General features: G+C 30.1%; 16 protein-coding genes and 1 long non-coding RNA gene across 28 annotated transcripts in view; 11 read left to right on the top strand and 6 right to left on the bottom strand.

The window, feature by feature from the left end:
* Positions 1 to 13,269: 13,269 nt before the first annotated feature.
* Positions 13,270 to 33,780, top strand: LOC111043018. 3 transcript variants are annotated; one of them, XM_022327794.1, is made up of 5 exons: positions 13,271 to 13,431; positions 13,513 to 13,956; positions 15,069 to 15,225; positions 17,571 to 17,823; positions 33,663 to 33,780. In XM_022327794.1, exons 3-5 carry the CDS (start codon positions 15,164 to 15,166, stop codon positions 33,702 to 33,704), a joined length of 357 nt encoding a protein of 118 aa, XP_022183486.1. In that variant the 5' UTR covers positions 13,271 to 13,431; positions 13,513 to 13,956; positions 15,069 to 15,163; the 3' UTR covers positions 33,705 to 33,780. The 3 variants fall into 3 exon arrangements, with proteins under 3 accessions (XP_022183488.1, XP_022183486.1, XP_022183487.1); XM_022327796.1 differs by lacking the exon at positions 13,513 to 13,956 and having other exon boundaries at positions 13,270 to 13,431; XM_022327795.1 differs by lacking the exons at positions 13,271 to 13,431; positions 13,513 to 13,956 and adding an exon at positions 14,418 to 14,753.
* Positions 33,781 to 38,732: 4,952 nt separating this feature from the next.
* Positions 38,733 to 43,910, bottom strand: LOC111043010 (protein ROP). Of its 2 annotated transcripts, none has more exons than XM_022327780.1 (10): positions 43,706 to 43,910; positions 43,455 to 43,604; positions 43,202 to 43,357; positions 42,943 to 43,046; positions 41,953 to 42,317; positions 41,781 to 41,882; positions 41,245 to 41,707; positions 40,976 to 41,163; positions 38,960 to 39,114; positions 38,733 to 38,882 (listed from the first exon to the last, which is right to left on the bottom strand). In XM_022327780.1, the coding sequence occupies exons 1-10, from the start codon at positions 43,731 to 43,733 to the stop codon at positions 38,821 to 38,823; spliced, it is 1,773 nt and encodes a 590-aa protein (XP_022183472.1). In that variant the 5' UTR covers positions 43,734 to 43,910; the 3' UTR covers positions 38,733 to 38,820. The 2 variants fall into 2 exon arrangements, with proteins under 2 accessions (XP_022183472.1, XP_022183473.1); XM_022327781.1 differs by lacking the exon at positions 42,943 to 43,046 and adding an exon at positions 42,436 to 42,539.
* A 605-nt stretch (positions 43,911 to 44,515) lies between these two features.
* Positions 44,516 to 49,309, bottom strand: LOC111043009 (N-glycosylase/DNA lyase). Of its 5 annotated transcripts, none has more exons than XM_022327775.1 (6): positions 49,188 to 49,309; positions 48,928 to 49,112; positions 48,437 to 48,736; positions 48,107 to 48,380; positions 47,659 to 47,853; positions 44,753 to 44,851 (listed from the first exon to the last, which is right to left on the bottom strand). In XM_022327775.1, exons 2-6 carry the CDS (start codon positions 48,996 to 48,998, stop codon positions 44,753 to 44,755), a joined length of 939 nt encoding a protein of 312 aa, XP_022183467.1. In that variant the 5' UTR covers positions 48,999 to 49,112; positions 49,188 to 49,309. The 5 variants fall into 5 exon arrangements, with proteins under 5 accessions (XP_022183471.1, XP_022183467.1, XP_022183468.1 ...); XM_022327776.1 differs by having other exon boundaries at positions 49,176 to 49,297; XM_022327777.1 differs by having other exon boundaries at positions 48,928 to 49,108; positions 49,176 to 49,294.
* A 126-nt stretch (positions 49,310 to 49,435) lies between these two features.
* Positions 49,436 to 52,190, top strand: LOC111043007 (transcription termination factor 3, mitochondrial). The gene is made up of 2 exons (XM_022327774.1): positions 49,436 to 49,634; positions 50,725 to 52,190. The coding sequence occupies exon 2, from the start codon at positions 50,829 to 50,831 to the stop codon at positions 51,849 to 51,851; it is 1,023 nt and encodes a 340-aa protein (XP_022183466.1). The 5' UTR covers positions 49,436 to 49,634; positions 50,725 to 50,828; the 3' UTR covers positions 51,852 to 52,190.
* Positions 52,191 to 62,327: 10,137 nt separating this feature from the next.
* On the top strand, positions 62,328 to 84,822 carry LOC111043000 (putative extracellular sulfatase Sulf-1 homolog). 2 transcript variants are annotated; one of them, XM_022327767.1, is made up of 15 exons: positions 62,328 to 62,623; positions 71,080 to 71,474; positions 79,407 to 79,649; positions 79,787 to 79,938; positions 80,007 to 80,176; positions 80,808 to 80,958; positions 81,034 to 81,209; positions 81,297 to 81,535; positions 81,598 to 81,733; positions 81,802 to 81,936; positions 82,003 to 82,425; positions 82,513 to 82,653; positions 82,734 to 82,918; positions 84,232 to 84,531; positions 84,618 to 84,691. In XM_022327767.1, the coding sequence occupies exons 2-15, from the start codon at positions 71,198 to 71,200 to the stop codon at positions 84,689 to 84,691; spliced, it is 2,802 nt and encodes a 933-aa protein (XP_022183459.1). In that variant the 5' UTR covers positions 62,328 to 62,623; positions 71,080 to 71,197. The 2 variants fall into 2 exon arrangements, with proteins under 2 accessions (XP_022183459.1, XP_022183458.1); XM_022327766.1 differs by lacking the exon at positions 62,328 to 62,623 and having other exon boundaries at positions 71,198 to 71,474; positions 84,618 to 84,822.
* A 128-nt stretch (positions 84,823 to 84,950) lies between these two features.
* LOC111043001 (trypsin-1-like) lies at positions 84,951 to 88,821 on the top strand. The gene is made up of 7 exons (XM_022327768.1): positions 84,951 to 85,181; positions 85,261 to 85,471; positions 85,634 to 85,734; positions 86,220 to 86,396; positions 86,479 to 86,643; positions 87,779 to 87,975; positions 88,370 to 88,821. The coding sequence occupies exons 1-7, from the start codon at positions 85,115 to 85,117 to the stop codon at positions 88,553 to 88,555; spliced, it is 1,104 nt and encodes a 367-aa protein (XP_022183460.1). The 5' UTR covers positions 84,951 to 85,114; the 3' UTR covers positions 88,556 to 88,821.
* A 2,610-nt stretch (positions 88,822 to 91,431) lies between these two features.
* LOC111043006 (uncharacterized protein C6orf203 homolog) lies at positions 91,432 to 92,464 on the top strand. Its single transcript, XM_022327772.1, has 3 exons — positions 91,432 to 91,813; positions 91,888 to 92,012; positions 92,088 to 92,464. Exons 1-3 carry the CDS (start codon positions 91,631 to 91,633, stop codon positions 92,344 to 92,346), a joined length of 567 nt encoding a protein of 188 aa, XP_022183464.1. The 5' UTR covers positions 91,432 to 91,630; the 3' UTR covers positions 92,347 to 92,464.
* Positions 92,465 to 93,143: 679 nt separating this feature from the next.
* Positions 93,144 to 96,716, bottom strand: LOC111043012 (WD repeat-containing protein 44). The gene is made up of 8 exons (XM_022327784.1): positions 96,564 to 96,716; positions 96,405 to 96,498; positions 96,094 to 96,346; positions 95,748 to 96,013; positions 95,540 to 95,680; positions 95,086 to 95,340; positions 94,496 to 95,026; positions 93,144 to 94,433 (listed from the first exon to the last, which is right to left on the bottom strand). The coding sequence occupies exons 1-8, from the start codon at positions 96,629 to 96,631 to the stop codon at positions 93,258 to 93,260; spliced, it is 2,784 nt and encodes a 927-aa protein (XP_022183476.1). The 5' UTR covers positions 96,632 to 96,716; the 3' UTR covers positions 93,144 to 93,257.
* A 749-nt stretch (positions 96,717 to 97,465) lies between these two features.
* Positions 97,466 to 98,599, bottom strand: LOC111043024. The gene is made up of 3 exons (XR_002605523.1): positions 98,056 to 98,599; positions 97,899 to 97,983; positions 97,466 to 97,813 (listed from the first exon to the last, which is right to left on the bottom strand). It is a non-coding gene; the product is annotated as an uncharacterized LOC111043024 (long non-coding RNA).
* Positions 98,600 to 100,103: 1,504 nt separating this feature from the next.
* LOC111043019 (UPF0047 protein YjbQ) lies at positions 100,104 to 103,976 on the top strand. Its single transcript, XM_022327797.1, has 6 exons — positions 100,104 to 100,256; positions 100,401 to 100,595; positions 102,324 to 102,378; positions 102,525 to 102,564; positions 103,049 to 103,090; positions 103,182 to 103,976. Exons 2-6 carry the CDS (start codon positions 100,436 to 100,438, stop codon positions 103,407 to 103,409), a joined length of 525 nt encoding a protein of 174 aa, XP_022183489.1. The 5' UTR covers positions 100,104 to 100,256; positions 100,401 to 100,435; the 3' UTR covers positions 103,410 to 103,976.
* A 1,648-nt stretch (positions 103,977 to 105,624) lies between these two features.
* On the bottom strand, positions 105,625 to 112,727 carry LOC111043015 (transmembrane and coiled-coil domain-containing protein 4-like). Of its 2 annotated transcripts, XM_022327789.1 has the most exons (11): positions 112,351 to 112,727; positions 110,312 to 110,623; positions 110,206 to 110,217; positions 109,769 to 109,901; positions 109,461 to 109,702; positions 109,210 to 109,376; positions 108,040 to 108,375; positions 107,842 to 107,978; positions 107,624 to 107,751; positions 107,348 to 107,481; positions 105,625 to 105,985 (listed from the first exon to the last, which is right to left on the bottom strand). In XM_022327789.1, the coding sequence occupies exons 1-11, from the start codon at positions 112,385 to 112,387 to the stop codon at positions 105,908 to 105,910; spliced, it is 1,716 nt and encodes a 571-aa protein (XP_022183481.1). In that variant the 5' UTR covers positions 112,388 to 112,727; the 3' UTR covers positions 105,625 to 105,907. The 2 variants fall into 2 exon arrangements, with proteins under 2 accessions (XP_022183481.1, XP_022183482.1); XM_022327790.1 differs by lacking the exon at positions 110,206 to 110,217 and having other exon boundaries at positions 112,351 to 112,726.
* A 912-nt stretch (positions 112,728 to 113,639) lies between these two features.
* On the top strand, positions 113,640 to 133,881 carry LOC111042999 (midnolin-B). Its single transcript, XM_022327765.1, has 7 exons — positions 113,640 to 114,656; positions 116,752 to 116,839; positions 122,682 to 122,738; positions 124,093 to 124,761; positions 132,352 to 132,439; positions 132,671 to 132,916; positions 132,991 to 133,881. The coding sequence occupies exons 1-7, from the start codon at positions 114,127 to 114,129 to the stop codon at positions 133,206 to 133,208; spliced, it is 1,896 nt and encodes a 631-aa protein (XP_022183457.1). The 5' UTR covers positions 113,640 to 114,126; the 3' UTR covers positions 133,209 to 133,881.
* An 11,080-nt stretch (positions 133,882 to 144,961) lies between these two features.
* On the top strand, positions 144,962 to 166,645 carry LOC111043027. 2 transcript variants are annotated; one of them, XM_022327807.1, is made up of 4 exons: positions 144,962 to 145,654; positions 163,117 to 163,243; positions 165,133 to 165,446; positions 166,295 to 166,645. In XM_022327807.1, the coding sequence occupies exons 1-4, from the start codon at positions 145,543 to 145,545 to the stop codon at positions 166,429 to 166,431; spliced, it is 690 nt and encodes a 229-aa protein (XP_022183499.1). In that variant the 5' UTR covers positions 144,962 to 145,542; the 3' UTR covers positions 166,432 to 166,645. The 2 variants fall into 2 exon arrangements, with proteins under 2 accessions (XP_022183499.1, XP_022183498.1); XM_022327806.1 differs by lacking the exon at positions 144,962 to 145,654 and adding an exon at positions 158,757 to 159,106.
* Positions 166,646 to 172,138: 5,493 nt separating this feature from the next.
* LOC111043025 (RING finger protein 17) lies at positions 172,139 to 225,478 on the bottom strand. 2 transcript variants are annotated; one of them, XM_022327802.1, is made up of 25 exons: positions 225,311 to 225,478; positions 224,805 to 224,898; positions 222,901 to 223,024; positions 222,634 to 222,791; positions 222,471 to 222,571; positions 222,222 to 222,410; positions 220,553 to 220,633; positions 189,469 to 189,684; positions 188,848 to 189,142; positions 187,368 to 187,784; positions 186,253 to 186,397; positions 185,346 to 185,637; positions 185,168 to 185,284; positions 184,984 to 185,092; positions 184,729 to 184,904; positions 178,550 to 178,873; positions 178,039 to 178,220; positions 177,136 to 177,304; positions 176,201 to 176,419; positions 175,995 to 176,134; positions 175,341 to 175,350; positions 174,164 to 174,344; positions 173,928 to 174,082; positions 172,333 to 172,476; positions 172,139 to 172,255 (listed from the first exon to the last, which is right to left on the bottom strand). In XM_022327802.1, exons 2-24 carry the CDS (start codon positions 224,863 to 224,865, stop codon positions 172,417 to 172,419), a joined length of 3,921 nt encoding a protein of 1,306 aa, XP_022183494.1. In that variant the 5' UTR covers positions 224,866 to 224,898; positions 225,311 to 225,478; the 3' UTR covers positions 172,139 to 172,255; positions 172,333 to 172,416. The 2 variants fall into 2 exon arrangements, with proteins under 2 accessions (XP_022183494.1, XP_022183496.1); XM_022327804.1 differs by lacking the exon at positions 224,805 to 224,898.
* Positions 190,511 to 197,287, top strand: LOC111043028. The gene is made up of 3 exons (XM_022327808.1): positions 190,511 to 190,749; positions 192,431 to 192,625; positions 196,254 to 197,287. The coding sequence occupies exons 1-3, from the start codon at positions 190,677 to 190,679 to the stop codon at positions 196,586 to 196,588; spliced, it is 603 nt and encodes a 200-aa protein (XP_022183500.1). The 5' UTR covers positions 190,511 to 190,676; the 3' UTR covers positions 196,589 to 197,287.
* Positions 204,601 to 219,234, top strand: LOC111043026. The gene is made up of 4 exons (XM_022327805.1): positions 204,601 to 204,715; positions 211,395 to 211,606; positions 215,961 to 216,958; positions 217,915 to 219,234. The coding sequence occupies exons 2-4, from the start codon at positions 211,507 to 211,509 to the stop codon at positions 218,269 to 218,271; spliced, it is 1,455 nt and encodes a 484-aa protein (XP_022183497.1). The 5' UTR covers positions 204,601 to 204,715; positions 211,395 to 211,506; the 3' UTR covers positions 218,272 to 219,234.
* Positions 225,479 to 245,172: 19,694 nt separating the features above from the next.
* Positions 245,173 to 247,590, top strand: part of LOC111043005 (transmembrane and coiled-coil domains protein 2) — a 6,107-nt gene continuing 3,689 nt past the window's right edge. The window contains exons 1-5 of the mRNA XM_022327771.1: positions 245,173 to 245,471; positions 245,820 to 245,853; positions 245,914 to 246,047; positions 247,192 to 247,375; positions 247,450 to 247,590. The exon at positions 247,450 to 247,590 is cut by the window's right edge and continues 7 nt beyond it. Of these exons, the coding sequence (XP_022183463.1) occupies positions 245,941 to 246,047; positions 247,192 to 247,375; positions 247,450 to 247,590 (432 nt within the window). The 5' untranslated portion in view covers positions 245,173 to 245,471; positions 245,820 to 245,853; positions 245,914 to 245,940. The remainder of the gene's footprint in view (positions 245,472 to 245,819; positions 245,854 to 245,913; positions 246,048 to 247,191; positions 247,376 to 247,449) is intronic.

Raw genomic sequence — 247,590 nt, 5'->3', positions numbered from 1 at the left:
CTTCTCGAGCCGACCAGAGCCCAGCGACCCTACAGACATTTCGTAGATGACATAGTCCCCTCCCCTTTCCGAGCTGGCCTCAGCTCGCGGCCGCCCTATAGAAATCGCTTTCTATAGTTCATCCGTATGGAACTTCCCTCGCCCGAAACCCATATGCATATACGTTTCTATAATCTTTGAATTTGAACTCGCCTACATTTTTATGCGTGTACACGTTCTTTTTTAGGATATTATACAAATACTTTAAAACGTTTTTATTTTTGTAGATGCCTTAGATTTTTTTCACTCACGCCCTTCCCACCACCAAAATACAAGATGTATAAATACACCACTGGGCATGAGTATCCTTTAAACCTCTTACAACTAAAACTGCTCAAGTTTGGTTTGTTAGTAGGTACATTCTTGTGAGTGTATAGTTATAGCGTAGTGCATCAAGCTTTACTATTTTGTAAATACATGGACACTTACAATTCTATTTCAACAGTATACAAATACAATTTATGCTGAGAGGTGTTATAGATCATTTTCTAATCCGTATCGATATCATGTCAAAATAAATTGTAAGCTCTCGCTTGATCATATTGCTTATCCTGGGGCCATCACAACAAGTACCTTCCTAATAGTTATAGGTATAAATAAATAAATAAATAAATAAAAAGAAAGAGACGGAGTTATTTCCGTTGGATGGAAAACAATAAGCTAATTATTTATAAGATGTCATTAAAAGATATCAAAATGCAGTGCGGTGCTCGTTGATCGGCCCGGTCATGTAGATATACGTTAATAACATATTACGAGCAGGTATTCAGTATTTCGGTGTAAAAATAGTATTTTACGAATAATTATTTTAATTCCGTATAGTAACTTCTGACGACAGAACCATATTATCGACTGTGTGCGCCCGTACCTACCACATATTATAAACTGACCACGGAGACCGGTGTGATTATATATTATTGTATAATATAGCTAGTTGACTGTTGACGTGACATTATGAAATAAAATGAACGGATAGACTGTAATTTTATTTACACTCGTCCATGCATTGTGCGTGTAGAAAGCACTATTGAGAGAATTTCAAAAACAATTAATTTATGTTTCATAATATTATATAATATTTTTCTCTATCCTTCATTAAAACAAAGAAGGAGATGTGCCCATGAAGGTGGTAGGTAGATCAGTGGGATAAACAATAAGGCATGATGTGTGATGTTTTATTGGTTTTCATCAGCAACAAATGCTTGTACATAATAATATATTGTATTATGCCAGTTTACATCATGAACTCACAGATTCCACTGCTGATGTAAATTAAATTATATAATTATTTTAATCATGTCAAACAAAAATATTTTGATTTTATAAATTTTAAAATTGTAATTGAAAAAGAATAAAATTGTAGTTAAAAAATAATCACTAACTACCTGATGAATAATCGGTGTATATGTTTCCAGAGCAACGGTTCTCAAACTTTTTTTTCGCGTACCACATGATGATTAAAAATAAGACGATACAAACTTTACATAGTTAAATGCATTTATTTTAAACAAAAATGCAGTAAAATACTACAATATATTATTATTTATTTACTAGTACAAATTTATTATTGTTTAAAAATTAAGATATGAATTAATTAACGTCTTCTATTAATTATTATCAATCTAATATTTATTTTTAATTTTCCGTTCTACTACTATGCGGCCTTCCGCGTACCGCCATGTAGTCTTTCGCGTACCACAGTTTCAGAACCGCTGTTCTAGAGTATTAAAGTATATGGTAACAGAACTTATTTTAAAAGCTATGGAAAAATACAAATATATATTATTGACAATAATTATTTCAGAATTAGTCCAGTTGAATTTTTAATAAAAAAATTTAGTTACGATTAAAAAAATAATCTGAACTCGAAGAGTCTATACTATATTATTTTAATTCAAGTATTTCTGTCTTTATACCTACTACACATATTCTATACAATTTATCGCGATCGTAAAATATAATAATATTATGTTGAAGTATTGACCGTATATGTCTGTATAATAAATCACATGGTTATGATATACCATATGGGTATTGTAATCACAAAAATAAAAACATGTAGGTAGATAACCCTAAAATTATATAACAAGCTAACGTTTTGAAAGGGGTTGCCATGTAACGTGACATCATTAGCCTGTCATCGAAAAAAAATTGTTCTATCGACTCAAAAGTTGCACCAATGATTGTAATCGTATTATAGCAAACTTAAAAATTATAAGCCATTCCAAAAACCAACTTTTTTAATTTTTGCGATCACACATTGTTTCCGAAGAAATTGCTGTATCACCTCAAAAGTTGAAACGACATTAATTGCAGTAATTGCAATATTAAATTATTATTATTATTGCAAAATATAACAAATGAGATAGCAACCAATAGAACAATTTTTTTTAAGAAGTTAAAATTAATCGTGGAAGTGTACTTACCCATAGGACCTAACTACACGACGCCGTCAACGGATGACCAATCACCTAATGGTTAACTACTTTTGACGGTCCATTTTCCATGCTGTATAAACAATAAACTATAAACATGGACGATATTTATTCGGTTATAAGATAGCAATAAGACGTGGGAAGACAGACGACTTTGTTTACCAATTATTACTAAAGGTACCCTATGTGTCCGTGTCCGACTACTATAAGATACGAAATTTGCAAATTCTTATGAATGACGTACTAAATTACGTACTGCACGTGTACAACAATAATAATAATTATTAATATACTTTTAACCGCGGTGACCAAATAATTTTAAGTAAATACGTAAAAAGTATATTGTGTATATATATATATACATACAGGGTAGGCGGCTCCAGAGGGAATGTATGGAACCCTCCAAAAATTGTATTTAAAAAAAAAACTATAAATTGCTAAAAACATATTATAATATCGAAAGTTTCCTGAAAATTATGACTTGGGCTTCCCCCAACTATGTCTCTGGAGTCACCCCTATATATATATAATATAAGACAGTACCTATATACTTTTACCACTAACATTATATGTTATACTTATAATAAACNTGATATTTTTAACTAACGAAGCTTATTTGGCACCTACACGCTTATCGCTGTTCGTTCACACCGACATAAAAGTATTGAACATCATTCTCCAACTAAACTGGTGATTGACGACAATAACCGGGGAATGTCTGTATTTACAACATTTACCAATTTTTAGGTAAATGATGTCATTTACCGGGGAATGACGTCTTTTACCACGTTTACATCTTTCACCGTAACATATATACATACAGGGTAGGCGGCTCCAGAGGGAATGTATGGAACCCTCCAAAAATTGTATTTAAAAAAAAACTATATATTGCTAAAAACATATTATAATATCGAAAGTTTCCTGAAAATTATGACTTGGGCTTCCCCCAACCATGTCTCTGGAGTCACCCCTATATATATATAATATAAGACAGTACCTATATACTTTTACCATTAACATTATATGTTATACTTATAATAAACATTGTTACGGTAAGAGGCACATACCTAATTTAAATTTAATACATTTTCTCTCCCGTCCCTTTTGCAAAATCTTTGGTACACTTGGTTTAAAAGCTATAATCAAAGTTCAGTACATCCCGGGCCTCAACTTTATGACTTTTGAGATAACGGGAAAACGGATCTACAATCGACGGAAGTTGAGCACGACACTGCAGTGTGGTCGTATAATAGTTTTGCGATTGAAGTGTTGTTTTTTTTATTATCATCACAATCGTTGCGCAAAAACGGGAAAATTGTACGTCGAAAGCGTGCACCAAGAACACCTAACCAAATCGGTCGCCATGGATATATACGTGGTTTATTATTTCAGAGCGTATAATAATATTATATAAGTACCTACACGTTTACGTGGCATAGTGACTGTATTGTTGTTAACTACAAAACGTGCCCATAGGGCGTTTCCTTCCTCTGCAGGAATCGGTAAATCGACGTTTATCCTAACGTCTGGTGATTTATGTAATGTATGTGAGATATCGTAGTCTCTATTTTGTGCCAACCGCGATTTGAAATTTTTTTTTTGAATGCCAAAGTTATATTTACATAGAGTATTTTCTAAACCTATACTTTTATCATTTCGAAGCAAACGTTGACGCGATGGTGACTTTTATCGCATCACTGCAGGCCTTTAAAACCATATCACAGTTTAACCGTTCGTCGCGGTACAGATAGTATCACTATAACGGTTAGGTGTATAGGTACAACAATAAAATTGAATATCACATACCTATACATTATAAAATACATCGATGCTCATAATATACATATAATCTATATACATATTTATGTCTAAATTATAAACATTTAAAATGTATGTTGTTTGTACCTACCTATATGTGTGTATTCTGCCGGAACACTTGCCATACCTACCTATATTTATATAATATATGTACATGATAATACTTATATATATATATATGTATATGTATATCGTACACGCCACCTTTATTTCGATCGTCGAGTGCCTATAATATTATATAGGTAGGTACCTACTCATATCATCATGATATGTTAATACCGAAAGCTCGATAAATTCTGTACAAACATTAAATGCTTAAACGAATCGAGCGTGTACGAAACGAACTACGTGTACTTACACAAATCGTAAATACACGCGCGTGCACACACGCACAGACATAATAATATTTTACGATAAACATTCGGAAATAATTGCGCCGAGCTCACACAGTTGTACTGCATACAGCGCACGTCCGGCATGCAGTATTACCTATATTTTAGTTTGACACGTGGATTTTGTGAACCGTACACCGCACTCGTTACAGGTTTAGCCGCGTAAATATACATCGTCGTGTAAAAACTAATAATGTGTAATAACTAATTACTGATATGTATATGTCACCTTATAATGCAAATACAAGTATCACAGAGCGCACCTATGCCTGTGATATTTATTCCGCGGCCATTGACGCGTATCTGCAGAAGTCTTCGCGAGAGTAAAAAACAATTTTAAGTTCTCAACTATTGTATATAACTATAATACAACATAGCATAAATTATAATATTCTTTTGAATCGGTGTATCGTTAGAGATACAGTAAAACCTGTCTCGTGCGGAATTGCAAGGGACCAATAAAAATTTCCGTTGTAGGCAGGCTTCCATGCAACTGAATAAAAAGGAAAATTCCATAATATAGATTATAGAGTTGTAATATTCGGCACGATTAAGGTTGTAACATTTTCCGGCCAATAATAAAAAATATCATAGGCTACATATCATAGGCCTAAACTTAGACACAAATCTTTGATGACTTTATGAGAGCAAATACAACGATATGAAACGACAGGTAAACTACGACGACGGTGACAATAATGAGCACTGATGTGTAGATTTAAGATAAAATGTACTTATCTGTCGATACTTATTAATCGCTGACCTTAATAATTGTTTAGTAGCAAAATAAATGTGGGTATCAAAAATATTTTTGTTCATTTTATGATGTGTTTTTCCGTGTATATGAGGTGCATATGTTTTTCGGGACCAATAAATAACTTTCCGTTTTATCAAGGGTTTAATCCTATGTTAAATTATAGAAATCTGCCGGGACCATAATACATTTCCGCACAGAAAAAGATTCCGTCTTATCAAGGGTTCGGATAAGACAGGTTTCACTGTATATTATATTCCGTGCCCATAATGGGTAGGTACTTTTAAATGTATATCTATAATTCGTCGTTAATAACCCCACGAAAAAAATATTTTTCGTCAAATCAAAATATTATAAATACCTAGTAAATACTACACGGGGCGCTGATACCTAGCTATATATAACAAATACCTCTGCAGTAATTTAATTAGATCACAGGTGTTATACATATAATATGTATGGTGAGCATTTTACGTAGTATTGTTGTACTTACAACATTCACAAATGCTCGTGTTTAAACAACCACACAATCCACAGTTTTTAGGGCGTATAAATCCGTTTCCCACATACACCGGGGTAGGTATAGCCTGAACCGCCACGAATTTCGTTTTATTTTTTTTTGCTCCGAACCGCAAATCGCAATGTCGCACGCGCGCGCGCGCCGAAACGTCTCGGGCGACACCCTGTGAAAAGCTCTCGAATATTAACCATGACCCATCGGCTTTATTAGCAGGAGCGCGAGCCCCCCTGGTCGCGTGACTTTTATATTTTAATAGGAATCCGCAATTTAAATACAAAAACAAGCCAACGCTGTACACCACGACCAGACGACCACGACATAATAATAATAGTAATAATATTTAGGTACACTCGCTCCATATTGTCCGTAGTATATCATAATATATTACACAGGTACGTGGACACGTGGTTATTATTTTATTATTACACAAAAACAACACTACACACTGTGCCACCAAAAGTATTTTTTATTTTTTTTTTTTGTAGAATAGGCAGTATTATAAGTGTATTGTACTATTGCATATTATATAGTTATACCATTATCATATACTCGTCATCGGGGCAATTTAAATATTAGAGTCGATCGATTTCTATACAATCAAAGGTTTTTGACGTTTGTACGTTATTATGTTACCGGTTACTGCTAAGTATAGGTAGTGTTTTTTATAATAAGCACTAAACGACATAGTAATTAATTTATCAATTTCATATTATTTTAACAATGTATAATATTTTCTACAAACGATAAAATTACATCATATACCTTCTATACCTATTATTAATATTTGTATATTTTATAAGAGTACGACCTACCTTTATTGTATAGTTTATTAATACATAGACAACGTATAATAATAATATACCTAGTTGAGCCGTCGAGTGATGTTATTATTTGCATCTAAAGTTTGTAACATTTTGTTTTGTTTGCGTTAAGCATAAAATCAAGAAATAAATTTTTAGAAAAAAATACATACAATTTCAATTTTTATAGCTGAGGCTTTAAAATTTAATTCGAAAGTGTTCATGAATTGCTCTTACAGAAACCTAAAAATTTCAAAAGTATAGTTGCAAAATTTATTTTCATAGGCATTTCATTTTCAATTCGAATTTCAATGAAATATTAATTAGATGATAGTAGTAGTAAAGACGTAATTCCGAAAATATTATCCCTATAGAAATTTAACTTGTTGGCACTTTTCATATTATTCATTTAAGTTCTTTTCACAGTGCAATTTTCAAAATAGTTGGATTCATTTTTAAACTTTTTACATAACTATGGTTAATAAAAACAAATTCACAACCAGTTCACACTGGCCTACTTGACATTTAACATATTAAATATTAATTACATAAAATAATTGAATAATTATTATTGCCATACAATGTACATGCAATTTGTTTTTAACAAAAATTAGTCCAACCTACCATTTTACTAACAATCATTACACGCAGTGCTTGATTTGGAGAGGGGGGACTTTCTTTTTTTACTGAACTATCCTTCTACTTTTTTGAAACGGAATAATGGAAACGCAACATTTACTAGTGAATTCGATAATTGCTTTTCTGATATAAAATAAAATGGCCATAATTGTTTTACCTCGTATCTACGAAAAAAAATAATTATTAAAATTCCTTTTATTTAACCATAAAATGTAGTTAAATGCAATAAAATCGTTGTGTAAGATCATAACGTTGGACTACAGTACTAAGTACATTTGACATGGAATCATGAAACTTATCAGTTATCAGTTATTGATAATAAATAAGCATTATTTTTGAGCAATTTAATTTTGTTTCGGTGTGGTTGTTACTAGAGGGGAGAGTGAGTTGCCCTTACTCATTGCATTATAAATATGTATATAGTAAAATATACAAATGGGTAATATATAAAATGTAGATGTCAACTCGTCCCCTCTCGGAATCATTATTCGTATTCTATGATTTATCATTAAATTCAAAATATTCAACACATCCATTACAGTGACAAATTCAATGAAGAGGTTTACTCAACACTTACAACGCCTACAATTATACAACAGAAAGAGTTATCCGAATTTATGTTCGCAAATTTTACTCACAATTCTCGTATAGGCACACGTTTTGTGTAACGCAAGGAACGATGGGAGAAAACAACAAATTTTACAATATAAATTGATAAAGTTCATTTATTACCCTTTATTGCGTGTCGTAAATGTCTGATTTTGTATTTGCTAAAATATAGCAAATATATAATATACCTACAAGAAAGTCAATAATCCAGTGTCCAAAAGTATATATCATTATTTATTAGTTATTTATTGACTATAGGAACGATTTACTACACAACTACATATATAATGTATATAGTATATACATTTATATATAATGCGCATACGTATATATATAAATAATGCGTTTAGACTATAGATATTAGATATATATGTAATGCGTGGTATACCTACATATTATACTGCACCTATATACGACCCACAGACATGTTATCACAGACAATACATATTTTTACGATGTTAAAAATATATACTACAAATAAATACTACAAATTCATAAAATTGTTGTGTGTGTAGATTGATGTATAAATATCATGTAATAAAATATAAATAAATATTTCACATGTCTTATGTATGAGAGTTATCAAGCATAAGTAGTATAAAACAAATATCGAGTAAGTGTTCACTCTTCATTTATGTAACTCTTTGTGTGATTAAATAGCAGCACTAATCCAAAATAACACCTGAATACCTATAGGTAGGTCATATTCTATAGAGTTGCTGTAACTTTTTAAATGTAACAAAATTGTAAAAAAATTTAAAATTAAATTTAACTCCCTATATTACCAGTATACCTATATATTAGTAATTATTCAAATCCGTAGAAATACTAATGTCATGCACAAAAATTGAATGTTTTATACAAACAATTTATGGGTACATAAATAATATTTAATTTTTATGATTAAGTGTTTCATCATTTTTTCAGGTCTTTTTTTTTTTGAATCCCCTCATTAACCAAAAAAATATAAGTGATATGGTTAAAATGCACAATTTCTGAGCACATTGACGAATTTCATTAAAGGGTTACTTGAATATTGTGATATTACATTATAAAAAATTTTTTTTACTAAATTATCATATGCCAACTTAAGTTTTTGTAGCTCAGATAGTAAATAAGCTAGATTCTAGAATAACATATCTGTACATTTTTTGATATGGTTAATACACTATACTAATATATCAAATGTCAATATAAATTTATTAGCCCTTGAAAAGACTACTAAAATTGACCCCCCTTCTCTCCAATAATACGGGCCTACCTTTATGTAGTAAATTAAAGACATTTTCAATTATATTTAGACAAATTTCAAGCTTTTTATACTACGAACCTATTCACACCGTTTTACTTTAATTCGGTATTGACTTATAAGCTATCCTCGTTACCTTACCACCCCCACTCATTTAATACTCTCCTAACCGTCTTCCACAAGATGGTTCAAAGATCATTTTTACAATACATATTAAATATATTTATAGAAATACTAAATAATATTATATGTATTATAATGTATTTATGTACCTATAATATAAAAATTATAATTTATGTATTTCAAGTAATAGTAGTCAAGTAGGCTTTCAATCATCTATTTGAGTTAATTAGTCCATTCGTACTATCTTATCGCAGCTATAACTATATCAATTGTATATAATGCCAAAATAGTCAAATGATATTGTTTATTTACGTCTATCCGTAGATGTAAATGGACATCTATTATTGTAAAATAAAAACAAAAATTCATCAGTACCCATAATGGACCCATAATAAATCAAATCTAATTTAAAATATTATACCTCAGATTTCGATCAGAGAGATAAGAAATTAGCTTAGATAGATTGTTTATAAATAAAATAATCGAACAGAGATTCTAAAATAATATATACATTAAATAGCTAGTTATAGACTATTTTTTTAAATATAAAAATAAATATTATAAATATCAATATTATACAAGATTATAGACACAAAGTTATTGTAGGGCAACTATAATGCTATGATATAATATACATATGTATTCTAAATATACATTTACAGTAAAATATCATTACAAATTTATACATCGTGTTGTTTTAGTTAAAATACTTTTTTTGTATTCAACAAAACTAAACATTAAAATCTTTACACGAATCCACTTCACTTTAAAGGTAAGGTTTACGTTTTGTTTTTAATGAAACATCATACAGACTTGGTATATACTCACGTTTGTAATTTTGCTCTTATGTTTTTTTTATTATGTGTATTAATATTTTATACGTGCTTTAAGTATCAAAATTTTTTTAAATTTGACTATTCTCATGAAAAGAATGCAGTGGTGAATTTATATTAAGTTCTTAGCCAATTATCAACGTTATTATTGACTACTAAATTAAACATCTGTATTTAAATTACATAAAATAACTGATGACTGAGACTATTATAAATAAATTTAAAATTACTATTAATAAACGTTTATCACCAAAAATTGACACAAACATATCTATTACTAATATGATAATTTCACGAGAATCTATTAAAGGTTTAAATGATTATGTATAAAATACATAAATCATATTATAAATGATAAATTACATTAAATTAAATTATAATATTAGGTATACGTTAATAAATAATATTAGTTTGAATTATTCCAAATGATACAAACAATATATTTATCGGACAGTTGATAATACTATTCCAAGATATTTATAATTATTTACTGTGTTGTCTCATGTTTGATATTGCTGGTATTGAGGAATTGAGACTAAGAAGCAAGTATTTGTCGATAACTGTTATAATTTTTTTATTCATAATATTAAATGCACAAATTATTCTGGTATTAAGTGGTTTTTTGATGAGTATTTTAATATTTATAAAGAAGAAATGTACTAAAATGCTATAAGTGCATTTAGAACTATTAGTCATCCAAATATAGTGAGATAAAACTGTAGTGAATATATGAAAGTTGACGATTTATACAATATAATATTTTATTATAAAGTCACTAAGCGTCACTCCTTTATCAGAGGAAAAAATGAAAATATTCATATTATTATTCATAGCTGGCAATTGTGCAGCATACTTTGCTAAAATTACACTTTTAAATTAAAAACTATTGTTAAGAGCTACTAAGATAAAGTTGTACAAGGCCCTTATTAGACCCATATAGTTTGCAATGAAGTACATAAACACAAACATTATCAAAATCATATGCTAACAGATTAAATATATTTAAAAGGAAAGTAGTAAGAAAAATGTGCATATCAGTGAACGAAGAAGAACTACGGAGGACCTAGACTTCAAACTCCAATAAAATAGTAAAGATTTTAGGCAATTAAAACATTATGTGGTACCTACTAATCGTACAGAATCAGATGAATGGTTCAAGAAGAGATATTGGAGAGGTAAAACTCCAAATGTATAATGTGTGGAAGAATAGAAGGAACCTAAAAACGGGGATGCCCACAAAGTTGGTGGCAAGATGAAGTAGAGACATAGGCGGATATTGCGGGGTGCTTGGAGGGGGCTTGGCTCCCTCCTTCAAAAAAAATAAATTTAACTTGAGGGGGCTCTAAATAAAATGTATTGAATATTTTTCAAAGTCTCAACTTGCTATATTGTACAAAAATATTTATGCCACCTCTAGTATACAATCAAATCTCCACCTATGAGTAGAGAAGATCGCCAGCAGACGTATAGTTAAGTAAACGTAACTGAAAAAAATTAATGTTATAGATCAAAATAATAAGAATCTGCTTTGGGAAGCCAAGGGTTACAATGGCCTGTAGCGCTTAGGAGTAATTTAATAATTATGTCAACATGATAACATATCATGTTCCATAGTAATTAATAATATAATATATTAACATATAAGAGTGTTACATAAACACGTAGAAATAACTAACTATAACCAGAATAAGTCATAAGACATTATTACATTAATATAAAACATCATGTTGGTATGTTAGTATGTTACCGCTTACTATACATCAATATCCAATATTATAATATGTTATGGATAATAACTATATTATAATATGTATAGTAAAAATAAACATACATTAATTTGATGACTATTAGACTATAGTCATACTATAGTATAATACCGAATACGATTCAAGTCCTTATTATACAACCCAGTGTACATATTAACAGTATTATTTATAAAATAAATATGCATTAATTGTATGACTAATACCGAATACTATTATATAGCCCTTATTATACAAAACCTATGTACATATTTACAGCATTATTCATATTTAATCATATTCAATATCCATAATGTGGGTTATACATCATATAATTATAAAAAACCACATAAATATTTTAACCATTTTTTTTTTACATTAATCTTTTTTAATTATAAGTTCAAATTAGAAATTGTATTTAAATACTGTTTTATTTGCTTCGGTACCTACCTACCTATATGGTAATTTTTTTATTAAATATTATAAATAATTGTAAAATTATATTTCATTATTTTAACCACCTTTTTAACACACACAGTGATTTGCGACTAAGTGCAAAAGGCTAATAGTTTTATGTTTCTCATGAAACAGATCTGTAACACACATACTAACAATCCTCCCAATTGTTTGATACATTACTATAGTTACTACCTACGTCTTTTCAAATCATTATACAAAATAGGTACTTAGCTAATAAGTGATAACTGATGCCTGCCTGATAATGGTTTTTCTTTACATTAAAATCAAAAAATTAGATACCGTATTTATTTTGCCATTGAGCATCAGTTAACGATTATATAGGGTATCTATTTGTCTCGAGATCTTATCAACTTTACTTATACGAATCGTCAAATAATATAGTATACAAATTATTTAAAATTACTTATGATACTTCAATTTCTTTATTTTTAACCTAGGTATTAAAAATATAAAATACAACTTTCATTATAATTATTTTATGCATTACTCATTAGTATAATATTATTTTAATTTAATTTGTAAATTTACTATAAACTATAACCGTTATAATGTATTTATTTCATTATTTGTATTCGATAAATATCTATGAGTATTTGAGTATATAAATTAATGTCAAGAATAATTTATATCATTTTCATTGAAAAAAATCATTTGACAAACACATACACATATAATAACTAAATTTTATCACAAAATATATAGACTGTTAAAATTGTATTATTATAAGGTTTGATTTTGGATTCATACTGGCATGCACATTTATGAAGAGAGGGGATATTATGTCGAATTGAAACAAACGTTCAGTCACATTCAAATTCCTATTCTTCGACATTTGAGATTCCGTTTCACTATAAGCATGTGACGAATGTCAATGTTTTGATTTAAACTTTAAAGATACCTTTGTCTGATTGGTAAAATAGAATTAAATTAATTTAAAAATATATATTATTTATTATGACGGCTTGAGACGAAACGAAAGGAGGACACGTCACGTAAAGGTAAAAAGTAATCATTTTTTGTTTCTCTCTCACTCTTCTCTGTCGCGCCAGTATTTTTACGATTATTTATTGTTGTTAAAGGTAGCGCTCTATCGTTTTAAGGTCTCGGTGTTCGCGGTTCGCCCTTTGTTGGGTCAGTCAAAAGTTCGACACGACATCGTCGACAACGCCGTCACCCGTGCATGTATAATAATAGTTACATGCATCTGTAAAACAGTGTTTCATTTTTCGTTAGATATTATTTTTTATTTTCATTTATTTTTATTGTTACGTTGAGTACGAGTTTTAATTAAAATAGCCATGCACTGTTAAACCGTAAACATTTGTTAGTTACCTATTTTAATTTAATTAAAATATTTTTTGGCCATTTCTTCCAACACCTCAATGTCTGGCTGTCGTTTTAGAAACTACGTCCGAATCGCCAACAATGGAAGATGATAAAGGAGAAGGCCATAGACGGTTGTTCTTCCATCGGGACCATCGATAGCGAAGTGTTTACGATTGGGAGGACATTTTAAGAGACACGTAATTATAAACGCACTTTAAACCACATCTAAAAATATTATTTCTTTTTCTTGGCAATGATAATATCATTCACGCTGCCGACTCTAGATTCACGTGGCAACCATTCAAATCAAATTTCTCATAACGTTATCTAAAACCTTATTTAAAATTATTATTTGTGTTTAAAAAAAAATAACTTTTTTTAAATTTAACTCTATAACGTTAAAGTGGAATGGTTTTTTAATACCCATACTGAAGTGTAATATTAGTCTCTAAGTAATTTATATCCATCAAACTTCTACAGAGATTTAAGAAAATTAAAATGTCGTCAAATAGTGAATATCGAGCTATTTCGATTGTGGAACACAACCTAAAAATAACCAATCGCCAAAAATAGTAGGTGCCTCCCTACCCCTGAAAATCATACACCCTAGGTAGCGTGCAAATTATAGAATGTATTTCTCAAATCATTTATATCGATCATTCCTATGTCACGGCAAGGTAAATTATAAACAATTCCATACAAAGATCAAAAACTTATATTTTAAAAGTCAAAGTTCAGACAACAATCAATCCCTATGTTTATACCTACATCGTGAATAGTGGTGTCATATTTTTAATATTTCAGTTTTATAAATGCATTTATAACTTTCAAGTTCAAACGTGTTGAGTGGTTAAATGTTCAGCAAAAAAGTATCAAAACTTTTTCCAAAGCTTGCCATGTTAAACACATATAATATATGTTGATAATGCAGTTGAACCATCAAGGTCGTCGGATATGAAACTACAAGGCTCTTAGAAAAGTTTCTATATGCTATGTAGGTTTTCTAATTATTACATCAAGAAATTTTAATGAACAAATATATATAATATAAATATATGCATGAATAAGATAAACATTCTAAAAATCAGTTATAGCTTGGAACGCACTATGAGCGATCCTGCATGTAGACATAAATATGTGTATTAGGAATTATTTGGGCATTTATAGGTTACAAACTCAAGTCTTTCTTTCAACTACGTCATCAGTATGCATTTTAAACGAAATTTTCTTTTGTCCACTTACAAGTTACTATATATTTATAATATTAATATTTAATATACTGATTACTGATGATATTATGTTGTTGCAGTCGAGATGATGGACTATGACGGAAGCGAATATTCTATACTGTTCGGTATCCGTCAGGTACCGTGTGATGAATAACTCGAGCAAAAGTTTCTTCAGATGGATAATCTCAGAAATATTCTGCTGCTGGAAACAACAGAACGAACTTTCCGAAAACTTGGGTAAGACCTGTCGCGGCAACACATTCTAAGGAAATTAGGCAAAGACTCTTAATGACCGTGAAATAATATACGCTTTTAAACATAATTTCAAACATAGATTTGACCCACATTCCTAAATGCCATGCGATCATAGTGGTTATTTAATATTTCGCATGTGTTTGGCGAGTTGAACGATCGATTGGTGGTGTGTCCATTCCCAAGGTCACCCGCTGTCTCCCCTCTTTGAAGGTCACTATATTTTTCACTCTACGATTTATTCAACTTAACTCGACAAACATATGATCGACCACCTATTTGAATAATTAAATAAGAATCGAACATAAACTATCAATAACAATAAAAAATGAAACAAATTACTTTTATCAATAATTCTAATTCACATTTTTTCATACAACTCTCAATTTTCAAATACATCATACATAGGTTATGGTCATATTTTGTATACATGTTACATTGTTATGTTTAGAGTAAAACCTGGGAATTTGTCTGTTACATTGAAAGGAAAACAGGGAGAAACCATAAAACTGCCACGAACCAAATTATGAAGGCGACAAAACCGCGCGCACGTGTGTGTGTGTGTGTGTGTGAATGTACATCGTCTTAATCAATATACGAGTATTTTTTAGGGTTATGCACACATTACCATTTTTCTTCTTGTCCAACAAGGGTATAAATGTCATTGACCTTGTTTACCTCCTGTACCGTAACGTATAAAATGGTTGTAAACTTATAAATAATGATAAACAAATAATCGAGGACATACCATACAACAACAATACGCACATCCAACAGTCGTAACGATTAAACGTCGAATGGCCGTTATTTGTAAAAATAAAAATCAATGCACACGCATAAGTTTTCCAATAAAGGATTGAGATAGATATATAGATCAATCCATCTCTATTGTTTAATCTGTATTATCAAATTTATCAATAATTTGAGAACATAACTTATATGTTATAATGGTTCATATTAACTTACCAGTCAACGTCAAAGTCGTTAAGTTTTCAATAACTAGATCATACCAGTAAACTACATAATTAGTTAGTTATTACAAATGTATGCGATGACAGTAATAAATTACTTATTTTTGTATATTAGCATATACATACATAAATATTATACATTATGTATTTATGTATAGTTTTTTTTTGAGACTAAAACTGCATATAATTATTTTAAATCATGTTAATTAAAAAATTGGGTTACAAAGTACAAACATCAATTGGTAGTAGAATAATATGTTGCATCTACTGCACATTTTAACAGAGCAAACTCCTCATTATTTTGAGAAGTATTCATAAAAAAATTAAACGCTTAGATTAAAACAAAATACCAACGAGGTAAGAATATTGGTTAAACAATAATGTAGGTACCTATATTATTTTTGTTTAACACTTATTGAACTTTGGAGCTCTAAAAAATATCAAACCTTTTCTGACTTAAATTATTGTACATTATACAAAAAGAGATCTTTTTTTATTACTCGATCATCTTCTATAAATGGTAGAATCTTGATATTGAAAAAGAACTATCAAATTTATACAATAAATACAATTTCAAATAATAATATATCACTCCAGGTGATGAGAATGAAGCGGAAAAGATGTCGATACACGTATATAATGTATAGATAATATATTAATAATTACCTAATACATGTATAAATATAAGAATCAGTATCGATTATCTTAAATTACAAATGTGTGTGAGTATATGTAATAAATAATTATCAATAAAGTTCATCCTGTCACAGTGTCATTTCAAACAACATGGGTAGTTACTGTAGTTACTAGGTAAACACATGCAATATGCATTTTCAATATAATACATGTAATATAATGATGTAAAAACGAAATCTTACTCGCTTCAATTAATTTAAAACATTATATTATACCAGTGTGGACAGAATAAAAACTGTATCATGGAGTTATGTTTTGTCTATAGATTCTGGAAAAACGGTTTGTTTCGTTCTTTATTTCTATCAAAGTAGATGCACCCCCGAGCGTGCAGCCCACAATTCTCTGGTACTGACAGTTGACGACGACTTCCCCCTTCCCTTTTCAAACTGTTATTATATTGTTTTACCTGATAGACAACCCTATTATTCCAATATCAACATTGTTTTCCTCCTCACCGTATCCGACATGTTGTCGATTAGTGATTACAAATATATTATAGATACTATTATTGTTATCATAACTATGGTTTTGTACGCTATACATATTATATACATGGCATTTATTGTGTATCTAAATCATGTATATACGTACTGCAGTTGATGTTATATTGGACGCACCAACGTGTTTGTATTCGTCTGTCTGTTTCCGGTGTCGACTATACAGCCGTGAGCTACACGGAGATAACGCACTCAAATACGGCGGACGTTCTGGAACTGCAGCCACTTACGCTGCGGAACTACGTGAACTCGCTGGAGCCGTACAATCCGGAAGTGCACGGCTGGAGGGACACCACGCCACCCGTTATGCGATCCGTCAAGCACAGCGAGCGGGCTACACAATTGGTGACAGCCATCCGTATGTCAGGGCTACAAGACATCGAAATACTAGGAGTGCCAGATGGACACAGCTAACGACGGTCAGTTTATTATTAAACATTAATATTTTATTATTGTTATTATTATTGTAACTACAAAACCCGTCCTTAACCATGTAACTTATCAATGTGGTTTTACGAATGAATTCCGCAAACTACATAGGTTTATGAAAAATTATTATTGGTAGGAGTTGATGGGGAAGAGGGCTAGGTACCTACCATACTATAAAGGTACCACAGTACTTGTATAAATATTGAGAGAACATTTGATAGCTCTCAGTAATCGGTTTACATAATTGCATGAAGACATTTAGTGATCAGCTATTCTTAATCAACAGTAAAAACTATTATAGTAGAGGGATGATTATCATTATTATTATTCGGTTCATAAGTAGGAAAATAGAACGAACAATTAGTAATACAGAATTGTACAATAATTACTATGTATTGCGTCATATGCAATCTCACGAGATACGGAAATGTTAAAATAAGTGTATAATTATTAAAAATTTTGGTATTTCAATATCTGTAAACAAGATAGAAGGAGATATAGTTTGAACATCAAATGGTTAAAACCTGTAAAATAACAATGAATTATACACAGCTATATAATAAAGTGAGGCCAATTTTTTGAAATGGACAGTGAAAGAATCTAAAGAAAAAAATGACTTAAAAATAGGTATAGGTAATCAAAAAGGAAATGAAAATGTTCGTAGACTATTCTAAAAAAAGCAACAATCGAAGGTCAAGTAAAAAAATTAAATTTGTTTTATAAATATCTTTCAATTTGTTGACTGTTATTCAAAAGTAAATAATTGAAATGATTATTATTAATCAACTCTATAATAATATTTCTTTATACGAAGTCCAGAGTCATATAATAATGATTTTTAATTATTAAATGACATTATTTTTCTGTCCATCCTCCACTCCCAATAATGTAAAATACCCTAGTTCCCCAAAATTCGAATTATTCATGATCTTCAAAACATATTCTGAATAAATGTGTATTGTAACTATGTATTTTTTTTTTAATGGTTTTAACACTTCTAAGATTATATCACATTAATTGAATTTTGAAAGAAAAATTAAATTAGATTTATTCTTTATACGACAACACGGTCAATTAAGTATTTCTACTGAATGAACAAATCAAATTAATTTATCATTCGTACACAGAGCGAGAGCTATGTAAATATTAAATAAAAAGTGAAAATCTTAGATTGAAATTCAAAAGTATTATTTATAAATGAAATAAATTATTTTTGTTTTGCATATCAACAATATTCTTCATTTATAAAATTTTATCTGAAATTTAAAACATATTATCAAAAACAATTCAAAAATCAAACCACAACAATAAATTGTCCAGTATCGATTTTGAACACTTTTTTCGCTTCTCTTATACTGTATCAGCACAGGATGGTGGTACCTATGAATATTATTATTTTTAATTTGAAAATTATCGTATTTAAAAAAATAGATTAAGTAGTGCACCTAATTCTTCATTGTATTTAAAACTTGTGACGATTTATTTTTAAGAATCACTGCGTGGCTGTATGATTTAAACTTGTAAAATATATTAATATGCTTACATTATTTTTTTTAATATTCAAGCAATTTTCTTTCATTGAAAACTTCACTATTCAAAAAATATCTGCTTCTAAATAGAATAACATAAGTTAATGAATTCAATTTTAAAAATACAGGAAAAATTTGTTTACATTTACTCTTTAAGGTCATAAAGTACTCACAAAAAAATATAAGTTAGTAAAGCAAAAATTAACATTTTTTCTATTTATAGAGATCAAAATGAAATTGAATAGTAAATTGAAATTTACAATTACAACTATTGCTTTAATCGCCTAGATAAATTATAACACAAATAACACACCTATTTGTTTGAAAAAATAGTGAAATAAAAGATATTTGATCTATTTTATAATTATCAATTTAAAAAATCGGGTAGGTAAAACTTAACGTTTGTTTCTAATATTTAATCAATAATAGATATCATGTTTAACAATACTTTTGAAATATAATTATCCTAGTATTAGTATACATAACATATTTGTTTTAAAATCTTGTTTGGACATTAAACTTCTATAGTTACTTAATATATGGTACCTAATCTTGTTTTTTGAAAAGCCTTACCAAACTTGGATGTGCCATAAGAAAAATAAAATAATAATACACCTAATATTAAATACCATCAGATTGCTAAATGTATATCATATATTATACATTTATATGTATAAATACACAGTCCACATCGATTTACTGTAATGCTTTGCGCAGGAAACATAAATTCAATAAATATATTTTACCTATGTATGCGAACCATGTCATTTCTGATTTAAACGCAAACCAAATATACAGCTAAATATTAGGACAAAGTATAAAAGTTTGCTATTATATATAAAAAATATTAGTCATTCACCCTTTCACCTATTCATCCCTTCTATATCGCTTACCAGTTTCCCCAGAGGGTTATAATAATTTTGCGAGTAGCATGCTGAAAGGTAGGCATTTTATGCACATTTAACATGCAAGGAAAACACATTGCAAAGTATTGAACACACACCACCGAGAGTGGCAAATCCGTTTTAGGTTAAATCATGTGCACACGAATGTATTCAAAAATTGAACTTAAATAGTAAAAACAAAAATATTCAGATTCAACCCTACAATATAGTGATTGTTGTCGTTCTCATTGTATTACAATTGCAAAATATTCAGAAAATAAGGGCTAAAATATTTCTATGTTTGAAAGTGTGGGGGAGACATGCTGGCTTATGTTACCTATTAGTCCGTTTGGTCGTTTCATGTTTCTATGGAAAATAAAAAAAAAAATCAATAAATATTACCATTTATTTCTTAAGAACTTTCAAGCTAATTTCTCTGTAAGCGATTACAGGCTTACATTCGATATTATACCATTATACAGCATACTGTATGTCTGTGTACAATGTCCATACTATAGAAACTCAATATAAAATACGTACATTTTAAAGCTTATATCGTTGTGCCTTTTTTAGTTCTAACCAAAATAAACTGTTATTATGAATATAAAGTGTTGAAGTGATGTTTATTTTTATAAAGCTATAAAAATATGATGTAACGAACTAACGAATGATAACGATAATATTATTATCTATGATTATTAATTTGTATAATAGCTAGTTGATGGTACCTACTTGTATGTTGATGTTTTCAGAAGAAAAAGTGTATTAAAAAAAAAATATGTTTAGTATAGTTTTGGGTACCGATAATATTAAAATTATGTAACAATTTAAAATTCATTACATTTTAGTACTTAGTTTACAGCCAATTTTCAATTTATCAAAATATATTATGTTTCGCATTTTCGTTAAACATACATGGTCATTGGTCAAACCATAATAACTATCTATTCAGAATCCAAAATATGAATCCTATTAAGGTTGTTCCTAATAAAAAATTTAATTATTGAATTTAATAAATTATTGTATTCTTAAATTATAATAAATGAAAAGTAATATTAAAAATTTGTGTTTTTTTAGAAATTGTAGAAAATTCAAATATCTATTTTCATATTTTCATATTTTAATATTTTAATCTTATGAGTCATAATGTTTCTAACTGTGGACTTTTTAAATATTTTAAACACAACATAAATAATTAATATAGCCTATAAAGAGTATTTTAAACCAATTTCAAAATAAATTGTTATAATAATAAACAAGAAACGAAAAGTTATTATTTCAATAATGATTACCTTATACATTAAATGAGCCCTTAATTAGAATACTATGGGCATTGTGCTTATTGTACATAGGAGTTGATAAATAAAATACCTGACCTGAATTAAAATGACATAAAAATGTCAAACATTCTGTAATTTATAGTTTTGAAAATGGTAGATACTAGATGTAATTAAAATGACGTTTTTCGAGCAATCAGCACGTTTTTTTTTTTTGGTGTACATAATTAATTATGAAAATATTAGCAATAAAAATATTGATGATTAAAACTATTTTGTAATTTTAATCAACTAATGACCTTAATATTGAAATTTGTTTAAATATTATTTGTTTAAGATATTGACATCTCATCATAAACGAATTCAGTCATTATTTTGTAGAGATCATAAACATGCATTATTTTATTTACTATAAGTTATCAATAAATTAAATAACCATATTACCCTTAATATGACTTATGAGGTACAAGTTTATAACATTCGGTGTTGAGTAGTAATGTAACACAAATAACAAATTATTGTAACGAAATTACTTTTGTAATAACGCTGTTGTAACTTCTAATATTTTATTTAAATTAACGCACATGGAGTAACGTGTTATTTTTTTTTAAAATTACGAATGTAGAGTGTGCGACAAGGTTAGGGGCTAGAATATTTCAGAAAAATTAAAAATGTATTAAATTAGTTTAGAACTCCGAAGTTATTGATAATAATCAACAATATTATTAAAGTGCCTAGGACTTAATACTTAAAATTTTTGTTCGTACTTAACATTAAGTCATTAACAATGCACCTACAACATCAATGAGTCATAGATCCATAGTCGTTATAAGAACTGATTTTGTAATTCATTTTTAAATAAGTAACTTTATTTGAAATGCCCGACTTTTTGAATGAAAAAGTAACGTTAAGTAAAAAAATAGTGTCAGGTATACGTAATTTAAATAAAAATATTTAATGCAACGAGAAATGTAATTTTATTACTTTTCAAAAGTAATTTACCCTACACTAAATTAACCTTATATAAAATAACTTGTATTTCTATAAACTATAATTATGTGGTATAAATACCGTATAGGTACACGGTGTCTCAATGTTCTTCTACGAACTTAAATACAAAAAAGGAAATGTAAATTTTTAATTTAAAAAAAATTACAACTGGCATTCAAATAGATTTGCAAAAATATTGTTATGTTATTGTTATGTGACATTACTAAAATAAAATTACCTAAAATACTTTTATTTTTTAAAGAAAAATGTATTGAAGTCGATAATATTAAAATGTAATATTATTGTATAAATTAAATTCACTAAAATTTGAGCAAAGTTAAGTACATTAAATATCCACATTAATATTATGTACTCCAAAATTATTTCAAATCTTAGAAAATGTAAGTGTAATTTATACATTTTAAAGTTTTTACTTACATAAATAACTGTGAATTAAAAAATTCTTTTTTGTTTACTCAAAAACAAATAAGCTTCGTAGATTGAATTAAATTATATTTAATTTCTTATAGTCCTATAATCTTTATAGCACAAAATTATTTAGAGCCTTAGTTTTTGATAGAAATTTCTATTTTTTCCTAAATATTTTTATATATTATGCATTTTATTTATTTTGACTAGGTACCAACTTCTAAAAAATGTTAGATAAACATTTTTTTATCCTAACAATTATTACTTATAAACTTAATAATTATGTGGTATAGGACATGACGTATCATGTTGCTTCAATTCTTAGCTGAACACCTATCCGAAGTTAAGCAACAATAGTGGTACGGATTAACACCTGCATAGCGGAAGGCAAATTATGTATCCACTAAGCCACGGCCATGCCCCAAATTTTCAAATTCAAAAAAAATTTTCTTAACTGTTATTGTTCTGTCGGTTGTCAAAAGATAAAAATTATTTTATTAAACATTTAGAATAAACATGAATTTTGACTTGTTTTCATTTGCTTTTTTTTCAAAAAATGTACGTATATACTTATACATACGCTGTTTTTAAATTAATTAATTTGATAAATAGTACATATAATTACATAAAGAATGATTTTCATATTCACCCTCGACAAGAAATTACACATACAAATTTATGTATTATAGGAGCCTATTATACATTTATACCAACAACCGGTGTTATTCAGTTTTAAAAAAATTGATTATAGGCAACCAGCAATTTTAACCACGTGGAAAATATGGGTAACATAGGTACCACCAGACTATCAGAGTACTAGACAGTGTATAGGGGAGATTACTAGATAAATAATGAAAACAACATTTAAAAAGGTAGAATGAGGGGCGAACAAAGAGGGGTGGACCGACATGGCAAAAACATTCATAAAAACCTCGTAAACTACTTAGTAAGCCGAAACAACCCTTAAACGCGGGAGAACTTGTGGCAAAAAAAGCGACCGTCGTCGGCGGCCGGTCATTGGCCGTTATGACGACGGCGGCATGTACTGAAGTACGGCAACACTCAAAATTATTATCGATATAATCCCTAAGGATGGGCAACGCATATTATAATATAGTTTAACGGTTGTTGTCGTCATCATCAACATTATAGGTATCCGGGTACAGGGTGTTTGTTGGCAATGTAATGTTTTATAGGTGCTACATTGCACACAAATGACGCGCAAATATACACTGCAGTGATGTATATATCATTTACAAATTACAATGTAAGGACACGAGGCCAAAATATTAACCGAATAAATGTATATAAATAAAACAATCAATAAGCGTAATTTCGTGTAATGGACACGAAAACGACCACACCCTTTAGGTATATTGGCCGTGTTACTTACAGTTCGAAGCAATCAAAAGGCTATAGTACGCATACCAAAAATAAAACTCGCGGACTACAGTCACCCTGAAGGTGGTTATGTGATAAGCAGCTGATGTTGCCTGTTAGGTTACGTCTTCCGGATTAAATGAGTATACGGCATTACGATATGTATACCTCAGTATGATATTATAATAATATAAAAGTTGTCTAAGAATTTACAATGTCAGTTTAATAAAAATGTAGTACCTAGCTGAAACGCTTGAAACACGGTGTAATTCCACTACTTCCACACTCGACGGCACGCCGTGGTAGTTTGACCCAAGGACGCATTCGGATACAATACCTATAAGTAATAATACCTAATATTAATATATAATATAACATTAATGTTGTAAATTTAGGGAGTCAAAAAATGTCCAAATATTTTTAGACTGCACGGTTTCAAACACATTTCGGCTCCCGAATTTTTATAATACAAAAATTATGAATCTATTCAGGGTTAAGTATATATTATATAAGTGTATACATTTACACTAGTGAACATCGTGACAGAAAACTGAATAGTATACCATTCAGCCATTCTTAAATTAATATCAGTTACTAGTTACTGGTTGATTCTTTTAATAGTAATTAGTAACTAAACACTCATTATCTCGAAAAGAATCATCCCTGTACCTACCACATTTTTTACAAAACAATATTTTCATTGGGTGCATAGTAAAATATGTTTTTTAAACTGTATGATTTTAAATCAAATGACACTTAATTTACTGGTCAAAGCTAAAATTTATAAAATATAAATATTCTATTCGAACAATTGTCAATATGTTTTATAAAGACATGTATGTACGTCTTACGTCTATTTAACATTTGTCCTTTCACTATCGTCAAGATGTATTTTACATGATGCAAATATTTTGGCATGACATTGTACCCTTATGGCCTATACAAAATATATAGTTAGCTTTCGAGCTCTGCGTCAAAAAATATTCTGGGCATTCCTATAACCATTACTATACGTACGATTTGCGCCATTATTATTGTTGTCATGTCATGTGTTTCATGTTTTGTAGACTATAATATAGGAGTATATAGCAATAGTAGCGTTTATCTTTGTCGTCCTTTCACGTCGAACTATTATGAATATAATATATATAGAGAATAGACTTTAGACTTATTAAACGATTTGGCCAGACTTTGAGGTAATTGTTTACCGGGCTCTCAAAAGACACACGTTTTTTTATAATCATGTTTGCCAAAAAAACCAGAGAACCTTGTGGGTTGCACAGTACTTGAACACAGTTAAATTAACGCAGTAATAAACTTTTTATTGTATACTTGACCACCTTATTATGACGGCCAAAAACCGTCATTAATGTGAATAGATCTCACTATTCAAGATGCTCGCCAAATACCGTAATATATTACTACGAATATAACCACCAGACGCCATATACAATCGAATTATTAACTTTCCTTAAAAAAAGGATGAGGGGTTCCAATAAATTCACAACAGAACAAACGAAGTAATTATTAACATATATTGTATGAATTTTAATTTTAAACGAAAAAAAAACAAAACACTGAAACGTTGGTGACATCAACAAATAACAATAACATCGTCTTTATTTGTTGTATCCATGTACCATGTACAATGCGATTTATTTATTATACATTGTGTAACAGAAAGATAGGACATATTAGATATATGATACATATGATATTTGTCATATATTTCTGTTACACCCTGTATATAATTAATGTTAAGAACACACGAATAATGTTCTGCTTTACGAGATGATCACATCGTCATAAGTATTATTAGTTATTATAGTATAATATTTATTATTAATTTATCCCTATCCACAATCTAAATTAACTAAGCACTACCGGCAATGTATTCGCTGAAATATCATTGTCCCACGACCGGCAGAAGATAGCTAAGGATAGAAGCCGAATCTGATGTATATATAAAATAACACTAATACAGGCAATAAATATAAAACTGTCCCAACGCCAAATATAGTTGTTTAGTAGTCGCATCATTATAATATAATGACATTGATATATAGGCTCGTCTACACTCTATGACGCCATCACTACCCGCCACCACCATACAGACGGGTGTCATATATAGAACAGACATCAGTGATGCATAAGTGCACAACTTTAATATGACTAAGCCCATTTTTGTGTACATACGCGATACACGTAGGTACAATAAAGTATATAATACATAATAATATGCACTACATAGCTACATGCAATATCGTAATACAAATGTTTAGTACCTACGTTTGTAAGAATTATAAATATATTTTACCAAATTAATGTATTAAATTATTTCAAAAAAAATCATTATATCTTCACCACACATACTTAAGTTTGATTAATGCGCATAGTCGCATAGAAAGTGTAAAATTTTTTTTTTTTTGAAATAAGATACTGCTTAACATGACTCCCGAATTTGTTTGCGACGCCAAAACGACCCTTCTATTACAAAAAATAATAATAACAATTGCAGGGTTACAAATAGATTCGACTCGAAACTTTTTATTGGGTCGTAGCCACAAAATGACGAGGTTGTATAGATATACCATTTACCATATTATATACAGCTTGATAGAAATCATTTCGCGCGTATTGAACGTTTTTAAACGTATAGATTTTTTTACATTCGATATTTTTAGTGACAATCGAGTTACACACCAATGTTGTATTATACGTAACTGGATAAATATATTAAGAGTATATATTTTTCTTTCTCGTTATCTTTCTCGTGTATCATGTAACGTTTTACACTTTTAGCGCCATTATTATATTATCATTATAATTATTATTATGTTTGATAAAACAACGCGTGCTTGAGTGTATGCCACGAAGATCTTCTAATTTTAAAACACTTATGATCACATAATTCGGTGGGTCGACCTTCTCACACACTTTGCGTTGCACACGATTAAAACGCTACAGTGCGTAGGCAAATAAATAAATGAGAATAGGTAACATTTCTCGAGTCTTTACATACAACGATAATACAGGTAATACATCTATAAATCTATTATCTGTGACCCATGTGTATCAGTACTGTATGTGGTGTACACTGTACAACCATTAGGTACGCAAAACCCCTTGAAATTTATTTTTAATGAGATCCCTTGCCCGTACACGCGCATATATACGAATATAATATATATACGCATCTCGCCGGATTTTGAAGTTTGAACCATTCAAATATTGACTTTACAGCGCTATAAAAACGCGTAATATTTTATTAATAGTTTTCTGTCCGAAAACGCTTCACGCCGCGGCCAACCACACACCCGGCACGATCATTTAGGTAAGCTTAAAAATGTAAAATTTAACAGATTGCAAGTGAACAACAGTATCATTTAAAAATATGGTGTATTTACTCTCTTAGGCCATAGACTATCATAGTCTACATTATATACTATCTTCTGTATTTTCGTCTCGTATTTTAGACTACGAAAACCTAAGGGCACTAGAGAGCACTTGAACGACGGATATTGTTCTCGTGCATTACATTTTAATTATTTATATTATATCAAAATATACATATTAACATATTGTGTACGTTATGTTATGTCAGAAAAGGGTCGCTATTTCTAATATTATTATACACACGTATGACATATAATTTCGTATAATTAATAAACATTTATTAGATATAATCCAAGACTCAAATGTATCATATTATACTGATTACTGATATAACGCATTCTATAACGACCTCCGTTTAACCATTAATAATAAAACATTTATTTATAATTCAAATTACATTTTCATTACATTTTTAAACTTTTTTATTCCTAAAATGAAATGTTTTTCATTAGATATTCAATGTTGATCATTAAACATTTTATAAACTAGATATTTGAAAAAGCAGAAGTACTTTGTTAACCTTATAGGAAAACAGGAAAAATAGAAGTTAAGGTGGCCTGTGTATACCCCATATATTATATTATGCAGGTATATAGACTGTTATTTTAAATTGCACTATTATGACATAACTAATAGTGGGAATATGACATTATGATAGTAATGGACCGATGTCTAAAATATTCCAATAAAATGGCAAATGATTTTTTTTACACAATTTGACAATTATTGCAATATAATTCGAAAAAAATCATAGGTACTTGTCTACTCTTAATCATAAAAAAATAAAATATATATTATACACCGTGATCAAACATTGAAAATTATTATAGGTATGTACCTATTCCATGAGTTAACGTTCCATATAAAAGTAAAATGGCTATACTATAAATAGCGACCAGCCGTGGTTCGTGCTTTAATCCATTATGTTTAAATGATCCGTTTAACTTATAAATGTTTAAAATGTTTGTATGCATATTACATAAAGTTATAGTCAAAATTCGAGGTGAATCCAACACCTAACCTTTTAAACAGTGGCCTAATTAAAGGTTCTATAAGGTATACATAAAATTAGTTTAAAAAAGTAGTCTGCAATAGGCAATAGAGTATAAAATATAAATTCTACAGAGACAAATTTTACAACAAAAAAATGTCTACTTTCATTTTGAATGTAAAAATCATAATAAAATGACCAACTTCATATTTTATTAACACACATCACACGTCATGTATAATATATGCGTGAGTGTGTAATATACAAACACTGCGATTATTATGACGTGATCTAAACACAAGGCGAAAAGGGGGTAGTCATATTTATAATTTCGCTTCCCAAACGACCGTTGACCGTCTCCGAGTATAGAATTTACGCCTACTCGACGATTAGAGTATATTATTATTATTATTGCGCAGCCTCTGATTACACGACCGTCTGTGGATGGGATAGATAAAAAGTCCGACAACACAATATATATTTATGCGTATATAATATCATACACGGACCGTTCAAAAAGGCTTCGTATAGAGTCAAAACCCATATAGCGTGCAAAAGAAATTTAAAAAGGCGCTCTGCGAGAGAAGTGGTGTTGTGGTATAGTGACGCATGGTCGTCGGCGAAGTAGAAAAAAAAACGTCGCAAGCCACTCATACATCGTCCACGTCCAATGTATATTATTATATAATATAATACGCACCAAAACATTGTATATACACCTAATACCTTTATGTATAACATGTGTCGGTAATTGATCGCGTGATGTGTATACCTATATATGACTGTATATATATAACCGCATGTGTATTATATTTATATCTACCACCCTATTAATACCAAAACGTGGCGTGGTTGATGAGCTTTATGAATATTTTAACAGAGATGTATAATACACCTGCGCATAAGGTCATCGTGTATAGGTGGATCGCTCAAACGGGAATCTCAGAACCCTGTCGTCTTGTAATAAATACCGACACGCCGTCACTACAATATAATAGATTATATACTCGACCCACTTTTTCGGCCTCGGTGTAGTATGTTTTATGAACGCATACATAATATAATACTTTTTTCTTTTAATTCATTAATTTTCCTCCGTTTTGTATCCAAACCGATAACGGATAACTATATGGTCGACGGACCCCCTTGGCACAAATCGTGCGAGAGCGAAATAAGCGTGAGCGGCAAGCCCGCCAAATTCAAATAATATAATATGTACACACAGCTGGGGAAGTGTTAAAAGTGAAGGGGTAAAGTGCCCTAGGGTGCCGAAATTGAAAACATTTTTAGAGTTGCTAAATTAAAAGATAGATTTTAATTTGTTAAAAAAATATATTTAACTATCATATCCATCTTAAATATTTCATGTCAGAGAGTTAAATAAAATACTCAGTGCTAAATTTCTAAAACAATGTACCCAAGTCAAACTCGTTGGTCATCACTCATCAAACAAACCTACCTATTTGTATGAAAATCAATAAATAATTTATAATAATAGTATAGCTCGAGTTTTTGCAGTAAGAAGAAGTAAAATCAATAATTACTAATAAAATAAAATCATTTAAATTTGTATTTTTTTTTAATTAAACACAAGTTATATTTGACAAAAGTTCAAACTTGATTTTACTATTGATTTATCATTTGTTGTGTCCCGGTATATTAAAATGTCTTTATTAGATAATAATCAAAATTAACAAAAAAAAAAACTTTGAATATTTTTAGGAAGTTCAAGTGGTACAAATAAATATTTTTTGAGAAGAAACTAGAATCAAACGTAGAAATAATTTGTTTTGTGATGAAACTGCAGGTGGTAAATTTTCTAATAAGGATCAACTAGATTAAACTGAACAAGATGTAATGTTCAAATTAAGATTTTTTTCTATCATTAAAATATAAAATTTATTGACTTGCATTAAAAGCATTGTCTAAAACAGTGAATATTTAAATACAGTAGATTCATGAAGGTAAAATTTAGTGAGAAAATTAAATTTAAAAATATGAAAATATTTTAAAAATGTAACCTTAAAAATAACTTTCCCTGATGTTAAAATTTCTTTAAAATATTAAACTGTATGGAATATTCTAATTAGAACGTTAACAGCTCTTTTTTTGTATTATAAAAAGTCAACGCATAAAAATAAATTTTTGTACCATCGTATATTTTATATCATCATTAACTAATTCAAAATTATCAGTTCTATTAATATTATGTATTGAAGATTAAGTTTCAAGGAATATAAACTGGATAAGTCTACTTCCAACATTTTTAAAACTTACAACTAAAAATAATACCTACATAATATGTGCAAATGTGCATATTTTATAACTTTAATAAGTAAATCATTATTATTATTTATAAATTAAAATACGAGTAAGTATAAACATGTTTTTATGTTTTGAATTATGTTTACACACAGTATTTAACCAAATTGGTTGGTTATTTATAATTATTTGGACTAATATTGTTATTGTTTATTTAGAAATTGTTATGGTGACAGTATAAATGAGATTAAAAAAATTTTTAATTAAAATGTGTTATTTTATTATTTAGCTATTATTGATTTTGAATAATATTTATTGTTATATTTGAACAGGTATATTGATAATATTATAAAATTATGGCGTATAGCAGTATACGGGCTCGTTTTCGTATATTTCCACAAAAAATATATAAATTCCTGAGCATAGCGAGCGGTTTTGGGGTGTAATGGTTTAAACGTATTGGCATTTAAAATCTCAGCTTCCCCAGAAATAATGTTAAAAATGTCGTTTTGAACATGTGCTCCAAAATATACCCAAACGATTGTCCCGGGGTGCCAACAGTAGCAGTGGCGTACGCACGGGGGGGTTTTGGATGTTCAACCCCCCCCCCCTTTAGTATTTTTTCAGTTTACGTAATTACGTAAAAATGTATAATAAAAATGATGACAATTTAAAAAAAAATTAATAGTACTAATAAAAATAAACAAAATTAAATTAAGGGAATTTCAGTGTTACCGTCACAATCGAGTTTCGATTAAAAATGTACGGCGAGAAGATCGTCGTCACCGAAGTTATTATTTAATAATAATTATTATTAGATATGGGATATTCCAAATTATACTCCATTATATTATAACATTATATTTTAAACTGAAAAATAATTATTTACACAGGACAGATTAAATGGATTGATCATGTTGTCACTTGTCGGTATACCGTGATATAAATTTAACTCCTGAAGAAATCATTGATGAGTTGGGACAAAAACCCAGGAAAATAGACATTGTTTTATAATGAAAATAAATAATAGTTAAACAACATATTATTTTGATTTATCAATGTATAATATATATATGTATATAATTTTTTATATGTAAGCCCCCCCATTGAAAATAGCTGTGTACGCCACTGAACAGTAGTACATATTACTAGCACAGAATAGATTATATATAGAAATCTAATAGATTTAATAATATCAGTGGAGTGTTTGTGTTGAAGGAGCAACAGGGACATCCCCCCCTTAAGACGGTTTTTATTCTTTTGCTCAACGCATATTTATTTCTGATTATACCATAATAATTAAGATAATTATATGTTTTCAACAAATTACAATATATATTCGTTTAGATAATATCCAGTACGCTTTTAAGATTAACTTATCGACTCATTAATGGCATTATAGTACCGTCATGAATAACTATTTTAAACTAAGGTATCTAATAATTTGCCCCCCCCCCTACTATGTGCCCTGTGGTATTAGCAGTTTAGCACGGCGCGGCGTTTCCGGCGAATTCGTTAAAATATGCAAACAGTGCAGCAGTACGCGGATTGCGAAAAGAAAGGTTATCATTTCTTCACGACGCATAACAATAATAACAAAATAATTTTCTATTATAATATAATTTAGTATTTACCGTCGTAAATCGCAATATACCTCCCGTACAGCCATACCCATCATACAACCTACGTACTACAACACTTAGGTAGGTAGGTACTTACTACTTATACGTATTACATACCTATCTATACGTAAGTGCGTCTTGCGTCGGCGGATTACGTCACGGCTGACGGACGACGGTTTGAGTGGTATGAATGACGACCGATGTCGCCGTCGTCTTCCTTTGCCCGCTCGCCGTAGATAATAATATAGTATAACAGGTATTATAATATTTTATATAGCTCCGGCGCGAGAATGGTGCGACCCCGCTCGGAACGCAATAATATTGGGAGAAAAAAAATGTCTTCTACTCACATACGCCATACTGCATTACTATTTACTACAACCACCTATCATTAACGTCTCCGTTATTGTCCATTCATATATACGACACCTATGCATAGACATATATACTATATATTATATATTTATGTACAATTTACAGTATACTTAGAGTTTATAGGTAGGTACCTACCTACTTGTGTTACACGGTTACATCACATTGTTTTGACAGTTGACACTCGCTATATTAGTTACTCACTTACGTATTATTATTGTTATTGTTATTACACTACTACGTCTCGTCAAATTTCCGAACAGTCGATGGCGACCGACCAGGATATCAGCGAAATTTGCGTGTTTTTCCCGAAGAAAATACCTACACCGAACACGTCGTCGTACAACGACCGAACGAAACCGATCCCGGACGAGATATTTTGACGTAGCACGTGGGTACGCTAAAAAGTGGAAAACACGCATTGTGCCATCATCAAACAACAAAAATAATTATTCTACAAAAAAGTGTAAAATAAGATGTTAAATAATGTACAATATCTGATAGGTATAATTAATACAACATGATAGCTGCAGCATAAACGACTCGCAGAATTAACGCGCCATAATATGAGACGTCCACGACTGATGATTTTCTTTTTCTCGTTTTAATATTTTGTTTCCAGACGACGTTCGCGATTGGTCAAAAACCGCGACGGTGATTGCAAAAAATTAATTTCATTTCTGTTTTTTTTTTCCAGGCGTTTGCCGACACCGTCCCGTACGTCCAGACGCCGTCGTGAATCTTGTACATACAACAACACCGTACCACGAAGTGTAATATTGTTTATTGATAATAAAAAAATCGTTTTATCTGTTTTTCTGTGCGTACTTTATTGTATAACAATACACACTTCTCTCTTGCGGCCTAAACACTCCTACCCCAGCCTACTGTAGCCCTGTTACCAATCCGTCACAATTTGACCTATAACAAGGTTACCGACATTAATTGGAGCAAATAATATAGGGGACAAATAATAATACAGCCCCCCCCTCACTTATCTTTTTTTTTTCGACATACCTTTGAAGACCTCGGTCAACTCAAAAACTTCCGTCCTATTTTCGACATTTTACATCTGTATAACAACTATTAGTTACAATTAATACCTACTATAGTTACTACTATTATAGATTCTATAGTATTTGGGGTCACTATACATAAGTTGCTTGTATTAATGCTAACATAATATTATTATACTGTGACTTGGTGGGGCTCGGTCGTACGCTCAATCTGCCGGAGCGCTTTGAGAGTACGTACCGGAGTACGTTACTAGTTCCCGGATGGGTGACCAGTGACCACCCGGGTTTTTAGCAACACATCCTTGCCACACATACACAAACAAGTGTTACAATCCTACCGACATAAAGAAAACCTACTCAACCTGTACAAAAACTCTCTACCGTACCACCACACACCCTATGGCCTATGTTGGCCGAGGGTCCCCCCTGATGGAAAAATTATCATGTTATATTATACATTATATTGACTATATTGTGGCCAAATCTAAAATAATAACTTTTAGTAGCTACCCCATTGTATTATAATATCAGGGGCAACTCCTGAGACATGGTCCCCCCCAACCATGTATCTGCCCAAGACCTAAGTCATCATTTTCAGAAAACTTTCGATATTATAATATGTTTTTTCTGGAATTTTGTTTTTAACAATACCTATACAATTTTTTAGAAATACGGGCTTGGGAGCGGACTTCGGCCCCTAGATCCTAGGAACTTCCCCTGGAGCTGCCCTCTGTATGATACATTGATACCTATATATTCCGGAATCAATGACTGGTACCTCCTATCTTGAAGTAGAAGGCTTGTAATTGAGCCTATAGGAAGTACACTGTTATGCCACATCTTAAAAAACATTTCAATAAATGTTCATTAAGTTAATTCCAAATGATTTTGACTAAAAAAATGTATGTATCTATTATGGTTTGAAAAACGTTATACCTACCAGCATGTGTATTGTGTTGTCTCCATCAAACCATAACTTACAGCATACCAAATTTTACATTTTAAGATATAGATCTACATCTACTGAGATATCTATACCATTATAAAAAAGTATAGGTATAAAATAGTTTAAATTTATTTTCTTAAAAATATTCAAACCTATGAAATAAAAAAAAAATCGTTCTGATACAGGTAATTAAAACTTTTTGTTGGATAAAAGTAATAACTATAGGGATAAAACCCAATTAGTAGGCATTTTATAGTAAAATAAATGTATTTAAAATTGTATCTTTTGAGGGTTTGATAATAATGGCCTGTCAAAATTGTCTGGGCACGCCTATAAGCTCGACCTCGACTAGACCTCTAATAACATATTAGGCATTTACTTAAAAAAATTAAAAAAATAATTATGATCTTATACTAAATAGTTAAAATAATTACTTTAATCCATAGAAGTATTATTTAAAATTATACAGCTGTACAAATCGTGAATATTTTTTACTCTAATTATAAAAGTAATTATATAAGACTTTTTTTTAAGCCAAAATAACTGAATACTGAATAGGTTTTTTTTTTTTTTTAACAAAATTTTATTTATTACGCTATCTGTTACAATATTGAACAATAAGCTTAATTGATAATAACATAAACAAAAAATAGACAGAAGAGACTGAATGAAGAGACCTCCCATCGGAGGTACTTCAGAAAATACTGAATAGGTAGGTAGTTTATCCTCCACACTTTAAATTTCGGGACAGAGTTGACATTACTTAGTGAACCTATTTCCTACAATCTTGCAAAACACTGTTATATCTATGGAGGGTTTTTTGAAGGTAACGAGTTACACTTACGTCGTCTACTTACACAAATAAAAAGCCATATCATGATTACCTACCTACTGTTGTGCATAAATAAAAGTCATAGGACTACGCCCCGCTGTATTGAAAAACGGATTTTACTACTAATTTCGAAATATTAAGTTTAATATAATAATATAACAGAAGATACAGTACCTAATGTGTAAATCATTATAATCGTATTTAGATCTTTTTTAGATTCTGAGGAGAAATGAATGCACTATTGGTATTACTCTACCCGTGTGGTTATTTTTTTGTCTGTCATCACTCATCACTCTTTGGATGAGTTAAAATCATTTAACCTTGAGAGGGGTTAAATTGTTTTTGATAGAAAATTGGTTCTATTAGAGTTTTCTTTAATAGCCAATAGGAGGGGGGCGGATAGCGGAGGTAAAAATATTCTCTACTTTATAATTAATTATCAATAGGTATTAATAAAAACTAATATTTTGCTACACCAGTTTTCTACAAAAACTGTTTTGTTATTATGTTGTTATTCAAAAATTGAATAACGGTAGATACTTGACATTTTCACAAAATATATAATAAACTATCACTTTCTAGATAATATGGTACAACCACAGAATAGATCAAATCTCTTTAATTATTAATTTATTATTATTATTATTTATCTACATAATTTAATCTATTCTGTGGTACAACTATACAAGGTCCAAAGTATTCCCGATCTATTGAAACTCTTTAGAGGCATTTTAAATTGTCAAATTTATTTGTTTTTTTTCGATTTATGCAAGTAAATATTTATTTTCTTGTTCAAGAAAAAATGTCATAAATGTATGGATTTAATTAACGACAATAATATATAATATAATATTACAATAATAAATTATTGAATAATATACCTACCTATGACATGTATTTGGTGACCTACTTTGATGATATACACCGCACACTAGGTACCTAGTATTATTGATTATAAATATTACCATACTACTATTTATAATCAATGCTTATAGCAGAATGACTTCCTCAATTTTACTTTTTATATTGAGTCCAACATTTAAAAAAAAACAAAAGAGCAATAATACAAAATGTCTGATATAGACTAATGCCCTTAAAAAATAGTTATTTAACATGATTTGAACAACTTTTCAATATACAACACCTTTGCAATTTGATTTTGTAAACATATCATCAATTATTTAAACATTCAACATAAATTTATTTGAATCAATATTACACCTAGTTTTAAACAACATTAGCATAAAATTGTACACAATATACATTTTCTAAATATTCTATCTTTATTTTAAAATAAAATTTAGGCTCGATAAAAAGACAAATTAAATAATTAGCCAGCTAGGACTTGTTGAAATATTATATATCTAAGTATATACAATAGTAAATGACAGTTGAAACTAAAATATATAAAAGTATATGTTTAGTAATTAAAATAGTTTATACGAATTTAACATCAGGACATTTATAATCAATATAATATATATATTATCTATTATAATATATATTAAATTTGAACAAAAACATACTATTCAGTATCACATCAAATATTATTAATGACCTACATTTTAATACTTAAATATTATATGAAACTATTTTAAGAAATAAACTAAAATTAAAATACAGATTTAAGTTGGGTCCAATTGTTAAATTTTAAATTGTCTACATACATTATTGAAGACTGTACTAGGTATTCAAATACTTTTAAATTTGAATACATTTTACTTTATGGCAATAGGAAGTTAGATTCTGCTAAATAGGTTTATTTTAAAATTGAATAAAGTAATGACGTTATTATTTTGTATAAATTAATGAAATTAAACAATTTAGGAACAAAATCAACTATTCCAAACATTTCAACTAAATATTATACAATTGCAAAAAAAAAATATCTTCTAGTTCCTAATCTGATTGTAAAAGATGATTAAATAAAATAAAATAAAAAACAGGTTAACTAGAAGATATTAAGATATTGACTAAGAATTGAGAAATATATGTATTGTGTGCATTCTACAAAGTACTACATTTTTATTTAATACAAGTTCTAAAATCATTTCGAATTGAAGTATTTTCAGAAGAATTTAAATAATTAATATTTGTAATTAAAATTTTAATTATTATTAAATAAAAAAAAATGTATATTATATTTAAAAAAAGTTGTACCTAAATAATAAATAGATTCTATAGATAGATAAATTAATAAAATCAATATAATACACATTGATAAGAACAAAATATTTTGCTCCCGAAAGTTAATATTTCTATGACATTTATGCGAATTCCATCAATGAATGACGTAAATAAGAGAATCCATAGTAATAATATATTAATATATTATAATAATAAAAGGTTACATTATAAACATCTATAATTCTTTAAAATGTTGAGGCTATTTATGTATACACATTCAAAAGCTCAATAAGTAGGTACTAAAAAAAAACAATAGTTCAGACAATAATAAAAACTTTTTTAGTAAAAGCTGGAAGTAAAATTAGAAAAAACAAAATTTAATTAATGTAAAATAATCTGTTAATGTTTTTAATAATCCAAATAACAGAAATTATTCTATCATCTATATTAATAATATAATGGTTAAAATGTGATAAAATTCAATAAATAAGTTAATGTTTATATAAATGCGGAATGTCCGTTAAAAGAAATAATTATGTCTAGAACATACATATGTATATTTTAAACTGTTTTAAAACTATAATAAGTAAAATATAATTATAACAATAATGATGAAAGTTATTCAAATGACTAACTTATGACCAAATAAAATTTTCAATTATTAATTTAAATAAATAACAAATAATAACTTATAATAAAATAGATATAATACGTTGTGGTGATAATAAGACTGAATTAATTGCGTTAAAAATACTTAGGAAATGATTTTTAAACAATGAAAATACTGACAAGTTCTTACAAACCCATAAGTACTAGATTTTTTTTATTAGTATTTAACTCTATGCTAAATTTAAAAAATCACGATTTATAAGGCTACAATAAGTAATACTTTGGAAAAACATAACACTGTGATGAGTGGAAGAATTGGACAGATTTATTGACTTAACGCAGACAAGTTGTTGAGGAAGTCTTCTGGAGTTAGAACATGTGACGAGCCTTTAAAAAAATAACAATGTTTAGAAGCATTAACATAAGATTATAAAATCATAATTTAATAGTTATCAAAATCTTACCTATTATAACCTCCCAGTTTTTGAAGTTATTAGTGACTTCATATGCACACCTGATTTCAGAAAAACTTACTCCTCCAATCACAAATACTATTACTCTGGGCACATTCTTTATCAGCTGTTGACCCTTATCTTTATGCCAGTGTCCATATCGTGCACTAAAAAAAACAAATGTTTAACTGTGAAGTTGGGTTGTTAGATTACAAAATAATTTCTTGAATACACATTGAAATATCACAGTGACTTTTATTAATTAAATAGGATAACTTCTTTGAAAAACCTAAATTTAACTATTAAGTAGTTTTCAAATGGTCAATAATTTCTATCAAAATGTGATAATTGTTGTCAATGCAGCCGACGAACCTTATAACCATAGGCAGAGCCACAGGACTCAAAGAGATTCAGCTGCATGCCCCAATGCCCTGAAAGTTGGCTTTAATTTAAGTTGAGCAAAAATGTATTGGTTGCATTTAAAATATTTTAACATCAATATGACTTCCACAGAACTACCAGAAAATTGATTATCTATCGGATAGTTGTCTACAGTTTAACACCAAACGAAGTAAATCATATACTGAAACAGTTAAGTATTCAAATATCACTGAAGCGTTTTCTAATAGCAAGAATATAAAATTACCTAGTGATATTAAACAAATTGCTGAACTTAACATTGGGATTCTTTTTCTCATTAGAACTTCCAAATAAATATACAAAAGAGGAATTTACACAGAAGTCCTTAGAGAAAAAAATTAAATTACTTTCTGAACCAAAATCCTTGTATCTTTGTCATATATAATCTAAGGACAATCTAATACAAATTTTAAGACTGTTGTGTGTTGAATTTTCAACAAATAGCGAAAAAGTAGAATTAAGACTTTTCTTAAGATCTATATTAAACAAAAATCAAACTGAGGACGATAACGATAGTGATCTAGATTTTTTACCTAAACCTTTTAATCTTGAATATAAGTAATCTGTTATAATGGTTTCAAAAAAGAATAATACTGATTTAGTGAACCCAAATAATATAAACACTCAAATCAAAACTTTAAACATGTATAAACCAATTTTCTTTAGACCCAAATTTTATAACGGCGAACCTGATGAATGTGTTAACAACTTTATTAAAAATTATAATCTGATATCTGTGGCTAATGAGTGGTCTGATGATAAAAAAATAATATATATCTAAAAATGTAATCTAAAATTATCTAAAAAATTAGCAAAATCATTCAATCAACATTTTAGTTTAAATAATCCTACACCATGATTGATAGTGTTAAAGTATGTAGATTGTGTTATTACTAAATATAAAGTTACCATCAAAAACATTTTAGTTATTTAAGGGATAAACCCTCTAAGTCCCCCTAATTGAGATGGGCCGATTTAGATTCTGCATACACTGAACAACACTTCTGGATCAGCCTACGCTAATAACTCAATAAAACTTCTGAATACTGATATGAATTTGTTAATATGTCTAGTCTACTAGAGATCGATCAGGCTACTTTTTAAAATTTATTTCCTAAACTCCCATATATTTTGTTTGAATATTTCAAATTTATGAAAAATTGAATGTTGATTATCAAAAATTAAATTAAATACTTTAATATGTGGCCTGATGGATCTCTAGTAGACACATTTACCAATTCAAATCAGTTTTTAAAAGGTCTAATAGCGTTATCAGGTTTGTCAGTAGGATTGTCAAAAAGTACATACTAAAGTGCATAAATTGTTTACTGCACAAGCGCAGAACTCTGAGGGAGCATTCTGCTATTTCATTTGCGTATAGTCACATACATTATTGATCACTAACTACCACACATTTACATTTAAACCTACAAATGTTTAGTTTGAAAATGGCATATTTTTAACTAGGTTGATTACACTGTATACTAAATTTAAAAACTTATTACAAATTAGTTCTTGAAATGACTTTGAATTTAACTTACACTAAACAGCAGGGGATATAAGACATAAATTATAAAAAATGTAAAACAACAAATATTAAATACATACCTAGTTGGCGCATGGTATCCAGATGAAGCAGCTCTACCAGCTAGAAAAGGAAAATGTTTAGCATCCAATTTGTCTTCAATACAGTCTTCCATTAAATCTTTAATCACGGGTGTCCAACGAGACATTTGGTATGTCTGTTCAGTAATGCGTTCCTTACGCGGTATTTGGTACTGCTTCTTTCTGTTACCCTAAAAAAGAAGTGTTAGTTACATATTTAAATTAGTAATCACATAGAGTAAAATTAGTAAGTACCAAGCAATAGTACTTACATCCACAATAGTATTTATACCAAGCAAGTTCAAATTTACAATAGCTTGTTTATCAGCTGGTGATAATTGAGCATGTTGTACCAGTTTGTTAAGATTCTCTTCAGATATTCCATTTTTAGACAAAACGTACAATATAATAATCCTCATCTTATCATTGCTAGATGTATTCTGATCCAACAGTATTGGCACAATGCATCTCATATGATCTTTGATCTTCTCGCCTTCAGCATCTGTACCCATAGCCAGATCTTGTTCCACTTTACAAAGTCTGTCCACATTACCTTGATAGCATTTCATGCAATCTTCAGCCAAATGCAAATGAGTGGAATATTTGCTTAATTCTTTTTGGTATTGAGGCATTTTTTTAATCATTGTCGACAAATCACGCATAGAAGATTTACTCTCACCAACAGCTGACATACGCTTAGAATCTATGAATTTCTTTAAATTTTTTGTCACATTTCTAAAACACAAAATAAAATACAATTAATAAAGAACAATATTTAACAAATGAGAAGTTAAATGTGTAAGCTTACGTAGATACAACAGCAATATGTTGATGTCGTAACTCCACCCAAAGCTCATCATTTTCATCCAACAATACTTCTTTAAGAGCTGCACCTGCAGTGGCTTCATATCTTTAAAACAAAATTAATTAAAAATATCAAATAAGAGCAAATTATTTTAACCATACAAGAATTATCTTACTTATAAACATCATTTTCTATTGGCAGAAGATCATAAGACATAGCTTGGAATGTGAGCTCATGTAAGACAGGAGATACACAATCAAATCCTCTGTCAAGTATAATTAACTGTGAGCGAGCTTTTTCAGGACCTTCACCCATTGTTGGTTCATCAGCTTTGTAAGCATCTAATTTTTGCTGAACAATCTGTGCTAATTCAGCATTACGTTCAAAGTCACTTCTATATCGTACTGATGGATATTCTCCTAATGTAGCACAAACAGTAGCAATCTGTTCTGCTATGCGTTCCATGTTAGGAACTCGACTACTCACTAGTAATGGATTATAATAACATTGAAATGTTTCACGAGAATCTAAAGAAAACACCTAAGAATGTATATAGAAAACAAAATTAACTATTATTCCAAAATAATAATATTCAGGGTTACTAACACCAAAAGTGAAGAACAAAGCAAAATTACTTAAATGTTAAGCAAACACACACCTGACGCTCATAAGGTAGAAAAGCGATGTTAATCTCTCTGAGTGTTTTAATTTTTTTGGCAGCAATCGATTTACACAGTTCATTAAACAGTTCTTCTTGACACACTTTTGTCAAATTAAGCAATAAAACAATACCAGATTAGTATGTTAAGCAAAACAAAAGTAATTTATTAATGGCAAATAAAGATTAGAGTTTAGTGTTCCCGTATTTGCACAAGTCATTCAACATATTTTAGTTCACAGCCAACAATTATAAATACATATATTTCACCATAAATAAACATTATTATAATTTTATATAATACCAAAGCCATAAGTATAAAATAAGTTTAAGATAGATCAATACCTCCACAAAAGAATAAAATATTAAAATTAAATAGATCCGATAAATAAGATTATTTACAAATATAATATATGTATAAAAATATTATTTTTGTTAATCTTAAGTAATAACCAAAGGTTAACTTCCACCATTAGCTTAGCAGTTAACAGTCTTCATAAATGTTACCTGTTGTTCATATGCTATGAAAGCTATGTTAACTTCCACTAAAGTTTTAATGAATTTTGCGGCTGGGGACAAACTTAACTTGTTGAATAACTCATCGGGACACGCTATAATTATAATGGTGAAGAAAAATTTAAAAATTAGGATAAAATTGAATTATAATATCCTAAAACATTGTCTTTGATTTACTATATATAACGATAAAAATATAACTAACAAATTAAAATTGTAAAAAAATGAAAATGGTCATATAAAAAGTTACCCTCAGTGAAGTAAACATGAGCAGCTTTATACATAGATTTTCCTGGACTGGAGAAATCTCTAATGAGAGCAGCGACTGACTTTTCACTAGGAGTAATCAAGTAAACGGCTTCCAAAGTGGCCAAAGGCTCTCGTTTTTTTTGCAAATCTTCAACAACTGTAAAACAAGTTAACAAAACAAATAATGATTTAAAAATAGATGTAGCATTGTTATCGGGAGTAAGTATTGTTATGAATGAAAAATTAACGCTTACTAGTGATTCCTTCAGCGGATATTTCATGCATCTTACAACAGGCGGATATCATTCTCATTGCCAGTTGGTCAACCACCATAACACGCCATTCTATTCCTTTGTCAGCCCCTTTTTTTACGCCCTTCTGTTTAATGACCTCATTCATAATCTCTGTAAAACGAATTTATTATTCAATTAGTAAATGTATCAGATAAAACAAAAAGCCATTTACAAATATGCAGTATAATACGTAATTAAAAATAAGGACTTACTTTGTCCGACAACAGCTTTCAATGCCATGTTTGATTCGCTACGAATCAATCAAATTGTAAACAAACAGCCTTTACGCACCGCAAGAAAAACAATAATCTTTAAAAGTCACTGAAGATTTAATAACATTACGTCATAAGAAAATGGGAGAGCCGAGAGGATTCAAATAACTTGGTCAGAGATAAGAGTAGAAAAATGGTGGAAAATCAATTGGAAAATTGGTCAGACATCAGTGTAGCCAACACAATAACGAGAAAATTACCTAACAATACGTTTTTCCTCATTCACAAAATAATTAGTTGGAACTCGGAACACATTAACACAATAATTCTTAATAAGAACTTAATAATTAGATTTTCATTTAACTAAAATTTATTTAAGACGAACCAAAACAATGAAAACGTTTGGATGCTGCTTATGAATTAATTAAAAAAAATATTTGAGTACTAACTATTATTAGTTTGAAATCTATGATTACACATATATAAAACACTTAAAATGTATTCTTCGAGTTACAATACTCTCTTTATATTGGTGTCACTAGTTAGATGTTCTATGAAATGGATGTTTCCATTAATCACCTATCTACTCAATTATTTGCAAGCACATAAATAACTGGCACTAGATTAGGTACTTCATGATTAATTACAAAAATATTTGTTCAGATGATAAAAATTATATTTTAATACAATTAATTATAAGCTAAAATTGTATAACTAAAAATTATATTGTACAATAACACAATTGTTAGTAATACTTATTTATATAACTCTTTAATCATATTATCCATGTTAATACTTTTATTATTTATACCAAAATTTAAAGTTAATTTAAATTTAATTTTAAAAAATATGTATGTTACTTTCTTAAATATTTTGAACTAAAAAGTTTAGAACAAGCATTTGCAGTTAACACACACACATATATATATAAATAAAACATACTAAATGTAATTTGTATCCAATAAATAAAAATATATTTTAACAAAGAGTACAAATTATGTAAGTTATGTATGTTACAAATATAATAACAGTATGATGGACAATAAATCAGAACTTTTTTTTCTTCTTTGCAATAGGTTTTCCATCAGATGAATCATCCTGTTTTTCAAGTTGTTTAAAGTTTTTCAAATCGTCCAAGAATAATACCTAAAAATTATAGTTTTTAATTTTAAACAACAAACTAGAAAATATTTTATGATTTATAATGTCTCTGCTATGAATCTAGGACGTTTCCCCCCGGATGGGACAATTTCCCCCCCGGACAAAAAAAATAAATATTAAACAACAATAATATACAATGCAAATAAATAAATGTACAAATGATTTAATTAATGTATAAATATAATGAATATAATAAATATAATTGTATATATGTATATTTTTATTTTTTTATTCTGGTAAGATAGCTCACTGAAATTAAAAAATTTAAAATATCATTATTTGAAAAACTTTCACATCATTTTTTTAACCTATCATCTTTACCTAAATTATTACGAAAAGGCCCTGCTCTATAATTTAAAATTTTGATTGATGCACTTGAGTTGTTCATCTGTAGAGCTTCAATAAAAAGCCAAATATATGGATGATTAGCAATGTTACGAACTATACTAACTACTAAGAGACATAAAGGCAAAAAATGTTGTTAATAGTTTAGATAATTTGAGGTAGGTTTATCAATCATTACCCATTAAATTGGGTAATAAATAAATAACGTGAATGATGATAATCGATAGATGCCGATATGGCGATATGATATAATGATATTATATTATTTATTTATAATATATAAACGCCAAACGGCAATTTTAAATTGAACAGATTAAGTTTAAAATTAATAGATACAACAATAATATAATAATACAAATACACACAAAATTAGAACATATGGAAAAACACAACATAATATGAACTAAATGGTAATACCTTAATTTAGTAATAAAAACAATGATACAACATATTTAAAACAATGATATTATTCAATTACCCATTAAAATCAAAATTAAGATTGTTCAGATTACGAAGCATTCTGTGTAAGGGGTGATTATGTCCGTATAATGTATTGTGAGTTGGAACTTGGAAGAGAGCGTGATTTCTGGAGAAGAAGGAAGGGATACGAAAACATATTTTAGAGAGGAGATCGGGTGCATCTATGGTGCCACCTAGGAGCGAGGTTATAAAGCGCTCATCAGCATCTTGTCGACGAGTTGACAGCATTGGTATTCCCAATGAACTACGAATTAAGGAATAGTCATGCGTAGGGCGAGGTATCTTCATTATGTAAGCAATGTAGGAAAGAAATCTATTTTGTACAAGCTCGAGTCTTAGTTCGTCTTTAGCTAGGTAGGGATGCCACACCACCACACCGTATTCTAATATAGAACGTACTAATGAGAAGTACAATGGGCAGAGACAACGAGCAGAAGAAAACTGATTAGTATTGCGTTTAATAAAACCCAATACTTTTAAAGCTTTACCAACAGTGACATTTATATGGTGCTCAAAATTTAATGATGGTGAGTAATGAATACCAAGATCTTTATAGAGGAAGACACGGTCAAGGGAAGTGCCGTTAAGAGAATAGTTGTGGTGGATAGGAGATCGCTGCCTAGAAAACGACATAACATGACATTTGCTTATATTAAGGCTAAGACCAATGGAGTACGCCCAACTTGCAAAAATATCTAGTTCTAACTGTATGATATAACATTGATTAAGATTATCTATTTTAAGGAATATTTTTATGTCATCAGCAAAAAGAAGGAGTTTAGCCTTAGTGATCCATTTGGTTATTGAGTTTACAAACAGAATAAATAAAAGAGGACTAAGGTGTCCTCTTTGAGGGACTCCAGATGGTATCTCAGCTAACTCAGAAACAGCATTTTTGATTTTTATGAATTGTTTTCTACCTGTGATGTAAGAGTGCAACCAAGATAGTAGGGGATTCCCAATGCCTAAAGACTAAAAGCACCATTATAAGGCAATCGTGGTCTACTGTGTCAAATGCTTTGTTAAAGTCGGTAAAGATTACATCTATCTGCCCTCTGTGTTCGATAACTTCAGATAAATAAGAAGAGAAGGCAACACTACTTGATACGGTTGATTTATGCGATCTAAAACCATGCTGCTCACTTATAATAAGATGATTAAGACTACGCTTTATTCTGGAGTATACAATCGATTCAAATAGTGTACCAATATGTGGTATTATAGAAATTGGTCTGTAGTTTTGGATATCAGAAGCGTCACCAGATTTCAGAACAGGTGCTATAGATGATATTTTCCAAACCTTAGGAAAAATACCTAAATCTAATGAACGCCTGAATAGTAAATAAATTGGATAAGCAATAGAAAAACGACAATTGTACAAGCATTGAGCGGATATGTCATCTGGTCCATTAGAGTAAGTATTTTTTAACGATTTAAGAGCGGAAAAAACATCGTCGACAGTAAACGTTATATCAGAAGGAAGTTCATAGGATAAGTAATTAGATGAGCCAGTAAATGGTGAAAGTTGGAAAGCCGAGGAGTTGAACGTCGAGGAGAAATGAGTTGAAAACAGGTTAGCTGATTCAGTTGGAGTATTTGAGGCAATATTACCAAGATGGAGTGATGACGGAATTGGAGGTTTCTGTTTTAGATTATTTACAAATTTTCAAATATTATGATGATCGTATATTTCGGGTAAATCCAAAGAACCTAGAACCTATTTTCAAACCTATTATTATGTGTAAAAATAAAGTATATTGAGTCGGGGGGAAACGTCCAGTGCCTTTAAGATTCACGGGGGGGAAAGGATACCCTCTGCTATAACATAACAATATTGTTTGGAAATAACTAAAAACAAATTTCAAATATCTCATATAAACACAAAAGTGCATGTATATTCTGATATCCATCCATTATAGACTTTAGTGATGTTACCAGTTACTTTAAACAAAATAAAAAATTCTTACAGTATGTGCCCATCCAGCATTCTTTTTAAATATCTTCCTAAAACAATCTCCTATTTCATTATAAACTGGCTGAGTAACTGTTTTGTATTTTTTCAAATGAGGTAAGTAATTATCACGAGCAATTTGAAATACATGTGTGTCTACAGGGACAGCGTCTAAGTGTTCAAGTGACATTAAACAAATACAATCTGCAACCTATAAATTTAATATATTATTTAAATGAATATTAAATATATATATTTTTTTAGGCGGGGATGAAAAAACCAAGTAATGTAAGTATAAAAAATGAAATACAGTAAGTTTAATGATTATGATACTTGAATACAACATATGTATAAATATTTATTATATCTTAATTATAAGAAGTTAAAATCTCAATTTTGTTAATAGTGTGGGTATATTACTTGGCCTTTCCATCATCAGTTATAAAATATAATTAATTTTTTACCTTGGGACCAACTCCTGGCAATAGCATCAATTCTTTTTTAGCACTATCATAATTCATATTTCTTAGCTTATCAATCCATTTATTACTACCTAGTTCAAACATTTTTTCAGCAGTTTGTCGTATAAATTTTGCTCTATATCCAAATTTTGCGACTTTCAAATCTTCTTCAACTTGTGGCCCAATTAATGTTTCAATATTAGGAAAAGCATAATAAGTTGTTCCAACTATTTTTTCACCATATAACGTGCACATTTTTTCAACCATAGATGAGATCCTATAATGATATTATTTAAATTATTAAAGACAAAAAATGTATGTAATTTAATTTACCTTGTGATATTATTATTTGATGAACAGATAAATGATAGTATGTTTTCAACTGGTTCTTGTTTCAACATTCTAATTCCTTTAAACCGTTCTGCTGATTTTTTAAAAATTGGATCACATAAACTCCATTCTTTATAGTATGCATCCAAGGGTTCATCCATTCTTAGATAATTACTTAACATTTTTTCATCCAAATCTGTGGCTGGAACTCGTTTATAAGCTATGTGATCATCATTTTGTTTCAGAACCCAAAAACCACCAGCAAATACTCCTGAGTATTCATCTGGATTAGTTTCTTTCCATCTAACAATTGGAGAAAAAAAATTGACAAAATGTAAACAACTTGAATTTATCAAACATCAATCATTATTCATTTTGACAACAGAATTTTTATAATCACAAACTATAAGTTAGCTGTATATTGAATATTTATATTGAAGTAGGTATTGGACCAAATTGAATACCTAATAAATAGTGAAAACACCAACATTTACCTGAAACTTTGTCCACCAAGTAGGACGCATTTCAAATTCACTTGATCGCTTGAACACAAAATCTTTTTCATTTTTTTTTTATAATGACCAAAAATAAGTAAATGTAATTGTTACTGTTTGATTTGATGATAGAAAAATAATTATGGCTAATGAGACCACAATAAAGTTTTCATTAGCATTCCTAACTTAAAATGTTATCAAATTAATTTATATTTATTTAGTTAATGTACTTGTCAATTGTCATTTACAATTATACTCACTGTCCTCGCGTGTTGGAGTGATATTAAATAATAAATATTCATTTAATTTTTTTAAAATTATTTGAAGTAGGTATCAAATATAAAATATAAATATTATGGTAGATAAAAAAATGATTAAAGATTTTACGCGGGCATTAATTTTTAAACATGCCACAGATTACAGATAATAATGCTATAACCTTAAATATTCTAAAATGTATCAATAGACCTTATCACTCCAGTGATATGCTGATATTCAACTTTATACAAAATGTTAATAATTATCATTTGTCTTCAGGTTCAGATATTCAGAATTTGAAGCTTTAAGTTTTCAGAGTTTTGAATTATTTTCAATTTATTTAACTTTTTTTTCATTGAATTATACTCTAAATCCATAAACTAATTCCGGGTGATTGTAATCTCGGAAATTTTAATTGGAAGCAAGCTAGACATTTTCAATAAACTTTTGTAAGAATAAATGTATATTATTTATTAATAAATTAATTTGATCAAATATTACATAATGAATATGATTATTAGAGAAATTATAATTATTGTTAATCATAAGGTGCTGGTCAAGTTGGAAGATTATACATATACATTTTATGCTAGCTTATGGATTGAAAATGCCTATTTTTTAAAACAGAGTATTGAACAATTATTATTCTATTATTTTAATAGTTTAATTTAAACATATGTATATAGGTTAATCAGTGAATGATTAAAATTATTTTTATACCAATTTCCATACCGTCCATATTTAAAACACATATTGCATAATTAAACTCATAATGGCTAATTTCTGTTTTCTAGCCCCTTAAAGTTTTAAAGTTATTTTTTTCTCATAGTTTCATTTTGTTAACCATTAAGTATGGATCATCTTTATTTAATACTTCTATACATAATGGCATTAAATATCTAGTATAAGGAAAGTCAGTTCAAATATTGTTTCCTCTAAAATTGTTATGATCTTCTCACTTCTTAGAATTCTATCCATTCTCTACTACATTCTAAAACTTAACTATAAAAAAAACCACTCTTTCTACATATGATGTACCGATTTAGCTATTAACAATAGCTTCAGTCTTAATTGTTAATGTTACATAATATAACTAGGTGTAAACTTGTACATCTTTATTTTTTATAATTATATTTCCAATGCACTTTAACCATACTCCGTCTACCAAGAAAATATGACTACTTCCTGCGAATAATATTACCAGTGTGTCTTGACCTTTCTCTCATCTAGAGATTATTATAGCAGGTAGTGTTGAAGACACTACCTGCTGGTTTTGACTAATTTTAGTTTCTATGCGCTTATATTCTTTCGGTGGACTGAGTATATAATATATATCAATACTATCAATACATTAACCCTTAAAGTAGGTTTATGGTACATAAACATAGGTACATTGGTTTATGGTAGGTATATTGCTTGTGTTTAAACTTAAATAAAAGATTTAATATTATCAGTAAAAAATATTTTGATAGAAGAATGTACCTCTAAAAAAATTGTTAAATTTGTATACAATTGTTAAATAATTTTTTTTTTTTACAGATTGGCAGTTGAAAAAATCAATTCATCTTACTTCAAGACTTGAACAAAGTTTAAATTGTTGCAAGAATTCAAATATTCGAGTTACATTTAACAATTATATCATTATGATTTTATTTAAACGAGTACTGTCTTTTAAAATTAACAAACAAAAACAGTTCTTCAGATGCTTTTGTAGCTCTGATAATACTTTAGAGACAATCAAGTCTAATCAAATTCAATGGCCTAAGGACTACAACAATATTCCATTGGAACCCAATGTTACTAATTTTTCTACTATTAGTCCAGCATTACTCCCTACATTTAATCTGGCTGCATATGTAAATGACTCCTATTCATTACAACAGTTGGTCAAACTGGGTGTAGAAATTTACAAATTTGACAATAAACCTAATGTAATGGAAACGATATTGAAATTAGATTTTGAACGTGATATGAAACCGTACATAAGATTTATTCATGATTGCGGAGTTCCTGTTGAAGAATTGGGAAAATTTCTCACAAAAAATCCTATGATATTTTCTGAACATATGGATGATTTAATAACCCGAATTAATTATTTAGAACATAAAAAATTTAATAAAGAAATGATAACTACTATAATTCGAAAACACCCAAAATGGTTATCTCAAAGTACAGTTGACATTGATACCAGTCTTGGATTTTTTCAAACTAACTTTTTTCTTTCTGGTGATAATATCCGTAGTATAGTTACTAAATTACCAAAATTGATTACTTGGCCAAAAAAATCGGTAAATTTAATAATGTTTTCATTGATTGAAGAAATGGGTTTTAATAAAAGTGAAAGAAAAAGACTTTTACAAATCCACCCTAGATTATTTACTATGTCAAAAAATCATTTATTACAACGGTTCAACTACATACATCATACTATGGACATAAATCACGACCGCATTGTTCTTGAACCTCAAGTTATGACCAGTCGTTTATTTAGAACCAAACAGAGACATGAATATCTGAAATATTTAAACCGAGCACAATATGACCCAACAAAGCCCAATTATGTACCACTTTCAAAATTAGTTTCAGGAGATGATTCAGAATTTTGTATTAATCTTGCTAAGACTAGTGTTGAAATGTTTAATACCTATCTGAAGACTGTTCAATAATGTTACAATTTAATTACTCATTTGTAAAAATGTATGTTTCACTAATATTGTGTTTTTAATTTGTTTGTTTATTTATTATTTAACATTAGTGTACCTATCACAGTTATCTACATGAGAAGATAATCGTGATATCTATACAATAATGATAATGAATTTAAATATATTTGCATTTACAAATGTATGTATCAATGGGTTTATATATTATATACTTATTGACGATTTATAAATTATATAAAAAATATGTTTATATATTATAATATGTGTATTAAATATGCAATGGAATTTACTAACAATTTTGAGAATGTTAAATAAAAAAAATATTTAGTTTCAAGGGCAAAATATATAAGTCAATCTTCATACAATAAAAACTGAATAATAGTTTTAAGGTGCCATATTTTTTTTATTAGAATATATAAACCAAGGTTAAAAAAATTTAAATACCCTAGTTGCTATTATTTACGATTTTGTTTACCATTAATAATTATAATATATTACGTTTGACTTTACTGTAGGTAGTTAATTGTATTACAGATTATAATAATAAGACCGATATGTACCTCTCAAGACTGAAAACAGTAGTCACCAGCTAATATTAATGTCTTCACTATTCATCTAAAATTTAATTGGGTACCTTAAACCTTTATTAAAAGTTAAAATTACTTGTACGTGGGCAATCTTATTTAGTGTGAAATAGGTATAATCTATGTATGAAAAATATATTATCACTATACAATTTTCGATCTTCAATAATATGATTTACAAAATCAACATACAATTTTTAGTAATTAATAATTATTAAGCATATAATAATTATAACAATCATAGCCTAAAAATCAAAAAATTAAATTTTTAGATTCTGAGCATAACAATAAGTGTATTGTATTTACAATTATGTGTGGTTTTTTTTTTGTCATCAACAGAAAGTAAGTAACAGGGTAGAAAAGTGATTATTTCGACATCGACATCTTTTCTCATAGAAAAGCGAATCTAATTGATACATTTGAGAGGTCAAAATTGAAAATTTCGAGTAGTTTTCAAAAGCGTCGAGTAAAACAAAACAAACAAAATGGTAATTTTTTCGCTAAACTAATATTTGAAAAATTTGGTGTAACCCAAAAAGTTAATGGACACTTGAAATTTTCAATGTAAAATTTATATTAACATTTCCATGTGATATGGTGACAATTTCAAAATATTTTGAGCTATTTATAACCTAGATATGTTTTTCGAATTTTGTAAAAAAAATTTTTAATTATTGTCCATGAAAACTTTCTCACTTAAAAAAAACTTGATAATTTAATGCAAGGATCCTCATGACATGCTTTAATAGCAGTTAAAGTGTATTAGAGATACATAGGCACGGTTATTTTTTATATGTATTTAAATTTCAAATGTTGTTAAAATTCATCAAAATAACGAAAATTTTGCAAAATTATTTCTGGATTAAAAATTCATAAAAAATTTTCTTTTCATAACTAACATTAGAAATTGTAATAGAAGATTCCCTACAAGCGTTTCTACCTCTATCGAAAAAAATAAGAGTTTATGTTATTTAGAGCCTTGAGATATTTTCGATTTGTATAATTATTTTTTGACTATTTAATTTGATTATTTATACCACTATGCTAGGATGGCACATCGTCTTCTTTCAGAATCGTTTTTCGAATGCAATGATTTATCATTGAATTTAAATACCTACAAGGCTTATAACACGTCTATTACAATGACTTGCTCAAGTGGCTGATCATCTTTTTAAAAATAATGAACAAAAATGCCATACTGTTGTAATTGTTAGACAACTTTTCGACTGGAAAGAAACATTAATTTCTTATGACATTTTGAATTTAAAATGCTTATGATATTTGGTATTCAGCTGAAAATTAACGAATTCCCATTAATCAATTTTTGATATTTTGTTGTAATTCAAAAACGAATAATCATAGAAACTTAAAATGTGTTACAAATATTTATAGTATCAATTTTCAAACGATTATGACACTTTTTGAGCTATTTATAGTCTATAATCATGAAAAATGTTTCAAATGTTGTAAATTATATTTTTGGTTAGAAATTCAAAAAAACTTTGTTTCCATAAGTAACATAAGAAATTCTAATAGAAGATTTTCATTAAGTTCTTCTATCTTCATCACAAAAAAAGTTTACCTGAAAGTTATGCTATTTATAGCCATGAAATAATTTCAATTTTCTTAATGTTTTTTAGATTCTGGGCGGAGCAAGTATATATATATATTGATTTTATAATGATGTAAGTTTTTTTATTTATTTTTTATTTGTTGTGTCTGTGTATTAGATAAGTAGTCCAAACTAATGCTTCCGATGCAGCATATAAAATTCCCAGTAGTTTCTAAAAACAAAAACTAAGAAAAAGTTGGAATTTCAACACAAAATCAATTTTGGTTTTACGTGTAACACTAGAAAAAATTACTGTAAATACATGAAATTTTCAGTGAATGTTTATAATAGCATTTCCTATACAGGCACTTTGGAATTTTCAAAAATATTTTTACTCACTTTAAGCTTTTTATAGACATTTATAACATTTTCTATTATTATAAGTTTTTTTTTTAAATTTAGGTAAATAAAAATATTTTTGCTCAGTCAAAAGACTTGAAATTTAATATAAGTTTCGTAAGTTGTTCTCGGAGGAAATTAAAAAGAAAGATGAGCGTGTAACCACAATAATTTTTTATGAAACTCTAAGTTCAAATTTTGACGAAATTCGCATAAATCAACAAAGTATGCAAATTATTTTCACTTAGAAATCCATAAAAAAAAAAAATAAAATAAAATGTAATACAGGATTTCTCATAAGTTTGTCTACCTGTATCAAAAAATAAATATTTACTTGAAAGTCAGATTAAATTTCTATATGAGCGTTTGAAGTTCAAATTTGAATAACATTGGATATTTACTCGATTTCTCGTGGGGCTCATTCTGTAACATTCTTATTTCGATACTTGAAATTTACATTATATGTTTAATTATTTTATTGTTTTCTATACTTGATAAAACTTTTATATGATTTTAACACGCTTTTGAGCTGTTTAAGGTCATTTTCAATTTTAATTTTGTTTTGTTTTTAATACCAATAAAATTGTATTCGTTGGGTTCAGAAGCTTAAAAAATTAATACAAGACTCCTCACATCATATTGTTACAATATGAGTTGAAAAATATTAAATATATAAAGATATTTTTTCATAACCATTTAAAGTTCAGATTTTATCAAAATTTATCAAATTTAAAATGTACTAATTATGTTGTAGTTAAAAATTTATAAAAATGTTCAATTATTGTTATGGCTAAGGATTGAAAGTGTGAAACATGTTCCTACATAAGTAGTCCATTCTGTAGCCAATCTAAAAAATTTAAAATCTAAAATATCACAGTTTTTTTATTATTGTTATTTTAAGTTCAAATGTGCATAAAATTACTTATTAAAACCAAGAATAACGATTCTAGTAATTATTTGTAATTAAAAAAAACATTTTTCGTGGATTCTTGAAACTTTTAGGGTAGGTAAATTATTATATTTTATACATACCATGACATTTTTAAGTACAATGTTTCAACGAAAATGAATTTAACCTACTGCAGTAGACTGTAGTACTATTAGTATTAATGGCTAGTAATAAAATAAATTACTATAATCACTATAATATCATAAAATATACCTACTTAGTAATATTATAGGCTGATAAAACAGACCGTTTTCGCACAGAATCGTTTTTCGTGTACCTACCATTAATTTATATCATTGAATTCAAATTGAACACATAATTTCATCCATTGCAGTGACACGCTCAATCTTTTGAGCCCTAAGCTGTGCTGATTCTGAATTGTATTTAGATTATGTATTTATGAATTATGTTTAAATGTTTATTTTATTTCGATATTAAATGTTTAAAGCATTTTGATATTTCAAATTATATTCAAAATTAAAATTATGGAGAATAGATCGATGTAATAGTACCTATCTACTTTATGAGGTACCTAGTATAATATATTATATATTGGTTGCCAGGTTGAAATGTACCGTTTTGCCTTATTAATATTTTAGTACCTATTTTACTTCTGTTATACATAATTGCGTGTTAAACTATTTCACTTTACGTAGCTGCAGCCTAACATACCAACTATACTTTCATACATCCCTAAAATAGGTACACATTTTCAGTTAGGTATACCAGATAGGAAGTATAATACCTATTCATGTAAGGATATAACATTTAAAAAAATATATTAAAAATTTAAATTGTACTGCCATATATCGCTTTCATACTATTATAGATAAGTATTGTGGACTTAAAATAAATCTGAGCTTAGATATATTAATATATTATTTTGACGGAACATTACAATGCATTTCTATATTATAATGCTAGATAGATTTCTGGGTCTTTCGATTGCCGGTTCAACAATTGATGTTTTATTGTTGTATACATAATATTATATACCTAATCTACCTTTACAAACTCTCAACAGGTGTAAAATTGTGAATGACATTGGCACGTTGTCTATACTATAATATTATACCCTTCGGATATTCGGTGGTCCAAAATCATGGAGATTTTGCAAAAAAAAAATTGTACGAGTTATATGGTGGTATTATATTATAGCCTATAAGTGCAATATATATATACATATAAGTTATATACTTATTCGTATTATGGATAAAATATTATATTATATCCCTTACACTTCAGTCTACCGTTGCCGCTCCCGCCGACGCCGCCGTGATGGCCGCCGCGTGTACGAGTCTTTCGGACGCCGATGGCGACAAAAGGGAAAAAAGGTATTTTCGTTCCGATTCTATTCAAATGGAATGCACGCACGCAGATCGGATTCATCACAATGGTCATGTGAACGCTTTGGTACATATATATATATAGATATACATATTTATATTCGTATTCCCCTAAGCACAATGACGAAGAATGCCTTAACATATCCTGTCGGGATCGATATGTATGAGCATAATATATACATACATATAAATATAAAAATATGTATGTATATATATTATATATATACATACCTATATGTGCACCTATTATATAATGCACACACACGCGGCACAGTATATATTATTATTATTATTATGTGTAGCAAAGACGCGTCTGCAGGCGGCCGTTTCGTGGCAGCCACAACACAATACCCCAAATTGGAATTTTGAAGACATAAAAGACATTCCCCGATGAATGAATAACGCATATTCGATGACAGTTTTCAAATACTACGGAACAGCATCGCTTGCATGTAACTACATAATATAGTATACATATTCTTATACAGGTATACTTGCTCTCCTTGGACACACACGGTGGCAAAATTCTAATGAACTTAAACGTTTGGATTGACCCAAATAGCAAATAAGTATAAAACTGAAAAAAATTCACAAGTTTTCATATTTTAATATAACTCATTATGTATAGGATATTACATGGGTAAGTTATATAGGTACGTCTAGGAATACCTGTAATAGCTATAAGCTAACTACCTACACTGCTCCTCTGTGTGTATTATATTTGAAACAAGTTACTGTTTTCGGTTTTGCTGTTTGTATTATTATTTTTTTTTTCATTAGGATGAGTCGTGGTATCTAGGCCACTGGCTGACGATCTTACGCATCAAATTGTTTTTGTTTTTTTACGTAGCATTGGTTTGTACATTAAACATAACATACAAAAACATTACGATAGGTACATTGAGCAAGTATACAAACTTGGCTTACGATTTTAAATTATCATACTTATATATAGTTGTATTATGTAGGTATAATCGTATAATATTGGATATTTGGACATATCATCTGGTCTTGGTAGTTGCTTAGTGTAGGCAGGTATCTACATATTATTCAATTATTGTGTATAATATATAAATTATACTAAATTATATTTTACATATAGCACAAGTATACTTTCTAATAAATTATAATCTATTATTTATTAATAATTTACTTATTGAATAATACTCGATGGATATATCGTAGTATTTGGTAGTAGGAACATACTAAATAGCTACTTAAATTTATACCCATACTCATAGAAGTTTAATATAACTATTTGTATTTTAATACTTACCTATACATAGTTTATTATATTATATATTGTACCTGTACGGCTGTACGAGTACTCGGTAGTCAGTAGTCAGTTAAACCTAAATTGGTTATCGACTTATGGTTGCATCCCTAGACTTATTTTGTTGGGGTGGTTGGTAAAAAAATGAACATGAACTCAATTGTCTCCATATACTTATATTTATAATATATCATAATTTATTTAAATTGTAAGTATTAGGTACTCGACAAAAACCAGTAGGTATCACACAACTCCGACAAATTTTGATATGGGATTAGGTATACATTCCGGTTGCAGTACAAGTCTATGGATAAAATCTTAAAAATAAAATTCTACATAAGGATAGGCAGGAGACTAGGACAGGATAAACCCTTGCAGTCCACCTTATGCTAATGAGTACCGATCACTTATCGTAGTAACTGGTAACCACCAAGTCACATGACCATCCCGTTATAGTTGCAAATGGAGTTTAAGATTTGGGAAAGCTGAAGATTTTGACGTAGAAATGAACATTTTTTTCATTTGTTCCAAATTCCAATGCGGTGTAAGACCTTCGGGTTTGCTGGGGGCTGAGCCTTTAGTCTCCCCACTATTTGCGCATTTAATAAAATAACTGTCCATATTACTCCCGGTTTCTTTTAATCGTCATCGCCGAACATACAATGTTTGTATACAATAACTGTACTTACCTATATATAATAATCTAAGGATCGGTTCCAGTATGTGGTGGTATACCATCGTACCAGTTCGTACCAGAATACTGTAATACCGGTATGCCGTAATATTCGTATAGCCATATGCCCATATAGGTACTATATATGTCTATATATATATAATATAAGTCCATAATAACATAATAACGATATATGGGTACTGGGTAAGTATACCATAATATAAGATCATCATACCGGAAACTAGCATTGGATTGTACCATAATTGCATCAAATACTCTTGAAATATATTAAAATACAAATACGTAAAGTACCAATAAATAATTTATCAATATATTAATTTAATTCCATTATAAAATAATGAAATATTAATATTAACTTCAATAAGTCTTTTGAAAAAAAATTACATCATAAATGGTATTAATTAACATCACATTGTTTTAATTGAGCTAAAAATGAAAAGCTATATACGAATACGATTAGCTAATTTTATTATACTATTTCTACATATTTTTTAATTTTAAAGGTACTTTTTCCGGCATTATATCCTAATACAGTGGGTAGTGCCATTCGAGCATTGAGCAATCACCAACAACCGCGATACACTAGTCACCGATACACAGATATATATATACCATAAAACATTCAACCCAAAGATTATTAAATCTAAAAAAAGAAAGCTCCTATTCTATAGGTATACGGATAATAAATTTGTATTGACATGGACACATGGTGTATTGGTATTTGGTGTATAAGTATCGTAAAGTGTAACAACGGCATGTAACTTAGGTAGGTATATAGAAGTGTACGAAGGGAAAACAAATACACGTACAGTATAATTAATTTGTAATTAATGAATGTCAATACTCAATAGTCAATGGTAGGTTTATACTAAACTTTATTATAATTATGTTCGTGATCTTGACCAATGGTATAGAACAGTTCAACAGTATATCGTCTAATGTCTATAATATATAAAATGCGCAGTCCACAGAACAACACGTACCTATAATAAGCAGTTAACAATTTTACATTGTTATTTATAAATAAAATGTTGATTTTTAATCTACATTTTAAAAAATAAATTATTTTGATTATTAGATATTACTATAAACAATAATTTTTGTTTGAATTTTATTATTTAGACTATTTTAATCCCTTGGTTTTTTTACGAATAGGTATTAGGTACTGAATTATTCATAATATTCGTTCCTTGTAAGAAATATGCTGACGTTCAAAATTTATTGTGTTTACTGTATATTATAATATGTTATATATAGGTTTAAAATATCTTTGTAAAATAATCTGCCGACTGGAAACTGAATATACGACGATTTTTACTACAAACCTAGCTTATATTATAGAATATAGAAATAAATATAGCCAATAGGCTATATGACTATACGTATAACTTTAATAAGTGCAGGGTGAATAAGGACAAAGATCCACTTCTATTGTTTTTTTTTGTGTACCTATAGTACCTACCCTAACTATTTTTTTATTTGTAAGGGGGAACTGCACAAACTTATATCCGAAATAGTTTTTATTAAAATAAAGATTTAAATTGTTGACAATGATATACCTAATGAATTTTTAATTTTAAATATCAAAATTATTTTTGATACTAGTTCATTATTTTTTCTATAGTTAGAGTCAAAACTTTAAAGCCTCCCACTAGTCGGTGTTAAATGATTTTGTACTTGGAACGCAGTTTTTAAATCCCTGGATTGAGCCAGATGGTTTGGATACCTACCTAGTTAGAACACTGATTATTAATAACTATAATTATTACTGTACATTGTACATAGTACTCATTATCTGATAATAATGGGTACTATGTACAATTATTATTCTTCAAATTATTCATATAGATCTTATATATAACCACGTATTGATCTCTCAGTTTATTAAGTTTATTATATTTTAATTTTTAGCTATTAATAATAATTGTTTGTATAGTAATTGGTAAGTATATTATTTGAATACATATTGGACGAATAAGTACATTTTCTTAACAATATGTCGGGTACAGTAGGAACAAAAAACAAATCAGCTTGAATCCAAAATGTTGTATAATTTATAAATTGCACGTTACAGCCATTGCTTGTTTTGTATAATAATATTATATAGACTAGACTAGACGTGATCATTTTAACAGCGATCTCTGCTCCAAAGCTATATGAAAGAATAAACGCATACCCACACTCATTTACCCACCCGTTCGTAGCATGTCCCAACTTTACCACTTATATCACGATAAGCGAATACTAAAGTTTAATACATTAATACGAGTATAATATTATACACTTTATTATATGCTCTGTAATAATCTATGTGTAGTCGGCGCCATGCGGATGTTAATCTCTTTTTCTTTGATGCTGGATCTACCTACAAGTCGTTCTTGTTTTTAATAAATTAGTCTTTACAAAAAATGAAACATTTTCAATCTAATTTCAATTTAAATCATAATTATTAGATTTCGATCTTTAAATTATTATTGTTAAGTCACTTTACTAATTACTATTTACCAGCTATAGAGTTAAGGCTAACTATAAACTATACACTGAATTACAATCGCTATTTTCTATCAATATATAAGGATATAACATACTGAATATTTCATAATATAGCCAATATAGCCATATAGCTTATAAGTACCTATATTTCTATGTATTTTTTTTTTATAAAAATCTGTTTTAAAACTGTAACGGTTGTTTATATATGTACCTATTGTACCTATATATATTTATGTTTAAACGTGTCATCCATGCGTTTATATATGTTGCTTGTTACTTGTTAGGTAGTTCCGTAAATAAAGACGCCTAAATGTCTACCGTTTTAGTCTCAAAAGGATCGTTTTCTACACAACCATAAATCGTATTCTGAAAAGGTAAGGTTCCCAAAAAAAATTCTACCATTTTCATTTTTTACTCTCATTTGTTCTCTGAATTTAGTTTTGCCGTACCTATTTACCACGGCACGTATTACACATCGTGACCACAATTTATTACATACTAATGTCCGTTACGTCTTGCCTTCATATATTATAATAATGAGTAGGTAGGTACTACACTTAATTCCGCAACTATTGTACTTTATTTTACAATGAAATCGTTAGAAACCTTCGACTCTTAAATATATGATGGGCACGTTTATTATGCTCGTGTACGTAAAAATAAAATGTACGATGAATAAAACGAAATATTGTATACCTACCAGTTGTATAGGTCGAAACTTGTAGCTAGAAGTAGGAACCTCAAAAAGACGTGTACATATAAAAATATAATGCTATAATAATTAATAGGTATACCATATTATTATTATCTTAACGCAAAATACACTCATAGATAATATTAGACCGTACGTAGATGTACACTGTGTATAGTACCTGTACAACATAGCTATATGGATATAATATTATAAATGTGTTGTTACTCGTAGTTATATTATATTGTACTGTGTAAAGAATCGTTTAGAATGATATTCACCGCGTACGTATAAATTCCTGTACAGCAGCGGCGTTGACGATGATGATAGTAATAATAATAATAATAATAATAATAATAAATATATTATGAAAAAAATCATCCACCTCCTCGTGTATATAATAACGCAATAGCGGGCGACGACGACGTGCGGTAAGCCGGTAAAACGTATTATATTTTTTTTTACCAGTCTGGTGCAGCTGCTGTGACGCCGTCACCGCCGCCGCTGCCGACGTCGTCGGCCGCCGTTTCTCTTTAATTGTTATCATCGGCTTGCCGCGCCCAGTCCGTTCAATCAACAAATGATAACGCGAAATTTAAACACAATTTGTTATTTTAAATTTTTACGCGCAACGTTGGATGTCGAGACAGCGCTTTAATCGCCTTTCAGCGTTCCGAGAAATTATTCTGTGCATCGAATCTGCAGAATGATAAAATGACGGCAGTTTTTACCGGGTGCGACTTGCGGTGCATGGTGTTACAATATTATAATTTTATTCGCAACGGATTTACCAGGTGAGTCGTGAGTATATATATATATATATATATGTATTATATACACAGGTACATCTAACTATAATAATATTTGAATTTTAAATTATTTAAGACGTAAGTACGCGTCAGCCGTAAAGAAATTTTTTTTTGTTGCCTACTATCAGATTTCATAGAGAGAATTTTTTTTTATCTGAATAATCGCTATTGTCAGCTCTTGTAGGTCTTGTATTCCTATACAGGCTACACCTAATTATACGTACGAAATTACGAAAAATAAGTATGAGCATAGTGCTGCGTATTACTATCAATTTTTATTGTTACACAATTTTGATTAAACTGATACAAAAAATGGTAACTGGTAGGATGTAATAAACGTATACATTACATATTTATAGGAACATAATTATTCCATACAACAATATAGACTTAGATATTACATGGCATTAAAACTTGCGATGCATGAACCTAATTATAAATAAATATTATATATTACCTATGAAATAGTCTATCTCAAAACACATACCTACCTAATTTGGATATTTTTTATTGTTAGGTATATAGCCAATACTTTTAATATTAGATATTGAGTAATTCATTTGTAGATTTTTATATTTGTCACACATATTATAAAAATTAATTGAAAAATATTAGTATACCATTTTTATTGGTTTTATATTATAACTTATAGTCTCTTAGGTTATAAACAATTGTATATATACATTTTTTTGAATTTAATAAACGGGTTATTATATTTGTTAAGTATCTATAATTTTTAATTTACTTAAATTAAACATCTTAATTTTGATCAGTTATTTTAATATATGTAATGGTTAAAAATTTAGTACACATTTTTAATATTATGCCTATTACCTAATATAATATTAAAAGATGACTTAAGTTAACTAAAAACGAAATTAAAGAAATCGATTTGATTGTAATATATTCAGTAGTGTCTCTGTAATTCATAACTTATTTTAAAAAATTTTTATAGTGGAAATTAAATAACAAATAACTGTAATTTTGAAATTCATATTAGATATTTTTTAATTTTCTGAAATAAAAAAATAAGAAATAGACCTAACTATTACATTTCGTATTCACTTTAATGTGTATAACAAGATTGTAAAATTACAAGATTACATACCTATTACGATGTCTTACTGGACTTATTTTATAACTCGTTAAAAATTCAAGTATTTACCAATTCTTTTTAAAATAGTCATTATAATAATAAATTTGATCTTTCAAGTATTCAGTAAAATTCAAATTTCATTAAAAAAGAAAAAGAAAATTGTACAACGTATTTTGTGGTATGTTTTCTTATCAAACTATGATGTGAATTATTGTGTGAACGAATTAGCCGTTATGTATGTTTTGTACATACAACTGCGTTATACTTATTGAGATATTTGTTTTAGTATTCTGTATTATAGGAATGTTAAGTATAAAAAAAATATATATACCAACTCAATTCGTAATAAATACATATTTTTTTATATATATCTTAAATTCATTTGTCTGCCCTTGACAAAGTGTCAACCGTATAGGTCATAGATATTCCAACCCACAGTTATTTTGATTCCCGTGTCTGTTTACTGGTCACGAAGTCTGCAAAATGTATGTTCTCTCTCTTTCTCACGAGACTCTTCCGGTGGGTAGTCGGGAGCATTAGGTAACCATCTGTTCTCGGTTTTCGGGACCATTTTTCTTTTATTGCATGTCAAACACAGCATGATTCTACAAGTATACCGAAAAGAGAAAAAACAAGGATTATATGAGACCCCAATGTGAGAGAGAAAAAAATAGACTAGATTACATGTGGCTATTGTTGTGGGGCAACACAACGAGCAGGTAGAGGATTGCAGGACATTGGGTTGCAGACATTTCGGTGCCTACTGACCGTTTTATAATATTGTACCCTATTTTGTAAGTCTTATACAAATGTGTATTGTGTATACTACGTGGTTTCTGTTCTTCAATGAATGTACTTATGTACTGAAGGGTTTTCGAAATCATGATTATTATCCACCCACACTTAACACACGATAAATATAAAACCTTCAAAAATCAATACTACTTCTTTTGATCTTGAGATGCTATGTAGAGATAGTTAGACACATCCTTTTTTTTTTTTTTCAAAAACACATTATATTTTAAAATGATAATTGATAAGTGATCCCTGATTATTCTGAAAATTATAATAATACTTCGTTCATAAATTTCTCGATTATTTTTATAGCAATTCAAAACTTAACTATTGATGATTAATGCTATATAGTGGTTATACAATCAAGTTACAAGTATTTATTTATTTACTATGATTTAAACGGGTGATTACAACAAGTAGGTATGTAGAAAAACTTTAGACTAATGGTGTCTAATATCATAATATATTATATACTGCAAAGGAATAATATTATGCCACTTAAATCGCGGATAGAGTCTAAAAGTCTGTTTTTATTCCAAATCGTAAATCGCTTAAAAAAATATATACCTAGCTGGTAATGCTACAAGGTATTCGTATTTCTATTTCATATCGGTTGTCTCTCACAATAACAGAAAAAAAAATAAAGTTTCGTTTCAACATGTGATTTTGCCATGTAAAAGTAAAAAGAATGTACCTACGTTGTTATTTGTACCTACTATAGTTTAAATTTCAATTTCTGAGAACTCAGCATTGTCCTACTAACCTATAGCGAACCAAGTTCATGTTTTACTCTGTAATTGCATATTGACGTAATTAACCATATTTGTATAATATATACAGGGTGATTCACCAAGAATGCAACCCCCATTTTTCCTTTCAAAATACATTCAAATTCTGAATTCAGGAACTTTTAAATATAAGAAATATTGGTAAGTAATAAGTTGCATAAGTATACGCTGGTCGTACTTCAAATACTTAAATTTTTACGCATTTATAGGGGAACTGTGGAGATACAAATTTCTTTTTTCAAATTAGAATCGCCCTTTTTTCTGTAAATTATTAATCAGATTTTTTGAAAATTTAACTAAATCGAAATTAAGCAAGTAGTCTTAAGTTATTTAACATTGTGTATTAAGGATAATAGGTCCATGCGAATAGGTTTACAAGATGTTTACAAGAAGGTTTCTAACCTAACCCGGTATCGATTTTTTTTTTAAGACCAAGACTGTAAAAATCATAAAGGTTTTATAATGTTATTTAAAAAAATATTTATTTTAACGCTTGTAAGCTTATTAGTTATTACTTATTACAGTGCCTTCTAATAGATAAAATTGTAATTTTTTTACTGATTTTTTTAATTGTTAAAGTGCTTAAAAATTGCATATACAAATTATAACTTATAAATATACGACTCATAAGTCTACAAGTTTTATTAATATTTAGTCTCAGTTATGTCTAACATATAGGAAATTATATTCCACGATCACTGTGATACTTTCACTTGTCTGTACACAAATAAGTACACTTTTATGAAAACAATAATGATAAATACAAATTTGAAATATTTAAGAATAGGTAGTATCTGGTATATAAAATAAATGAACAAACAAATATTTAGTATAAATAAATAATATTTACTACCTATTTGTTAATTTTTAAAGGGATTGAAGTCTTTTCTGTCAAAACCCTATCAAAAAGTAGTTGAACATAATTTATTATGTACTCAGTTCATAATATGAAATAAAATTTTTTAGAAAATCAATGTCAAATAAAATTTAAGGTTAATTCAAATCGAATTCTAAAGTCTTTATCGCATCACTAGATTGTTCAGTACCTAGAAAATATATTATAAATTATAATATGCCTAAATTATACTGTGTAACACTACTAACACGAATAGGTATATACGTTCGTCGTTCATATGTATGAAAGACAAATAATCACCGCTTCCAATTCTCTTAAACAAAGAATAATTTGTAGATACATGGTTTAAAATCTTAACCTTCGATGTTGTATACATTAGGTCGTCACTGTTCATCTGTATAGGTACTTATTCATGTCTACATAAGGATACATTAATACACTATCTTTAGTTTTCTATTATCTATTAGAAAATAAGTAAGGTATTAAGTAGGTAGGTACCTACATTATTTGTTAAAAGTTTAAAACTCTATGTATAACAAAATACGTATATAATATAATAATGTAAAAATATTCATATATTAACCCGGGTACCTATTTCTATTATTAGTATTAGTATTACGAGCTAAGAAAACTAGCTTATTTTAACTCTAAACTGGTGTAGTTACCAGCAAAAAATACAAAAATACTTTATTTTTTAGCATGCATTTTTTAATATTTCATAGAAACAATTTAATTTCTGTTAGTTATCATCTCCATTTAAACTTCTAAAAATAAATAACTACTTAAATTTGGGAGCCCTCTTTCTTTTAAATTATTAATGTTTTAATAGAACATATTATGTATTTATGTTTAAGATATTTGAGATTCAAAAATTAATTTTCCAATTTACGTATTTACGAAATATAGTGAAGATATATTTTGAAGAGATATCTAATAATTAGATATTTAAAATATTTATTTCGTCCATCCTATTTTTAATAATTGGCAATATATTATAATAGAGTGAGTATATTTTTTTTGTAGTTTGCCGATAAAATATTAACTAGTCATGGTTCTTTATTCTTAACTGGTCTGGTTTGAACTGTTTGAAGTGTGTATGGCAAAGGTGCAGTTTGGACCTGTTTTATAAATTTTGGCTCGAATGTCTTGCAACTCGATTTTGTACTACTCATTTAAAATGTTATTCAAGCTATGTATGTATTATTTATTTAACGAATCATTAGTTCTTTATGTTAGCAATTGTTTATTTTATTTTTTATTTTTCCGAAACAAGTTTGCTGACTTTTATCACAATACGTTTTATTGTTATGAACGATGAATCATCAGAATAATACCAACCAAATAAAACTATTTAGAATTGAATAAGAAATGCATGTGTATGCATCATATTTGTAATTTCATGCATTAGCCCTATAATTGGCATAAAATGTTTACTTCAATTAAGTATTATAATTTGATAGCAATAATATAATGCACTATACCTACCTTAAATATTATTTTCTAATGTATAGAGCGTAAAAGGTTAAAGGGTCATAAAAAAAATAATTTTTATTCTCACTGTGAATATATTGTGTGTCCGATTTTTAAACACATTATATCATTTATATCTTTTCGATTTCTTACGTTGTAACTTGTAGAATTAGAATACTATAGACTACTGTATATTATAATTTATAGCTCATAATAATTTTACTGGATTATATTAGCGTATTTATTGCAGTGCCTCATGTGTGGCTCGATGGTGTTACATTACATGGTCACAGTATATACTATACACATACATTATACGTATAGTAGGTACCTATTCAATTTTCACAGTTTTCTTAGTCTCGACAAAAACCAGTTTTTTCTTTGTTTTGTATTTGTGATTTTAATAGTTAATATTGTTATTTATTATACAATATTACATTCTTATTGTTTCGCATATTTCAGTATCGATTAAAAGCTTTCAAAAAAATATTGAAATAGATATAAATAAAGTGTGTTTCATATATTATATATTTAGTAATAATAATAATACTAATTTATTTAATTCAACTTAGGCAGGATACATAAATACAAATGTATGTAATAATATATATTATATATACGTATAGTATAAAGAACGAAGCACCATATATTTGACATATTGAAATGTAAAATTTTCAAATTTTCGTAATAGGTACACATATGATACTATGTTATTGGTGAAATTATACGTTTACTTTCATATTATAAAGTATGTATTATTCATACCTTAGAATTATTTTTATCGAATTATTGTAATCCATAGCCCATAGGATATAACCTCCTTATGTGACCATTGAAATAATGAAATCATTTAATAGAAAAAAATCTTATGGATATTTTAACATAATTTCATGCAATATGTATTTAATGTTTAGTATTATAGTGAGTACACTATACAGTATATTATATTGCATATTGCGTATTTACGGGTATGGGTAATACGTCGACCTGTTAATTCAAAATATTCTATCAACTTATAATAATTAATTCAATGATTTAAGTAAATAATCTGTGATACGAACGGCACATATTTTTTAATAGCGTTTTTATTATAATGGTGATCGTGATAATTTTAGTATACTACGTGGAGAATGGAGATAGAAAATACGAGAAGAAAGTTAATTACGTGATTTGGAGCACTCGTTTTCATAAAAATTAATAAGTGTTTTCGTGTATTTTTATTATAATTTATAATTAAATAATATTTGATTTGAAGAATATATTTTATATATTTTTTTAAATAAGATGTATACAATATGCAGAACCAGCACAATATATACACATGTGAGGTAGGAAATAAAAACATTGGCGTTGCGTGATTAAGAAGTCTGTACCCTTAGTAATACATGAGTTTGTGATTGATACGTTGACGATTAAGTTAGATGATCGTCACGCCATTTTCTTTTAAGTCTATAGACTTAACCTTCGTATACAACGAAAATTTCTAATAAGTTAGGGATATGTTATCCGTTCATAAATTGATTTTGGACATTTTTTAATCTAATAAAGAAACGTTTGTAAAAGATAGTTGTTTATTCCTCAACCGTCCTAATGCAAGAAACTCAATGTAGATGCCAGGTTAGAGACAAAGGGTGAAAAATAAGTTGATAATAACTTGTGGAGTGAAATATTAAGGAATGCTTGTATTTGGTTTAAATTTGATTTCTTAGCTGATCCCCATAGTTTAATCCCATACGTCCTTATTGGTTTTATGAGCGTTTTATATATTTATCAGTAGCTTAGTTTTCAAAGAAGGTACCTAGTTAATTTGTTCTCTGAGAGAAAGATATTTAGTGAGAGGGAACGATCGTTGAGAATTAATCATCTTGTCTTAATATGATTTTAACAAGTTAATCTTTTTTTTGTTTGAGGTTGATACCTAAATATTTAACAGTGTCTGGAGGAGGAAGAGATGGATTATTTACTGTAATATTAGGACAAAGTCTATGTTTTAAGGCGTAGGTCGTATGAACGGATTTTTTAATTCACCGTTTTGTGCACCGTTCAGAGAGTAAATGAGGTTGTAAGTTGGCCGTGACAATTATAATATTTAAAGAATATGAACATAATTTATAAACAATATTAAAATTTATTAGAATAACACATGCAATTTAAAATACATGTATTATATATATATATATATATATATTATAACAATTAATGACTAATTTTTATCATTACAGAGAGTAGATAAAATCATGTGTCGAGTTATTCAATACAAGTATTTAGGTATGAGGTATCTGTGGTTTAAACCACTTTTGTTTTAAGAAAATTTTATTGACATTTGGATAATTAATAAAATGTAATTTTCATTTCATAATCATTATCAATTATTTTAATCATTCTTAACTTTAATGTTCTGAACTTGATTCATAGCGATAACGCAACAGTAATATAGAGTTGAAAATACCAAAAAAAAGGTTGAAGAAATCTTCAAACCCTTTGAATCAGAGCGATATGATTATTTAGTTCGAAAAACGATTCTCACTTCTACAGATGGTAGTTCGTATTACTCAAAAATAGATTTTATAAAATGAAATATGTTAATACACGACCAATTTTCAATCTTGACAGAGGTGCTGATGAATCCTTAACGGTTCCAAATAAGTTGTTCAAAAAAAAAAAATATATATACATGTATATAATATAATCATACAAATACTTTATTAATAGCTACCTCGCTCCGCACAGAATCTATAAATGTACAGCCAGTGCAATAGACATACTTTCGTATGTTTAAGTGTATAAACTCGTGAAATTTTTGTCACACCAAGGAAGTCAGTGATCGGCGCGATTCGCTGCGAACGTGACTGTCTTGGACAAAACGAATATCAATTTGTAACAATCAGTGCGTAATTATTAGACGACACCTCCCCCTCTCCCCAAACGCCATCGGGGAAATCAATTAGGTAACAGGTACTATTGTATTTAGTGATTGCAATTTCCGCTCGGTGTCCGATCGGAAATCGGGAAGTACGTGTAGAAAAACGTATAGGGGCATGTTGGGATGAGAAGATGAGCGAAGAAGTGAAAAAGAAGACGAGTCGCCTCGACCGGAAGGCCGTTGACCTGAATGTGTAAACAGCGGATGGCGCGTTAATTTGCGTCGCGGCGAGCGGTAACACTGCGCCGCCGGCAGTACCCGCGACTTGGTTCTTCGCGCTAACACGAGACGAAGTTCATTCTCGCTTCGTGCGCCAAACGCTAATTGAGTTGACCCAGTGAGAGTGCGCCGCTGTCGGTATCCCGATCACTTCGTCCGTCGCATCACACCGCATCGCTCGCATCGCATCCCCTACCGGAGGGACGACATACCCACCGGACTGCGATCGTACCATAGTACATATTGCTACGACTCATTATAATAAATCGCGATTTCTCTTATCCCTCTGCGCAGGTGATGTATCCGGCCCGCGAACGGTCCGTCGCCGTCTGTTGTTGAACAACCGCTTGCGCCCTCAGAAGGGCCACTCGGCACCGTCGCGATAATAATATTATCGTTATAACATCGTTACATGGACACCGCCGGAAGCAGCGGCCGCTGCGTCAGCCGCGGACTATCGCCGTGGTGCCGGTGTCTGTGGTGGCTGACGGTTGTCTCGTGGTGCGCGGCGCAAGCTCTGGACCAGGACGCGTTCATGCAACGTGACAACGCGGTGCTCCCGCGCCGGCGAGTGCACAAGTTCCGCAAGACCCAGCAACACCACCAGCACGCCGAGGACGCCGAGAACGGCGAACGGAGGAGGCCCAACATCGTGCTGGTCCTGACCGACGATCAAGACGCGGAACTGGGTGAGTGGCATTTCCTTATTTATTTTGTCATTCGGTGTAATCGTGTATTAATAGGTAGGTTAGGTATATATGTATAGTATAAACTATAATTATTGTCTACCTACGTTCAGTGCTCTCGCCCTCGCGCCAACTGGTATTTTAATACATATCGCACCGGAGTCATCATTTATTGTATGTAATAGATATAAATCTATAAAATATTTATTTTATTTTATTATATATCGTTTAAAGTTGTCCGCTTAAACGTGCAAATTTTCTCCATCGAAGTCTTTCGAAAATGTTCACGATGTTTTTATTCAAATGCTAATATATGATATTATATATATTAATACATAAATAGTACACAGTACTTATATATGAGTGTATATTTTATTACGCAGTGATTATAAGAATAATAGTTAAATAATAAAAATAATAATATTTTTTATTTATATTATAACTTCATGAAAAAATAAAAGTCAAAAGCTATTGTAGGTATACTGGTCGTTTTAAAAAAAAATATGTAAATACTTATGTATATATGCTTTAGTAGTTAATGTGACTAATTTTAGTCTTAGAAAATTGTTTAAATACTTAACATAAGCACAATATATATATTTCGTAGATATTTTTTTTTATTGGTATCGCGGTATGTGACAGAATTTTTAAAACAAAATGTCCGATGTTCATACAAATTATAATTAGGTATAATTGTTTTTTGTCATAATTCTAAAATGAATAGATATAACAAATTAACAAATAGATTATTATAGATTTATTTTTATGTTGAGTGAGGTAGTATTTAGTATTTCTGACTATTATTATCAAGAAATAATAAAAGGTATAATTCTGAACACCTAATTTATCATAGTTTATCTGAATGACAAATTTTAGAGAACTATTAACTATAAAAACTTTATATTCTAAATTTCAAATAACACATTGTAATACACTGATGAATTTTTTTATATATATTCAAAAGCGATTAAACATTTAAGACAGGATAATCAAACCACTTTTATAATTATATACGTATCTTAACATAATTTAGATGAAACATTGAACACAAATTTAAATAGGGAGTAGTTTTTAAAAAGACTAAAAATTAAAATTTTTATTGGTTTTGTACCAAACCATTAGATGAGAAAGAAATGTAGAATAGTCCACGTTACATTGGTAAGACTTATAATGTTGGGTTTTGAATACACTTTAATTTTCAAAAACAAGAGGTCCTTATATATTCGATAGCGGAGGCATAATAAATTCATAATTAATTGAAATATTATGCATTTTCCTAAAATGTTTCACTTGAACTCTAAAATTGAAGAATTAAATGAAATTTATTACTTTAGTTTAAAGTAGGTACCTGACGAGTAGCGATAGGTACCTTATTATAAACACGCGATATGAAATCGACCATAACAATTGCATTTTAAAAAGAAATAAAATAAGTTTCTGCTAGTTATTCATAATTTAAATAATATTATTAACGTAATTACTAATCAAGCATAAGTATTTAGTTTGGTAATGTACTAAATTGTGTATAGGTACTAAAATAATGTTAAAAACTTTGTAAAATATATTCAATCAATAGCAATGTTGACAAAAATGTTTGGTGATGTGCCAATCCTTATAGACGTCTCATGATTCTATCAGAAAATCATTAAGTACCTAAGTATCTAATTATAGATTGTTTATTTATAAAAAGTTAAACTATGTAGTAAAAAAAATACTTGAGACATTTTTATTTTTGAAAATAAGTAAATTTTGAACAAAGTATTCCATAATGTTTGCCTTTTTTTCCTTATTATATTATATTAGTGGGTGTACTGAATCATAAATTCCCGTACCACATGTTTTGGATATTTTCTATACGTTAAAAAAAATCTAGAATAAATAATATAGGATTTTTATACGTAAATGATCAAATATTTATATTTATTTCAATATATTTATTATTTAAAAATATGATTACAAATAACTTTAATAATTCAATTTAGATTTTAGATTTTTGCTTCATAATTTCGTACAAATATTATTATACATTTCGCTACGACGTCGACGATATTATTACTAATTTATTAATCAATAATATATGGTATACATATAATATGGAATACCTATGTTTTCAATCCGTTTTATTGAGGTCAACCAATCAATCAACCTTTCAATTATAAATAATATATTAAGTATGAATTTATATATTCCTTTTTAAATGTTCAAAAATTAACCATTCAAATAATTTATGCGATAATATCTTATAACTTTATTGTTAAATGAGGATCATTAAAATTGTGTTCAAAATAAATGTTTTTAGTAAGTAAAATGTAATTTTATAAACCACAGAGAGTCAAAGTTTTTTATACTAGTTCAGCAATTTTTGTTTAGGTCCTTTATTTAATTTAATTCTTACACATCAATTGTAGGCGTATACATGAATAACAACAATGTTATTATTCAAACAAATAGATGATTATGGAATAACTTTGAGTTAAAAAGAGTTAGATGGTACGGAAAAGATTAAAGATGGGTTAAGAAAAAACATCTTGCACGTGAGAAAGGAAGGGCATTATTTAATAAATTAAAATAAAAACGCCGGACAGGATATAGAGATCTCGGAGCAGAAAAGGGTTGAGTTATGATTTTTATTTGACTGTTATAATATTAATAATAAACCATTTTATTTTAAGAATGATTTTAAACGTAACTCAATAGATCCACAGTTACTGATAATTATTCAAATATTTTGTAAGATTAATTGTAATTTGTGCCTAACAGTAACTCTAGTTTTCCGTGAACACGTTCATGATTAGAGCTCCAAATATGAATCGTTAAAAATTAGGTTGTTTCGAAATCGAGTCTATAGATGTTACTTTAAAAGGACAATTGTTTGATCATCAAAATATTCTAATTTAACGTAAGCTATAAGGCATACATTTCAGTTAACCAATAACGGCAATAACCATACAAAATGTTTAAATATACTTGGGTCACCGACAAAGTCACGAATCCAAAATTGCAAAATCAATACAATGATTGCAATACAGCTAAGCATAAAAGGCAAAAGTAAATAATTATTTTCCCACATACATTTTTAAGTCAGACTATTTCAACAAGTTTTTTAAATTTTTATTTGAGTATATATGCAATTATTATTATTTTTTAGTCTTAATGTTTAATTCTAAAGATGAATAATAAAATAAAACAAAATAAATCTCCTAATATTTACATAATTATAATTATTTCTGTGTAGTTTAATAATAATAAAAACAAAATAAGTTATTAACTTAAGTATGTATATATTAATATATTGAAATATGTTTAAGTCAAACAAGTAAAAATATAACTTTAAAGAAATATAATTAATAAAAAAATATATCTAGTGATTCCCGCACAAAATAGGTACTATTATAGTTTTTTTAGTACTTTTATTATCTCTAAACACTAATTTTTATGTTATAAATTGTAATACTTCGTGTTTTAAACATTACTTTTTATTATATTACTTTGGTCCTTCGGGAAAAAATGTCTGACTTAAGAAATATATCGCAGGGGGATGTGTCTTACTACTCCGAAAATAGCCTTTGGTGGAAATGTCCGGGGGGAATGTTTTTAAATTTAAGCACAAAATGGTACGTTAAGACACATACCTAATAGTAAATGTTCAGAATGGCAAAAAAGTATCACACAATATTATACTAGTTATAAATACCAATAAATAATATACAAATATATATTTATTAATTAGTACGAAAAAAATTATTCAAGTTCAATATAATTTAAAAATGCCAATAATGATAGGCAAACCAATGATCAAACTGATTATCACTAGATTATAACTGTATAACACTTTAACTCCTGGGACCTGCGAGTTGTTAAATATAAATTTTAATAGAGACATAATTTTTGAAATTATCAAGCAACAAAAACTTGCTTATTTGTTCTTTCTCTGTTTCTATATTTATGCATATTTCTCCTAATGCCTAAATCATTCAAAGTTGATGGATATGATTCTCGCTCATTCATTATTATTTATTAGGTTGCAGGATCGCTGAATGATTCGTTTTAGATTAGATACAGTTGTAAGTGGTAATGGTAGAATTTTATGACGCCGTAACATAGTGGCTGTTATAGGTTAAGACTTAAGATACACATGCTTGCTGCAATATCACTAATAATTTTACTTAGATTATGTTCTATAATTTTTTTATTTCTTGGGGTAACATTCTTGCTTCAACTTTCTCTGGATTAGGAGCATGTTAATGTTTTGACAACGATTCTTTAACAACTAAATTACTTTTTGGCCTTAACGTTTGGTTAGGTATCTTCTTATCATAACACTTAAAGAATTTGACGATCCACCCAATGTAAATAAACCCATTTACAATTTTTTTATACAAATAAAATAATTGGTATTTATTTTTTTATGGAATTAAAAAAAACAAATTAAGATTATCAAAAAGTGCTTTAACATAGATACCTTAAACAATTTATACTTAAACCTATTTTCATATGATTTGCGGTTAAACTCACAACTGCATGTACCATGTTATAACTAGTGTCATAACCCGTGTCATCACGACCATAGAGTCTATAGTATCGCTCATTATGCTCTTATACTTATATATCCATTGGATAAACCATGAAAACGGGCTTAGTAAGTTCCTACACGAAACATAGCAGGTAAGGGGGTACATATGTAAGTTCCCACACGAAAAAAATTACACCCGTACGTAAGTTCCCACACAAAAAAAAATACACCCCTACGTAAGTTCCCACACGAAAAATATTACACCCCTACGTAAGTTCCCACACGAAAATTTTGTTTCTGTAAAAATAAAGTCTTTCGTAAAGTCAAATCAATTTATTGAAGTGTAACTATCTATAAAACAACTTTTTCTATCTCTTATTACTTATCTTTATTACTTAAGTAAATAACATATATTGAATTATTAAAAAAAATTAATGCAGTTGGAATAAATCCAAATAAATTTGTCTTAGACTTCGAGATTTCAATGCACCAAGCAGTAAATATTTTATTTCCGACAGCTCAAATATGGGGATGCCTTTTGCATTTGGGCCAAGCTTGGTACCGTAAAATTCAAAGCTTAGGGTTTGCACAAGATTTTAATTTTGTAAATACTGAATTAGGAAAGTGGCTGGTACATATATTTGGTTTATCATTTCTTAATCCAATAGAAGTTGAAGATTGTTTTATAGATAGTTTCATGGCTGAAAAACCAGTAAATAATAAAATAAATGATTTTTACGATTATTTAGTGACGAATTACATCGAAGATACCAATACGCCCCCCTAGTATTTGGGTTAGTGCTAGTTCTGATACAAGCCTTACTACAAACGCTTGCGAAAGTTTCCATTCCGAATTCAACTCAAATTTTTATCATCATCATCCGAATATATTCAAAATAATAGAAGTTTTAAAAATGTTTCAAACAAATACATATATAAAGATAAGAACATCAGATTTCATTATATATTTGGACTAGATTCAATTAAAAAATTGATTGGACTTTTTTTATGCAACACAAAAACAAATTTTAAAACAAATTTTAACCACTCCAACTTCGTTTAAATTGTCAGTCCTAAGTCTGAATAAGGTGGGGAGGAAGTTTGTATTCGGTATAATTTTTTTTCGTATGGGAACTTACATTCGCCCATTAAAACAACTACTAAACTGATATCATTAAATAGGTATAGACAGTTACAACTTTTTACGTACCTACATTTTATCGCCGTTTTTATATTAAGTAGTACTAATTTGTATTGTTGTTGATATATTTAACACAAATATTTTTTAACTGATAAAAATTTGTATATTTTGTATAGTTGACATTTTTAAATTGTCCATTACTTCTTAGTTCTTACTATTTACTCAATATTTTATCAATATAATTTTTAACTAGTTTATTGTATAGTAAACAATTTTAGAAGTTTTGAAAATTAGTTATTTTTAAAACCTAACTTTCTATACTTTGATCTTGTTGTTTTGTGTGTTAACAGAAAATAAAATAAAAGAATAAATATAACGGAACTAATATATTTATTTACTGGAAAACTGAAAACTATTAAGTTTAAAATTATAAAACTATCCCTTTTGAATACATAATGGTTCATCAATATACCTACATGGCTACACAAGGTATATTAACATGTTTTTTTTCTATTCAGTTGGGGGGATAAAATCAGGATAGAAAATAATAATAAGCGCTAATGGAGAAAATATAAAAATAAGTAATATGATATTATCAAACTATTATGGTATTAATGCAAATAGTATAGTAAAATATTCAAATAAAAAATATTCCATGTAGTGAATATATTTTTTCAAGTGTTAATAATGTAAAATGAATTAATTTTTGGAAATCAGAATTTTAACTCTAAATAATTGAATAATATTTATCTATATAATAATTATATGTATATATATTTATTGTTAAAGAGGACGTCGCACCCACAGGTGTTGTCTCCGTCATACACTACTGGTACCTACGACATAGAAAAATTTTCGTTTTGTAAATTCACTTATCATCAAACTTTTAGGTAAGAACATTATCTGTGTTCTCGTTGTTTTTTTTATTATACTTTCATTTTTAAGTGAATTATGAGGATTTTTAAATATTAAAATTGTATATTCTCATTTTTATTTTATTTTATTTTATTTTATAAATTTACGCCAATCGGCTTTTTTACATAGGTATAACAAAAATAACATTGTATATATATTAAAACAGTAGGTAATACAGCTCACTTAAAAATTAAAATATCGTAAAAATCAACTAGAGGACACAAATAATATTCTTGCCTAAAAGTTTTATAAAAGTCAAACACTCTGATATCAAAACTAACAGCACACTATTGAAACTGGTAAACGGACATTTGGTATATTTTATGTGTGCAAGACAGAGACAGCACATGCGGGTACAACGTTATTTTAAATAACTAAAACTTTAATATTTCGATTCTCCATAAATCGAAAACTATTTTCAATACAGCTATCTCTTATGAGTTCTTAAAAAAATTTAGGTACCTATACCGTCCTACTTATTACATTTTTTCTGTTTTCACTTTTACGTTATCTTTTTCCTTTATCTACCTTTTCACATGTTTGAATATGGAAAATCAGTTTTTGATCAACAAATTTAAATGTAGTTTAGTGTTAATTTCTTATATTTGATACGCCCTCAATAAAGTTGTAAATATTCTGATGCCTGTAGGCTATAGTTATACTTTACCTGTACATTAATAATTCATTAATTAATTCTCTTTAGTGAAAAAATTTTTTACTTGAAATTCCAGTACATATAGAGTCAACATCGTTGTACATTCTTCCCACTTATAGGACTGGTTACTTTTTTAGATCACCCACAATGATGGGTGAATACAAATCGATTGTCATGATAAATAGAGTTATCGTCTAAAATGTCTCCCCGCAGTGCAAACAATTTTATTTTAAATTATACATTTGAAATAATAATAATTAAATAATATAAATAATGATTCTTACATTTTATACTTTTTAATTTTCTACCTAGGAACTATTACAGAAGCTAATGTAGCAAAACTGTCAGACAATCATTTAAAATTTGCAAAATAATAAAAATAATAATTAGACTAACTGATCCTTCACTCCGATCAAAATTTGAATTACTTTTGTAACTATTATGACAATACATTTTGTCTTTTACATGTAGATTAGATTTTGAGTTAAAAATGTAGATTGTTTATCTTTGTAGTAGGTAACTTCTATAGTTTAGCTCGTAAGTAACGTTATTTCTGTAAAATACTCAATAGATTACTTAATATATCTATAAATACATTCCCCTTTTGATGTTGAAACACAAAATGCAGCATGCTGTACATCAATAATGTGTAAAAGTGATCCATTAACGTTTCAAGTGATTTATTTTTAAAAAAGTTTTTAATTTTAATAGGATCTTTGGACTATATGGATAAAACACGAAAACTGCTTAGAGACGAAGGTGCTGAGTTTCAGCACGCTTACAGCACTACCCCTATGTGCTGCCCGTCCAGAAGCTCATTGCTTACCGGTTTATATACACACAACCACGAAGTGTTTACGAACAATGACAATTGCAGTGGTCCAGTATGGCAGAGTGTTCACGAGTCAAGGACATTTGCCACTTATTTAACCAACGAGGCAGGATATCATACAGGTATTTTCATGGTTTAGTTGGGTGTCATTTTTTTTTAAAGAAACCAACACACACAAATACACAATTATAATTTAAAATATACTCCAAGTGTTTGAGGATAAATCAATTAACTAAAATCACGTACCTACTATTTTTAGGATATTTTGGAAAATACTTGAACAAATATAATGGAAGCTACGTACCTCCTGGCTGGCGTCAATGGGGAGGTCTTATTATGAACTCCAAGTATTACAATTATTCAGTGAACTTAAATGGCAAAAAAATTAAACATGGCGATGACTACCACAAGGTAAGCATTGTTTATAAGTTTATAACTGTTAAATGGGATTAATCGTTTAACTTGTTATTCACTTATAGGATTACTATCCAAATTTGGTTACCAACGACTCAATAAACTTTCTTCAACATGCGAAACAGCACCACCCTCATCGTCCATTTATGCTTGTGATGAGCTTTCCATCACCTCACGGGCCCGAAGACTCTGCACCTCAATACTCTGATATGTTTTTTAACGTGACTTCACACCAGTAAGTCTAAACTCATTCTGAGATTTATACGAAGTCGTGGGTGGTAACTACTAACTAGTCATCTGCACAATTTGTGAATGAAACCGGTTCATGTGTACTAAACATTAAATTAAACCTGTTATTTTAACTGTCTTTAATTCTATGTCTTGCTAGACACATTTTGAACCGTCTTTTGCTACTAATAAATAATAACAATAGTAATGGTCTGTTAAAAAACTATTTGAAAGTTATTATATTCTAGTCTACAGTAGCACTAAATATTTTAAAAAGTAAAATCATATTATGAAAAAAACAATAGAAACAGACAATATTACAATGATGTTTGGTAATTTCTTTTGTATAAATCATAAAATGTTACAAATATTTTTTGTAAAAACCCATTGTGTTTGGATTTTTGGAATACACATTTCCTATGGTTATTAATTTCAGTTTAAAGTTTATATTAAATATAAGATCATTCAGTCATAAAGTAAATTAGAGTTTTAAAAATTTTTCCAATATTTATCCTTGGAATTAAGTTAGGAACCTATCGTAATAAATCGTTTAGATATTTTTGCTTGCTCTAATCCTTAAAATCCTTGACTTATAATTTTAATCTTATTTATATTTAAATATTTTTTATTATTTGCAGCACTCCTACATATGACTATGCTCCTAATCCAGACAAACAGTGGATTTTACAAGCAACAGGCCAAATGTTGCCAATCCATAAAAAATTCACAAATCTATTAATGACAAAACGGTTGCAAACATTGCAAAGTGTAGACGATGCTGTATCTAGAGTAAGTGAAAATAAAAATAAAAAATTTTAATTTATTCGTTATTTATTTTTATATTTTCTTTTTATTACCTTTTAGATTTATGGAGAACTGAAGCAGTTAGGCGAATTAGAGAATACATATATTATTTATACTTCTGACCACGGTTATCACTTAGGTCAATTCGGTTTAGTTAAAGGTAAATCTTTTCCATTTGAGTTTGATGTACGTGTTCCAATGTTGGTAAGAGGACCTGGCATTGAACCTGGAACAAAGTAAGTACATAAGTATATTAAATATTTAAATGTATCTATTCACTTATCCTAAACTTATGTATTAATAATTTAATCTAATTATTTTAGAGTAAATGAAATATTTCTTAACATAGACTTGGCACCTACTTTTTTGGACATTGCCGGTTTTAATCCTCCTGCTCATATGGATGGCCGTTCTGCTTTTAAATTATTCCATAAACATAAAAAGGGCAATAAAAAGTTTGTCGCCCACTGGCCTGATACGTTTTTAATTGAAAGCAGTGGCCGAAGGGAACATAATAAACACAAAAAATTGTCTACAATCGTATCACCATCAATTAACAATGGTAAATTTCCTATTAAACTAAAAAAAAAATTTTAAAAATTAATATTGTTTAAAAAAAAAAAGATTTTAGTATTGAAGATGATTTGGGAGTTGTTGCTGGTAACAAAGCCAGTGAACTATTTGTATTATGTCAGAGATCAGATTACCAGACTCCATGCAAACCTGGACAAAAGTGGCATTGTGTTCGTGATGGATTCAGGTAAGTCATTGTATTTTATAAGAAAATATGTATGTGTTTATATATAATGTTTATTATATGTTATGTAGATGGAGAAAACATAAGTGTAATCTAAAAAACCGTAATCGACTTCTAAATGGACTTAAAAAATGTACTTGCTTTTCTGCTGATGGAAATTTATACACTAAGCTTGAAATGGATAAAAACAAAAAATATAATTCCAAGTAAACAATTATTGTTTATATTGTAAGGTTTTTATTTTAATAATTATTAAATTTAAAACTTTTCAGAAATCTGAAAGTGGCCAATTATAGAGACCGTTTTCGCAGAGATATTATGGCTCCTCTTATTAATAATATGTCTTCGATTAAAAATGTATTGAACAAACAAATTGATGACTTACGGTCAATGACAGTGGTTAATGATTCTGCTCTAGCAAGCTGTACAGTTACTCCTAATGGCGATGTTAAGTGTACAAATATTGTATATAACAATCCGAAAGTTTGGAAATTCAGTCAGAATCGTGTACAAAAACAAATTTCAAGTTTGCAAAAAAAATTAGAAAAACTTAAAGAAATACAAAAACACCTTGAAACAAAGCGACCAAATATTGATGACAAAGATGAAGAAGATGACGACACAGAAGATGACTTAAACGAAGAAGATTCTGATAATTTGCCAACAGATTACTCCCAAACACAATGGAATCTTAGGTCTGTAAAATATTAATTATTTTAATGAGAAAGTTTAATAAGACTTTTTACTTGACTTTTTGACATTCATTACAATATATTACACAGGATGGTACCAGTACATAATTATAGCATGAGTCCTGGTAGCTTACTTGTAGATGGAGTTGAACCTCATACTTTTAGACATCATGGGCATAAATCACAAACTAAAAATACTTCTGCGGACACTTGTTATTGTGTGCCTTTTATGTAAGCATATTCAATAATTTACTTAATTCATACCTATAAATTCTTATTAGTATTAATTTATTTTGATTTTTATATAAAAGGTTTAGTGATAATGATCCTGCACTAAATAAGGAAGTAAAAAAGTTGCTGAAAGCTGATAGACAAAAGAAAAAAGGACGAAAATTTCGTAAAAAAAACTCTAAGCTTAACAAGGAGTGTATGTTAGAAAAAATGAACTGTTTTAATCATGATAATGATCATTGGCGGACCGCACCACTTTGGACAGGTAATGTTCTTAATAATTAGTATAATATGATACCTATACTGGATAGAAACAGGTTTTCACTATTTATTCGAAATACTGTTGGTATATCATGATGACAATCGCATAAGATCATCTAAGCGATATATTTTTATTATTATTAAAATTTTAATTAACTTTCCATCATAAAAATGTCATAACATAATATTAGGTACCTACCCAGTACCTACCTACCTACTTAAATACGAAAATTTGTTTTTATAAATTATTATTAGTATATTATAAATAATATTTGTAGCTGGTAGGTGATAGGCAGGTGATTCTTATTAAGACTAATTGGTCAAGAAGTTGTTTACAGACATGTACCTATTTCGTTATTAGCGGTAATGTAGGTACTATTATATTTAATGCTATTTATAAATAAACACAAATGTCTCATGTAGTTATTATGTCAATATAATAATAAAAATAAAACGTCTAAGCTGCAGAGGCTGACAAATATACATTTTATTATTTTTAGTATTAGATTTCACTAGCCCCTATTTTTCATAAAAATTCGTACCTACTACACATTTTTAATGTTCAATCATATGATACATAGACAAATTATATATTATTGATTGGTATTATATATAGGTTATTATTCATTATTTTAACCAATCTATTTTTATGTTACAAACTAAAAAAATATACTTATGAAATATACATTTAAGAACAAATGACACTATGTATTAAAATTAAATAAATAATTTATTTTATGTACGAGAATAATGTTGGAAAGTATGTTTATATTTAAAATTGAATCGATTTAATATTTGATTCCTCATGGTAATTGATTTGTTTGGCATAATATACTTTATTATTTTGAATTTTTACCTATTTTAATCGTGGTAATCGGTGAATAATATTATATTATTTTGTACCTCGGTAATGTACCTACATTATACATATGGATAACATTTTGAAAAACAATATGAAGAGGAATCTCTTTCGTGAAACTTTATACATCTAGTATTTATATCGAGTTCACTATTCACAATTAAAAGAAGAGAATATAATAAATATATAAAAAACAATTTGAAATATAACATTTTTAGAATTTGCTAAGCATACATATTCATCAGTCTAAGACTCCAAAGTCTTAGACTGAAGAATATGATTCCTATAAAATTAATAATTATTAATGAAATATTAATTATCTTGACGAATTTTAGATGTTTGTGCGAGAAAAACTATACAATCAGTCATCAGACTATATGATAAATAATAATAATTATGTACTGTACAAAAGATCGTCACTAACCATTTCAACTTTTTTGTCTGTTTTCTTTCTACAGAGGGACCATTTTGTTTCTGTATGAACGCGAATAACAACACATATTCATGTCTTCGTACGATTAATGCCACACACAATTTCCTATACTGCGAATTCGTCACCGGGCTAGTGACGTTTTACAATATGAAGATCGATCCATTCCAACAGCGGAATCGAGCTTACACCTTAGAACCCAAAGAAAAGGAATGGCTTCGAGATTCGCTTTCAGAAATGGTCCGCTGTAAAGGTTCTGCTCAATGTGCCATCAGTCCAGTGAAACGTAGAAAAAAACTGGACAGTTTTAATACGCTGTCGTCCAATGGTAATTATTATTATTATTACTCCTATTTTACAGATATATACCTATATATTTATGTGTAAAATCATACTTTATAATTGTGTTAACAGACGAAGCAATAACGAGCAAAAAATTACTTGTGGAACAACCAAAAGATTTGGATATTGCAGTACGATATCGATAGCACATACAATACGTCATATTATATTGTGTTATGAATAATTTATACCGGAAATTAGTGTAAAAATGCAGTATTATTAATTTATATGTACCTATATTTATTTATTTTAACTATGTATTGATTTTTAAAAATAACTTGATGTGATTTATGTACCTATATTTATATATTATATTATATTTGTAATTTGTTGAATGCCCAATAAATTGTTTAGAACATTTTTATTTTATTTATATTATGTGCCAAAGTTATTTTTCACTATTAGCGTTACATAACTTATTACTTATACCTATAGAAGATTAGAAGACGTTACGATAACAAAAGCAATATTTAGAAAATGATGTCTGTCAGCTGACTGACTAGGCCTTAAGGCAAAACATTTAACAGTGTTATTTAAATAAAAATAAGTCTGTAGTCCAGTAGTCGATCATGATCGTTGTCACTCTGTTTGGTCTAGCAATACTGCAGCACACGGCTGCAACAAAATGCATTGCCGGTATATTACATCTACCTACAGCCATTTGTAAATACATTTGTTTAGAGTTTGTTTAATATTTATTTGATAACTTATTTAGGAGATCGTATGTTGGAATCAAATTCAAAAATTAAATCTGGAGAAAACTTCTACTTCGTTGATGATCTGTACGATTGGAATGATTATTTCCGTGATTATTTCACTAGTTACCAATACTTCACCCAAGAATTCACCCAAGAATTCACGAGTTCAAATGAAAACTATATCGAGCAAACTATAGATGTTACGAACAACGTCGAAGAATTACACGAGTACCTAAATCTATAAATTACCAACACTTCCTATATTATATTATGCATTTATGCTACACTGATAGGATTTGTAATGCACCTTACACTGATGTGTTAAAATTGTATTTTAGGTAATGCATAATGATAGTTGATAATATATTATGTTGGATTTTTTATTTCTAGCTTTCTGAACTACTCTGTGCCTTGTGGTGTTCAGGGCACGAGTGAATGGTCGAGGTCCGACGGCAATAGTCGAATAGTCGGCGGTATGGATTCGATACCAGGTAATAAAGATTGCACGACGATATATAATACGCATTTTATTATTTTATTGCGGTTTTATAATTTATTATAATTATTATACATTATGTACTAAATTTGAATTTAATTGCTACCTACCTAAACCAACGTACTAACCACTCTGTTCAGTGTTCACGCATCTATAACTTTTGTTAGCAATCGGACTTAAATACTGCATCGTTACCTAATTACTCGTTCAAATTTTGATTTTCAACATTTAAAAAAAATCTACTGATGGACAATTCGCTGAAAAAATAGAGTGTATTTTAAGAAAAAAATTATGTTACGACCACATGTCGGTTGTTATAGATTCTGTAAAAAAAGTATTTAAGAATATAATATATGTGCAGGTCTTCGTGATAGGTATATAGGTCAACATCCGAATTTAAATAAATCTATACGATTATTAAGTCTAAAAACAGAGCACGAATACGCTTATATAATCACCCTGTTTATGTCACGTATACAGGCGAGTTCCCGTGGCAGATATCTTTGCAACTCGTCACCGGTATGACGGCCAGACATGTGTGTGGTGGATCGGTAATCAATGAAAATTGGGTGTTGACGGCAGCGCATTGCGTGTACGGACAGTCCAAAAACAAGCTGTCCGTGGTGGCCGGAAAAAACGACCTTTACAAGGTCGAGAGTAAGTGGTTTTTCCTTAAAACGATTTCACGTATCTTTCGTTTGGACAAATTGTTTTAAAAATGTTTTTTTTTTCCCGAAAGATTACGACCAGAGAGTGAATGTCGCTGACATACGTTTAAACGGGTTCGACCAGAAATGGTTTTCCAGAGACATTGCGTTGCTCAGGGTAAATCCGGCGTTGGTGTTCGATGGGAGTCACGTGTCTCCGATTTGTGTCCCAAGACCGGAGACACGATTCGAAAATGGTAATAATAGACATTGAGTATACTGGTATTCTGATATATACAGATATTGTATACCATTGTCCATAACAATAATACAATAGTTACATAGTACATCTGATAATATATTGATTATAGTTGTAAATTATTGACACTTAAGAGGAATATTTCGAAACAGTTGATTTTTATTGGAGAATATAGGTAGTATAGATACTATATTGTTTTGAAATATACACGGTAACATGTCCTATCGGTTATTAATTAATATTAAAACGCAAAATAAAAATACACATTGCCTGCCACTTGTCCTGTTGAAATGCTAAGAATGACAAACTTGTTGTGGTCCTTTTTATCAACCTGTTGACTGAATTTCGGTATTCGTTGAAAGTTTGCTTTGACAGGTGGTGGTCAATCGATCGTTGAAAATGTCAATGCTATTAAAATATAGTTAAAAATTACAATTTAATATCCAATATTTTATCAGTACTCACAATAGTACAATATTTATTATTATATATAATAGTGGGTTTCAATTTATAGTTGCCAGTAGGGATGGCCTCGGTATACTAATATAAATTATGTACCTTCTCCAATAGTTTTGCTTGAAAATGTACATCTGTAGGTGATTAAGTGAAAATATTAGCCGGCGATAACTAATTTATGTTTGTTGTGCACATGTGTGTATACAGAGTCGTACAAATATCACGTTACCGAGCCTCGATGGATAGTGTATACTGCGGCTTTAATGGTCTAATATAATATGTGATTCCCAGCAGAGATTTTGAATACGTACATTTTGGAAGACCCTATAATATAGTTGCTGCAGTCTAAAATCCCTTATTCCCGTTATTAAAATTTACAGTATGATCGTATACAGCGGAGTGCTCTCGCTGGTGATGGGGGAGGGGGGGTGTCATATCATCCCCCCTTTGGCTAATTTTTTTAATATAAAATAATATATGTAATAAAGCAATGACAGTATTTACACCGCAGTATAACGCGGTCTGTGAATAATCAAAAATGCATATCTTCCCCGCGCCTTTCAAAAAAATTGAGCACGCCACTGATCGCATACACAATCTGACCGGATATCCGGATATCATATAATGCACACGTCTGGTAATTATACTCGGTCATATTGTGTGTATTTCTTTTGTAGCTTTGGCGGTGGTCACAGGATGGGGACGGTTGTCGGAGAACGGAAAATTCGCGCACGTCCTGCAGAAAGTTCGACTGCCTCTGATCGCGGTGGATGACTGTCTGAACTTGTACAACAACGCCGGTTACGGTAATTACGTCAGTCAGTGTGTGGTCTGCGGCGCAGGAACGACGGACAACGAGGCGGATTCTTGTCAAGTACACACAGACATAATAATATTATTTTATTAAACACTGTGTAATATAATTATATTACGTCGTTCCATTAGCTATTGAGCCAAACTATATGTATTATAAATCTCGCAAATGAATTAAGATTCATATAATCATATGGGTATTTTCTACCAACGCATTTTAACCACCTAATGCGAGCCTCTCATCCTCCCATCATTCACCTAACCATAAAAAAAATGAGATGTATTATATTATGATCTTTATTTTAATATATTCATGTAGGCGCCTATAATATAATATGCGGACACTATGGGTAATTTTTTTTTAAAAATTAATAATCGTTTGATGGGGTTGTTGAAGTCCTATAGTGTTTTTAGTGGTTATAAAATTTGATGATTTTTTTTGTGATTATACACAGGGCGATTCCGGTGGCCCACTGACTTGTCTGGCCGAAGACAACCGTTTCTACCTGTGCGGTATCGTCAGCTGGGGACTAGGTTGTGCTCACCCGACCTACCCTGGAGTCTACACTGCAGTGTCTTGTTACTCGGATTGGATAAGAGACACGGTTGCCCATTATGAACAATCTAGCTACCCATATTAACACTCACAAGATGATTTAACTTTTGCACGATTTTTTTCATTAAATTTATTTATGATTATAATTATTTAATAGTATTTGTGCGTTTATTGTTGCGCACTATGTCTATGAAAATATAAATAATTCAACAGTATAATAATATGTTTATTATTGTGTTCACTTGTTTTATTTGATATAAGTATTTCACCTTGATTTTGGTCTTAATTAAAAGAGATCGATTTCCTTCCATGTTTTTGAATATATTAATTTTATTTACTTGATGTTTTGTATTAAGCATATGGAAATATCTGTAATAGCAATAATAAATAATAACAAAAAAAGCTATTATATAGTATTATTGTTACACAATTTATTTGACGTGTCATTGAAAGTGTGACTGGTTTGAGTATACATTTAAGTACATTTAGGTACTTTTTAAAACAGAAGCTATTATTTTGTTTTATTCAAACTTCGACAAAATTATTAAAATTTGAAACAGTTTTTCGGGAAACGTAAAAAATGGTAACATTATTTCACAATATTATGTTTATAAAGAGTTTATATTGCTTGTATACAGAGATTAGCAAAGTGTGAACAATATTGTGTATTATATAAAATTGAAATAACATTACTAGCGGTCAAGTTGTAAATTATTGTGTGCACAGATATCTTATAATATGTTGTTTAGATCTGCTTTAATGTTTTCAGTTCTCCAAACTATTTTTTAACGACCGTGTGCCTCGAGGTCTGAAATAAGACTTTTCATTTTATAGACTTGTTCTTGAAAATATGCTATTAGGTATATATCTACGCATATATTAATATTATGCTCTTTTAGCGTAAACCCAATACTCAATAGTTAATGACCTCATATCGCATTAAATATAGAATATTTTAAGGATTTTATTTTAAATTGTACGACAAAATAATTTGGCAAGTATGATACATAGATATATACTTGCACTACTAAACTCAAAGTTTCACACTTGTAAATATATTCGGCAAGGCGTTACTTTAATTTATAATGTATGTATATTATATATTTTTTTTTGTATAAGTACAAATATCAATCGAAAAATAAACCAAGGAATTATTATAAATTTAAAATTTGTTCTCACTCGGCATTAACCGCACTTGATATCTGATCAGAAAGTATCTATAGGTATTCATACTGATTTTCGTTTTAAATATAAAAGTTATAATATGGACGTTATGTCGTTATTAAGTCTCTACATTAAAGTTTCATGGTTGTATGAAGTGTAAATGAGAGTTGAGGAGGAAAAATTAAACATTTTTGTCCCCCCACTTAAAGTAATATTTATTATATGATATATATTATATAATATAGGACATAGGATATATATTTATACAAATTAATGTGATAATAATTTGTTGCTCCAAAATAAGGAATTTTATTAAATCAAAAAAGCCATTGATTTTCTCCCAACTATATTTATACTTGTAAAACGATTTCATGCAAAACAAATGATTGAAATGGATACACCATATTATACACGAATAAATTTAAATATGACTTGCCTAATTTTAATGATAACAAATTGTCAATTAAATACATATTTAGACCAATCAATACTTTTAAGGATACCAATAAAATGTTTCAATCCAAGATTAGTATAAGTTAATTAAATACTTTATATGCATATAATTTTAACTTTAGATATGTATTTATGTTACATTTTAGTTACTCACATAGTTACATCAATGAAAGTAACTATTACTATAAATGGTAAGGGTTCCATTTAATTTTAAACATTCATAAATATTTGTTACAATAGATATTCTTAATTAAAAAAATATTAGAAGTAAGTACGTGCAATACGTACATCTAGTTCAACATTTTTTTTTTTTGTATATAGAATTCAATTAGTAATTTTATTATAAAATGGCGTTGTTGGATTTGCATTTTAATTATCTATAATATCACAATAACTTGTTGGTTTAACTAACATGTATAATAATATTGGAATATCGTTAGTTGTTAAAACAACAGACATTATTTTAGGTACAGAAAATACATGAGTTAGTAGTTACACATCATTCGTGATCATGCAACCACGATTTGGTATCGAGCAGATGACGTATACATTATTATCGTTTTTATTGCACTCGCCACGCACCTACATTATATGTTTCAAACATTCATGTTATTTATCACGAATTAAACTTCTTTTGATCATAAAAATCTATTTTAACCTAACTAGTTACTAAGTTATTGTGACTGAGGCAGGGCAGACCTCGGGGTAAAATGTAAACTTTTTGACTAAGTAACTCAATAAATAAACCTTTAAAAAAAAAAAACCATTTTAAATCGATATTGTCTATTATTAGTTAACTCTCAATTGTATTCAATTGTCACTTGAAGATTAAGTACAAAGTCGAGTCAACTAAAATTAATGAAAAAAAAAACGTGGAAAAAATGCAAAAAACCGCGGAAAAAAATGCAAAAAATTATAGATTGCGGTCTGATTGTGTTGGCGGGGCTGCAAACGGGTGTTCTACTCGCAGACGCGATCCCGCTACTGCTCACCGCGGAGACTTTTGGCTGCTGGGTTTCCCCCCTGGCCCGGTTCGCCTCGCCTTAGCTAACCTGGATCCGATGGGCTACCCCGCCGGATCCATATTGACGACAAGCTTAGCGCGGACGTCCGTTCAACGCGGAACGTCCCGCCACAGTTGCCCCCACCTCAAACCATCCACGCAATCCGACCTCCGAGCAGCCGGATTACAGGAGCGCGCCGCCGCTCCCGGTCGAATGTATAGTGGAAAATACTTTTATTTAAATGCCGTCAACGAGAGCCAAGCCAACAGCTGCTGCAGTGTTGTTGTTTGGAATTGATACTGTTATCTCATAGCGTCGAGATTTGATAACGAGTAGATGATAATATTCCCGTTTCCGAATTTCAATTGACAAATGTCCACAATTTTAGAATACTCCGAATTAATATTACGTTTTAGCGTTTAGACATTTTATATTTTACATTTTTTCGGTAGCTCGAACAATCGTATTACCCTTAAATTATATTTTTGTTCTATGATATTAGTTATTACGGATTTTAGTAGTCTCAAACGATATTCAAAATGTTCAATACTCTAAGGATTTTGTTCCGACTCTCATCGACCGCCGTTCCGACTGGATTGCGGTCTTCAGTTTTGAACAAACCTTGGATTAGGAGTATCTGCTATCAATGTCGACAGCCAATTCTAGCAAACAAATTTCTATGTATCAACACGGGCAGACGTTACAAACGTACAAAAAAAGAAGTAATGTCTGACCAAACCAATTAACCCCCCCGACCATGAATCTATAATTATCGATTTCTTTATTCCTTTTGTAGAACGATCAGGATACTGACGATGAATTTGATTTAGAAATGGACGAATCCAGTCAGTTGGTTAAATTCAGGACCAGTACAATGAGAATGGATACTGTCCTAAAACACGCACTAGGAAAGTCTAGAAAGTAATGTGTCTGGAATGTCTCTATAAATATTATGATTGTCGTTTTATTAAAATATCAACTTGTTTTTGTTTTTAGTAAAATTGAAGTAGCTTTTTATGAAAGCCGTATCCGCGTGAATGGAGAAAAAGTACTGAAGAAAAGCCACGCATTAGAAGTAGGAGATGAGGTGGATTTTGTGAAAGGTCCTAGTCCAAATAATCCAGATTTTCTTTTAGTATCAAGAGTAGAAGTATTGTCTGCCAAATTAAATGGAGACGAATTAGATGTAAAATTAAAAAAGTATAAGAGTCTTCTGATAAACAATTATGAAAATAAATGGAAACCACAATCATAAAAATATATATTGTTTGTATAGATTAGATAATTTCATTATGATACTTTGATTATGAAAAATTACATTTTTAAATTAAACTTTATGTCCAAAAATGTGCAAATAAATTTATTTTATGAAATCTGCCTTTAATAGAGATAATTTATTTTGGTCTTGTGGATAGGTCAATATTATGGTGTAAAAGATAAGATTTATTCGACTAGCTCACTAATGTTACCAACACTAAAGTGAACTTTCCTATAATCATACGTCAGATACCAAATAGATGAAATAGATTTAATTAGTTATGCTGACTGGATAATACAATAATCAATTAAAAATAATTAATAAATATTAATCAATGGTTATTTTGTACTTACATACTATTATAGACTATAGTCTATATGCATCACAGATACTTCCAACACTTTCCAATTTATTGGTATACACCAGGACAATATTATTTGGAGTTTAATAGCGACGATAAGTACAATAATTCTTTAAAACAATACAATTAAACCATTAACCATGAACAAATTACATTTTTTGTGTAGGGTAAAATTATTAATCTTTCAAAATTAAGGATTAATGGTGACATATTAAGTAAATAATTAAAAAACAGAAGAGTATATATTATTTTGTCGACAATGTATTAAAAAATATTTAACATTCATAAAAACAATATTACCAGAAGCCAAATTGATTTAAAATACATTTTGTTATAAAATAATGGTAACAAATTAAAATTAATTAAACCTCACCATCTGCTAATAATTACTATAATAGTATAATTATTATTTTCTAATAGTTAAAATTGTCACTAATTAATAACATATAAAATTTATTTCAATAATCAAAGTTTTTTTATTTACATTACGAAGCCAAGCATAAAATTGTAATATTAAAATAAAAATTCCAATTCTGGTTGAATAAAATTATGCCATAGCACTGGCTGGTAACGAACTATGTTTAGGTTTCATTCGATTGACAAATACACGTATACAACCATTAAAATCTGCGCTTACAAAAACATAGCCATCTTGGCTACTATTTTCATCTGTTTTCATTTGTCTAAACACCACTTCTGGATTAGGGGCGAAAATTGCGCATGTTACAACAGCATTATGAGCTTTGATTCCTTCCCAGTAATCGTTTCGATCTCGTCTTACTGATGTGAATTTTGAATAGTCATGATGGGTTTTCCAAACATATATGCATTGATTTTCTGACCCACATACAATGTATTTTCCGTCGTGACTGAAACTAGCTTTGATTTGACTACTTATATTAACATAGCCCTTATACTTGCAAGACAGATTTAAGTCTCTGAGATCATATAATCTAATGCGGCTGTCATTCGAAGTTACCAACACTTTATCTTCACCAGGCATTGGTTCAATACCACTAATTTTGCGCCCCGTTGAATTTCGGCCTCTGGTAGAACGCACATGTATTTGGGTATGATACCGTAATTGATCTGTTGTGTAAAATATACACCGACCATCATATGAACCTACAACAGCAAATTTACCATTTTGACAAAAATTAGCAGCAGTTATGAGTTTAGTCTGTCCTTCAACTTCATTCCAAACAGCTACTTTTTTATCAGGAATATTCCAAAGACGAAGTTTTCCATCCAGTGATCCACTCAAAAAATATCGATCATCACGTGGATGAAAACATATAGCTGTCACAAAATCAATATGTTGAAAACAACATAAACATTCTCTTCTGCTTATATGCCATAGTCTAACAGTTTTGTCCATTGATGATGACAGAACAAAGTAATTTTTTGACCAAGCTATATCCAGCAAATCAGAACGATGTCCTGTGTAAGTACAAAATGGACGTGACATAAATGGCCCACGATCATCTGGATCAGCTGAAAATGATTGATCATCTACTGAGAGTTGAGAAACTAAAGATTCTGTTGACGGGGTTGGAGAAACTTTATCAGCATCATATTTTTTTCGCATTTCGTGAAAATCTTTATAAGCATCTCGCAAAACCCAAACTCGAAGTACACGGTCTTGTCCAGCAGTAGCCAATAGTCTACCACACATAGAAAATTTCATACACCATACAGGACCAGTATGTTCATGGCAGAATTCCTAAAAAAAATTTAAGCAGAATAAATTTACGTATTTAAAATTGTTTGTTTTAATTGACTAACCTGAACATGCTGAACAGAATCAAATTCATAGGGTCCTTTATGGCTATTTGATGCTCTCAATTTGAATGTTTCATTAACTTGAGGAGCATTAGGAACGTCAGTTGCGGGCTGTGGCCTTTCTACTAAATCTACAATCTCCATAACATCTTCTTTGTGCCTTACATGTGATACTTCATGTGCGATAGTTCTAGCTTTATTTACAGTTTTTTTAACAGTAGTACCCAAAAATCGTTTGATTCTTGCTGTGCGACGACGTATGGCAGATTCATCAACAGGATCATCTCGTTCAGTAGCTACTGTATCATTAGATTTACTGCCTATGCTTTCTTCATCAGATTCTTTAAGTTTCTTAATAGAATTCGTTCTAAATGAATGGGAATCTAAATTTGGAGTGCTTACATATTCTGATGTTAAGCGCATTATATGTAGAGATAATGGGTTAATGCATTGTGGTAATTTATCTTCAGCTATACTTAGTGGAACTCTTTCCCCGGTATCCAAATTTAGCACAGTTATTTGTTCCAGTATTTCCTATTTTTAAATCAGTTTATAATTTATTACAGTCATATTTATTAATCAAAAATACTCACTATATCAGTTAATTTTTTCCCGGAATCTGTATGAGTTTTTAAAAACATATTTAGCTGCTGATCTCTTAACTCCTGCTCATCGCCAGCTGATCTTCGACGTTCCCGTGAAGCAACACGATTACAAGATCGATTAGAAGTTATACCACTTGAACCAGCCATTGGGTAGGTATTACTATGCGAAGCAATTGTTTTAGATTTTTCTTTTACTTCTTCAATTGCTTCTTTAATGATATTAAGAACTGGTTTTTCTCTATCCTAAAAATGCAAAATATTTAGTTTATATCAATATTTAAAAATATTCTTGCAAGTTGAGTAAAGTCAACATATTTCTGAAAGCATGTTTTTTTTAAACTATCTCATACAGATATCCTACAATTACACTAATTGAAAAAGTTATTTACAGAATGTGATAACTCATAAATAAAGCAAAAAACTAAAATAAAATGTTACTTACATGATGATTTACAATGTATTGACCTTTGGTAGCAGAATGAAGATCTAACGAATGCTCTAATTCTCTTGTCAGTGATTCTATAGTACTCACTGGACTTGTTAAACAATTGACACTAGTTTCATCTTTTTCAATATTCAATTTCTATTGAAAATATTAAATAAATAAATATAACCCTTAAATTGATTCTGTAACTTAATATAATATGTACATTTGAATTATCTTCTATTTTAGCACCATCGTTTTCAATTGAAATGTTTATTTGTTTGCGTCTTCGTCGTCTTGGAGGGGCAATAGGTCTATCAGTATCTATACTAACAGTACCATTATTTGAAAATTTTGTGCTTGCAATTACATCAGGTTCATGGAAAGCTGTAAAAGGTTCAGGAGGTACAATAGGTTTTTCTTCAATAGAAACAGGTGTGTCCGGTTCAGATAATTTATTGTTTTCTGATGGCCGTAGAGCAGATTCTTTTCCTAAAAGTTACTTCATTTTAAAACCACTTTAAAAAATTTTATTTAAAAAAAATATACATACAATAATTTAATATACACACCTATGAAATGATCAGTAGGAACACTTCCCAATAATCGACCAACTTTGCCCAAGGATAATATACTTTGCACAGATGCTCCATCAGGCTCAATAACTCTAAAAGGATGACTAGGTCTATGTGAAGGTGCTAAGAATACTCCATCAGCTGATGAGGCTTGACTTTCTGTTGGAGATACAGCTTGCATTTCGTCTTCATCAATTTGCATGTGCTGCCGAATTTCATTGAATTTACGGCGACCATTGTGCTCTGAAACCTAGCATAATTATTTTTATAAACAATTCTTGAAAAATAATGTTAAATATTAAGTATACCGATTTGGGAGCACTTGATATTTTGAATGTCATATTTTTTTTTTTTTCTTCCAAAAGTTCTTTTTCGGTTTTGATAGTTTGTTTGGATTGTTCACTATAAAACAGAAAATTATTTTATAAAATGTATACTAAACAATGGTATTAAAAAAACGTTTTTACTTTTGATCACGAACTGCAAAATCTTCAGCATCAAAAAACTCATCAGTATCACTACTAGTATTTGACATTTTTAAAAAATAAACATTGTAATCTAGAATTTATTGTTTGAACATAATTATTTTTTAATATATGAAATGGATTTGAAGTTTTTAAAGTTCTAATTAATATAAATTAATCATTATGATATTATTATTTATTGCTTAATTCTTATTTAAATTTGAGATAAGAATGTTTTTAAAATGATTACCTACTTTGCTCTGGCTAATGATTAAAAGACATCGCTATCGCACATCGCTTATCCAAATTGTACTTCACCACAATAATATAGCAAGGTGGATATACTTAACATATCTTATCAATAAAAAAAAAAGTATGAAATAATTCAGTGTGTTTATCAATACAATATAATTTCAACTTCTCAATGTTGAGTAAACTGACAATACAAAACTCAAAAAAAAAAAATTATTATTTGAAATTATAAAATTTTGATTCGATAATTGGTTAGGAAAAGAGTAAAGTACATCTAAGTCGATTGTTATAAATTATTATTAGGTATACTTAATTACTACACATTTGTAAAAAATAATAATAACGAAAATAAATATATTAGTTTCTTCCAAAATAAATTATGTGATTAAACATTTTTGTACCTACAACTCATTACGTTATAACTATGTACAATTTAGTTGAACTCTTTCACCAAATGTACTAGAAAAAAGTATACAAACCAAAACAATTTTTTTTAAAACAATTCATAAAGTTTGATCAAAAATTGAAGTTATAATTCTTTTGTTAAGATTTAGGTTTTTAATTATCCTTTAATTCTAAAACATTACATCACTAGCAAAATATATTGTCCAATTTAATTTAATACGTAATTAATAATAATATTTATGGCATAAATATATCACCTAGCATATTAGGCATCGAAAAAAATTACGAAATTATACTTGATAGTATTATGTTTACGCAATGTTTTTTTTAATAAAAACATGCAACGGTATACCTTTTAAATGTGCTCCGAAATAGTCTTTTGCATCGAGGTCCCCAGAACTAGGCCGGGTGACAAGAAGTCCATGCTCCCAGAGGATAGAGTTCAATATATAACACAGCACTGGTGCCTTATTTAGACACATATATATATACATACGGGGAAAAATGCACCCTTTGTTAACCCTTCTTCCCCCTCCCTCCAAATAATGACGCCGTGGCATTTTGTTTGAATTAATTATGAAACATTTCTCGTTGGCCTGTTGAATAATACAAGTATATGTAAGTACCTATAACCATAAAATACGTTGAAATATCCAAGTAATAAGCTGATAAATAGTATACCTTTTGGCAATTGAGGCTATTCGTATAGACCAGTGGTCGGCAACCGGCGGCCCGCGCGTCTATCGTATACGGCCCGCTTTAAACTCTACGATAACAAAATTTAATTGAATATCATATAATATATATCGAATCATATCGAAAAAATCATATTGTATACATCTATATAATTGAACGTTTCTATCAGTCATCAGTTAAATTTGTTGAAGGTATTTCGATTCTTCAACAAGAATTTACAATAATCGATTTCAAGATTTCAAAGGACATTCACAATATTTTTGACTACTCGCCAATCCCTTTAATATTGATGTTGAAGATGTTGGTGTTGAGCTTCAAATGGAAATAATAGATTTGCAGCCACGAAATATCTTAAAGAGACGGATTCAAAGCATCGCCTTTACTTTTTGTCGCTGAACTTCCTGCATCATTTTCAAAAATTAAAAATACAACTGAAAAATACTTAAGTATGGTTAGATCCACTTACGTGTGTAAACAGGCCTTTTCTCATATGAAAAAAATTAAAAACCCACACCGTTTATGCTTAACTGATGACCATCTCTACCATATATACTTAGAGGCAGCACAAGTAATTTTAATATGGAAATTGAAAAAAATTATAAACAATATCCAACAACAAAATTAAGCAGTTGTAATTTCCATACTTTTGTATTATAATTATATTATTAAAAACTGTAATTTTTATGTTCTATTGTCTTAACGTTTTAAATAGTTATTTTTTTTCTTGATAAATAATTTGGAATATAAAATTTTTGTTTTTGTCTGGCCCGCGAACTCTTATTAATTTATGAATATGACCCGGGAGTCCAAAAAGGTTGCCGACCACTGGTATAGACTATATAGTCAGTATAATATATATAAAAAAAAGGTTAGGGTTGACCTTGACACCTACGCTATGTTGCGATAATGTCCTACTTCTTATGTATTGCACGCCTATATTATAATATAGATTGTGGGTGGGTAGATACAAACAAAAAAAAACCAAATATCTAGTATGTATTTTGATATTATTATGTTATATTTTATTAGACATTGGTTTTAATTACGAATTCAGATATTCAGATCTTAATTGTAATAGGTAATGTGATTAAAATTATATTTAACTAAGTTGCATTTGAATAATTAAAAACATATGAAAACAATTTTTATTTTGTGTACCTAACCATCTTTTTTTATTTATACCTAACTTTTTTTTTATTAATGTTATTTTCATACTTCTTCTTTGTTTTGGGAGTACACATTTGTCATATTTGTGTTAGGAAAGTATAGCATCTGCTTTGTTGATGCGTGTGTCTATATACAAGGATGATTGACATCTAATATCTTTTTAATTTATTTATATAACAAATTATTATATTAATATTTTATGTATAAGTATTATGTATATTAGGTACTATTTTATAATTCTAAACTTGGTATAGACCTATATAGAGGTAATGTAGTATTCAAGCTGTGCCGCACAGTCTGTCGAGTCTAATAGGTTGATATATTATTATTTATTTTATTCCAAACGTAAAACATTTAATTTCAGTTTTCTATATATTATGCATTATTGATATAACGCATGTACTTATATAGTTATATAAAATATATTATATAAGTTATAAATAATTGATCATTGAAATATATTTTTGTCTATGTGTACTGTGTTTGAGAGTCGCCAGAATGCTGTGAAGAAACGAAGGGCTGTGAAATTAAAAAGTTTAAACAGATACCTCTGTTATAGAATATAGAACTTGTCTATACAGTTTTTATTTGTTATTTCTTTTTCTTCATTTGACTATCCTTTCAATAATGTAAGCCACGGCTACATGGAATTCCACTAAAAGTTATATTTAAAAAATTGAATTGAATATATTTTATCATAGGTACAATTTATTGTTTTGATTTATATGTTCTGTATTTAATTTATAATAGGAAAATAAGACTTATTTAAAAATCTAATGATATTAAAGTATGTGGTTTATTTCCGTGAATCGTATTAAGTGGAGTGTGATAAATTATTATTACAAAACATAAAATACAATCAATTTTTGATAAATTCAAAAGTTTAATGGCGCTGCCCAGCGCCCCGCTGATCAGTAACGGTTGGCAAAACCATGATCGGAAAATGGGAATTTATTGTTTCCCAAAGTAACACTGTCTGAAAATTTGTTTTGATACATTTTTTTTTCGTTTAATCTCGTCTTTTGGAAATTTTTACTTTTTAGATTAGTTAAGTACGAAATCAAACATATTATTCGTGTTTTTGTTAATCTAAAATATATTTATTTATTTTATCTACACCCATTGGACTTTAAAGTTATACGCACACTACGAAATGTATACTAAGCGATGACCGTTGTAAGTGATAATTTTGTCCTTTGGACAACTAATTTGTTATTTATTTCCCATTATATTGTACCTGAAAAATTATTAAATTATGCAAATGTTTTTTGTGCTTACTATATTGTGTTTATTATATTTATATCCATATTTTACCAACAGGCCATAATTTTTATTGTGAATGCAAATATTTTGGAATGGCATCGTCGAGTCGAGGAATTCAAATTGGTTCAGCGTGGTTTCAACGCAAAATTAATCTAAGACCACAACACAGTGGCGTACATTTAGTAACTGAAGAAATTCTTAAACAAATACCAGAAATATCTCAATTCTCTGTTGGTTTATGTCACATACAAAGTAAGCATTTAAATTGTGATTTTGAATATATTTGATCATACATATTACGCACATATGAAAATTATACTTGGTATTTTCATTAAACTTAACTACCAAAATGATTAATTGTATTAAGTCATTTAGTTAATTTTTTTTTTTATGAGGGGAAACCCGTGGCAACATTTGTCATTGGGTGTGGGGTGGTACGGTAAGACTTTTTTTGTATAGGTTTAGTAGGTTTTTATGTGGGTAGGATTGTTACATGTGTTTGTGCATGTGTGGCAAGGATGTGTTGCTAAAAACCCTGGTGGTCACCCATCCAGGAACTAGCAACGCCAGCCGGTACACATACACTCAGAGCGTTTCCGCAAATTGAGCTTATGACTGCGCCTCACTAAGCCACATTTATTTAATTTATATTAATAATTTGCTGTTAGTTTTGCTATTGGTGTGAATTCACCTATTATAAAATTTAAAGGTAAGGTATCTAGCTCCCCCCACCTCCAACTAGGCTCTTATTAATATTATTATTTATAAGAAGGTTATGAACTTTTTTTAAATGTACATTTTATAAACTCAACTTAAAAATAATATCAATACAATCTTACAAGCCTCCAGGCTTTAGAAAATAATCTTACCTTTAAATTGTTTAATAAGTTAGTTCACTCTTACATCAAACTGGTGAGCAAAAATTGGATATGTCGTACATGTGTAAGACGGAGAAAACACATGCTGATATGACATCCTCTTAAAATTTCTACATTTAATACTTGTATTCTTATATCTCATGTAACAGCTCTAATAACTTCTTAAGTTAATGTCTCGCTGATTTTAATTTCTTTAATGGTGTATTGGTAAATTGAAATAATTATTAGTAAATGTATAACCACTTAGACATAAATATGTAAATACCTATTTAATTTTGTTCTCTCAATGCTTTTTTCTTTTTTCAACATCGACAAAAATTCAAAAAGTCAACAAAGTTTTCTCTGAGATTATTTACCAATTTTTACAACAGAATCACGTCATTTTTCATCTATTTTATTCCTTGACTTCTTGTATTAAAATTGTCATGTATTATCTTACAAAGAAAAATAATTAACTATAATTCATTTTTAAATATATTTGTTGGAATATTTTATTTTAATTTGTTATGTAATTGAAATAAGGAGTTACATTTTTCATGTATTCACAGAATTTTTTTATTTTTTATTTTATAATTTATTTTACTGTTAACTGAATATTGAAAAGACATTGAAGTCAAATTGTGCTGGTATTCGAATATGCAAGAAGTAGATCAGTTTTTTTTTAAATTTTTAGAGTTGGAGAGTTGGAGAGTTACAAGTGTGGGTTGGTTGACTTTCCATCTAATCAGAAAACACCCGACCTACAAGTTGATCTAAACTTAATTTTTCACATTTTTCATTAATTTTTAGAAAAAGATGGGTACCTATCTTTTATGATCATGTTATCAGTAAAAATATCTGCTTACTTCTAAAAAAAAAGTAAAATGTCAAAAAATGTAGAATTTGTTTTAAAATGTATCAGTATTGGTAGACTTGAGTCTGTGACATTGAAGACCCATACATCAGAAATCGGGTACTTTTATTTTAAAACAATGTAAATATGGTTGACTTTTTGGATGTCTATGTAAAAAAATATGTATTAAATGAGAGAAAAACATAGGTAGCGTAGATCATACATAAGTATATACTTAAATAAACTAATTATTAATTTTTACTTTTTTAGTTTTGCATACCTCAGCTAGCCTTGCCATTAATGAAAGTTGGGATCCAAATGTTCGGTAAGAATATGATATACATATCTGGTAAAATCTGTTGAAAATAAATTGGCAAGGGAAAAATAAAAAATGTGCATTTTATTCAGATTTTATTAAAAATTATTATTTTATATACAAATTATATTAAACAAGTATAATTGTTTGTTTAGAGATGATATGGAGATGATGTTGAATAAAATTGTACCAGAAGTAAGTAATGATAAATCTAACAGCCAAATTAAAATATTATGATTCCAAGTATAAAGCTAATACATTTCATGGGGACTCTGAAGACACCTAAATAATTTACTCTTCTGCAGTAATAAATAAGCATTGGTGAAAAATACATATAAATTGTGGTTTCCAACCATCCATTTTTATTGATTGTTCAAAGTCAGTTTTACTTAATTCATAAGAGTTCTACTACTTATCAAAAAGAATTTTGCTGAAATGTACAGATAACAGTCTTATAAACAAATTTAGATAAATTAGAATAAATTGCATAACTGTTATTAAGCTACAAAATTATAACATTTAAAGTAAAGAGCAACGTATGCCATAATAATGGTACTTATTAAGTAGTGGGGATGAATGTAGCAAAGATTGTTTAGTCATTAAAGACATTTTAATATTAGTATATAGTTCACATATTTATTAACTTCTCTAAGTTGTGTGCAATATGTTTGTTTTTTAGGGTTTACCTTATCGACATTCATGTGAAGGACCTGACGACATGGTAAATAAATTACTTTTTTAAAATTAAAAAAGCTATTTATTATAAACAGTTTTTTATTTAATACTCAATAAATTGTAATTATTATTTTTAGCCAGCCCATGTAAAGGCATGTTTTCTTGGTTCATCAATAACAGTACCAATTACTGAAGGAAAATTAAATCTTGGTACATGGCAAGGTATTTGGCTGTGTGAGCATCGAAATCAAGCTGGTAGTCGAAAGCTAGTGATAACATTAAATGGATCACCTAATTCATCTGCAAGTGATTGTAACCGGTCACCAATGTCTCCGTCCTCGCCTATGGCTTCATTAAGCAGTTAGGCACATCAAATATATTCACAGAAGGATGTTATTTATAGACATCACATTCAACATTAAATTAGATACAACTGTTTGCCGCTGCCTCTAGTCAAATATAATATAAGCACTTTTATAACAAATGTTATTGTACCCCATCATAATTAGTTTATTCAATATTTCGTCAAGTGCATTATGAAAAGTAACAACACATTCCAGAAAAAAAAACATGAAAATATATAATATAAATACTATTATTTATAATATATTATACAATAAAACTTTAACAAATAGTGAAAAGACATAAATGTTACCTTTTAAAATATTTAATAATAACTACCATTTATAAAATAAGTCACGCTTACAAATGTTAATATAGGACGAAAAGTTAACACAAAATATTAATTCAATAATTTCTTAAATTTTTATTTAAGTAATATAATTAAAAAACTTTTGTTACTTAGTCGTGATTTAATTTAATTTTGTATTCATTTATCCAATTTATTTTTCCAATTATAGACGTAATGATGTTACCATTGAGTATATATTACACAATATACAATATAATATATTCAATGATGTTACTTAATATACAAAGCATGTTTAATAACTTACAGTGACAGTGTGATGCATTGTATAATAATTGTTGTACAAAAATTAAATTATGGTATTCTATAAATGTTGTAACATACATTTGATTAACTAAATCATTTTAAACGTCCGTTTTTAGATAAATATTATCTTGATTAAAATTGAAAAAATTGCTTATTTTAAAAATATATTTGAAAAAAAATTTAAAAATCAAATTGTTATTATTTTTTTTTGTATAATTATTTTGTATACATGTATACATAATATTTATCACAGAAGAGTAAAATAGTAATCAACTAAATTCAAACAGTTGCTTGTTTATTATATGGTATATACAACAGTGTAAAATAGTGAACAAACAAAAAAACATTTATATAAAGAAAATACCCAATTCATAGTGTTGGTGAAATAAATAATTTAAAAAAGTTAAATTATTATATTCTCCAATTTTTAGTTATACTTCCTGTATAAACACAAAATTAAATGTATAGTTCTAACTAAATAAATTATAACATGATAAATTAATAAATAATAACTTTTTTATATCAAATATCAATACAAAATATAGTTATATTAATTACCTTATGTTTAATTAAAAATAGTGAATAGTAACAGTAATATTAAATATTATTACATACTTAAAATTAGTTAAGAATACACAAAATTCTTTAAAACTTTATTCGCTTAATTTATTTGTACTTAAAATAAAATAACATTTTGGTATAATTTTTAACAATAAATAAATATCTATAAACTGACACAATTACAGAAACTATTATGGTTGGAGTAATTTATAATTAAATCAACTCAACTTACTCAATTGTGTTTGACGCTTGTTACTATACTTAAAGTTTCATGTGGTTAGGAATTGTCAATTGCAATCTATCGGTTATGTGTACAGTTGTGAACTTGGTGTAAATGCAAAGATGCCTCATAGTTTAAATTCTAGGCATTGTGAAAAACAAATGGTGCTTAAAGCAGTATAAATTGGAAGAAAGAAGTAGGATCTTGCTGAAAACTTAGGAATATTATGGAGAACACTATCCACCATACTAAAAGTAGGGAAACCAATTTTAACTTTTCAAGTGATAGCAAGTGAAAAAGAGGTCTTGAATTGTTTAACGTAAAATAATACGCGATTAAATGGTTTAAGCAGCAATGCAAAGATAAGTCAGTACTGGGATCATATTGTGAAATAAAAAGCCAAACATATTATGCTAAATGATTAAAAGACAAACCATTCTAAGTTAGTAAAGGGTGGCTAAAGAATTTAAAAAAAAACAGCACAAACTTGAGGCACTGGTAAAGGCACTAAATATAATATGTTTCTTTGTTATTAGATTTAACAATAATTATAACAATGTGATATCCATAAATTGAAAGTTATGTATATTTATCATAATAACTGAATTGAAGATATATTTTAAAAAAAAATGATACTAAATCTTTGGAACATATTGTTATTAAAAGTAATAGGAACGCTAAAAGTTAATACATTTAAATTTGCATCACCTAATTGTTTTTATCAGTTTTTTAGTTAATGAATATTATTTATTTTTTTTGATATTATGTTTTAATAGTTACTTATTTTAGTGAATATATTTATAAGAAAATATTTTATAAAAAATTATTTTATCAAACAGATATATAAAAAAATAATTTGTTAATTTAATTAAAAATTCAAAAATTCAAAATAAGCTCTTAACAGAGTAGGCTTCAAAAGTTTTTGATTTATGCCTAATAATCAATTCATTCACTAATATCAATAATTTTTAAAGCACCAAGTTATTATGAATTATTCGCATAAACTTTAAAATTGCAAAACAATAATTAAGAAATGTTCTTTTTCTTAAATGTAAGTTTAAAATATAGTACTTAACATAATATTGAATTGAAGAAATAAGCTCGATACGTTTTACCAGACAAAACATTCATTGTGCCTCATTTTTTTTGGTGTCAATAATTGTAAGATCAATTACAGATTTTGATTTTTTGACAGGATAATTATCCTAAATAATAACAAAACATATTAATTTCATAAAATAATTCAACACAATATAAGTCATTATTATTTAATATTTATTATTAATAAAATATAGTTAATTGAGTGATTGTTTTTAAATTGTATGACATGGAGAAATTAACTTTACTGCATAATGGATTTCTTTTTTTTTATAGATTTAAACTAGTTCAGAGTTGATTGGCACAATATTTGTATTGCAATATGTATTTGTAGGCGGATAATTATTCACAACCAAAAATTATTCCACACACAAATGTGAGCCAGATTTAACCAAATTTTCAAAAGACATGCAAATTCAATATTCCCAATGATGTAATTATCTATTATTTAATAACTAGTATTTTATTACTATAGCTTAAGTGCTTAGGTATGTTTTGTGCTAAAAATTTAGTTTATAATATAATGAAATATAATAATATCATTTGAATAAATATTAATTTGTGTTTAATGTTGTTCATTTTAAATCAAAAGTCAAAAAGTCAAATATATATTTAGAATCATTTTAAGCTATTACTGTTGTCTATTATATGGAAACGAAAACTTTTAGTGGCTCTTTAAAATATAGAAAAAATATTGTATTACCTCCAAAATATGAAAATGGTTAATATGGTAGTAATAAAACAACTAGGAAAGTATAAAACTGAAAGTGGAGTGAGTTTAGCTGTAGCAGAAAAAACTATTGTAGAAGCTGGAAACAGAAGATGCAATGCTTAAAAATTGATTTAATTTGTGTATATCATTTTTTTAATGCTACAAGTTCAGTTGTATTGTATTCAAAAACAAATCATTGATTATTCAGTATTTTAAAAATATTTGAGTAGCTAGAAATTCTGAATCTAATGGAATGAAATCAGTAGATGCATACTACCAGCCAATCGCCTATTTATGCTATAGTCTAAGGGCCAAGGAGAGACGACCCGGGCTTGAGGGTAATACCATTGATTATAAATACTAGTATTTATAATCAATGACAATACCTTAGGGGCCCCACTTTTTTTTACCACATTTTATTAACTTTTGTTAGTAGAATTTCTGCTGTGTTCATCAAATTCTTACTCCTAATTATTTCTTTAGTTTTAAAAAAAATTAAGTAGTCCCAAATTTCTAGGCCATCAAATTTTGGGCCTGATAGAAATTACCCCTTTTGGCAGGCTTACCAAGGTGACAACTGCTCTAATAATTTTTATAACTATAGATTAAAATATAACACTGATTATTTTAATATTTTAAACAAACAAATATTACATTTTAAAAATCTGATAGACAAAGACCAAAAGATTTAGTCTTGAATAGAAATGCAGCAAAATAGGTAGAAAAAAATCAATTTCTTTAACATTAATATACTCACATTTATTTTCAAATGTTCAGACATTCCTTCCGGCATAGATTGTGTAGTAATTAATTGAAGTTTGGCCGATTGATCTACATTAACTCCAATGTGAATTAAAATTTCTGTCAGTTTTTGTGGATACTCAAAATGTCCTATAAATTAATAATTCATTAACAATAGAGAATTTTTTTAAAAGATTTGTGTATTATTAAAACAATATTGGTCGGAATTAATTTTATTTTTGTTTAAAAATAAATTCTAAACCATGGTTGATGTTTAGTTATTAATTATTACCGGAAACAATATCAGTCAAATCAATATTTTCTATTCGATCACTAACTGATTGAACAGCTTGAAGACCAGCTACTCCATTTGCGTGCATAGAAAGTGTTCTATACAGAAATTTCAAAAACCAATCACTCCTAAAATTTGATTCAAAATCAATTTATAAGTATCATATTATTATTATTTATTATAAAATTACAACTGATGGTCTTAAATATTAAATATACCTGCAATATGCATTTACTACTCTTCCAGCTACAATCTCTGTAATTTTGTTCCAATCTGAAGAATTTCTAGTACATGGAGTGCCTATTAAGATAGCATCTTGGACAATACCTTGACTTTTTTCTCTTTGAGACATTTCCTAAAATATTATAAATCTGTAAATCTCATATAACATTGTAATATAATTCATAAATACATACCCTTAAACAATAATAGATAACTCGAGCTCCAAGACTATAACCAATCAATGTTACTGGACGATTACCATGACTATGTGAAAGTAGAGTTTCTGCTAACTGTTTTCCAACTTGTGCTGATCGTCGACAACATACACCCCATGGATTATCAATGACAGAGGCCAATCCTAAAATTCCTGCGGGCCACGCAATAGCTGCCATCAGGCCGGATAGTACAGTGTATTTCAGAGATTCTTGAACTGCTACAGAAACAGCAAAACTAAAAAAGTATTCCATAGCTTTTCCAAACTCCAGCAAATAAGACGATTCATATCGTAGATAATACTGTTCTGGACTGTCCTAAAAAATGAAGTTGATTTTAATGTATAAATTAAAATGCAATGCATGATAGTTATTTGTTAAAAGTGTTTGTGATTCTGAATAGTATGTAAATTGATACTTTTAATATAACGGTTTGATTTATATAAAAAATACTTATCATAAAATGTTAAACATTTAATTTAAATTTGTTATGATGAACACTTAAATAGTTAATATTTATAACAAATATTCAATTAAATGAACAAGTCCTGTTTAAAGCGTAAAAAAAAAGAAAGAAAAAGTACAATGGTTCTCGCTTATTGGACTCGAGGTTAATTGACTCAAAATGACTGATCTTGATTTGTACCTATACTAATGTCTAACTTACAGAAAAAACACAGTGATTGATGGGGTCTTTTTGAATCGAAGAAGGGAAAATCCAATCAACTCTGGAAGGATTTCTATTATTATAAATTTAGTTACATAATAGCTAAATTACTCTCAATTAATATTTTTAAAGTAAATAAGTGTATATTTATTTTATTTTTTGGGACATTTTGCCTTATTGACTCATTTGGCTAATGGACTCAAATTACATGCTACCAAAGTGAATCTAATTTGCGGCTAAAACTGTACTTTCATTAAGTATCTGCTGAAAATATGGCATTTTTTCAAAGGTTGTTGTGCTAATAATATATTTCCAGAAATTACACATTACTGAAGCTATAAAACTACAGAGGACATTTTGTAGAAATACATTCTCATGATAATAGATATTTCGGGGAGATGACTCCATTTGCTATTTAATTTGGTGTTAAAGTGTATAATATGATTTTTAATTATATAAATGTGTAAGATATAATGAATTTATACTCGAAGATACTGCCAAGGTTGACAATAGCTGGTTTCTATATCATCATTTAACCATCCAGATATAACAATAGTAATATGTAAGTGAATATCTCCAGTTTCTGTATCTGTTGATAGTTTACGAAATTGAAACTCTTCTATGTCACCAACTCTTTTATGCATTTTATATCCTAAAATATATATAGTTACAGTAAACAAAATTTAAACTATAAGTTATTGTATACATTTTTTATTTTTATTTTAATTATAATTACCAGTTAAACTTGCTCCTGCAACACCAAAAAGTGATCCAACAATAGCTGTACCACCTACTGTTCCAATAGCTCCGACAATAGATGTTCCTATGATACTAGATAGCCCTGCACCAATTAGAGGAGCAGCTAATCCACCAGTTAAACCAAGGAGAATTCCACCACCAACTGATGCAAATCCAATCATTGCAAAACGTTTAGTCTTTGATACACGAATACGACGAGCAGCATCAGCTTGTTCTTGTCTTCATTTGAAAATAAACATAATGACAGTACATAATATTTAAATAAATAAGCTTAAAAATGCTTACTCAGTTTGAACTGGCAAAAAATTTGATAAACAATTTACAACGTTTAACTCAAAATTATCTACTTTACTTAAATCAAGATCAAACACACGAGTAACATATATTATAAGAACTCTCCAACGAGCATCATATATACCTAAAAAATATAACAATAATTTTAAAATGTATTTTTAATATCATAAAATTAAATTGATATGATGCAGAAAAAATTTGACAGTTTTATAAACAAAACAAAATTAATTACATTATTAATACATTTTTTTAAATGTTATTTATAAAAATTATAAAAAATGTTTATTAATATTATTTACATAAATAATTATGAAAAATATTTATTTTATATGTTTCATACAATTATAAAAATCATTTGAAAAAACATTAATTTTTTTAAGAAAATTAAATTTTATTTTCAAATAATACACAAGTAACTAGATACTTACCTACTTTAAATCCTTTGGTTTGCATATTAAAATATTTTATTTTATAGTTATAATTGTTTTACAATGACAATAATTTAAAAAAGTAATAATTAAAAATAAAATTTACCATTTGAAATGGCTAGCAATAAAAGGTCTTGTACAATAATCATCATGCCTTCTTTAAGTACTTCCTCTTTTTTGAGAGCTCTAACATATACTTTAGCATCTAAGGGAAGTTCGCAATTGGCCATCTCTCGCATAGTGGGTAGTTGTAACATTAGTCTTAAATGATTACACAGTATACGTAGACAATCTAACTTAAAATCTACATGTGCAGGATATTTATAAAGGCAGCTCAATGAAGTTGCACATAAGGCACAGTATGAAAAACGTCCTGTTTGTGATAGACATTCAGCAAGATTTTTAGTGTTCAAGGAATCTGTAATTTAAATTAAATTAGCAATTAAAATAAATTTCACAAATTATTTAATATAATTATAACTAGGGAATGGATTTATATGTAAATGCTTATTTTTATTAGAACAAGGTATTTAAGATTTGATAAGAAATGTTCACAATTTAAATAATTCTTAATAAACGGCGCCAATTTTATTTTATATATCTTGGGATAATTACAAATTTTTAAACATATTTTATCATTTTATCATTCACACGTTTTCAAGCCATGTTGCAATGAACAAAAACAACCATTTATCGGTATATTACCATATAACAAATAATATGTCCTTAAATGATAGTATGCAAATATTGAAAATTGTCGAATCAGCAATAGAAAATTAAAATTTGTAAGCAGACAACTAAGAGATGCTGTGAAAAAAAAATTCATGATGTTTACAGAAAACAATCTGGGCCATACTAATTTTAAAACATTCATTTAAATAATGAGTGGCAGATACTATACTAAAAATGTAGAATTATAGCATTCAGATATTATAAACTTCAAATATAATCCAATTTCATCACTTAATATTGAACAATAGTTTAGTTGTTTTAAAAATATTTTGAAACCTAATAAGCAACATTTAACATTCAATAATTTAAAATAAATTATAGTTATTCAATGGAATTTCATAATATATTAGGTATATATATATCTGATATTTGCATAATTATATTCAATGCATTGAACTTCTACAGAAATAAAAATGTTTTTTTCCCACGTATTTTATAAATTATATTTCCTTATGCACATATTTTTGTATTTTTACTACATATAAATTAGTTCCCTAACTATGTTTCCCTAGATATAAGGCTGAAGCCCTTGAAATTGTATATTTTTACAACAATTAACCGTTGCCTTAATTTTGAGAGTGAAAATAAATCTCTATTGCACAGTTACAGTGACAACATAAAATGATGTCAAATTAAGGGTAAAAAATTACTTAAAAGCAAATGTAAAGGATAAAAAAAAACTGTTGTAGTTAACAAAAACTTGTAAATTATAAAAGTCAGTGTATGTATATTATCAGTTAAGTCATAATCCTAAAATTAAAATAAGTAAATTTACTTATTAACTTATTTTTACTAATTGAATTTCAGTTGAGACAATTATGAACTACTGATTATACGTATGGCCAGATAAAATATATAATGGTATTTTACCTATTAGATTTTTTAATTTAAAAATATAATAATTGCTGTTATTTATTGAATTTAATGAAAATTGTAATATAAAGATTATAAAAGAATTTAAGAATACACAATCCCTGGTAATAAGAAAGTTGAATAAATCTAATTTTTAATACCAAAATAATCTAGGTAAAAGCTAAAAACTATTTGATTTTAATGAAAATATATGTATCATTGTATAAAATGCATCAGGGAATTAGAAAATATAATATAAATACATAAATTATAATTCTAAGCTTTTATACCCATTTTTTTTAAATAAAAATTAACAATATTATTTTTGCTGTACATAACTTAACTACCATATGTGGGATAAGTAGGTGCAATAAACAGGGCATTTTTAAAAATACACCTGTCAGCAATAATGACTAATATTGATATAATGTATACATAATCTGAATATTTATATCGATGGATTATTTGAGGCGTAGTAGAAGTAATATTATATAGTGGTGGTAATAGGAGTAGGCTAGTATGCAATCTTCTTCTTAAGCGAAAATCTATCTTTTTGTTTACCTTTAATATGCTGAGAGGCTTTATCGTATTTGTCCATTGTATTGGTGTTAGTTTGATAACATAATAATAATAGTTTAACTCAGTGTAAGAGATAGCCGTGACGAATTACGTATTTACGTTGGACAAATTTTGAGACAAAACAAAGAATTTTAAAAAAGCTGGTAATGTGACAAACGACTACACGACAGTAATACATCTGGGTACTGACTAACGTCTAACACGATAAACAGCCGCCAAAAAAGCTGACTAGTGACTACTGTTGTGAAACTTGTGTCAGACATTCAGATAACTAGATAAGTATATAGAAGTCTGTTCGCTTCTGCAGTTCCGAGGCTTCACGGTGACAGCCGAGGCAAATTACGAGTATTTTTAAACCTTGAATTTTTCACGGCAGATGTGATAAGAGTCTGATAATATCCCACAACAATAATAAAGATGAGAAACGTACTGTGTTTTGCACAGTGCTGATAAGGAAATAATATAAATATTATAAATATCTATATCTGTGGCCACTGTGTATGTTTGTCATCGTCAATAGGCGGGGTGAAAACCGAGGACAACACAGACACAATTAATATACATTATACAATTGCATCATCTTCGGCAATATTAAAAGATTTATTAAAATTATAAATTTTAGTCCCTCACCCAAACGGGTATGAAAAAAAACGCACCAGTATGTTTATCGTTGATAAGATTCATTACCCGGGGTGGAATAATCTTACACCTGTTTGGTCCAACGAATTATAGGATCATTCAGTGGGTAACTGGTGGGTAAATAATATAATAAAATATTAATATCCGTACTTTGTTCCGAAAGCTATTCAATACCCGATCAATGATCATAAAAAATAAAATTGTGATCCAATCCACTGACTAGTGGGTTGATTCCGATGATACGCATTAAAAATTCAACATCAATAAAAATTATTGAATTACTATCTTCTTATTTATATCGTGGACATTTTTATAGAAAGAGTTGTTGCCAGTATTGTTCTACACCAGCTTGTTGGTACTTTTTGGATTTTGTATTTATCATTTCACGGCTCTTTATCATATTTATATTATCCATAGTCAACATAGACAACGTCGTCTTGACTACACGTCTGCAATCCACCGTGGTAGAACACCAAGGAGTGCGTAATCTATCGGTGAGGCGCAACGAAGCACAGCGCAGTGTAGCCAGGGTCGAGCGACAATGACGCTCCTGGCGGGAAATATGACGCGCGGCTCGGCGACAGACATGCCTCGGTTTTGCGGCCATCGCGTCTTTCTTTCTTTTCCACTCTTTTCCTTTTCACGATCCGACGGCGTCGTACGGTCGTGTAGTCGGCAGTCGCCTAGTCTAGTTCTCTAGTAGTCTCGTCAGTCGTCTCCACCGTCGTTAAACGTACACTCGAGTACGCGTATTTTTTATTATCATTTTGTTTTATTGTTTTCTTTTTTTATTATTATTATTTTCTACGTTTCTCTCGGCGAGTGTTGTCCGCGTTCTTTGTGTCCGCCGCCGCCGCCGCCCATGCAGTGTCACTCCTCCGCCATGGCGTCCGATTCGCGTCTGTGATATTCGACGTCACCGGATTTTGCGTGTTCCACATCGCGACCTACCTCCTTGCGTTTCTCGTTCGTAAAACAATAATCGTCTATTGTAACATATTTATAATAAATACACTCGCGTATTTACACCCAAACCCCTCTATTCTATCTATATAATATACTGTATAAATAAGTATTTGTATTTGATATTATTTTAATATTAAAACCTAACGAGACACAATGGAAGGCAGCAGTAGCAGCAGTAGTAACAACGACGCGGGCGAGCCCAAATCCGGGTGCTGTACCGCCGCGGTGGACAACAACAATGACGTGGTGACTGCCGCGGCCGCGGCCGCAGCTGCCAAGGTAGCGAGAAGAGCAGCCGCCGTTGTGGCGGCTAAACGAGCGGCGAAATCTCGTACCTTGGATATGGAAAACAAGCAGTACCTGGACTTACAGGCCGAGATAGAAAGGCGGAAGACCTGGGGGACGACAGGCGACAACTACCAGGCTGGCCCAAGCGGTACGGCCGAAGACCGCAGCAACTTCGATAAGGACCCCGAGGGAAGGATCTTCGCCGCTGCCGTCCAAGCCGTTATGGCCAACCGTGCGGCGAGGGAGTCCGAGATCACGATCACCGTCTCACCGACCACCGGCGGTCAGTTCGATCTGGATGTGCTCAAGACCGATTCGGTAGAAAGCCTGAAGAAAATGATCTCCAAACGGTTGAGAGTGCCCAAAGAGCGGATATGCCTGTTGTATCGCGAGAGGTGAGACTAATTTCTTTTAACATTTTTCTTAGCTCTAAGCGACTGCCTCTGTTTCCGTCCTTTTAACGGACGGCCACCCTCTGGTTCGACCGTCAACACCTGGCAACGGGGGCTGGTGAGGGGCCACGATATACGTTTAGGCGAGGTCGAGCTCATTCTCAGTGCTCCAAAGTACGAACTATTAAGTATCCACCTCCCGGTTGAGCAGACTCCGGCTGGCCGGCACTTCCGTCCGATAACGAAGTTTGCGCGAGACCCATTGTTGTTGTGGTGGGGGAAGGGGTCACGACCCTGTTTTGTTGTGCGTGCCGACCCGTTTTGACGCGTACCCTCGGAACAGCTGCTCGTTTGAGATAAAAATTGTTGTTGGTTCCTCGAATTCGTAGGGGGGGGGGGTGACGCTCGGGTATAATAATAATATAATAGTGTCGACGTTGCCGTTCCGTCGGTTCTCCGGTCACCACCGTCGTCCATCACACGGTGTTCCCAAACCGTTTGGAAACGAGCGTGGATAATATATTCGTTTTTTATCGTCTTCCCTTTGTTTGACGGTTTCACGGCATATATTTTTGTAAACACTTCTCTCTTTCCTCCCTTCTGTTCGACTTCCAAACGAAACTTTCAGAAACCGCGACACTGCGAATCCATGTCAACAGGATTTGCACACCCGTTGTCGCCTATTGTCGACGGATTTCAATAATTCCGTCGTCGGTTGCGTTCACCGTAGGTGTCCGACCGGGAGAGCTCGTTCCGGTGCTCGCCCGTCCTCCTTCGCCGATGCTATCGACCGGCGATAGCGCGGGTACGCTCGTTTCCCGGAAGTCGCATTTATTACGATTGTGTGAGTGTGTGTGTATACATAATTTAGGGCGATTCGCAATCAAAACATTCGTTATCTAACGACCGCCCTCTCCCCCCCTCCCCGAATTACACCGCCACAGCAGCTGCCGTCTGTGTGTGACTCTTTCGCAGACATTTTTGGGCGAGAACAGACAAACAAAGATAATAATAATAATATAGTATTAATTTTGGGTAGGTATGTGAAATAAAGTCTGTCCCGCGATTCGATCGGTCGTTCTTTGTTGCTAGACGCGTTCAGAAACGATTACGTCGTTTATTCCTTTCCTCTTTCAAACCCCCCGCAGGTAACCCGCTGACGATAAAAGGTTATGGGTGTAATATTCTTTTCTCGTGCGGTTGCTGTTACGCAAGCATCGGCGGCGGCGGAGTCGTATCTTCGCCCGAGCGTGGGATCGAAATCCCAACAGCTGACACGGTCGCCGCTCCCCTATGCGAGGCCACCGCCATTACTGATTCGGGGGTGAATAACCCGACGCTTGCGAGACGGGTCCCTTGTAGTTGGTTGGACAAGTGTAGAACAGCTGCTTGGTCGCCCTCATCTCTACATTGTCCGCCCCGAAGAAACACGTCATCGCCGCTTGTTAAACGTACCGCCCTGCGCCTCGGACATAATGATGTTCGTGTGGTGTTTTCGAAAGAATCTCCGAAAAGCGCCGCGTCAAACTCAACTTTCTCTCGTCCCGGAAAACCAGGGGTTTGCAAACTGCGTGCTCCAGTCGTCGCCTCTATTGTTTTCCCCTCCGCAATTTATATTCTCCTCTCGGGTGTTTTTTTCCTTACGCATCTGATCGAACGTCGTGTGCACACGTGAAAGAAATATAATGATAATAATAAAAAAATACCTCATATTACAGCAACGTTGTTTATCCACATGTTACGACAATCGCGCGGTGGATGCAAACTATAATAATAATATAATACCTACGCGTAATTCGACGCATTTATGTAACGCGTCTGTAATTATTGTTATTATTATTATTATTGCATTTAAACCTTGAAAATCTCATTGTTGCTCGCAATCGGTATTTATTACCGTTGTTGTTATTATTTTCCCGGCATGAGAATGTTAGGTATAATTTTTCGAGTTTTCACGGGACAAATAAATAATTGTCTTTTTAAATGTTCGATAACGATGATCATAATACACGTAAGCCGAGATTTTCCGATTCGTACCATACAGTTACGGAGCAGACGTTTATTGATTTATGGTCTTTGTTTTTTTGTTTTATTGTAGGCAACTTAGAGATGGCTCGTTGGACGACAACCAGTTGATGCAAGGAAGCCGCCTCACCCTATTGCCCAGCGTGGAAACCGGTCTTCTGGTGAGTAAATCTTCGTTTTCGTCTCTTTTATCCTGGGCCTCCCACCCTTTACCCCTCGACTATAAACCAGTTTAAAACATAAAATAATACCCGTGTATTGTGTGTTCTTATTGCCACACATCTTGATAATCACGATATATTACATATTATTATATATTATAGTATACTACTACTATTATATGCATTATACACACCGAACGGCCAATGTGCACGCGCAAGGACATATTATTCTCATCGCAGCTTGAGATTTTAGAATGTCGAAGGAGAGGGAAATCAAGTAGGCCTTGTTCTCCATTGCTCCTTCCACATTTTGGTTTCCCTAAATTTCCATACGCCCGACGACACTAGAGGTTAGACCTGCCTACAAAATATAGTGTAATAATATCGACGGTCAATTAATATAATAAAAGACCGACCATCTTGTAAAAATAAATGTTAAGTATAATTATTTCTAAAATCACAATATTGGATAATTTATAATCAATTTATTTATGGTTCAGAAAAAAAGTTTTACGTCGATCATTCATAAAATAACGTTGTGATTGTATTATTTAAGTTTTGACTTATTTCGTTGTTATGGGCACCATGATACGTTTGTATTATATACACTACGGTCGCCACGGTATTATTGTTATTTTAAATTTATAATTTATATTTATGCGTAGACCACGACTGTTAAAGTTCAAATGCTAAATACTCAAAAGTCATATTATTAAGTGTTACATTGTTGACACAATATTACGTTATGAAATTCTGAAATCGTATTTTTTAGTCAATTTATTATTTACATTATAAACCTACCTATCTATAATATTGTGATTCACGGTGTCAGGCCTGTGAAACGAATTCGGATGTACCTTAATACTTTCATACATTTTTTGGAATATTATATATTTTACATTACCTTTTAATGTACCTACAAGTTATTTAGAACATTTATGGATTGTATAACTTTATGGAACTATCTCGGTATTTTTGCTGTTTATATATTTTGTAATCTTGTTTATATACACTTAAAATACCTATAATATCTCGACAGAATAATTAATTTAACTCTGCTTTTATTATTTATTCCATTTTTTGGATGTTATACAATATTGTAATAAAATATTTCATACAGCTTAATTAACAATTGAAGGGAAATTCACAAAATGAATCTTAATTCATAGAAACCCTTATCATACTAATCTAAGCTAACAGCTCGCATGAACTGTACCAGATAGTAATATTTCAGAGACAATCTAAATTGTGTTCTTTGTAATTTTTAGTTTAATGTTGCGCAGTATAATACGCAATGTTTGTGCTGGTGAATGTTTTTTTAACGTGCCTTGTACAAACCACAAACGACATGCATAGAATGTAAATTATAATATTATTATAATAATAATAATAACAAAACTAAACTAAAGTATAAATATTATTGAGTTAAATATTAACATAGTAACTATAAGTAATACATTTTATAATGAACATGATTTTTGCATACTTAAACTAGGTATTTTTTTTAATTTGCACGTATAAGTTACTCAATATTGCTGTGATTTAATTAAATTCATTAGTCACAAGTAAAAAAAACAATAATATTAAGTACACACTCATACACTTAGCTTGCTCTACTATCTAAATTATATTAAATCATATAGGTTCAAGAATAATAATTTTAAATCGATTATCGTCATATTGACTATGTTTCATGGGTGTAATATGTTTGTAATGTTAGGATGTTTTTTCACTGTCAATACTTAATTTACAATATAACTGAATACAATATTCATAGTATTCGTGTTTGAATACAAATTGTTTACTTAAAATTTTTACTTTAATATAATAGGTATGAACATAGCAATGTTAAATTTATTTTGTTTTAAAAGTCATAGGTAGTTAATTTTATAATTTCACTATAAAGGTTTTCATTTTTCCGAAGTTGTTATTATAGAATTATATTAAACTACTATACTATGCAATTTAATTGTAAAATTGTCATAAAATATAATCACTTCGATAAATATTAGATTACAAACTTGACAACCGTATTACACAGTCGTTCCAAATAATTCGTTTTTAATAATTAAAATCTGAAAACAATCATACAAATGCTGTGTTGTATTTAGGTATACACGTAAAATCTATGAACGCAACAGCGCTGTGGTTTTTATGTTCACGAGTCGTAATATTACATTACATATTATTTTTATTTTATTTATGACTATACTGTGTTGACGGTACGTTTGTCTGCGATTGTTCAAAAGTACAAAGTTTTAAAGTATCAAATAAAAGTTTCTGAAATGGCCAACCCACAGTTGGCGAATGTGCACCAAGTACGATTTTCGATAGTAGGGAGGCTCTGTGAATTCCAAAACCGAGGACCGTTAAGTTTTTTTCATCATTGTCATAATCATTATTATTATTTGTAGAATAACAGATTTTTTTCGGGGTACCCTGTAACGGGGCTGTGACTGGATCCCGGTCCCGTTATGACTACACATTGCCGGCTGTCCCGTTGTCCGGGTAACGGGATCCAGGCAACGGTATACACCTCGTGTCGGCGGTTCGTCGTCGTAGACCGTAGTGATTCGAATAATAATATTCTCTATTTCTCTCTCCTCGCGCGGACCAAAACGCCACCGAACGCCAACGGTCAACACCCGTTATGACCCGATCGTCGTCGTGGCCGGAGGTGGGTTCTGCCGTCGTTTCATTCCGTTCTTTTAAAACATTTAATGAATTCCTGTTGTCCGCCCAAATTAAAAACGTATTTTTGAATTAGCTACCACTATAACATGTTTCTAGTATGCCTACTGTCCGAATCGTTAAAATCGAACGGTAATTATACCTATAATATGGCATGGTGGTGTGCAAGTCGTAGGTGTTATTAAAACAAAAAAATAACATTTGAAGTAGTTGTCGAAACCCCTTCCATCAGTCCAGTCCATGGATATTTTTTTTATTTTTTTTATTCATTGTACATATACAGAGTGTAGATATTCTCTTTCCTAATAAAAACAAAATTGGTTTATTATATCTTCTTTGTAATACATATTTTTCAGAAATATAAGTACACCACTCGGTTTCTATTTGTCTATAAATTATATTAAACACCAACACCATTCGGCGTTCACCAATAATGTCTGATATTTATGTCCTAGTTAAAGTGTTAAAAAAGTAATATTATGAATGGAATCTAACATTTTATTATGTACTCGGGTGCTTATTGTAATGATTTAAATTATATTATTTTATTCGCGGCGTTTTTAATTGTACATAGTGTATGCATCTTGAGTATCTAACCTGTTATGATAGAATTTACTCTAAATCTCTAGGCTCCGCCTAAGAATTTTTATCTACACATGTACATAACATGCTACGTTACTAAAATAAACACTAGAGCTAGAAATATACTGCTACGGCCTACGCTATAGCACTCCTAATATTTTGTTGTAAAATTCCATGTGATTTGGATATAGGTAGGCATAACTTTACGTAGGTATAGCCTAAATATTTTGGTTTTAAATTTATATTAAACGTATGCATTACAATTTAAATACTTATTATTTATTACTTAGAATGGTATTCATTTTATTTAACAAAAATATTTATTTGTTAAAATGCTCGTCTATGGTTTTATAATATTACTTACTGGGTATATTGTAACTATAATATACGTATTTAATGTTAAGATGATGTCTCACCCGCTAGTGTTGTCTACGTCTTTCAAACTTACACCATATAGATATCCCAAACTTACGTTCGGCAGAACCATTTATGTGTTGTGCTTTAATTTAAGAGTGAATTTACCTTCTATAAAACTTTAAGGTAATAACTTATTTTGTGTTTGTTCTTTTTTATTCAACTATATTTCATATTATTTTTACCAGTTTTGAGTATGCAAAATATTGTAAATGACAGTCATACAAACACGAATAATATTCTTAAAAATTTGATAATAGATTAATTAACTCTAATATTAAAGCTAACAATATTAGTTATACTGAACGAAAATTTGTAATGTTGTACGTTTATGAGGCAGAGACAACACATGCGGGTATGACGTACGGGTCTACCTGCTACCAAAATATGTAAGTCTATACTTTTTTTTTCACAGTACATACCTACTGTTTGTTACGTATAACGTACTCAATGCAAACATTTTGAAATTATACCATGCATATATTATTATTTTAAAATAATAAAGACAAAATGTTTAACTTACAAGTTTTAATTATTATAGATATTAAATAAATCACAAAATAATTTATTTACAATGTTTTTGATATGATGGACATAATAATTTATAATTCTTAAATAGTTATTTAAATAATGCAAGCTATTTATTATTGAATTTAAAAAAAAAAAGGAACAACGTTAAACTAAACTTAAAACAATTATACGCAATCTGGTAGAATTAATATTACGGCATGAGAATATAATGCTTTATTAATTTAGGATTTAAAATTAATGACTGTCTAATTCGAAAAATCAGAACACATGTGTCTCGTTTTTTAATGTAAATATTAAAATAAGTATTTATTATATAGTATTTTAAATGTTAAGTGTCTAAACAAGATAAGTCATTATATTTTCTTGTTTTAACTTAATTGTAAACGAAAAACATTGTGGCTCACGCTGTATTGTTTAAAGTAAAATCTTTATTAAATCTAGTAATATAAAAATGATATGTCTTAAACTTAACACTGTTGTGAATAAGGTCTAATAATATATTACAAGGTAAATTTTTTCTTTGGTTTGTTTATTACACAGTAATGATTTATAATTGGGTTAATTTGTATAAAATGTCATTAGATTTTTATTTGGCCTTTGTGATTTACAGTGAAAAATAGATAGGAAACTTCGCAAACACCATTTAACATTTGACCTACGTTTTAATCATTATATTTTTTTTACTGCATTTCACATTAAAAAAATTGACAGTTGATAATTTCCATACATTTTTATTTGTTTTCTCTGCGTCTTGACCACATGTAAAGTTTTAAATTGTACAAAATTAAATTTAATATGTTTGTAAATATTTTATCGTAATATTTCTAATATTTATATTTTGTGTTCTTTTTTTGTAAACCTTAAATAAGTTATTACTTTATTAGTTACTAATATGCATACAACAATAAAAAAATTAATATTTAAACATTTTAATTTAAAATAAATATGAACACAATACCGTCAATACTATAATATATAATCATAATAGTATTTTAATTTCAGAATTAAAATATTATTTACTTAGAACTTTGCTGTTAAACTGTTTTATATATTATGTATAGAACATTTGTGTTTTTACTGTTACAATTATTAAAAAAATAAGTCTGTGCTAAAAACTTGTTGTATATGTTTTGTGTAAAAGTGGATCAGTGTTGTTGCGTTATTCCGTTCTAGATATACAGTCGGCAAAGCGAATCGCGTGGTTTACGAGTATGGGAAAAAAAACACTGTTATAATATATTTTTACCATGTTAACACAGTGTGTCCCAAATAAGTACTATCGGATTTGTTATATGGACATTTTTTTTGGGCCAAAACAAAAACATAAATTTTATTTAGACTTGAACACGGAACCCTATATAAGATAAATATAAACGGTATATTTACAAAATTGGGCGGGCCGTCTTCCAAACCGGGCGTTGACCTTATCAGAGGGACCTTGTTAATCCAGGACCACACCCTGCCGATAACATTTTATTAATATTTATCGCTACGTGTAATAGTACCTATGTATACAATTTCTGTGTACACAAATAATACATTCTTACTGAGTATTGAAAAATGTCCCCATATTATAGTGTATAATACTGTATTGTGTTTATTATAGCCTAATTTTTATTTTTAGGTTCAGAGACCAGAACAAAGTGTGATGCAGGCGTTGGAAAGTTTGAACGACTCTCAGGTAATTTCACCATTTATTTAATACATTTCTTTTGACTAAAGAAGATTAAAGATTCATGATATTTTGCTGCTGACTGTGTATAACAATGGTTTTATACACCGTTACATTTAGAATGTATAAAAATGTTTTAAAAGAGGCACTGATTTAAATCGTATATTTTTTGTAAGTGATAATTTCAATGTAGTTAAATATAGTAGAAATATATTTAATGTACGATAATAATTATTGTGATATGTTGAATATTAATTGATAACTGACAAGTTATTTTCCAGCTATCTTTACATACTGTTTTATGCATATGCATGTATGACGTGTGGATTTTAAGTTTTAACAAATAAGTAGGTATTATAAATTAGTTATATTTGTTAAGTATTATTGTTATTTAGCGATGGTGCCTAAGTTATACTTAAGATTCTGGAATTCATTTATTTTCTCTGCAATAATAGAATTTATATATTTTAAAAAATATTTAAAAATAGTTTCATTTGTAGTCATAATTTGTTCGTATATTTCAATTTGTAATCGTATTTTCTTACTTAATTTCGGAAAACTGAATTCTTGATTCGCGTTTTGAAGCATAAGAAATATTAATTTTTGCAAAAAATACTACCTATTTCAAAATTGATATCATAGACTTATTAAACTAATGTCCAATTTCAAACTTAGTCGGCATCTAGTTGTTAATATACAAACTGGCCTTAAAATATCATTACGCAGTGTGTAGAATATTAAAGGTATATCAGGAAATTAATGTCATACTTCACTTTTTTTGTTAAAATATGTCACTCGTTACACCTGTGCGGGTTGTTTATTGTATAACAAAGTAAATACATTTGATATACAACCACAATACATTATCTATTTGCATTTTTTTATATTTCCTAATTTGTTTTTAATTTGACGTTGAAAGTTTACAAACGAATATTGATGCAAAAGTGTGTACCTATCTATTTTTTTCAGGTGCTCAATTAACAGTTTTATAAACAAGTTTTGAACTTATAGTTTTATACATTTATATTTTGGGGAGGGGGGTACAATATGCACTCAATATGTAATCATACAAATACATTTTTTAAACAATAGGTACAATATAGTCACTATTATACTCATCTGTAGTTACTAGTTACTATAGTAATATAGTAGTTTAAAAATATATATACAAGTTCTGTCAGTGTGGGTTCTGCTCCCCCCCCCCCCCACACACAAATACGCCACTGTTGGGTATATATAAATAATAATTTCATAATATCTCGAAACAATGCTGTTTTGTTAGACATTTAAATTTGAATAAATGTACGTCACTGCCACCAACATATTATTGCCTATATTAAATTTCTACGTTTTTTGTTTTTAGGTCAACGATTTCCTATCGGGCAAAGCACCTTTAAACCTTACAATGAGACTGGGTGATCACATGATGCTCATCCAGCTACAACTATCAACCGTGTCGTCGTCAGGTTCGTCGAAACGACTGCAGACCGCCGCCTCCACCGTGGCCAGCACCGGTGCAGCGGCAGCCACACTGAACGCGTCAACCGTGGCGCCCGAACCACCTCAGGCCACAGCGACGGCGGCCACCGCGTGTTCTGCCGGCAACATCATCGGCACCCCTAGACTGATCCCCGGCGTGGACGCTTATCCGATCACTCGTGTTCGTAACGTATCCGACGACAGCGACGACAACTCGATGGATACGACCGAGGACGTGTCACCTCCGGCCCCGTCACCAATAGTCGCCGCGGCTGCAGCAGCTGCCGCAGCAGCAGCCGCCACAGCTGCAGCCGCCGCAGCCGCAGCCGCAGCAGCAGCAGCAGCCGCCGCCGCTGTACCCACGCCCGCACCGGCGGTGGCGCCTTGTTCGTGCGACGCGAGCACGTCTACCGCGTCACCAAACACGGCCACGGCCACGGGAGACAAACCGCAACTGGACACCCGAGCGCTCGCCGAGGCTTCGCGGAACCTCACTCAGACCCTAAAACAACTGTCTTCGGAAGTCCTCACCACGAAAAGCGGTTCCAAAGAGGTGAGTGGCAAATTATTTTTTTCACGTATTTCATTTTTTTTTGCAAAACGGCATCACGAAAAAACTAAAATATCCGAACGGTATGAGAATGGGATTTTTTTCGTCGCGGTAGAAAATTTCTACAACAACGTCGTATGTCTCGTCTAAAATTATCGCCGAGTATGTGTGTTATGCCGTATAGTCGATATTTTCTGGGTGATTGATTGAAATTTGTTGTGCCCGGACGTGTGTCTCGTATCGTAGTCGCGTAGTATCGATTGTTGCGTGGGCGGCAACGTCGCACTCCGGCAACGCGCGGGGCCCGGGGGTATACTAATTTCGTCTCTCGCGTCCCGAGGGTTATTATGATCAATGTGTGGCCGCGGGCCCGCAGCATCCGCACACACTGTACGAGCCGAGTAGAAGAGGTGAGTCGTGTCGCCGACTGTTGTCGACGTTGCCGTTTATATACACGCGCTGTCACTCGTTCACACACTAACCCACACCACTGCCGCCGCGACCGTTCCATAGTCGTAGTCGTCGGTCTTTGTGAGTGGCGTTGGTTGTGCGTACACGGCGTATAATATTATAAATTATAATGTACACATCCGATGACCTCAATTCCAGGTGAAATACGGCCGAGTTTCTTTGCACGACCGAATTAATAAACATTAGACACGAAAAATATGGAGAAAGAGAGAGAGATGTGGAGGGGGGGGGGGAAGAATTAAAATGAAATGGGATCTTATACATGCGTGCTGCAGCAGTGTGTGTGTGTCTGCTATTTTTTTTTTGCGAACACGTACTGCTGTTTTTGGTGCCCATCACGTTTTTTGGTCGGTGTACCTATTTTCGTCTGTCTGTATTTAATTCATTTAGTTTGTATTATGTGCAAGTACTGTACATCGATGCGTGTACAAAAATGCCGCGGCGGCCCAGCAGAATCCGGGTATCCCTGTGGGGCGTGGTTAGGCCGCCACAGTGAAATCGACGTCATATTGATCACGCGGGAGGTCGCTTATCACAAAGGCCCCGGGCCAGTGCGACCTTTTGTGTTGTGTACTCGGCGTTGCTATACACACACACACAGGTACCTTGTTTCCCATTGATCGACTCTCTCTCTCTCTCTCTCTTTCACTCCTTCTGTTTTCAAATGTGCAAGCCCTCTAGAAATGCCGAAAACAATGAGACGCGTTGGTGGGTGTACGTATTATTTATTTTGTATGTACTATAGACATAACATACTACTGGATAACTCGACGTTATTCTATATTTATAATTTAAATAGTTGTCTTGATTTGAATGTAGTTTCTAAAACGTTTTAACTCTGTACCGACACGCGGTGTATAACATTTCTTGCGTCTTATATTTTATTCGTCAAATTTTCTCTTATCACTTTGACCTTGTTTAAATTATGTATACAACCGAATCCGTCGAAAAACTGAAATAAAACTATAGGTATCTGAATACTGCGGAAGTTTATTATATTTTTATAATTCCCGACAAAAGATTTTATACTAAACGGATATACGTGTATTTTTTCTCTTCCATTCCGCTTTAAATAGATCATACAGTACCTTTATTTTTTATTTGTATATTTATAGTTAGTGTATTGTATTGTTGTTTTTTGGGCGGAATGTACATTCGTTAAAACATAATAATATGTAAAACAATTATTTAGAAATATGGAATATAGGTTTTTGCTTAAAATCTGCTTTCCCCGCTACAACGGTTAAACCCGTGTGCCTCCAGCGGACGATTCGTAAAACGTAACCGTAAACGAGATCCGTGTTTTACGGTACTCGGTGTTCCAGTTCGCCGGACAACGGTGTCTGGTAACTGTGTCGATTCCGCCTGGGCCGCCTCGGAGACGCGTAAAAAATAAACTCTACGGCAAATAGAGCGGACCGAACCGCCGGTGGCAATCAATAGATATACTGAGTCGAGTACTACTTTCCCCTTACTCCTTCTACTATTTACTGAATCTCCTATTTATGTACACATTACGAAAACATCGACATTCTGTCTTTTCTATTTATTATTATATACATCTACTCTGTGCCTATACCATTTGAGAAAAAATGATCAAACATTTCACTATTTTAATGCTGGGACAATAAAATAATATCGATACAACTTTATTGACGTATTTCTTCTGTACGCATAATCTAAAAAAATGAGCAATTAAGTAATAATTATTATTAGATTATTACAAACTATTTTATATGCACGATATAGGTATTATGAACTGCTGATTTTATTCTTCTTCGGTCAAGTGCTTTTCTAATTTTAGTTATTCGTAATCTACTTCTATAAGAAATAAAACATCATAGTATATTAAGTATTCATTGTTGTAGCACCGATTTTAAAATAACAAGCACAAAATAGATCTAAGCATTAAATGTTTTATTCATCGTGAGTACGTGTTGTGAAGGGGTTGTTAATGGACAATGGTCCTGTGGGCGTCGCCCACCCGATGTTTCTTTTTGTCATCCCCCGCGTGTGACCAACTCCTACGCATACGCCACATATAACTATTAAAGTGTTCTTTGCTCTATGTGAATCTTATATTCCTACATGAGCCCAGAAAATAATGTAATGTCATGAATAGTTGTTTTTATTTAGTTCTCTAATATACACAAATAATAATGTATTTGTTTACGTTAAATACTTGAATCTCTTTATATTATATTTTGATGTAGCATAGAAAACGTATTTTTTATTTTATTTTGCGTATTCAAAATCTTATGATTATAAATAATAAGTTATAACTATTAGAATACTATTATTTAAATTACGAACCATGTTGCCTGTTTTAAGTAGCCATCATAATTTACGGTTACCCGTCATTATATAATTTATAAACAGTAACAGAATAAAAATTATTTAAATCAATATTGTCTGGTATATAGTTACTATAAAGTTACTTTATTATTTTATTAATTATAATTATGATGAAGGTCCAAAATACAAATATAATACAGTTTGTATTAAGAAAAATACTTTTTTATATTTTAAATTAAAGTATAATGAACTACTTTAGATTTTGAACTCATATTATTATAATTTCTCTATAATATATATGTTTCTTTCGCTATAATTCCAATTTAAATGATTTTAAAACAACATCTAAACTAGAGTTGTTTTATTAAAAATACTAACATTTAATCAACTATTAGTGTGTGTGTGTGTGTAATGTGCATATGTGTGTCTATATATAATGCATTAATTTATATATTTGTTTTCATGGGATTCATTAAGTATGATTTAAAAAAACGCAATATGCGTTCTTTGTCTTGTGAAATTAATTATGCACCTGTGATATTATGTTTCAACACTATAAAATATATTAAATTTAGATCGTTAGTCGTTAAATAGTTTATTTTTGTATTGTAAAAACTAATACATTTGTAAGTGACACACCTTACCTAAATAACCAGGCATGAATAATCAACAGACACCTAATATTTTATTTTAAATTAAACAATATTCATAAGTAATACTTAATAAGAATAACATCAAAATATAATGATCGTTCAGTGCTTTCTTACTATTATTTTTTATTTTTTATTTTACGTATATTCTTGGTATAGATTTTGCATGTTAGATATCAATTATTATTGTACAGTACCTACTCTAATTATTTATATGTTAACAGTGTTATTGATTTTGTTCTATTTTTATTGTTCAAATATTAACTATTGCTATTATAAACAAAAATTATATTACAAGACAATATATCACTATTATTACAGTTGTTTTTTGTAATACATTTATGTAGCACAACCTCGTAATAATTTTATCTTAAGTTACCAGTTTTAAAAAAAATTTGAATTGAAAAGTTCCAAAGATTTTAACAATAAATTCTATCTTATCTTATCCTAAATATCCCAAACGTTTTCTGCGCTGATCTCATCAATTACAATTAAGTTGTACTTTTACTGTTCTTTCTCAAAAACTACACCTTGCTTGAATATCTATAAATGTGTATAATTAATTTGCAAATGTTTTTTTTACACAATTTACGATGTATTATTAGACGTTTCAACATTTGTGTTTATAATTTCCAACGAGAATTTAGTTCCTTAGTTCTAAAGCATTATTTCAAATTAGATAATTATTGAATATTAGTATTAATTTCCTTTAAATATTTTACTAATATTTTAATAGGTATGTATTATTTTTCAAAACACGCCCTAATGAAAATTGATTAAATTCTTATATTTTCTCCGTTGAGAAATAATAGACATTATTTTCCATGTGTCGACATTCATTATTTATACTAATCGTTCAATATAACTAGAAGGTAGATAATTAGCTTTTCGAACTCATATATATATATATGATATTATGTTAACTTACATGTTACATTGCGACCAAATAAATATATATTCATATAAACAAATATACCAGTTAAATGGAATACATTTTTGTACGCCGTATCATTCAAAGAAAATGTATTATACAATAATACGACTCGGTAATTATCTTTGATTGTTTGATAAGCGAAAAATTACGCATTGGTTAAAAATGGAATGCTGCAGAAGGGGTTTCATCTAAAACTAACAGTCAATTTATTATCTACTTCAATTTCATATAATGTACTATTAAATTAATGGATTAGATATTTAACGAATAATAATCACTGAACATTTTTTCTTGTGGCCCTAATAAAAAAATTGAATTGAACATTATATTTAATTTATAATAAATCTACCTGGTATTTGTAAATTATAAACTTATAACAGATGGATTACTGAAGTTTATATAATAATCAACACAATTTTTAGTTTCTTTTCAGTGATTTACAATAATTAATATAAGAAAATTGGCAGAATATACAATATACAATATACATAGTAGGCATTCATTTGCAGTTCAGTATTACTTTCACTTTGACAATTATACATCTCGTAATCAGCTTGTAGATCCTTGTTTTTTTTACAACCTAAGGTCACTGCCGTATTTGCTAAAATGTATTTTTAAAACACCCATATCGCAGAAAATACGGCTAAAACGAGTTTTTAAAATTATAGTTAAATAAGGTTAACTTCTTTGGGAAACCATCTGGTTCTAGAATGTAACTGACAACTCGTCGAACATCTTTCAGTAGGTACACTGGATGTCTGAATCCGTATGCCATGTGCTATGGAACAAATAATATTTTTATAATAGTCTGTCACATCTCGAGTGTATTTTTTAGGCCACTCTTACTCCTTCACCGGCATAGGCCATTAATATAATAACTATTTACTCTCTAAGTGAATCCGATTTCTAGGAATATATTATTATAATGTAACATGCTACGTGCATACATTTTTTAAATTTATAAATTCATTTCCAGACTATTGGTCTACACGCATATAATTTTTTTTTTGTTGTCACTGCAGATACGGTGACATTTTAATTTCGTGTTTTCCTATGGTGCACGCTTGTGTGTGTGTGTCAGGGGGTCTCCTCCTCCGGGCAGCGTTGGTTTATATTCGTCCGTGTCCCGTTGGCACGATAAAATATAAATACGACTTAAGATTATTTTTTTTTCAAACTCCTTCGCCGGCACTGCACCGCGTTGGTATTGAGTCCCGTCGCTACATTCGAATACTGTGAATTATTATTCTATATTATACGCGTACGCCCGACGACGGATAGATACAAACTATACTCGACCGCGTATCTTTTCTACCTACCTACAGTCGCTCACGTTATTGCTATGATTATTATCGTTATTATAATGTACTCCCACGCGTCCCTATCGTAATATAATACTCGTCACACACACGCCGTTTACACGAAATGTGGGAGCCCGCCGTTGTCGGGCGTCTGTCTGTGGGCCCGCTGCTGGTCAACACCCACACGTCCACGGCGCATTAATCGTCACAGGCACACACATCTGTGTGTGTAATAATTATAATAATAATAATAATAATATATGTATTCCGTCGCCCTCGTGCATTTTCGGTTGGATGCGGCGGTGCGTTGTTGTTTACTCGGAGACGAAAAACTCGTTGCCAAGGGTGGTCGCGCCGCGTGCCGTGTGGTAACCGACGGAGGAGAGGTTACTCTTTTTTTCGGTCGCGCGCCGGGCGTCGTTGCCGCCGCACCAATCGATCCGGTCGTCCTGCCCGGCGGGGCTCACCGCCGTCGACGCAGCCCCCCTCGACCGTATATTGATCACGCTGCTCTCATACTCCTTTACGGCTGTTCCCCTGTCTCCCCGCGGGGCGCGGGCTACCAGCTCCCCCCTACGGTCGGTTACTGTGGCCCGGACGCCGCCGTCGCAGCAGCCGACGACGACGATATGTCCTCTGGGCGCCGCTGCCACCCCGCGCGTTGTGCATCGGACGGACGCAGCCGCCGCGCATCGTTGGGTGGCTGCCAATTTTGAGGCAGGTCGTTGCTTTTTCCCTCTACCCGCACCACCCTCCCACCATCACCACCACCACTAACCGCCCACCGTCATCTCGCCGATTAGAATATAAAATTTTAGCATAACATCACAACCGGTATCTTGTGGCGCTCGTAAATTATTATAATAATATTATCGGAACTTGGGTGAAGGGGTAATTGAAAGGCTGCCACCTTTTTAAAGGGCGGTGGTTGGGTGGGTTGGTAGTGGCCAATCTATAGTATTCTTTCCCTGTACTTTCATGTTTACTTCGATGGGTACTTAAAATATGACAGTAAATACCTTTTATCATGTTTTGCGTGTGGGCAGGTTGAATATTGTATTATTTATACTGAAAAATATCTATCTGAACAATTTCAAATTCGCCTCGTCACTGATCGTAAAATTACATATTTTATGTTGGACTTTAAATTTTTTTAATTTGCATGTGTTTTATCGTCATCTCGACGACTTCACATTCTTGAATTCTTCTACGCATCGTTGGCGATCGCGTATTACGACGTTTTTTGGGCGGTGCAAAACGGTGTTTCTTGGATGGTTACTTCTCCCAAAATGTCTTTTCGCAAAAACCAACGTTTTGCCGCCTTATACTGATAATATTATGTGACGCCCTCTTTGACCATACCTAAAGTATATTTACGTATAACCGTCTACATCATAATTCATAATGTATGTATAATTATGTTGGTTTCTTTTTTTGGATGTCAACTAACATATGTGTACGAAGTTAATTCGGAACTTCATACTTGCTTTTTGTAATTTAATTCACTCTTCATTTGTTTATTTGTTTGGACTTGAATATTAGAAACTGTATCTATATTTAATAAAAAGCCAAAAACTTAAGTTTATAAAAGTAATTAAGTTATAAAATTGCAAGTTATTCCTTAGTATTTAATCGTTCCAAATCATAGTATTGGGCGTAAGCAATAGTATCAATATTTATTTTTGATTGTATAATAATTAATATGTCATTTTTATGTAATTCTGTGAACTCATCAGCATTTATTCATATAGTCATAGATCATAATGCGGGTACCTATAACAATATCTACACTTTAAAATTGCTGGTTATACATGTTGAAATTCTATTCGGTTTATTTTTAATTGTTTTAATGAACGTTTTGTGAATTATAGATTTTTCTTAAATTGTTTTAAATGAGTTGATTGTTTATCTTTATTCAATGCATTTTTTCGTTATTTTTTAGATGCACATTGGGTTCAAACGAAGACCAGGTGCAATAATCGAGAGCATGCAACATCACGGCAAAGGCGTTTACTCTGGAACATTTTCTGGTAAATTTTATATTCATTTTTAAATACTTACTAAGGCTTTATGCATCTCTTCCATGGTTTCCTACAGTTAAGTTGGCCTAAGGCTTCTTGGCTGAAAACATAAAACTACATATATATCTGCCATTAACTTCATGGGTTGCACCAGCAATTTTTGAACCACCAACAATATATTTTCCGAAAAATTGTGTTTTCTCCAACAATTTTTTTCTTATTAATTGTTTATTATTATAGGCACCTTAAATCCAGCCTTACAAGATCGCTTCGGCCGTCCAAAACGTGACATTAGTACGATTATTCACATACTTAATGATTTACTATGTGCTACACCACAGTACAGAGCTGCTGCTAGATCAGGCACACCAGCTGTCTGCACAGCCACTACACTTTCTCCTACTGCAGCAGCTGCTCAAGCTGCTACACCATTTGCCACAGCAAATAGTATGTCCGCTCAAACGTCTGCTAATTCTGATAATACCGGTAAGAAATCGATAAGACGTCCTATAAACACTAAGACATATAATATAAATTATTGAATTCAATTTGTTTTATAGAGAGTGAGACCAAAGAAAATGCAGCTACCCGTGGAAAAATGGAACGCTTACGTTTGATTATGGAAGAGAAACGTGAAAGACGTAGGGCAGGTCGCAATGTGCCTTATGATAAAACTAAAGCAGGGACACAGTGGTCCGCGAAATCAGAAACACAGAGTGTTGCTCCATCAGATCCTCCTGCAGACCCAACATTACCTCCTGAACAAGTTGTTGTCTGAAAAACAGCTCCTGAGGACATGAATAATATGTGATATAAATAATTATCCCCACCACTGTTTTAATTTTTTTTTTAATATGTATATTATATATTTATATATAATGACGTATAATATATTATATATATATATATTAATACATATACATTTATGAAAATAGATTTATCAACAAATATGGTCAGTTATACTTTAGGGTGCAATATTAATATTGATTAATTATACAGGTAGAGCCTTCTTTAAATATAGTAGAATCATCACTTAATCTGTACCAGACAATTTTTTTTCTAATTTATACGACATAAAAACTGAACAGTAAATAGACAAATTTAAAATCAATCGTCCATTACATTAAAAAAAATATATTTGTAAAGAAACTGTATAGTCTAATGTTTATATTTATAAATACCTAATTTGTTTTAAGTGATTTTTTTTTAGGAAGTTTAAATATCAGATGATAAGAAAACAAATTGCGATTTATTACCTCAACTTCGTGAATATATAAATTTGTAGATGTTTTTAGAATTTTAAATAGATACTGAATTTTGTCTCATCATATTTTAATGACATATTATATATGTGTACATATTATCATAAGTCACGCGTGTCTGGTTATTAGTATTCGTATGGTTAATGAAATTGATAAAAAAAAAAAAAAAAACTAAAAAAAATGCTTAAAGATTGAATATTTATTAGGGTAATTATGTACGAGGAAAGTAATATTGTAATATTTAAGTTTTGTTTGACCGATAGGGGGTTTTTTTTATTCACATCTATATAATAAATTCGTGAAATATAATATTATTCAAAACCAAATGTTTTTTTTTCTGTTAATTTGTATATTAAAAAAAAAAGAAAAAAAGTTAAACTGACTGTTTTTTTATATGATATTAAAATAATTTACCTGCTTTTCCTAAAGTTTTAATTTTACTGTGTAATGTGTATCATATTTTGATACGATTAAATAAATGTTCATAGAGTATGTAATTGTGTTATTTATTGGGCATTTCTTTGTTATTGATTTTAGATTACTCTATTATGCAATTTTTATTTTTATTTTTTCATACTTATTAACGTTAATAGTTTATACAGCCACTTAGAGATGTTTTCATAATATTATAAACCTTATGAATATCAATTTATATTTTATTATTTTTAACTTATTTATCAATAATCCTCGATATTTACATAAAAATATACAACATAAAATTGCAATCTTGTGTATGTTTAAGAAAACATTTATGAAATACAATTTCAATTTGTGAAGGAAAATTAGTTGTACAAATTAATGCATAATAAATTTATTTATTTAAATTTTGATTGAAGATATTATAATATATTATTTATTATTTTTAGATTAATACCATTGATTAAATAATAAAGTATTATTTAATGAATCATAATTCTATGAAGTGTATGAGTATTGACAATGTAACATTAGTGTATTCAAGCTTAAGTTAAAATTAGCTACTAAACATTAGCAATTAACAGTTACAACTGTACCTTTACATTAAGATATAAGTTTCTTCTAATTTAAAAACTCGGTTTATGTCAGTAGAAACTACAGAAATGTTATCTAATACAAAGATATTATTTTGTCTTATTAATAGTAGATCATTTTTTTTTTTTTATGTATTTGTATAAATAGTTCCAACAGTTAGGCACAGATTCAAGGAGAGATTCGGGAGCTCAGGCATACTAGTCTATGTCGCTGATAAAATTAATTTAGTTATTAAAATACTTATGTAGTTGTCAAATAATTTATGCCAGTGAAACATTTTAATAAAATGGTTGAATGGCCAAATTGTACTACAACAATGTTATTGTTATTAGGGCTTAATTGGAGAAATTCAAGGTGATGTTACTTAGTTAAAATCGATTTTAGAAATTCTGATTGATTAAACCTATAACTACTATAAAGAATGCCAGTACATCTTATTTTAGTATAAAAATTAAAGAGTTGTTTAAAATGATTTATGTCTTACCAATGATTAAAAGAACATTTTCTTCTCAGGGAAGACTGAATAATAAGACTTAAACTTCTGAATAGGTATATTAAAATGTCTAGAGAAGTTATTGACAAGTTTAAAAAAAAAATGCATAAAAAAAATAACGGTTTTAAAATATGTAAATAATTTGAAGTTAATAGATTAATCAGTAACATTTAAAAGTATATCGTTTTTTTCTTGATATTCTCTTTTTATATTAATTCTGAATTAGTTGTATGTATTGTGAAAAAAGATTCACTTTGTCTTAGTTTTGGGTACTTATTACTCATAATATAAAACAACAACAAATGTTTTTTTATGTTGATAAAACCTATTTAAATTTTACATAACATTTCAAAAAAAATCTTCTGCATTAATCAACTAAAATTAAAAGGCGTATCACCAATTCACCGACTTAATTTGAGCCACCTCTCCTTTTTAAAATGTTCTGGTACCGTTCCTTCCAACAGTTTTGTAATTTCTTAAATTTGTTATTAATTTCTAATTAACCTTAAATAACTACAAATATTTTTGTCAAACAGGGAATAATCAGTTTTTTGGAATAATGTAGGTAATGAATTGATTTAAAATTTATTTTATTTTATTTAAATAATGCCATGCAATTTCATATCAAGCACTATATTACAAATGTTATTTAATGCATAGTGACTTTAGCCTAGATCAATGGCATGTAGTGGCATGGTGAACTTGAAATATTGTTCAGAGGCTAGTTTAATACTTCACCCACCTAGTAACACCAATAAGCAGGTTAATAACTGAACCAGATAAAGGCAATCACTATAATATTGGTAACTACCTGTTGTAGTTATTTCTAAAATAGGTCTATACTACTATAGTTAATAGGTACTTAATACTTCATTGTCACCTATTAGCCATTACTCACTCACCACTATTTAAAAAACGCAGTGTCGTCCGGCCCTCGATTATCCCCCTCCGCCTTCGCCACTCCTTATAGCACAAAACTAAAATTATTCAATTTAATTGTTTCATTTGAACCATTTATATTTTATATTGATGAAACAAACCGTATTCATCAATTCAACATAATATTAAATTCGCGTTGAAGAAACGACAATAATATGTTTGAATTGTACTCGACGTAAGATATGCAACATCCACGCTTCAGTGTATACTAAGTGGTGGTAGGTCGGTAGAACTACTAAAACCGAACACCCATAAGATTATTAATTGGGGCCTTCCAACTAAAAAAAAAAACAAGTAAAAAGTGCAGTGATAACAATTTTATAATTAAAATTACCGTTCGTGTGATTTGTTTTCGTTTTTACTGTCTTTAACTCTTTAAATATCAATATGACAATATACCCAGACCCATTTTTTGAAAACTGTTTAAATCTTAAATCTCCATGACGTAGTTAATAGCAATGACAGCAAAATAAATATATAAATACCTGGATATCTACGTTATAATGGTAGTAGTTACTAGATATCTACATATTATATAGAACTACCTACTAAGTACCAAAACTGAAATTATACAATCAGTATTCAGCAGAAACTTCGCACTGGTAACAAATTTTAAAATAGTAAAATAGAGCAAAACATAAAAAAACAAGCATAAGAAATTTTAAATTCAGTAAGGAAAAATGCTGTTTTAGCTTCAATAAGGAATGAAAATATATCCTTTTCTTTGAGCTGAAGAATATGTTGTTGTTACCGAGCTGTGGTATGTTTATATTTAGTCGTGTACCAATGTAATTTTTAAATCTTAAATGTACAAACGTAATATTATACGAAGAATATTAATTACAGAACTTTCATTTCTAGAGACTAAAGTGAACTTTATACTATTTTTTTCTTATCTCCCTCCCCCCACTTATCGTTAAGACATTAATTGTCATGTATTTGTATTGAATGTATCACTCTAAAATATTATTTAAACTGAGGAGTTTTTTAAAAAACTACATGCTCCCTTCATTGCCACCCCCACCGCTGTAAACACCTCAGCCTACCATCTCTTACGATTTTCTAATCCTATTACTATGTAATTTCATTAAATTCATTGTTTACACTTCTCGGCTTAAGTATGTTACTTATAGGTACCATTGTACAAGAACAACGTATTTACTGTGGAACTCAGCAATAAAATATAATGCTAAAACTCAAATAACAGAGAAATATAAAAATAATAATAATCACGTTATTATCCTTCTAGAATAATATATCATAAAAATCTATAAAAAAAATTGTGGTGAGGCATATAAAACAAAACAGTACCAACTTTACATGCCGAATTGAGTTATATTTTAATCCCTCCCCATAGATGCAGCCACATTGCCTGCAACGTGTGTTAGTAATGTTCAATACAAAGGGTCGTTCCCCTCGGAATACGACACACTGAGTCATGCGCGCCTCGCCCCTTTGATAGCATTTATTTCTCTTTTAAAGACTCACGGCCTCGTCACTGGTTACATCTTGTGTCCTCGGTTTTTCGATATTATCCGCTTATACTCTACTACTGAATTTCTGCACGCATATATAGTTACCATTGAAATACTTTTGTTTATACGAACTATGAACTAAACATTTATGTTGCAAAAATTAAAACCTTGGATACGATTTGAGAAAAAGAAATCGTAATGGAATGTCGAAAACATTCTCTGCTACTCATAACAGGTGTTTTCTATGTTACAACCTTGATTGTATTTTACAAATTTTTGTGGTTGAATTATTCTATGTGAACTATTCTTAACGGCTTGTTTTTACCTTATGGTTCAAGTTCATTGACATTTTATTATTCTCATGTAAATTGTTTTTAGTGAATTGGTCCAAAAAGGTATTCTGCACCAACTGTTTATTTGAGTAATGATTCAATTGCAAATATGTTCAAAATCTGTTGAAAATTACATTGCATGCTATGACTGAACGACCGTATACATATACAGATTTGTGTAACACTGCAGTAGCTCAACTATATACGTTTTTCTTAAGATGATGTATGATATATATATATTGTGTGCTAATGATTTTTTATTATTAAGAACTTTTATACTTGTGTTAAAGTCAATAGTGATGTATACAATATGGTAATTGGTAAAAAAGACCAAGGAAAAAAAGAACACGGAAAAAAGAACAAGTAAAAAAGAACACGGAAAAAAGAACAAAGGAAAAAAAGAACAATTTTTAAAAATTTTAAACAGTGTCCCACTAATCAATATTCTTTAAAAAAAAAATTTTAATATAATGCATAGACACTGCTATATTTTTGGTATTATTTATTATTATTATTATTATTATTTATTATAAAAAAAATACGAAACATAAATTTTTGATTTAGAACGTTCATCGAACTCGGAGACACCTCGAGCATAAATCTCGACTGGATTTGTACAGGATGTCATAGCCATTAATTTCATTTTTGATACTGCTTTCATAACAATTTCCATTTCAAATGTATTTAAAAAATTGAAGTATAAAAATTTAATGAAAACACTTGAACACTTCAATGACTGTCAATAGACTAAAATATGTTCACTCAAATTATAGCTCTAAAGTATGAAAAGGTCACCTATAGTCAACTATAAGGGCACTAGGATTACTTAGGGCATTTCCAGTAATAAAAATGTATCTTACTCTATATTATTATACTAAGCTTTATTGTATTTATGTTTCGTATTTTTTTTATTATAAATAATACCAAAAATATAGCATAAGTGTCTATGCATTATATTAAAATTTTTGTTTTAAAAAATATTGATTAGTGGGACACTGTTTAAAATTTCTAAAAGTTGTTCTTTTTTTCCTTTGTTCTTTTTTTCCGTGTTCTTTTTTACTTGTTCTTTTTTTCTGTGTTCTTTTTTTCCTTGGTCTTTTTTTCCTAGACTCATACAATATACCATATGCAAACAGTGGGGATTGACCCGGGGTGATTGTCCAATGTCCATTTTAACTTAGAACCCTTGATTTGTGTGTAGCCTACACAGTGTAGGTATATTTATTAATACAACACAACAGAGTTTCTAGGATGCAATAAAGTGTTATCGTGTCTTTTAATTCCAAGTAATTGCATTTATAGTGAAATGTGAAACAAATTTTAAAATTAAACTCGTTGAAATGCGATTTCAGTAATATTAACATAATATTATAGTAATTGTATTATTTTCAAATAATTAAAGCCTCTATATGAAGTTTTAAAAGGGAGAACTCGTTTAATATGACTATATAAGAATCTCATGCAATAATAAATGATAATATTAATTTTTTTATCATCAAATAAAATATTAAACAAAAGGGAGACAGCAGAAAGTTTAGATGACACCCCTCCAATAAGCACCTATTACCTATACTATTGGTTATTATTTATAAATTGGTAGGTTAATAGAGACTAATATTTGTGATCAATGATATACATTAGGCAGTAGGCACCTATAGATTTACAAATATTATTTATATTTACTATTTAGGTATTAGAAATAAGAAATGTATACCTAGCAATGAACAGGTTTCCAAATCGGGGTAGTCGTTTTGCTGTATTGTATACGTCGTTCAGTCGTTGTAATGGAATAATTCAATGATACATCATTGCATAAGGTACGAAAAACGATTCTGAGCAGAAACCTCTAGAGTTACCATCTATTACAAATGATAAAATCCTTCTTATTTATTTTATTAGTTTATTACTATAGATAGTATTTAATTTATCTATTGGTAAGAATATTCAAGGTTGATATGTTGAATTTATTTTTGCCAAGACATTAATATTATTGTTAATAACTATATAATAAGTCAATAGGTACCTACGTCAATACCGAGTATGTTGATACCGTAGAACGGTGGTCTTGGTTTTTACTGGTATAAATAACTTATCTGATAATAATACATAAATTTTTTTTAGTAGTGTTTGAAAATAATAATTTAAGTAATAGTTAAATGTTTCAAGCGTAAAAGAATAATATTTTTAGATAATAACCAAAAACAAAAATGCTTTGAGGATAAGTCATCAAAAAAATTTTAACTTCTTGCCACATTGTATAGTTCTGTCACAAAAAAAATTTAAAAAAACAGTGCTTTTGTGTTTTTAATATTTGAAAATTGTTATAAGAGCAACTTATAAGGAATCTTGTATTAAATCCTCAAACCTTAAAGATATAAGCATTTAAAATGTGTATGAATTTTTCACTACAAAATAACAAGCAAATTTTGGAGACAACACGGGCCACATGGGTGGTGTCCTCTTAACTGAAATTGCAAAATATGCTGTTTATGTGGAATACTTTTACGGAGATTAACTTGTGACGCTTAAACATCATAAATTGTGCTTCAGCGTGGTTACAGGTAGTCAGAACTCAGAAGTCAGGACGTCAGGTATTGACTGTAAGGTTCTATACTGTTGTGGTGCGTCGTATTCGTCAGTGACGGTAAAACGGTGCAGGAAGGTGGTATACATTTTGCGGAGGCGAACGCCGCTGCCCAAAAATATGATAGCCAACAGGAGCGTATTCATGAGTTTATGGATGACTAAGAGGACTCCAGGCCTTCTTCTGAAAACCTCTGATTTTTAAAAATTAAGTGTTATGTTTCTGTATATTATATATATATGTAATTCATATTGGTATTATTACGCTATGGAGCGTGTTTTTTTTTCGTTCCTAACTTCTTCTTAAACTGGCTTAAAAAGATATAAAAGTGCTTCAATTTTCAACTAGTTTTGGATGAGAAAATCGAAATTAGTTGATACCGAGTGAGGCAGAGGGAATCAAAAGTATAAATTTAAAATTTAAAATATTAACTCTTAGATATCCCAACATTTAGCAAATTCAAATAAATTAACCGTCTGAAAAATTACAATGAATACTGTTTTATTAATTATGTACATTTTAATAAAAATATGTTTGAATTATCCATTGTACTTATGTTAAATCAAGCATATATATATACATAAATCTATATGGGTTCAGTGTGTACCTACATACACACTGCAATAGTTTAATACATAATTCGTTACTATTATATTTGTTGCTGGCAACAAGCGAGCCTCGAGCTTTGACCTAGTTATATTTGATAATAATAATAATAACAATGAGTACAAACATATTTGTGGTTCCATACTATATTATATATAGGCAACTAGAAATAATTAACACAACCGGATACATGAAAAAAGGAAGTTTCATTTTAAAATAATAGTATATTATATAGTACACACAAAACTATAAAAGATAACGATCTGCGTTAGCGTTCTGCGCTTAGGTATTTATTAAAAAAAATCTAATTGGCTTAATTAAAAAAAAAACTAATTTAAAAAATGCATTTTCATACTCATTATAACACATACAGTTGTGTTTGAAAATTTTTCGTAAGAACTATAATTGAATACCAAGAAAAAAAATATTGTATACGGTAGGTACACCCATAGTTGTTGTATGAAATGGAAAATTTTTTTTTCATCTTTCACCTCTCAAGGTCAAATTCCTAAATATTTATTATAATGAGGTATATTGCCTAGCAATAGCTATTGATACATACGGTACACACAGTATAAACTATAAAGTAGAATAGCACAAAACATAATAATATATGCGTAATATACACATAATTATACATATTTTATTATACAACTTCTCCGAAAAAGTCTATAACATTGGTTTTCTTGGTCTAAGCTATTTCGAATTGTCCAGACTACATTGATTGTGATGATTTGTGTGTATAACACAGTAACACACTATTACTGTATAAATATACTATATATATTTATATGGTATACTATTGCTGAGTATTGGTGCTAATTATTATTTTTTATAAAGGTCACATAGCGTCTATATGGTATATTAATTTAATATTAATATTTTAACATAACATTATTTATACAACAAATACAACGTAGTAATCTGTGATTTAAAAAAAATTATAAACGTACATGATTGATTGCGACATATTGTACAATTAACATTTTTGAAAATTTTTCATAACTAATAATATAATAATATTTTTATGTGGAATTATGATGAAAATTTAAAATATTCGTCTAGGGTTTTATTCTAAAATCTCGTATGCTATATAAACTAAAAATTAATCTATTTATGATTCCATTATTAGTAATTATTAATTATATCTACTTTAAGGAGCAAACATTATTGATTATTGATTATAATTCACATACAATGGAATTCGTTAATTCGTTAATTCGTAATACAATTCTATTACAACTAGCAGTAGGTACCTATAGGTATTTATATTTTTTTGCCAATTGGTCACAAATTCGATAGATATATTTTGTTATCATTTATAATAGCATTATAGCAATATGCTATGATATTAGTTGATTTAGTTTTTGTATGGTAATTTATATGACTGAAACATCCTATACATGAGTACCTACATTAAAAATGTAGCTTAATAAATATAAATTACTATTATTACTTTTAGACTTTAGTATTATTAATTATATTATTTATCAGGCTAAGGTTAATATATACATACATTTAAAAAACTATAAGTTGGTTTTATTTTTGTTATTTTTTTGTCGGGACGTTTCACGGATGTACCTAATATAATAGTACATAATATAAATACCTATTAAATATATAATGCAATATTATTTGTACGCTGTATTTGTGCGCAAAGAGTTTAATTCGGTTGGCCACTTTTAAATTGCCTTGTTGTTTCTCGAAGTATGCGTATGATCGCGATACGAATAACAACGCGCATAATCTATGGCGCATATTATCGTTTCTTCTGAAATCGCACATCGCCAGCACGCGGCAAAAGTTGTTGAACATCACAACACACGTGGAAGACGAACAATTATTTTTCGGTCGGGGTCCACCCTAACATAGCAGTGTTTATGTGATATTTTTATCGTCCGTACTCCGTATTATATCGTGGCTTTTCGTTTTCGAGTCTTCAACGATCATAATGTAATTATCGACATATTATTTCGAAACGAATTCTTCGCTAGCATTGTCGTCCGCATATCATTGCAGCAGCACTGTTACTGGCGCGGCGGTATTATTATAGTTGCATATTATTTATTTATCATTGTGACGGCCGGACTCGTAAAAATCCATCATTGTGAAATGTTAATTTCCCGCCCGCAAATATAAGCGAGCGCGCCAACAAATCGTCGTGCGTACTGGCGGCGTTCTCTCTAAAATCCGGGTGGCGTACACATTGCATACCTACATAATATAATTTATATGTATATATGTATACACTATACGTACGCATGGGTTTGCGAAGAATTTCTAGAACGCGCGACCCGACGCCGTTGTCATCGTCGTCATCGTCTTTGCGCAAATTTCATTGACCCATTCCGTTTAATATATATTACAACGTTCTTATATACATACAGTGATCAGCAGGTCACTCGGTCTATAATATAATATACGTGCATCAGTAGATATTATTATATTATGATCTATATTATTATTCAGTATTCTATGATGATATTATATTATTAATGACGAAATCAAATTAAAAAATACTATCGAGCCTCCGTAAATGATCAGTGCCATCAGAACTATACTCAAGGGCGGATCTAGGGGAGGGGGGCACTGGGGGGTCAAGTGCCCCTTCCGTTCACATGAGAAACACAATATAATTTTTCATTAATTGTTAAAAATCCGCGTCGTAAAAATGTTTTTAATTTAAGTGCCCCATTCCGTATACGGCGATTCTGGATCCGCCGCCCTTGACTAGATTATTCATTTCGTCGTATACGTTTCCAAAAGCGCGTCAATACGAATATATTACCATACTGTCTGTGATATTAAACTAGTATATGTATAATGGCGTAGCCAGGAATTTTGTATTTGAGGGGTATTGTCCTTTTAGTCCCCTCCTCCTTGGCTATGCCTCTGTTAGTATATTACACTGTATACTCGCATTTTAAGCTTGGAAACTATTTTGTACAGACATTTCTTAGATCTCAGCGATCACATAGATTACTACAATATGATAATGTATCGTATTGTAATTTATAATACACCGCACTGGAGTGTCAAAATCGACACTCGACGCCGTGCACATATTATATAGGTAATTATAAATTTATAATAACGGCATGCCCGCCTTGAGGCACTATATTATACACTTGTCTTGGAATTTGACTTTTTGAATGGTTTTATAGTTTGTTAACGTCGTGACAGCTCGCGGGGACTTATCGTATATATATTATTGTACTCGGCTATAGCAGCTCTGGAACTGGAAATGTACCGCCGTGCACGTCGGACGAGTGATATGGGTACTTGACCGAAAACAAATCTTTCGACTGAAAGCTGACCGAGCGGCGAGCGGGCTGATATTTTGATCGAGGGTTAGATTCATAATATAGTATTATTACTATTCTCTGGCGAGACGATGCTCGCTCCCGTTTGCGAAGACTTCGTCGATGTTTACGGTTTTTCTCGATGCGATTTTCGCGGAGTAACTATTTGAAAAATCCAGTGTCGAGTCCACGGCGTCTGTTATCGATTCGAGGGACCCATTAGTATTATTATTATTATTTATTATTGTGTGGCTCGGGGTTTTTGTTTTTGTTTTTCGCGTTGACGACGACGATGACCGACGACCATAATAATATAATTGTACGCTCGAGCGGCGGACGGATAATCTGCAGGCGGCGCGGCGGGCGGGAGAACGGCTGTGACCTCGCCGCGGTCGGCGGCGGTGATGTCGCGCGTGTTTGCCACCAGGTGGCGCGCCGGTCGCGGGTCCCCGGCCCGACGACACCGCCGTCGCTCCGTGCCGGGCGAAAACGCGTTTTTAAAAAACTCAATTCCGATCATTCCTGACATTCCGATCCGCGCTGTCGAAACCGCAGCACGCACACACTCTCACAGTCACACACTCTCTCGCTCACACACGCACACACACATTGACATGAGCGGATATTATACACGCAGCGTAGAGCGCGAGCGCGCGCGCGCGCGCACGTATATGCCGCAGTGACGTTCCCCGGCCCCGCGGGACACCACAACCGAATCCGTTTGAGAACAGGTAAGTCCTCTGGTCGGGATCTCGTATGCTCGCCGCGGCCGTCCGACACGTACCGTACGTAAAACCTATTCATCACAACTACAACTGCACTGTCGTTCGATACATGATAATAATATTGTTTTCATAATAATAATAATAATAATAATAATATTATTATTATAACTGCTGTCGTATTTTGTCTCGCCAGCCGTTTCTTTTCCGCCAGTGTCGCGCGATAATCGTATCACCGTAGTCATTCTGTACTGTCGTACGATTCAATAATACTACCCTTACGATCGACGTAATAACATTAATCACATCTGATATACGTCGTCGCGGTGAACACATCCATCTCGGTCGTCTCTTTGCAGCGAACGACTACGACTACGACGTGCGGTATGGAAAGCGAATCGCCTTTGGAAGTGCTGTCCAGGGCGGCCACGATGCTGCACAGGGAGGAGACAGCAGCTGCGGCTGCTGCGGCCGTGGTGGAGTCGTCTTTCGCCACCAGTGAGTACCTCCTACCTAACTATACCTACCCAGTTAACATGCCTACTCGGACCTTATTCGGTGTTCTCGTAGATCTCTGCAAATATCGTTTTATTGCTATTATTTGAGTATTATTTCGATCATTATCTAATGTTATTTGTATGCATAACATTACATATTATATACTTTGATTAAGATTAATTTTAATCGTTGCCGCGTCGACTTGATGGGAATGACACTATGCGCGGTAAACGACAAGTGTGCGGTAGACCGCATATGACACTCGACAATCACATATATAGTGATGTCATTTACCTTTCCGTTTATTTTGTCGTATCAATATAATATTATGTGGTATCGATGAAAACAAAAAACATGACGTCCGGTTGGGGAGGAGACTGCGTATGAAACATACGACACGACGTGCACGCGTGCCGTGGGTTTCCCCAGTTTCCGACGCCCGAGAAACGTGCGCGCCGCTCACGGGGTCGCTGAGGTATCGAGCGGAGGTTTCTATTATTTTTGTCCTCTCATATCCGACGAGGACGACGAGCGCTCGCGCCGGTATCCCCGATCGTTATCGGCCCGGTCGATTTCTCCGGTCGGCCGCCGGTTGGGTTGCCTATGCCGCGCGCCCCAACCGACCGGATTCCCCTACGAGGCCGGAAATCTCCGACCGCCCCCCTACCCCGCCCACACGATCGGTTTTTGCGACGAGGGTGTGTTCGGCCCGCGTCTGACTATCGTAGTAGTCGAGCTTAGCCAACTACATAGTACCGCAACGGGGTTGTCGTATTTGCGTACGGTTTTCAAAATCTACCGACAAATGACGATGTATATTCATGCTACATATTATTATCATTATTACTATTTGTTATATGCTACTCGCTAGGGGGATTATTGATTAGAGTGAAAATCGCCATAGGAAATCAATCGATAGCGAGTATCCCATCTTTTGTCATATGACGGTGTGTTTTTTTTTTAATTTTTGTGTCTGTAGACACACTTTTTCTTGTATAGAAAAATATGCCCTGATCATCTGTACTTTGGCGGAGGTTTCTGGTTGCAAATTAGATCTCGTTGTTATTTTTAGAAGGTCAAATTGAAGATGATTATTTATTAACCGTGGTTCACAAAAAGTTAGGCAGTCTTCGATCAAAAGCGTTTTTCATCGTATTTACTTTACAATGATATATCATTGAATTCAAATTTAATTCAACCATAAATTCATTACAGTACTCAATGACGAGGAATCTCAACACCAACTAATGTACAGCTGAGTCTATACTCGACAGAATTTTTTGAAATTTTACTTTCGATGAACAAACATGCAATGATTTACATCTATTTAAATTGAATTGGACATACCTAATACAGTTGTCAATAAAAACAAATACTCTACAACAGGTCATCGGTCAAGTATTAATCAAAAACACATTACTGAATGCATATTTTTTTACTGATCTACCTACCTATATTATGAGACTGTGTATGATAACTAGATAAAGTTGCTCAACATATTATTACAATATATTAATATGTTATATCTATGTACATTGTGTTTACATTAACATAACATGAAAATAATGGATTTATTTATTTTCTAATGCTCTACGTAGGTAAATATAATATTCTAATTTTGTTTTTAAATAACTTTCGGCTTATGAACAAATATGATTATCATTTACCTATTTTACTATAGATATTTATCATTTTTAAATCTTTGAACTTTGACATTTTAATATCATTGTTACCTACACAGTAAACAATAAACAATTAAAAAGATAAGACTTAACAATAACTCAATATTCATCGATGTACTTATATTGTCAATGTTATTTAATATCATTCTAACTATAGAAATAAATAAATGTATTTATGTTAGTATAAAAGATGTAAAAAAATCACAACAAAATCGAAAAAAAAAAATGGGAATTCGCTGTTGTATAGTATCCTAGTGCCGAGGTTTTGAATCATAATTGTATACGAAAAACGGTTTGTTAGCCTGTATAATATCTATTGATATAACTTTTATTGAAAATGGTTCGGTTGTTTTTGAGCGTATAGACTATAGAGGACAAAGAAAGAGTGAAACGTTAATTTTTTATGCCTATACAATATAGATATTGTATTTTGCCTCGTGGGTTGAATTCATTTTTGCCCAGGACATTGGATTTATTATATTATTATTAAAATATTAATCATTAATTATTAAATGCATGATATTTATATCATACATAACTGTTATTAATTTTTGAACCAATGTATTGAAAATGTCATAATGCACCTATTGTAAAATACGTAAAAGTTGAGTAATAAGTTCTAGTAGCAAAATTACTAAAACTTTGTACTTATAACATATCCAAGGTTCAGTTATAAAAAATTAAAATTTTTTACTTTTTTTAGCTTTAAAATAATTTGCGAATGTTCGTAATTTTAAAGGATTTGATCAAAATTTAAACTCCAAACGCTTGTATAAAATTCCATTCAACCATGACTAAGGTATACTATTGTAAATCTTATAGCAATAAGAACAAGTTATGTGGGATTTTGTTTTAAGTTTTCAAGCATTTTGGCTGAATCTAAAAATGTCTATAAATGGTTTAAACTTAGTCTAAAATATGTTTTGAAAGGTTTATATCGTATATAAAAAATGATAATAATAAATAACATATAGAATAAAAATAAACATATAGGTATGCGTATATATGGTGTCCAAGCCATTTACCATTTCACCAATATTTACCTTTGATAGAACCCTTCAGGACAGAATTTGTTTATTTAATCATACCAGTTAATTTAGGAGATCATGACACAAAGATTAATAAGTAATAACAAATATTTGCACCGAGTTATTATTTGATGACGCCAACTGTTTTTTTGATTTTCTTGAGATGCCAAAAGTCGTCGTTAACCGTACAACGCTCTTCTTCTTTACCTACCCAATCCATTCAGTGTGTCTACTACGACTTCGGTCATATGATTATAATTTATTGCTATACACACAATGATTCTCAAGTCTGTATACAATAAATAAATAGCGAATATCCACAAGCTATTTGAACTACTTTTTAGTAATCTTGACAGTCCTGTTAATGATGAAAATAAGATTTTACAAGAACGAATACGAGTTTGAGAGTTTATACTTAGAAAAACACTTCACGGAGTGCGTGAGTAGGTGTTTACATTCGACGAACATCATAGTTCTTGGCGAACCTTACATTGTACGAAAATATACCACTCCCGCGGTGCTTGGCAGTAGCCAATTTGAAAATAAAATGGATATTGAAACGATTTTCAGAACGATTTCAATACTATCATTGGGAAGGCTCTGGTTACTAACGAATTAATTAAGTACTATGGGTACGTATTTGAAAACTCAGCATCGATTGACGCAGCCAACTGCCTCTGCTACTTGTTTTTCGAGCTCTAAAATGTTCTTTTGTGTCTCTCATTTTGTTAACAAAAAACAGGAGGTTATATTATTGTAAATATATATATATATATATATTTACTAGTTAGGTTCCGGGGTTGGCAAACATTTTTTAAGATTTTAAAAAAATGCACGTATTCCAGTAATATGTTCATAAATACCTAGGTATATTGATACCATTTTTCTCAGGTTAATGAGAGTTTTAAAAAAAAATTACTATAATTTTTATATCAGTTGTGGTATTTTGTTTCAACCATAAATATATTAACAAATACTAACAAATTGTATTATACTCTGGATTTGAAATAATTCATTGTGGAAAATAAACTTTCACGTATGCACTTAGGTAGATGGACGTGAATATTGAGTTATTTGGAATGAGCCACTTTTTTCAAAGTACAAAATATTATGTTTAAAAGCTGTGAGTTCCAAACTTTTATAATTTTTTAGAAATAATAAAGTCAATTGAACTAACAAGTGATTTACAAACAAATACCATTTTCATTTTATTAACAATATACATGGAAATAAATTATTATGCACTTAATAGAAAATAGATAACATATCTTGTAAATATTTATAACACGTCAGGGTAACTACCTCGATTAATAACACAGGATGAATACAGGATAAATGCAGATTTTCCATCCTCGATTTGTGATTTTATTTTCTACGTTACAATCTATATACATATCATATAATATGCTAAACATAACATGATCGAATTTCATGGCAACAAATTATAATAGCTGTATACAGTAAAAAATTATTTTTATAATGAAGTTATAAGGAAAACGATTTTGAGCGGTGACGTTTTGTCATTCTATCATACATGTTAAAAATTGGTTTTGCGTTAAATTCCCTGTCTTGTCACATTTTTTTTCTTGGAGACACTTTAAATTTCGCTAGGAATTTTCATTTTGACTTCTCAAAAGTACCAACTAGATTCATTTTTTTGTCAGATGCCGATGTCGAGAATCAGAAAGTTTTACTCGCCCAAATGTCGATGACAGATGAAAAGAAACATATTATTGTAAAGTCAATACAACCATTCGCTATACTCTCAGAATCTAAAAGACAAAACTTATTGAGAAAACTTAAAAAATATATTATGCATATTATATACTTATAATTCAAACTAAATGCCAATGTATTCAATAACAAAACACCATATGATATTGTTTAAAAACAAAGTGAAAAATATAAATACTTATGTATACTTCTAGCTATTTTTATGTCGTCGTTTCAAAATAATTGACTGTGAAAATTTCACAATTTTAAGGTAAATGAAATTGACATGACCTAATATTAACAATGATTAACTTATTTATTTGACCTAATTAATTATTTATACAGCATCATCAAATATTTGCCACAGTTTTCGTCACACATAAAATAATTAGTTTCGTCAATTTTTGAGTTGTACGCTATATGTACCTTGTCTATTATTATTTCGAAGTTTGAATAATTGGTTAGATATTTTAATACATTTTATTTGAAGATGTTTTTGGATAGTGCCATAGTTTTATTATAACAGCACCTAATATTTGACTTGTCTTCCATTCTATATGTGCAAGTAAGGGTTATTGGGTTAAATCATTATAAATAATATTGTCTATTATAATAAAGTATAAACTATACAAAGTATTAAATTGTTCTACTACGCATTTTTATGTAACATTAAACCTTAATTAGGTAATCTTTGAATAACTAACAAACTAATAACTGTATAGATATAGTCGTTTAGTTTACTAGCTTGTCTCTTAATAGCACTTGACTGATTAGTGATTATTGTATAGTGTTGCCTTTACCATTTTACTAACACGTATAATAATTAAGACTAAATAAATAGTAATTAACGCGTGTTTGTATGTAATTGTAGAAAATAAAATGTTGTTAATATTTTTCAAAACACATTACATCATAGTTTTCGAACAATTAAGTTTTAAAATAAAAATTATACGTTATGCGTAAAGCCCAAATTGGCCAATTGTAATTTATCTGTACAATATTATCCAATAGAATTATTTAATAAAGAAAAAAGTTGAAATTATATATGCGATTGCGCGTAAAAGTTTCAGTTTGTTCCTAATTAACTTGAATTTTCTAAATATTTAGATACATTTAAGCATTGGTTATAAACGCTAGGAATAATTTTGATTATAATCAACATATTAGGTTATTCTCTATAGTTGAGTCTAGTTAAGTTATTGTTTGTTCAAAATAATCAAAAACTATTGGTATTATTGTATAAATCGATTTTATACAATTTGAACAATTTGAAACTCCATTATGTGAATGATTAATATCTTTTTTAAATGTCTGAATTTTAAACTCATCAATGCTTACTGTGTCTTATATTGTTTTAAGTTATAATAGACAGGCTATGGTACCTGAGTACCTATTTTACTGATAAAAATTATAATTTCAATCGAACAATAACCATGAATAAATAGTGTATATAATTGTATCGACTCTGTTTTATTGAATCTCGATTCCCACTGTTAACTTACGCTTTGACGCTTATGTACTTACTACAGGTTGTATTAAAATTTAACGTAAACATATTTTTGTTGATAAACATAAATCTCTTACACTGTTTACTTTGGTGACATATAGATTGCGTTGTGTTGTTCAACATTGAACTGTTTGTAGAGAGGGGATACTGAACTTGTGCTAGAGGGGATGGAGTCGGAGCATTTACTGCTGGCGGCAGTAGGCGAAGGACACGTGTTAATTTCTCTATTCTTAATTCAGTATTGTTTCGTGTGTTATGCAAAGACATGTGCATTACATTGAACTACTTAACCACCGTGCATAAATTTACTTAATAATCATTATTAATTGAGAAAAATTGTATTTCTACAATTTTTTTTTAATTAATTATCTTAGATATACCTACAACCTTTTTGCACACATAAGTGCGTTAAACAAACATATTATTTATTATTATGCATTTACCCATGTAAGATGCAAACATTAATATTTAATACCTACCATATATTTATGTACTACCTACATATTATTTATTATAAGCTAAATTAGGTTCTTAACTTTAGGTTCTGAAAATTAGTTGAATTATAAATACTACTAGTTGAAATAAAAACAATTTTTTTTTGGCAAGAGACTTTTATACTAAAAAGGTTATAACTTTTATTCCACGTGTTTTTGTCTAATTCTTAGTAACATTTCATTGTTTGATAATGTATTTAATTCATGCTTTACACATAATTCAATTTTAAGGTTTTATGATCATAAATATAGTTCTACATTTTAACCATTTGGTGCAATTGAAAAAAACAATTGTTTTAATGTATAGACTTGTATAATATACCTAACAATAACCTATAACTATTTTTAAACAAGTAATTATTTTAAACATTATTGCTTATAACTTATAAGCCTAACCACTTCACAAGAAGTGTTAAAATTATGTAACCTAGTTGATTCTAATGTCTTGATGGTTCAATCCGTTTTTAGTTATGATTTAGTGAAAAGTGAGAATTGAATAAATAATATATCTTCATAAAATCAAATAATATCACATTCACATTGACCACAAATATGAAATAACTAGACATTAAAATATCCCGGATAATCCAACAGTCATATTTACCCAAATATAATTTAAATCCATTGTTTTTTTAGTAAAAATGTAAGGTGTTAACATAGTAATAGAAGCAGAACACGGGTAAACAGTGTGAGAAAGCGTGTTTGTTGCTATACCTATGTTCTATAAGTTTTAGGCTAAATCTATGTATAGTTATTTGTTTTAGTGATTATTTCTGTATACAGTTGAAGAAATTGACTTTTTTTATAATTTAAAATATTTTGATACGGTGTTATACTTTGCAGGCGAATTAAAATAAATATTGGTGACTGTCGATGAGTTTCAATTAGTTCGTTTTTTTATTTTAAATTCAGATTTCAGACGGCGGTAATTGGTGACTGCCAACGGGTAATGCTTTGTGATTTAAATGTATTTAATTGGCCTGATTTCTCTGGAAATGCAAATTGTTGGCACTTGTTGCGGCATTACTACATCAATCGGTTATATTTTGTTTAAAAACCAAACGTTGCCAACGATTTATCGAAAATATTAAAGGTTAATTACAAATGTGGCAATTTTTTTTCATAGTTGTGGATTATTATCTTTTTTTGGACCTACATATTGTTATAATATGCATTTTTAATTTTTATGCTTTTAAAATAAATCTATGGCGTAATGTGTATACGGTATGGGTAAACCTACTAATTAATTTTGATTTTGAATGCTCATAGTTGTTAAGAATATTATAAGATCCAAGTATTTAAGGAATAATATATTGTTTAGTATTAATATAGCAGTTTTGTTATTAGTTACAAACTAAGTACATAATGGTCAATAATTAATAATTGTATAAACAATACGCTTACGCAGTTATGCCCATGTATGTTGTATACAACATATTACATTACATTTACATAAAAGTGAATTAGTATGCATAGCCTATTCTTAATCTCCATTTTATATAATTAATAATATATGTATGTATTATGTACGGTCGTGTTCGTATATATTATACAGCGCAGCATGTCCGCGGGTATATTGCGACTTAAAAATTAGTTAATTTTTATATTTAAATCATATTAATAATGTGATTTATTTATTTAAATTGCTTACAGCCGTAAAGGAAAATATATTTTACTCAGAAAAACAATTACTCACTGTAATATCTAAATAATTTGGATTATTTTTCTATCTTCATAGGCCTATCACGTACCTATCTAATTGTATGGATAAATAAATGTGTACACCTCTTTCAAAAACAAAAAATCGTACAACCCTACATTTTCTATATGGGATAATACTGTTAACCTAGGTACTTACAATTATTTACCTATTCCTTCCGAATTAACTGATATTTTTACTTCTAACTTTATTTTCCAATGACTTAATATAGGTAACATAAAACTTGCAATGTGTATTAAAGAGAGCATTATTTGAAAAATATCTCCTAAAAATATGTCATGTCAATTGTTAGTTGCACTCGGTGTCGGTGTATGTTTTATTTGTTTTTTTGTTTTTTTTTTACTCGTTGATTTATTCACGTTAATGATTACGAGATGGATAATAGTATTTCATCCCACAGTTTCCGATCGACCGGCTTTTCCCGGGTGAAAGCGTTAGGACGATATTCCGATGTAGCTGTTAAGTTTTTTTTTTATACACTCCCGCGGTAGTTATAACTGTTTTCTCGCCGATTTCCTTGGGGAGTAGCAATTTAAGTGCGCCCACCGATACAGATTTTTCGCTGATTAACGATGACTGTAATCTGCAAGCAAGAAAAAAAAAATGTATAGAAAAAAGGAACCCAATCGAACGAAAATTACCGATTTCTAGGTTCCTAATTTATATCAATTCAACAGGCTTATATTTCTAACGCGATTTTTAATCGGATATATATATATATACTGTGGGTTTGAATAGTTTGTACAAATCTCAAGCTTTCTAAAATATGTATGTTTTTTTTTATTTTTACAAAAAGGCCACCGCATAAGTATTCGAAATATTTTGAGGTCAAAGCCTCGCTTTGAGATAATATACATATTTAAAATACAAAATAGAATGCCAAATATTTTGGTCTTTCCGCCGTGGAAAATTTATGTGTGTAAAGTCTATGCCAAACAACTAAGACAATTATGTGTGTAAACGCCTACCCACCAGCACGGTCGCCCTGTCTGTTTTCAAGTTTAAAAGTGCACGCCACCACCTTATGGTGTACATAGGTAGGTACGTATCCGTGCGCGACGATAAAATCCTTTTGGACAAGTTCCAAATCATCGATGAGATATTATAAACAAAATGTTTATACGTTGTATTACAATGCAGACGGTGTTTTGCTTAGTCACACGCGAGGCCGTCGGGGAATATAATATTTTGTTGTAATACTCGTATTATCATTAAGCCAAAATTGACAACGTTTATGTTATTTAATTATTATAAAAATGTATACGTCTCCTTTATATATAGCGTGCTCTGTTTTGAATTGTCAATAGAGCTATGTATACTAGTATACTATTATACTACTACTAGATGTATACAACGTGATTTTTAAGCATGCTTATCTTATTTTTATGCTTAAATTATGCATATATTCAGATTTTGATTTTTGGAATTTCGAAATTTACTTTAAGAAACTTAATACAACTTACTAAAATATTCATATGGCTTTCAGGTAGGTATTCTTGAAAATTCAAAAAATAAAGAAATAATTTAAGCAGGCTAAAAAAAATCACCCTGTATACTATACTTATATAATATATGATCACACCAATTTAATAGTTAATTTTCGACGTTTTTAAATGTCTTTTGTGGATCCCTTAAATTATATAGTTACTGTTGTACCTACCTACGCTGTGTTAAATTCAAATATGAAGTTTCTTTAATTTTTGATTGATTTAATATTTAATTTTAATGCACCCATCAGTAACAATATTTTTTTTTCAAACTTCTTACACTTGCAATTTTTACCCCCATAATCCTAGTACATATTCAATTTTTTTTTAATATTTGATAAAAAACTATTTTTGAATTATAAATAAGTGCCGTTGAAGAATGTAATGCTTTGAATATACGTAATTGAAATTTGTGACAACAGAATAAATTATTATCATGCAAGAATAGCTCACATATTTTTTCGCGGACAACAGATAAGCGTTGTATGTTTGACATCTCTAATTTTAAGTTCAGTAGAATTGTTTAGTATTATGTTAGCTTTATAATATTCTTTTAAAATGATTCTCTCATTAGTCATGACTATTAGAGTTTTCTTCGTATTTATCTATTTACGATACAAACAGCTTAAAATTTAAATTATACTTATTTTCATTACGAGAAATAATTAAGTCCATTACTGTTGTTTTTTTAAATTACAAAAATGATTATATTTAATAACATATAATTGTAGGTATGTATATTGTATAATGTTATATGGTCACATTTTAATCCTCTAACAATTTAAGTTCTTAACCGATTACGAATTAAAATAGTAATCTATTAAAATATTTAGCTCTAATGATGATACGAAGGCGATCTAAGTCCCTAATCAGTAAAGCTAGTTTATCCCTGGGTATTCTTCCATTGATTCGATTACTCAAATATTAACATATCTTCAATATTTATCAATTTTATCTCTCGAATTTTCAAGGATTTCAAAATTTGTAAATTGGTAAAAAAATTAATAGCCAACTAAATCTTATGCATACAATAATTAATAAAGTTTTATTACAAAACGTCGGTTAGTCATTCCTCAGAAGAATTAGCATAGCTTTATTATTGTAATCGAATTGTTACCAAAAATTAATAAAATACGATGTAAAAAGCTAATAGCCCTTGTCGCCAAAGTTAAAGATCAAAAAGAAAAAAAAAGGTTTATTATATTTCTATCACACACACACACACACACACACACACACACACATAAAATATAATATTATAGTACTTATCACTAGTTATATAGTTATATAATACAGTAGAATGTGCACATGAATTTATAGTTCGTAATTTTTGCGCTCGGCGTTAATTATTGAAATATGTATCAATTTTGCTGCTTGACCCCGACAATTGTATATCGATATAATAAGAGTGCTGCAGTATACCGTAATATAGAGGTACTTATAGTACTTTTATTTTATCTAGTGGGCACTTGCAATTTATTGATGCGTTGTATAATATTTGTTGTCGGAGTGTTTCATACTTTGGCATTATTACCTGCCTATACATTGGTAATAGGTATAATATGATGAGTGGTGACCACTAGTTATAATATTTTATTAACTTCAACTAACGACTTTGTTGTTGTTTTGTTGAAACTATAGGAATTCATGAATGGATTTTACGTTTACGTGATTTATTGAAAACGCTAGCCAATTAAAAAACCGTTAATTATATATTAAGCTAATCGATACCTTGCGTTTACGAAAAAATAAATTCTATTTATAGGTTTTATGAACATTAGACATGTGCGACATTGCCTGTATTGGTACACTGAGTACAAAGATATTCTTCTTATTATAATATAGGATTTCGCTAGAATAAAACTATAGCGAGAAGTATATAAATATAATATTACGTTAATGTCATGTAGCTAAAGTAGTTTCTTGGCAGTTTTCTCATTAGTGCGTCGTATACACCTATGCGACCTATCCACCTAAGAGAAGAGGGCAATAACTTGTGAATGTGTCGGTGATCACTGTTCTGAGTGATCAGCATTCAAATATTTTAATTTAAAATATGTAAAATAATCGTGTACACAATAGGGTATAAGAATGGCACTAATACTTAGTATCCTAACCTAGTGTACGAGTATACGCCTTTACAATTATTTTTCTATTATTAAAGACAGAATTATTGATAACCGAGGTCTAGCTCGCTTTTATGGACGAGAACAGCCGAAGATTCCGCTGGTATGTCATCGTAAACGTTCGTCAAACTTTGTAGGAAATATATGGAAATGTATTCCAATAATATTACACGCGCTCTTATACATATTATAATATATTATGTAGTTCGCCGGAAGCGTTCACACACTGCGTTTTCCGATCGCACGTCCGTCGTCTGCGTCGAATATTATTATTACTACCACCATCTATATGTTATTATTATTTTATAACATTTTATTATTTATTATGTTATATCGGCCGTCTCGATCGTAAAATCTCAGGGTGCTTTGTATAGCACTATGGCAGCTAAACACACACTCACACACAGCCAAGCACGCGTTTCCGAATTCGGTTCCCACACTGATTTACGATGACGACGCGGACCACCTTATCTTAATCGTCTTTTGCTACCGTCTCGTCCGCGTATACGACTAATAATGGTATATTTATAATAACATGGTACACATCGCGTGTACACGACGGTAGCCCGGGGGCCCTGTGGCGCAGGTACCGTCGGACTCGTCTCGATGATGGTAGCCGGTCCATCTCGCGTCTTGATTTCCGGAGCTCCCCGCTATAGTGGTGTGTACTGGTCATCATCAACACACGATTTAATTGTCTTATTCTGTGATATAATATATTACAACCACAACAAAAATAGTAGTATTAATAATAATAAACATAATATTATCAAGCCGCAGTGTGCGTGTCTTTTATTATAATAATATATTATATTGTAATCGCGAGAGCGTTATTATTGTCGTCGTCGTCGTCGTTGTTGTTGTTGTTGTAGTTCCCTCACGAGAGGGGAGGAAGACGATTTATAATAATATATAATAACACGGTAGAATATTATAATAATATAACATTTCTATACGGTCCCGAGCGTGTGTGTCTTATAAACGCGTATACATGTACAAGAATGATGTATGTACATAATAAATGGGTACGTTTAGGCCGGAGGCGTTGTAGTTTCCGGTGAACCCTTTTTTACATTATTTATCGTGCGTGTGTGCGCGCACCTGTGGAGCACGGGTCGGGGTGCCCATTAATGAAAACGGCGGAGGACGCGTTCGCGGTGTACTAGCGCGAGCGCGCGCGGGACCACCGCGCCCGACCGGACGCCGCGCGAACGCTTCCTGGCCACGGCGGCGCGCAACCGGTTTCCCGCAGCCGCACCATGAATGAACCGCGGCGGCGCGGACAATCTTTAAAAGCGGCGGCGGCTCGACGACGACAACGACGACGACGACGACGCCACCGCCGACGAGCCGCAGCCGCCATTCATCGTTCGCAACGCGTACGGTCCTGACACGCACTGTCGACGCCAACAGACTGTCATTCGTTGCACACGTATAATTAATACTATTTGGTTCGCTGTTTTTTTTCGGTTTTCTCGAAATTTTTCGGTTACGATCCGTCGATCGTCCGGTTGATATAATATCATATTTTATAGTATAATACATCATAAACGGCAGACCGGGTTATGAGCCTGTGCGTCATGTTCTCGAGATACGAACAACACAATCGACACCGGGACGGTCGGAACAACAAGGCGGACCGGACCAGACACCTGTGGCAGCCGTGGGTGGAGAGGGCCGCCGACTACTTTGACGGTGAGAGAAGCAGGATAGCGAGATTTCCCGAGGCTTTCATTTCCTACGTATATTGTATTTTTATTGTTTATACACATAAGTGAGTAGAATAGGACAACTCGAAGGTACCGATAAAAAAAAATTCAAAGTCTTCGACGCATTGAAGTGATAAAGTACTTACTTAACTACTGTAATAATATTATACGATGTCGCGTGGTGTATGCTCGTTATTGTTGCAACGGGTGATACCCATAATACCCATAATTCGTTGTGCAACACAATTATGTCACATAATATTATATTATAGTATGTTGTTTATTGTACCCATTATTATAATATTTTCGAAATTAATCGATCGCCTAACAATTTCGTTAATAGAGTTCTGCGCACACTGGATTTTTAATTTGTTCGGCGAGACCGCCATATATGTATATGATCTTTTTCGTACGTCTGCTTGTGTTTTCGGTGTTGAAATCGCAATTTATTTTCAATACAGTGTCTTATTATACTGTAGCATGGACAATGCGTATTATATAAGTAGCTGATATCCAGCTAACCTGGTTGCGATAGTAGTTTTTCATTGGCGGAAAATTAAATTTCTGTCTGTCGAAATGTACTCATTTACAAATATCGTTTATATGACACACACGCAGGATAATTAATTAATGTAATATGTAACGATATTATTGAGTGTATACGCCAAATACACAGTTTGTCCTCGATTTATTGGTGGTGTTACAAGACGTGAAATCTGAAAATATGAATATCAAATCATCGGCATTATATTACATTATAGTTGGGTACATCGTTATTGTAATTTATAACAGAATATTGTGTTTGTTTCTCACCCACAATATTATTTTAACTGTTGGAAAACAATACCACTTGTAAATAAATCGTCAACGCAACGACTGCGTGTTGGTACATGCACGTGGATATATTTTCAATAATCGTGCACGAAGTTCACTTTCAACTCAATTTATGCAAATTAAATTCATTGTAATTACACACTTTAACGTTAAAGTCTTCACTAATCCAATTAGGCGTATTTGGCAGTGTTCGGGTAGTGCGCGAAGCAAACTCATTCCGTGTTATACTCGTACAACTTGTGATTACTAAATTACAATATTTCTAAAATGTGTGTGACATAAATAGTGTTAAGACACAAACGTGATTTCCGAAGCGATTTCGATTAAAATAATATCGTGTAATACGTTGTTATACTCATTGAGACACCGCCAGACAATGTTTACTTAAATCTGTACAAAAATCAATAAGGGGATGATTTTGCTGCAGTTGTACACAAAAATTAATTCTCTCCACACACCCTACTGGGTGTGTACCTGCCTAACCAGTTGCATGCAGAGAGTTTCAATGTTCGACCGTCCAATGTTGCGTGATAATAAGATTATAATATTGCTACAATAACGTTTGAATATTTAATTGGGCATTTGACGTTCAATATGCATTCATCGAAATGACATAATATGCGTAATGATTCAATTCTTATATATTATTATTATAGATCGCGGGTAGTTAGGTCATTTCTGAGATGACAATATTATAAAATATACTTGAAAATAAGATACATAGACGTACTTATGTTTTGCTCGCTTGAAACTATAATGATACATTCGCTGCACTTTAATACAGATATAAACCGCGTTTCTTCGAAAAATGGGTACCTTACACTCAAAAAGTCAAGTTGTAGCGCATACGCCTAATACAAAAGTTAAAAAGTTGCGAATTATGATCCAACAGTTGTTTATACTTCTATAGTCTCATTTCCCGCAATCAAATAACCGAGTTTTAGGGTGTGCCCTGTTTTTAATGACACATCGAAATACAAAAGTCTGTATATCTATTTATGATTGAAGTATTAATAACCGTTTTTGTATATTATAGGTATCCGTCGAAGGAACTTTCATCACTCGCGCGTCGATAAATCTTAATTTAGCCCTATAAAGAAACGTTTAAAATACAATTGGACAAATAGCGATAAACAATTACGCGGCTATTATTTGAAACCGTGAAAAATGAAATAAAATAAATTAGACCTAACGCAGAACCTGAGAGGTGCTCGAAGTGTAGAGCTATAAAATAATTTGTACTTACATATTATACATATACGATTTATATTATATTTATTTTCTTCATTCATAATATTGTTTTAATGTTGTTAATAAGTGGCTTAGTGGCGTGCGGTTAAGTTTTTTTACGATTTCGTTTAATATCATTAATAATATACGAATAAGCTATAGGTATAGTATATATTTTAAGAATATAATTCCGACGAATAATTGATGCGATGGATAATCTTCCTATAATATTATACATTATATGTATTAAAACCCTCGTGTTTTAAATAAACGTTATCAATTATGTAATTTATTGCGATAGTCGTATTTGTATTATAATAATTGCGCTGAGCGGCCGACGAATTGGTCATCCGATTTCAAAGAAATCTATTGTTTATAGCAAATTATATACTGATGTAAAAAAAAAAATCAATAAATTTGTTTTTATTTTCAATATAATCGGTTTAATGACGGCTGTCGGTTTGTGTACATAAATCGTCATTATAGGCTATCATCGATACGCGAGTGCCCGCCGACCATAATGTTATAATATCAACTTCGGAGAAAATAATAACACACAAGTCGCTCTCATAGATTCACGCGAGTCATCCCGCGCGTCCGTCCGACTCGCCACGTCCGAAAGACGCGATGGCGTTAGTATAATAATAATAATAACAACAATATCTAATAATATTATTGAAATATATTATTTAATGTTAATCACGAACAGGAAACGTGCGCACTTTGTTCGTATGCCAAGTGTGCGTGTGTGTACGGTCGTCGTCGTCGTCGTCCTTCCGTTGTCCTGCGTCGTCGGCCTGCACAGGACGGGAAAACGGAAATAATAATACTAGTCATAATAATAATAATAATGTAGTGAGGACTACGTGTGCACCTCTATAATATAACGTACACACCGGACACACGACACTCGTCGGTATACACGTATATACATTTATGTGTACATAATATGGGCAGTGTTCACGTAGTTTGTTATTAATCTGGCATTCTGGCTTACAGCGGAGGAAAAAAATAATAAATGAGGCGTATAAGCTACGATAATAATATACATATTGTTGAGGATTTCATGCGATTGGCCGCTATATTATGCGTATTAAACCGTTAATCAAATTGTAGAAACCTCCGCAGGTTGGACATTGGCGCAAATAGTGTTTTTGAGACATGCAGCGAAGAGTTCAGCGATTTCGATGTAGAGACGAACATTTTTCATTCGTATATTCCAACGCGGTGTAAAATCTTCAGGTATTCTTTTTTTTGGGGGGGGGGAGGAGGCTATGCAACCCCAGGGAGGCTCAGTCCACCCCCAACCACCCGTTATTCGCCTCTACGGATATAGGTGCGGTACATCAGGCGCTCGCTTAACGTATAACGATATAATAATTATAATAAATAATATTATGCCTCGAAGTCACTGCATTGCAGGTGCTGTAACATAAGCCGTCGTCGTATTATGGAAAACTTCTCCTCCAGATATAGTTAAATGTCAGGCGATAAATTATTAAAATAATATTATGTCGCTCCGGTGCCGTACGTACTTAGGTATACAAATATATTATTATGGATTTTGTGCGAGGTGACGTGGCGGTGGGAAATCTCAAGAACGCTAGGAATTCAGCGAGAATCCCGCAGATGAATATCATCTATATATTATAATATTATATGTGTGAGATATTTATTATAATAATATGTACAACCGGTATAGATACTCCGCCGCCGCGTGTCGTATTACCGCTGTACGTTTTGTATTATACCACTTAGGTACCATCATTATTATCATTATAACCGGTTGGATTAAAAACGCATAAATTCTGTATGGTGACACACTGCGGCATGCGAGCGTGGCACTCGGCTGCAGGATTTTGTCCGGTGGTGTACCTTTGCATATATTATTACTGTTTTTCTAAATGAGATTTTTCTTATTTGTTTGTGCAGATCATTCGCGGTCGCTGTCTCTGAGATGTTCGGCGATGGAGGGAACCGTCGGCACAGTCGGCAAATGGAAGAGGGAAAGAAGACACAGGGCCGTCTGCACGTCACCCGTTTCGCCAACTCCGCCGCCGTAAGTACTACATGCTGCACCCACACCAGACCTAGACAACACCTGTCCAACCCTCGTAGTCTCCAACTTCTGCTCGAGTCGTAACCACGGGGTGGCCGGAAGATACGAATATCCTCGGGTGGGACGGGAGGGTAAAAGGATAACTGCAGTTCTCGAATTTTAAGCATAAGTAGTTTTGCCTATATTATTATAATCTATTGTTTTTATATTATGATTGCAATTAGATGATAGTGACTAATAGGTTTCTAAAAGTTTAAAATAGTAAGCTCTTAATACAATTCATAGATATCGATGAGAAATGATTAACTTGAAAATAATCCGTATCCCTCGAAATCAATTATTTAATTAGATACCTACCTACATTATATATTTATATTGCAGACTGTATGATAGTATAAGTAATATCTATATAATATTATTTGTTCTATGTATAAAATAGAAATGGAAAAATTCAAAACAACTTCTTTACAAACCGTTTAAGTTAGTGATAATGTAAATAATTTTTACCATAAAAAATGGCTTTGTATTCATTGATAATTGTTAACAAATTTAGTTAAAACACGGTCAACAGTTATAAGCTACATTAGTATGTGGATGTATAGAAAATATGTGTATGCAAATGCAAGCACAGCTAAAGGAATTTAATGACCAACTACATTACTATAATTTAATTAGAAATTACTAACAAGTTTCGGATATTTTGAATAATTCTTTTTTATCATATTTAAAAGTATTTTTTGCTGACAAAAAACCTCAAATAACTCGAGAAATAAACAAATATGAATTTTGTATAGAAAATGATGAAATAAATTCTGAATTATGAAAAAAATATAGGCTAAATATTCATAATTATCTCAAAAATATGTTCAAATATGCAGAGTACATGTTTTACAACAAATTCTGTGTATGGTCAAACAAATCGCCAACATTTCTGACCCCTGCAAAGCAACATAAAGCCAATGGTCATACTTATTATACGGAAACCTTTTAACTTGCTTTCTATTTGTTGCCATTGAACATAATATTTATACTATTCAAATATTATCTATGAAAGCAGATATGCAGTGCAACCCAAGAAAATAATATGATGTCACAAAAATATTAAAATGGATAGTATGTAGTTAAAAAAAAAATGATAAAATGTATATAGTGTGTAGTAGTTACAAAAGTGAAAACATAAAATAAAATTCCTGACATCGCGTTACCAAGGCATTGGTTATGCTTATAACCAACGTTGCGGTTGCGACAAGAGCTTCCGTCCATCATGTTCGATTTACAGCGACAATTGACTATAGACGGCTACCTTCATTTTTTAACAAACAATTACCCGACAATAGGCTCAGCAGATTGTCCACCCAATTCTTATTTTTCCACGGAACGAAGTACATCAAACGCCATAATCAGTACGTCGCTGACGGATTAGCTATACTTAGAGGTCTGAGGTTCTGGTATAGTACAAGAGGTAAAATCAAATACCTGACATCGCTGCACCAGTGGCGTATTTGAGACTTCACCTAGGGGGGGGGCGATATTAAGAGGAGTAAACCGCCCTACCAATTAAAAACATTTTTTTTAGACATATAAAAAAACAAAGCATTTTTATTATTTAATTTAGCACTTTTATTAAAGAATTTTTATTACAAAACAAAATCTATATTTCTTTTTTTANAATAAGTGCCTCTTCTGTTGTATGTAATTTCAGGACAATATTATTGAATAGTCTATTCTCTTCCCCCCCTCCCGAAGAAAAACCATGTACGCACCTGCTGTATAACCTTTCCTATAGTGCAGCCATTAGGTATACACGACCTGCCGTGTTGCATACATCGCATTCCAACACCGCATCCAAGTCACCGATCGCAACGACGGTTAATGTATTACATATCTAGTTTCAGAAACACTCAAGAGCCACTGGACATGACGACAACGGCTGGTTCCAGGTCGTTGCCCAAAGAACGAGCTTCGGTGATCATGGCATCGCCGGCCACCGGACACAGGGCACTGTCGTCGGCGACGGCGACAGGTGGCATCAGCGACCCAGTCATTGACGAACATTTCAGACGGTCGCTGGGCAAAGACTACATGAACGTGTTCGCACCGGCCGTCGCGCAACGACAACAACAGGTTGCCGTCACGGCCGCCGCCGCACCGTCGACCGACGGCGATGATGACGACGACGACGACGATGACGCGGGATTATCAGGTATATACCTTAATTATAATATACCTATTGTTTTTGTTTACGGTGCCCTGACTAGTTATACCATTTGAGTTCACCTTCAGGCATAAAAAATATGTTTTTGTCCAATCTAAATCCGTGACCATATAATACACTGCACTTATATTATGTCTATAAAAATGTCAAACGAAAACTTACAACTTACAAATCACGACGCAGAGCAACTGATTAAATAAATATATTTTTTTTGTTAAAATTTAAGTACCTATAATTGCATTTAAAATGGTAATATAGCCGATTTGCAAACCAATATCTTTTAATTTTATCGAGACTTTTATGAAACGTAATTTTAGACGAAATCAAGTTTTCAGTATCGTTAAACTATTTATCGGCCTAATTTGTTCATTATACACACCAATACTGTACATAGGGCTACACCTCGGGTCACACAATACGATGTTACTTTTATTAAATACTTTAATATGTACATTGTTAATTATTTTCATCGTATTTAAAATAAGCTTTAACTATCGGCCCTAAAACGCAGTTGAGTAAAGGTAATATAAAGTGCAATTTGTTAACCTCCCCCGCTCACACATCACTGGTCCAGCTTCAGATACCATTGCAGATGACTCGTACTTAGAGTGTGTGTGTGTATGTGTGGGGGGGAGACATGTCCTGATAAAACTTGTACCTATTGGATCATCGTACAAAGATGTGTAGACCCAAAACGTCTAAATTGTCTATAACCAATAACTTTACAGCTATGTACACTGCACACGATAGTCGACAGTATAGTATTATCATAATATTTACGTTCAAAAATTGTCTGGCACGGTCAAAGTAATGAATTAAAAAAAATTTATTTTCAGCGGTCGACGATCACTTTGCCAAAGCTCTGGGCGATACGTGGTTAAAGCTGCAAAAAGAAGAATACCAGAAAAAGAGAAAAGAGACGACTGCCGCCGCTGCTGACGGCAGGCAAAAAGTGAACGTATACGCGGCGTGAGGGAGAAAAGCGACCGAAAAAAACGGAACAAAAAATGAGATAATTTTAGGGGATTTGTGTTATATTTATATTATAAGTGCAGCAGGAACAGCCGGACGTGAGCCCGGCTTCGGGGCGGTGGGCTAAACTGCGTAGACTATTATTTTATGTATATGATTATTCTTTGTACACTTTAAACTTTGTAAATAAAAACAAAACAAGTATTTATGAGAAATCTTCTTTATTTTAAAATATTAAACGTTTTCATTAATTTGCAGTAAAGAGCGATAAACTTTCAAAATAAATGAATCTTCAATCATTTGACTTAATGAAAAATAAAATAACAAAACAAAAAGTATAGAATAATTAAAATTGAAATATTGTGTATAAAATAATGTCTTTATACCTAGTAAAAACCACTCGTCGATATGTATTAGTCCGATGTCCTTCGAACAAATCGCACACGACGGAAACATAGTACCTACGCCGTCAATGGCGAAAGTGAAAAAAAAATAATAAAAAAGTTAAATGACAACAAATTGGTCATAATAATTAACTTATGTTTGCGGATCACAATGTTTGAAATTACGCGTGGTTTTTGGTCGGTCTTACATATTTTAGTCCCACGTTATAAATCGCGAGACCGACGTGAGCACATAAAACTATTGCGTTTCCCTGTATGTTATAAATAATTCCGATACATCAATCAATTAAATTGTCTATTAACCACTAACTTAAAATCTAATTAGTCAATATGTACAAACGCGCACTGGAAGACGTTATCGGACGAGTTCTAAATTAAAAACGCATCACACGGGAATTAGCAGTTTGGCGTCAATCAGCGACTGGTATGCAATTTCTTCTCTGCCGTTATACAACTCCACGCCGACGATGTCGTTGTTCGATTCGCTCTGTAAATCAAACGTTTTCGACTTTCGTTAGTTACAATATATTATTGTTATACATTTATAATGGATTACGCACATTAACGGGCACGATTACGAATTTAAAAACGATCATTAATAAAACTCTATACGTACGATTCCGACGATTTTTAAATCGACGCCTCTCAACGTTTTCGACAGTTTTTTAACGACGTCTTTGGCGTTGGCGTTGTCGCTCAGTCTGACGTTTTCCAGCTGACAGTCGATCGTGAACATGGGCAATTCGAAAAACTCGGGGAGACAAGGTCTAAGACTGTTGAAAGCGAACAAAACCAATGTCAATATAATAATAATAATAATAATAATGTTCGTCCAACAACAGACTGTCGTTGAGTAATATTTAAGACTTCCATTAAATATATAGTATGATTTTTTAGTCCCAATTTTTCCCTTTAACAATACATTTATTCAAATTTCTGACATGTTTTGTAAGACCAAGGGGCAAGGAGTGACCAGTAGCGATACAAACTTCTATTTTTCAAATAGAATAACCTCTCTATTTACTGCAAATTATGAAGCCGATGATTCGCTTAAAAATTCGGATGTATGGTAACTTCATTAAATTTCTAAAGAGTAGTTTCTGAATTATTAAAATTCTGTACTTGGGATTATGCTTTATCATCACAAATGGTTTTATAAACATATAAACTATAAGTAACATAAAATGTAGTATTTATTATATTTGAATTATTTTTACAATTTATTTACATTGATAGATCAATATTCAATAGTATTTACCAGCTTTTTAAAATCGTCGAAGTTCCCATTTCTACTTAACCCATTACCATAGACATATAATCATTAGTAGGTACATAAAGTTATGCAACTCAAAAACTACTCTTTCGAATTTTGATTTAGATATATCAAAATCCTCAGAAAAAATACCGGCTTTGTACCTAAAAATGGAATTGGGGTTCCTATTTGAAAAACAGAAAGTTCGCAGGATCATCTTTAAGTGGTATAAGAAATTTCAAGAACTCGAAAATATGGACTTCATGTATTCAAAAATTCCAAATATCAAAATTCGAATACATGCATAATTTAAGCATAAAAATAGGATGAGCATGCTTAATAAATCATCCTGCGTATTTAACTGCCAACACGGACTTACTTGTTTTGTCTCAACTTGATGGATATGCCAGAATCGACTAAAAGTACCGAGTTTCCGATGTCTTCAATAACACCACGTTGCCACAGCTCGTGGTGATAAACAGCGACAGCGGTACCTGGGAAAAAAAAATCACAAGATAATTTATATAGGTATCATCGATACGCTGTCATTAATCATCATTTATCAGCGAATTGTATATGCGCAGCCAAAATGTGGACGTTATCGACGAAGCGTATCGGTGGATTTTTAGTGTTGTACCTACATAGTATTATTTTTTTATAACTACGACATTGCGGAATATGATACGCATTAAATGCTCGTATACAATCGATATAGTATGGGCAATTCGAATTAAGGTTGTATATGACAAATCTAACCAAAAATGAATTCTCGATATAAATTTAGTCGTTACTGGAGGTTCAAAATCAAATGTAATGAGTTACTAGTAAATGTTTGAAATTGAATTATTCGTTTACAGAAAATGGTATTAGGAATACCGGAACTCGTAGTTCGGTCACCACCCGGTGATGTAAAATCTATATTATAAAGTCCATATAGGTTTCTGCAGGCACGAAAAATGAGAAATAGTTGATGTTGGGACAGGAACATTATTAATATAATACTTCGACTGATTATTATTTAAAAAAAAGAAAACTATATGATTTATTAACACAAATAAAAAAAAAAACATTCTAACATACTAAAAAAATCCACATAAAACACAATTTGTTAAATATGTATAAAATTTCAATAAATACTAGCTTTAAATATTCTGTATAATATGATAGCTTGAAAAATATTTTTTCAAGAAATCAATTATGAGTTATAATTCAAACATTTTTTTTTTTAAACAACTGATGAAAAAAAAAATTGTCACTCGTGGTCTCGATCTACATATAATATATGAGTACCAATCTATCCAACATCGCGGACATCTTAGCGATTTGCCTAAAGTTTAATGAAAATAATTCATATTTTCGTCTTCAGTTTAAGTTATTCGCCCCCAGACGTGTCGGAAGTCTTACCATACCCTCCCGAGTAGTAGTATGTTTACATTTCATACCTGGTATGATGCGGTCGAGCGGCGGCAAGGCGTTGCATTTTTCTTGCATCACTTTGCACATATTGTCCTTGGCGACGCTCAGGTCGACACCGCCGATTTTCGTAATCACCAACGTGAGGCTAGTAGGTCCGGTGATGCGGCACATGGTGCCCTCGATCACTTCTTTAGGTTCCAGACAGAACTTTAAAAATCCGGATTCCTCATCGTCGTCTTCTTCTTCCGATATAGCACCAACGCCGCTCGCCGGCTCTTTGTCCAACGCGTACGTCAACCTGTTGTCGAGGATCGATTCGAATTCGTCACAGGTCTGTCCACGCTCGTTGTAGATCAGTCCGCCGTCGTCGTAGATCGATCCGCCATCGACGTAGGTCGTACAGTCATCGTAACCGTTGTCGTCAGCCGCGTAACAATTACTGTCGTCGTCTGCGTCATCATTATTTATCTCATCCGTGTCCACCAGATTAAGGATCGACGGCGATACGTACTCGAAGTAAGCCTTTTTCTCCGTTACCAGATATTGAAGCACGTCCAAATTATGGTCGATTTCTTTCATGGTCTTGATCTACAAGTAAAGAGTGCACACTATTATTGGTATTATTAAGGGTACGTTTTGGAGGACGGGATATCTCATCGATGGCATCTTTTTTGGTAGCGAGGTTTCTGTCGGTTTGATCGAATTTTACTATATATAATATTTACTATGTATTGATTCATTCGGTTACTGGCGATTGATTAAAAATAATATAATAAGCGAATTAAGAAAAAGCTTATTTTAAATTAATTATTAAACATTACAAAATAAATCGTTGTTAATATTACCTTTACTGTAATTCTGTCTATCAGTTTTATTTTGTATTGTACTATTATAGTTGTTTTTATGTGTTTATAACTTAAAATGGATCACTGCAATAGAATAATATTCACTTTTTATAGTATACTAGCTGACCCCGTGCACTTCGTTCCACTTAAAAACTAAAATTCTATATGATTCAAACTTTGTCCAATTCGTTATTTAATATTCTAATATTCGGTTTAATGGTGTTTAAAACTTAAAAATTTCGTCGGCCATCTTTAATCTCAAAAATAATTATGCAAGTACCACTTTAAAATGGCCGGTGTGGCCCCCGAAAGTAGCTTGGATTATTTTATCAGACACATGCATTGATAAAACAAACATATATGGTGCTAATTTCAAGAATCTACAGTTATTTGTTTTTTAATTACAACAAAATAAGAAAATCGGTACATAAGAAATCGAGCGAAGAAACCAATTTTGTAAACATTTCAACTTCAACACTCAAAAAAATTTAATTTGACTTTAAATAAATAAATTTTTTTTTTGATAAAGATAGACAAACTTATAAGAAATGTTGTATTCAATTTTAAAATCTTAGGTATAAAAATAAATTTTTTAATACATTTCGAACTCAAAATAATTCGCATATTTTCGTGATTTTTAAGAATTTTATTAAAATTCTAAATTCTAACGCTTAATTTTTTTTTAATCTTCACTAATAACAACTTAAGAAGAACCTTGTAAAACATTTCCAAGTTTTTTGACTAAGCGACATTTTTTTAATCGATATACGTTTGAAAAAATTTATAGTAATTGAAAATTTCATAAACCGATAAATAGTTCAATATGAGTCAAAATATTTTGAAAATGTAATGGTGTTCAATAAAATTGTAGATACTTAGGTACGTTTCTTTTATTAGCATTTAAAGTAAAAATATTGACAAACTTCATCAAAACCACGAAAATTTGCAAATTATTTTGTAGTTTAAGATTGTATGTTCAATTTGTATAGCTAAAAATTGAACAACTTTCAACAGGATTTCCTATGAGTAGTTAGTTTATATTGTAACCAAAGAGTTTAAAAATATATAAACACAGTTATCTCTTAGAGACATTTTAATATAAACTGAGGACGACATTAGTTATATGTTAACAATACATAACGATTTTAATTATTGTGTTGTTATTTAAAAATATTATCCGTGGATAATTGAAACTTATAAAGTGTATTATTAAATTTTAAACACACAATGGTATTTTCAAATGCAATTCTATCAAAAAATAAATAAATTCAACCCACTATATCTAATAATATTTAATAAGTGTACAATGAATTAGTAAAATAGTAATAATATCATGAAATATACTTAGGCTTCCAACAGAATCGTTTTCCGTATACCTACAATGATTTATACATATCATACAAATTCAAATTTAACACATTCCATTAGTAGCCCACAAAGTACCTACCTAGCTAGAGTACAGCACAGCGGTACCCCCACCCACTTGCAACACTCTGTACAGTCCGTAAGATCTAAGCATAGTATTATGTAATATGCACCCATTATGTGAATAATTACGCACGCGGGCACTATAATATTGCTTCTATCTCATCATCAACCGGTTCTTCTTGACTATAGAAGAATTATCTCTAGTATTCCTAATCAAAACGTATCGCTTAAAAATCCGAAAAAGGGAAAGTTCGTTTTATCATAGCTCGTATTGAATTTAGTTACCACCTACTATTCCTATATTGTCGGGATTAAAAAAAATAATAAATACATCAAGACGCACAGTAAAAACACACTACTCACCGCACAGTGGTTGGCGGTCGACAGGCTCGCATCGACCGTCACCATACATGTTCTTTCGACGACCAAGCTGTGTATCATGTCGAGTGTGGGTATCGGCCATTTCCCGTTTTTCGTAATCTAAATCAATCGAATAATAATTAGTATAAAACGATTGTATAGACAGGAAGTTCTACGCTGACGAATCGTCCTAGTACCGGTAAAATGGAGCTGAAGAATCCCTTGTGACACAGTTGGGGCACTTCAGTCATGTACAAGGTCGACCGGAGATCTTCGTGCTTTCACGTCTCGATGTTGCCATAATCGTAAAACTGTACAGTAAATTCTTCGTTGTCACTTATCTGAAACATCGATTTGAACAATAATTTACAATGCCGTCGTTAACCGTATGTATAGATATCATAAAGTGTTAACCGGTGTGTCATTGCGGGGGGTGGTCACGTCCCATATGATATAAATTATAATGTTACTGTCTCTGATGTAGGTAAGTTAGATTTTATGAAATAACGTAAATGCCAATAAGAATTACAGACAATACATGAAATGTTGTAAGAATCAACTATGAAATATGGGAAATTACATTCATTTCCACAACTGGTAGACAATGTTGAGCATTTTTAAAAAAATTATCGCTATATGTATTTCAACATGCATGATTGTCTGAAAATAATAGGCATTATTTTCTAGTGAATAGAGTACCTGGACAGTATAATTTTGATCGCAAATATCGTTAGTGACTACCGACTATAGTTATTAACGTTTAATTCCTTAATTAACGACTTTGACGGTAACATATACATAGGTAACTACATAAGTAACACTTGAAACAGGTACGTATAAGAGGTGGGCCGAATATGCATATTATTATATATTTATAATTTGTTACTTAGGTACGTTCACACTACACAACCTTTTTTCAATGCGAAGATAAATGGAAAAAACGTTTAATTTTTTTCCACATGACTTCCATTTTTCTTACCATAACTTTTTCAATGTAATTATGAGCCAATAGTTGAAGACCTAATCTACTTAGAATCAAGAAGTCAAGACTTTAGTCTAAATTTGAGCGTTACGAATAGTACATTTTAATTAATATTCAGTCTTTCTTATACAATATTATTGCTACAAAGTAGAAATAGATATACTAATATTTTTTTTTAAAAATTTTTTTATTGAACTTCTGCCCGACGACTAAGGCCATTAGCTGTTGTAGGGGTTATGAACAGCGCTAAGGGTAAGGTTGGTACGGTAGGTTGTTTTAAGATTGTTACGGTAGGTAGCAAACACGTGTAAGTGTGGCTAGGTTTTTAACTACTATGAACCCAGGTGGTCACCCATTCGGGAGCTAGTGGCTATGGCCTGTGGCCGTTACTTACTTCCAGTCGCATTCTGCGACTGGTAGCAGCCAACGCCCCACACCAAGCCACATACTAATATTGTAACATTAAGATAAAAGCTGGTTAAGATTTCAAAAACAAATTGATTATTTAAATTAAGTTTACATTCATATTTCAAAACTCAAAAACTAGGTAAACTTGGAAATAGTACATGGAATTATAACTGTTTCATTTTATCACTTAGATACTATTATGCAGTTTTAAATTAAAATTAATTATAATTGCTAATGATTTTAATCTTTTAAAGGTTGACCAACAAAGGATGGATATGAGCTAATTAGATGGCAAACATAGTTTTAAAATATTATTATCAGTCAGTAATTCATAATATAGTTTTTCTAAAAAATAAACTTAAGTTGGCTATAATAAATATAATTAAAAAAAAAGAAACAAACTTTTAAGATTGTTCCTCGGTACCACTTATTATCTAGATGGTATTTAACTATAACCGACTGTTCTTCACTCCATTTCATATTTATTGGTTCAGGTTGGCTATTAGAAAATATGTCATTCAATTCATCTGTAACAAGCTGCAATGATTGAGAAGTTTCTGGAATAATAATAATTATTAATATTTATATTATTACAAAATTAAAATAAAAACTATTTCAATTGTTCTTTTTTTGCATACCTTCATCCAAAATCTGAAAGTAGATATTGCATTTCATATCAACATTTGTAACGATTACATTAAATTTAGATTCAACCAAACGAGCAGGAGGCATCCAAGAGTTAACAAATTGATCATTTTCTTTAGATACATTAGAGTAATTGAATTCTGATTCTGATTGAGAAGTTGAATATTCACCATCCTGTTGGAAAACATTTTGATGGCAAGTTCTCCACAAAAGTATAAGATACATAAGAGATACAACTAGTATCGGCGTGAGTTGAATAGAAGTAGTATAGGAGTAAAACATTAAAATATAAGGAAATACTTATATAATGTATAAGAATTTATAATATTGTTTTTAAAGTTGCACGCAATAACCATATTATTGTAGTTAAGTGATCAGTTTTAGTGTTGAGCAAAAAATTTAACAAAATATTCATAATGTGGTAAGAATAAAATACATAAAAGTAATTCAATTTCTCATTGTATAACTTAAATCTTTAGTAAAGAGGAAGCAATGTAAAGGACCTCAAGCAGCATTGACTCTATTTTGCATATGCATAACATAATAATTTTGTTTCATATTATTTCTAATAGTTTTGTTGAAATTAAATGTGATTAAACAAATACTTTTTAAAATAAATTGTTAAATTGTATTTTCTATTATTACTAGCTGTTAAATTAATGTCAAATTAAAAAAAATCCATGATAATACCATTATATTTAAATTTACTCAAAACTGTATTGAAAACATGAAACAAACATGTATTAAGTTTAAATTTGTAAGATAGAAACAATAATAAGAGTATTGTGCCGTCTCACCAATTGATCACCTTGAATTACAATACATTTTTGTTTTTGTTTTTATTTGAGATAAGGAATTAAGTTTTAACAAAATACGCAATTTTATAAACAAATCATAGAATACTTTTTTATGTGAATATAGTAATTTACATGATATAACATAAATTAAATTAAGAAAAAATATAGATTTTTTTAGATACAAATATGAACGCTTAACTTAACAATTATAAAACGTATGGTATCATTATAAAAAAAACTTAACGTTTAATCAATATGAATTGTGTTAAGTTATAATATATTAAAGTCTAAAGTATTTTTTATGATTAAAACAAAGATGGTAAAACCATTAGTTTGTTTTTTTAACATGTATTTTTGCTATATACTTACTTACCCTTTTAACTCTGAAAAAATAAAGAAAATATAGAATTAAAATTATATACATAGAATACTTAAGAAGAAGTAACACTGGTATTTGTTACCTACGTTTTACATATGTGTAGTAATACAATTTTTAAACAAGTTTCGCGTACATAATAGTGTACATAAAAAAAATGCTAGCTCAGAACTCACTTAAAAACTGAATTATTGTAAAAAACTAACACACACAGATAATGTTCTTATCATCAAGTTTCACATAAGGTTGAATTCATTCTAATTTTTCATCTAACTAAGCTATACGTGATTTGCTGAGCATAATTTTGATATGTTACACACTTGTAAGAAGCAAACAACAAATAATAGTTGTCTTCTTAAAAAAAATACTAAAAATAATTTTTTTTATCATAGAAAAAAACATTTGACCATTGTAATATCCACTAAATGGGAAGTACCCACTTTGGAAACAAGAAATAGTTAAACAAATTAGGAAGTTGGCAAAAATTTTAAGTTTGAACTCGTGAAATATTGATCGCAAGCATTGTTAGTTTGATACAATTTAAAAATGTATTAATTGAATCATAATACACTTTTTATAATTTCTCATAATTTTAATGCTTAATATTATAACTAATTACTTTGAAGTTTAGTTGATGTGTGAATAACTTACTGTTTATTACTTAAAGCAAAACCTTGTTCTATCATAAATCTATTCATATTTGTCCAATGTTCACGTAATGGTTCTAAGGCTTGTGGTGTTTCTATGATTCTGACCCATATTTCTCCTAATGAAATATCATTTTTCTTCTCCTATAAGTAAAAAATAATTACAATATTAATATATAATTAATAACCAATATCAACTTGAGGATTTACTTCACATGAGAAATATACTGTAGGATATTTTTTTAATTCTTCAATTAGACGATCACAACTAAATTTAGGCCATACTCCATCTGGAGCACCTAATGGAACTAAATTGTTCAAACCACAATGCAGAATTCCACATTTTACTTGAGCACATTGATCTTCGAGTATATGTAAAGTTTTGATAGGTATCTGGTCAATTGTTTCATTTATGTCATAAAAGTAAACCTGGAAAAAAAATTATTTAATACCTTTCATTTCTTTGGAATTTTAATTAAATCAAAACATTTTAGTTATAAGATTGGTTATAAATAACAATTGGTTATTTATAATAATAAATAATTTTAATGGTTAACAATAAATATTTCTAAGGTTTTTTTTTTGCTTTATTTAAGTCAAGGATGGCAAACCTTTTGAAACACTGCGTGCCCAAAATTAGTAATAACCTTTTTTTTTTAGAGCGTGCCATGAAAAAAATATTTAAAATATTATAATTTGATTGTATAATTAATGTATTAGTATAAAAAGGTTAGTTTATAGATTATTATAGGTCCTATAATATTTGCGGAAGCTATGTGAAAGCAGTTCCCGCGGCGTTGTCGATTTCTAAATTTTCGTGTGCCCACAAATTTTTTTTGCGTGCCATGGATTTGCCATCCCTGATATAAGTCATTAGGGTTAGGTTTGTGGCCTCACGTAAATATAAAACAACTTGCTAACATTTTAACATTATTTTTTTTTAGCTTGAAACTTAATATAAATAGTCTATTACATAGGTTGCACAATGAGTAAACATGGTTCTTCCAATTAAGTTAAAAATTTGCAAATAGTGTTAATTACATTTGTTAGGTCTTTTTATGAATATTTGACATGCATTAATTGTTGCAGTTAATTTTTTAAATGTAATTCTGCTTTTAACAATGTAAAAATAAATTTAAACTTACTGTAACGTTTGTAACCATTTGTTTTGTTACATCTATGTTTATAATTTTTCCTCTATACCAATTTCCATACTTTTTAATAAATACGGCACATAAATCATTTATTTTCCAACCTATTTTTTTTTTATTTATTTTTTTATCGTCATAAACTTTGTTCATTTTTTCAGTCAGTCTGAAAGCAGATAAAAATATGTTTAAAAGGCAACTTAACTTTTTCAAATGCGATATAACTGCATAAATGCACATGTTAAACCACTACCAGTATTATGTAATATGTTAGGTTAAATAGATTAAAATAATGTACAAACAATTATTCTTTAAAAGGATGACTGCATATGTTCTTTGTCTTACAAATGTAAAAAATGTAAAATTTGAGTGGCAAATCAAATTGAGAGAATACTATTATTTTAAATGTTGGTTTTTTTCAAATTCTGGAAATTTGAATTTTATTTTGTGTTGTTAGTTTTAATATAAGAGTGAATCGACCTATTACAAAATTTAAAGGCAAGAATATTAATCTGTATTGGTTTTTCATAATATTGTAATTTTCAAGCAAATTATGAGCATTTTAATATTTGAATGTTTTATATGCTCATAGCTCTGTTAAAAGTTAAAAAATTGTAAAAAAACAAACAAGAAAACTCGGATAATATTCCTATTTTTAAGTTAATCAAAGGTCAATTTACTTTAATATTCAAATTAACAAGTATGGTGTCCTCCAAAAATGGTACGGCACTAAAATACCATTGCAATTGAACTGTGTTATATGTAAAAAAAAATAGAGAACCAAACATAAAAAAACTACTATAGTACATCAAAATATTAGTAGTAATAATAATATTAACTATAATAAATTCAAATATAAATTAATTCCGCAATATACAGTTTTATCACTTGTATACTTACTTCTCAGTGTTATGGTTCATTTTTTTTAAAATTATTTCATCAGGACTGACAACTTTAATAATTGACATTGGTACACCGGGGCATACCTTTTTCTTATTTTTCCATTCATGATTTTCATTTGCAGTAACTGATCGCTGCTTAATAAACGATAAAGTGTCATCGTTTGGTAACATTAATTCTTTCTGTAGGATATTATATTTTATTAATAGTTATATATAGATTGGTTTTTCATGACAGAACAGGCTAGTTTTGCAGACAGAGACGTGAAATCCCCTCCATACAGTCACTATTTTCAAATATAGCTGACATGTGCGCCAATGTAAAACTACACACCGCTCGCATAATATAAATCGATAAAACACGTAGAAAGAATGTTGAGACCCAAGCAGAATATGATTGATGGAAGAACGAGCAACAAAATTTAAACAGTAAAATGTTCTCTTAAAAAAGAATACTAAGAAATATGAAAATAATTTATTAAAATCAATTTTTATTAAGAAATTACACTTACATTTCTAGAGTTTTGTAACACTAGCTTCTTCACTAGTTTTCTTGTGTTTGTTTTCTTGAATACACATGCTCCAGGATCCATTGTTGTAGCATATCCTTGAGATACAAGTTTACTGTTCAAGCAAAACTCAGCTCTTGATGAATGATTGTATAAAACAATTTTGTGTGTATCACCAACAACTTTGTGTATGAAAGCGATCAAGTTATCATCAGTGTAATCAATCTTTGAAAAATTTAAAAATGCAGCACAAGCAATATCACTCCACTTGGTACTTTCTATGCCATTTACAGCAGGACTAACATCAGCTAATGATGCTTTTATTACCTATAGTAAAATTATAAATATTATATAATAAGGTATTAAAACAAATTGTAAAATACAAGTATACATTTGATTGCAATTAAAAAAACATTGAGTGTTGGCAGTTTGTAATTTTTTTAATTTAAAATTGTATGAATTCAAATAAATATAAAATAACATAGTATTTTTACCAAGTAGGAAAAATTACCTAATTCATTCACACTCAATATAAATACACAATAAACATATATTTTCATAGATGCAATTATTATATTGTTAAAACTTTGGCCTACTATTATATCTTTTGTTTTAATTTTATCTTGGAATGGACATTTGGAAATGTCAATTCTAATTTTTATAGGAATTCAATTTTGTATATTATACTTTTGGGCTCATGAACTTACTTCAGGGCCATTTTGCAGACATGAAATAGATATTGGAAAATATATGGAGAGTCAATTGGAATAATAACTTACAACAATTGTGTGTTTTATGCACGGAGAGCTATAACAATTTAAGTAGGTGGCCCAAATTTACTAAGTATTAAATATAAAAAAATAATAAAAATTGTAAAATATAAACAATTTGTTATTATTTCATCTATTCTGTGGTTAAGTTTAGTGATGGACATAATAAAAAAATATTCAGTTACGAGTAAAATAAACAAATTTTTCTCTCAATCTCAAAATGTTTTGTATTTTTGAGTGTTGAGCCTGCCAATTGATAAATATTATTACTAATTTCATAATTTAATTAGCTTATTTTAAATTTGAATAAATAACAATAGTATATACATTATACATTACTACATTAGTCTCAGTACATAATATTAACTTATCATGTTTACTTTAATTCTGATTGAATGATTTGATTACTCACAAATTAATCATAATTAGTGAATATAGTTGTTGAATAAACAATTTTAAAGTTTAAAGATATAATTTTGAGTCTCTCGGTCAGTAATAATAATTTTTTTTTACCAAAAGAAATAAAGTAAAAACGTAAAACAATTGATTTTTCTTGAGTTCTCTCGCTTACTTATCATTTGATAATGCCCATTAGTAGTTCAGTTATACTATAACCTGTACAGCGAGAGAACGTGCAGCGGGTCGACCACAATCGGTTTTTCTACATGTTCCTCCCCTCAACTGGTTTCAAAAGCACGGTGATGAGTAGAATCAGCGTGTTCTTTCGCAGGACAGAGTATAGGAACCTACCTATATAGCATTTATAAAGATGTCTATATATTATAATACTACATACTGAGTATATAGAAATCTGTAAGTGTATTCAACTGAAAACGTTATCAATGATAATGCTTATCAGTTAATGTTTATCAATACATCAAAATTCGGCAAATAAAAATAGTCGATAAATATTCATTATCTTTTGATTTATTCCATAAGGGGAGCACATAAAGTTGGAAAATATATGCTAGGAAATGGTATTGTATTTGTCTGGAAAAATATTTTATCGGGATAAATCGTATTTTGTTGGAAATGTATTTTACTGGATAATATTCAAATATTTTGATAGAAATCTATTATATATGAAAATTATTTGGTCGGAAACTCATTTTGTCAAAAATGTATTTTTTGGAAACACATTTGTCAGAAATTCATTTTTTAGAAATATATGGACAGTTTTTTTTGTAAAGGGACATAAGTCAATGTTTGTTAGTTTTTTAGTAGACTTAACTTAAAATTATTCAGTTAAATTTAATTTGTTCTATTTTTATTTATGTTTCATTTATAACAATTCTAGTACCAAAACCTAAAAGCTTCCTGAGATATCCTCCTCCTACCTACTAATCAGTCTCCTCCCCTTCTTCAGAAACTTTTTTGAAAGATTAATTCTTAAAAGAATTCTTCCATACATTTCTTCCAGCTCAATATTACCCAATACTCAATTTGGTTTTGGTACAGCTCATTCCTCAATACAATATTCAAATCCCTTCCTCTCAATCGGCTAAATCCGTAGGGGTCGGACAATTGACCGTCGACTCACGTGATCACATCACATTAAAATTAAAAGGCTTGCCTTAAATGCACGACTTCCAAATTCACAAAACTCTAATTTTCAAAAACAAACACACTCCATTAATTACTAAACTCTTAACTTAAAAATCCTTGTTTAAGCTTATGTGGACCTATGGTCTTCAGCTCTGGGGCAATGCCAAAAAATCTAATACTAACAAAATTCAAACCTTCCAAAATAACATAAATCGTAAAATCACAAATCCTCCTCCTTATATCTCAAATCTAACTGCACACCAATTTAAAAATTAAAACAGTTAAGAAGAACTTAAGAAGCAGTAACTTTTTACAAACACTCAAAACTCCCTTCTCATACCAACCCCCTCATATCAAACCTTGCCACTTTCATAATTCCTGAGAATCCTCCCGGGAGGCTCAGAAGGAAATGGTGTCGAGGTCTGCTCAACGAGTAATGTAAAGTATAGCAATATACATTAAAAAAAAATCATCAAGTAAGGGTTAGTGTTACCACTGGGTAACTCCTCCCATCAAGCTTTCATGTATACATTTTGTAAATTTGATTGTATATATACCGTATAAAAAAAAAAATGTTTCATTTATAATTTCATACGTTGTTTGGTATGCCAGAAGGTATAGAACTTGTAAGCTGTAGTAATGGGCAGGTATAAAATTAAAATAATATTAATATATTAAGAGGATATTAGCTCGCTGTTTGTTTTCTTACTTTGGCCCATGCGCTACATAGACAAAACGTATTTACGCAATCATTTTTTTATGTTTTTGAAGGAATGATACAACGATTTGTCAAAATATTGTCTCAAAAAGTCAAAACAATTTTAACATCATTTCAATTTACAAATGTTTATTTATTTTGAAAGTCGAATACTAGGTCAAATAAAAATAAACTTTAAAACCGTTAAGCCATACACTCAACAATTTTTGTAATAGGTAATACTACTCTGAGGTTATTAAAAAATCATAAAAAAAAAGATTTTAAGTGAAAGTTGTATCTATATTGAGCGTGAGTTTTCTAATGTTTTGACTTATGCCTTTTTGCATTTTTAATACTATGATAACAAGCCCAAAGCGTCAACGATAAAGACACCATTCGATCGGCCTTGAAATTTAACATAAAATGCACGTTTAATTTTTTTTTCAATATTTGATTTACCTATGTCCCTTTACATAAAAACCGTCAAATATAATTTGATCGGAAATGTATTTTTACGGAAACGGATTTTCATGCAAAATATTTTGATGGAAATGTATATCATATTTATCATAGTACTTATGTCTCATATACTGTTCCGAAAGAATATATACTTTCAAATAAATACGGTCCCGACAAAATAATATTGCGACTATATATTTTCCAAGTATACACGGTTTCATCAGAATAATTTCCAACTAAAAACAGGTTCCAGAAATTATTCTATTTTCCAATAAAATATAGCCCCTATTCCATATTAAGTTAGTTAAAATAGTTAAAAATGATATTAAGTCCCAAATTACATTTGCTACGTTATAATATTATACAGTGTAATCACGCTAAGTTTTTTTCTATTTACAAAACTGACAAAGTAATAGAAGTCGACATTTGAGTTTTTGCATAATTTGTTCAATTTGTACAATTGGCATAATTTTAAACGAAATGTTCACTTATAACTACTGGAAATAAAAAAAAACAGTGCCAAATTAATACTTAATTTACCTTATCTGCTTATAAATAATAATTTAATAATATCGTACGTCGCCCTGATGGATATCCCGAGTACCTGTGTGACATAATTTTTGTTTAGTAAACTGCTATAATACGATTACAGTCTTAACTTTTTTTTGTAGTGGAATTTTATTTTATTTTTTCAATAGTTCGAATAACGATAAGATTATCAGATAAATAATAATAATAATAATAATAATAATAATTAAGAAATAATAAAGTTGAAGTAATTAAATATTATTTTTAACAATATTTTTTATTCTCGTAACTGTATTAATACATTAAATATACCTATAACAAAATAGTTATAAACTGCTTGTAATAGTTATATTAATTTTATTACAAAATAAATTTATCCTATGAACTGTTCAAAATGTCCACCATTATGTTCTAAACATGATTCGAGTCGTCTCTCAAAAATTCAGTCGAAGTTGACGCGTTGGTTTGTTCTTCACTTAAAATTTGACCTGCTGCCTGTATTTTGTTTTTTAAGTCTTGAACGTTGACTGGTGCATCTTTGTAAACCACTTTCTTCAATTGTCCACATAAAAAAAAAATCTAATGGTGTTAAATCTGGGGACCGTGCCGGCCAAGGAACCACGACATAAGTACCAATCCAGCGGTTCGGAAATATTTGATTTAATTTTTGTCTAACTATAATTGCATTATGTGCTGGTGCTCCATCTTGATGAAAAAACATATGTTCTCGCGTATCTAATGGAACCTCATAAAATAGTCTTGGTAGTTCGTTGGTTAAAAAATTTAAATATCGTCTGCCATTAAGCGTGCCATCATAAAAGTACGGTCCTACCTATAAGCTTCCCACCAATTAACCCACACCATACATTAATACCCCAAACTGTTAGAAAATTAGTTTCACGTGACCAGTGTGGGTTAGTGTCATCCTAGTATCGATGATTTTGTTTATTCATTATACCATTGTTAGTAAATTTTGATTCATCACTCCAAAGAATACGATTGACAATTAAAGGGTTATAATGAAACTGAATATTAAACCAAGCTATAAATTCTAATCTACGAGTAGAATCTCCTGCAAGCAAATGTTGGACAAAATCATATTTATATGGATGCATTTTGTGTTTTTTTTTTAGAATTTTTTGAACATAACCATATGAAACTCCAATTTCGCGAGTAATATGCCTAACTGATGAACGTGGATTAGCTCGTATGTATGCTAGTACCTGTAATTCTGTATCTTCATCAAATACTGCTCTACACCTTTGTTGGTTGATTTCTGCCAAGAAATCTCCCTGCTTGATTTAACCCTTGTAAAAGCTGTAAGATATAATTATGAGATGGATGGTATCTTTCTGGGAATCGTTCGGAATACGTCCTAGCAGCTAGACGTACATTACGTTGGCATTCGCCATAAACTAACAACAACTCTACTTTTTCAGCGTTACTCATATTTAAACAATAATAAAATTATAAAAACACTTAATACTCAGATATTACACGAATATCACATAAACTTTGGTATGGGTCTAGTTAAATAATAAAACCAAAATGATCTTTTCCTTAAAACAAAATATCTTAATAGTAACATTATCTGATTATCTTATCGTTATTAGAACTATTGAAAAATAAAATAAAATTCCACTATAAAAATAGTTAAGATTGTAATCGTAGCAATTTACTAAACAAAAATAATATCACACAGGTACTGGGGAGTGGGGATATTCATCAGGACGACGTACGGATATTATTAAATTATTATTTATAAACAGATAAGGTAAATTAAGTATTAATTTGGCACTGTTTTTTTTTATTTCCAGTAGTCATAAGTGAACATTTCGTTTAAAATTATGCAAAAACTCAAATGTCGACTTCTATAACTTTGTCAGTTTTGTAAATAGAAAAAAACTTTTAATACATAAATATTTAAAAAAATGTAAGTTGTATTGCGAATGCGCACACCAAAAGTGTTAAAAATTTGAAAATCATAAATAAATGTGTATTTAAGTACAAAAAACCAGTGAAAACCCCATTTCAATACAATATTTAGTGGTACCTCTTAGCGTCACCACACTGTATAATATATTATTTTATATTACATTTTTATTAATTTGTCAAATCATTTTTTGATTTTAAAATATTTTCCTAAACAATTAACAGTTATATCATTGTAAAATTAAACTTACAAGTGGAGGTGTCTTAATGAGGCTTTTATCAAGAACTCTCAATTCATCCCATGGCAATGTTTCTGAATTGCCAAAATCTATGTAAAAAACAGTAACCAAGCGCTCTTCAGGCAAACTTATTATCTTTGCACGATGCCAATGACCATCAATAGAATATCTAGCTGCAACAGCCATGCCTAAAAAGAAAAGAAATATTAGATGTATAGTAATAGCATGATATGTTTTGTCAGAACCAAAGTAAAAATATTTAGGTACCAATTTGTGGCGTATATAATAAATAGTTTTTATGTGAATTTTCTGCAGTAGGTATATATATTGCTTTCAGTGTATCCATAACTTCTTCTAATTGAGAAGTATCATCATTCTATAAAATTGTAAAAAATTGTAAATGTTTAAAATATTTGTTTTATACATGAATGAATGTATATTGTATATTTACTAATCGTATATAAAACTCTGTTGGTGAAATGAAGTGACATAAGATTACAGAATATCTTTTTTCTTCTTCCAGCTTTAAATTGTCAGATAATGTTAACATATCTACAAGTTGTTTATGCTAAAAAATAATATGAGTTTAAAATGTATAAAAAGAAAAATTAAGAAATGCAGATACTCACCAATTGTTTGTTTACATAATACTCATAAGAACCATATCCCAAAAAAAACATAGCATCGCGTATAGACAGTGGATAATAGTCTCCATGCCAAACTACATCAACCTCAATACGTTCACTACTTATTTCCAAAGGGTACATAAAATATGAACCTGTCTTTGCTAACATCAAATCATTGAATAATATGTAAGCTTTATTTGACCATCCAGTTGTATATTTTGGCTTCAAATCGTACATGGCACAATTATAGGCTAATGGTGGTATTGAGACAATACTTACTGGCGCACTTATAATTCTGCAAAGTCAAATAATATAAATACACAATACACACTACAAATTATATAATGTGATATATATTTTATTTACGAAAACTTGGCATTGGCAGACTTTTTCTGATCTTGATATTATTCACAACTACTGTATACTATTATTTTTCATTTTCACAATTTAAAGATGGGTCTAGTAATATGTGGATGTGAGTTTTATTGTAATTTAGACGAAATCAAAAACAATACAATTGTTGTATAAAGGAGTATCTAATTATTGCAACTGAAGTAAAGAAGCATTACTTGTCAAGTTAATCATATTCAAATAACATAAATAATGTTGTTATAATATTTTACAGTTTGTTGATCAACAATTGTTATAAATAGAAAAAGTTTTCCTTTTTTAGTACTCAGGTACATCTTGGATTGGAATAGTTTTGGAATTAGCCAAAACTAGAAGATGAAGATGAGAAGACTAACTCACCTCATAAACGTTAGAAAAAATCTCTTTTAGACTAAAAATTTGACACAACATTTTTGCACAAGACTCCTTGTAAATAAATGTATAGACGTATAGTATTATCAATCAATAAATAAAACCATGACAATTGAACCAATAATTCATAATAAGAAGTGACGATTACCTGTCGGCTGTTAAAGTCTCCAAAAAACCGTAATCGATTAAGTGTACTCTGAACAAGTCTGTTTTGTCTTCCTTGAAGGTGTTGAGTACAATACCTCGGCGCCACTCATTAGTTGAAGTTTGTACGGCGTACATCATAGTGATATCTGGAAATTACACCCAGTGCATTGTTAAAAAATAGTCGTATATGATTGCATAATATATTAGCAAAGTACACTTCAAAATAAGGGATGGTGAATATAATTTGCTTGTAGTGAGAATGTTTGATTATTAAGTAAATAATTCTAATGCCGATTTAAATTTACCTGGTATGTCTGTGTTTACTTTCAACTGGTAAATTTAGGGGATAATTAAAAAAAAAAACATATTTATGTTGTTTTTTGGGCTTCAACAATATAAAATTCAATAATACTTCTTGACAAAATCAAAAATAATTGGAAAATTTGTTATTTCAAGATTTATTCTTTTCTTACAATAATAAGTACTATAAAAACACTTGATTTTTATAAAAAAAATTATGACCGCGAAAGTGTTAACCACCTGTTTCAGATAGCAAAAACAAGTAACAAAACAAAAAATAAAAGTATAAAGGACTAGTTTGTATTTGATTCAGTTGTTTTGTGACTGTAAAATTACACAAATATATTGTAATTGCGTAAATTTTAGTTAAATCTTAAAACGGCTCTAGTCAACAACTAACTACCTACAAAAATTTCAAAAAATATAGACAGCTATTTTTACAGACGTTTGTTTGGATATTAGGAAAAAAGTCTGAGGCAAAATGAAAACATTACCGAATAACTCAGCATAATAATGATAATTTAATGACTTCAAACAATGGTATGTGTAATTTATAGTATAACTATAAGTTTTTATTTTAAATAATTTGTCGTTAATTTCCTTTCATTTACCCCTCATTTGTATCCCACCTCTACGCCTAGCATACAGCTACAATACTGTTTCTAAATATCTTGTCAACACATTCCCCCCCAAACGTTCATAACTGCCCTTAAAAAAATTTCTATAGTTAGAAATATTTTAGACTTTTTTCAAAAAACGTTCACGAGCCACCGACTCATGCATGTCATTACAGTGATTCGCCGAGTGCCAACTCACCCATTTCCACGTGACCCACAGGTACAGCCCCGGGTTCTGATTTCACGTGTCTATCGAGTTCTCTGTTGACCATATTGAACACGGCCAAATTGGAGTGAAGCTGCACATAAAAGTCGGACGGGCTGTTGATGTGCGACACGACTACGACCTCGATTTCGTTTTTCACAATCTCCTTGACGACCTGCGATTGCGGTGGTCCGACAACTGCGGAAGCGGCGTCGATATCACCGGAAGCCTTATCGTTACAGGAACCAGCGGCGACGTCACCAGAAGAGACAACGACATAACTAGAAGAGGCAGAGACGTCACCAAAAAAAGTGGCGGCGGCCTCACCGGAAACGGCCGAATAATTGCTGCTGCTGGACATCGTTGACGACAACATGCTCGAGACAGACGACGGCCGTGTTTCGGACAGCGCTGTAACACACCACAAGACGGAATGTATCGGTCAAATGTATACCTACGTGATTTTGGGACTACCTGAAATATTATGATTGATATTTAAATATTATGCATTTATGCACTATTAACGAGTAACTAAGAGGACGTTTGACTAACGTTTTTCGGAAGGATTAGTATTGGATATTTTTTTACGAGAATTAAAATGCGTTTAAAAATACCAATCAAAAGTATTTTGTAGGTAGTCCCATGTTGTTGTCTCTGGCAAAATACGATTGCATACGGTCTTATTTCCTTTATCGGTGGTACCTCCCTCTTATAGACTACGATTGCACGGGCGATACGCATCGTTTTTACCTCCATACAACGTACCAAATATACACGACATTCACACGGCTTGACCCTACGCTAGTATAGTTGGCAAGGTATATTTATCAGGTTTCTTTTTTTGTTGATAAATACACCTTGATAGTAAATTATTTATTATTTGTATTTTTATTGCGATATCAAACAAACTTCTTATCACTAAGATAGGTATTATTAATTATAATTTAGATCATATGTTTATATTTTTTCAGAATTATCTTTATTGCAAAATCCTATAGCATTATGTGTACAACTGGCGCAGATCCAGGGGGTCAAGGAACTTTAGCCTTTATGTAGTAAATTGTTAAGCGAATAAAATAAAACATCATCAATCTAAGGATATACTATCTAGGTATAGGTAATTAGCAATTAAATTGAAATAAGCGAAGTGGACCAAGACATTTAATTAATTTTAAAGTTTACCATTGGGCGTTTAAAATATATTTATATTATTTATGATAAAAACTTGGTAACGTTGCTTCCAATTTCACTCGCTGTCGTAGGCTTTTGAAAGATCAAAATTTAAATTAAAAAAGTTATCTTTCGGAAAACGGAGAGCACATACATTTTTACAACATCAATGTATAGGTTGTCTCTTATAGATGAGCGCGTGCTCCTAATATTGGACTAAATTTCTACCCATGATTAATTATATATATATGTATATATATATATATATATTATATATAGACATAAAGTGATAACGTCGAATTACCGTTGTCATTCGAGTTCAGTCCGATCGTCGCGCTCAGGATGTATTCGGGCAAAAGATCAGGTGAACATCCCATTACGTAACGGTCAGATATGTCAATATCAAAAAACACTGAACGCTGAATGGTGGAGTAAATATTTTGATCGAACATGATCGACCCATCGGTCTTGTTCTTCTTCCCCAAATAAAAAGTCGTGTCTAGCATGCGCTGAATGTCGGCAATGTGATCCTCCATCCCGGACGGATAATGATTGTTTTTCAACACCACGCCTAAGATGTTCAATTTGGCTTGTAGTTCCTAAAAAGTAGTTTTTGAATTATTCGTAATATTACAATAAAACGAATAAAGAAAAATTAAAAATCAACAGGTTATTGGAAAAACAAATTAATATTATTTTTGTTATTATTATTATTATTTCATAATAGGTCTATTGATACATCTTGATGTAATTGATCAGTTTTATCTAAATATTAGTATACAATTGATTACTAATCACATAATTTGGATGAAACAATTTCGCATATTGGATAAAATGTTCTTAACATTGCAGTATCGTGAAATACATAGATCGTATAATATCCTAATGCACAAGACACAACATAATACTATATTATTATTCTTACGTCAATGAAACTGTTGAGTTGGTCAACCACTTGGGCCATAGAGTTGGTGGAAGACTGTTCAGCTTGATCGATCATACAAAATAACTGTTGTTCTAAACACTGTAAAGCACCAATTACAGAAGATACGTACATTGATACACTTTGTTTATGCTGATCAAATTTTTTATTTTTCTTTAAATTAGAACATCGATGTTTTTGCACCTTTTCATTGAACTTCTAAAATAAAATAAAAATAATCATGATTAACTAAAAATAATGTATATATAGGTAACATAAATCGTGTTTATAATCAATGACACTATTTGAACATTGTTTATATAGTTTATTATTGTTATACTAAAGTAAACATAGGAACTGAGCGACCTAGACAAAACATAAAAAAAATTGTAATTTGTAGTAAAAATTAAATATGAGTAAGATAAATATAAAATATTATAATTATTGGTGCTCTGTTGAATCAGATGAAGATTTAATCAAGAGAGGACATAAACGAATTTTTTTGAGACTATTTGTATTTAATTTATTTGAATTGTTTTTTCTGTTTAGCTCAATATCATATTTAAATGTCCAACGATACGTGTAATACCTCTCCATGGGAGTAATAGAACAACTACATTTTAGTTGTATTATCGTTTATCTTATACAGATTAAGACACGTGTACTGATTCTCCGTATTATTTGAATACATTTTAATTTATTTATTTGGTCATATAATTCACATTAATAAATACTTCGATTAGGTCAACCTGCAACTAGTTAATAGTTACAATTCGTATGCTAACATTTTCTACGATAAACGTTAAAAGAGTAAATGCATTATATAACCATACATATTATTTGGGTTTTTTTTAAATATATGCGCAGGTAACAAAAAATATTTTGTTACAAACCATTACCATCAATATGTATGTGTTATTATAATGATATTGATACAATATAGTGTATTATATTATGTTTATAGGGTATCAATACCCTTCCACTCTACTTCCCCTTCCGGATCTTTTCTTATTGCTCTTTCGAGTTGCCGAGGCCACGTTAAAGCAGTCTCATGACCGGTCATGGGCCTAGCACGAGTGAGCCGTCAACCGGCTTCCTTGTATGTTCTCGATAGACATGCGTACGATTCTCTTCTCGATGAAACTTAATCGCTACATGTTCATTTAGAACAATTTTATAAAACTTAATTTATTAAATTTAACAATTAAACCATGTATTTTTCAAATTTTCTTAATATAATTGTACTGTGCTCACTGCTCTCGGCCACCTTCATACCAAATATTGGTAAGTGATTTTTATTTAAAATATAATTGCAAGCTTATGTTAATTAAACAAATTATTAATTAAAAACCAGGGTTTTACCCATTCAACGAATTAAATTAAAAACATATAACCACAATTAAATGTATTTGTATTATAGAGTATAGAGCATTTCATACTATTCACACGTACCTAATTTTAATTTAATTTAAAGCAATCTATAATATTGTGTTATTGATGCTCTTATGGTTTGTTGAATAGAGCGAGTAATAAGTATTTACAAAAAATTACACTTTAATATTTGATTAATATTAAATATATTATCTGACTATGTAAGTATAGTAACTATAAAAAACATTTGTCACTAACAAATATAATATGATTTTAGTCAAATAAAAATATGTATAACCGTACAAATTATTTGTCCATTTAGGTTAATTATCAAGTTCTAGTTAAATCAGTCTGTATAAGAACAATATGGTAGGCATGCGCAGTGTGTTTAGAAAGGAAAAATTTAAATCAGAGTGTCATATAATAAGAGCTATATGTACTTAATATAACTTTAAAGTACACCATTAGACGCGTTGTTTGTTTCTGAATGAACGACTCACAAAGAAACAGGTTTCCAGTATAAGTTATTATTTGGAATATCGCCAGCCAAAGTGGGGTGGGAGATAACGAAACCTGTTCTTTGGAGATCCAGCACCCCAGATTGAATGCAGGAATAAAAAGGACGAAAATAAATAGACCTTTTTGTCAATTCAAATATAATCCGCAAATTTTGGGTACAAGGTCTCGTAGGTGTAGGTGGAGGTAGCTTTTTTCGAAAGGTTTTTGCCACGCCCCCGAGTCACGTATCTGGAACACTCGGTATACACAGCTTCGGGGCAAGCACGACTTCGTTATTAATAACGATTGTGATAAAATAAAGAATAACATAATAAAAACGCCCACCGGGCGCACGCGGACAGTGGAAAGTGACGAAAAACGGGAGTCTAAAACTCGAGAGTCCCCTAATAATGTTAAGGTCGAAACTATAAGCACCGCGACTACAATATACAATAGCCTAAAGTTTGAACTCTGATGAACAATAAAAACAATTTTTTTACATAGGTCGTAAGCGATCGATTACCATATCATCGATCGTTTCCTCAAAAGCGATTTACCTCTCTAACTGCACACATTTTTATCACATTAAACTTGAATCGAAGGTTGATCATTGTTGACTTCCCGTCGTATACGATACGCAGCTTCTTTGGACTGGCTGCAAGCACAATACGATGATCCCACACCCACACACTCACGCGTGGTTTTGGGGATAATAAAATATGTATCATAATTATTATATATTATGTGGTCTCATTAATACGCGGACACACGGTCCACATATTATTATTATACACGCCCGCAAAGTAGGTATATCATTCGGGTTATAATAATAAATATGACCCGTGAGGTCACGTATCCGTGTTCGGGCGCACGCCAACGCGTGCCTAAGAATTATTATGAAACGTAGAAAATAAAAACGTTACGGAGCCACTTTCAAATGGGTCTATTATTCAACGTTTGACCCGAGTCGCCGAGTTGGTTTGAATTCACAATGTAAATACGCATAAGTGGCATAACCCAGTATAATATAAAGCGATAATATGTACAAATAATTTGATTCGATGATATATATTTAATGTCGTGTTGTTGTGTACAGGAGGTTCGGAAGATGGCAAGAAATCGAAGAGCGCCAGAGCATTGGAGACGCAAGACGCCGGAGGAGACGACGATACTGGCGGTTTGGACCAAAGAGATAGACTCGAGGACGATGACGAGGAAACAACCAAAGTACCGCCGGGATTTCTGAGTCCGTCCGTGAGGGAATACTTGGAACTAGGAAGGTCGATTCCAGGTATAGTTGTCACGCTATTTACACACGGTTAGATTGGTTAACCGAATTACCATTACGGTTATACCCGCAACCGGGTAAGTCGCGGTATGTCATCTGTATTAATAATATTTAATAGTTATTACAACATGGTAACGGTGATTAATCTCTGCGAGAGATGAGTAGGTACTACATACGGAATAATGTATACTGTAATGTGTCACCGCTGCCAAATAATTGATATGGCAGCCAGCACGCGCGCAAATATTACCTAATGGTGTTTTGTTAACACGTTATTCAATGGGATATCATCCGAGAGAAAGCTAATCGGAGATCCTTGATCAGTGGTTCAAAAATTGCGGCTAACCAAACTTCTAGGCCTTTGCATAAAATTAAAAAAAAATACCGAGTCAAAATGTAATTGGATTTTTTACATAATACAATTTTATAGTAGGTATACCTGCAGGTAGATACACGTATTTGTACAATTATCGAAAAATGATACAATCAGAAAATAATTACCTATATTAACTATTTTACTTCGTTTTTGAATCTGACACCTTTATAAAGTTCATTTAGAACATATATACAGGGTTTTATTTTGTCATCGTATCTTTAGGTACATACTATATTATTAAAAACACGAGTACTTTCAAACAATTTTCAAAAGTAAATAGACAAATAATAGACAAATTAAAAAAACAATTCAATTTCAAAAAACAAGCACTGTTTTTATTAAATGTATGATTAGAGTTGATTTCAAAACAAAAAAAAATCAAGTTTAAGAACTCCTCATATTCTATCAAATATGGCGGCAACAATGACAAAATTGAACGCTATAATATTCAAGTATAGCCTTATAGGTTTTTGATAAAGTTATGCAACCACAATCGAATGCGAATGAATGCGATGCCCATATTTTAATATTATGCTTCATACGTAATACTATTTAACACGCGCTGAATATTAAAATAAATATAAACACTTTCTAAGAGTTCTGCTGACGATATAAATCCGACAAATTTCGACGAAAGGATGATATAAATTCGATTCGGGTGATCGAGAAAAAAACATTTTGTTGACAAAAATTTAACGACATGGCCATTAAAAAAAGATTTGTACCCTTCGCTTACTTCAGGCCTGAGGACATCGAATCATATAAACATATATTTTTTAACGAATGCACGCGAAGGCGTACACAATAATATTATTATGTATTATAATATTATGCGACGCGATGACAAATATTTTACACGGTTTAATAATAAGAACAATAGACGTGAGGCGGTATCTCAACGCTGTATTATTGCACTCGATAGGAACGACCGATTTGTATTTAATTTTTACTTTAGAAAGGACACATAACACGCGAGCTGTACAGGTATACATAAGAATGATAAACCAATTTGATATTTCGTGTACATTAACGAATTATAGACGATGTACAGAATATAATATACACTGCTGCAGCAGAAGGACACAATTGATGATTTTTGGTACGAATATTTCAAGGTCTGCGTCGGCGTTCGGTTGCAACTTATAGATATATATTATATATTTTTCACGGCGATATAATACATATATATACATAGTGAAATGTATACAAACATACGTATTAATATATTATGAGATACGCTCGAAAATTCGTATTTATAATAACTCGTCCTGAACGTCTTAATATGGATCATTATTACCATTAATAACCTTAGAATGCGATCAACGAGTGAATGTAGATCGTATGCGACGGCAGAACCGTAATTAACTATAATATCAAAACACCATAACCATGGTACATATTGGCTTTTTGTGTCCCCATCACTTCCGAGAATCGACATGTCGAACCTACAATCTGTGATTTATTACAGCCAATTATTGTTATTATTGTAAACGGCAGATCGATTTGCATATATTTAACTTACTAGTCGACTGTTGAGAGCGTTTTGCAAACTAGGAAATATTATATTTTAACGAGTACCTACACTCTACAGTCCTGCAATAGTAGTAGTTTCGGTCTTTCACCAACTGCTGCAGCCGTGTTAGAACAACAACACATTTATATAATCTACTAATAAATGTACACATATTATTAACTACCTATTATATTGTATACATCATCATGTTAGAGGTGATATTATACGCGGTACGAATCGAGAAATCCGGAGGCGGTTACTTATTCTAATAAAAAAACCCAAAATTATCAAATAACAGACAAAAATTAAAAAAATTGTTTATTTAAGACACTAAACGTCAGACCAAATACGAAACGCTACAGCCGCCACGTGTAGTTGAAATCGGAGCGGTGTGGATTATTATTATAAATTATAATATATTATTGCTTTCGATTTGGCGTTCGAAATATTTGCAAACGCCTTACGGGTATTTAACACTTGCGTACTTTTGCAATACGCGACACGAGTAATAATTAACATCGCAGTTCGCATTTATAGGTACGCGAGCACATTCTGAAGGATTTTTATACTATCATAATTTAAATTAAATAAATACTGGGGACCTACGAAGTATAAGGTGTATGGAAATGGTTCATTTTTTAACGTCCAAAATTACAATTCACCGTTCAACCAAATAAGTAGCACATGATTATTACCTTCCTCAAATGAGGATGAACACAACCATGCGTATTATGTATTTGTGGAGCAAAGTATGTGGCATAAAAATAACCAAACCACAAGTCTTCTCATTTCTTTTTTTCTAAAAGTTATATTTGAACATAAAATAGTTAGTTTCAACCCACCTTCTGTCTCTTCAATGTCGCTTTGCCAGAGCTTATAGTAGTTGTTAAATATCACTTTAATAATGAACCGACAAACAACTGACAATCAATTTTTATTTATGAATATATTCTGCGACTAATGTTATTTTACAATATCTGTTTAGTCTTTATAATAACTTAAGTCATAACTGCCATAAAATATTATTTATTCATATATATTACTATTACGAGTTTCCGTCATTAACTACATCAGTTCTTTTCCAAAGTCAATAATAAATACTTATATTGTAGCTTCACAATATTTTTATGAGTTTAGCTCAACTATGGATGGTGTTTGCTAAATCGCGTTTATTTATTATTGTAACGTTGGATAGGGCAACAGTGTGGTGAGTGGATGTCACTCTGAGCCTTAGGCCTAACACTCCAAGGCAACCTGTACTCAAATCGTGCTTACGTGACCAATTCTGTGGTACGATATGTCACTAATCCAATTTTCTGGAAATAACAATGAAAAGTGATATTAAAATTTTAAGTAAACCATAAATCGCGATGATTATTACACACAGACATACTATAATAATATAGTAATTGGCCATTGTGTAATACATAATACTAAAAACACATAATCACACCGAAATCTACGAAAAGTGACATATCTGTAACGACTTCTGTATCACACATAATTACATAACATATTCTATATTTTAATATACATTGCTTAGGTTATAAATTATGTTGGTCGATATTTTGTAACGTTGAACTCTCACCTCTGCACAGAGCAATTGGCTTGGAGGTGACCAACTTTTGTTTTAACCGTACGATATTGCGATTTAAATGTAGTTAACGGTCGGAGATTGGTTATACAATAATTGAAAACTAAAAAATCCAAACATATATGCTAACATTTCGCTCCCGTTGCAGGCAAACCAGGCACGGACTACCCGGTACTGGCCGTGGTACCATACACAGACTTCTATTGCGACGACCAACCGTACCCAGGCTTCTTCGCGGACGTGGACACCAGGTGCCAGGCATGGCACTACTGTGACATCGACGGCCGGCAGGCGTCGTTCCTGTGCCCGAACGGAACGCAGTTCAGTCAGGCCGTGTTCGTGTGCGACTGGTGGTTTAACGTGCGATGCGACCTCAGCAAGGAACTGTACCACATCAACGAGCGGCTGTACCGGACCACACCGCGACCGGATAGGCCCCACAGAGTTCTCACCAAGGAGCTGCTCGACCAGATATTCCTCTGATCGGACACTACAAGATTTATATCCACATCATAACAGTGTTTAACGCCTTTACACACACACACACACACACACACACACACACACACACACACACACACATGTATAGGATTTATGATTCATACTTTTTAAATACGATGTAACAAGACGTCAGAGGCAGTTCGGTTGATATGTAAACAAGGTGTATCTGAAGGGTATAAGGCAAATTTAAATGTAATTTTCTTAGGGTAAAATTGGTAAATTCTTCAGATGCACCTCTCTCCCACCCCTTCCATATATACATCGCACGCAAAGCGACGTCTCGTCTCCTCTCTTTCTCTCTTTCGGGAATATCAATATTAATTATCGCACTTAAATAATATAACAGTTTTTATATGCCCATAAAAAATGTTCCAACAATAACTCAAACTAGAAAAAAATCAAACGGTTTAAATAAATAAGCGCATAAACGATCAATTTAGTTTTTGCTCTCGAAAGATTTTGAAACCTATACAATATAAATCAAGTAAACTTTAGAAAGTGACCATGGTGCCTGCGGCTTGTACAACAACCTGTCAACAGAACGTCCACTGCCACCGCGAACATATCATATTATAATATCGTCAAGTCGACAAGACCTTTGTACATTCATATTTTCTAGAATTCCGCTTACGCCCACGGCGATAGCATTTTTACAGCCCGCGAACGTCACACGACTAAAAACGAATAAAATTTAATTTGCACATTTAATAACGTGTATATAATACGCCATATAATAATACATTACATACCGCGGCGAGTGACCCCATATATCGTGACGACAACCGCCCACCAAGCGTACGGCGGTTGACATCTCAACCGGGGGGTCTACGCCACTCATATCGCCTATATAGATCCTAACATTATATTAAATGTCAGCTATATAGGTTCACGAAGTATAATCACACAGCGACCGAGATTGAATTTTTTTTTAAATTACAATTTTGGCTATCGAAAGTTGTATACATACAACTAAACAAGTATATTATACAATATTGTATTACATTGGTCCGTCATAATAATTCGTCAATCGGCAATCCCGCGTATTCCATCACTATACATTTCATAAATACTCCAATGTTCGAGATAATCTTTCCAACTAGGTATAAAATATGATCGGAAAAAATTGCGATTTGTGCGGTTCACAAAAGAATATTATTATTTATTATACGCGCTGTAAAGAGAATAATCGTTTCAACTACAGACAGTACATGGACACACCACATTAGTGTTGTATGTAAATCGGACGCTCGCGCACACCGCGTTTGCATCATTTGTTGTACAAGACGCGTACCTACTTACGTCTATAATACTATTGTCTTAAGGTCACCGTTTATAAATATATTCGTTTTGTTCGCTACAGAAACTATACATGTGTAAATAATACAGCAACTATATATGTGTAAATAATTTTCGTCATATTTCAAAGCTAATAACGATTTCCAAAATGATTTCATTTGAATCTCTACAATATACATCTATATTCATATTATATATCTACTTCACATATAATATATATATGGACGTTGCATGCATTATGTGCGCAATTGTTATGCGAACAAAGGTTGATGACTATATTATAATTTATAACATATCTATATTTATATATTTATACATATATATATTTTTTTTAAACTTATATTATCTAATAGGCAAATCGCCCTTCTAGAAGGCGACATATTTTTTCTTTATATAACTTGTTTTTTTTAAGCCATTATATATATATTATATATATTATACCATATTATATTTATTATTTAAGTACTAAATTAATAATTTAAACGAGGAATCCACCGAATACCATATTTTAATACGAAAAATAAATATTTTTGTGATTATACATAGGTATATTGTAAACATAATAAGTATACATATATTTGTTTCATTATAGGTAAAACAATAATTTATGCATATAAAAAACAATGTGTGAAATAATTTGCTTTTGTTATTCAAAACTAGATATTTAAAAAAAAAAGATTATAGCTGGATAAATGCTTAATAATAAATAAATTATAACCGATAGACACAGCTATAATGTATTTAAGGTGGTTTTAGGACGTTAATTCATAGTAAAATGTATCATAACAACTATAGCCTCTGAAACCCTACTACAATATTACATCAGATTTTAGAGCAATTAACAAAAATGTAATTGTTATTGTATTGCATTACTCTATGTTGAAGACAGTATGTTATTCATTATTCAATGTATCGATATATGTCACACAAACAAACAACATATGAATTTTCAGTTATTTATTTAACATTTTATGTAACTATATTATTACTTTATTTGTAACAGTACATTTAAATCGGAACGCTCCACGAAATGTATATAATATTATATGCTCAAATAACAATATTATTATTAGTAGTTGTATATTTTCTGTTAAACACGTAAGTAAAATTTAGAAATAATATAACTAGAGATAATTATAAAGTATTTAAGAACTTTGATTTTTAAGCACACAGCACACATTTTTTGTCTATTTAAAAAAACATTATCGAAAATGATTAAAATGCACTTAACAGAATATACGATTGTAGAACGATAATTTCTGATTTTTGTTAAAATACAACAGATATATTATATCTGATTTATTTTTTTTGAAGAGTGTATGGAATTATTTATGTTATTTTGAAACGACAAGTATTTAAGCTAAACAAAAAAAAAAAAATATATAAAAGTATAAGCAAAATACTAGTAAAATTGTAATAGTAATAGACGGTAATGGCCATAGTTGCCAAAAAAGTAAAATTATAAAGTATAATACTTTGTGTTTAAATACTAAAATTATACAATGAAAATGTCATTATATACATATTATAATAATGTCAGAAGTGCGATAACTCAATCGTATTTTAATCAGAGATAAATTTCAAAAAGAAAGAAGTTACTTACCTAGATAATTACTATTAGTATATGTATAAACAGAACAAACATTTAATTATTAAGTTTATTGAATAATAATACTTTAAATATTCTACATTTTAAATATTTTATTTTACATTCACGGAATTTTTGATTAAACTTACATATGTTTAACCACGTATGAGTTAAGACACATAATAATGTAATTTAACGATTGAACTAATACATTTAATCTTATAAACAGGCGGAATTTTGTATGTTAAAAAATTGTCAAAAGCAAGTAATATGTATCAGAAAATTTGTTATTTTTGGTGATAATTTGTGTTTTAAAAATGTTTAACAACCTAAAACTACGAGAGTTCAGAAACATCAAATTTCAATTGAGTTTGTATTTATCTTACTATACTCAATGTGATCGATTATCCATTTTCAGAATATTTGTGTACATAAATAAGCACATACAATGTATATTCCTAATATTCTGTTACATCAACAGATACTGTAAGTATAGTTGTTAAATTAAGTTACGACAAAAATAAATATATAGTAAAATTATGTTAGTACTTCATAGATACGAGGATAATTAAAAAGTGCAGGTTAGTTAATCACCTAAAAAAATATATATAATAACGTAAGACACCGATATAATAATATTTAATCGAAAATTAGGTTCATATTGATCGTAAAAAATGGTAATTAATCGTTTACAGATTATTAAAAAAATTAATGTTTACAAAATTACATAATTTTGTACAAATACTTGAACGGCTGTACGTAGTTTACTATACGGACGAGTCATTAATTAATACTGCACAAACCATATACTACAGTACACGCGTCTTACGTTTCACACGATTGCGCTCTCGCCGACCACCTGCAGCAAACCACAGGCGGAGATAATCTTTGCTGAGGTCGTTGATATAAAACAATAATTTTTATTCGCAATTATTTTTCAATCTTAATACATACAACGTTACTCGAGAAATCGATGTACCTACCTACTATCGTGGTGCACTCATTTTACAATTATGTAAATCGCCAGTGTGTCTTCGTAGTTGGTTTGGTCGTGTGTACCGGCGGTATCGGTTTATCGTATACCTAGATAAGTATATAAAGTACACCATGCACGCGAACCGATTACCATGCAAGGCTACTGCTTACACGTTCAAAAGTAAGTGTAGGCAAAGGACCTAGCCCAAGCTATTTGACATATTGATTATGAAATTACATTATTTATTCTTGAAAACAACAGACGGTTTTAAAAAAGCATCATCTCTCAAATATAAGCATATCTATCAGTCGATAGTATATATATCAGAACGGACGTGGAAGGCCAGTTATGATCCTCAGAATTTTACATGAACTTAACTTATTATGTTTTCTCGAAAACAGAAAGAGTATGTTGGACGATGTCGTAACCGTTTGGGATCCGCTGAATATAAGGGATTTTGTATTAAAATATGTAGCATAGATGGTTGCCGTCCCGACATACAAGGAAGAACAGTCTTGGTACCTATTACCAGTGTTGGATCAACAATTTTTTAACTGTACTTATAATTTTAAACACCAATTTTATAGTAAATATGTTAACGATTTTACTAATAAAATGTTGGGTTCGTTTTTTTAATTGTTGTGTTAATATTTTAAATCTACAACAGTACATAATCCAAGACTTGGGAACTCTAAAAGACATCATTACATATATATATCGGACCATACATAGAAATGCTATATTCAATTATCCAAGGCTACCAGATGATTTTGTTTTTAGCAAAAATTAATTTATGAAAAAGTAATATATACTATACTATGTCTTTCAAACCACGGGTTCAATGCAAATCTATAATATATGAAATACAAATCGCGTTCAGCAGACGAACTTTCAAATGGAAATGAAATTTTTATTTTGTACAAATATAAGATTGAAAATAATTCCAATTTTCGCAATAAATATACATATACCTACAACCGATTCATAATATATTTGTATGATGTAAAGTTAGTGGGCTATAGCCGGTTCATAAGTCCCACAGACCTTCCCACGCTCAACATTTCGGCGCTTCGGGCAGATGCCTACTTTGACTGTGTATATGTGGTGTCATATGTGTGTTCAATTTACGTCCGGTTGTGGCTATATTTAAGGTCCGTTAGCACATAAACTGAACAACAATTCAAAAACTAAAATATATATTTTTTCTTTCTAAGAACCTATTGAAGATTAGCCAATAACTATAACCCAGTAAACTGCTGTAGTCATCTCTCTCTACTGCATTCCGAAGATCCTATCCCTTGAGTACACCGAGTATATCGAAATGTAAGATGAAAAATATGGACCAATCACTAACGAACTATACACACATATGTATATATGCGATATGGATTTATATGCGATAATATGTATCGATGGAACAAGCGAACAAGACGTTTCTAATTACACAGTACACGGGTAAACTTAAAATACAATAACATCTTGAGACATTATAGGAATAATGAATATATTTATTCTGAACCTACTTATTAAATTAACCAATTCTATTCGCACATACATCATACATGTACAGTCCATACACTTAGTACTATGTGAGTCAGGGTCAGATCAACCAGCCAGCAACAACAATAATAATAATAATAATAAATGCGAACGGTAATCATTTTACCTTCGTATCATCCATATACGTGTTATACATACGCATTAGTTAGGTCTCGATAATACTTTACCAACAATACGGATCACATTAGGATTTTTTTAATTTGTAAAATAAGTACAAACTATATATAATAGAAAACTAATTTCCAATAATACTAATGTAGGTACTGTATGTTTGTGTGAACACATTTTAAATGCCAAGGTAAAGTTTAAGTAGTTATTTTTAGTACAATAATCACGGCAAAGAAATATGATGAAAAGGTTTCATCGAATCACATTCAAATGCAATTAATGGCCATCAATCATATCTAAAACATAAAATAAATTCGATTTTGATTTTCACACAGTAAAACTACAATCCAACAAATATAGTTTAATAATAAACAAAATATAATATTAATGCAATGAAATGGACCTAAAATATAAATGTATTAGCTTTGTCATTTCGTTTTTTTCTCAACAGATCATTTTGTATTTTGGAATTTAAAAGGTGATATTTATATTACATAATTATACAGAATATATAAATTACATACACGGATAAAAAAATATAAATAAAACAAACGTGGATATTAATATAAATTACAATAATTAAAATCGTATATTTAGAACAAGTGTGTCATGCCTCAAAGGGCTACGAAAAGATTATATCTTTTTCATCTCAAATAGTAATAGTTACCCCACCTCTCAACGAATAATCGACCTTAAACGTTTAAAAATATTTAATTTCCCATTCACATGCAATGTGCAATGCTTATTTGATCACAGTTCTAAGTCAACTTAACGACGACATGATATCAAAAACCGTAAGAGTTAGGTACACCTTATATACATGAATGAACAGTATAATATTATAGTTTAAGACCTAGCCGTATTTAACAAATGATACGCAGAACACGGACATAATTTCATAAGTGTACATTGGGTTGTAGGTGTGGTTATTATTTATTGAGTAGTATTATAGGTAGTACCTGCACGTTATAACGTATATATTTATATTATTTAACGACTGTAAATGAATGTATGTTTAAAAGTTTAAATGTATAATTATTTTCGATTTAAAGTCCACAATTTAGATTTACAGGAAATAATCAAAGTCGACTCTAACCATTATATTCATACACACAATATGTGTAGAGAGGGAAACGAAATTTATATAGCTATAATAATATAGTTTTAAAAAATGTTTATTATTCTAAGAAATACGGAACGGTTTTCCTCCCCAACTTGAACAAATCTACAGGCAACTCGTGAGGAGGGACGGCTGCTCACTGAACAGTAACAATTAATTATATTAAGTGGGATATTGGGAAAAATTTGTTTTTATAATTTTTTCTAGCTTTAATGATAAATTACAATGATAGTTAACAAGTTTTAAATCCATACTTCAAATCTTAAGAGTAACTAAATGTTGATTGCTGCAGGGTATTTCAATATTTTAATTTTAATATGTACCTACCTAATTTGAATTTTTTTATAATTAAAATTCAAATAATTTGTACTTTTTTATAATATACGCAATATTGAATTTTCAATTAATTTATTATTTGCTTTTTTATGCTTGAATGCATGTAGATTTAAAAAGTGGTTGCGCTCGAGAATGGGCACATAACTACGATCACATGTGGATTAGCATTTAGCACTATTGCATATTAATAAGGAAATACCAGTGAATGATGTAATTAACTGATTTTCAAAAAAGAATAAGCAAAATGTATATTTTGATAACATATTTATAAGAAGTTAGCTTCCCAATTTGACATACTTTATATCAGACCGTTTGTAAGTTGTAGTACTTAATTTGTAAGTAATTGTAAGTTGATTTTCAGAATGTGTAGGTTCATCGGAACAAAGTTGTGATTAAATAATTAGCTATTTATAGGTAGTATTTGATAAAGTACAATAAAACAATAAATTGTATTTTACAATATCACAAATAGTGTATCATTGTCAATATAAATGTTTGTGATGTATTTACTTTAATTATTGTTAATGTTTGAACATCATACTTAACAATATATAGGTATAACATATTAGTCATAAATATGTATTATATTGAGAACAGTTTTATTGCAGAGATAGAATTATAAAAATGATTAAGAGATGAAAAAATATTTCCCATAGCAATAGTCCATATGGGTACACCACTGACCAAATCACAGACTATTTAAGAATGTATACATTGTAAATAATATAATAACACACGCAGCGACGGTAAGAAAGGGTAAGATTAAAATTAATTCGTTTAATATATAGTACCTGCCTTAATCATTATTCATACTATACTAAAATATAGTAATATAAAAACTAAGACAACGGTGGGCTTGGGGCCTAATAAACACACAGGCCCCGCCAATCAGAACGCTTCCTGATATCCGTTTTTAATTAATTGTGTTGGCTAAGTACTCTATAATAATAGAGATTATCTTGTGCCCCCGCCAGTTATTTACATATCGAAAATGGGTATAACGTAAATGATTTAATAAGTTCAGTTGATCAATATCGATCACCGGTGCAGGTCTAACTCAGCAGCAACGCCCTACACCATTCCGTTTCCCGAGCAGAAATACAAACTGAGAGGCTGTATCGTAAGGTAAATCCTTCTTAGTTACGTTGTATCTTAGTTTAGAATTCGATACCTTATAGTTTTATAAGCGCAATTGAAATATAAATATTTAAAAGCTATTGCAACAAACTATAAGTACTGTATATTTATTAATATTATGTATACTTGCATACAATTATTTTTAAAACTTTTATTTTGGTCATTAATTTTGTAACGTTATAATTTTGATTAACACAGTAGCATGCTAGCATAAGTATACAATTGTTCTTGGACTAGATGATTACATTGCAATTTCCCTTTTAATGTTTTTATAAAATGCCACGGTCAAGAGTTTTGCAATGCTAGGATTAATTTTCGGGAATGGCTTGATAATTTGGCATAACATCTGCAGGTATAAGTATCGTCTAGTCTGTTCCACCTTATACATTCGAATTTAAACCATTACTTTTAGAAACAGATATTTGTTTAATGTCATTATTATGTATTTAATTAAGTATCGTAAATTATTCTCAGTCGAACAGTTGTCTTCTTTAATTTCTACTTTCTATACTTCGATAACTAACAAATTTTCCCATACATACGAAAATAAATGTCAAGTGATAAAAAATTGTTAAAAAAACATTCGTTTAACATAATATCCAAGTACACAGACGACACTTTGCTGTTCAGACACTGCGATTGTACAATATTGTAACCAGTATCGCCGCCATTAGGTGGCACCGGTGCACACAATAAACGATATCGGTGAAAAAAATAAAAATCAAATAAATTAACAACAATTATTATATTACTATAACCGATTACTTTCACCGTTTAGGCACCTCAAGGGCGCGATTCTAATAAGCGACCAGAAATCAATGTCAAGACCAGTTTTGAGAATAATGGAAAAAAAATAACGAACTATAATTATTACAATAAGTAGTATACACATTACACATATATTACTTTCGCTCTAATTTAATGTCATTTTGTCTTCCTGTATGATACAACACTAGGAAGTATTTATCTAGCTGAAAAACGATAACCCGCGAAGACAGTATTATATTAGTGTATATTATTATTAAACGAATCCGCAGCAGTCGCATCAGTTTTCATTCGTTTTTAATGAATGATATATATATAATATATTATGGGCATGTTGTTTGTGGATTTTTATTTAAAAAACGAGGTGATTAGATTGTAATATTTTTGCTTGGACACGATGGACTCAACTCGGTTATGTAAAATAATAACATAAAAATGCGTATTTTAAATTAATTGTGAAAAACGAAAGTAGACGGGTCATTAACTGAGTCTTGGAATTCGGTTCACACACACACAACATACACATTACACATATCACAGATCATTTTAGTTGGCCATTTTAACGTGAAAGTTAACTCTCGGCTTCGTACACATAATAATTTCGTTTAATTATTACAATTCATGATATTCATCAATTTCTGGAATACACGTAAACGAAACCCATAAAAAAATGAATGCAAACTTACACTTCTTTTTTATGTATTTTTACGTATGAGCCTACTCATTAATTTTATTTTACACACGTTGTGTTAAACGATTTTACTTCCCATACTCAAAGAGATGACACCCCGAGAGCAATTTTTACGCGGCATCTTCTTTCCCGGTCACGAGTAGTTAGATCAAATACCGCCGGGAGAAATATGACGCAATGAAACACTTAATACAGCGAGAACCTATTAAACTTTATAATATTTTGCTGTCGTATAAAAAAAAGTCGTCTGAAAACTAGTTTTTGTGTCGGATTTATTCAGGTAGGTGTACACATCTCTTTAGTATAATATGTACACTCATCTCTCACAGATATTATTCATAACCGCGTAACATAATACATATTTTAGCATCGCTGTGACTTACTCAATAATACATTTACCCGTATACACACGTTATGACATAATTTTATATACACAAAACGATCACGTATCGGCTATAATGCGATTCATCACAATTAATAATGTCTGCCGAAACAAGAACGGCGCACGAGACGTCCGGTTTACGGTTAGGTCGGGTTTTCGCGTGATCGAATCGGGATGATCAAATAAACGCGGTACACGCACAAGATAATTTCTCGCAATGCGTTTAACGAAATTATTCATTTTGAAAAAACGTCGATCGTTCTTACGAAATGAAACTGATGGATTCGCTGAGCTATCGGTGTAATAATCGTATTATTATATGGATAATATATAACACGCGCGAACGAAGGCGAACGCATGCACGGGAGTGCTGATTTATTGTAACACAAATGGGATTCAGAGCCTAAAGCTCACGGAGCGACGTGGCGGCGTTAAGAAGAAAAAACACGGCACGCGAAGGTGAAATAATATAACATAATACGTAAACTCCGACTTTCTATACGCACTGCTGCAGATCAGCACAGCGGACGAGATCAATATATTTGAAGAAAAAACTTTTTTCTACGATATCCTGTAGTCACGACTCGCGGTATATATTCGGCGCCACGGACGAAATCAATATTTCGAGAAAAACTATTTTGTACGATACCCAGCAGTCACGACTCGCGGTATATTCGTCGTCTGCACGTGCCAAATCTCATCGAATAAGGTTTCATATGCTGGTATAGGTTGTTTTCGATGCGTGACGAAAATGTCATATGATATTATATTGTTGTTTCGTCGTTTGATGATCAATTGTCGATCATTAATCATACACGGTCTCGAAGCAATAACATGATATCGCTATTGGAAAATTGTCAAAAAAAAAAAAAAATAAGTACGTTGAACTTTATAACCGTACATCGTATAATAATAATATTATATATAGGCGTACACTTGAATTACGGACCACCTGTGTTATGACAATATATACATTATCTACCTACAGTTAATACGATTCTTCAATCGAACTGGTTTTACCTCAAATGTTTTGTATTTCGTCCGTTCGATACATTTACGCACAAGCACAATTGTTAGGGACCATCGGTCTTACCTCGAATGCATATTGTCACAATGCAATATAAAATCTAGTCGTCCTTGTTCTTATTTTTATACAACTCGATCACACGATATACTATAGTAATAATCATAATAATATTATACTCTTGTAATTTTACAAGGCATTAAGGCACATCGCGCGGCGATCCGTGCATGACGTATAACATCTATTGTTTTCCCCTTGGGTTAACCTTTGCTCCAGTGGAGGACAAACGGATGATCATAATATTGTATTCCTTTATGGCTTTATAATATATATATATGGTTTAATGATCCCTTCAACATGATAATAATATGTTCGACAGGCATTTTATTGTGATTTGAATGTACATAATCATCTACCTATAGTCTATACATGAATATGTACTATTGTACTCGGGATTTGACAGAATTTTTTTACCAAATGTAAAAAAAAAATGGTTATTTCGAATAATCAATACAATATATAGATACATTTCACTTTTATATACTTTCCCTGTAAACGTAAAAGAGGCACGACTTGATGCATTTTATGTATTCTTATATAGTCGATATTATGATTTAACTATAAGACCTTTATAATTGACAGTTAAAATAATCCAAGATGAGTATGGAAATATTTATGACAAGGAAAAAGTAGTTTTATATATGAGTTTTTAAAAGTTCAACTAACCATTAAGTATTATGTAAATAGATTCTCGTTAAGATCGGTGGACAGACAAACAGGTTGTTATAAAATAGGTTTATTTTATTTTTTATCATGAATTTAATAATAAATTACACAGACACGCAGTATTAATATATTAAACATAATTAGGGGCAGATGTGTCATTTAAAAGGAAGTTAGATTTTTTAAGGAGATTTATAGAAAAATAAGAAAATAGGAGCAAATCGCCAGAAAATATTAAAGGGGCTTAAGCACCAAATAAGTTCTAGAGGGAAAAGACACACAAGAGGCTTCGACTTACACACTCATCACTTACCATACTATCTCCGAAACATCTGATATCTACAATAAAAAATGCAGGGTGTTAAGCATTTAATGAGAAAGATCTGTAAGAGAAGAGTATAATGGAATGAGAAAGAATGTTTTTAAATATAGACGATTAAAACTGAATATTTCTTTATTATCGATATATTATTTTACATTTTAATAATAAATGTTGCTTGCGTATAAATAATACCCATTTCTATTTTATACTACAAACGTAAATCAACTTTGTACCCAGAAATATGTGATGCAAATTCAAGTTTAAAAATAATTATATAAAAAAAAGAAAGAGTTCTTGCGCTAATAAAATAATTAATACTTTATTTTATCGATAATACAAAATGTGTGTTTATGTACACATACATGTATATGGTAATTATAATACATTATTATATTTGAAGTTTTCATATACATGTTATATAGCTACTGTGCTATTCACTGTCAACAACTACTTTCGTTTTAGTATCGTAAATATGATTGTGTTTTGTAGGGAAATGGACGCTTAGGTATCATAGTGAAATCCTCCAGATCCGACTATTAACTTGTAAAACCGGAACTAATGACAAAACTATCTATTTTTCGTAAAATATGTGTATATAACAATTTATCATTTATCTAACGAAGTACACTAAGATGCATATCACGGATTTAAAATGTATAACATAGTAATAAAAGCCACCAAAATATACTAGGTAAGTATCAATATATATCACTAGTTACAGAATATTATATTTTGAGTAGTTTACTGTGATTAAACTACATAAGTGAAAACTGTAAATCAATTCAAATCATACATTTCAAAAATAAAATAAATTTAGATTTGCGGTCATTATATTATACAAAATATTATTACATATTAATATATTATGTATTAGGTATTATAAAAATAAATCGTAATAAATGTAGTGAGTTATTCAGTTGTTCTAATAAAAAATTTTGATATGTTCAATAAAATCACCCATAAATTTTGAATAGTCTACAGTATTACATTGTTTTCATCATAATCATTCCGTGGCTTGGTGAAAGAAGGCCCGATGTAAAAAAACATTGCAGAGAAATTTAAATTTAAAATAGGCCAATTCAAAAAAAATTAATAACATTATTATGGGTTTTACGTTTAATAGTTATGGAATTTCGATGAACAAATTTGATTTTATTTTCACATCTTCCTTCTTGATAGATGATAAAATAATATTTATACTTGGCCATAATCATTTATAAAATAAACGCTTTTTAATAATTAAACAACTTAACTTATTATTAAAACCTAATAGTAATAATCAATACATGTATTAATAGTCGGTCATACTGAATCAGATACATTGGCCATGTTACCACAAATAAAATAAACAAATATTAATAAAATTTCACATTGGCCAAATAATCTCAATTACATTCAAATGCGACAGCCGCTTCTTGCAACAAGCCACAGCGTTATATTTGTCATGCACTGACCATATAATAAATACAATTACTACCTAATACCTATAGGTACCATCAAATATAAATTAATATAATATTTATAACTTATAAATTCAACTACTTCATACGTGTTACCTCGTACCGAAGTGACCATTTCCTAATTGATATACAATTGTCAAAGCATATTAAAAATTACTTTTACAAAATAATAATATACCTATATTCTATCTATCTATTACCTACGTTGTATTTTAGAAATATAATTGCATGCATCCATTATTCATTTAACTGTTCAGTTTCTCTAATATACTTTTTAAATCACATATATTTCTATGAAAACATGCACACCTGTGATTACAACAAGCGTTTTAATTGATCATTAATAATTCATAAAATCATATTTCATAAAATAACTACGTTATATTGCTGTATTGGTATATTCGACTTTCCTAACAAAATAAGAATACCTAAATAATAATTTATTTGTTTTTTTTTAATAATATTAATTATTACTAAGGGTTTTCTCAGTGTGATAACATTTAATTGTAGTCTTTATATAATATTATTGTTGTGGTTCAGTACTTAACTATGAAAAATTGAATTATAACAACGATTTTAATTTACATACCTAAAATGAAACGTACCACATCGTTATTATAGTGTTTATAATATTTATGGATACGACGAAAAATACTCTTAAAAATTAACTAAATGTTAAAGAACAGTACCCATCCATGATAAAATAATAAGATTAACAAACAACTTAAACAACAGCATAATACACATCTTAACTAGTAATTCGATCAAACTATTGTACACATACTTCTAGTTAGTTAACCGAAAAGAGGAATATTCATAATAAAACATTAATGTATGCGATAAATTTGTATAATCTCAAAAGTAAATATATGTATATGTGAGATGTAACAGTATAACACCATCGGGGCATCAGCGCATATTTTAAAGAAATAATGTAATCCCATAATAGTTGTACGCCAGTGGTCACGATGTCAAGGTACAGTGTTTGTGCTTTAATATAAAATAAAAATACTTTAACGAAACATTTTTACGTAATAACCATAATAATATAATATAATATGTAGGTATAAGCGTAAAAATAAAAATACACAAACAAATATTCGATTAACAAAATGTATTAAATAATATTACACTGCTCATATTACATAAAACATATTTTTATAACGGGTGATTTATCGAACGTTAGGATAAATTCTATACCCAAGAGTCTATCTATTATATTGTATTCTAAATTAATACTTAATAACACAGATAATTACATAACTGTATGTACATTTCTATTGGCTATTTATTATTTTAGAATTTGCCATTTCCCGTTCACTATAGCCGTAGCCTATACTGCAACGAAGCTTCGAGGAGGAGGACCCCAGCGCAGCTCTTGGACAGTGGTTAGTCAGATCGAATGCAGCGGCATGCACAGCAGTGTTGTGTTCACGATGGACATGCTTAGTAGTATCGCGTTTTACGGTATTCTGTTGTTGAGTTACAGCGCAGTGCACAGTATCGACACAGGTACGTGGAATTTTAATATACATTATCCTATATTATTATGATTTATAGAGTATTATAAAAAAAATTTTAATTATTCTATTTTATATAACATTTAACAATCACGCGTTGAACAATAATTTGAATAAAATAAGCGTTTGAGATTGTTTTTTAAGGTTTAAAATAATGACTTGGTAGAATATTGAAAAATATATTTTTTTAAATCGTTTTAATCGTTATAATGTTTAACACTGGTATACCTAGTTTTAACCAAAACTGGACTCTGTCAAGTTAGAAAGTAACTTTATAACTTAATTAAGTAGTGATAAAAGTTTGAATTCATACTAACTTTGTGACTTAACTAGTTGAATTTAATGTGTACAATAATCCAATCTACAACATTTAAAACATTAAGCAACTAGTTATTTTGTAGTTCTTTTTTCTTTCTAATGACTGATATTCGAATTATTTTCGAAGAAATAGGGGTTATTAATTGTAACCTACCTACTTAAAAGTTGAAACATTTGATCAAATTATCAGTTATTTAATATAATTTTTAGGTTTAAATTTTTAATTTAAGTTAGATACCGAGACACCGAGTAATTAATTCATGTACCTAATAAAAACATTATTCAATACCTGATATATTTTGAACAAACTGTTGTTACATTTATATTTTAAACTATAATTATAAATAACTTCAAATTTCTACTCTACCTTAAGTTACTATTTTCACCAAACTAACTTCCAACTAAGTTAGAAATTTGGAAAATTTCAGAAACTAACTTATATTTACTTTAATTTTTGTATTAAAGTAACTCAACTTTAATAGCTGAAAAACAACAAATTTGCTCAGCTTTGGTTTTAATACGAAGCATGGTTGTGGAAATAGTGGATTCTGCATAAAAAACAATAAAATTTAGGCACACGTGAAACAACACAGTTGTATGTGTATAAAATTAAAATCTAGGACAAAAGTAAAAAAATAAAAATTGATATAAATATTTTAAAAAAATGTAGTTGAGGAATGATTTGTTGCAAATCAAAACTTGTATAATAGTTGGATTTTATATATGATTAAAGCATGGTCGTGATATATTATCAAAGGACTTAATCTCACGCCGATACCAATTATTCATTATAAACAATGTAAAAAACGATTAAACCGTATTATATACTTAAAAACCGGTTAATAGTTAAATGATTTTTAGAGCGTAAAAGTATAAGTAAAAGTAGTGACAGATAAAACACAATAGAGACAAAGTTTAATACGGGTACCGGGGTACACTTACATCTCCTGCTGGAATCAAAATCGTAATACCAGTGCAACAATTAAAACTAGAAAGTAAATGGATATCCGAGGTAATATGTAATAACAAAGTGATATATTTCTCACGCATTTATTTTTCGGTATAAAAATTATTCGCTATACATATTATTTTATTACTTACGTTACGCGTGAAACAAATCTCACTAAAAAGTACATGATATATTATGTTATGCTATACATTTATTTTACAACGGGGGTCCTCAAGTCAAATATTGATTATATATTTTATTTTATTAGCAAATGTTGCTTTAAACAAAATATTTTTTAGATCGGCCAAAAACTTGTAAGCAATAAAACGAAATCCCTATTTGAAGCTAATGGTTTCTCAGTACCTACAGGCTAATAAACTTACTCGGTGATCAATTTAATGCATAAATAAGTACACCAATTAGAAAAAGATAAATATTCAGACATTTAGTCCATTTTGTATAGTAATCCTGCAACAAGATATTCTACAAACCTATTAAGTATAGCACAAATTACACGTCGTTGAAGGTTGAACTTGTTGTTTATTGGATATATAATATATCTTCACTTGAGAACAAGCTTCTTCTTATATAAACTAAGTATAAACTTGCCATTTTTAACTGATTTCATGTTGCCTATTCTATACCACGGATTTTTTCTTAAATGTATATATATTAATATTTAATATAGTTTAATATAGTTTAATATACTTTAATATGTAATGTATATGTATATTTAAGCATTGATCAAATAAACTATCTGTAATCTATTTAAATTATAGGTAAACACTGGTTACAGAATATTTTGAATTACGCTTTAAAAAAAATATAATAATAATAATAGTAGTGTACAGCTGAAATTTGTGTGTCTATAAGTGCATCAAAGAAGCATACTAAACTGCCATTAATTGGATACGACACTAAGATCGTTAAGATAAATATGCATTATTTCGAGAATATTTTTTTAAAAGCTAATAAATTAACTGATAATATTTACAATGAACAAAATACATTTTATGTGTTAATAAGTGTGTAGCAATTAGTTAATATGCAACTTTATACTTACTGTCAATTCAATAAAAATTTATTTTATTTTAACTTATAAAGTAGGTAATAAGACAAAAACCATTTTAAAAGCAAAAATGCATATTCATTTGTTATGTATCTAAAAAAATGACAAAATGACAAATAATTATTCATTTTAGTAATAGGTTGAATAGGTTCGTAAAATCGTTAGCATAAAACTATCTATAATATAATAACAACTATTACATAAGAAAAACATTCGAATCACAAACAACTAAATATTTGAAGGCTCTAAAAGTAAATTTTCTGTTTTTCATAATACACTCAATAATATAGATCATATAATATATTATCTTCGTCCAGTATCCCACGGTTTTTGTACGTGCCACAAATTAATTTCGTTTGTAAATTGATTATAATAAATAATATTGCGTATATAAACGGGTATAGGAACGATTTAAAAAGGAATTTCATTCATTCATTGTCAATACGCAGTGAAATTATGAATTATTGAGAATAATGTAATACAAATTTAAAATAATAATTCATGAGAAAAAATGATCATATGATGATACTTATCAATAATTAAATTGAAAAACGTAGTTCTATAATATATTCGTAGAATGGATTTACAATAAAACACGATTAGAATTTTAAATATAACAGACTACATACCTACAACAGCAATTATAATATATTTTTACATTCTCATAATAATTTTAATTCTATCAATAGGTATATAAACAACGTGTACGTGAACCTCCTAATAATAAGATGAATTATAAATTACTCAATATGTTTTGTTTGGAGAATTACACAAGAGGAATACCACGGTGCGAAAATAAGAAAATCACACTGAAAAAAAAAATATTATTGCATATAAAGTGTGTTAGACCTATTCACGAATGTAATTTGTAGTTATGCAAGGTCCAATATAGGAAAACACCTTTACATTATTATAAAATACTGCTAGTTATATTTCCAGTTCGGAGTGTATTTTTTCCATTTCTTATATGAATATTATTCCATAACAAAAAAAATTGAATTGTACATAAAAAAAATGACCAGAAACCATCACTCTAGCATAAACACGATAGTCGTGATTAATTACAAATTCAAGACACATATGGACGAATCGACCGTACTTTCTCTGGAAACCGTATTTTGTGATATAATAAAAAATATTAGACTTAACTTCGCATGCAGACATAATAAACTATTGAAATCATAAAAAATATACTTACTTATGGTTTATAACGCATAGTTTAAATCGAAATAATATAGAAATCAATTCTAGATAGAATATAATGTTACAATGCAATAATATTATAACTCCTAGTGGTGGTGACTATCCCAGTTTAATTAAAATAATTTCATAAGATCGATACGGTTCGTTGAAGTTACTTCCATTCGTAATAATAACACCATAAAGTACACACACAATGTGATTTCCCTTTTACATCTTGTTAAAAACATCTCACAAGGTTAATTTTAAGAGCATAATAATAATACGCTTAAATATTACATGTGTCAGCTGTCGGAATTACAAATACTTATATTTAAATAATATTCATATTATATCACATACGCCTTAAATAGTCATTTACGTTTGCCGTATGTGGGCAACGGTTGGATAAATAAAAGAGATTTTCTGATCACGATTTGCGTTTTGTGGACAATAGCGAATAGCGAGTGACTCGAAATTCCTTTCGTGAACCAATTGTGAAATGGTCACCTATAATAATAGTATTAAATGTAGGTGCCTTATTTAGATCGATTTGGCCATTACAGATTTATTATTTGTTCGTGTAGGGTATTAGACATAAAAAAATTATATTACTTAAGAATGACCAATACAACTACCTACCAATTAAAATTATTAAATCATATTGCAAAAATAAAACACCCGAAACTATAAAATTTAAATAATAGGTGGTTTTTAAGTAAATTATAGTCAACTGGTTTCGATTTTAAAACTAGATAGGTACCTTAACACTTATACACTTTTTTTCGTAGTATAATTATAACTTTTTAAAATATTTTGATTGTATTACAGACACGGTTAATCAAAATTTATTGAGCAAGAGCCAAAATGCAAACGAAACATCATTGTCAACTGCCGAACGTTTCCGACGCCTAATACCTTACGTGACGTATTACGTGGTCGGTAACAACGACCAAAATGACGTGCCATATCAATACCAATATCAAAACCATAATTCAAATTCAAACACGCCCAGACCTTTACAGCCAAATAACTTTTATTTTCAAAATGAAAGGAAACCGCAACAAAAACAACAGCCCCCCTCCCAGCATCAACATAATTATCTGATATCAAATCAACAGATGCATCAACAACAACACGCTACGCCTGCGGGATATCTAAGATTTCCAAGCTCTCCAAAACTTAAAAGGCCTATTGTAATAGCAACAACGACTGAAATGCCGTACATTATCCACCAGACAGACAACTCGTACAATTATTATTACGATTACAGTCAAACGAGCCCCAAACCAAATGTTCGAGCTAGTCCCATTGTTATTAAACATGGCAATCATGCCGGATTTTTACCGACGATACCGCCAACTCCAAATTCATTTCCAGAACAACGAGAACAATTGCAGTTTACGACCAAAACTAAAAAACAGAGAAGGCCAAAGCCAAAGAGACCCACAACACCGGTCACTACAACCACGACGACAGACAAATACAGTGCACTCAACGAACTGTTGGACGGTTACGATTTGGGAAATCGTCTTTCAAACAAAATCACGGCCGATAACATCGGTTCCAGTATACAGACTTTGTCAGCTGTGTTACAGTTATTGCAAAACGAGGCCGATGAACAACAAGCGCGACCACTGCGACCAAAGAAACCTAAGCCGGAATACCGTCCAGATCCAATTGACGAATATGATGATACTGGCGACGTAGGGAATCCGGGAAGACCGGGCGTGGATTATCCGACGCTCTCAGTTATACCTAAGACTAGCTTCGATTGCAAAACTCAAAGATATAAGGGTTTCTTCGGAGATCCAGAAACGCTGTGCCAAGTATTTAACGTTATTTTATATCATACATTATTTTCCTGCATGAGATACATATAAATTAATACATAGGGAATGCTTTTATCCATATAAGGTCGTTATTATTATAAATACATTAAATAAATTTGTGTACAACATATACAACACCTGTAACCTGGATGTTTTGTACATTTCAAACTTGCTCAGTGAACAAGATTTAAGAACACTTGTCCGGTTGCACCAAGGATCTTTGAACAAAAAAATTAATGGGTGGGTGAGAGGGAGGGTGGTGAGATGTCTATGTTAATTATTTATATACGATGTAGGTCTATTTACTCGAATACCGACCTATTACAATTTTTATAGACATAAACAAAATATTCTATAATTATCTGCAATTTTCGATTTTCATTTACGTACTTGGTAAATATCGGGAGATTATCGAAAAATATTTTGAGATCAATAACCGAACCTAAGTTGAGAATCCATAATCTTGTTTTAACTATAAATATTAATATTTTACCCATATAAAAAATAATAGATATCCTATCATAATATTATGCTTATAATCTACGAAATATGTGTGGACATTTCAAAATACATTTAATACTACCAACAAATAATTCAAATTGGTTTTTAAAAAGTCATGTGTAACTTACAATTTTCATTATTATTATTTTTTTAAATAATTATTATCCAAAAAAGCCTTCTTTTAAACTATAACTCTTACTTAATTTACAAAAATAAATAAGGAGGTTAGATAAAATGTTTATTTCGAGCATTGAAAAAAACATATATACACGAATTATTTTATCAATACATCGCTGCATATGTTTTTTCTATATAATATTATGAGAAAAATAAAAATAAATAAAATATGTACATAACATATTTTTTCATATAATGTGTAACCACATGCCTATTATTTATTATATTTTTATAAATTACTAATTACGAATTACAATTTAATTGTGTTTTTCTAGGTGTGGCATTACTGTGACTTAAATGGTGGTCAAGCATCATTTTTGTGCCCAAATGGAACTATATTCAATCAAGTATCACTAACTTGTGACTGGTGGTTTAATGTAAAATGTGATACTACAGCTCAACTCTATGTGCTCAATGAACGCTTATACAAATATATAATACCATCTAAACCTAGTTTTCCAGAAGATTATGAAGGACCTTTAGTAGATAGATATTTAGAAGACAAATTTAAGGAAACTGAAAAAAATAGAGGCCAACAAAGAGCACCAATGCCACCAGTAGTTAATGTCACTACTGTTGAACCAGAATCAGTAAGAACACCATATCAACAACTGCTAGATGTAGATGCATAAATTTCAATATGAACTGCTTTGTTCTATATTTATGATTTGCGAGAAAAAGGTAGGGCAAATATTAGGAATGAAATTAATAATAGATAGGTGTAAATACAAAAAATATATATATTTTTAACTAAATAGAAAAATTATAAAACTGACCTAGTTTCCAAAACTAGTTGGCCTGAAAACGTGCCATTTTTAATTTAATACAACCACTATATTTTATTTATTAATAATTAGTATGATATTATGTATTTAAGAGCTCAAATTAAAAATAGTTAAGCTGTAAAAATGTTTAATTACTAAATTCAATTTTTCATAATTATTAATATGTCCACACAATGAAACAAAGATTATGCATACAATTGTAAGATTTTACATTTATCAACAGTAACAACAGTTACATTATTTTATGTTTATCAAAAAATTAATTTCTTGAAGATTTCAACAACCATAAATCAGATAACAAACAATAATTATTTTAAATGTCAACAATGTTTAAAGTTAGGGCAAACAATTTGTACATATTTTTTTACTACCTAAATTTATTCATGTCAATGTTCAAATAATTAGAATAGCTTATATGTAAATTGTTTGATTAATGTGCATTACAGTTCAGATAGTAATATTCCAATTAAATATATCAAATTCAATGGCAAAAGAGTTAGTAAGCATTTCAAGAAAATTAATGCTCAAGAAACACAAATACATGTTTATAAAGTTTCAAAAATAAAACCTATTTAAACCTATTTTCAGATTTAGGTAATCATTGTTTCATAATTACAGGCTTTTATGTAAACAAGAAATATTACAATTTCAATAGTTTTTTTTTATTGCCTAGTTAGATATAAGATCACATTTTTAATTGTTTATTAAATTTAATTAAATAATGAGTGTTGTATGCCTTTAACATGGCGGTTAAAAAAACTTTATTTGTGCCAAAATATATTTGAAAATATAGAAAATGTTAGGTATTGATATTAAAATCTGTAATTTATAGAACATAAGATAACACATTACTTGAAAACATGTGCAATAATAGATTATAATTATAATTAAGATGTAAATAATATTATGATCATTGATTAAGTATTAAGTAAAAAATCCTATTATTTATTTTAAAAATGTGTGGTTTATTTATAAATGCTTATTTTTAAGGTATCTTATTTATAAACCAAAGATTAAAATTGTAGTTGTATTATGCAGTTCTAATAATCATGAAGTTAATTTTTTTAAATAAATATTCTCAACTTGGAACATTAAATTTTATATACTTTTTTTTTTTTGGTGAATATTATTGTTAAAAATGCATCATTTTTGCCAAACATATATATTGATTATATTTATAATATAAGCCTTTTACTAATATACAGAGTAAATCAGTAGTTCTGGCTCAAATGGTGGCTTAAATGTTGTTCTGAACTTCCGTGCACACACAAAATACAAACCAGGTTGTACCTTAATTAATCATATGAGCACAAAATGTTTTTTACAGATACATTAATTCATTTTGAAAGTTTGTGTTGGTAACTTCATTTTGAATAGTAGCTATTGTTATATTTATACTATAAATAGAAGTGGATTATTATCCACTTAATCTCTTTTTCTGGTGGAAATTTTATAAAAATATCAGATCAACAATTTAGGTTTTTTTTTTTTTGTAATTTGCATTTTATTTTAAAATAGTTATAGCAAAGCGATTACAAAAAAAACAATTTAGGTTAAATCTACAAATAGTTTAAGTAATAAGAAGTATTCACAACACAAACTGTGTTTTTGTCCTAGTTCAAACATATGTTTTGCCTTGTGTTTTTATGCATACTGCTTAGTATATAATTATGTATACAATTAAATATAATACACTTATGACTTCACTTTGTATCTATCGTTGGTTGCATGCATAATATAAACATTGGCTCTTAAAAAATATGATTAGTCTTATCATTGTGCATACTTCTTATTCCTTAAACTATGGATCTACCAATATAAGACAATAGTTTATCTATGAATATTATAGTTAAAGAAGGAAATTCTCCACAAAGAGAGTAGAATATAATAATGTTTATTTATAGTTTTACAATACTCATAGCCGCAATTAGTGAGGGTGGCTAAGCCCCCCTCACCCCCATTTGTTTAATATTATTCTGTAGTATATATTTAGTCTGTGCTGCTGTTTCAATTTTAGCCCCACTTCTAATAGAACATTTTTCCTAGTTGCATCTATAACTATACTTCTACTCTATACCTCATTTATAAATCTTATATTTACTAATGATAATGGAAGGCCAGTACTTACATCTCTATAATGTTTCAACTTTTTTAGTAAAATGTCTCCTTTTAATGAACATTCTTTTAAGTGTTGTACTTTGCTCAAATTCTGAAAAATAATTTTAGAAATATTCACTAACTGAATTAAAATTGTGTGAGTTTTTTCAAAGCATTTTGAAAATAAATAAACTAATGGTAAACTGTGGTATACTGAATAGTGTATAATACATACCAGAAACCAAAATACATATCTTGTTATTTGGATTGTATAAGATCATTAAGTTTATAATCATACATTTTTTTTTAAATAATAAATAGATATTAAAATATTAAGAGATAGCAATTATATTATTTTTATTTATTTAAAGTATGGCAGCCATATTTTAATTCAGGAATTTTCTATTTATATAAATTAATCCAAAGATAAAAATGTATGAATTATAAATTTATTTATTATTATATTATGAATAATAATTGCATATTATATTGGTATACTTTATATTCATTTATATAAAATGAAAACATTAATTAAGTGTAAATACAAAATCAAATTAAATACTATTGAAAACTGTATAAAAAAAAATATTGGTTGTGTAGAATCAGGATAATTAATATATAACCAAACAGGGTTATTATTTTTTAATGATATAACATGCTCAATGTTTTGTATAGGGAACAGATTAAGTTGAAATTTCATATTTTTACCTAGTTGTTATATTTGATATCTGGTTAGATACAATTGCTTCATGAATTGGCACTAATCTAATTGTACATATTTTAAAATATTTGGTAAATAAGACATAAGTATAAGTTCTGAAAATATTTGGGGAATGACTATGATCTGTGTTTTATTTAACTTGTGTGTCTTACTATCATTTGTTGTTGTACTTTATTTTTTCTGCATTAATTTAATTTATTTTGTTATCAAAATAAGTGTCAGCGAAAAAGTAGCTGAATGAATATTTAAAGAAATTCCGAATGAACATTTCTAAGTGGATTCATTCGAAGGCTTTATTGTAAAAATCATAATCAGTAAGTAAGTCTATTTGTTAAGCTACTTAAAAAATTGTTAAGGTAAAAATATGTACTAGTCAAGATTCTTTGGAAATGCGTACATCTATGTACTACAATATAAGAAGGAATTCAAAACTGCATTAAAACACGATTCTTTGGACAATTCTGGTTTCTCAAACAACTAATTCAATAGTTGGTTAACCCTGTTCTGAGTATAGTAATTTGTTCTTCTCAAATTATGAGCAGTAGGATAAAATGTAATCATAAAACCAGCCAAGTTTAATGATTCAATAAATTTATTATGGCCCAAAAGCATAAATTAAGGAAATACAATTTTTTTAAATTCTTTACAACAATTAAAATTCAATTACATACTTTGGTTTGTTTTCATACACATTTATTTCAATTACAATTAGTAAATAGTATTATGGTGGCTTTTTTTACATTAAAATATGTTCCCTTTACTAATAATTAAAATTAATAAAAATTATTTTATAATTATATCAAACTATTCATCATCATTTATCTTAAAATATTTCGAATTTTTTTAAATGGAATTTAAAATTTAGTACCACACTATTAATTATTTAATGTTTTATTTATAAAATATCAAACAAGAATATTATAATATCAAGAATATTATAATATCAAATCTGAAATAAATAAATGTTCATAATCCTCACATATTTTCCCAAATGTTGAACATCATGATGTCTGTGATTTTCAACAGCACAAATGGAACACAACTCAATTTCGCATGTAATACAAATGAAATCAAAAATTTTCAAATGAAGATCACATTTAGATACTTGAAGAAATTCAAGGTGTGTAGTATCCAGTTCGTTTAAATCATGTTGATTATCCCTGTGAATCTAAATAATTGATAAAAATAATAGTAATACGAAATTTGAGTTAAAGTTTAAAATAATTACCTTTCGAGAACAATCTTCACAGTACACCTCATCACATTGTTGACAAAATAAAGTTGCATATTTTTGACAATTTTGACAATTTTGAGAATTTGGAGAATTTTCTATAATAATCATAAAATAAATAAAATTTATTTATGTAAATTTCAAATTAATAATAACTAACCTTTAGTTTTTATGAAAGATATTGAAGGAACTTTTGTCATCTTAATATTAGAAATATCTTGATGTATTTTATGCTTTCTATGGTAAGATGTGTACCATACTTTACCAACTATAAAGTAGTGTATAGGTATGTTTGATATTTCGTCATCACATTTAATCCTGTAAATTACAATAGTGTAGAAATTTAAAAAATAAATAGGTAGATAAATTTAAATTGAAACCAATTATTTAAGAATATGGCATCGAGGGAAATAAAAATGTTTCGTACATGCAATCAGTGCGACAAACTTTACAAATGACTTGTTTATTCTTCCTGTACAAGTACTTAATACAATTTCTACACATGTCATGTCCACAAGCTAACAACATTGGAGTCTTGGGTCCATGTGCATCTATAATAAATAACGAAAAATAAGTTATTATAATTTTTAATTTTTATGCAACTACCTACAAGTAAAATGTATTTGCTAAACAAGGAAAAAATGAATTTAATTAACTCATACCTAACATTATAAAATTTAGGCTGGATAAGATACATATTTTATGTTGAGTAATTATCTTGCTTAGAGAACCTCATCATAATATAGTAGTACCACAATTATTATAATAAACACAAAAGCAATGAATAGTCATCAAGTTATAAAAATGATTATAACCTTGTTAGTGCTCCAAACCTACTATAACGTTCTTTTAAAATATTATCATTTGTTGGAAAACTAATAATTATAGGAAAATCTTGTTTTACATAATTTTCAACTTAATATTTAAGTCAATCTAATCTAGTTCAAATAAAAAGTAAAAATATATTATAAAAATACCTAAGTAAATTAAAAATATTTATTTAATGTAGCGTAGACAGGTTGCAGAGAATAAAAAGTGGAACCGTGAAAAGGTTAAATAGATCTCAGTTAAGAGTGTTAAAACCATACTATTGTTATGACTAGTAATCGGATTTATATTCTCTTAAAATCCTTAAAATATGAAGTTATTATGTTACATAAAATAGGCAATATATTCTCTTAATATTCTTTTAAAATACCAGATAAATGATGTTCCATGTCCTTAAATATGCAAAATATTTTTTTAATATTAAAAAAAAATTCAGTTTAAATTTATTTTTTATTAATTTTGTTTTAAATATATTTAATTTAACTAATTTTACAATAACAATTAATAACAATATATTGTTCCATGTGTTCTGGTATCATTTTAGCTTGTAAGAATGTTTTTGTATATGTTTAAGGACTGCTCGACATCAACCGATGTCAGTGGATAATATTGTGAGACAAATAGTCGTGACAGCTAACAAAATAACTGATGTGCTATCGCAATCGATAAGGAATACCTGAAGATTAATTTTTATTAAAACCCAGAAATAAATCATTTAGTAAACATTGTATTTATTAAAGTACTGATATAAGTGAAATATGTTCATTATAGGTATGCCGCATATTACAAAAATATTCTCAAATATTCTCTAGCACCCGAATATGCTTTTTTATACAAAATAAATATTTTCCTGTGAATTCTGTTTCATGAATCGTAAAGATTTCTCACTCCCATTTAACTGCATAGACTAGAAACAAATATGTAAAATCATACAAATCTGACCTCCAGTTATGACATTTTCTGAATGTGCTTGTCCAATATTTTTGTTATAATATATATTGTTAGGCACTTATAACCAGGAAAAAAATAATAACTATTATAGGTGAACATTTTTATTTTGTTACATATTTATAAGTATGATTAAGTTTTCAATAAAGCTATTGACCCCACCAAAATATATTTTAAAATGAGGTGGTGAATAGAAAGAGTTAATATGAATATTTTATTAGATTAATGTTAGGAAGTTCTAAATGGATAAAATATGTCTATCCAATAGGTAAGTGCGAATACTGTGCAATACGAGTACTTGACGTTTTTTTAACGACATACATAATTATTTATTTTTATAGTTTCAAATTTAAACTAAGTCTATATTTTACTAGAGAAAAAAAATATTTAGCTATATTTCTAATCGTTTAAACAAAAAAAATTGTGAAAATATGAACATTTTTTATAGAAAAAACTTAATAAGTATGTACATACTGAGTACTGGGTAATAACTTATAGCTTGGTACATAATAATTTTTAATAATTAAACCTCACAAATTTTTAAACTATAATTACCTCCAATATAATAATTATTATGGCAGAAGGAACAGCAAGGAATCTTGTCAGTACGATTCATGATGTTAGGTGAGTATTATAGATGTGCCTGTGACTGAAATAAAACGCATAAAGCAGGAACTGAAATTTGAATCTTCAACAATACGAATCACGATATTACATTATTTATCTTTAAGAGTTACCAGTTAAAATGTCATACTATTACTAATATTATTATGTAATAAGTAATAAGTAATAACCATTAACTGCACGAAATACAAATCAAAAATTATGAAATAGGTAATGAAACCGTTGGAACTTGAAGGAAATGGTAAACGAAAGACAGATCGACTTTTGTAATTGGTTGTTAACCAGCAACAACATGCTTATTGCCTAAAAGCATTAATTATAAATACACGGAAAAATGTATAAAAATAGAACGATTTCGGACAAACACTATTGTCACGACGCCTTGTTGTTGATACCACAACAGCACAAGCACAATATTATGACAATTCACAACCTACCATAACTCGTAATAAGTGCCCGTAATAAGTTGTAGGTACCATGCGGTCTATACGTATGATTATCTGATAAGTCCGAATTCCGAAAACCGACATAGATAATGTAAAGATATGTAATAAATAATAATTATTATTTATAATTCTGTCCATGTGCGATGAGCGGCGTTCGCCGTCCGGCAATATATTGTTATTTGTTATCATTAACTTAACGCTCCGCGATTGGGCCAATCACGGACTAATCTGTATTTCCAATGATAAAATTAAATCAGGTGATAACTGATAACAGTTTAAATGAACGTAGTAAAGTTAACGGTACAATCCCCACATACGAGTATATATCTATGTATATAAATGTTATATGAATCTGTAGCCAATTGCCATTGTATTATATAACTAGCTGCCAATGAAACTCGGCGATGCAGACGACAATGTCGTTGAAATTACTTATAGAAGTCACTCCTGTTGACGTTAGGTGGTTAAAAAACAAAATTTAGGAGGTGATAAGGATTTTTGATAAGTCTTGGAGGTCTCGTTTCGAGCGCGGGAATGTTTGAAATTCATTCCACTGTCTACTGTCTAGAAATCTCACTTCACCCACGAAAATTGAATAATACGGTTCCCCGTCTCATGTCCAGTGCTTTTTCGTATGTAAAAAATGTAAATTCGAAATCTATGTGGGAATGTCTAGCAAGTCCGTCACCTCGAGTGAAAATCGTTTAACATTCAAATTAGCTACCTAAGTAAGCGATCCGACGAAGTCCTACAGGTAATCAGGTAGCAATCCACCCACGGTGGATTTCAGACCCGCCCGTTCGGCGTCTATGAGTGACTATCCAGAGCTTTTTCGTATGTAAAGAAATGTAAATTAAAAATCCATTGACCACTAAATTGATACCATTGAGTGTATACGAAGTCGGTCACATCAAGTGAAATCGATTGACATTCAAGTTAGCCAATAGCCACCTAGGAGGACAATCCGACTTAACGGACCTAACCTAACGTCGCTAACGGAATTTGCCAGTTTTATTGTTTGGATTTAAATTAATTCAGTAACAGCAGCGTCATCTACTGAATAATTTTGAACTCCAACGCGTGCGTGAAGAACTGGTCATCACAGTTGATCAATTTCCTAGTTAGACAGCGCCGCCATATACGATTTTCAATATTATATATTTATGTGAATGTGGCCAAAGCTCCTACGGGTTACTTTTTAGGAAAACTTATTGAGGAGCTCCAGTGGGAAAACATGATGAAATGTTGTGTTAACTATGGAAATAGTCATTATTGATGTTAAAAATCGAATCGGGATGCATAATACGCATTTCGTGCAGGTAATTAGTTCAGTGGCAACCATGACAACCACGGACGAAGATAATATGCACTGGAAACAGTGGAAACGTATCGGTGGCCCAGTTTCCGTACGGACATCTTGTTATCTAAGTTCATGGTGACAAGTGACAACAGCATGTACGTTTACGTACACAGCGTATACGGTCAGGTACAACTTTCCTGCTCTATTGTTCTGTTACGTATAACACGACAAAGCGGACGTTTAGAAGTCGTCATTGTTGTTTCTTTCGTCAACGAGGTTTTATAATTTCCAAAAAATACAGACGATTTTTAGTTTTTTCGCCGTATAGGTGTTTTGAAAATGTCTAGTTTTTTTTTTCTAGTCCCCTATCATTTGAAAATGTATCCATAGCCGTAAGATATAATAATACAACTACGAGGGCCGAAGTCCATTTATTCACTTTATTATAATAGGTATACCGTTTATCTGTCCTAAATCAATCCGCCATCGTGACTCGTCTTTTTCGCTCCGGAACACCAATGTTCGCCTATTATACTTTAATAATAATACATTGTATAGGTATTCGGAAGACATCGTTACACAACTTTCTGAAACCTGCGGCGGCCCTCCGCCGTTTCGTGTAATTGACGAGTATATTCTATCACGCACAAAATATGTTCGCTCGCACGATGTACGTTTATTCGATACAGTAGCGTAGCTGGAGCTCAACCAAGAGGGGGGGGGCTATTTAAGTACTATACTATTTTATTACCTATACAATCTATATAACCGTGATTACAACATCAACAATAAAAAATTCCAAGGGCGCACATCCCCCCATCGAACCCCACCCTTCAGCTACGCCGCTCTGATTCGAAACTATATATTATATTGTAACATGGCGTTCGCCAATCTTTGCGATGTAATAATATTATTGCCATTTATGCTTGCAGGTTTATCTCGGCCGTTGATTTATTTCGTTCTGCTCGAATTAGACATCTATCGCGATGTTAGTCGGTTCGTCTCTACAAAGGTCAGAACAAGCGCCTACGATTGTCAACAACTGTCTAGGCTCTATGATGTGCAAATAACACACCAACACACAATTAAAATGTATATGCCCTACGAATCATATATTATTATATGAAAACTTTAGTGAAAACGCGGTTTTCGTGGACGAGTGAGTACCCTTATGTGCAAAATCTAGTTACATATTTATTACATAACAGTAGCAGTAGTTGCACTGTGAGATTAGAAGTAATGTTGACAATTGGTTAACAAATGTTAAAAAAGGTTACTACATGCGTAAAATTATACTATATTATACTATTATACTATTTATTTGTTTTATATCTTATGTAATATACCTACATTTTTACATATATTTTTCCAGTTAAAAGAAAATTAAATTATTCTAATCAAGTATGCTGACACGCAACAAAATACCATTTCCGCTTATCATTTTATATTACCTAATACCCATTATTGAAAGGTATGAAAAATGGTTTTCTTTAATCTTCTATGTTCATAGGTTTTTATGTTTCAGAAAGAAAACAAAATATTGATGACTATGTAATACATTTATTTTTATTTTTTATTATATCAGATAGGTACGTTTTATGTATATATGTAATATGTATACATAAATAAATTATTTTATTAACACTAGGTGAATTCTGAATGTTTGTAAATATTGTGTCAATGAACTGGGAAATCACCGCTGTTGGTCGTAGAAATTGAAACATTTTCTAAAATGGGTCGAACTGTGAACAGTTTGGAAACCTCTGATCTATCTATACTCTATAGGTACTATCATGATTAACTAACTTAGTTAGTTAATCATGGGTACTATATTCTATAGCTGATCCTACATATCATTGCCCGTGACAAATTAAATGTCCGTGGATTTACCCCTTCTTAAACTCCGTGAAATGTAAACTGCACAGATTTTCAACACTGCAGTTATTTGAGTTGTTATGATCAATTAATATAAAATACAGGTCTAAAATTATATCCAATTATTATAATAACTATTTTATTATTTTTAATCAACGTCAACAATATGTATATAAATAAAAAAATGATAGTTTTTCACGAAGAATACTACTATATTCAACATTTGTGTGTCGAATGTCAGAAAGAAAAAGTAATAAAAAGTAGCCTACGACAATAGGTACGGATCTTGCTAAATCTATATATATACCTATTGACGAACATTTTATAAAATTGGTTAAAAATTATGGCTTTGCATAAGGGTAATCCGTTTTAGGCATTTGATTTTATATAGAAGATGTCTTTATTAATTATAGCTGACACTACAAGGTGTAGGCCATTACAAATTAAATAATGTCTGTGAATTTAGTATTTACCCTGTCTAAAACTTCGTTAAATACACATATTTTATAACACAGTCATTATTTGGATGCAGATTTTGACCATAATGTATAAAATATATATTGATTTAAAATTATATCCAATTTTAAAAACTATTTTATTTTTTGTAATTAATATTATTATTTTGACAACCCTATACAATCAAACAAATATTCGTTTTTCGTAAACAAACAAGTCCTTGTGTGAACTTTTATTTAAAATTGAAAATTTGAAAAGTTTGTTGGGCACGTTGTAAGGTATATTATTTCCTATGTACCAAATTTCAAAACAATGGGACAGGCTTGGCTGTGAATTGCCTACTCGTACACACGCAAACATTGTCTTTTATAATTGAATAATGTATATAGGTATATTAAAATCAACTTATGTTTGTTTAGCTAAACTCAAAAGCTATTGGAGCGATTTTGAGAAAAACTTCAAAGATTGTTCTTAGAGATATCAAGAAAATGTAAAGAATAATTAGAATCACGTTACCAATCTATCACAGGTTAGGTCTAATTAGTTCACTAAGTGAATAACACTGACGACGATTTGCACGTGAACTGAGATACTTAAATACCTAAAACCTAACCATGGCTATTACCTTCACTATACAACTGAGATCAATTTATACACCAGCAGTTCGAAACCCTTTTAGTTGTGCGGACCACCAATAGGCAATAATTATGTAAAAACAAACTTTGAGGTCCATTTACCTATAATATACAGGTAATATACAATATACACGTGTATAAAATTATATCAAAATCTCGATGTTGATGCCAGTTAAAATTTGCTGACCCTTGCAGGCTATACAGTCTTGTAGTATACAGAGAGACACAGCTATGTCTATGGACAGTATGACACATATGGTAGGAGGAAAAAAGTAAAAAAAAATTAAATCTAAATGTAAACACATGTATGTATACTCTATACTCCTAATTAGTAACCAATAATCCATAAATTATTATAGCTATGTATACTCAATTAATAAGAATCATTTTTTTAACCTATTTATTCAATGAACAATTTTAAATAGAAGTACTTTTATGTGTGAATATTGTTTATGCTTAACTATTAGTTATATTTAAAAAAAAACCAACTTGTAATAGTAAAGAAAAATTAAATATAAATATGAACTCATCTATACAGTGTTATAAGTTATTAGTTAATAAACATCAGGGGTATAAGTATAACATCTAAGGTATATTCATACAAAAATTACACATGATAATAATTTATGACATTATTTTCGTTGTAATATATTATATTTTGCTATAGGTTCATTCCACACAGTAATTACTAATTACTAATTAGGAGTAGAGTATACATGTGTTGACATTTATATTTAATTTTTTTTTTCGGACATTTTTTTCCTGGGTTTTTTTTCCACGATTCAGGAATATATAATATATAGGTACCTACTACCTACTGTAAATCAAAACACGTTAAATTATGGCTAATTATTAAACTATTATTATATGGAAACCGCGTATTAAAATACAATTTTAGTTTTACTTAAAATATAATATGTGCCATTATGTACCATTATGTATTATCTACCTACAATATTATTTATTAAATTTATATTAAGGTTAATATTACCACTTTTTTGATCTTCTCGAGTAGGTGATAAGTATAATTACACAATATATTAATATGGGGTATCAATTCAAACATGAAAGTATTATGTGCCTGCATTGTTAACTTTAATTTTTTTACTGCACTTAAGTTTAGGTTTATTATTAATAATAAAATGCATTACACACTTACTCTATATTTAGAGGGGCTAGCAATGACTCATACAGTTGTTACTCATTATATATACTCACCATATTATTGAAGGGGCCGAAATGTGTTATACATCATATTATCGAGGAGAGACCCGCAGACAGAATTATCAGAGCACGAGAAGTCATGAGAAATGAGATAAGCAGATTATCATGGTTCAAAAGTGACAGCCATTGGAAGTAGTAACTAACTACTCTTGCATAACCAAAATTAATTTATCTATTATATCTGTGGAATGTGCCCATTACGACCAATCAATTTGAATAAAATCAAATTCGTGTATAGATCATATTATGTACACTATATTATAGTCTATAATATACAATACTTACAATAATCTAGTATGCTATGTATTCTTTTATCTATGATTCCATATGACTAAATGTATTAATTGACGACAAGTATTGCTTTTTAAAACTTTATAATGGTAATTCATATACAGGTAATAGACACCATTTAACAATGGATTTAGCCATTTAACTATTTCACATGTAAAATTGCAATCCTTTGAAGTCTGAAATTTAACAATAAGAAGGTCACTAGGTACTCGACTACTTTAATGGATTCATTTAATTATTTCTGACCTACTGTACTTGACACTTTTGTAGGTTATGTACTAGTGTGAGTGTGTGACTGTGTAAATAATAATTCTTGATTTTTTTGAACACCTATAACAAACAATAAATTTAATATTGTTTTATTTTATTTTGAAAAAAATCAAAGCAATGCATTGTAGGTCGGCTAGTCAAAATCATTAAAAAAAAAATGTTCTGTAAGTTTTCTTATAATTGTTATCCATATATATATATATATATAAACAGAATAATAATAGATTTTCGTTAGTGAAAATAAAATGAATGTGTGATGACCCACCCTGGGCACCCTGTAGCAACTTATAAGGTTTGAGAAACAATGAAAGAATACCGAGTCTTGAGGAATAATATGCATTATTGTGTGTGTGAAATCTGATGCCAATTGGTTCAGTAGTTTCCAAGTTAATAAGCAAATAGTAATATATACAAACATACATTTTTTTACGTATAAACAGAATATTTATAGTAAAATCAGTAATTTTTTTTTTGTTAGAATTTAAAAAAAGGTGGATTGAAGGTTGAACTAATATTGCGATTAACATATTTCATCTCTTCTCTCAGAATCCAAAACTAAAGAAAGTTTGGCCGTAAATAAGTCGTATCCACTCAGATCAGTTTTTTATTTAATCTCGTCATAAAATGTCAATCCTTTCATGGCCCACCTTCCATCCTATATTTAAGTTTTTATAATAATTATTAATTTATTATCTAAAATACATATTCAACTATTCAAGGGTGCTTATACTACTGTTTGCTACTTAATGTCTTACACAAACAAATTTATAAGTTCCTAATTTCTAAATTCTAAAGTTCTAATTACTTATCAGTAATTTACCAGGTACATTACTCATTTGTTTATATTATCTTATGATTTATTAGTTATAGCTTATAAGAATAGTCAAGCAGTCCGGGCAGCGTCGTCGATACCTACCATGTAAAAAAAATAGTATAGAATGTTTACCGATAAAAATCTACTCAAAACAGAAAATATTTACTATTTATCTAAGACATTTATTTGTTTTTAACACTATAAATTCTAAATTATACATAAGTATAAACAACGACATTCCCTATATTATTATAATTGAAAAAAAATGTAAATAATTCATTGTTTTCTTTTATAGTAAATTTAGTAGGTACCTCATATTAACATATTATAATTATGTTTGATTAGATTATTTATTATATAGCTAGGGATTGCTGTATTTTAGTTTTATTGAATTAATTGATTTGAATGATAGGTCAGGTGTAATGTATATAGATTTAAGGCCGCACATAAATAAAAATTATGACGTGATGTACTAATGATGCATTGAAAAGTAATGAAAACAAATACATACATTTTTAAAACCAAAATATTTTGTTTTCATATTTAGTGTAGAAAATAGTATATCAGGTAGTATTAAATATACTATATATTATGGATAAATTCAGAAATTGTATTAAGTGTATTTTTGTTTAGCTGTACATTGTTTGGACGAAGTGAAAACATGGTAATAAAAATTATTATTTTGTACTTTAAATGCCTTGTTTTATAAATTAGTTTCTCGAGAATGACAAAAGTAAAACTGCAATCATACAAATTTTATATATGGATGCCTGACGTAGGTAGGTACTTACAACTTACCTATATGCTGCAGGTACAAAATGTTTACTTTCAAAACTATAATATAATTTCTAAGTTCTAACACCAGATAAATTTAACGACCAAGATTCGTATTTTACGAACATCACGTTTTCACAATTAATTTGCTATACATATTTAAAATGTATACAGGGTGTTTTTTTAAGCATGCTCATCCTAGCTTTGCTATCCTACCTATGCTTAAAATATACAATTCTGATTTATAGAATTTTTAAGTATACTTAAACACCATATTTTCGAATACTTGAGATTTTTTTGTACCTACAATTCAAGGATAATACTGTGTCTATACAAACGTCGGTTTTTTTTAAAGTGGAATGCTTAAAATTATTGAGCAGATATAATTTTTGAGAATTTCGATGTACTAATCTAAATTATAAATCGAAATTCGAACGAGTAGTTTGAGTTGTTTGACTTTGTGCACTAAGGATAATGTCATATATGATATATCTAGGGCAGGGATGGCAAATCCATGGCACGCGAAAATGTTTACTTTTATATATTATATAATATATACTATTATAGGACCTATAATGACCTAAACTAACCTTTTTATACTAATACATTAATTATACAATCAAATTATAGTATAACAAAATATAATATTTTTAATATTTTTTTCATGGCACGCTCTAAAAAAAAAAGGTTATTACTAATTTTGGGCACCCAGTGTTCAAAAGGTTTGCCATCCCTGGTATAGGTAGCATAAACAAAAATTATAGTTATAATTTAAAAGAAAAATTTTATTTTAATGAGCTTTTAAGCATTCCAAGATATCTCACAATTTTTAATTTTAATATAAAAGTGAACTAGCAGTTTCTAATAGCAACACAAATTGTTAACTAGCGTAATATAGCATTGAAATATTTATTGTTAGTACTTTAAACAGTTTAAACTCGCACAATGAATAAAAATAATAATTTAAAGCAGTAATTACAATTTAATAATAATTCGATAAGTGAACAAAAATAATATTATACTTATTGCATTCATCAGAATTCACAAAAAAACTGTTAAGTGTATTGTACGGTCTGCAGTATAAATATAAGTTCCGAATGTGGCCCTCAAGTTGAAAAAAGTCGGGCACGCATACTACTGGAACCTTAAAATATGCTGTTTATGCATTATGCGCTTATAGTTTATTTTTTCTTACCCTAAAAAATGTTAAACCTGGTGTTATTTATTCTATCTATTCTATAACAATTTAAAGTGGCCAAATCCATTAATCAAAATAAACCTAAAGTGATTAACTTTGAATTATTTGTACATGCGTAGTTCCAGGATGAACTGTGTCAACTCTCCCAAGTCTGTAATAATTTCATTTGTACATTAAAATATTATATACTTTATTATGAAAATAAGTACTCAGATCTATGCAATTGCAATACAAGAATTGCTATGTATTATATGGAAAATTTTGAAATTATTACATAAAATTAAATAAGTCAACCCACAATAAAGTCTAAAGCACTAGTATACAGTGTAAACAAAATTGAGCAAACTGTTATAAATCAGGTCCAAAAATATCAATATACTATGAAGTACCTGTACGGCTATACAAATACGGCTGCACTTACTGACGATGATCATAATATATTATTTTAATACATGCCTATACATTATAGTTATGAGTTATGACTATAAAATCAAACACCAAGACCAACTTTGGTTCATGCCGAGAATCTCGACAAAATATTTACAAAATATGAGCACATTAAAATTAAATCTTGTTTTCATTGTAAACTTTTTCAAACTTACTGAAATACTATACTACCGCATTTTAAACACTGATCTGAATTTTAATTAAATATATCAGGCATTATAGAATATATTATTAGAATCTTCGAATTTTAATTGTTTTACATAATATATTCACCAGCGGATTGAATAAACATGTGTTCTGTTTATAACTAATTTTTCATTTTTTTTAAATAACAACATGAAACACATTTTTACACAATGAAATACTGAATACATACAATAACTTGATACATCATAATTTATATAATATGTACTGGCAAGAACGGTTGGCGCTAAAGCAAAACAAAAATCGCGAGAGGAGCCAACTAACGTTGGCGACGGAAAGCGACGGACGTAAGTACAAAACCAAAAAAAATGGGGCGAAATAACGGGTCCGCTAAGTCAAACGAGCGGGCGCGCTTTGCACAACTCGGACCGCGTATAACACATCTACACAGTACACGAATATCGTGGACACTAGCGGAGACCATAATATTTTATTTTATATTGTACAGTTGTCAACTCAAAATGCCACTTTTGGCTAACCGTACATGTAAACGAATTATTATTGAACCATATATATTGAGATGTGGGAATATTACAACCGTCATTTTAAATTCACATATGTAATGTGTTTGGAAATTAATTAGCCATGTACCTATTTTATTTTCAATGTTCAACAATATTATAATATTATATTTCGTTGTCATGGATATGTACATTCGTCTGGATGTTTATTCATACGTCTTATAACAAATTTTGTTTCAGTCTACTACGAGGCATTACCCAAACTATTTTTTGTCTCATAAATTATTTAAATTATTTAACTCAATTATAATATCTTGAAATTCAATTTCTGAATTTTTAAACAAAACCATCATGGAAAGTTTCACAGAAGCAGACCATATTACAACGCCAGAACAATTGGTTGTTCCGGCTGTTGCAGGGAGTTTGCATCAATGCGAGCATAGCACCCGCCATAGCGGATGCAGTATTTTGTCGGAAGACAAAGAGCACAGGGTGGACGACCCTACACTGGCCACGAGGAATACAATTGTATGTGATATCAGTGAGCTCAGTGGCCAACAACCAACGACGACGGCGGTTGACTTCGGCAGATTTAAAAGTGTTGGACGAGGTGGCTGAGGACTTACTGAAGGCCGCCGTTAAGAGGTCGTTGAATTTACCACCGCTCGCTCTGGGTCCGAGTGACGAGCGGCCGTCGTCTTTTTCAAGCGGTGATAGCAGTATTGCATCACAACAACTGGTGTCGCCGAGGATTTGTTTATCGAGCGTCTTGGACAAGTTGCTGGAGTTTTACGAAGTCGCGTCAGAAATCCGAAATGCCAACACGAAGTACGGCAAGCACCTTCCGCCGTTACCGCGGTGTTTTAGCAGTGCACCGTAAGTTGAACACTTGTCACCGATAGCACGGCATTCTGAAGACGGTGATTGTGTGGCACCTAGTCTGTTGGCCAATGACGCGCGACGAACAACAACGGCGAACAACCGGGTGCCTTCGGACGTCCCAGAGGACAAGAGACTGATTCAGTCAGAAGAAATTGAGGAGTCAGTTCAAAGCACGGCTATAGACGTAGCAAAAAATGACGGTGATTGTGTGGCACTTGTTCTTTTGACCAATATCGAGCGAGAAACAACAACGGCGAACAATCAGCTGCCGTCGGACATAGATTGTGAGCCGGACGTCCTAGAGGTCAAGAGCTTGATTTAGTCAGAAGAAATTGAGACAGTTCAAAGCACGTCTACAGACGTAGCAATAAGTGACGGCGACGAGCTCGAACCGTCAGTGACCACGGCCACGGTGAAGTCAGCAGCAGCAGCAGAACAACCGCTGCAAGGACGCCGCCGTAGGCCGTCCATTATGTCAGCAGTGAGGAGCCGACTTCTCAAGGTCGGCAGATTGTTGGTTTGCTGTTGTTGTCGTCCGAATAATAATGATTAGAGTGGTACTCTGGTACCGCGATGTGGCGAGACGCCGTTAAACGATTGAGAGATGCATTGATCCAGGATGTTTTTTGGGCACCGTTTTGCCACTATTCGCTCACGTCGCTGCGGGCATCGAACAGTCGCGAAGTTCGACCCAATCCACTCAAGCCCTCTACAATCCCGTGTGACCCTCGATAGCCGCCTTAAGTCACATCCGGTAATCCGGTTTTTATCGAGCACCCTTGTGCCTCGTCGCATTTATACCTTTTTTTTACATTTTTCTTTTAGTTTTGTACCGACGTCCGTCGTTTTCCGCCGGCCACCTTTTAGTTGGCCCTCGCGTTTTTTGTTTTTTTTTGTTTTTCCGCTAACCATTCCTGCGGGTACCTATATGCATTAAGATGTATTCAATATATATATACATATTATACTATTTTTTTAAAATATTTTTTTGTATATTATATCATACATTTATTAGCATGTATTCAGTTTTTCTTTGTGTAAAAATATGTTTCATACTGTTAATTTGAAAAATAAAAATTTGTTATTTACAGAACACATGTTTATTCAATTGACTGGTGTACCTATGTATTATATAAAACAATTAAAATACGACGATTCTAATAATCTATTATTTAATACCTGAAGGCTGAAATATTTAATTAAAACACGATAGCAGAATTTTAGTAAATTTAAAAAAAATGTGGAATGAAAACAAAATTTAATGTGCTCATATTTTGTTGATATTTTTGACATGAACCATTATAGTTAGTTTTGATAAGAGTGTTAATTTATAAGCGTTTGATATTGTAGTCATAACTATAGGTATATATCAGGGATAGCAAATCCATGGCACGCGAAAAGATTTTGTGGGCACGCGAAAATCATTAGTATTATATATTATATAATATATAATATTGTCAGACCTTTTTTTTCCGTTTGAAATCGACGACGCCGTGGGAACTGCTTTCGCATTGTTTCCGCGAATATTATAGGACCTATAATAACCTAAACTAACCTTTTTATACTAATACATTAATTATACAATCAAATTATAGTATAACAAAATAAAATATTTTTAATATTTTTTTCATAGCACGTTCCAAAAAAAAAAAGGTTATTACTAATGTTGGGCACGCAGTGTTCGAAAGGTTTGCCATCCCTGATCTAGGGTAATGGATTATGTAGGTATAAGGGATTAGATCATTTGATGACTGATTTAATAATTTGTAAAAATGATCCAAGTATTATAAATACTTTATCTAATATAACACATAAGACATATAGTTTATATTTTTATAAAACCATTTTTAAGGATTATTATCCTTAGTATAAACATTTTAATAACTTAGAAAAGGCTCATTAGAATTTTGATACATCAAATTTTCAAAAAAATATATAGTCTAAATAATAGATTATATATTAGATTATTTAGATATGGTCTAAATAATCTGCAGTGTAAAAAGGGAACTATCATTTGAAAAACAGAAATTTGTATCACCTCAAAACATTTCCTAAGTAGTAATAAAATATCAGGAATTCAAAAATATGATCTTAAAATAAACTTAAAAATTCTAAAAATCAGAATTTAAATAAATATACGATTGAAGAGAAAAATGGAGAGTGAGCATTCATAAAAAAATCACCCTGTATAGGTATTCAAGCAGTAGTACACCCGGTGGCCGGTTTCAATTTAGGGTCTGTCCTGAATCACTCATAGGCGTGAAGGATATATGCAAGGAAAAAAACACTTCAACAAACAGCCTATATGCTATAAGATAACCAATCACTTTTGGGTGGCCAAGGCCTTAGGATGTAAACAATATTTTTGTAAAACAAAATGTACAACCAGAAGATATAGGTGTAGTTGTGTAAGAAATATAATTTAACTTGTAACTCAAAATCTCGTCAAAGTTTGCATTGTTCAAATAAATAAATAAATAATAGTACAATATTTAATGTAGGAAATTAATATACCTATTATTCATTAGTTATAGTTAAAATTGTAATCCATAATACCTTATATATAGGTGCCTATAGTTATGTTAGGATATGTTAAGTAATTTTATTATTGCTTAAAATTTGTGTTATGGGTAGTTTATGATTGTGCTGACCTCGAGAGTATTAAAACACATATTTGGGATTATAAGAGCAACTTAGCAATTAAATTAACATAGTACCCAATTCTCTGCCCAATATTACTAAATATCTAATGTATTGATTTTTGCAATTTTCGTTTCTTCAATAAATATCATTGATCATCTTCAACCTTCAGTTTTTTTTTCAAGGTTTCAATGTAATAAATATACGACAAATAAGTAATTCTATAGGCGATGCAGTGATACCTTCTACTTATATATTATGTAAATGTCAAATTATGAAGACTGAGAAGTGAGGTTATAAAGTCAGTTTTAATTTAGATCGAGTATTATTATCATACAAATATTTTTCATGAATATAACTTTTACTCAATAATTATTTAGATTAACAATATTATCTGTAAATTAATTAATACGTTTTGATTTATGATTTATGAATATCATAATATAGGTAATATTCATGTTACATTAATGTTTATGATTCCATCAATATTTTAAAATGTATTCTATGTAATTTTATAGACTATACATTTTATGTAAAACAATTTCATAAGTACGAGTATATACTGAGTGTAGATTATGGACTATCGATATAATCTCAAAAGCTAAGGAGAACAAATACGAAAATTCAAGTATCAAGATAAAGAGATCCAAACAATTTTTCGAGGAAAATAATTATTATTTAATTGAAGTTACAAAAATTTCAAGTGGTTTGACGCACGATATAATCATCTATAATTGTATAATAGTAGAATCTACTGTAACTGTGCCTGTAGGTATACAGGTATCAGATATAAATACAATTCACAAATTATCTAATACTTTTTAAAATCAAAATATAAGTTATAACTTAGACATATTATATTTTTTTAACTAATTGATTATACATTTCAATGTTTGCATTTATAATTATTTATCGGTACCAAATATTGCCATTTATTTCTGGTATCTGAGTAGGTACCTAAATATAACAATTATTATCAAGTTTTTAAGACAACAATGCAAATAAAATATATATCTAATACCTATAGACTCAATAGGCTCTATACTGAGTATAGAGTATAGGTACTTGGAAATTGAAATATTAACAAATACAATATAAATAATAAGTTGTAAATAATGCATTAGTTAAATACCTATGTACATATTTCATTGATCAAGTTATAGATAATATTCAAAAAAATAAAAATTGAAATAAGAAATTTGTTTTGTAATAACATTTTTTATTTTCTGAAACGTGATAAGTGATAAGTGTAGGTACATATCCTTGAATTGATACAAGGACAAAAATTTTTTAAACAAAAAATGAACGGTTTATAATGTTTCATACACCCGAAAGGCTGACACCTGAAAACATAGTAAATACAATTATTACAATAAATTCATATATTGTTTATACAGATGGCCTGTGATTTGTAATATTTTACTGTTCGTAGGTGCGATTGGTGTATACAATATTACCTATATGATGCAGTTAATGGTTTTAACTTTAAAGAAAGAAATAATGAAGAAATATGAATAGATGGCCAAGTGATTAGGTATTCGCAATACAGATAGACACTCAGCTACGATCGAATATATATTTTTAATCTTTATTGCAAAATGCTCCAGAGCTGCAAATTCTTTGATGTGGCAAACAACTTTTGTTATAAAAATATTAAATATTGTGAACATGTTTTTTCAACGTTAAATCGAGTAATATAATATTTTAAAATATAAAATTATAAGCAATAGCACTGAATAATGTGTCAATAATATTATTAAGATGGATTAGCGCATTGTATAAAAATTATTATAGTGGTAATAAATAATAATTATAGTCTAAATAGAATTTTGTAAAATTGTGTTATAAATAAATGACTTCCATAGTTTTGTCTAATCGATTTCATGTGCCACGTCGTTACTCGTTGACTACGCTTGTTATAGTCTTATCTTTGTTATTAAAGGCGTACATGCGCCTATTATATGTAGGTAATGTCTAATGTAATTTCATTATATACTTCATCGAAGGATTAAATTGAAGAAATTCGAAATTATTTCTATACATTTTTGGAAGAAGCGAAATCTCAAAAAGTTTATGAGACATATTTTGTTTGGGAATCTAAGAGAAAAAAAATTGGACCAGTATTATTAGGTGGTGATAAGAACATTGGACGTTATTTTTATGGGAAGTTAAAAATGAAAAATGAAACATTTTTAGTTATTATTGACAAATTAATTTTTGAATTAAATAGGAGAATGGAAAGTTACACTGAATTAAATTTGGATTTTTATTTAATGTTGAAAACGAATCATTAGATAACATTTGAAAAAGAGTAGCAATCTAGTTGAATTTTATAATATAGATTTAGAAAGCGACTTGGGAGAAGAATTAATACAATGTAAGAGTATATGGCAAATATTTCAGCTGAAAATAAGAAATCATTTATTACATTGCATAAAACTGTAATAACATCATCATTAGAAACGTAATTTCCTAACATAGAAATTATTTTAAGAATTATCTGTATCCTACCATCTCCAAATGCTAGCGGCGAACGTAGTTTGTTTTCGGTTTTGAAAAGAATAAAAAATTATTTAAGATCATCTTTAGACCAAGAGAAAATGTCAGATTTGTTAATACTGTGCATCGAGTCCGAAATAGTTAGAGAAATTAAGTGGGAGAAACTTGTTGATAAATTTGCAACGGTCAAAATGAAGAAAAAACATATTTGTTAACCATGGGTAAATATTAAATTTTTGTTTGTATTATATTGTATTTACTTTAATCATTATAAATTATAATGAGTGAGTACATGTATGAATTAAAGATTTTAATAATTTGTAGTTTTAAACTTGTGTAGTTATTTACTAAATAATACAAGGTACCAGTTGTATTTTTATTAAGCTGTTTAACAGATTCATATAAATGTATAATATTACATGAAATACATATATTATTTTAATGACTTTTGGTAAAAAGTACCTATCAAATATATATTGCTCCTGGGCGACTCTGATCCTTCATCCGGCTCTGAATAATACATTGTATCATAATAATTACAATCCATTTATCACATATATCTTTCAATCATGAAACCCAAAAAGGTTTTTATGAAAAATGTTGAAGGGTTTGAAACAGACAGTACCAGCTATAACTTAACCTATAACCAATCAGGCTACTAAACAATTTATTTACCTAGGTAATAATGATAATACAATTTTAACAAATGTCAAACATTTTTTAGTTTTCCCTAATTATTTTAAAAAGTAATAGATAATTTTCCATTTCCACCATCTAAAAGCAACAACTACATATAGTTTTCTACAAGAAACCCATATCGAAGTAGACGATAACAATTTTTATACTACAAAAATTGTCTTTATGCGCATACAAATGAATAAATAATATAAAAACCAATACATTTATCTGTAATCTTAGAATCAAAAACAAATGGAAATATTCACCATACAGTTTTGTTTTTGAATTGTTTCCTGAAAAAAAATGTTAGAATAGACAAAAAGAAATCGTTACGACTCAAATTCATGCTGTGATCAACCTGTTGGTCACATACTCACATCTGAACTAATTTATTGTCATTTTTATTGATCATAGTTACATCATCGACTTCTAAACTATTAGTTTCAATTTACATTGTAATTACATGTATTTTTCATTACATAATTAGTGCTTCTATAAAGTTGTGTTCCTCTATTTCCTTCGGGAAATTTATGGTGTTAATATTTGATTATATTTATATACATAGTAGATTAGGTATGTGGTGTTTATTGCTCGAGCTTTCGAACCAATTTATTATCGTATTCTAATAATGTTATTAATAAAACCTTGATAATACACATTATGTTGCATTTTTGTAGATCATTAATCATGATAAATTATGATGACATTGTAAAAATATCGAATTAAATCCATTATTTTAGCCATTTCGCGATACAGTATAAAATATTAAAATCACTTGAGTGATAAGTAATTTAGGAACCTAAATAGTAACGATTCAAAATCGTAACAATTATTGCCAAATAATACTTTAAGGCATTAGATATAGGTACCTGCTAATCCTTTAAACATAAAGACGATTGATACACCGTAGATGAGTTGTAATATAGTTATATTAAACAATAAACAAGACTTCCCCTGCGATGGCTGTAATACGCTGATATACCGAATCGTTCTGTTGTTGCATATTTAATATAAAATGGCGCCTTTCTCATGACTCTGCTGTAGACTGTACATGATAATACAAGTGCAGTGTACGCCGATTATTAATTTAAAGAGTGCACGCGTGCAGCAGTCGTATAGTTGCACCAGATATACGTATACGACCCGCACTCAAGTGCGATGGGTTATTCGAGTATAGAATTATAGAGGGAACCTCGTCTGGCGCCAACGACCCGAGAAACCGCATCCTCTTTTCCCTTCCGACGTCGGTGGCGGTTCACTTCATGGTTCACCGAACTTAAATACCTACCGCGATGACTTCATGACATCGCGGCGTTACGATTCGGTCGATTCCGTTTTCGTTATCACTATTGGCAACATGATTTGCTATCATGCGCATTAGCAGAATTGTTTTCTTTTCTTTTACGTTTTTACGTAGATCCGAAATCGCGAAATAATAATAAATATTAAATGTCATTCTCCAATCTCCGCTGACCGAATTTTCATTATTTTAATACATTTTATATTACGGTACTGCCGTTTTTATGCCATTTTGTACCCGACTGTTATAAATCTCATAATGATTCGTGCACAGCCAGCTAAATATTATCATTACTATGACGTGATATAAGACCTAAAAAGTTTTCTTTTGTCACGCCACCCACCAAACACAAATATAATAATAATATGTACCTACTACGGGTTAGCTTTTTATCAATTGTTCTATGTTTTAATTTTATGATTCCCTCGTTAGTGCGTTAAACTATACACAGAGGTTGATTCATATATTTAAAATAATTGCACTGCAGTCCTCGAGTGAAAGATGTCAGCCACTCGACATAAAAAATTAACACACACTTTAGTTATTTATATTTTGTTTAAAAGAATACGCCTTGACTGCTTGGTTATTGGCGTCAACATTGTTTATATTAGGTAGGAATGTTATTGTTATGTGTACTTACGTGTTAACAAAAATAACAATTTACGATACAGCCGATATTTTTTTACTTACAATATAATATCTAGTTGAGCATATTATAAACCATGTATCTGAAAGTCTTAACAACGATAGTGTCAAACAAAAAATTGCGGAAATCACTAGTTTTTGAATTAGGTATAGGGTAGGTATAGACAAATATATCACAAAAAAAAAAACACTAAAAGAGTAATCTTCTGAATATATATTTTTTAAAAACCCATGTATTTGAACTAATTATTAGGTATCTATTGGTCTATACCAGTAGTTCTCAATCTTTTTAATACCGTGACCTAAATTTCCCCTGAAAAATCTTTCACGACCCACATTGTTTCACTTTTCAACAATTTGTTGATATAAATACCTATGTATACATTTTTATTAGGTACCTATTTTGTTTTTTTATAGGTTTATAATTAATATGAATAAAAATATAGTTAATATGATTAAAATGTACTTTTTATAATGAGGTATACCTAACATACATTTCTTGGAATCTATAAAATTAAAAAAAATGTTCTCGACCCACCAAAAATTGACTGACGACCCATACTTTGAAAAACGCTGGTCTATACGATATCAATAAGTTTTAAACACGATGGTGCCAAAACAAATGCGAGTATCCTTTTGCTTGATTTTTAGGATGGGTGCCGACAAAAAGATGAGTTTTTCTACTTAGGAACTATAATATGTTACCTACCCGATATGGTTCAGAATAGCAAGTTGATTGATATTTTCGATTTAAACTGTCCTAAACCACAGTTAAAAAAATTGATTTTCAAGTAATTTTTCCAAAAATAAGAAATTGAGCCTACCTTTACGAGTATTTGCATACATTTTTGAGCATAATTGAACAACTAATGTTAACAGATTTTCTTCTAGTAATATCACGATCGTTTTAAAAACGTTCAATTTCTTAGGTTTCTGAAAAACAAAAATTTGAGGGGGCTTAACTAGATTTGGAGCTCTTTTAAAACTGCAGCTATGAACAATGTGTGTGGTATGACTTATTTCTTAAGTACCTCTAAAGTTGACTCTAGTCGAATTCTAATGGCCTGATTACAGTAATATATTATTATACATTTATACAGTTGATAGTTCACGGCTGCATGAGCTCACACAATTTCGTGCTAAATGAATAATATTGTTATTTATTATTGTTCAGATTTTTTTTTATAGCGAGTACCACGAGCAGACAGATGGCGCTGGGACATCGGACGTCTCGTCGCCGCCCACCGTCCGCGAGACGATCATCTGTTCGTGATTACTTATCTGACGCAAAATTTCGCCTTTTGTGTGTTGTCGTTTCGCGATAGGTATTAGGTGTTGCAGTACGCTGTCCGACGATTTTTTTCCGCTACAAACAAACACACAAGCAACGAATAAACAATAAAAACACACAAGATCCTCTTCGTTTGGGGTTGTATTATTGTCTCCCAGCCATGGATGTTTCGCTGTCTACCCTGAACGTATTGTTGCGAAGCTTCACTCCAAAATGCTGCCGTTAATCTGGCAACTCTAATTTACAGTCATGCAATCATGACGTCCGAGTGAGTAGAAAAACGTTCTCATCCGTGTTCCGTCGGGTACCTATTGCAATCCAAATGGCAATTTGTTTCGACCTGGTGACACCAGCGATAGACGTCGTGGTTTCTTTTTAAGGTCAACCGGTTGTCGAAACAATCGATTAGTTTCGGTCCGATGCTCTATATTGATACGAAAAGAAATCCCATCGATCTGAAAAATGTACTGTAGCTCCGGGTACCATACCTGGTTTTGCATAAACCCTTTGCACCTGTTGGCACTTGACATTGGTTTAGTTTTGTAGGGATTCTTTGTTTTTATTAAATTCTTGAGGCAATTAAACTCAAGGTTATTTCCTGCTTTTAATTTTACAGGATCCAGTTTGTACGTGGAAAAATTAAATTACATGTAAGTTGTTGAATCGTATTATTATTCACTTGAATACAAATTTTTTTTTATCATTTTCAGAGATGAGTTTTATACGATACAATTTTTATGGATGCATTGACGCCTGACATTAGGATATCAAAGTCTAGTCGGAGTTTTTCTCCTTCACAAAATCCAATGCCTAAGATGGCTAATAAACCATGGAATGCTGCTACGTAAGTATACAATTTTGAGAAATATGTACTTCTTAAATTAATCACAAAATATACACATTAGTAATTTTATGGCTTGTTATTGCCATTATCAAATTGATACTACATATTTTTCTAAACATAAACAAATAAAACTGTTTATTGCTAAAAATCTCAAACCGTATATTACTTTTATTGAACAAAATTAAAAAAGTGGTACAATAAAGATACTTAAAATAATAATAAAGGACTTTAGCCAGTCTTAAAATAGTTAAAATTAAAATTATAGATAACCAATTTATCTAATACTAAACATTGTATAAAACATTTCTGCTGCCTTTTTTATTAATGAAACAATTTCTTATCTGTTTGTTGTTCAATAAAAATTCCATTGGTATGATAACCATTATCCAGTAACTTTGATCCCATGTTATCTCGTGTAATAGTTTTTTAGATAACTATTCACATTTCACGTTATTTACCTATTGTTTGTCAATTGTAAATGTCTAGTGTTATTTCAGTTGTTGAGCTGAATGTATTTCTTTTGTGAATGAATGATTTTGCACAAAATAATAATATATTACTTATAAATTAAAGTAGAATATGATGATTAAAATTTTAAATGAGACTTTAATATTCATTTAATTACCTAGGTTAAAATTAATATGTTAATTTAATAGTAGTTGTTACTAGTCTGCAGAATAATTGAAATAAAATATTGGAGTTTAATTTATTTAAAATAATTTTTATAAGGTCTAATTTTTCTGTGTCAAGTTTACATAATTAATTTGTATGGACTATGAACCTACCTATGTACAAAAACCTAGTTATTTATTTTATTAAAAAATAATAAATTATTATTTTTCTTTTATACAATTTGTAATATTTAAACTATAAATTTGATTTATCATTCTTAAAATATTTAAATAATTGCATTTCCGAAATAATTTAAAACCAGTTATTTGGTGACTAATTTTAGATTACAAAAAATATTAAAAAAGTTTGTTCTGTTTTTTTCTTGCTAAATTCCAAACTATTTTTGCTCAAAAGTATAGCTATAAAGTACCATTATTTGCAACAAATCAATATATTATTGTGATCTTATATCTACTTTCATAATCAAAATGTTAGTATATGTTTATAAATGTGACCAAAACTTTTCAATTAGTTTTTCTGCTGATGAAATTGCCATGAGCAGATGTAAATCTCCTGTGGGGTCATCAGGAAGTATTCGAGTGGTTCGTCATGAACGAGGAGGATCTGCAGACACAGGACTTATTAGACCTGATAATTTATCAAGTTATGCATCTAGTGAAGAACCTAACCCATGTGGCAACAATGAAGATGATGGTGTATGTAAAATAGATGAATACTACTACTGAATGTTTATTATGAAATCAGAATAATAATAATTTTATATTCATAGGATTTATTTTATTCATATGGTGGATACAATGGTGCTGAACTTGCTGATGATTCTGATGGTACAAAAACCAGAGCAGCAATGGATCATGTCCGATCTAAAATTGTGCGTACTAAAGATTTGATACGAAGTGAACAAACAGCA

Source organism: Myzus persicae, unplaced genomic scaffold, assembly GCF_001856785.1.
Source record: "Myzus persicae strain clone G006 unplaced genomic scaffold, MPER_G0061.0, whole genome shotgun sequence".
NCBI lineage: Eukaryota > Metazoa > Arthropoda > Insecta > Hemiptera > Aphididae > Myzus > Myzus persicae.
Note: the sequence above shows the minus strand (reverse complement) of the source record. Positions and strands in the feature narration are given on the sequence as shown.

Coding starts and splice junctions, on each gene's coding strand:
- LOC111043018 (XM_022327796.1), top strand. CDS start 15,164: ATGGATAATCTCAGAAATATTCTGCTGCTGGAAACAACAGAACGAACT. Junction 15,226..17,570: donor CGAACTTTCCGAAAACTTGG/GTAAGACCTGTC, acceptor TCGACTATACAG/CCGTGAGCTACACGGAGATA. Junction 17,824..33,662: donor GATGGACACAGCTAACGACG/GTCAGTTTATTA, acceptor TTTTTTTTCCAG/GCGTTTGCCGACACCGTCCC.
- LOC111043010 (XM_022327780.1), bottom strand. CDS start 43,733: ATGGCATTGAAAGCTGTTGTCGGACAAA. Junction 43,605..43,705: donor GAAAGCTGTTGTCGGACAAA/GTAAGTCCTTAT, acceptor TTCGTTTTACAG/AGATTATGAATGAGGTCATT. Junction 41,164..41,244: donor GTATAAATACTATTGTGGAT/GTAAGTACTATT, acceptor CTTCTTTTTTAG/GGTAACAGAAAGAAGCAGTA.
- LOC111043009 (XM_022327775.1), bottom strand. CDS start 48,998: ATGAAAAAGATTTTGTGTTCAAGCGATCAAGTGAATTTGAAATGCGTC. Junction 47,854..48,106: donor TGCCAGGAGTTGGTCCCAAG/GTAAAAAATTAA, acceptor TTAAATTTATAG/GTTGCAGATTGTATTTGTTT. Junction 44,852..47,658: donor ATGCTGGATGGGCACATACT/GTAAGAATTTTT, acceptor TATAATTTTTAG/GTATTATTCTTGGACGATTT.
- LOC111043007 (XM_022327774.1), top strand. CDS start 50,829: ATGATTTTATTTAAACGAGTACTGTCTTTTAAAATTAACAAACAAAAA.
- LOC111043000 (XM_022327766.1), top strand. CDS start 71,198: ATGGACACCGCCGGAAGCAGCGGCCGCTGCGTCAGCCGCGGACTATCG. Junction 80,177..80,807: donor TTTAACGTGACTTCACACCA/GTAAGTCTAAAC, acceptor TATTATTTGCAG/CACTCCTACATATGACTATG. Junction 84,532..84,617: donor TAATACGCTGTCGTCCAATG/GTAATTATTATT, acceptor TTGTGTTAACAG/ACGAAGCAATAACGAGCAAA.
- LOC111043001 (XM_022327768.1), top strand. CDS start 85,115: ATGATCGTTGTCACTCTGTTTGGTCTAGCAATACTGCAGCACACGGCT. Junction 85,472..85,633: donor AACGTCGAAGAATTACACGA/GTACCTAAATCT, acceptor TTTTATTTCTAG/CTTTCTGAACTACTCTGTGC. Junction 87,976..88,369: donor ACGAGGCGGATTCTTGTCAA/GTACACACAGAC, acceptor GATTATACACAG/GGCGATTCCGGTGGCCCACT.
- LOC111043006 (XM_022327772.1), top strand. CDS start 91,631: ATGTTCAATACTCTAAGGATTTTGTTCCGACTCTCATCGACCGCCGTT. Junction 91,814..91,887: donor ACAAACGTACAAAAAAAGAA/GTAATGTCTGAC, acceptor TTCCTTTTGTAG/AACGATCAGGATACTGACGA. Junction 92,013..92,087: donor GCACTAGGAAAGTCTAGAAA/GTAATGTGTCTG, acceptor TTTTGTTTTTAG/TAAAATTGAAGTAGCTTTTT.
- LOC111043012 (XM_022327784.1), bottom strand. CDS start 96,631: ATGTCAAATACTAGTAGTGATACTGATGAGTTTTTTGATGCTGAAGAT. Junction 96,499..96,563: donor TTTGCAGTTCGTGATCAAAA/GTAAAAACGTTT, acceptor TCTGTTTTATAG/TGAACAATCCAAACAAACTA. Junction 94,434..94,495: donor ATTCTGTTCAGCATGTTCAG/GTTAGTCAATTA, acceptor AATTTTTTTTAG/GAATTCTGCCATGAACATAC.
- LOC111043019 (XM_022327797.1), top strand. CDS start 100,436: ATGGCATCGTCGAGTCGAGGAATTCAAATTGGTTCAGCGTGGTTTCAA. Junction 100,596..102,323: donor TGGTTTATGTCACATACAAA/GTAAGCATTTAA, acceptor TTACTTTTTTAG/TTTTGCATACCTCAGCTAGC. Junction 103,091..103,181: donor GTGAAGGACCTGACGACATG/GTAAATAAATTA, acceptor TATTATTTTTAG/CCAGCCCATGTAAAGGCATG.
- LOC111043015 (XM_022327789.1), bottom strand. CDS start 112,387: ATGGACAAATACGATAAAGCCTCTCAGCATATTAAAG. Junction 107,752..107,841: donor GTAGTAAATGCATATTGCAG/GTATATTTAATA, acceptor ATCAAATTTTAG/GAGTGATTGGTTTTTGAAAT. Junction 105,986..107,347: donor CTGAACATTTGAAAATAAAT/GTGAGTATATTA, acceptor GTTATTATTTAG/GATAATTATCCTGTCAAAAA.
- LOC111042999 (XM_022327765.1), top strand. CDS start 114,127: ATGGAAGGCAGCAGTAGCAGCAGTAGTAACAACGACGCGGGCGAGCCC. Junction 122,739..124,092: donor AAAGTTTGAACGACTCTCAG/GTAATTTCACCA, acceptor TTTTGTTTTTAG/GTCAACGATTTCCTATCGGG. Junction 132,917..132,990: donor TGCTAATTCTGATAATACCG/GTAAGAAATCGA, acceptor TTTGTTTTATAG/AGAGTGAGACCAAAGAAAAT.
- LOC111043027 (XM_022327806.1), top strand. CDS start 158,977: ATGAGCCTGTGCGTCATGTTCTCGAGATACGAACAACACAATCGACAC. Junction 163,244..165,132: donor GTTTCGCCAACTCCGCCGCC/GTAAGTACTACA, acceptor TTACATATCTAG/TTTCAGAAACACTCAAGAGC. Junction 165,447..166,294: donor CGATGACGCGGGATTATCAG/GTATATACCTTA, acceptor ATTTATTTTCAG/CGGTCGACGATCACTTTGCC.
- LOC111043028 (XM_022327808.1), top strand. CDS start 190,677: ATGTATTTTTCAAATTTTCTTAATATAATTGTACTGTGCTCACTGCTC. Junction 190,750..192,430: donor CACCTTCATACCAAATATTG/GTAAGTGATTTT, acceptor TGTTGTGTACAG/GAGGTTCGGAAGATGGCAAG. Junction 192,626..196,253: donor ACTAGGAAGGTCGATTCCAG/GTATAGTTGTCA, acceptor CTCCCGTTGCAG/GCAAACCAGGCACGGACTAC.
- LOC111043026 (XM_022327805.1), top strand. CDS start 211,507: ATGCACAGCAGTGTTGTGTTCACGATGGACATGCTTAGTAGTATCGCG. Junction 211,607..215,960: donor AGTGCACAGTATCGACACAG/GTACGTGGAATT, acceptor ATTGTATTACAG/ACACGGTTAATCAAAATTTA. Junction 216,959..217,914: donor ATCCAGAAACGCTGTGCCAA/GTATTTAACGTT, acceptor GTGTTTTTCTAG/GTGTGGCATTACTGTGACTT.
- LOC111043025 (XM_022327802.1), bottom strand. CDS start 224,865: ATGAATCGTACTGACAAGATTCCTTGCTGTTCCTTCTGCCATAATAAT. Junction 220,634..222,221: donor TTCAACATTTGGGAAAATAT/GTGAGGATTATG, acceptor ATTATTTTTCAG/AATTTGAGCAAAGTACAACA. Junction 185,285..185,345: donor ATTATGTAAACAAACAATTG/GTGAGTATCTGC, acceptor ATTATTTTTTAG/CATAAACAACTTGTAGATAT.